Below are 239,640 nucleotides of genomic sequence, written 5' to 3'. Positions count from 1 at the left end.
CATTCTTTTTTATGCTAATGGAAGCTCAATGTGTGTCTCGTCTTTTCTGAATCACAGTGTCACACCTTGAAAGGACAAAATGACCACATGGCCCTCAGCCCATCCAAGGTTGCCAGGTAACATAAATGTCTTGATATTATGAATACTTTCAGTAATTCAGTCATGTCTGAAAATCAAAGTTTGATTACCTTTAAGTGGACCAAAGTGCAGCCAAGATCTTCACTGAGTGCATGTTTAATGAAAAAATAAAGAAACTTATAAAACTGGAGCCAGTACAGAACAACAGAAAAGACATGGGATGGAATGATGGATTCGTAATGAGGGATCATGGAATGGAGTGGAGAACAATGAGAATAGCCAAGCTTATATACTTTGAGGAAGGAGTGGAAATGATAGAGGAACAAGAGGAACTAATCAAAATGAAGTGGAGTAGCTGTGGGAGAGCACAGGAAAGGGAAATTAGGAGATGGAAAACAGCTATGAAGGAAAGACAAATAAAGCTGAGTAACAGGGAAACCACAGAGATGGAAAAAACCCTGAGACTAACATAAACACTAAACAGAAAGGAAGACTAATCTGAGGAACCCAAGTCTAATGCAAGAAGTAAACAGAAGTATAGAGGAATGAATTAAAGAATTGCTCAAAAGCTAGAGCACAGATTAAACTTAAAAGTCCAGATTGTGAGTTTATTTTTTCAATAAAAATATAGACTTTTTATTGAAAAAAAGATATTGTAAGACATGTCTTACAATAAAAAAAGACATGTCTTTGTTGTTGCCATCAACTTTGTGTTTATATTTAAAATTCTTTAACACTAAGAGCAAATTTAGTCAATAAAGCTAATCCTAGTTCTGGTTATGAATTGTGATTGAAAATTGCTCCAAAGGTGAGTTTTGTAGAACCTGAATGTTTTCATCCACCACTGACTTAAAACACGTGTTTTTTTTCTACAGGAGTTTCAAACCTTAGAAATTTGCCTTCTTGGTGATTTTCTGCATCCTACTGAGTTAACCGGCCACACTGCACTTCACTCAGCTGGAGTTTGTTTGCCTGCTGTGTTTCACTGCTACAATCACGTGCTCTAATGAAGTGTTCTGATTAGCTTAACAAGAAAAGTTATAGTTGCAGCTTTTTCTGACGTAAGTTCACTGATTTCTGTATCAGACTCTTTCCCGTTTATCTTTGGTTTATTATTTTGCAGACTGCATAAATTGAGCTGACAGACTGGAAGTGGCCTAGAGGCCATGAACTAACGATCACTGGAGTAAATGAGCTGTCATTAAACTCTGCATATACAGGAGCTTTTAAAGTTGTTGCTTTGGTTTTAGTGATATTTTGTCCATCTCTCTGCCATCATGTCGTAACAATGTCGATGCGGATCTTTATATCAGTTGTTATGACAACATCAGCATTGCATGTCACATGGCTTAAGTAGGAGGAATGTGTGTTAAGTGTCCAATGGTGCATTGAGTCACTGTTTCTGTCTGTCTGTCCCTGTCAACCCGATGTGCTTTGTCTGTCTCTCTGCTCATGTGTCTCCATGTTAACCCTTCCTAATTGTCCCCTGGGGACAATAAAGATTGACTGAACTGAACTCTGTAGTCTGTGAAAGACAGGGTTGCCAGGGTAACGTTGTCTCACTGTACGCAAACCTGTTGACCTTCGTGACTTTCTGTCTGCCTGTCCATCAAACTGTCTCCCTTCCTCAAGAGGCTCCATCGTTTAGTTGTCCTTCTGCTCATTTCCCTCACTCCTTGCTAATGTCCTGCTGTCTCTCTTGCATGGCTGCTTGCCTGCATGCGTCTTCAACTAAATCTATATCTTTTCAGACACTTCTTCAGGCCACCTGTCTTTTTATATGGCAGGTTTTGTTCACAAATGCCAAAGATTTTCAAAGCTTTAACTTGAATTGAAATGTTTTTTTTTTTTTTTTTAAGTCATAGGCCATCTTGGAGTGAGGGAGTAGAAAACGATTAATCAGAAGCCAGAACTTCTACTACTGAATGGGGATCCTAGAAAACGGCTTTCCAGCTTATCGTTGGCTGATAGGAGATCTGAGATTGGAAGGTCTGGAAAATTACTTTTCACTGGCAGCTTCGCCAGCTGAAAGATTTCTGAATGAAAAGAAATGATGTTTCCACACAGGATGTGGTGCACAAGCTGCCATAATAATGTGTCAAACACTCTCTAAGCCTTGGATAGAACTAGCTGGCATGACATGACGCTGTCATTATTATTCTAATCCTCAAAAGTTTTAACAGTTTACAAATACACTGTCTATAAATTGTGCACACCCCTATTAAAATGCAAAGTTTTTGGTATTAACAGACAAACTGGGATTATTTGATAATTCACTACAAAACCTTTTCGAAATATAATATGAGCTATTTCCTCAACAATTAAAGTGAGAAACAGATGCATTTTAAAAAAAACAACAAACATTTTATTTATTTTGAATATTACATATTATAGTAATTTTAACTTATCTCTTATGCTTTCTTATTTAAACCTATTGTTGCCTGATTGCTTCATAGAATGCAGGTTTTGCAGTTCTTCAATTTGTAAAGCTGACAGTGAAGTTTAGCTAAAGTAATTTATATTAATTTACCTGCTTAACAGGTGCATTTTTGATCAATTTCATCTGCATGCTGAAAATGAAGCCCTTTATTGAACTCTCCCCTTAGATCGCTTCCATGTGTTTAGCTTGAACAATGAATTTTACTGCTTAGAAGCCATGAGTCCAGGGCAGTTTGTGACAAGATTAAAATAACATAATAACAGATTTTATTAGTATTTGTGCTTTTACTTTGTGATCACCTTTTCCAATATAGGACCACACTTTATTACATTCTACAAAGAACATTCAGTCCCTTTAGATTTTAGACCAATCTTTTGTTTTTACTCGTCAGGCTACTCAAACTAAAAACAAATTGAACAAAGTTCTCAATTCCATTTAAAGAAAAAAAAAACCCCACACAAATCTTTCACCAAACTTACAAGTTGAGAAGAATGGCTTTTCCAGATTTTCCTTCTTTGTTTCATTCTAGTTTCACCTCGAGTATTTGTTGATTCCAGTTTAAGTCTCTCTGGCATTTAGAAAGCTTGACATATTCATTTCTGATGGCAAAAACAACCTTGACAGAAATGTGACCAATGTATCACACCATTTTTGCCCAAAGAAGACAAAAAAATATTGAAATAATATATATAAATAGTTCCTTGGTACTCTGATTAACTTTAAAGGAAAGTTTACATTTAAAAAATCCCTTACATTTGTTTTGTAAAAAATAATGTATGGCACCAGTGATTGTTTAAAAATATATATTGATTCCCCCCCCCCCCCCCCCCCCCCCCCCCCACCCCAGAAAGTAAATTTATTTCTACAGCAGTTTATAGTGCAGAAAACTCCAGAGCGCTTCACACTACAACTAGTCATTCACTCATTCATACACACTGATGGTGGGAAGCTACATTGTAGCCATGGGGCAGACTGACCGAAGCAAGGCTACCTTACAGTCGTTTGCCCAAGGACACAATGATTGTTCAGGAGTTTAAACCAGCAACCCACTGATTACAGAAAGAACTATCACATCACCCATCACCATCACATTCATTTTGATGAAAATGGTTATTATGTGATCATGCTTAAGATGAGTTTATTTTATGACTTCTTGCACAGCTTTACCAACAGTGCCAAAAAATTTTGGAGAGTGGTGTATGCAGAGACTTTGCTCATATCTCTTCAAACTTTGTTCAAACTTTTCTTCCTTCAGAATAGAGAAGGTCTGATACTTTTCACCATTTCCAATGTTCTTGAAAACATACATGTGTCTCTGGAGCCCTCATTATTTCAAAAACCTTCAATTCATATGACTTTAATCTGCAAAGTATAAAAGCACATCTTTATCCCACAGTCCATGTGACATGCAGCACTGATTGAGCACACTCCACTGTAGCTTTGATCACTGAACCTTTTTAGCAGCCCACACACACACACACACACACACACCGATAACTAACTTATTAGACTGATGAAAGTTTTGTCATTGGTTTCGAGATAAATGTGTTTTTTATAGATGTGGGCATCTTTGCAAAACTTCAAAAATTGTTCAAACAGTTCTAATTGCACCTCAGAGGCTACTGTTATTTGCACATCAAAGCTGTCCTTATGATCATTTAAAACACATATTTTACAACTTTTTTGTAAGGATGTTCCTTTTTAGATTTTTGTGCGTACGTGAAAGACATCTGGTCATTACAAAACATGCTGTTCTGTTTGACACACATTTTCAATCCATTAAGCTCATGAAGGTGTCATGGGAGAGCTTGTTAGGGCCATAGAGTGCCTTAATGTGTTAGGGGAACAAGATGAGTGATGGAATAAGGTTTCCGATGTGCCTTTCATCCTCTGGTGTCTTTAGAGGCAGACATGTTAATAGTCTGTATTCAGATTAAAGACAAGACCTGGATAAATGCCCCAGAGTCATTCATTCTATTAGCCCCAACAATCCTGCTTTACCCAATCATAACCCTGCTCTTTTCTTCTAGCTTGTTGTCTTTGATTCCTCTCCAGATTATTCTGTTGGTTTAGCTGACTGCACAGACAGTGACTGCTAAAAGGGAGATGATGAAACTTTGGCTACTGAGTCTTTTATGTATGGACTTCAGATAATGACAACAATTGGTCAAACATTTTACACTGAACCAAAATCCACCCACAGCATAGGTTAAAATTATTTTAAGCTATTTTTAAAATATATATGCATCACTTTTGTTATAGTGGTTTCACTGATATCTAGTAAACAAGGAAGCTTGAGTTTATCATTGACAAAAATATGTTGCATATAAATCAACATCACTCAAGAACATGTATGGGTTTACATTTGTTATTTAGATGTTTGGGTTTGAATGATAAAAATTAGAGTTAGCATGATTTTTTTCTCAATATCTGTCAGCTCTGAATCAAACAGCTCCCGTCAATGTTGTTTTCAATTTGTAAAAATAATATATCATGACCAAAATCTGTGTAGTAATTTTTTTTGTATACTTATTTACTTTTGAACAAATCGTTACCTTTCTAAAACAATGGTCTGTCATTTTTTGGGCAATTTTTTGCCATTTGTATGTTTGTAGTTGATGATAGGATTGCACAACAAAAAGTATCTACTTCCTCTCAGTTATTTATTTGTTATTGCCAACAATATAATTTAATTGTTATTATTGGGTTATTCTTGACAATCAAACTGATCTTATCAGAAAAAAATATATATCTTTTTCATTTCTAAACCTTCATATGTAAATCTTTTTGCTGTTCTGTTAGAATTGTCTTTTGATTTGCAACAGCACGATCAGTTTAGATTAAGCTTGTTCCTTCAGACTGAAGTCACCATGCACCTATTCTTTATTCTTTAAAGCCCTAATTAATGCTGAGTCACTATGAGTGACTTGACTCAATTAGGTCAAATTACACTTCTTGTGAAGAGTTTATCGTGTTTAGGCAGTTGTAATTCTTTTTCTGCCGTACACTTTCAATGTTGAATAATTGGCAAATTGTTTAGGTACACCCTGCTACTACTGGGTTGGCCATCTCTTTTTGTCTTTAATAGTAGCTTTAATTCTATTTGGCATAGATTCAAAGGTGTCAAACTTTTAGATTGGCTATCTAACAGTGGGCTAGAAGATTTTGTACCAATAACAATTACCTAGGGCGTTGAACTAATGAACTCACTTACCTTCACGTAGGCTGACTTTTGATCCATCTGCAACAAAAGGAAAGTAATCTTCAATCAGAATCCTATTTTTTCCTGAATCCTGAGCTTTCATTTTAGGTTGTTGACATTTTTACGAAAGTTGTTCTCAACCTGACTTTGAATGTCTACCAAATCATGCTCTTTCTTCATGGTTTATTCAACATTCTGCAAAATAATCATTTACAAACCACATCCTATCGTCTCTTGTCATGATGGAGTAAAAGCTTTAGATGTAATTATGACATATATCCAGAAAATCTCAACTATGTGTAGCAGGAGGCTACAGACTCTAATCCCTGGTGTCGCACATTGTATTCCCTGCTGCTTCTCTGTCATATCGGGCTTGTTTCTCGTTCCTGCTGTGATTACAGATTCCTCTGCATACACACACACCTTCATGTTAAAAGGACATACCTTCCTTCAGGGTTATTGAGGCAATTGTATTTCTCTTTTCTTTTCCTTCTTATAAACACGTATCTTTTCAGTATCAAATCTAACAGAACTCAGCTGGAAGTCTGAAATAATATTCATGTCACAATACACTTTGATTTTGTGATTGGTGCAGTATTTTTCTTTATCTAAAAGTAAATCTGCTTAGGAAAATTGTGTAAACACATTCTGTATTTTGTCACAAATATATACAGTAGATTTTTCATTTTGAATTGTATCATTTATATTATGTGTATCCTCAAGTATGTTTTTACCTATTACTTAAATGCTGATACACAGAAAAGCTCCCACTGAGTGAAAAAGAAACTTTATTCAGAATAAATATATCCAAATAGCTAGAGAGAAAAAACCCCAACAAAAACGTAAATGTTGTGAATAAGACAGTGTCTGGCTAAGAAAAATAACTGCTTACTGGTACAGTAGTGGATAATTGCCAGATGGATGTGGAAGGGAAGGTTTTGCTACTTCCACACATCTGTCACAGAGATTTGTCAAGTTTCTGCTCAGTCCAGCTTTGTAAAAGATGTTCACTGACTCTAACTGTGCAAATTTGAAGTGAATAGAATTGGGTAAAATTATCATAGGATATTCATATATACGAAAAGAAAAAAAGTACAGTGGTATTAGGTTTCTTTTGCTTACAGCAATTTAAGAATTTTAAATGTGGCTAGGTGAAGACCATTGTGGTCTAAAAAGTACCGCTGTATAAAAAGGACTCTGAAGCAAACACGGAAAAATCATTCAGACATATACAGTAATGGTATTTTTTTGCTTCTGAATAAAATAGTTTGAAATGTTTTTGCAGTGACAGTTTATTTTTTATAGTTACTGATTAATGCAGTTTTTCTGCAGTGGTTAGATTTACTAAAATCACATCATGAATTTGCCACTAAAAACAGAGCTGCTGCTGGGACATCTGTCCACACTTTGGCAGTGTTCACTGATGATTTCACACGTTCAACCAGCTGGAAATAAATTGGAGAGAGGAGCACAGAAATACAGTCTAATGGACCAGAGTAAGGGAATAGTACAGAGCAGAATATAACCAAAAATGTCTGCATAAACTTTCCCCGCCCTTCATGATTGTTGGGAGGATTTTAGGTGGAATTTTGTATATATTGTGTTCAGACAGATGTTTTCAAGCCTTTGTTTCTTTTACTTGTGGGGATTTTCCAGATTTGTGGTGTTTAGAAGCTGAATGCAGCTTCTCCATGTTTGATTCTGGTTCTGTGGTATGCAGAGTAGACTAGAACCAGAAGACCTGAGAGGCCTGGAAGGTTGATACATTAACAGCAACCACAGGTCTTTAGTATATTTTGGTTCTATGTTATTCAGTGAAAACGGACAAAATGTTCTGTAAGAGTTCTGTAAGTAGATATAGTTTAAGTTATTGAATATTACTGCATTTATACATATGCCCCCCCCCCCTACACACACACACACACACACCCCAACAACACACATAGCTTGAAATCCTGGTGAGATATCCTTTTCTACTATAGGTGAATAGAACTGTGGTTTGGGATACTCTATAAATAAAAAATGACAAGAGAAGAAAGATCTCTGGCTACAAGAATGAGAATGGATTTTCTTTGCAAAAATAGCTGAGTTAAGGAGCAGGATGAGAGTGAGCATCTGAAGGATTCACTGGACACACAGGTCAGATTCATGAAAAGCTTAAAGAATCTTAAAAAATATCAGGGTGCCATCTGGGTCTGGTGGAGTCCATGCTTCAATGGGTCAGGGTTTTTTGGCTGTAAAATGGGTACCAACACATCATTTGGCAGGTGGTTGTGATGTTATGCATGGTTAGTGTAAAACACAAATCACTGACTATTTAACTGAGGAGAAGCTGCTGAAAATGTGACTTCTTGCTCCTTCAGTAATCTCCCCTTCATTCACTGCTAATTGTGATCAGAGTGAATGAGGGATTCCAATGTAGCCATTCTGCAGCCGACACTTCTCTAAATGTGGCCTCACTCGAATGAATCCCCAGCAGGCTGTCAGGTCCCTTTGGCTTCCCTCAGCTCTGTAAACATCCTGAGCAGCAGCGTCAGGGGAACAGGCCACCAAAGACTGAGAGGAAAGCGCCTCACAGGTCCTATTTCTTGTCTTTTTTTAAAGGAGAGGACAGGAGAGAAATGTGCTTGAGGGGAAATGCATTTACATTGCAGTTTATTTTTATGAATAAGATTATGATTGCAAAAAGCCAATTTCAAGAGATTAATCTCCACTTCTCAGGGGACCAGTTTCACACAAAGGGAAATGGGGGAGCTCAATATTTCTGTTTGTGGATTTGTTTTTATTTAAGGTTGGATTTAAATGTACATTATGAAAAGAGATGCCAAGCTGTGACTAAAATGGGTATTAAAGGATCTGCTTCACCAAACTAAAGCCAAACTAAACGTGGCTTTTCAGCCAACAAAATGCATCACACTATTTTATGCATCAGTTTATCAAACTGCATGTAAGCCTTGTACCCCAGCAGATGTTAATACTTAATGACAGAGGCTATTCATGTCCCCATTTACATTAAAGTCCTGTTCTGCAAACTATAATTCCCGCTTATTTCTGAACCATTTCTCAAAAGGTTTCAGAAGGAATAACAGTTAAGTATTCTATTGAAACTTGCACAAAAGTAGACTTTGAGTTGAGAAAAAAAAATCAAAGATCCTGACAATTAGATAATAATATGAAATGTAAATGTTTTAACAAGTTCGTGTGATGTTTAAGTCAAACACCAGCTGCACGATTCCAGCTGTCAGGGTTTATCTCATGTTTGCTTTCAGCAATAAATTAAAATTTGTGTGCAAACACTATCAAGTGGAAAGCTTCGGGTTTCTGTTGCGCTCAATTCTGAACTAATGTGTATATTCACAGTTTCCAGAATACTAAATAGTGTTTCTATTTTACTTTAAAGTGTAAAGAGACTATGGTTACTGTAAAAAAAAAAAAATGATATCAATAAACAAAATAATTTTCTGGGGATTAATAAATGCCTGGAGGACAAAAAGTCCAAACGTGTACAGATTTAGTTATCAGACTCATGAAGACAGTTTTTGCAGGTATATTTTATTCCTTTTTCAAACGTGAAAATTTATTTATTTTGAAACTGCTTTATGCTTTAACTTTCCAAAGCTCTCTCCTGTCAACATCGCTGTTTCACTTAGATTTTGAATCCTGAAACTTGATTTAATCGAGGTACAAAATAATCTTGGCTACCTTAAATTAGACTTTAAATGATTCTCTAACAAGAACCATTAAATTGTTGATATGGAGAGAATTTAACGAAGGAAATTGAGTAATAGTAATTGTTAGTTGAGTCAAAAGAAAATAAAAATTCACTTTCATGAAAAATAACATTTTAATTTCACACCAATTTGTGTTTTATGACTTCCTTTGAGATCAAAACGATGTATCTGACAAAATGTATTTCTCCACTTGCCATTTCTTTAATTTTGCTCTTTTGCAAAGAGGCTGGTGCGTGCAGCCAGCCTCTTTTATTTTTAACCTCGATAGCTATGTGATCAATGTTGCATCAGCCAGCGGTTTTATGTTGCCATGTTCTGTTATCCGTAGCAGTGGCTGAAAGTCACAAAAACTTAGTTAGGTAATTTCTAGAATAACTCTGGAAAAATGGTCTCAGAGTAGAACTCCACTATTAGATTGTCCACTCCACATATTTTGTCCTGTCTGCATACAAGACATTTATCCAGAAGGACTTCATGTTGTTAATGTGTGCAGTGGCAGATTTCAGTCCAGTTTGAAGGTGTTGTTTTTGAACTACTTTCTATGTTGGTACCCGAGTTGTGGTGTAAAACCAGTTCACTGTGGGCAGTGACACCAGTGTGCCAGCTGTTCCCAGCACCCTCTGTGGTTCCTGGGTTATTCCTGAATGTTCAAAACCATTTTCTTGTCATCTCAGGGTGACCTTTTGTTTCCGTTTTAAAATCCTGGCAAAGCTGAGGATTTCAGGTATTTGAAGTGCACTTACATACAGTTGTTAGAACAAATTATCCTTTTTAAACCTACAATTGTCTCGGTCTAATGTTTCTGCTTTCTGAGTACTGGTCATTCCAATGTGTGCTGCTTTATGGATCCTTTTTTTGGTGGTAAAGAAGAACCCCAAGCTGTAGTCACTTATCACAAATGTCAATCTTGTCAAGTTATCATATATTGCAGAACTTTGAGCTCCACAAATACCAATAATTAGATAACTAATAATTCCACCCTAGAAGCGCTAGGAAGTCAATGAGTTAATAATGCACACGATTACATAATTGAAATAAATGAAAGCAGTAAAATATTCTACAATTTTGAGCAGTCATTGTACTGGCAGCCTTCCACATTTTTTTTGAGATTTTTCTGCTTAGAATAACATTGTGCTAGCCTAGTGATTGTATCAGATTTAGCAAAGAGAACAGCTGCATTTCATGTTTAGTCTCGTTTGTTTTTTGTTGAATTCTTTGACCATACTGGCCACATGTTTGATAAAGTTGCTACTGAAATTGATTTTGACAGTCATATTGAATAATTAAAATGTTATTCAGATATCCTGGTTAAAAAAAGACACACGGCAGAGAAAGTCAAATAAAGCAAGCAAGACCTAAATTATGCAAAGGAGGTGTGAATCAATATGATAAAAGCATCGCTAATATGTGTTTTCCACTTTGGTTGACTTTGAAAGAATCACACGTGTTCTTTTACAAGATAAGACAAATGAACCATGCCTCATGTTTTATTCAAAATCTAAGCCAGTGCCTTTTCGCCTGAGTCTGAACTAGATCCACATCTGTGACCACTTCTCGGCCAAAAAAATAGAAAAAAACATCTGAGCCAATTTGTCCAGGACATGACCACTTCATTGGAAATCAAATCCATCATCCTCGCTATTAGCTGCTGGGGGACTGGAGTGTTTCATTAGAGAAAAACTAGTGCTAAAGTGCTGTGAAAAAGTGCTTGTCCATTATAGATTTCTTCTGATTTCTTTTTTGTTATACTTAAATATTTCAAATTAGATTTTCAAATAACATTTCCATTTGTTAAGCAGAAAGAAAAAGCTATCAAACTTTGCAATAATTCATCCTTAACCTTAAAGAAGTGGTTTCTCAAGCCTTGGTGGCAATCACATCAGGCATATTTGATCTAACACTGAGTCTTTTACATTACTGTAAAAACTCTCTGTTCCACTCTTCTAGGGAAAATTGCTTAAGTTGAGCCATGTTGGAGAGTTTCTGAGTAAAAAAACAAGGCCTGTTTAAGTTTACAGCGAGCTAACTTTGACTAGGACACTTTAAGAGGTGCAATTGGTAATGTGCTTCAGATCACTGTCCTGCATAATCCAAGTAGGTTTTTCTTTGTTGAATTGTAAACATTGACCTTAACTAAACAAAATGATGTGAGCAATGCTGAACATGTTAAGCAGAGGTTCATCACTGTTCCATTATCATGTGGATGTTTTCTCTTAAAGTCCCAAATCCTTTGAACCTCATCTGTTCTTGACTTGTATTTTCTTTAAAATTGAATGTAATATGAATGTAATTGAATGTAAATCTTTTAGCCTATTTCTGGCTTTGAGGGACGTTCTATGTAAGTAAGTTCTTGATTCTACAGACCTGCCAGTAATCAGTCCCCCCCAACAAGAGAATTCACAAAATCACAATTACAAGCTAGTATTTTTCAATTAGTTCAACTCAATTTGTACCAATTCACAGCACTTTAATTCAATTAAAGTTCAGTTAATAAAATTCCATAATCCAATCTCAAATGTTTGAAACTGGACCTGTTTAATCAGACTAAAACCAAGTAAGTCCTAATCATTTATTTCAGAAGTAAGAGTGTGGGAGAATGTCTTCGTGCCAGGAAGTAGAATGAGTCTGAACAACACAACTGAGCTGTTGTAATATCCCAAAGTTGTCAACAAATTCTCAGTCTGAGTGTAAAAACGTGTCCTGTCTTCAGCCCTCATGAAGCCCATCGCATGCTTACATAAAGACTTAAACAGCTATGCTCAAAGCAGTCTTGTGAACTTTATTCTTAGATTATTCTTATAGTTTGAATTGCATTTTTTATGAAGCTATAAAAAACACAAGCACACAGACACTAAATACACAGATCAACATCCGATGTCCTTAAGAGAAGGTGTTGTTAGAGAACTAGGATAATGTGAATATGAAAGATATGAAGAAATAAAGGAAAACAAGAAATGAAAATACAATCAAAATCCAGAGCTAAATAAAAAATCTAATACCTGTGGTAGAAATTGAAATTCTGGTTGCATGTACCTGTTTAGACAACACACAGCTTTCTTGCTCCAGGACCTTGTCGTGTTCTGTGATTAAAGCAGCCTTGAGGTCCTCACATGTAGTGAAATCATAGTGAAGCTAGAGAGTTGTTCAAGCCATCTGTCTCTTTAGAAACGTCTTGGCATCCATGCTAAATGCCTGCCACGTCCTCTGAGGTTGGGAATTTAGACAATTTCCTGCAGCATCTGTGGCATGAGGTGAATGAAAAATGGGAAAACCTCCAACTTCCAATTTTCTGATTCCCAGATCCTTTAAATTAATTAAAACGTAATCAGGTAATTTTAAAGTCTGAAGACTGAGAATTCAGTTGGCATGCAATTTATTTTCTTTTATCTTGTTATGGGAATTAATCTAGTAAGGTGGGAGGCCTCAGGTCAGGAACTTATCCATACCCTTTTATACAAATGGAAAAACACCACCTAGCATAATGACCCCAAAATATACAACATGAGTAACAAAGTAATGGTTTAGATTGAGAATATTCAAGAGTCACACAGACATATAAATACAGAATTACATCAATTAACAACAATGTTTACATAACATCCACTAGATGGTACCTTTAGCAAAAAGAAAAGCAGAAAAGAGTCAAATCAAGACTCAAATCTTTGGTAGAAACATTTGAGGCTTACTTATGATTTGGCCACATCTCTCTACAAAGGGGTTGAAGAAGAGCATAAACACACCAGTCGGGTGATCTCGGCAGTAATTAAGCAGCAGGCTCCTGAGTCTAAGTTTTTTGAGGGGGTGGGGGGTAGAGTTAAACCTGATTGTAAATTACCAAAATTTTAGACATTGCAAAAAATCTATTTTTATTGTTTTATTATGACATTTAGTTAAAATGCCAACCAAATTCTTTAGAGATAAAACTTCCTCTGAGCTGGGTAACACTGGTGAAACCCTAAGCCACATTTTTGTAAATGTCTACAACTAAAATAATTTCCTATAACTTGTTAGTCAATGCAGTAAATGTTTAATTTAGCCTCAAGCTATAAATTATCTACCCAAAGAACTAAAGTACAAGTCCAGATTCTGAGATTTTAAGCGTGTTTCTTTATTCAAAATGAGTTCATTTCAGATGTCTTTGCTACACATAAGATTGTTGCCCATCCAAACAAGTGTAAAGTGCACACATAGTCCTGTCAGACCTCTCCCTCCTTCACCCCACTGCTTATCCACACAGATGACACTCAATGAAACAGATGAAAACACTGCAGCTAATAGGAGCTTTTGATCCGATTAGAGGTGGAAGAAATATGATAAACGGTAATTATATTACAATCATATCATCATAGGAGTTACACAACTTTGGGCTTACTTTTTAAAACATATTCCTACACGGTAGTATTGTAAAACAAATATTTTTATTGATCTGGCAAGGCTTAGTAGCAGTGGGCAACCATTGCCCGTTTTCCAGTGAATTAGTTAAGTCAAAGCATAAAGTTGCAAGATTGTCTGACATGATCTGAAAAGTAAATAAATTGAGTGGAAAAAACTGAAGTGACATAGAAAAACTGAGACTTTTAAAAATAATGACAGATGCACCCACATTGCCATCCTGACTAGTTCTTATGAGTCACTACATCTCCTTCCCTGATTCGTCATGCAACTGTCAGGTGTTCATTGCAACAAAGCAACAAATTCTGTGCTTCCCGTTGCTTCCACCACACCAACACTCAGACTTGTGTGTTCTTTGACATTCATTCCAATACATGATATAATCCAGACCCATAATCTTCACATTTTGGTTCCTTTAGTTAAGACTTAAAGTTTACTGTACAATAGTTCTGTAGGGATAATAGTAGGGATACGATTTTGAGGTTGTTTTTTACTTCCTGTTTTGACTTGCAATTACTTCTGGGGTAAAAGTTATGCACAATGATAAGTGAAATTATTTATACCGCTTTAATTTTTCTCAGATTTAGTTGCATTCAGAACATAAATATAAATTAATATTTTTAGCACGTTTTGTAATGACCTGAATAAAGCAGTAACATGATCTATTCTATTGTGGCATAAATTCGTATGACACAAATTTTAAATTAAATGTGAAACAATCCTTGAAGAAATTCTGCTACAGGTTGAATTTGATTTGAAATGTAGTCTTTTTTTTTTTTTTTACCTTCTAGACATCCAGAACCTACAGGCAGAGCTACAAAGGGGTTTAGATCTCACCGTATTATTGTGTTAGAATGGCCCAGTCAAAGTTCAGAACTGAAATAGCTATTTTGAAAAGACAAATGGATAAAATCTTAACATGGTTCTAGATTTGCAAATATCTAGAAACATGTGAAGTAGTTTCACTGCTACCTTTTTACTCACTCAAACAAAGGATGCTTCTACAAAATATTAATTCTCTTGACTTTAATTCAAATGTGTTTCAAACCTTTTTGATTTTTTTTAAGCAGTATTTTTCCTTCCATTTCACAATTACTTATTACTTTCTGTTTGATTATATCATAATATCCCTCCAAATACATTGAAATTGTGGTTAGAATATGAAAATGTAAATAAGTTTAAAGAATTAAAACACTTTGGGGCAAAAAGTGGTGAGATATGAATGAGTAATCTTCCATTTCTGATTTTTGTGTCACAATATAGTGATCAGTGTGCCATTTGTTCACACAGCCTAAGTTTAGTTATTCTTATAGCAAGTGCGACAGCCTGTATGATGCAAGTATGCCAACACCACCCGCACAGATTTCTGTGCTTTTATTACACTTGTCAGATGAGTCCCTTCTGTAAAGTGTGTGCTTGAAGCCATCTGTGGTGTGTCCTCTCTCTGCTCGATGACCCTCAGAAATGAGTTGCTTATAAGATTGGATAGTTTATGCAATCCCCATATTAAAATGTGCTTTTAATAAAGTGAAGTAGGGCTGCTGCCATTCTTGCCCTAAAGTTCAGTCTCATAGATTAGACCTGCCATAAATCCTGAGAATGCTCCAGTTAGTTTTATTGTCAACAAGATCAACAATGAGTCCATGATGAATATAAAGGTCATTATGTTTTAGAAACATTTGTCACTGACAAGCCAATTGAGGAATCAAGTAGTCATTTTTCATCACTGCTGCTGATTAATACAGTACCTTCGAACAAAACAATCCCTTAAACAAGAACTAGTGGTTAAAATTCTTAGCATTTCAGTCATTTTACTGAAATTTTAATAGCTACTATACTACAGGTATGTAGGATTTTATCTGTTTTATAACCAATGTTAGAAAAGCTGGCTGGATGTTACTACCATCATCAGTGTGCAGTGATTATGAGGGATCATGAGGCATTAGATGAGAATCTGCATGTGTTTGGTTTTCACAACTAACTGCCAGTGATGTCTCACTCGGACTGGTCCCGAAAAATAAACTCAGGAAAAATAAATTCAAGAAAACTTTTGACAGCACATAAGATGATTTCTATTATTCTTATTCATTGCACCATGTGGGAGAAGTGGAAACCTGAGATCATTATGAAATATCTCATGTGGCTTTTAGCACATTGCTTTTGCATTTTTTGTCTGACAAGAAATGGAATCCTTGTCTAATTGTTTGTCTAGAGCACCAGACCCAAATGCAGACAATAGAGCAGCTGAGTAGCTTATAGGATTTATTCAAACAGTTTTGTCAAGAAAATAAGATCTCAATTGTGCTAAATATATTAGCCTCGAGGTTTTTCAGGGATTTGAAATACTTTTTGACAAAGTAAGACAGATTAACGATAATGTAGAAATTTTGAAGAAGTCAAACATTTTTAAGAACAGAAATATCCTGTGAGCAAATTCCAGTAACTCTTACACATTGAAAAAGTCTAAAAGCAACATTTAAACTCATAGTGGGACTGAAATAGTTTTCTACACTTTCCTGAACCACATGAAAAACAGAGCACCCCTTCCCTGTGACTCTCCCAACTAGCTCCTTCAGACTAGCAGCAGCAGCAATTAGCAAACACCTGGTGGTATTTGCTAATTGATGAGCTATGATGAGCTTCTGCTGAGCTCATATGCTCTTAAAGAGACAGATGCTCAATTTGAAAGTATTAACTTGCAAAGTCAAATTTCTTTTAAGTCATGTCGGAGCATTTTTTAATAAATGAAAGTAACAGTTATTTCATTATGCTATGAACCGAAACTGTATCTGGACGATACATAATACTACCTCTTTAAGTGGAAGACAACTGGATATCTTTTCTTTATTGAAGACAATTCAACTCTTGCGCAAATGGCCTCGTCAGTGTTGAGCATGCCTGGATGTCAGGTTTATAAACTGTAGTCACAATTATCACACTATTGGAGTCATTAATGTGGCAACCAGGATGCCTAAGTCAGTGGCCCTGCCCTTTACTCAGCTCAGTGTTTGGTAATTGTTGTACTACGAGCCAAACATGCCTTCATATAACTTCCATAAGTTATATGAAAAACTTTTGTTTTTCATATAACTTAGATTTCTTTTATTTCTCTCTCAAACCATAAAAAAATTTCAGTTGCCTTCTATGTAAGTACTTAGGATTAATTCATTTGTTTACTTTTTAATCTTTTTCATTAGTCAGTCTGATTCTGAGTGCTTTTGGTTAAAGGAATTATTTATTTATTTTTTATGTAATGCATTGCATTTTTGGTTGCCAGCATATGATTGTTTCCTTAGTTTGTAATTATTTGAGATAATGTCATAAATGTAATTTAGCCTCCCCAGGTGCATTCATTTTGCAATGAGCCTTTTATAATTAAAAATATGCAAACACTGCTTTACTTTGTAAATTGTAATCCTCTCTATAAATTGAAAATCCTTTAAAATAGGGCAGGAAGGCCTTTTGTGTTTTCCATGGCAGAATTCCAACATAATCCATTTTTCCTGTCAGCAGAGTACGTTGCTTTGACATTTACTTTGTTGTCTGAACTTACTGTAATTCAAAGTGCTGTATTCATTGAGCACAGGCAACACACACATCTATACACTCTGCTCTCATAAACATCTCCATGAGAGCTTGATTTTGTAGAGATTGATCAAAATACTCAGGGGTCCAAGAAGCTAAACTTCCAGAAAGCAGTGCATATCCCTCCTCTCTAGGTGACCAATAACAGATGAGTTTGTTGGTCTGTGCTCACTAGCCCTCTGGCTCTCAGTCCTGGCAATGTTCAGGCGACTTGATAAATGTGACCAATTAGGAGTGAATATGTGAGTCAAACCTGATAAGTCTGTAAATAAAAAAAAAGAAAACAGCAGACATCCGACCACACATTCATCAGTGATTCATGCTGTCTGAGCATTTGTTTCATCGTGCTGTTAGCAAACCCACATGGAACAAATTTTGGTGTTTAAAAATAAAGCAGGCACATTTTTTCTGATTCTCAGCATGACTTTGATAACTTGAAGGGTCTGCCTTTTTGTGAGCTCATGTATTGATGTTTGCCAGGTAGTTTGCACTTTTGGGTAACTTAGCTTGTGTTCTTGACTTTAAATTGTGACGATAAAAAAACACCTCTAATGGCCAGTTACAGTGCCTTGGAAATGTAATCCTTGATGTTTTTCACATTTTATCATTACGACCTGAAACAATGTATTTTATGACCTAGCACATCAGTGAAGTGGAAGAACCAGGATGGATGATTCTCAACTTTTTTTTTTGCAATTAAAAAAGCTGAAATGTGTGGAGTGTACATCTATTCAGTCCCCTTGAGCCAGTAGTTTTACTGCAAATACTGGTGCAAATTTTTGAGGTTGCCTTACAAGATTTGCAATAACTGCTGCAAAGCATTATTAACAGATTGGCTGCAAGCATTATCATGCTTTGCAGCAGTAAAATACTCCAAGCTATTTTACTGTTTTGTGGTGTTATTGGACAGGCAAAAAATGCTCAGAGACTTACAATCTCAAGTGGTACTGGTCACAGAAACAGGTGCCAACAGCACGCTGGAGCTACAGCGAATACATCAGTTCAATCCAGCAACGAGTAAGTGGACAAGAAGGCTTAAACACTGACAGCAAGTGATTGGTGGCATAGATAAAAGGTGACTGATAAACAGGTGCATTGTGTCTGTGGAGGAAACAGTGAGCTAAACAAACAGATTGGCTGCAAGATAGGCTTTTTTCTTGCCACAGTTCCCTCCACAAATTATGTATAAATGTCTTCATTTATGCTTAAGTTAATGCTTAAGTTGCATCTGCACTGTTTTAAATATTTGCATATTTTTTAAATTAGCTATCCTTTGTTTTATTGTAACTTCATTGACAACCTGTCTCCTTCACCTTATCACACACTTTAAAAAAAATCAATTGAATCATCTAACTTTCTGTGACTAATAGCTCCAGCTCTTTTGAATAAACGTCTGTGTTCTTAGGGAAGGAAAAAATTGAATCTGGTTTCCTTATTAATCATCAATTCAAAATAAAGAATCCAGCTAAGTTCAGCAGCCCTACTTTGTCTAATTATGTAGCGTCACATTCAGTCCAATCCTACAATAAAAATCAATTAACATTTTAGTACAATAAAGTCAAATTTATTTCAGATTCTCAAATGGTTATCAGAAGTTTCAGAGTGTTAAGTTTTAAAAAACGTTGTACATAACTTGCTGACTCCACTCTCTTGACACGTGTGTAGTTCCTCAACACAAGTACTTTCTGCACATACTAAAAGCATCTAGAACCCACCCCGAAAAGAGTTATACTGTTTTATTTATTAATTCAGTCAGGTCTGACCTGGTGTCTGCCTCTGATCATGTCTGGTCTTTTTTCATGTTATTTTTTCTGATTCTTAAAGACTTTCAGGTGCTGCTTGTCATATGTAAACGCAATTCTTGTTGTGCGCTTTTTCAAACATATTTGAAAGACTTAGAAAAACCTTTGACCCAGTTTAAAAGATAAAGGAAAAGGAATGACAATTTATACAAACTACTGTGATCTGAACCCTTTATATTACAGTGTCATTCTTAAAACAAACATCAGCATTGTTTTGATTAAAGATGACCTACAAAAAAAGTGAATCATATAACTCATCCAGCTGCTCATTACTGGGTCATACAGGACAAACAACCACATGTGCACTCACACCTAAAGACAATTTAGAGAGACCAGTTAACCAAACAGTCATGCTTTTGGGCAATGAAAGGAAGCCAGCGTACCTGGAAAGAACTCATGCATGCATTGAGAGAACATGCAATTCCCATTCAGAAAGACCAGGCTGGGATTCAAACCCAGGACTTTCTAGCTTCAAGGAAATGGTGCTACCAACTGCAGCACTGTATAGTCCTAAATCATATACATTTCCTTAACTAGTACATCCACTAACTATGTTAACCATTTAGTTTCTACACAAAACCTTTAATTTTGCTTGTGGAATAACTCACAATGTTAATATTAGCGCTTTTATTTAGCAGACAGACTCTACACTAATACAGCTGCTCTTACAGTGTCCCTCACAGGGTGACTGGCCTGTGGCAGCAAGAAGTGCACCGGGATTAGCAAGGAGCAAGGCATATCCATCTGCAGAGAGAATGGATGAACTTTAAAATTCAAGCTTCAGGGCACCAAAGAGATAAATCTGTCAGCCTTAAGAAACAAGTTGGGGAACGAGTGTACAAACTGAAGTTGTAAAGATGGAGAAACATCACAAAGAGGAAGTCTCTGATAACTGGGAGACTGGGACCAAAGAGACTTTGTTAGGTTGGTGTTTACAATTCAAATTCTCGAGACACGAGTTGTCATGTGGCCCACAAGGGCTGAGCCTATTGTGAGTGTGAGAACATCATTTAGCCACTCAAATAAAAAGGTAGCATTGATATTCTACAGCAAACACGGGAAGACAAACTTGTTTGAAAACCAATGCATAGAAATTTTTTTATTTATGACATGAACAAAAGGCTGTTCTCCTGGCTGTACCAATAACTTTAGAATCATTCTCTCTTTGAGTGTAATTTTGCACAGCTCAGTTAACATTAAAATGCTTTCACGGCAAAACCCAACCATCCATCATATATATTAGGTCCATGTATGTTATCTCTTAACACCTGACTTTACTTTAATCACTTTGATTGATAAGTAGATGTTCAACAATGCAGAGCCTAGAAGAGTAGACATTTTTCTACAAAGATTAAACTAATTGTTGGTTTTGACAAATATATGAATTGTCTATAAACTACAAACCTAGTGCAAATAAAAAAATAATATTATGTTTATAATCAATTACACATGAGTTTGCAAAAATTCCTGATCATTCTTGAATTGTTTTTATTTAATCCTTGTTTCAATTTTATTTTAGGGTAGCGTGTTTGAAAACACAAATATTAGCTGAGTGATATGTTGAATAGAGATTTATTTTTCCTTTGCTATTATAAGCAAAGTATTTTGCTCGATGTTATAAAATATATTTTCCAATAAATCCATTGTATAATGTACTTCTACCTCTCATTGAAATAATAGGAATAGTCTTGTCATAAGATTGGTCAGCTGGTCTCACACAAACCCTTACAGTGTCCTAAAACAGCAGGAGATAGATCCGTGATGCTTCGGAGTAATCCAATGTGTCACTTTCCTGACCCAGAACTTAACAGGATCAGAGCTGTCCTCTTTAACATCAAACACAACCCTCTTCTCTTGACAGAAGGCAAATGGCAAAACCATCTGTACTGAGCTCCACAAAATCCTTGGTGTGCAACAGTCCACAACCTCACACCTGCAGTTCAATCAAGCCTTTCTTGACTTTGTTGGGAAACGGCTAAAAACAGTGAAAACCTGGTGTCACAAGACAGCCAGAATTAACTGTTAGCAAGACCAAACTGACAGACTCCTTTGATTCTGTTTTTGTTCTCACCTTACAAGGTTTTAATAAATGTATTACTTCTTTTCATTCAGACTCATGTTAACATATTTCTTTCCATGATAAATCAAAGATTGTAAAACAAAACGAAGAAGGCCAAGGACTAGTGGAATTCAAATCTACCATTCAGCATGAAATGGAACAACCTAGGAGTATTTCTGGATGATTTCCCCAACGACAAACTGCCAAGCGCATGTCTTAGGCAGCAGAAACCCAGAGACAAGCCTGTGAATGATGCATACCGCTGACAGACTGAGGAAGTGGCTTATGTTCTGGAATCCTATCAGGGACTAGCTCCTCTGGTAGAGGACTTGAGCTTAAAGTGAAACTGCATACACTGGTTACATGGTTGACCACTTTTCCTCTCCATGTGTTGAAATGTCATACGATAAACAATACATTGATGTATTCATTGGACCAAAGTATCATATGTGAATAGAAGAGAAATAATAATGTGTCAGACACATCAATGGTGCCTGATATTTATCTTTTTTACTTTATCATTAGTACACAGACATAAAGTAAATAAGTTTACTGGGCATATTAAATGGTATTAAATTACAACTTGATATTTATATTTACAAGCCTTATGCATATATCACACTTGTTCGTCTTTAAAAAAAATTGTCACTAGTCAATTTAATAATATGTAAAATATTTTGTTTAATGATTAAAGAAATCTGGAAAGGAGGGCGTTCAACTGTTTTACAGCTGTGGCGCAATCCATGTCTAATCTGGACAGACACGCTGAACATAGAGAGAAACCTCCTCTTAATGTTGTATTTTTAAACCTTAGCATTTTTTGCTAGGTTGACATTTCTCTAACCTTCCAGAGTTCTGGTCACTGCTATCAATGGTGTCATTTGGCTGTTCTTCAGACATTCAGACATTCAGATTGTGCTCTATGTCGATTCTTGTGATGCTAATTTCCTTCTCAGTGGATTTAAGTCCATAAACTGGGGCAAACTGATAAGCTCTTAAATGTCATAGAGAGCACCAGCAGGACACATTCAGGCTCACATCAGCTTGCTTGGTTTTATGAGACAATATCTACAGATTAGAGATACAAATAAAAATAAAAAAAAATGTGATAAATGTAGTTGTTACACAGATTGTGATATTTTCAGTGTTTTATTACTGTGCTAATTAAAACAATGACATTAATGAGAGACGCATTTTTATAACTGAACTATTATGGTTGCTCTCTCCTATGAGATGCAGTCTCTGGGTAGACTGCTGAGATGACAGTTGCTCAGCAGACTGTCACTGACGCCCTCTACAACCAGAGTAAACCACAAAAGGTCATTTTTAAAGACACAGGCTACAAAAATTGCTGTTTCCCAGCATACTAATGGAACATTGACTGAAAGGTAGAGCTAAGAAAGTTGACCAAGCAACAGGAAATGCACATTTTATTTTTACACCAGGCACTTTCTCATGCTACCAAAACTGCCAATAGTTGGTTTAATGACCATGGTAAATTTCCCAAAAGAAACACTTGAAATAATGTATATCACTTTGTCATGTGTATATTTTTATATTTATTTGTATGTGTTGAAAACAAAGTAGTTTCTTTTCTGCATAATTTGCTGAATGTGTGTTGATTCTCATGTTCTTTCCTTTTTAACTTCTGTAAAGCACTTTGTGTTACATCAGTGCATGATTAATTTATGCACTGATTAGTTTTAATGAGCTATGTGTATAGTGAAGTTTGTAAGTAGCAGAAGAAACCCAACAATTCAAGTGAAGTGCTTACAAGGACATGTAAACTTTTGCGTACTAGGGTCAAGCTGTTTAAACATTTAAAGACAAAATGTGAGCATTACATCATTTTATAATGGTTTTTATTATATCCCTTGAATAATTATATATGAGTATCACAAATAAGTTTTCTGTGTTTTGAGACGAAAGATCAGAAATTCACTAGAAAAAAATAGACAAAGTTACAAGCAACTGAAATTATCTTCTACCGTAGGGCGACTGCTTTTAGTCATAAATGTGAAGAGCTTTATCATGCAGGGGAAACTTGGAATAGAACTTCTGCATCTAAAGTATACAGCTGAGGTTATTTAGTCCTGTTATTAGAATTTCTACAAAATGACTCTTTCCAGAAGCTTTCTGGGTGTATCTCACTCAGAGGAGACCCCCGGGCAAACTCATAACTCACTGGAGGGACTACATACCCTGCCTGGGGATGTTTTGGGATTTCTCAGAATGAGCTGGAGAGTGTCATTCAGAGTGGCTCTCCAAAGTCAAGTTTCACTAAGTCATCAGTCAAGTTTGGAAACTAACAGAAAAAGTTTCTGCTGAAAAAGAGTTACATCTCTAGGTTATTAATAACAATTCTATTTTTGTCAGAATCTCCCATCCCAAGTCGGTATCTATTGTGCTCATTTCTATTACTCTGCATACTTTTTTGTCATCTCATTGTCCCCCTTTGGTCAATCTTTACATACTACAGTAAATTCTCCTCAATATGTTGCCATGGTCAGTATATAAAATAAAATGAATCACCCAAGACTGAAGGTAAAACTGACTTTTAATTTCAGAAGAACTGTTGATCAATAGAATTTTAAAAGATTACACTGGACCAAAGGAAACAATTCTTTAATACCGAATCCATGATTGGATTACAAATCTTCCTTATTGCTCTTCCGATTAGTCAAGAAGGATTTAAATTTTTCTCTTGGACACAGGACAATTTTTTTTTCCAGACACATCTCTTGTCAGCTTCTGAAGAAACATCAGTCCCATACAATAAGTCTCACAAGCCACTTTATGTGGGATTTCATTACAAACTTGTTTTTTGGCTAAAAGACAAAAGGCTGTTTTCAGATGAAGGTTCTTACCCATTATGCTCTGCTTCAGTAGGTGAGAAGTAAAGCATGCTTGGATACATATTTCATGGTCGTCATCCAGCCTTAAGGTACCTTAGTGAACACCCACAAGGATTACCATTGTTTCTTTCTGCAGGTGTGATGTTTTGCTTTATGTCTGGAGGCAGTGCTATCCTCAGTTTCACTACATTGCAGCGACTGAGATCATCCTGAACCTTAGCCTATCCTCATATATGCTCTCTGTTAGGTGAGTGTGATTCACCCTCACCCTTCTGCCAGATGTAATGGTCATTTCCTGGCAGCTGAAACCTAAAACACAAACACTAAATGACTGAGGAACACACACTTGAATTTATATTTGTGTGTACTTGTGTATCTTATATTCAAAGGAAAATAAGTGGTTTAAAAGCAGGTTACAGTGAAACCTGTATGCCTATTACAAGCAATTGAAGAAAATGGAAATGTCAAATGATGGAATAGAACAGAAGACACAAGTTAAGATCCAATTTTTTTTTTCTTTTGAGAAAGTAAATCTAAAGAGACAGAAAAGCTAAAATATCTAAACTGAAAATAAAGAAATCACCACTCTGAAAAGTACAATGTAAACATGGACAATGGAATAGCAGTGATAGAGATAGAATATATATGTAGGAGGGAGAACTTTAGAAAAACTGTAGGTGATTGTCGATTAGCAAACACAGACCAAATGCGACGGAGCAGAACAGGACAGAGAAGCAAACTCTGGTTTAAATACGAGATAAAAGAAATTGCCAGAATGCAGAAAGAAACCCAGAATGTGAGTAAACAAAAAGTGGCATGTAATAAAACCAAGTCTAGTCCAAATTAAACAAAGAATTGTTATGACAGATTGAGAATAAATTCAGATTTTAAACCTATCAACATTTAAATAGAACCTTATTTCCTACTTCTGAAGTAGTTTTTTTCTTTTTGGGTTCCACAGCTCATCCTTGTTTCATGTAATATCACATAAACCACACAAACTTCTCTACGATTTTTCAAATTGTTACTGTTTCACTGCAGGCCATGTTATGTGAAGCAATGTGTAGCCTGGTCTGATTAAACACTAAGTCATGCTGTGTTACAACATAATCACACCATTTCATTCTGTGTGGTTTGACAAAATGGGCATAATGGTAATATCCATCTGACATGTACAACTTGGGATTGACTAACCACTTATCTATTTTCTTTGTGTCTGGGGAATGTCTCCGTCCATATCTCTTGCTAAGTCAAAGGTTGGCATGGTGATGTCGCAGTACGTCTTTTAAAAATACATCTCAGCCAAAAAGCTATACTTGATATTGTCTTATGACGTCCATCACAACCAAAACTTTCTATCCTTATGAATGTTTAAGATTCCTGCCTTGAACTTGGAGAGTGCTCACTTGTGACTTGAGAAAAATAAGGACGGTCAATTCATACGTTGACACAAAACTTAGACCCACAATGAATTTGTGACTTGTCTTTAAGTGTCACCTGAAGGTATGAAGGAATAAGAAGCTGTACAGTTAAATAATTGTGCTTGTTTTCAAAGATAAGAGTCCTGACGGTTTTTTAACCGTCATTAAAAAAGCGTTTTTAATGACGGTTTTAAGTAACTAAAAACAAGAAACCATATTATTTTAGATATTAAAAATGTCTCATCTATAAGAAATAGTAGCTACCTTCTCCATGGTATCTAACTGCAGTATTGTCTGCTGGGTGGTGGTACTTTCTATCATTTTCATAATCTTTGGGGTTTTATGTTCCACAGCATCAGTTTAGAGCTTTTGGCAGCAGACCCACTGCTTTTTCATCTTGATTGGAGAATGATGGGTGCCACCCTGCTGATACATCCAGCTGCATTCAATGAGGTTGCTATGGAATCAATCAGAAACAAAAACTCTAGAGTTTACTTGCATGTGTACATGCTGCCACTGTAAACGATCCCCTCTGTTATCCGATAGGTGAACCTCAGCGGGAAAAAAAGTAATGTACTTGTTCCCTGCAGGTCAGCTCAAAGGCATTCCAGCCTAACAACAACTCTGTTGCTGCCAAGCCCACCCCATTTCACGCATCCTCATTCTGTTAGCTCATCTAGCTGAGCTGTTGCCTCAGAAGTTCATCATAAAGATTCTGTTTTCCATAGAGTATTGAAGGCTATCCTTATAAAACTATACCTTGTAGCACAAGCCAACATAAACATAATTTGTTGAAGCAAATGGGGCCACAGCTAATGGTGCACAGGCATCCTCAAATGATAACCATTTGGTAAGAGCTTAATGGTTGTTCTTGTCCAAAATATTAAACTTAAAATAGTCATTTAGTTAATTTGAAGTCATCTCAGATTTTCCTTCAAAAGTTCAGGGAGGACACTGGTACATGTATTATTTTTTAGCTGCAGCTGCTACAGAAAATGTAAACCTCTATAGACTGGTTTTGTTGCAACTATTTATTTGACAGTCTTACTGAATATTTCAATTTTCTGTTTATTTATAAAGTAGTTTTATCGCAGTCTGGTTCCTGTGGACAGCTTGTAGACCAGCTACAGTCACAAAGGATTGCTGTTGTATGTGATATTGTCAGCAAGGCCAAAAACAAAATGGTTGTTTCTCTTATTACACTTTTGTGGCACAAGCCACCTTTGTTTAGACTTTTAGATAGGAAGGTTGCACAGCAGAGAGGGTAAGACATGTCACAAAGGTTTTGAGGTCAGGAATCAAAATCCTGCCAAGGAAGGAGCCTCTGAAAATTGGGGATCTTTTTCTATAGGTACACCAGCATGTCATGCTGAATAAATCTAAAAGATACATTTTAACAATTGTTTTACTTTTTTATATTCTAAAAATTAATCGGATGAGAAAAGAAATTATCTACCCACTGCGCACACTTGGACACTTAACAGTGTTGAATTTAGCTATTTATGTGGCCCTTCAGGGGCAGTCATGCTGAATGGAAAACTCCATTTTCATTTCCAGATCACAGCATGTAGAAAATAAATAAAATGTGATCAAGTTTGATCACAGTAAATGTAATGTACACCATATTGTTACAGTAAAACACTAAATGTTACATTCGCAATCCCAATACACAAACAAAACGCATCAAACTAGAGACACATACGTACATCATAGATGTGAGTTCAATGTTTTTGCAAAATAGGCATCATTTCATCATGTCCAAACTGGGCTTAGTTAACTAGTTTTATTTATAAGTTATTATTGTGTATTATTATCAAAAATTATTGTGGTTAGAAATATCTTCCATGTTTGGCAAAATGATACAGTGGTACAGGGATGTGATTCGGTTTGCTAAGTCCTATTCAGGATGTTTTTCTGAACATTTTCTCCAGTTTACTTGCACCCTGGCAGGCAGGGCTTTTAGAGGCCAGAAGTTGAATCCCAGTGTCCAATTTACCACCACAACACTGCAGCGTAAACAAGACCCAAAATGTCTGCCCGTCAGTGCTTCTGAGCTATCCTCTGATAATTAGGGCCTATTTTTACATGTCTGTGAGCCGGCTACCTGGCCAAGTGACTGGTGCCATCTCTTTTCTATGTTTAAGCCAGGATGCATGTACAGAGGCAGCTGGGTTTAAAAAGTTGTTTATGAAAAGAAAAAGAAAAAAGAAACACTTCATGGGAATCATTTTTTTCTGTCTTTATCTTTTTCCTTCTTTCAGAGAAATAAAAGTCCATAATGGACTGGTGGAAGATAAACTCATAGATCTACAGTTCTGTAAATGGTTGAGACCAACTGAGGCAAGCGAGAGTTCTTTCTCCCCTTTAGTGCTAATATGACAGCATTATGTCACTACAGGATTCTAGAAAGTCTCTGGAACAATAAATGACAATTTTGTTATAATTGATATGAAAAACAAGGCAAATTTTGTGTTGGTGTGAATGATTTGTTCTTTAAGCCAAGGACTGAATCTGTAACTAAGTGGAAGAATGTGAAAGAGAAAGTGTAAAACAGTGAAATGGAAGGAATAAAAAAGATGTAAAGGAAAAAAAATACCAAGCAGTAATTATCATTGACTCCCCTCGGTGTTGGAAAGTGTCAGCGAGAACAAAGAAATATTTTTTTTGCTCTGTCACAATCAGGATGAGAAATTGGAAAATGTTAAGTGCATGTTTTCATAAAGTAGTTCATCCATCATCTTTGAATGTACTGAAGGCTGATTAGAAATCAGCATCAAAACAAGAAGCGCATCAATATATGCGCAGCACCACATACAAGAAAAAATAATAATAATCTAAGCAAATAAACAAGGGAAATGAGGCTGGATTGAAGGTGAACTCAAAGCAAAACGCAGAGGGAGCAAAAATTCCTTTGCACAACTTAAGCGTAATTACATTCTGGAAAACTTTTTTTTTCTTTATATGAGTTGTTCAGCTCTTTTAAAGTGTCCTTGAGCAGCACTTCCTCTGACGTTTTCTCAGTTTTTGTAAACATTTTGCCTACGGAGTTTTATATTTACAGATTTTCTGAAAAGACATAATCACATAATTTATTTTTTGTTGCAGCTAGTGATTATTGCATTTGAAATAAAATGAAATTCTTTAAAAATGCTTTGTATTCGAGAGACACCTTGATCTGAGGCCCTAAACTGACTTTTATTTTCAAAGCAAACTGAGTTTTTCCCAATTCTGGAGCTCTTTTTTTTTATAGAGTTGATTTGAGAAAGACAAAAGCCTCCAAATGTCCAACAATTTTAAAATCATATTAATAGGATGTTATTGTCTTGCAGCTGGTCAAAATGTACAGAGTTTCTATTTCTTTGGCTAAATCTATGGAAACACCAAAGACAACATGGTGTGGTAGTGATGAAACATTGGCGCATGTAGGGTTATTCATGTTGAGATAGTTTGAGCCTGTTAGAATGGTTGTGATTTTTTTCCTTTAATTATTTCTAAGAGATCAATAGGCAACCGAAAAACAAAACAAATCACAACAGGCTTTAAATGCTAAACAGATCAGCATTGTCTGATAAAAAAATAACACTAAAAAATAAGAAAGACCTTAAAGAAAAATAAAGAGGACCCAAGAGATGCATCATCCTTAGATGAGCTGCTTTACATTTTAAGTTACAGGCACAATATTCTGTTTATTTAAAGAGATTGTATGTGAGAACTCAGCACAAATTATTAATCAAAGGAAACTTGTATGTTGTTTTTCACAAATAAAACACTGAAAATGTGTGTTTGTTGAGTCTCTGCTTTTATAACTGAGACCTCAAACACGTTTTTCTACCTCCATCTTCTCATCAACTCTGACCAGATTTCCGGTCAACTGCTGAGGAAAATTGTCCTATCAGCATGATTCTACCACCACCATGCTTCATGTCAGGAATATTTTCAGTCTGGTGTGTAGATGTCTGCAGTACAATCTCACTGAGCCAAAAATGAAAATCACACTTTTTATATTTTTATTGGTAAACCAATAAAATAATCATTTTCTTTACTTATGTGCTCTGTTCCCTTCCATCCCAAGAAAATGACTTGTGGTTGTAATATTACAAAACAGGAAAGGTTAACTAGTCAGAATAGATTTGGAACGTTTACAAGGATGGTTTAAATACTTCCACACAGGTCGTACTTGGGTATCAGATGCCAAATTTATTTGAATTAAAACAAAGCTTAGTATTTCAAATTTGCTCTTAATTTATTTATTTTTGTTGTGAGGTGTCCAACTAAATAGGTACGCGACTATTGCGGTAATTAATAGATGGAAGAAAGCGTGGAAATAAATTTGGGAGACATGTCTGTATGTCATAAGAATAAGGGAGAAAGGAAAATGACATAAGGTGCTTGAAGACACGTTATAATTAAAAAAGGAGGAAATGCCCAGTTAGGTAAATGTGAAATGAATGATTCCAAATCGGCCAACTTAGTTTAGCATTCAACACGTGTCGTGAGGAAGTGATGAGGAGAGGGAGATGAAGGGAGGAAGGAGAGGAAAGAGGGAGGTAGAGAGACGTTGCTAGGTGACGGAGCGTACATACTGAATTTTAACAAAATCACGGGAGAGGAGAGAGTGAGTGAGAGGGACAGAGAGGAAGCAGCCAGCAACATGTAGCCTCGCTGAGTGGAGGAAAGGTCCAAACTGTGCGCGCGCCTGATTCCTTGCCTTGTTTTTCTTTTTTCTTTTCTTTTCTGGGGGGGACAACATGTTTCCGTTTCATCCCGGGGACATTATCCCGCAACATTAGTATTGATCCGGCTGCATGCCGCAGGAAATGTCCAGCGGAGGGATGGACAGATGGATTTTGGTGCACGGAGAGAAGAACTGGAGAGCAAAAAGAGAAGAGGAAGAAGAGGTGGAAGAGTGTGGGGCTGCTGAGAACAGTGAGTAAATTCTTCTGTCTGCTGTCGGACACTAGTTTTCCTCTCTCCCCCCCTTTGGGTTCTCACGTTTGAAGGTGAAAATGTTGCGCCACGTCTCGGAGAACTGTCTCCAGATTTGCCCTTCACATTCCGGCTCTCCACTGTGTGATGGTGCTGCGTTTCTCTGGAGCTTCTCGTGCAGACTCTCCACCGGCTCGCGCTGTTACGGGCAGGACGCAGCCGGCCGGTGCGCGAGGCTTTGACCCCTATGTCATTGATGCGCACGCACGCCACACTGCTCGTGTTTTTTTTTTTTTGTTTTTTTTGGCTGTCTTTCACCCGACGCGCACAAGCCTACAGACCGGTGTCTGGTCTGGTCCCTCCATACCCCCTTCCCCCGCCCCCCCTCTCCACCTCTCCCTCACGCATAAACTCAGAGCATAAGTTCTAGTCAGTGACAGAAGCAAGCAGCTGTGATTCAGAGGTGACATTTCTGAAAAGCCGCATACATGCGCCTGCGATTAGCGCACAGACATTTGCATTCTGCAATTTCTCAGCTGGCTGTTGCGCATAGCCATCATATGTGAATTATGGCTTTCTCCAGAAACCTCCCCCCTCCACCTCCTTTTTCCTCACCCCCTCCTTCTTTCATCCCTTCAGTGTTATTAGCTGTGGGGCACCTATCAGATCTGGGATCCGTCTTCTGGTGTTTGTGTGTGCGCGCATTAGCAGCTGGTGCACCAGCAAGGAACAAGCTGTTTGCGTGAAGATCACTCCTCAGGACAGACAGGGGAGATTGGGATTCAGAGCTAGGAGAATTGACCATCTCTTTCCTTTCCTTCATCTTTCCTTCCTTCCTTCCATCCATACATCTGTCCTTCTCTCCCAGTACTGCAAATACAGACAGTTCCTCAAAGCTTGATGTGATGGTGCCATTTTGGTTGTGTGTTTGTGTTTGTGTGTGTGTGGGCCTGATTCAACAGTTTGTCTTCATGCTTCACGTCAGTCCGCTGTGAATTGAATTTCCAGTCATGTAGCAAAAACACACTAATCATTCTTTTATTTCTTTACAGCTGCCTGTGTTAGTCTACATGGAGCAATATGGCAGAGTAAGAGCTCATGGTCAGTGTGGCATTAGCAGGAAAGATTGATATTTTCTTGGGAAAACAACAGGGCATGAAGTAAACATTTTTGCGTATGTGTGTGTGGGGATGCCTTTCTAACTCTGATACTCCCATGATAAAAACCTAAAATAAATCATTTAAAACTTGTTCCAAAATTCTAAATTCAAAACTGTGTATCCAAACAGTTGCATTGACCATTGAGAATTGTCATTTTGCACTTGGTTGTATGACCTTGTGGCCCTTGCTGTAAAAAACCCCAAAAACAAACAAACAAAAAAAAAAAAAACCCTGGCATCACTGTCCTCTTGCTTCCTCCATTTTGAGACTGTCAGCTGCTGAGCCAGCAGTGTTTTCCTGGTGTTTGGCCCAGTCCAGACATCCAGTCTTCTATAGAGCTGGACACTGTGTGTCTGATAAAGATGGTTGCTTTCTGTCTGAGATTGTCAAAGGCTGAAAAGCTTATCGTATATTCGCTTTCACCCTCCCCTTTTCAAGGCCATTCACCACCAAGGTGAGTCTCTGGTCATCCGTGCAGAAAGTGGAGTGTGAGCAAGGCTTCCTTTTGTCATATCAGGTGCTTTGAAATAAATCAAAAATGATCAAGACGGTTACCAAGAGTTGTTGCTTAATTCCCTACAGGTCAGAGTTTGGAAGACGATGTGATAAAAAAACAAACAAACAAAAAAAAAACAAGGCGACAGGAGGCATGCTCTTAAAACCAGTTTGGGAATGTGCTAAAATGTAACTAAACGGTGGCAAAGTCTGTCATATTCTTTAGTTAAATACACTGATTAGACATAACATTATGACCACCCACAAGTAGTCAAGTGAGCATTAACAGAGCACCACAGTTTGTCACCATGGGGCTGCATAACCTGTAGAAATAATGTGAAACTTTGAAAAACGTTTTGAATCTCTGGGTTCTGAGATGAAAGTGGATGTTACATCATGTCTCAGAGAACTGTCTCCAGCTTTACCCCTCACATTCCGGCTCTCCACTGTGATAGTTCATGTGCTTTTGGTACATGTACCATATACCAAATGCTTTGTTGCAGTACATACTGTACTTACTGAAACAGTATCCCTTAGTGGTTGTGGCAACATTTAGCAGGGTAATGTGCCATGCTGAAAAGCAGAAATTGTTAAAAAATGGTTAGAGGAGCACAACAACTTTGAGATGTTGACTTGGATTAGCAAATAGTTATGGTCACTGCTTACTAATATCAGCAATACCAGTGGATAACTTACTTTTATTAATTCAAAACCTATAAATCGAGATTGCACCGTACCCTATTCATGTCCCACTGGTTTGATCAGATACAAATTGACAGAAGCTCAAAGAAACTATTTATTCTTGAGAGGTTTATTAGTTGGCAGCCATATTAAATTCGAATGCATGATTGCTTGTGAACCTACGACTTTCCAAGTACAAATTCCTTCTTGTCTACAAGTTACTGTTAACATTTTATCCTTTCCAAAGAAAAAACAAATGTGAATGTGGTGCTTTATTTTTTGCAGTATTGATTTTGTGAAACACTTTAATATGGATACTATCGATTACTTGTCACCCATTCTGAATAATTCACAATCAAATAAAAATCTCCCCTTAGTCAAGTGAAAAAGATATCAAGTGATACTTCTGCATCATAGGGGGAAGGAATTTGGTTTAGGTTTTTTTAGTCTCTCTGCAGACTCCTCATCTCAACAAAATGATAAATGATATTCAGTCAAGGCACTTGTGATTTACTTGTAGCTTTCTGCAGGAGAGTGTTTCAACCCTGAGTGTTCCAAATCTTTTCCAAATATAATAAGTAAGCAAGTGTCCCTGATGGAAAACGTTGCCTGATAATTCCAGTTGGGGTGAAATCTTGACAAAATATTGGTACATCTAATTCAAAATGCTTTTCAATAGATTACTAAAGCTTTTCACATCATACCATTAAACTAAATCAGCTCTTTGCATACAAGCATACATCTGAAACAAATGTTGTAAAATGTTCTGCAACCTGTGCAGGTAATTTTTACAGAAATAGAAAAGAGAACAAAAAACTGAGTAATACTCCAAGCAAGTTAGAAACTATTTTTATTTTCAAGCCCGGGAAGATGCTTGTAACTGATAAACAATAAGTCACAATACCAATTCTATTATACTTTTGAAAGTTCCATGAGTGCATTAAACAAGGAAAATAGCTTAAAGAAGCAAAAAGACCAGAAGGCGCTGGCAACTGAAGCTTTTGTCAGAATTCCAACGACCTGTATTTCTGTTACATCTCTCCATAAAATGAAAGAAATGGAAATTAAAGTTAAGCTTAAAGGACAAGTGAATGTGGTTTGGATCTTGCCGACAGTCTTCTTTATTGTTGTCGTGGTGAAAGTTTGGAACATGTAATTAAGATTGCAAGTTCGTCTGTACTTTAAATGTTGACTCAATTAACTTTGAGTCTGATAAGTGAGTTGTTTGGTTTATTTCAATGAGACCCTTCATTATGTTCTATATGTTTATCCAACTATCTCTCTCTGTTGTGTTTCTCTTTATTATCACAATGTGATAGCAAGTTGTTAGGTAATTGTTTGTAATATGTCCACTGCTGTTGCGTATTTATGCCTTGCAGCTGTCTCTGTATCCCAGCCTTTCTTTTTTCATCAGCTGTTGGCAACAGACTTTTGGAGTTGGGTCGATGATGAGTTCACACTACCCGACTATCCAGATCCATGTTTGTTTGACTGTGACTGAGGTCGCGTTGGATCGGTTCTCACACACTTGCAGACCCCAGTCTTCATTCCATCTCACGCTAACAGATTTTTGCTGTGACTTTTCCTGCTGTTTGACTGCAGCTACAGCAGACTGATGCAGATTTGACCCAACTGGTAATATGGAATAAAATAGGGAAGAAGTTAATGTATTGTGACTCCAGCTTCAGTTGAACCTAAGCAAAGAGGTGTTGTTTCCAAAATTAAAAGCTCCTGTAGAGTATGATTAAACTCCCCTTACTAGCCATTAATCAAAAATATTGCTGATGTCTTTTTGTAAACAATATTTTTTTAACATTTTGAAAAGTGACCATTGCAGAAGTAAAGAGATGAAATATTAATTTAGGATGTATTTCAATGAATAATTTAATGTATGAGGTGCACTTTAATGCAACATAAGGGTATTGCTGTGGACATGACACGCAGTGTAAAAGCGCTGTGGCCTTATAGCAGTGGAGAACAGCTATGTAAAATGTATTGGCAATGGTCACCATTCCACAGACATGTTACTTTACTGCTCACATCTGGTTAAATGATAAAAGATACCCTGTAGATTAAAAACGTGTCACTGCTGTTGTGTTCCCTACGGATTGTTGTCACCTGTCATGCTGACCACAATCTTTCAAAAAATATTTACTGTCAGCAAGATCTCTGCATGTGTGCAAGTACATCAAGCTTTAGAATTTCATGGGCCATGTAATGACTCACTAGAGGGACCCTGAAAATCAGCCACGACGCAGGAGTGAGCAGAAAACTCAGATATTTATTAAAACACAGCTCAGACTGGGCACACTGTATCGTCAGCTGCAGCACTAGCTTGGCGATCAGGTACTGGAGTGATCAGTTGTGGGACGAGGAGGAGAGCAGATGCTGCACTGACGCAGGGCTCAGGAGGAAGTGCCCGGGGAGGGGACGTGCTGATGCAGGGCAGCGCACTAACTCCGTGAAGCAGCAGAAGTCCAGCAGAAGTACCAAATCCAGATCCAAATTCTTGGTCAGACGGGCCGAGGTCATGCACGATGGGGCTGAGAGCAGAATCTGTGGGAGTAGGCAAGAGCAGTGTAACCAAAACAGGCGTGGGTCGAAATCCAGATGGGCGGTCAGTGACAGTCCGACAAGGGCAAGGCAAAAGGGGCAAATCCGGGGAACAAGAGCGTGGTTGCAACGATGAAGGTGAGATAGGACTGCTGGAAAACTACTTGCTGAAAGCGTACGATAATCTGGAAGCGTGGTTGTGACTGAGAGAGGCTTAAGAAGGAAACAACCAGGGAGTGACACAGGTGTGAGGAATAACGGAAATGAAAAATCGGCTCAAAACAAAAAACATCGAGCACCATGTGAACATTAAAGGCCATTGTAAAAGTGAAAAAAGTGTTAAAAGGCAGAGGGATCATAAAGAGCTCTCAGCATGGAGAGCTATAGGGTGGTGTAAAACAGGTTCAGAAACTTTTGCTCTTTCTGAAAGCAACCTTGTTGTAGGTGTTGCATCCTTTACTACAGAACTGCAGATAATCCCGTAATCACTGAGGTCTTTGAGGCATCCAGGCTGAAGAGATAATAAGCTGCAGCTGTAAAAAGGACTTTTAAAGAGAAATGTTTCCAAAAAGTGCTGGCAAACAGCAAAGCACCTGGAGTTGGTTGAAAACAGAGGAAAGTGAGTGGTAAGCACAGCATTGTCTGCAGAGAGAGGATCCAGTTAGCTGAATCTGAGGCTCCAATGAAAGAATCAATCATTGGAAGTAACACCGGTAGTCTGGAAAGGTAAAAGAGTAGCAGATGGGGAGCTTCTTATTTACACCTCCACAAGATTTCTTTGCAAGCTGGAGTGTCGACAAGTCAATCTTTCACCAAATGCTGAAATGTCCTGAAGAAAATCTTAGTCATTTGCAGGTTAAAGCTCATTGGTAAATATGTTGTATGACTATTACCCATTACATTTGTTAAATGAGTTGTTCATTGATTTTGATAGTTGCAGTGATGCATTTAAACAGCACTATCAACCCAACCAGTTTCATGGCCCTCATGCAGTTTTGTTGCATTGGACTGTCTAACCTTAGGGTTGAATTTACTTGAATGCCAACTCATGGGAAATTTAACAAGAGTTTTAAATGTTTAGTTAGGAGACTTTCCTATTGAAATTCAAACTGTTTGAATGACCTTAAGAAAAACAGCTCTTATTAATGTGGTAAAATTTTTAGATAATTGTCAAGTGCATTTGATTAGTTGTACAATGAGCACAATTGATGAGCGCACACTGCACTGACATGGAAACTGCTTCCTTAGACTTTATCCATTTGAAAAAAAAAAAAACAACTTTGGGAAACTGGAAAGCATTATAGTTTAATATTTTTTGCATCAGATCCGTGTAGTTTTACTTTCCTATAATTATTGGCAAAAATCCTTTTTTTTTTTTTAGAATTTTGTGGGATCAATTAACTTCTTAGGAAATTTAGGGGTTAAAAGTTTACAATTGAAGCATATTCTTTTTAAAAATCATAACATGGCATATGTGTTGAGTGTGGAGAAGCACTTTTCTCTGCATGCTTGTACTTCAGAGCATTTCTCTATAACTAGGTTTGGTTTCAGTACAAAACAAAGTTTTAACAGCTTCTGACATTATACTGCTCTGCCTTTACAGCTGATAATGCAATAATCACACGTGAGAAAGCACAGCAGGTTTTGGAAACACAGAGGGCAATTTAATTGCCCAGTATGCTGTTATATGAGTCAGGGTGCATGCAAACTGGACCTCACCTAAATCAAATGTGTATGCTGTTAATATAGTTGTGCTTTATGAAACGGTGAACCTGTGGTTGTACAGGTCTGTAAATCATTTAACTGAAATAAGGCCTGGATGTGTGAAATTAATCAAAATTGCTGGAATCTGGAATTATATTTCAACCTGCCTTGAGGTCTCTGAGGTTTTCAGTATGTGACATGACTAAGAATAAAGCTAGAGAGGTTAGCAGTATCTGTTACTTGTTAGCAACAAATCTTTGGATGTTAGACATGTTTAATCCCACCTGCAACATGAGCGAGGACAGAAGAAGGGGGGCTGATCCAAAGACATGGGAGAGGAAATGGAGTAAGGAAGGGAAGGAATGATAAATGAAATAGATTAGAGCAAAATGAAGGCACAACAAGAATCAAACCCCCCACTTGTTGCGCGGAGGCACCTCTGTGTAACTTGCCACCTGCTCTGCTGTGTTGCTGTGTTTGAATACAGCACTAGAGCTTGTCATGTGTCATCACTTTCCACAATCCATCACAGCTTAGTGGTGGCGAGGCAGAGCAGACTTGTCTCTCTCTCCGTCTTTCTCCTGCTCTCCCAGCGCAGCTGATCTTCCTCTCTCGCCCTCCGTCTCTTTGTTTACTTCTCTTCGCTACAATCACACAAGTTCAATTGTAACACTAAGTCGGTTGAATATATCATTTCTTTCAGATAATCCTCTGAATGCTGTTGAAGTGTTCTCATATTCATGTCAGTATATGTGAAAACGATAGTCTGTGTTAGTTAAAAATTTGACAACAGACTAAATGAGTTCAGCCATTTTCGTATTTTCTTTGGTTTACAGCCTATTCCACTCCACTTCTTTTTTACTTGATTCGTTACCTACTGTTCTTCTTTCTTAACTTATGACTTTTTTTACTCGTTTATTTTCCAATTTTATGCCCTTTCATCTGATATCTTCAGTTTTGACTTATTCTCTTTTTTGTAGATTTAATGTCCAAATTAATCTCTTTCCTAATGCTCTGTCTATAATATAGTCTTTCATTCCCTCTTCCTCATTTCCTACTTTAATTTCTTTCTTCTTACCTTCTCTTTATTTAAATTTTTAATGGTTATTCATTATACGGCTGAGGATATTTAACTGATACCTGCATTAGCTGGTGTTCTCTTTCAACTCAGTAATTGTTCTTTGTCTCTTTTTTTCAGTTTGTTTTTTCCTATTTTAATGTTCTTTTCAGCTTTTGTGCTTTATTCACTTTCATATTCTTTACCAGGCTGGTAAATTTATTGCTTTCACTTCTCTGAGGTTTAACCATGGTGATCAGGTCAAGGAGTGTGAGTTAGATATCCCCTTTTCCAGACTTACTCTCCAGTTATTGTGGTGAATCCCAAGTTGTTTCTAGGCCATAAGGGATACAGAGTGCATTCAGGAGGTTCTAATGTCCGGTAGAGGGTCACCGCCTTGTAACGCGTGCCAGGAAAACCCTTAAAATGAAGCACTCAGTGGCCTTCCTGATCAGATGCCGGAACCAACTCAGCTCTCTTACTCAGTGCACAGGAACAGCACTTATAAGCTATTCTACAATGGAAGTCTGATCTTCTGAACCTACCTTTAAAACTTAGCCTGGTCACCTTACAGAGGAAGCTCTGTATAAATACGTAATAGGCTGGTACGCTCTTTCTTCAAGTAGTGGAATATATTTAAGTCAGAAATTCCCAACATTATTTTGTACAAAAATGTTATCCTTCCAGAAAAGGAAAATATATTCATGTTTTACCATGGTTTCATTTTAGAATTTTCACTATGTTTATGGCAAGAAATGATTTGCAGCTATTTTTTCATTCATCATCACTTCACAAAATAAGTCATTTTTAGGCATTTTTTTAAAAACAGTAACATTTCAGTTTCTTTATTACATTCATTTCAATTCAGTACAACTCAATTACAGCTCAGTTTAACTCAGATTCAGATTTAAATATAAATATTTCCGTCTTTCTTTTCGTCTTGCGTTTCTCTCCTCTACCAGGTCCAGTTGAATTTTTTGTGAAAATCAACTCTATTGCATCCATCACATTTCCTCTTGCTTTTTCTATACATTTTTTCAATTTATCTTCTTATGCGAGTCTTCAGCTTGGTTTTTCCTCTGTAATTTCCCTCACATTACTCCCTCCCTCTTTAATTAATTGTTCATTCCTTCGGATCCTCCCGCTCCCAGCCGGGCCATTCATATCTGCAGATTTTTTTTTCTCATTCTCCTCTTTATCGGCACGCTAAATCAGATTCTTTGAATGGATGCCTGAGAACAAGGAGATGAATAAACCACAATACACTCCTAGGTGTTTTTCATCAAACTTCGACATCACTCCCGCTTGTCCTCAATGTTCCACCTCCTCATGCACAAACATACTAACACACTCTTCTTCAGCACATCAGCTCACATGTCTGGACATAAAACTAAGTGGACAATGGACATGCAGTATCGGACAAAGAGAAAGTATGGTGACTTGGAGAAAGAAGGAGCACAAGCATTTAAGCAGAACACAGGGATGACATATTAAGAGAGGAGTGCTATTAAAGTTATTGAAGAGAAGAAAAATAAAGAGGGAAAATGAAGGAAATTATGGTGGAAAAGAGGTGAGGAGGTGATGAAACTAGAGAGAAATAAAGACTAGCAGAAGGAGGCTGCAGACAGCGTTCTAAGAGATACAAAAAAAAAGAATGAATAAAAATATGTGAAAGATGTAAATTGCCTGGAGAAAGACAAAGGAATGAAGAAATATGCACGCAAAAGAAATGAAGTAACAATGAGAAAAACTGAAAACCGCTTAGCAAGTAACAATGCGTGGAGTATGCGCCATGAGTCGATGGGGAAAAGAAAAGAAAGCCATAAGAAAGGTGAGAGCGAGAGCAGAAGAGATGGTGGACAGAAGCCAGCGGCTGACATCTGTTTGAGGCAAAGGACCGCAGTGTCAATGTTAATCGAAACATGCAGAGTTAACATTTGCTGGCGTTTAACAACGATGCCATTGTGTGTGTGTGTTTCCAGCAGCAACGCAAAAGGAAAAAGAAAGCATTAGGCCACCTTTCCAGAATGATGAATTAACCAAATACCTGTGAATTTTTTTATGACATAAATTTATGAACTACTGATTAATTCTGGGCCAAATTAAGTTTGCTCTTTCATTTGACCTTGATTAGACAAAAAGAACCAAAACATTCTCTCAAAATCTTGTTCCCTTTCCACTTATGTGACACATTTTCACTTTGCCAAGGGATTCTCATCTATGCAATCATCAGACCTCCCTTTGATAAATGGGGTGGCCTTTACAGAAGTGTGCAACAGAAAATGGTTTCCCTTTGGTGAGTGCTTGGCTGCACATGGGCATCATATGTGCACATAAAGGGTCAATGTCTTTGGTTAATTGCATTTTGTGGCATATTTTTTTTGCTGCCTGCTAATTTTGACCTAAATTCAGTTTCTAAACAAGGAAAACATTTTCTTGCCTTTTGAAAGGAGATAGAAAACACAAGTTAGCAACTCTCTTGTGGCTATTGTAGAGCCTTGCCTGGTCTGTTAGGGATCTTAAGGTTGCTTGAGTCTTGTTTTGTGAACAAAAAAGAAAGCACTTTTAAGAAGATCTTGATTTAAAAACAGTAGTATAAACATCTTATAGTGTGGATAGCGTTACAGAAACACTAGTCCTCTTGTGTTTATAATGCATAATATAGACTCTTGTCTTAAGTTTTATAATGTGAAATACTGCCAACATTTCCAGATCCTGCATGTTTCATGGCAGAGATGGAAAACTTAAAAACATCCTTAAGTAAACGTGCCCACAATGAAAAGTTTTGCTCCTACCTTACCTGATTTTTTTTTAAAGTCTTTGATTGTCCAGTCACCAATCAGGACTGAAGAAGCTAAATAAGCTCATTTGATAAATGTTGGATCTCTCATGGTTCTTTGTTGGTTGAAAAACATTTTATGTATTGTGTTTTTATGGAACCTTTTGAGAGCCAGCTCTAGAATCAGTCCACATATAAGAACTAGATATGTGGAAATGATACACCACATGCAAGTAAACACAATTCAGAAATGTCTACACAACTTAAAGTCAACTGCAGCCCTGCTAACCTCAACTTGACAACGCTGCTGCATTTTCCCTTCATTTTTAATGCAGATGCCTCACTCTGGACTCTGAGTTGATCTGTACTAACACATTTAGCCTTACTTGCTTCCCAACATAAGATAACAGTATCACCAATTGTGTGTAAAGATTAAGGGTTTCTGGTCTTAGTGTGTTTGGCTGAGCTTATCTCGATCTCTGGTTGCTCCTTCCGTTTGTGCTACATACCTTGCTAATCCCTCGCTTGTGATTATCCAAGCGGGTACATCAGATATTTAAAGTAAAAGATCTCTGGGATCAAAGGCACAACAGTTTGTGGAATGAGAGTGGAAGCTGGAGAAGACGAGAGAGAGGAGGATAAAAAAGGACATTCAGCAGAACATTCTGGAATTGAAGTGAACTAACCAGGGGCTCACCGGGCCCTTCTGTCCCCGCAAATCTACATCAGCGGATTAATGTGGCTTTACCCAACTGAAGGAGGAAACAAGTAGAGGGGAATAAGGGATTTGTTCAGTTCACCTGTAACCCTAACTGATGTAGCTCTCGCAGTCAGGGGCACAGTGGAATAACAGTGGGTGAGTGGTGAGAAAAAGGATGGCAGGAAAATGAAGGAGGTGAAGAAAAGCGAGATGGACAAGCAGGCTGTACCTGTTGCATATTTTCACCTGGAGACACTTCTATCTATCCTCTTGTTTTTGCTCAGATGCTCCCCAGTGAGTTGTTATATGCCCCTGTTCTTTGCTCACCCCTTCTCTTTTTTTTATTTGCTTCAATCCGATAGACAGCTCAGCTCAGGTTTGTCTTCCTTTTACCCTCCAGCCACTGTACATTTCTGACTTTGTTGCCTATTAGCCTCCAGCCAATGTGAATGCCCTTTCCAGCTAAAATTTGAGCTGAATATTCTTAGAGGAGCTTTGGACGGAGACATGCTGTTCAGAAACTGCCTGCATGACCCTTCGGTCTGAAGCACAGTGCTCAAGTTAGACAGGATTCTGCCTCTCAGGGTTTCAGTGGGTAGTGCAGTGAATGCAATGTAGTCACTTAGGCAGGGTTCGAATCACTGCGCAGACCGCTGGGGGATCTGAGTAAGACGTTCCCTTTGTTTTAAGACTGCTGCCAAGGTGGAGGACTACACAGCACGGTGTCCCAAGCTTCCTTTTGAACAAATGAACTGCTGTGGTTATAGAACTGAAGTGATAGGATTATAGTGACGCTGTAGATGAGTAAAACAGCTCATTGTATCACACTGCGACACATCTTAAGATCACTGACTTCTAGAATGGCAGTTAAATGTTTAATCACTGATAAAAATAATAACGCTCTTTTAAAAAGAGTATGACGGAATATTTATCTTTTTACAAAACTGCTAATTATGTGTTGAAGTTCCCAGGGTTAATGGTTTCTGCAAAATTAGAATCAGTATAAATGTATTAGTCAGGATAAAGTGGAGGTGGAGGTGTTCCAGTTACTTACAGCCCAACACAATCAAACTCACAAATCAAATCCCACTATCATTTTTTTCTATTTATTTTCTTTTTATCTATTTTATTTGTAATAAAATCTGTGTTCCCAAATACATACTTTCATTTGACCATATAGTTTCTTTTATTTTTATTAAAAATATATTTTGTAAGCCACTTATTTTCCATTTCACATAAGAAATTCCATAAGCAAGCATTGCTTATTTATAGAGTAGGTGAAGAAAAGAACCTTTTAAAACATTTGGCTGGGGTTTATGTTGATTTAGCATATTTTATGTTTATTTCACACCGACACATTAAAATGTGTTACTGTAACTGTCAATTTTCAGATGCATGGTTTTTATGCTTGAAAAGAAAATCTTTGCTTTGATCTCATGTGCACTGAAAAAAAATGTTTGATTGCACAGCATCCACCCACATAGATTACACAAACATGTCTGAATTCACTGACTGAATTGTGCTTTTGTAGTTGCATTTAATAACGGATATCCCAGTAAATGTTTTTGTCCCTTGATGTTAGTGTGACTCACTTAAGATTAATGATGTACCGACACTAACAAATGCATGGACATTATGAGTACATTAGAATGATTAAAATCAATGACTCTGCGTCAGCTGTTTTAAAACACGGTGCTGATACTAACTTGGAACTCCGATATGATCCATTACCTTATTTTATATGACTTGCATTATCAGCATAATCCCAGAGACACACTTCTTATCCATCTGTTCGTGGGCCACAGTCTTGAATCTCTACTTTATAAGCTTTGCTGTATTAGATCTTTGTTACTGCTGATGGTATTGTGATGCCTGCTCAGTTACAGAATCCAATCACTGATCACTCATGTCAGACAATGAAACCACTGATACAGACTCATCAGATATTGGAACTTAAACTGTCTTTAAAGAGGACCTATTATGCAAAATAAATGTTATGCTCTTCCATCTGGGTCTCTATTGCTTCTAGAGACAGTCAAGCACTTAAAAAATACCCATCAGTTTCCTGGCAGTAAGTTAATATTTTTGGTGTTTGGAAAATTAGTTGTTTTAAAAACTTACCAATTATTAAATCGAGATCAAGCCGGATTGTTCAGCTGATTTCACAGCTACACTATATGCTCTGCACTCTGAAAAAAAGAAGTGCTTTGTTGTTAAATTACCATCCAGACATCACTGCTGCATCCTTGATGCTCAAGAGGCTTCACTTCTTCTGCTTCTGACTTAGGGTCATAAATGTACAGTTGTACATTGCACATGTCTTTGCAGCCATATTCACGTACAAATGTTAATGTTAAGTTAGGGTTCTGAGCCAGCAGGGTACTTAGATTTAAAGTGACAAGAGGCCCAAAAACAGAACATTCGGAAAGATGCTCAAAAACTGACCACTTTAAAATCTCATTTGCTGAGATTTTGTGCAATAAAATGTAATGAACATGCTCTTTGTAGCCTGCAGATCAGTGTTTCTCAATTCCGGTCCTCAGGGACTACTGCCCTGCATGTTTTAGATGTGTCTTTGTTCCAGAACACCTGACTTACATGACTGCATGGCCTCCTGTGCATGTCAAGTGCTGCAGAAGCCTGTTAATCACCCATTTGTTCAAGTCAGGTGTGTAGCAGAAGGGAAACACCTAAATTATGTAGGGCAGTGGTCCCCGAGGGCCAGAACTGAAAACCACTGCTGTAGACCTACCCTAACTTCTTCAAGGATGCATAACAGGTCTCCTTTATTAGAATTAATAACAGTAAAATAGATGGAAAAAATGAAAGCTTAACTTAAGTTTTTAGGTTGGTGCTGTGTCAGATAGGATAGCTGAGTCCAGATTTTGCTTTAATTCACAACATTGCTGGTAAGAGTTCAATATGCAACTATCAAGACTCCTTTTAATTACCACATACTGAAAGATCTGCTACTATACAGCATAATTGGATCTAGTTTAATCATTGCTAATTACTAATGTAGATAATAATAAATCAATAAGTAATCAACCCAGAGGAAATAATTAAAATTATTGAATAGATTTTAAAATCAGCAGCCTAGCCTCACAACTACAATGTAATTGTGCTGAAGATACTTTAACCAATCACAGTTGGGAGAGCATAGAATATCATTTTCCTCTGAGTAACTTTTGAGCCTAAAGCCGACACTTCATTAACAACACTGATGGTACCACTGTTGTTTTAAGTTGTTCATGCACACTGGAAGAGTTATTCTGTCTTGAATCATTAAGAGTCCATGGCATATTTGTTGTTATTAAGATTTTTCTGTCTCCATTGTTGATATTTAGCCAATTTCTCTTTTTCAAGAAGTAAAGATGTTTGTGCCTTTCTTAATTAGAGTAAAACTGGGTTATGACCATGACATGTTTTCTGTGATATTGATCCTTTCCTGCTGTAGACAGGTGTGTTTATCTTTGCCTCCTTTCTGCTGAAATCAATAATGAACTCCTTGGTTCTTTTGACATTGAACGGCGAGTTATTCTCTGTGCACTACACAGATATGACTGATGATAGTGGTTCGGCTCCAGAGACTTTAAAACTTTACAACAAACTTCTCATATCAGATATACAGTTTCAGCACTGGGACGATAGGGATTTGGGGATCGCCTGATAGCTCTGTATATATATATATATAGGCAGATTGATAGAAAGACAGACAGGTATCCATAGTACTTTTGCAGCATTATAGTGGCATGTTTGTGGAAAATTATTTCAACATTTAAAAGAAATGAATAGCTGCGGTGCAACAGTAAACATAAACATATAATTCACAATATCGGAATACAGAAATGTCATTACCATAATGTGTGTTTGAGTTCATAACTCCCACACAGTAAATGAGTCATAAATTTGCTGAATAGATAATGATGATGCTGACACAATGTAATACTTTATTGACGTTTTTATTTATTTTTTTTAAACAAACAAAAAATCTTTGTCAAGCTTGCTTGGTTTAAAGCTATACATATTTTCTCTTAATCTTTTCTCCTTTGACACCAAAGACTTTTGCTCTGCAGATCCGCCCCATCTTCTCACAGTCCACTAGGTTAATAGGATAATAAGGACCATTTGCTTCAGAAGATCTCTTTAGTTCTACCTAAATCTCTTCTAATTAGCCAATTTTCCTGACATCCATTGTTCATTGTATGCAGAGATAAAAATGCTATTACATAATCAATCAGCTATGTACGAGTGATTATTACAGTCAGGGAGAGAACTGTCTGCCTCTTACTCTTTGAACTTACATGGATCCTTATTCTTGCATGGAAAATAGCTTTTGATGGGTTTGTTTTGCATTATTGTCCTGGACAGAAACATCCGTACTTTATTCCTTTCCTATCATTGTAATATTGTGAGGATTTCAGATAAGAGTGTCAGCTAAATTATTGAAATAAAAAGGTTGCTGTAATATTCAGTGCTTGCTCTGTTTGTGGCACCATTTCTTCTCTAATAAAAAAATCTTGAAGGCTTTGCACAATACATTGATTTCAGGTAAAGCCTGGAATCTTACAGTTTCCAGAGTTTACTCTGTGCCACTGAGCCATATCAGTGATCTGTTTGTTGCTCACCTTGGCAGTAGTTGCAAAAGAAAGGTGTGATGCCACCTGCAGAACCAGGTAGTGTACAATCCTGGAATAATGTGACATAAGAGAACAACGGAGCCAGTTTTAACTGCAGGTTTACATGTTGACTTTATTCAACACCACAGCCGCCTCTCTGGAAAACTAACAATTGTTTCACATTCACTTCAAAAATTGGCACATCCTATGAAACATTGTCAGTGCTTTGTCAAAAGTGACTGTAGGGATTTGTTGGTGAAGCCAAGTATATTTGTTTGCTGCAATAAACTGAAGACCTGCACAGGATGCAACCTGTTTCTACCTCAGTGTTAAGTGGAACCCTATAATACACTACATGGGGATGATAGTGGTACCATAAAAGAAACAGCAATCAGGATTATAGTATTTTGTGCAGAGAAATAAGAAATGAATGCCAGCTGAGTGATATCCATTGATCTACTGCTACCATTTGCAAGGTGTTTAAGCAATGTTAAATCATGCTAACAAATCTCAGAAATTTAAGATGGTATGCAATTTCCACTCAGTATATCTCTCTAATTAGGTTAACTGAGCTGCTACATCTCAGTAGGGGAAGAATATCAGAAAACATGAATACAAGTAAGATGAGTAACAAATGGTATTGAACTTTTTCACCAAATTCCAATTTCTTGAGCTATTAGTCACTTCTTCTTCGGAAATGCTTGGTAAATGTAACTAAGTTAAGTAAAGACTTCTTTTGAGTTTTTGATTGGATATATTTGATAAAACATACTAGAAATTTGACCTAACAATTTGCATTTTAAGAAAATGAAAAATAAAAAATCTTGACATAATTCTTTTAGTGTTAAATTATTGGGTTAAATGTTCATGATTTATCTTTTTCTGCATTGGTTGGGTTTATATGTACAGAATATAATTCAGTTGCATTTGTTAATATGCACATGAATTATTCTAAATAATTAAAATAATAGACACACATTTTTAAAGTTTAAATTAAATACTTAAAGCATCTTAGAGGACTCATGTGGAGCCTTTTGTCCTTATGTCTCCCACCAACAAATCAACCTTGCCTCTAATTTGCTTAAAATACACTTATTAGTGCTTCATACTATGATATATGAATATAGCTGCATTATGGACAGAATGATGTTGCCTTCAAGGCAACTCACTTATAGCTAATAAAACTCATTGATTAAATATGCATTTTGGCAAAGACATCAAGTTCAGGGCATTCCCAAGTAGCGATGGAAGCTCCTTAGATAATAAATAATATGTATAATAAATAATATAAAATTAAACATCCTTTCAAAATGCATATATTTTATGGCCAAGCATGTGCCGAACCCAATATTTATTATATTTTAATGTCTTATTACTCCCTAAATAAATCTGGAGATTTACCGAACAGCTTGGCAATAATCTGCTCTTGAGGGAAAGTTGTTGTTTAGTAGTCGCTAGATGGACAGATGCTTAAGGAGCTAAAGTTGGCTCAGAAAGCCATAGAGTAAGAGGAAATCTTTGAAATGAATGAAAAAGGGGTTGTTTATTGAGAGAGATCTTCGAACCTGTGGAGAACCACTGGGGATGTTCAGGGAGGAAAAAAACACCAGAACAACCAGAAGAAAGCCAACATACACTCTTTATGACATAACAACATTTTGCTGCAGTAAATTCTAAAATGGAAATCAAAATTATTGTCTTTTTTTCCCCCCTCGGTGTTTGTTTTCAAGGTTCCTCAGTTGAAAGCCCCTTTTCTCTAACCTCAGATAAAACTGACCTTGTGATTTTGTGTGCATCACGACGTGTCCTGTGTCCTGATAGCTCAGGAAAGACTGTGATTATCTAGAGTCTGAGGTAAATAATTCACGTTTTCAGTCCTACGGAGAACCTTGGTGGCTCTTGGGCATCTCCTGCTGGAAGGCAACACTTTTCTGAGAATTTAATTATGTCTGAAAAGCTTAGTAATAATATTTTTATCCTTTAACCACTGGAGGTAATTCTAGGTGAAAGTAAAATAAAGGAAAATACATAAATATTTAAAATAAATAAGTTACAGAAGACAAAAACTGTTGAAGGTGTTGCATCAGGTGTTTAGTGGGAAAACAAAACAGCCAAGACTGAGGAGCAGGAGGAAAAAAAAAAACAGATGATAATCAAACAGACTCCTGAACTAGACAAGTAATAAATCCAAGTAGGTCAAATTCAAATAACAACTGAGTTTGGGAACTATACTGAAGCAGACAAATAGACACAGTGCTCAGCTGGAGTAGATCCTAACATAAATCCAGGTGAGAAGGCAGGTAAATCAGCAGAGAGCTCCAGGATCTGACAGGGTCAATGAACAGCAGCCAAGTGAAGATTCAGGGTGAAGTCAGGGTGAATGAACAGCCTCTCTAACTAAAGACTAAAGGAAAAACTGAACCGTATAGACAAGAGACAAGAGGAAACAATAAAACCATTAAATCACTGGAGCAAACAAGCAGAGTTAAAACCAGGAAAAAGAACTCCTGGAGAGAAGAGGATATAAATTCACTTAGAGTACTAGGAAAAGCTCAGTTCTCAGGTTAAAATGGAACTTTAATAGTTTGGGTCAAGAAACAACTAACCGCAAGACAGTCTCCTTAAAAATTCAAAGGAAAAAGACAAGAAAAGTAACCTGAAATAAAACTCAACCAAAGCCTCAAGAAACATGATCAACATCAAAATTGACAGTTTACTTGTCGGATATTAACTAGTTTCAGGCCTAAGCTAAAGTTATCAGGATCTTTGATTGGTATTTAATGTTTTTGAAAACACTCCCCTGCTAAAAACAGTGTTTACATACGTAGTAAGTGACGTGCGGAGAGGTTCATGGCTGGTGAGGCACTGACTTGATCAAAATCATAAGACCCCCTGCATGTTATTGTTTACATACGGAAATTTTGCTCATGCGGACAACATTGAAAGGCAAATAGACTATACTTTCACATCGATAGACGTGCTGCCATGGTAGAATAATTCTGTTAACTCAATGATGCTTGGAAATATAGATATTATTAATTTAGTGCTATGCTGCACAGCAAAGGGAAACCCATTGAAGTACAACTCAAAATCACCTTTTTCTCACTCTCTGTATCGGCCAAGCTACATGTAGACTCATTGCATGTAGCTTCACTTATTTACTGTACGGCTAGCTCATTGTTACTGTCTCTTACTCTGCTGTTGTGGAGTCACAATGTCTGGGATCATGAGCGCCCCCTGCCATGAGGCAAGAGAACTGCCTGCCTCACCTCAAGTCTGTTCTCTGCCATTTCTGATCGTTCCTCAGCACACGAAACACGTTACACACACAGTTGGTGACAACAAACACTGTACATTATATAGAACTAACTAAATTATGGGAAATCAGTATATTAAATGGTTTACACTGCTGCCTCAATGGCTGCGCTTCCGAGCATTTGAATGGGAAAATGCGAAAATTCAGCAATTTTGAAGAGAAAATTATAAAAATTGGTAAAGCTAAATGAAAAATAAATACTTTATAGTATTGAAAACACAGGATGAAAATAGCAATATAAATGATCTTATTATATTATTCTTCCATGATGACAGGTGAGGCAGAGCCTCACCGTCACTGACAGTATTAGATATTCCTACTAAAAACTTACATGCTAGTAGGAGATGATAATGTCAACATTAACACCATTGAAATCAAAGGACACCTCAGCATGACTAAAGTAGTGGTCGGATTAAGACTTATTAAACCCATTGTAACTTGATACTGTTGACCATTTCCTCATGTTCATTAACTTTCTGATTATATTTGAACTTCAATGGCAACATGTGGGATGATATGAAAAGAGTAGCTCAGCTATAGCTATATAATAGTTTATCTAGGAAAAACAATATTTTCCTTGCCTGATTTGAAAAACCCATCACTTAAAACCATAACAATTAGGAAAATCCATTGGTTTTCCAATTTGCAAATAATTCTTTCAATTAAATCTATTATCATAACTCTTGACAATAGACCAGAGGGAAGATCTATGGTCATTGTTTCAATGATCTCCAAATGTTAAGTCCACATGGATACAAAGCAGACGGAGGTTTGAAAATCTGCACGTGTCCCTGGTTTTTCTCATCTTAGACCTCTGAGTACAATATGATCTTAAAATCCTGCACCGATCAGAAAGAAGTCCCATTGTTACATTATATCTCCCAGCTGGCCCTGGGATACAAAATGTGGCAGGTGGAATTGGATGTCTGAGAGTGTGACGTAAGCAGCACCCCATTCTAACCAACAGTGCTGTCACTCAACTACTTCAGTGGTGCTGGCCTTCTGCGTGGTAGCACGCAGTCAGGGGACTTGGCTAGCTTGATTGGTTCATGTGTGAAGTGCCAAAGACTACTTACAGAGGGGATTATCTTTGCATGCATATCACAGAACCACAGTGTGAAAAGGGACATCATTTTTAAACCATCTGCTTAATGTTCTTGAGCTCCACCTTGTGCCAACAAAAGACTCTGAGCTACACAGGATGGATTTTGTTAGTCTTGTGGTGAGGTGTTCACAGGTGAATCCTGGGTGTTTAGGTTATGTCTGTTGGCCTGCAGGGTTTTCATTGCTAATATCAGCTCTGAAGGTCCCACAGATGCTTTACTCATTTTAATTACTGTTTTGTTTGGAAACAATAATCCCCTGGTCACATTTTAATGTTTTCTAAGCAATTCCTGAAAATATACTGCTTGCTTGTGGAACCAGAACATTTTGCTTAAGAAAGCAGGTAGGCCATACTAAAGCCTGATTGAATGAAAATGTGAATCTGCGTGCACTAAAGGTCTCATTAAACTGTTATCATAGATAGTGGCACTTAAAGCTCTCAAACTGGCTGTTAAGATCCCTAATCCTTGCTGTCCACATGCAGGGTACTTTGTTGTGTGTTTCCGGATTCAACTGTTTTGGAGCTTCATACCTGTCCCACTACCTTCGTTTGCTCTGTACTTCTCTCTTCTGGCGGCATGCAACGCCACAACACCATGGCAGCAGCTGACAGCGTAGAGCAGATATTTGTCACATTTTGATGACCTCTTTGTGAATCTTTCAGTTTGTCTTCTCTTTATAAGTGTTCAAACCTGTACTTTTGCTTTGCTTGTGCTCTTCAGTTTGCCTGCTTGCTCTTTTTGCACACTCTTTCCCTGAACAAATAACCTCACTGGTTTGCATTGTTCTTGGCTTATATTTCTGTTATGATATAGGTTACACACAGGTGAACTCCACTTACTAATAGGCTGATAGGTTGCACTACTTTTTACTGAGATGAATCAGTATGAAACTGCGTGATATAAATGTTTGAAAGCCATGAATCTTTTTCTTTCCACTTCACAATTATGTTCTGTGAATCAGTCACATAAAATCACAATAAAAGCATTGAAGTTTGTGGTCATGTACCTAATTTGGATTTAAACACTATGTGCCCTCTTTGGTTTGTTCACCTTTATGCAGCTTAGAAGAATATCTTGCTTTTGTGAATCATTCTTTGTTCTCTCCTTTCCAGGACTATACTTTCAATTTCCTGTATTTTCAGATTTTATTTGTAAACATTGTTGGAGGATCATAAACTATGACGAAATATCTTAACATCTTAAAGCATAAGGATAACACTCCACATAGACCTGCTCCTAAAACACTGCCACGGGGGGAATATATCAATAATCTAAGAGATTCAAGTATTCTCCAGTTCTTTGAAATAAATGTAGCAGTTTTGTGAGTTGGTACACTGATGTTTTCAGTTTTATGTGTAACAGTGACCTAATTTTTAAAAAGCTTAAAAAAGTTTAAATCAGTTACTGATGAAGTGAATTTATTGTATGGCACACAAGCTCACTTTGTCACCACTGCATTACTCTGACTTTTATTATATGCACTCGACAGGAAACTGGTGAACAGCCGTAGAAAATCAGTCATGCCGCAGCTGCAGCTAATTGGCACCAGTGAGTGTTAGGAGTGGGAATGCTGGTTGTAGGTTTAGTGATTTTGGAGAGAACCCCAAGTGAGTTGAAGTTTGAATTTCAAGCAGATGAAAGCAACCTATGTGAAATTTCTATGATCTCTTTGGCGTACTCTTGCACTGGAGCTGATTGACACCCCCCTCATCCTTTTCTCAAGCCCCCTTCTTTCTTTAGAAATGCTCTTCTGAATGTTGCTTCAGTATCTCTGTTTCACTGCAACTCTGCGTTTTTGGGGGATTTTTTCTTGTCAGTAGTATTTTGATCCCCATGACTTCTATTTGGATGAATATGCATTTATTTGTAAGGCTTTCCTTTTAAATTTAAGTTCAGTAATGAGATTTTTGTGAAGGAACCCACAATTACTGCAGAGAAATCATACTGTTCTGAATAATTGCTTGTTGCTGTAAAACTGATCATGAATATCTTTGGATAATGCTGTCCAATCAGAAACTCCCCTCTGTCTTTCTGTTGTAGTTCCGTGGCCTAAAGTAATTAAAATTTCTCCTGGGATACTGCAGAGAAACCTTTTAATTGTTTGGCTCTTAAACAGACCAATAATTTACACTGTGACTAATGAGGGTTTTCTTCTCACTAAACAGTTTTTCTTGCTTAAAATTTTCTTTTGTTTGTCAAATATAAGCTATTTTAACCTTGTTTAGTCTTAATAAAAGTGAATATATCTCTGTGTCGTTGTCCCTATCAACAGATGAAATGAAATTAGATGTGATATTTGCTTTGCCTTGCTAAAGTATTCGCATTTCTTTAATTTTTGATTTTAACATAATGCAAAGAAGTCCTTAATTTAGAAGTGGAAGGAAAATGATTGTAGGTTTTTAACGCTTTTAGCAAATAACAGGGAGTAAAGTTGCGGTTTACTGCCATTAAATAATTTTATTCATATATAATTTTTTATACCACAAAATAAAATATTAAATGTATGCAATAAAGAACCATACAAAATAGAACACAGAAGAACTATTAAGAAAAGTAAGGAAGATTGGTAGAATCATCTTTCACTCCATGTTTAAGGCATTTACTGCTATACTCTAAATTTCATAGATGCAGTTCAAACAGACCCATTACTTTGAGTGTGATCTATACAAACCAAACACATCTTGTGCCAAAATTATTCATCAAAAACATCCCAGAAATCTTTGAAGGAGGAAGCTCCCACCGGACATTAAAGCTAATCTTCGAAATTTGCACACAAATGGAACTGAAACCTAAATGTCAAGAGACAAACTCTATGAAATCAACAACATATTTTTTTCAACACAGATTGCAAAAGTGAGAAAAGTCTTGAATGAGAAAGTAAGGACATTTTACTGATGCTGAGGTCAAAACTGCACTGGCTAAATTCTGAGCAAATCAGGTTGTATCACATTTATTTCCCTGAAGAAATTCACTGTTTCATTTCATTTTGATGGAGCCAACCTTGAACTACCGATGTAGTCTCTGCTACCAGGTCAAACATTTGGTTTGGAGTTTTTTTAATCACAAAAAAACCTGATTTGTTTTCTCATGAGAAGGGTAAACTAATCTTGAGTTTGAAAAGCTGTTAGCGGGTCAACATTCAAAGGTCTATTTGCAGCATCACTGAATCACAATTTATCCTTGGAGTGGTCTTTTAGACTACTTTTGCTTATCTTTGTTGGAAGACTACTTCGATTGTTTTTTGTTTAAACATTGGAACCTTTAAAAAATATAACTATGTGCAAGATAGTTGTCTTCTATATTGTAGGTTCAAGGAATTTGACACTTGCGTCAACATCAGATTTTAAAGGAATCCATTTTGTTTTACAATAAAACTATTTAACGGATTTTTAGTCAGTAATGTGCAATGTACCTTTAGTAATGATAACTTAGATGTTGGTTTACTATCAGTATATTAGAACTTCATTAAAAAAAGCTGATTTTCTCTCTCTCTGTGGAACAGATGCTTTTCTTCTTGAATGGTTTTGCTAAGAGTTTGAATTTACCAGCTGGTTCCACTCGGTTGATCTGAACTGATTGGCTGTGTTAGATCGACAACATCCCAGATGGATCTATATTATAAACCATCTGATACATCCGGCTGGTGAATATCACACGATTCATGATTGCCATGTGATTATTGGAAAATGATTACTTTTTGATGCAAGTCATGCAGAGTAGGCTTACAGGGAAAGAAAAAGCTCAGTAAACTTGATGTTAAGCTTTTCTTTAGGTGGTATATGTTTTTCTGTGGTTGCTTTAATTGTGGGGTTGGTGCTCGTTTTTGATTCCATGAATCAATTTTTACACTTGTTTTTACTGTTTTTACACCTAATTTTGGGTTTCGCCTGCTGCTGTTTGTTAAGTTTCCTTCAGGAAACACAGTCTCTGGTTCTCAGCCAGGGTTGTGGTTTTGGCTGGATTGTTTATTAAGGTTCACTTTAATTTTTGCCATATTTCCTCAGTTAATTATTTTTTGATAGTCCTGCCTTCTGTTTTCAATAGAATCAAGGCCAACACAATCCTGTGTTGTGTTTTCATGTATCATTTGGGTATTCTGTTTAAATCAATGTGGGTTCTTTCTCCCAATTTCCAAACCCACTCATGTTAGGTTAAAGTTGCTCTGATTAGAAGGATAAATGTATTCATTTTTGTCATGAATCTGTTCACATAGGCTTTTGTTGATTTATTTAAACCATTATTTTCCTGAGTGCAATGATTCATCAACAACAACCTGTTTTTTTGTGTATATTTTCTAATCCACACACGACTGACATTTTACATAAATATTTTCATACAAACCCATTATAGCTAGATTTCACAAGCCTGACTCAATATTTAACCACTCCTCCTGTCAGAACGTATTGTATTCATTTAATTAGATTGGCTTCAGCTTCGCTTCTTACTCAGATGCAAAGCTGAAGCCTTTGCAAAATTGGTTTATGAAATGGTTCATCATGAAACATCATTGAACATTAAGCTTGTTCAATAGGAATAAGCTTAATGTTCAATATAATGTTTGACCACGATCTGTGTCCTCTTGTAAGACCCAGCAGTCACCAGGTTTCAACCATCTAATCTAAAGTGTCATCCTCAGATAAAAAGAAATGGGTCAAGATGTTAAATAAAAACCACCAGCTGGGGTATGAAGTGGAAGCTGCTGAAGCTTCAGTTTCTTCCCTTAGTGAAGCCAGTTTAGCATCAACATGGAGTAAGAGAGCACCAACAAAGTATAAACCCACTTTAAAATCATCACTTGACTGAAATTTGCAGCAGCACACAAAGACAAGCCAAAAAATGCCTTTGCGGAGAATGTCTTTGTCAGAAGACATTCTGACAGAAGAGACAAAGATTGTCAGAAGAGACAAAGATTTGAGCTATTTATTCACAGTGAGAATAAGTATGTTCAGAGGGATCAAGGTTAGGCTTACAAACTTAAAAAGAGTGAAAAGCTGTAAGGCATGACGTTAAGATCATGTCAAGGGCCTGCTTCACTGCCAGCCTCATATTTATTTGCAAAAAGTGGGAGGTCTACAAAGTTTTTCAATTCTTTCTCTCCAACTTCACTTTAAATCAACAATTGAATTATTGAAGTGGGTTGAGTATTCCAGCAGTACAATATTCCCTAACAGACATCCAGCCTGATTCTGAAGTGGATAAAGCAGGTTGATATTAGGTCTCTGGCATGGTCTTTCTGAAAATGTATCCACTTTGCTTAAAACCCAGGTCAGCAGCAGGATGCCTACTAGCTTAAAGAACTAGCAGTTCTACAAAAAAGCCTTTTTCAGCTGCAGTTATGCCAGAAAAGGTGCACATTGCAAAGGGAAATTCAATCAAATATCAGAGAGAGTCCATCTACATATATGAATCTCTAAGTATAATTTTTACCCTGCATGCATGCAAACTGGCTATTTTTTAAACAGTCCACAAAAAATATAATGTAATTCTTATGAAGAAAATCATTAAAGTTTCATGTTATCTAATAATTCCACCCAGGAAAAAGAACCATTAAAATAGGTCACAAAAAGAAATAAAAGGATGTTCCAAAAGGCGTAATATAAATTTATTGTGAAGGCCTTAGGAAGTTCTTGTGAAATCATCACAAAAATTAGGTAATTTGCATTTAATAATGGTAAGATAACTTATCAAAGTGGTACTAAAGATTTGATATAAGGGGGGATACTTCCTGAAAAGTATTGCTTTAATCTTAAACCAATTTTGGCTTTATGAAATAGTTCATCATGAAACATCATCTTACAGCTTTAAACAATGATAAATAAGAAATATGAAGCACTTTTCAGGAAGTCTGCTCATCGTACTTTCACAGATAAAACTAAGGACAAGGAGTGCAGTAGTAAATCATCTTGATCCACCTTAAGCGTTGGTCTGAGGTTTGCAACCCCCGGCGGCAAGGTCACAGGAGAAAGACAACATAACTTGATTGCCAGCGACAGAGTAATTTTCCTGGCTCTTGTCTTTGTAACCTACTCAAACCTTGACCTTAACTTCCCAGAACTGAGGTAAACAATGACTTCTTCAGACTACCTGATGTCTGGAGACTTATAATTACATAAAAACAGTGTCGGTTTTGTATTTGAATGCGGCAGTCCAGACATTGATGGGGCTTTTGGTGTCTGTTTCAAAGTGGATTTCCAGCTACACAGGTTATAGTGTTGATTTTGTTTTTCATTTAAATTTTAGAATAATGAAAACATTCATTATGAACTGAGCCTGTATTTGCTTTAGGGAAAGTGATCTCTAATTACATCACTGGACTGTTGATTTTATATTGCTGGCCTGCCTGGGGAATGCCCTTCATAAGCTTAACTTCGGCTTTCCAGAAATCCACCGGAGAGTTACTGTCCATGATAAATAAATTCTATTTGGAAACGGTCAAACTGTGTCTTAGTCAGCTAATGATCTGCTTCCTGGTGCATGCTTGACTCGAGGACACAAAATTCACATTTAATTGAAGCAGTAGGTGTTATGGTGTGGGCTTGTTAAAGCGGCCGACATGTGTTCTGGTTTTACCCACTGTATGAGCTGCAAATGAGCATTCAGTAAATTTTAATCAGCAGTATGTGTCAGCCTTAGGTTGGAGCAGAACAGCAATGAAATATGTTTAACGATAATTGCAGTCCGTTTGTTTAGGTGTTGAAAGCATTTTGCAGAGAGCATGCTTGTATACAGCAACAAGGGGGCCTCCGGACCTCCCCTGCCGGGCACAGAGCTGCTCTCTGTGAGGGGTCCAGGGACTCCCGCATTGCTCAACGGCACATCAGTGTAGCAGCAGCTTTCTGAAGAGAATGCGTCTCAAGCAGTTTTTCAGTTCAGGGATGAAAACCTGCTTTTTAAATTCCAGTCAAATCTAGTGGGATTCTCTGAGGTACTGGCTAGAAAAAATATCCTCAAAATCATTAACAGTCACCTTACAATCAATTACCTTTCAACTGATCGCTATGTAATTCTTTGGATGGGATAATAAGTTTATCCTTTCATGCATACTTATAATTTCACAGTGAATACCACAAAGTTTTTTTCTTTCTTCTTTTTTTTAACGTTTCAAAGAGTTTTTCACTTCCATCTGATATTTTGCTCTGTCAGGTGGGAAATCATCCCCCTTTTTAGTTATTTCAGCATCTTAAGCATCCTGACGTCCCTCGGGATCTTCAGTTCTGCTCTACAGTCACTACATTTACCCAGTGCCAGCCCTTCCTTTTCTGCGAGGCTTTTACAGGCTCTGTCAGTGCCATTATCCTTATTTGACTCAGATATTAGCTCCATTACCTTCCCATACGTCTTTATGTCGTGCACTCACTTCGGCTCCACAAAGCTGTTAAATATTGTTTTGGATAAATATGATTTTACAGAAGAGGTTAAAACTGTTCCTGTATTTTCAACAATGTGTATGAATTTTAGTTAGTTAAGTTGTGATGCAGGAGGTCCACTTTATTAGACATAGATGAATTAAATTTTTTTCCCAAAATAAAATAAAAATGTTCAAAGATCAAGTTATTACTGTATCTGCAAAGGTCCTGTATTATAGAAAAATATTTTCCAGATGAATGGAGTCTCTGGCTGACAGTCAACTATGTTTGAATACATTTTTATCCACTTACCCTGGTTAGTCAGTAGGTGGCAGTGCATGGGGTAAAACTCTAAAATTTAAATGCTAATCCCTCAAAAACATATACAGTACACACATACACATATTAGGTGTTTACTGTAATGTGCACAACGAATTAACAAGCTAAGAAATTAATGTGACCAGTGAAAATGTTTTTGATATATAAAAAAATGATAGTCAAAACGCTCAATTCTCTACTTGCTTTAAATATTTTGGAGAAATGATCAGACATCAAAAAATCCTCAACTATAAGGAGATTCATTTCTGGAGGAGAACGTTTGTTCCAAACAAAATAACTTATCAGTGTCAAAGGCAAAAAAAATAAAAAATACACCAAACATAATTATCGCAAAAAACAAAGGAAGATTGAAAAGGCTGAGCTCACCTAATAGCTAATCTGTTATTTCACAAGATCTAACAAATAAAAAACATTGAGGCAACAAGAATAAACCAGATTAAAATGTTTTCCCAGAATACAGTTTTTTAAGAGTGAAAATACATTTTTTAGTTGATCTGAATAAATGGCAGACAGTGGCAGAGAAAATAAAATGTAGGCCTATTTAAAACCACATTAAATAAAGTGTTTGAGCAATAGAAAGTCACAAAGACATTAAAAACATGATAATATAGCATGCTTATTTATCACCATCCCATAGATTTATTACAACTCTTCAAAAAATGAAGAGAATAATACCTCAAAGGGATAAAATTCGGTATATATGGGTCCTAAATACATAGGATGCTTGGTGGTTTTCTCATTAGGAAAAATGCCGACTTTTTTACTTTTGAATTTTTTCTCAACAAACTCACCAAAATTACAACAAAGTCATATTCTCAGCAGCATTACAATTTTGTATCTTGAGTTGTTGTAAACACTGGTGATGTTAAAGTAGCATTTCAGCTGTTAGCTCTGCTACATTATGAACTGTCATGTAATATGCATTCATGCACTTTTTAATCACACATGTTTGAAGGTTTTTATAATTACTTGTTAATTGCCTTGGCTCCCACTCACAGCTTTTTGAGCATCAAGCATAAGTCATACTAGATTCAGTTTTCTGATTAATGGAGTTGAACTGTGACTGAATAAATGTCTTTACATACAGAAAAAAAAATTCTATAGGAGAATATCAGGAGAGAATTAAACAAGTGTTATTGAAAACAATTGAGTTTATGTCAAACAAAAGATAATTGACACTTTTGTTTTCCTGTTTGTTTTGCCACAGCATTAAGGGAGCTGCAATGTGAAAGTTAATGACATAGCAATAACTGATTGGAGTTTAGCATGTGGCTTTGCTGAGTTGCTTAGATTTTTTTTTTCAATGTGCAATACTGTGGTGTAAAAACAGTCTTGCAGTAGAACAACAAAATATTCAAAATTATCTATACATTTTTGGTTCAGTTTCCCCAGTATTTTTACTGTAATAAACCAATTTTCACATTGTTCGACATTAAATCAGACAATAGTTTTCCTGTTTGTGAGAATTAAAAAGATATATAAATTAGATCACTGCCAGAATAATTAAAATATGTTTTAGTTTTTCATGAAATTCAGAAGTCGACATTAGCGATGCACTGATTGCAGTCTTCTGACCAATCGCCGAGTATCAATTTTTAAAAAGCCTGACCTGCTGATTCTGATTTTGGCCGATGCTATTTTCTGTTTTTGTGAAGTGTTGCTATATATAGCAGGAAATTTGCTGAGTGGGTGACTCTATTATGGGAGAGCAGAAGACTTTTGCAGCGGTAGATAATTGGAAAAGGTCAGCTTCAAATTCACATGTAAGTATCAGCCCATCACCAATCTCCCAAAATTAAGGAAACTGGCACAGATAAATCGGTGCACCTCTTGTGTTGACATGCACAGTGCTTACTCTGAATGATAATATCACGGCTTTTCATTAGGAAAGAACACCATGTGGACATATTGAAGAAAAATCTCCAGACGTCAACAAGGAAGTTAATTTTTTAGAAGATCCATTGGTAATGGGTCTGACTGATCAATAACCTTGAGCATACCAAATACTGTAAGTTACAAATGGCCTTAAGGACAACAAAGTTAATGCTTTGTACTGTACAAAGATGTGTTGTCCAGCCTATAGAGAATTTGAGAGAAGAGCAGAAAAACTGCGAGAATGTAAGGCATCTTATGAACCAAACTCAGTTACACCAGTTCTATCAGGAAGAATGATCTGTGTGTCTGATTGTAACTGCATCACAGTTCTGTCAAACTATTATTCTTTGACTATCTTCTGTTTAGTCTATTTAGCTAATTTTTCATCACTCATGAAATGATGCTCAGTTCCATGAAAAAGAGTATTACACACTAGGCTAAAATATTATGTAAAATAAAAGTCTTGAACTTGTCTGCATACATAAACTGCTCAAGAATTGATGGAAAGCAACAATGTAAGTGTTCTCTCAGAATGAATTCAATACTCTTCTACAAACTTTCACTAGATCTCAGCTTTTCCTCAAGGGAACTAGTAGCAACTTGTTTTCACACACAGTACCGAGTCAAGGAAAAAGTTTATTTCAAACAGTCCGAAAATTTCAATTCTGTTCACTGCGCTGCACATTGTGGCTGCCCTGTAATATTAAAACAGCTGACAGCTTTTTGTCGTGAATGGACAGACCTTTAAATTTTAATGCTGCATTTGTCTTTTTTTCCAAGCTGTTTTCTCTAACTCTCTGACATCTAATTAATTTTTCACACATACTATCACAATGACCTGGGCCAAGTTGTCCAAGAACAAGTTTGTCTGCCATTCTGTCAAAAACTCTCTTTACCTGAACACATAATCTAGCATCAGTTTAAGTGTAAAAACAGAGTTCAGGGCTTTAATTTTGTTCTTTTTCTTTTGTTTTTGGTCAAAGGTAATACTGATTTCATTCTCCTTAACACTCCTTCTTTTATAGTATCAAAAAAATAGGGCAAGGGTCAGAATTTCTTCAGGTTTTGCTGCATCCCTGCTCCAACAGTCCCATTTTAAAAGCTTTCTCAGCTGTCTGTCCCTCAATTTTGAGCTGCATTGATAGTGCCTTAGCATTGTGAGGGGATGTTAGACAGAACACAAGTGGTTCAGTGAATGCTTCTACTGCAAAAATTAGGTATGAGGTTAGAATGGAATATTATCGTTTTGGAATTCACGGAAGTCAGCCTTGAAAAGTGGCCTAAAAAACCTCAATCGTCCCGATTTTATGCTGGGATCTAATTGTTTCCGAATTCTCTTGATTGTCCCTAACCCTAACTCCCTAACTGAAGACAGGGGAAAATGTATTTAACCAAAAAGTAGAGAAACATAAGTTGAATGACTGGCATTTTTTGTAGTACATTTTTGTGTGCAAGAATTCAAGGATTTTTTTAAACTAATATTTTTCCAAACTTTTGTCATTTTGGATGGTCTCCATGCCTTTGCAAACCTTTAATGGCAGGGGAGTGGTTGCAACTCTAGTTTTAGAAAACATAGGAAGATGATTTTTTTAGCAACTTTAAAGTTTTATTGATCAACTGCAAGTTGGTACTATATTAGATTATGTCAAATGTGGATTATTGGAAAGCGGAAAGCTGTTAAAGTTACTCTAGAGTTTTAGTTCTAGTGTTTCTTCTGTCATTGATACTGTTGAGAATAAATCAATTCTGTGTTTTCCTTCTATCTCTTATAGCTAGTTGCTATGCTAAACCAACAGGAAATGACATGTAAAGGAGAGCTCTGCTTAGAGGAAATGACACAGTAGGGAACGCCCTCTTTGGGGCGTAGCTTAGACAGAGGCTAACAAAAGAAGTTACCAACTGTTGCTTGTTGCCATTTGACTGTTAGCTCTTAAAGGTAGCATGTCAGAATGGACCAGCTGTATTTTGGTATAATAAATGGAATTCATGAATTCAGCTCACTGACTGTTTTTCAACCTCAGACATCACAACCTTAGCATGGAGAAGAGATGATTCTCTTCAATACTGTTTTGAAAAATTGTCACAACATAAAATCAAGTCATGTTAAAAACATTAGAAAGTAAATGTGTTAGGGAAAAAATAAGTACATTTATTTGATTTAAAATTTCTGACTTAATGTCTTTGTAACAAGATTCAGGAATCTTTGGGAATGTTGCATCTCAGCCTGCTTCTCTGTGCAATCAGCTGAGGGATGTCAGTTAATCTTCATTTACACTGAAAAGTGGTCTAAACATTATATCTGGAAATGCACTGCAAGTACCTCATTCAAATTTTCTTTTCGGTGTCGTCTTATCCTCTTTCTACATCCTTTGGCAGGCCTGTAAATAATACACTAGGACTCTGCAAAGTTGAGCACCCTAGAGGCAAAACACATACATACTGTACAACAGCATGCATTTTCTTTTTCTCCCTTTAATATTCCTCTCCATAACACTTTCTCAGGCTCCAGGAACATGGTACATTCAGCTGTGCTTAAATTAATTCTGTGTAACGTCTTTTTCTATTTTAGTTCCAATTTAAGGTGTTTTATTTATAGTTCACATTGCTCTCCATGTTTGCACAATAATCATAGATTGTGATGTTCCGAACCTAAACAATCTGTCATCTCCCTGCAGGATGTTTTATAACTGGCAGCCACCAAACCAAACATTGGGTCTAAAGTAAAAGCAAAAAGAATGTGCTCTGAAAAAAGGAAACTATAAACAGTTGAAGAGTGAGGAATCTATTCAATTTCCTGAGGGAGTCTTCCCAAAGGATCAATAAAGTACAAGTCTAAGTCTAAGTCTATCTAAGAGTCAGAAACCATAACTCAAATAAATAAATTAAGCTAACTTAAAAGAAAATAGAAACAAGTCTGCATTAAGACCCATAATAAACACAGCCTAACCAAATTAAACCAAATGACTCAAACAGAAGATAACATCAGAAACCACAACACAACATAAAAGTCACAGAATGTAAATGTACAGTTCTATGTACCTGAACCCTGCACAGTAAATGTACAGGGTTCTTTTCCAAGGTCTGACTAGTTTCATAATGTTTGTTAAACAAAGACAAATAGGTTGGACATGATTTATTTAAAAAGGTTCCCAAATAACCAGGCAACATTTTATATGAACCATCTGCTTAGTTATAGCTTGGTGAACAGCCAGAACAAGTTGGAAAAATAAAGAATTGTTCAAAACTTTTTATGCGTTTCTGGCCATAAAAGCCCTGTTTACATTTAGGGTGCAGTAAGTTTTATGCTCAAAAAGCCCAGACAGAGGAAATAAGTGCACAGACTATGGAAGAGATCTTATCTGGAGATGCATGGACAACACATATTGTAAATGTATCTAAAGGATATTACAGTGATTTGTCTCCCTTGGGTCAAACAAGTAAGGACACTGTTTCCATAAACAGTTAAGAATATAAAATATATATTTAGGAAAACCTGCGGGCAACAGTCTGTGCACCTGAGATCACATCTCTAAAAATATATTGTGATTTGAATTCATCTGCCAAGTTTTCACAAGTTTTCAAAGCAATGTAGACTGTGTCCAATCTTGTCTCTTCAATCTTGACTTCCAAATATTAATTATTTCTTGACATGGTAAGAGTGAGTGCTAAAATATTCAAGCCTTGTGAATGTTTTCATATTTTGACATATTACACCAGCAAACGTCAATGCATTTTATTGAGATTTTATGGGATGCATCAAAACAATTTGAAACATGTATGTGAAGTAAAAGAAGAAGGGCAAAATACAATTCTGAAAAGTGGGCCACGGCTTCATTGTCACTCGCCTTGAATCAATACTTTGTAGAAATGCAATTTGCTGCAATTGAAGTTTTTAATAGTAAGGCTCTACCTAGAGACTGGAATATTTGACCATTTGTCTTAACACAATAGCTCAAGCTCTGTCAAATTGGGTCGAGGGAGCCTGTGAACATCAGTGTTGCCACTGATGAAATATATTTAGGTCTGGGTTTTGAGTTAACCAGTCTTGTACATAAGTATGCTTGGACCAAAATCATTCTATTGAAACACTGGCTGTGTGCTTAGAGTTCTCCTGCTGGATGGTAAATTCAATCAGACACAGGTTTTTGCAGCATCAAAAATATTTTCCTTAAGGTATACCCAGTATTTCTCCACTGATCTGAGAAGCTCCTCTGTATCGGAGGAAAGATGCATCCACACAGTGGGATACTGTCATCACCATGTCTGGGAATGTTGAGTTCAGTGTGATCAACAGATATTTTTTATTCATTTTGAACTTAAACTTTTTGCCCTACATTGTGTTTTGGTCTTATCTGACAAAAAGCCCCTTCTTTCACATGTTTGTTGTGTCTCATACATGGGACACACCAAACCAATGGTTTTTTTCATGCCACTCTTCCATAAAGGCCAGATTTGTTTAGTACATGACTAATAGTTGTCATGTCAACAGATTTTCTCAGCTGAGTTGTGACTCTGCAATTCCTCCTGGGTTACCATGTGTCTTTGTGCTGCTTCTGCGGTTGATGTAGGTTTGTAGCTCTGCTATATATTTTTTTATTTTTCAGACAATAAAGTGAACTTTTCTATTAAATGTTAAAGGATTGAGAAATTTATATAATTTAATGCTGCTTTAAAAATTTTCACAACTGTTTCACTCAACACATTTTGGATTTGAAATAGGAACATTTTAAAGCCATACATCCATACAACTACGCACAACTTATAACATACTTAGACATTTTTAGCTTTATGGTGATAAATTCTGAGACATTTAAGATTATGGACACTTTTGTATGGCCCTGTCAATTTCTGTTTTATGGGAGAAATGAATACTAATTTGAAATTGTCACTTAATCTATTTGCCATTTCCAATGCAAACTAAAGTATCTTCATGAGACTGAGATGTTTGCTATTTTGCCTCTTTATTGTTGAAACAGAGGAAGAAGAGATGGATAGTGACGTGATAAAGTGGCCAGTAGATCAGCTGCATTTACTGCAGAGCACAGCTGCAGAATATTAGCTTCCTGCCTCTTGTTAATTTCACATCCTTGCTGCTGAGGCTGTTTCTGGTTGCTTTGTGCCTGTGTTTCTCAAAGTACTTCACATTAGCAGCTTTGCGTAACCTGTGGTGAGGACTGTGTGACAAAATGGAATTACTCTCATCACAAATGGAGAAACGGATTACAAGGAGAATCAATATTTTTGTTGCTGCAAGAAAAGCATGTGGCTCTTACTGAAGAAAAAGATAACAGGGCTGAGGGGGAACGTATTGTAAAACTATGCCTTGATCACCATCCAGGACACAAACACACACTTTAGAAGAACAATTCACTTTGGCACGTGCTGTCACCTTTACCATCTGGCTCAGCTGTGATGGTGAGCCAGACATCTGCCAACGTGGAGCCTGGACCAACTTCAAGGATGTGCTCGGTGGTTTTTGCAGTTGCACCCCTTAGGGTGGAGTGAGGTTGAAATCCCCCAGCAGTAGATGCAGCCAGTACCACCACTGCCCACATGGGACCAGAAGAGCTGGCTTTCCCTTTTAGTACTGTTTGTTGCCACAGCGAGGCACCGTGTTTTGTTTTTTTTATTTTTAACACAAACAAGAACAAACCTCCTGCCATTTCACGCTCAGAATATTCAGCGTTTGATTCAACTTCAGCCTGCTGCTGAGTTTAAACTGGAATGTGATGGTTAAATGCTTCCTGCATGCCAGAGACCAGATAAGAGAAGTCTTTCACATCCTTCATTGCACTATACTTACGTTTCTAATCTTGCGTAAGAGAGCCATAGTGGTTTTTTTGTTCTATGGATTTATCTGGAGATTGAAAACTGCGGGAGTTTTATAATGGAAATCCACTCCTCTCATAGCAATCAAAGGCTGCAGATAGTCACCAACTGCTCCCATTCAAATGTTCAGCCTTGAGTTGTTGATATGTGCCGGAGATTGGCTGCACATGGCCTCTAACGGGCTTGTTCTCTGACATGTCTGAGCATAAGAGGGCTGATGAGTGGTGAACAGATGGCTTCTCTCTTTCATTTGAACTGTGCGTTTTAAGTGAGGACTCTAAATTGTTTATCTGAGCATTGATCAAAGTTTTCAGCCAAAGGGAGCAACAGTGAAAGAGTCCTCCCATCATCTCCCACAGCACTGTCACCAAACCTTTACAGACCTTTCTCTGTGACATTTCGCTATTTAAACACTGAATGTTTATAGTCCTGAATGGGATCAGTTCAGGTTTCTTAGGGTTCTGTTGTATTTGCGGGTCCTTCTGCAAAGCAAAGTTTTAGCTGATCAACTGGTTATTTCCAAAGAGAAAAAGAAAACTTGTTGGGTGCTTGTATTTTGAATACCAGAGTCTGATTCTAGGTGATAAATATTTTTCTTTTAGTTATTTTCTTCATCATTGTCTAATTAAGTGCCACCTTTTGATGCAGAAAACTAGACAAGTCTACATTGCAAGTCTGTAAGTGACAAGTCCGTATGAACATACATTGTTTATACAGACTATAAACAATGTACGTAAATAAATGCATATATATTGTGTGTGTTTGTGCCTCCTCCATGCAGCACTCTTGACATGAACCTGCACAAACCTGCCCGACCCTGCACACATCATCTTACTTCACGTTCTCCAATTCGACATGAGGTGGGATTTGCAATTCAGATTTCTGGCCTGAAACACACAAACTGGCTATTTTTGAATGAGAAGGGGAGCTGATGCTGGCACGATGTGGCGTCTTATTCACTGCTCACAGGGATGTTCTCATTGCAATTCAACAGGTGCATGATCTATCATTGTGGTATAATATTGTTGAAGGATTAGAAGAGGGACTGTTGTGAATATTTAAACCCTACCGCTGAAGAACCTAACTCTTTTTAGGATTTGGAGGAAATATACCAGGCAGTTTGTCCATACTGACTGGTTTACAGACTACATTGCAATATATATTTTATTAGGATAGTATTATTGCTTTCCCTTTCAGGTGATTTTATAAATACATATAAAATGCACTTAAACAGCAAAGATTGATGATTTTTTTCTGATATTTATGTGTTAAAGAGGGTCAATGAAATTTCCACTTTTACGGTTTGGATCCAGCTTTAGAGTCTCTCTTCTTCGTAGCAATAGGTATAAATGTGGAGATATTCCATTTATGCCTAATGCTATCTCCCTCCATAATTTAGGCAAGGGATGTTGGTCCTATGTTTGATGGAAAAAATATATATTTTTAAACACTTTTGATGGTGTGTTGGATCTAAATATTAAAATTTTTAAGTAATGTAAATTTATTATCTTATTTATTGTACACCTTTTAGTCCTACCAGCACTTTATGTCTTTGATGGAAGTGTTTTGTGTTTTTTAACCACTATCAGTTGAAGTAGTGGAATTTACTGCTGCACCCTCTATTTAAGTATTAATTGTTGGTTTCTTTTCTGTTTTTATTGTGACTTGCTGTAAAATGAATTTGAAATTGAAATTTAGTGGGTTTTCATTTACTTTTATTGGTAAATGATTATTTGTCCACATTAACTGAACATAACCTTTTACTTGATTATTCAATCTTAAACCCAACATTTGTTTTAACAAAGCCATGTACATTTTTTTCCTAAATCTTGATTTATTTTGTAGAAAAAAAATTATATTCATGTTCAAAAGGCTACAAAGTGTGAATGTCAATTAGGTTTAGTGCTATTTTTTTAAAACATAATTTATCTTTGTGTGTTTAATTGTAAACAAATACATGTTTGTATTTGGCTTATTACTGCAGCCTGGTCACAGTAATAAAACATTCTAATAGTGAAATAATTAGCTCTTATAGCTGCAGCAACTGTTTAATGAATCCAGTAGACTTCATTAATGCTTTGCCCTCTGGAGATAGTGGACAGTCAAACTAATTTAAAAGTAGACCACAAACAAACACATTCACAAGGTTCAAACACACAGAGGGTTGGGAAGACCCTCCTCCCGCCCCTCAGGCATGTAATCTCAGATCTCTTGAGGTCAAAGTTTGGCATCGTCAGCCACATAAACACAAAGTCATTAAGCAAACTTCTCTCTTGTTCTGTCTTCTTATGCCATTAGTAAAGTGAATTGTATTTACCAGCTGTGACTTTGCTTTCATCCCCCCCACCTTCCTTGTCTACCATCTGCAGCAATTCCTTTTAAAATACAATTATCGTAACGACCAATTCCATCAGCACCTGTTAGGTCACAAATGAACCTCTTGGTAATTACTTTGAAGACACTCAGGTCTTGTGCATGTTTTTCCAGTCTAGGCACTTTTGCAATTGTGTGCCTTCTTCCAGTCTTTTTAGCAATTTTCTGCAGCTTTCCTAATAAAATGGTTGTCTGATTAGATAAAATAATAACATATGTGGACTTGTTCACAAAGCTATCTAAAGCATATCTTACAGTTAAAAATAAACCACATTATCTGACTGCAAACAGTTAAATTTAACTGAAGGAAATTATTTGAACTTGGAAACACTCAATGAATTAAAACATTTTAAAATGCCTTGCATCTAGACCAGCGACCTCAGCATTGGTTTGATTGGCCTTTCACATTTAGTCAAATTCCACATTGAATGATGTATCAGTTCAGCTCATTAATATAGCAAAACAAAATTTAAAAAATGTCCACACACACCATTCACTCAATAATAATAACTTATTTTCTAAATGGTATGCCAAAGAGTCACCGAGTTAAAAAAAAATCTCTATTTTATTCCTCCTGTCGTTAATATTCTTTTTCATTGGCTTTAATCTATTTGTGTATCTTGTGATTTTTTTTTCCAATTTAGTAATTTTGCATTTTTTCCTAAAGGGACAGTTCCCAAACAAGATGCAGTTGATTAGAGTTAAATACCAACTAAGACCTGTAAAGCTTTAGATATACTGTAGCTTTTTCTTCTGCCATCCTTTGCACAACCTTTTACTGCAGTCTCCCAAAGCTTTAATCTGACCTTGGAGTGGATTTGCAGGGACATTGAATCAAGGAAGATTGACAAGTGTCCTTAACATTTTTCACTTCCTCTCTTCAAAGGGATGCACTCAAGATTGCTTTGAAATCACCTTGCAACCCCACCAAAATCATAGCTGGAACGATTACGGTTTAAGTTTATTGCTGATGTCACACAGCACTGAATTCCTAAATCCTTATTTAAGGAAACCTCAGCTTTCACAATGACAGGTACACCCAGATCATTTATAGCTTCCTATCTCTGTAAACATAACGCCTCTTGTGGAAAATGCTAAATTGATTATGTTACAATACTCAATGTGCCCAAAGGGATTTACAGTCCATAGTATAAACTGTTTAATGTCATCATGACAAATTAAGCTGGCATTTATGTTTGAATGTAAGACATTCAAATATAAATGCCACTCAAATCTATCTTGATGACTGTAGATTGCAAGCACCACTTCCCTTTTAATGCCCTTATTAAGGAACATGAATAAAAACCACTGCTGAGTGTATACAAGGTTTATAAATGTCATCTTCTCAGTTTTGTCGGATTTTGTTGTACTTTCCTTTCATTAAAGTGTCCAGGATACAGTTTTTGAACGAAAATTTGGAGTGAGAATTTAAAGAAAAATATGACCGGCGACTTGGATGTAGCACAAAGGATTATTCACAGAACAACAACATTAAAAATAAAATTTGTATTCTAAAGTGGTGTATAAAACATCAGGATCATCATGTTAGCTTAAACAGAGCATTTAAGCATAAGTCATTCCTTTTGAGGTAATACTATTGCTGCTGCAGATTCCTAACTTACCTGCGGCAAATCTTCAGTGTTAAATATTCACCAGTTATTCAATAATGTAAGCTATGGTCTGCAACAGTAAGCAAACTCATGTTTCATAATCAGTTTCTGTTGCTGCAGAAGGTTGTCCTGAGGTGCCCTGTTTTTCAAGAAATCTTTTATTTTTCTAAACCGTCAGCAGTTTACCATAAAAATCACAAAATAATAATAATAATAATAATAATAATAATAATAATAATAAATAAAATGATGTGAGGTATTGTTTTGTTTTCCTAGGAAATGCCAAATATATTTTTATTTATTTTCTTTACCAAATAACATAACTTTGGGAACATGGTAAGAAAACGTATCTCACAGATTATAAATGCTCACACAAAACATTTCTGCAACCGGCCCAGCATTGTTTACAAGATTTTTCAGTTAGCATACTGATATAGCTTTTTATCTTTCTTATTTTATGTCATGAGTTTTAGCTGTGTATGGAACCAAATACAGATGAAGTACAAAAAGACAATTGAAAAAGACGCAGTGCAACCTTTTCTTTTTCATTTTGGGATTACTTCTGTGTTACGCTGAACATTATCCAGCATCTATTTCTGTCTCATATTTCCTAGATGATCTTCAGGCCTTAAATTCAAAGCTAGTTAGAGTCTTATTCATATCAGTTTATCTAGAATTTTATTTTGGTCCAAATTCAATAAAAAATAACCAAGTGCATTTCAGTTAAATTTTGTCATATAGTCAGATTCTGACTTGTAGAGTGTATATTATATCCAACTTTTCTGAGCAACACAAAAAAAAATATTTTTGTTTTATGTTTTTGTGATGCATGAAACAAGTCTCTCTTGTAAATCAGTCAATGAGTCTCAAGAGATTATAAATTCTGTTGAATACTTGCTGTCAATAAAGGAGTCGAGAGAACAATTATAAGCAACATAAAAGTTATCGGGGCAATATTTCAAAACATTGTAGTAAAATGGAATGTTAAATATTATAACATATTGTAAACTCCTATGAGAAACCAGATCAGCTTCCAGTTTCATAAACAGGTGCAACATTCTGCTGGACGTTAAATATACAATGTGCTTAAGTAGGTCTTTACAACATGGACAGCATGGCATAGCAAGTTATATTCTTTAACATTAGCATTTTTTCATTAAAGTACATAATACATAATGGTGAATGGCCTCTATGTGTATAGAACTTTATCTAGTCCAGAGGACTCCAAAGCGCTTTATACTATATTCAGTCAGTCAACCATTCACGCATAACAATATTTAAAAATTAATGGAACAAGATATGAGTCAGCGCACAAACTATATTAGGATAAATGTAACTTTCGGATGAAAAAATGGCAGTGGACTGCTCTGACTTGATAAAATCATCTCTTAATGCATTATTGAAAAGCATCTGCTCCTTCAATGTCTGATTAACAACCACTGGCTTTGTTCTGCATGGCAAATTATAAATTGGATTTGCCTTCAGTTTGGGATTAAAAACGTCTGGCCTGGTCCTCTTTTCTTTTGGCTCTCAAACCTCCCTCTTCCTTCATATTTCTTGGTCTCCCCTGCGGACCACATTTGATGTGGATAAGTCCAAAGAGAAAAGCAGGCTTGGTAAGATGAAAGTAAACAGCAGGCAGAATTATAGTAATGCTTTGTGGTAATTATTGAAATAATTTCTCTCACAGGCTATTAGAATTTTTGAAAGTGTCATTGAAAGAAGGTTTTTTTTATTGTGGGGTAAACAATGAAAGATTTCCATTCGTGTTATGGCTACAATGTAGAATAACTGAAAAAAAAATATCTGTCTTTACTTTTTATGTTTTATGATTTTTTGGTTCTGTATTTATAGAATAGCTTTATTAAATAATATACACATATTTATTTTTTTAAACTGCATTTTGAATTTTTGATAGCTATACATTTATCACAGTAGTTTGTACTGAATCTGAATTTTTGGCTGATTAGATTAGAGCTAACATATCGTTAGCAGGCATTTGAGATCCAAAGCAGCTTTTTTATGAGGGAATCTGTGTTAAAGTTTCAACTGAGTTAACTGAGAGGTGTTCCTCAAACAAAGAAAAGCCTAAAGCATTTATGTTCAAGCTGATTTTCTTCTTAGACAAATGTTTCAGAGCAGCAAAAGTGAAATAGGCTGAATGCAAAAAGTACTTTCTCACAATCAGTGTAAGGAGAAACTGCATATCAGCAAGCAATTAGGGTTCTGAGTGGACAATAAATTGAAGGTGATAAGTTTTTGCATTGGTAAGAACCTTTTCATGGCTTGAAGACACTAAGGTTTTAGACTTTGTCAGCAGCTTTTGCAAAGGCAGAAGATAACTTAGCTGCAAGTAAGAGTGGCAGGGAAACATCTGTTCAATTTGTTTAAGACAGAGTAAATATTACCTTGTCAAGTTTTGCTTCACTTTCTGACATCTTTTTAAGCAATTAGCATCTGACATTATCTCTCCTGATGTAACTGTAAACATCAGCATAGTAATATCACATGCATTTAACAGAGTATGCCACCTTTGAGCAGAGTGTTCCTCAGTGTAATACAAACAAATCATTTTAATAGCTTTGACTAAACTATGATGAAAGGCATCATAACACATTCAGCTTTCATTTCTAAACACAATCTACTAGAGTTGATGTCACAACAGTTTTTATGTCAATACATATGTTAGCAAATCTACGGTGATAGGATTTAGGGTAATATTGTGACACATCATGTTTGTGATGTGTGTGTCTCTTACAATATGATGCACCCCTGTTTGATACAATGCTTGTGTTTTGGGATAAATGGTGTAAAAGTTACATAATGTAACTGATAGGGAGCCAATATGTTGCTTTTGTAATAAATATATTTTTAAATGTACTTAATGATCACACAACCTGGGGGAAAATCTCAAATATCTATGTCTGGTCTAAAACTGCCTCCAAAGTCCACATAATGTCGTCCTCCAGCATTCAGCAATGAACACACTGAGCTGTTTCTATTGAATTTTATAAGCTTGCAATCCTGAAACTCCAGGAATCCCTTATTTTCTGAATTTGTGCTTTCTTGAAGCCATGAATGGTAAAATATGGATTCAGGCTACACATTGTTGGATTTCTTCTACAACACTTCCACGGTGTTGCTTTCCGCTTCTCCAAAAATGTGACAAAAGCAGACAAGTTGAGCATGTAAAAAGAGACTCAGAGGAAGAAGTTCAAACAGTGGGATCCTTTAGGGTTGTCAGCTTTTTAACTTCTGTAACTTGCTGGAATAAAAAGAGATGTCATAACTTGTCCCTGCACTTGCAGTTCAGGCTGGCTGCTCATGCAATTTGCTGGTGAAACTGCTGCGAGGGAAAGTAGTAACAAGCAGACGATGTCTGTGTGCAACCTTCACAGGACAACAGAGCAGGTAACAGAGACAAGGGAAGATGTTGGCTGGTAATTGGGGATTTTAACTTGTCATGAATATAAACCATGTTTTGCCTCTTGAGAAACAATAATTCCATGTTATGCCTTACTCAACCTCTTAGTAATCATAGCATGACAAGTGAAACTAAATCAGTTTTGCTGTTTGCGTAAGGACTCAAGGGATGAACATACTGTATTTCTAAAGCTAGAGGTTATGTAGGCAGCAACAAGTAATACTTCCAAATGCTTTGCGTGAAATGATAAATATAAATTGTATTAATTTAACATGATTGGATATGTTTGAGCTGGAGTTTGTGCTGCATCTTCTGTTTTATTATAAAGTAAAAACATTAAAATGTTTAAAGCTGGACAGGGATAGCAATTATCATTTGTGAACTTCCATTTCACATTATCATCATGCAGGATACTATACATTTTCACCAATTTTCTGGAAACACTTTCCTGCATGCATAATATAATATCAACCCACTGATTTCAACAAGTGCATGAACAATGTTCCTGTGTAATAGCTTGATAAGTTATTACACTCATTCTACTCATGTTTTGACTCAAACTCTTCTTTGTTTGTTGTGTTTGTCAGATTTTACTGCAACAGGGTTTGCGTAAATTGTGCAGTCAAGCATCTTAGAATATATTTGGCCTCTCAAAGTTGCAAAATGTGCCATGGAATGTTTCAGAAGCCTGGCTTGGCTGATGTTCAAACTGCATAGTATTAGATGGATAGAAAAACAGTCCTCAAGTGTTATGTACTTAAAGCTGCACATCTTCTTATGCTCTTGAAATGCTAGGCAGGCATGCCGCGTGGGAGATTTATTCTCACTGTCAACTCACACAGTTTTGTGGAGGAGAGGGAGAGGGGGCTCACAAAAACTGGAGTGCATATAGTTGCCTGAAGAAAATAAATCATTCATAAATGCATATCCACAAATCACGTTTAGAGAGAAAAAAGACCACTTGGGCATGGCTTTCAGTGTTCAGTAAAAGTGACTATTTTTACCTTTCTCTCTTAAAAACATAAACTTGTGAAAATCATTTACCTCTTAGTAGTAATTTAATTTAAATGAAATTAACTTATGTTAATAAAATGAACTGGTTTATTTTAATAAATGTATTGTAAAGAATTTATAAATTATTTGTAGAAAGATTTGTTAAAAAAATCTCACTGAAAGTGCTGACAGTGGTTTTACTCTAAAAGAATACATTACAAAGTTTCCATTGCAATAAAAAGAAGAATGTTAAAGTGAAGAATCATCAGGTTTTTTTAATACCACTTAAGCTTCAGGCAACTGAGTCACTGAGTCACCAGATTGCACATCACCAATAATCTTTATGAGAAAATAATATTTTTATTGTTCTGCTCTTTTATGCTTTTTCTGCATGTATTAACTTAGAAAGACTTCCCAAACAAACCAATGAATGTTCTACAGCTTATATGATTTAAAATTGAGTTAAAAACGTAACCTTTCTAAGAACTTTGTTTCTAAATAAACTTCACCCAGCAGATCTTTTCTTTTCCCAGCTCTGAAAACATAACCAACTCTGACAAAATTAGTAACACATTATGACATATTAAGAAATAACAATGATTATCACTCTAGCTGATTCATACTCAAACATTAGACATATGACAACCTAATTCCAAATTTCTTTTTATAAAATCAATCTCAGAGGTTTTTTTTATTGAAGATACAATAATAAATTTGTTAACCAAAAAATGTTTTCAAGGGTTTAGTCCTTTCACCTTGGACTGATAACAATGTAATTATTCTCTACTTATTTGTGGTTAATGTGTAAAAGCTTTCCAGAACCTAAAGTTCACTTCCAAACTAAAAAATGTATTCATTCATTGTCATTACCGTCCATGAGTTATTCTCTTTAAGAAAAGAAATTGGCTGGAAGTGCATGAACAGAATGTACAGAATGGGGTTTTCTTAGGTTTAAAAAGAGGGCAATGAAAATACTTAAAACTGTTTTTATGTTGACAACATAAAAACAGTTTTTCTATCCAGAAACATACGTCCCATGAGTTTGGGAAGGAAATTACTAACAATGATGGTTCAATCATGTTCTAAACGAAAATGTTAGATTCAGGATAAGTCTGCTTAAAAGAAATTGCTTAAAGTGGTCCTCCATTGAGTTTGGCCTGTAAAATCCTAAATTTCAGCTGACAGTGCTCGTTACGATCCAGACACTACAATAAAACAAGCGACAGCCGCAGGGATGGACATGAAGACTTGTCAACTAGCAAAGAGCCAGCTGCTGAGCATAAAATTGGGTGGTCGTCGTTAAAGAAAATAGCTTTTTCTCCGTTAGGTAGAATCTCCCGAGGTGTCCTTGAGCACAGCACAAAACCTTTTTTGTCTTTGTTCATTATACGTTTGTTGACGAGATGCCGCGTCTGTCCCCGGTCTGGGCTTTACAGTCTGAGGAATTCAGAAATAAAGTTATGCGTTTGTTATGTCTTGAGGAAAACCTGCTTTAGTGCATGAAATTTCCATTTGAGGCAGATGCTCACTCCTGCGAGCATCCGTGAAAAGCAGTTAGCAGTTTCTAAATTGAATTGTGTGCTCCTCTGTGTTCGACATTAAAAATTCAGCCGGAAGATGGGTGTCTCATGTTGAGTGTTTAAATCACTGTGTGACCTCCTGTGTGTTATATTATGTGTGATTGTGTCTCTGAGGGTGGATGTGGATGGCTGTTGTCACAATAGAAAGGAATAGGGGCTGGAGAAGGTTAAGTTTATTGGCCCAGAGGCAGTTTGATAGATTATGTCCTGCTCCTGTTTGAATTCGTAAAGAGTGATCCATGACAACTTCGTATATCTGCATGATTTTAACTGCATGTTCTTTTATGATAGATATAAAACTGAATGTGTACACATTTTATTCATCTTTGCTGGGATCTACTGGTTATGCCAGACAATGGGCTTGTATCTGTGTGTCAGAGTTTCAGTAGTAAGGCCTGCAGGGATACAGGGCAGACAGCTATTGCTCTTTTGAATGCAAGCAGACTGTCTGCCAACGTGTCAACAAGCTCACTGGAAGAAATACTGGGTACGATCTCAGTGTCAGGGTATGCTGGTTCAGGCCTTGACATCATGTCTCTGAGTCTGTCTGTCTAAGTGCACTAGTCAGTGTCCATTAGACAGCAGTTTTAGGATGAAGACATCCCACACTCTGCCTCAGGGATGTTTTCGTCCCAAAATAAACGTGACTGTGATAAATGTTTTATTCATTATGTGTTGTGTATATTATAGATTTCTATTTGGGTGATCTGTGTCTGATATGGACATATGAGCCAAATGTTTTAGCTGTACTGACTAGTGACTGTAAGGTAATGTTGCTGCTAGAAGAGGCAGAGGAGGATGGTTGTGTACAGCTGAAAAGTGGGAATATCAACAACTTTTCCAATCAGTGGATACAACATGGAGTCACTGTTAACCTGCTTTTCATGCTTTAAAAACAAAGTATTAACTTACCTCTTATCCAGTGGTTTTGTGTTTAACTCTCTCTCCTGGATGAAGCCATTGACAGAGGTACTGCTTCAGTAAATGTTGTGCACTCTTATAGACATTTATCCTTTCTAATTTTAATTGTCTTTATGTTTGTCATAGAAAGGATTCCAGGTTCAGTCTTTCTGGGTTTTTCAGTGTCTTCTTCCTGTCCTCTCAATCCTCAGCCTGTTGGGGCCAGTGACTGTCCATACAAAGCTACACTCTGCTGAATATATATATATTTTTTCTGGTTAATCCACTGTCGCCACATACTTGCTCAGGATGAGGGATTGCTGCAACATGAATGATCAAAGGCAATTGATCATTGCCTTTGATGATCCCTTGATTAGATATTTTTTAAACAAACATCAACCAAACATGTAACATCAACCAAATGTTGCGGTAAGGCCTGTTCCCAGTTCCCACATCAAGCAATCTGTGGCAAAAGGTTTACATTAACCGCGTTCTTTCTGAGACTTAATGTGAATAATTCCTCCAGAAAGCACAGACACTCAGGCAAATCTACAGACCTATATAATAGGAAGAAATGGGAATTTGAATCCAGTTAAAATTGGACAAACTACTTTCTGATTTATAACACTGCAACTGCCTTCAATCACAATGGATCAATAATTATTCTTGACAAGAGTGGAAGAGGGTGAGCTCAAGTTTGATTGTTCCACAATGCGATGGCTTTTCATGGCTTTTGGTCTCTATTGGAAGTTTACTTGAAGCACTGTTAACGTAAAAAAAAAAAAAAAACTACTTTAGATATCAAATAAAACATCTGCTTTCTAAAGACTTTAGCCACAGAGCTGTGTGAGTCAGAAGCGCTTTTAGACTGATCTGAAAAAAATAACCTCTCTTCACTTTATTTAACTCCCGAAGTAAAGATATCTTTATCCTTATTTTCCAGAAAGAACTCGATTTTTTTTTACTTCATCACTTTCAGAGTCACTAAAATTATGACAATAATTTGTCTTTCAGATGGTATAATTTTGGACTGTCATGCAAGATCAACTTCTCAAACAACAGCCGATCCTCCTCGCTCGCTAATAAACAAATATGGATAATGATAAATCTGTTCAGGCCTGGAAGCTAGTTTCTATCATTTTTGGCTGCAATTCAAGTGAAACAATGAAGGAAGGTGATGTGAATGAAAATTAGGGAGGCTTGTTCAGAGCATCAAGAGTCAGAAGCCAAGCCCTGTTTCAGCTGTATCAAGAATTAAAGAATCATAATTCAGATATCCTTCAGATACTTTGACTTAATGTTTTCAGCTGTCTTCATGCATCAGTTGCATTAGTATTCCTTTCCTTTCCTTTATTTTATTTAACCAGGTAAACCCCATTGAGATCTTGATCTCATTTTCAAGAGGGACCTGGACAGAAGTCTGCAATACACAGCAACCTGGTTACAAAATAAAATGAATTAATACATATGCACAAGTATAAAACAAAAGAAAACAATTATTATTATGGTCATTACTTGTTTAAATCTACACGTCTCCTGCAGGGGTAATTTGAACTGACAACAGGTAATTGGGGTCAAGGGTGTTGAGAGCTATTGATTTCTTCTGGATTACTCCAAACAAGAGTATCACCCCTATGCTGGCCTTTAACATTTTCACTTACACACACACACACACACACACACACACACACACACACACACACACACACACACACACACACTCACAACCACATCTTATTGCTTTGTCAATAACATAAAACCACACATAGATTTTAACTGTCATGCATAGATCCTCAAACTTCCACATACACTTGTGCAAGCAGATCTAGAAACAGCTGGCTCAGCATATGGTGCGGGCAGCACTGCTTGTTTAGCCGTAATCTATTCTGCTGCTGCAGCGGGTGTTCACTTTATGGCTGGGGAATGGCCTTTCAGGGAGCCGCAGACTGTCAGATTTGCCCGTTTGGTTGCTTGCATGTGCATTTGGGAGCATTTTAACCACCAAAGTGATGAACTGAGGTGTGAACTTGCCGCATATTGTTAAAGTGAAAAGCAGCTGTGAGGTTTTAGCGCACATCGAGTGTGAATGCTTCATGTGAACTTTGCAGTTTGGATTGTTCCTGTGTTCTTGTAGAGTATCTTGCCCATGTTACAGATCAGATGATGACATGGCTGTTCTGTTTACTTAGTTTTTGTCCCTGCCAAGCTGCTGAAGCTCAAACGCAAACAACAGGCTGATACTGAGCAGATTAACTCGGGTCACACAAAGTTCCCTTGAGCATAACCACGCAGCGGTCAATATTTGGGCAGTAGCATGGCCCAGTGGGCGCAGAAATGTTCCTCTAACCAGAGCAGCATGGGCTGAGTTTCTAAAACAGGCAGAAAGTCAAAGCTATACTTCAGAAACCTTGGTGGACCTTTTTTATCTTATATATAAAGGTAATTTGCACATTGCGCAATATGATTGAGCTTTTGCATAAACCAGTGTTGTCATTGCTGACTAAACATCTGCTTAGATGTATCTCATGAATTGTCTATGTTGTATCCTTCCTCTAGCCAAATGACTACTGGACATATACGGTATTATATACATACATATATTATTGTCCAGTATAAGGGTAATGATCTTTTTCATTACCCTGAAAAAAATCTAATCTAAAGCAGAGTGACCAAATCTTGTCTGATGAGCATTTATAAACTTTCATTTATTTTTTTATCTCAAGTTCTCTGCACCTTGAATCAAGGCAACAACAAAAAACACTCTTGCTCACTCACTTTTTGCCACCTGCTTAATCTTGTTCTTGTAAACGGTTGAAAACTCAACAGTCGCCTAAAGGGACAACACAGAGATAAATTAGAATAACAGCCGTGCATGTATACACCTCTAAGGGTGATTTAGAGTTGCCAATTAAGCTGACATGTTTGTTTTTGGAGGATGAGGGGAAATAGGAGTGTTTGTGTGTAAAAATCCATGCACATTGCATGCAAATTTAGATTCTAATGCCTCATTTAAGTACTCAGAATTTTACTTTTTTTTTTGTGGCATTACAGTCAGAAACTTTAGTGCATTTTATGTAGGATTTGATGTTATGCACAACACAAAACAGGGGAAGTGATGCATGTTAAGTGCATAGCCTCCAATACTCCGAGTCAATACTGCAATTATCTTTGTAGATCTTTCTATATGTCTCCACCATCTTTGCATATTTAGGAAGTGGAAGCTTGCCTCATTCTCTGCAAAATAGGTCAAACTAAGTGCAATTAGATGTAAAGTGTGAACAGTAATTTTCAAGTCCTGCAGCAGATTCTTGATTTCATTTAGGTCTGTCCATTCTAACAAATGAATATGCTTCACTTAAAACTATTACATTTTACCAATAAACCGCCTCCTTTAACAGGACCTGTACTTTGCTGCATCCATCTTTTTGTTTTGTTGCAATGTGTAGACTGGTGTTTGTCGTTTCCTAGATCCTCTCGATATAGTTTTTTTCAGTTTTTTTTTTTTTTAACACACATGTTGGTCCAAGTAAAGACGTTGCAAGTGAAAGCAACTAATGCAGTGGATTCCAAAATGTTGTTTCCAATACAAATCAGTTCATTTAAAAAAAGGAAAAATGTTAATTTCCTCAGAAAAAAATAATGACTGCAAAAAGGCTCAAAGCAAAACTCAGCAAATCCCCATATGATTCCAAGTGAAAAAAATCACAACTTAAACTCTTTATGAACCTGCCTTAAAATCTAATTAAACTTTGAATTTTAGTGGCCTTTATAAAAACTAATCTGCATATCTAGGGAAATAGCTACAAATGCATAGAGATGGAAACAGCTGATTGAGCAAAACCCCAAACAGGAAAACATTCGAGTTGTTCTGGCTGAAAGTGAAAAAACTGAAAAAAGTAAAATGTTCAGTTGGTTTGGAAATGCCAGCTGAATCCACACAGTGAGTGCAACAGTGGATGGTATACAGTGAGGCAGTGTAAAGCCTAAATGCATTGCTTGGGAAGACTTTTTGAAAGTTAAAATACATATATATATATATATATATATATATATATATATATATATATATATATATAATTTCAGTGTTTTTATTAGTGTTGTGCCAGTTAAAGATCTCCATTGCTCTTGACAAGAAGAAAAAACACAGAGTCTGTAGAAATAGTTTATGAAGAAGCCAGAAGCCTTAATTCAGGTTTTTTTTGTATTTATGAAACCATAGCTCCCTCTGCCTTTATTAAAACCCCTTCTAAAAATATGCAAGTATCTGGAAAAAAAAGAAAAAGATTTCAATCTGTAGTAGTTTTCCACCTGCAGTTGAACCCCAAATAGGGGTTCAACTGCAGGTGTTCAAAATAGAGATTCTCTATTTTGATAAATGAGAGAAATGAATCTATTTGTCATACCACATTAATATGCAAGTGAGGCACAAAGTAACAGATTACCAGTTAAACTCTAAGTTTGAAAAAAAGTAAAGGTTACATAAAAAATATAGGGAAAGTCAGGCTTATCAATAATTACAGCTTAGTTAATTTGTTAAAAAAAGTATAGGATATTTATTACATAGTATATATTTTCTGACCCAATACATGCACATGATTCAAAATCTTTTTTTCCCCATTTTTGTGTATGAAATAATGATTCTGCAAGAAAATTTAAAAATTCCTAATTTTTATGGGAAAGGAGACGTGCAGGACACACACATGCCTGGTTCCATTAAATGAATGTTATTCATCCTGAAATTGTAGGCACACATGAATGTATCCATGATTTCCACTCCAGTTCTTGGCCATGAATGAGTGTAAACATTAGAGAGACGAAAGAAAAAACAAAGTATTTCAAATGTATTCCGGGAATAGCAAAACTACAAAACAGACACGTTATACCCAAGCGTACTCCACCGGAGCTCAGCAGATAAGTACACCTTATCGGTAAAGCCCTCTAACATTAGTCATGACCGCTTTGCATTGCGTTAGCAATTTAAGACACCTTTTAGCAGCCTCCTCCTAAATGAGTTGATGTGAGTGACTGTGTGTTTTCACAATCCAATAATTCAGCCTCGTAGCGATAAAAGCATGGAGTGGTCTTTCAGTGGCCTCTGGAGGGCTGAATAGCCTGAACTTTCCAGTCTTTCCGAAGTAAAAGCGGGCTACTACACCTCTAATGTGCTGCTGAGATTTAAGGTCAGTGCAGATGGAGCCAGAGGAATGGTTAGAAGTGGAAAAGGCCATTGGCAAGCCTTGGTGTCCAATAATAAGGGTAAAGAGTGTAAAACAGGGATTGTATGCATCAGATGCTTTAAATGAAGTAAACAATGCTTTATCACTTCTTTAAATGGCATTGATGTCTAGAAAACAACTAGTCTGACTGGGTATCAAAAATCCAATCACTCATCAATACAAGTGCTATCTGGAAATTAGCCCTTAAAAAGAGTTAAAAACTGCACTCAAAAAGAAAAGAAACTTTTAACAATGTTTCAGGATAGTTTTAAGAAATTACTAAAACTTACAAATAAGGAAAGTATTTCTTAAGCTAATACTTTCCATTGATTAATAATGGACTAAACTAAAGATACAAAGAGAACCTATAGTTAACTAAGACGCAAAGTGAACAATGAACAAGGCAAATAATTGCACCATAAGTTGCATGTTGGAGAAAAAAAAACGGGTGATATACTTCTATAAAATAAATCTGATTAAAACTCTAGATCAAGTATCTGTTTAATACTCAGATATCAAGAGGGAGAATATTCTGTTGCCTGAATTTGAAACTAGCAGTGGTGCTGACTGAATGGCAACCTCACTTCTGTCTGTCTGTCTGCTCCAGGGCAGCTGTGGCTACAATCCTATCATCAGTGTGTGAATCTGTGTAAGAGTGAGTGGATGACTGGTTGTAGTGTAAAGTGCTTTGGAGTCCATAGACTTGATAAAACTCCATGCAAGTATGATCCATTTACTATTTATGTTATTGAAAGATAACATGAGGAACCATATTAATAAGTATAGTGATAGAAAATTAACATCAATTTACAATTGACATTATATTCTTAAAGAGATAGAAATAACAGATGGTGGTTTTTTTGTTTGTTTTTTATTAGAATTGAATATTTCAGTTGCACCAACTCAGGACTTGAAGCTGCTCAGGATAAATGAGAGTAAAATATTCAGAAGGTCCTTTTCTGATAAACTGACAAATCACCATCTGGTTTTCGTAGTGATCGCTTCAGGACGGAACACATGATTATTGTATAAACAGTCTCAAGCTGCACTTTTACAGAACTGCAAATGATGTTGATCACTGGTATTAAGTCTAATTACTTGTATGAGTAAATTATCCTAGCTTACCTTAACATCTTCTCTCTTTTTATTTTACACTAGATGGGGAGTCCACAGTGATTATATTTGACGTTTCAGGCAGGCATAGTTTTCATTTAATTTAACTTTAAAAAAAACAAACAAAAAAAACAATCCCAGAGGTCTTTTTAGACTCAGTTGTTCAGCTCTGTGACAAATGGAATATTTAATGTTGGTGCTCATCAGTCCAGAATGTATTTGTAATCTTGGGATTAGGGCTGCCAAGGCTGAGAGCCAGACAGCTGGCAATATATTGGGAAGATGTCTCTGCTGACACTGGCTGCAGTGGACGGCTAAGGAGATATTGAATGTCATAACCAAAGGGGTTACTGGAATATCTAAAACTGCAGGTGTTGTGGCCATGTACGCTTCCTAATGAGAACAGGTGTGGGTTTCAGGAACAATGCAGTCAGGCTATAACGAGGATGTTAATTCATTTTGGTTGGTTGTGAGAGCTGCAGCATTGTATTTTAACTATTTTTATGATTTATATATGCACAGTGCTGACACTTCTATGGAGAAGTAGCATAATGAATAAACAGATTCACACTGCAAACAAGGTTTTCCATAAGTATCTTTAAATTGATTTTACTATTCACATTTTTTCTCCCATATACCAACATTCCAACTATCTATATGTTTTAGTGCTTTGTGAAATCTGAGCAGGTGGTGTCACAGTTGCTGTCTAGTAATATGTATATGCACTGTTCCTGGATCAGCGGCATCACTCTGTTGCTCTTGGCTGCTATTGTCCCCATCCCAACTTGCACCACAGGCACACAAAGAGTAGAATCACCTAATGAACTGCGTCTGTAGCCTCCAACTCACACGAGAAGCCATTATGGCAAGCTACAAATCAAGAACTCTGCATGTAGCGTCACAGTCATTTTGCTGCAAATTACTTTACAGTTCAGCAGTAATTTAGGGTTGGCATGAAAGAAGAAGAAAATGTGTGCAAAATACTCAAAATCAGAGCTGGAATAGACCCCAAAAGTCAAAACCATGGCATCCCAAAGGTCATTCGTTTTTTTCTTTATTATGTCTACCTGAGAATGTTAATTCTACCTTCCAGATTTACACATCTTCTCAAAAGTAACAACTTTTTGACCTCGAGAATTAGCCACGTTTATATGCAGAACATATATTCTCTTAGAGATTTAGATCAGAAATAATTCATAGACCTTGATGGGAAAGTAGCAATCAAATGGATATGGATGTTTGACTCTTACCATTACATATCACAAAGAAAACCTGAATGATAACATCAGTTGTTTGATGCAAGTATTATGTTGTATTTTTTCTGACATTTAATAAAATACAACAATTTATAAAATCAACAAAAATCTTCTTCAAAATACATTAATATTTTTTATTGCCATTAATGCTTCATCAAAGGTAACAACAAAATGCTCTTCCATACAGCATTAATAACATTATTCTATCGTGAACTTATTACTAAGACTACCATAACTCATCCAAGGTCTTGTTTTTGTTAATGTTGTGAATATCTGCTCTCTAGATAAAATAAATAATGACAGGTTCCTCCAAAATATCTGGATGAAAGAGTCCAGCTAAGAGTGGATTGACTTTCCCCTAAAAATTAAATACAACATGCAGAAACTTTGTTTTTGACTTCATTAGTCCATTAATTATTTCAAATATTTGTTTAGATGTCAAATTGTTACAGTTTTAACACAGTTAAGGATGAAGCATACAGTTTACCTGAGCTTGGAGGTCTGCTATCTATCTGAATTTATAATATTCTAGTCAAATAAAAAGCTTTAATTTGCCTTTTAGTCAAAACATGCTCAGATCTGTGATGAAGCCTCTGTTGTGTGCAGGTTAACAAGCATGTTGACTAAAGTGCATCAAATCTAACAAAGTTAAAAAATCAAATGAAAAATGACCAGACTGAAGTTAAAACGACCTATATTAGTGATTCTGTAACTTAAAAGTTGTAAGTAAAAATGAGACAGTAACTGGGTGATCTTCGACCTAATAAGATTACTGCAAAAAGTAAAACTGTAATACTTAAATGAAGTGTTTCATGAGTAGTGTTCTTTAAAGCAAATTGCTGCATCTCCTCCTTGAAGTCCCTTTTGTGACAAAAAAAAGTATATTTATATTTTAGGTGAAACATGAGTTAGAGCAGCAGGTTAATTTATGTCAACCCAAGTTTCTGTTAAAAACATGCTATCAATTTTTGTCAAATGAAATCATGAATAAAAACAAATTAAAAAAAAAGTTTTGCTGGAAAGGGATCTGACAGACATTTTCAGGATTTCCATAAAAGATTTCTGAGTCATGTGACATTACCTTGTTGGAAATGATATTTTACAGTAACTGAATGTTAAAATGGCAGAAACACAGTAAGGCTCCAAGTCCAGTGAAGCGTCTACAGTTCTGCTCAAAGAGGAACGGTGGTGATAATGACTGTGACTGGAGGAACATCAACCTTGGTCGATGTTCATCCCAGTAACTATCACCACAGTTCCACATTGAACAGTGCATGCTTCACTGAACTTGGACCCTTGGAGTCACATGAAACTGAAATCCAGATTACAGTAATACTTTAGGACTAAATATTGCTATGGTCTTGTTCTAAAACAATTAAATTACAAGCACCGCTAGTTAAATGCTATTAAGTTTTAAACCTTAATCCAGTTGCCTGATGGGAAATGATTGGTAACCGTGAAAGCGCTGTGGTTTAGTTGGGCATTACTGTGGTGATGGATGCACTTAATTATGTTTTCAACAAGCATTTAAGAACAAATATGGAGTTTTGTGTGAATGTGTGCTTGCTGTGAAGTTGTTGACCTTTCGCCTTCCAGCAAAAACACAAGAAGCTTTCAAGTCATGAGCGCACATCATGCACACAGCAATTATAGCGAGCACAAAGCTCAACTCTTGCTGAGCTTCACAGCTCCCAACCCACAGCCTGTTGGGGAGAAACTTTTCACTTCCACGCTTGTACACAAAAACAAGCCTGGCAGCAGCAATGCACTTTCTCACGAGCACACACACATTCGCTTACAGTTTCTCATAACGCCAGCAAGTCGTGGAGTAACCTCACAGTAAAAGTGCGATGGATAGCACTTGACAGCCAGCAGGAGAGCATAACTGTTGGCTGTTTTTGCTTTCTGGGGGGTTAGAGAAGGGAGTGTTATGGAGCACTGCACAGCGACAGGAAAGGGAGAATTGCAAAGTGAATCAGCATGTGTGGTCAGCTGGTAGATTGAAAAGGAAGGTCAAAGATTCACAGATGATTTCCACCGCTGACTTTGTTTTAAAGACGCATTAAACACATTCCAGGAGCAATGAAGTGATAAAATGTCTCCCTACACAGCCATCCACCTCAGCCTTAGTTATAAGGGGTTTTTTGTGCTTTGTGTTTCCCATATCTGCACAGAATTCTTAAAAATTTGCTGAGGAGAGAGAATATCAGGTGAAAGTTATTTTAAAGTCTCTTTCTTTTTCCATCACTATAGGCAATATAAGGCACAGAGACAATACTTACCAAACCCCTTTTACAATTAAAACAATAATAATTCAAAACATTAACACTATTTAATACTATTAAGCGACACTCAGCAAAGTTGTTGTTTGTTTGCTAATACATAAACAAACACTGGTATGAAAAAGGAACAAAACTCTGAAGGAAAACTGAAGCACCTCCAGAACTTTAGCGTCAGTATCATTGCAGCCAAACTGCTGTCCTAACTCTAGGCTTTGATTTATGTCAAGGCAGCACTTTGGTTTGTCTTGCTCTGCTCTTCTACAGATTCATTGTTTTTGTGCTGTTTGGCAGGTGTGACATCACTGTGGGAAGCAGCTTTGATTAGATTAAATTGTTATCTTTATTGTTCATCGTCACAATAAGGTGCTGGAAATTCTTCATTTGGAGATATATAATATATATATGGTGATATCTGACCACTTTCTTGATACTTGTTTATATGGTTGACTATATCCACCAAGTTTGGTCAATAGCAGTTGCTAAGTGAAATATTTACTCTACAGATTCTCTTCTCCTGGCCTCTCAGCGACTACAGCATGTTAGCAACATGAAAGTCTGGGTTGGTTAGTGCTTGTAGGCAGTTAAATTATGAATACAGAAGTGGGAATAATGATTTCCCCCCCCCCTTTTGAAATTCTAAGTTTGTTCAGTTACACAAAAATGATCAGGATTTTATTTTTGATGGTTTAGCGTGTCAAAAATGTAACTTATTCAGAAAACAATCCACATTACATCAACATAAAATAGATTTTTTTATGCTTCTCAATGAATTATGTATTTAAACCGCAAGCAAAACTTGATTTAGAACTTAGTGGAGAAACCTTTACTGCCAAGCACAGTAGTAATCCGTTTCTTCTATTTGTCTAGCAGGTTTGTCGATATCTTAGGAAGCATTTTGGTCCACTCTTCTGCAGACATTCTGTAACTCCATAATGACTATAACTAGTCCTCTTGGGACACTGTACTACATATTTTGGGCATTTTCTGGTTCAACACACCTGAATCTAATAATGGTTCATAACATAGTGGGTTGAGTCAATGTCAGAGAAATCTGTTTTGGTCTTATCTAAACTTTGCACTTTCTGCTAACTGTTTAAATGTTTTAGAAAGTCACTGGGAATGCAGGATGAATAGTAGCAGGAGGCTGCCAGACTGAAATCCAAAGTTATGGCCGGCTCCCTCGCCTGCCTCCTGATCATCCTCATTATATTAGGCCAGATTTTGCTTGGAGATCCAAATCGAGGACAACTGATGGTCATTTTAGGCTTCTTATAATTCTAAATATCACCATCAGCAGCTGTCACACTTAAAATAAAAACCAAGAAAATATTTCTGACAAAAACATGAACAATTGATATTTTGAAAATTCACCTTCCAAGCCTATTAAGTTTTAACTGCTTTAATACTGACAATCTATAAACTAATTGATAAGCTATTTTAAATAGAACTAATTACCTCATGTAATCTTTGTACCAGTAGCATAATACTGTGAAACTTTAATAATTTTGCTTAAGTTTATAATGCTGTGGGAATCTCATACTGACCTAAGTCTAATCTGTAATAGATTGATTGAGCCATGTGCCTCTTGGCTTGCAGGGAATAAGGTATTTATTTTCCTGAGTGTCATCCAAATCAATGTTTAATTTTCATGTGGGGTTTTTTCCCTATATTATTGGTTAGCATTTTGTCTCTTTCCATTCAAATAAACTTCAAGTAGCTGGAAGAATGAAAATTAGGTTAAGTTCATTTACTGGAATAGGTCGAACTGAGGATACTGTATATCAGCCATTATAGTTGTATCTAATGAAATTGCTTTTGTAACAAAGATCTACTCCACTTTCCAAGCAGTAATGATGTTGTCTCACTTTGGCAAGAGTCAAAGAAATCCTCTTTGGGAATTGATTCAGCTTAGAGACAACTTCATCGGTATCCTGTGTGGAATATCGTCTCCTTTCACGCATACAGTTTGGTCACACGCACACACACTTCTCTATCACCTCCCATCATGGCCGGTGGCTGTATGAGGCCGTTATTATGTGCCTGAATAATGCAAAAGTCTTTTCACAAATCAGAGGTTGTTCGTTCCCTCATTACACCCCCACTGCCCAGCACACCCTGAGCAGAAGATAGCCAGAATATTTCTTCTTTTCGCTTTTCCTTAATAATGATTTTCTCCCCATTTCCCCTCCATGCATCACATTTTCAGTATCTCACACTTCTCCCCTTGATGCTCTACTCATTATGTAGTGCACTTACTGTAATTTATTGCTCTGACAGCTTTCTCTTTGGTTCTTACAGCGCCATCTCTCCAGCAAAAATATAGACAGAATAAAATGTGATCATGTGCACTTACATCTCTGTCACCTTATTTTTCTTTTCTTTTTTCTCTGAAGTATGTTTTCCTCAGAGTTACCATGCACCTGTGCACATATCCTGCTTCACCCCTGAAATGAAAAGTTTTTATCATCTTAATCTTCATTTTCAATTTAGTTCCCCTATACTTTGAGAATCCTCACAGACTGAAAGCCCAGGAGAGTTTGGAAGGAAACGGGTGGTTGAGTCAGAAAAAAGACTGATGAGGTGGGAGGGAGAGCTTGTATTACGTCAGGCATCCTTCTGGTTTATTAGTAAGTGATGTTGGGAAAAAAGCCAATCTCAGAGGAGTGTGACAGTTATGGATTGTGTGTTTACAGGCATGATAGTAGCGCAAAGGAGAGTGTTTGAGTGGATCCATTCTGACTGGTGGATTTCTTTGTAAATCCGGAGAGATTGGATTAGATTCACTATACAGAGGTTCATTATACGTCTGGACAATTAACAAAAGTACATTATGGAAGATAATATTTTTTCTCTATTTAGGCAAATTTAGTAATGTGAAACTTAAATATGAGAGTGTGTAGGAAATAAATGGTGTATTGGCTGATGCCCGGGTACATGCATGTCTTGGAAGGCACAGAACTCTTTCTTGACAAAGGCCACAGCAGGGGAAGCATTGTTCAATCTCAGGTTATCAGATAACTGATTGCACACTAATCACATTAGCTGATTGCTACTCCTGTGAAAACAAGAAATATAGTGTAGTATTTAACACACTTTATTTCCATAGTTGGTTGATGACACATTATAAAATGCAATTATGTTTTTGTTCATTTGCAGGTGTTTACTTAAAGATCTGGAAAGATCTGAATACTTATATCCGATTGTCTTTATTTTTTACTTTTTACCATGACTCTGCATGGCCTTTTTAATGCACATTACCAACATAGTGAGGTAAAAAAAAAAAAAAAAAAAAGTACACCCTTTTTTTTGTTAAATGTTGTACATATCATTGCATAATAGAAATATGCTCCTCTTTGTCAAGTGTGCAATCACAGTAGGTGACACATTAGTAGTATTTTTCAAACAGAATTTTAAGCAGTGTGAAAAGTAAGTACACCACTGAAGTTTCTTTTGGACTTGAGGAAGAAAACAGCAGCCAGTTGCTGTTAACAAATAGACCTCAATATTAAATGAACATCAGCAGGAGAGAGTAACTTTGTAACACCACCAACTATCAGTTTGCTGCTCTAGAGCATGAGGATGTGTGTAAACAAATTGCCAAGAAGGAAAGAACTAGGCAAATTAGTCCAGGAGTGGGTGGAAAATTATTTTCAGATTTTTGTAACACTTTTGAATTCTCTGAATTAGAGAAGCAGTTATTAAGAAAGGCTGGATAAGAACAATTTGTTTTAGTGTTTCCGTTAAATTATTCCGTCTTTTTTATTAAGAAGAGTACTGCCATATTTCTAGCTATGTTCCTTGCACATAAACAGGAAGAGCTAATGAGAAAATATTTGATTTATTTTATTTAATGAGATTTAAAAAATCTTGCAAAAGAATTTATTTTATTATTTTTCATATTTTGTTCCAAAGGCTTTTATATGTTGTAAGGATTTTATAGATCAACAAAATGTAGTGCATGATGGAGAAATATAACGCCTGAAAACAGTATATATACATATACTGCAGATTTTGATGCATTAAAAAAATATTTCCGCTTCCATTGGTTCATAAAAAATAGAATTTAATGTTGTGTTTAAAAAGTAGTAGTCTTTTTGTTTTGTCCATATTGATTATTGTTTGCTTTTTTTTACACTGTATCTCAAAAAATGTTTTATATTGTCAATCAGCTTTTCTCCTTTTTAATCAGGGTCCATGCATGGTGGAATAACATGATAAACAACTCACCTGCTGCTTTCACAACCGTCCTCTCTCAGCTCTCTGTCTGTCAGAGCTCAACAGGGGCTGCAGCCTACAAGCATCCATATGTATGACTTCAGGTCCTCTTCCTAGAATAGGACACCGTTTCTTGGAACTGCTCATTTTGTAGTGCAATGGTTCATTCTAAAAAAGAATCTAAACGTGTTCAAAGTAATATTGGAAAGCTAAAATTGTGTTGTGTGTGCTCACTAGAGAGGAAAATGTGTGTTTCTGTGCCTTGGCGTGGATTATTGTGAGCCTGAGGGGAGAAGTTGGAAGGAGGGTGATAATTATAGAAAGTGAATGGTATAAGGTGCTATGTACTGGGGCTAATGAAGGCAAGAAAGAGAAGAGACAAAGTATGTGTGTAGGAGTTGTTTAAGACGTGCGGTGAGCTCACTGACTTGAGGATGATGCATTGGTTCGTAAGTTCTAGTACTCCCAGTCGAACCATCACTTTGACTACGTACTGGCACATATTTTATTCAGGGAGACTAACGCAGAGACAAACATACAAAAGCTTATTTTTAAGTACACATATAAGTTACTAAAATTACTATATTTTCAGGCATATGCCTGTGTACACTGTTGTAACTTTCAGGTCTTTCTTTTCCTCTGATGTTTTCCTTAAAGACATACTTTGGATTATATCCGAAATACAATTATATTTTTAGACATCTATTATCTACACTTTGCGATGACATTACAGTATTTTAATAAGATTAGTGTCAATTTGTAATTTATACTACAGTGTTCCGCAAAGCTCATATTTAGGTCTCACCCTGTTTAACCTTGATAGCCTGCCACTGGGTGAGGATACAAGGCAATACGCTTTTGAAAAAAAATCCAAGTCATTTTTCTTATGTTTGACCAATTATTATGTTTTACATTACATAAAAACTGTAATATGATATTTCATTTATTTTTTGGAGAGATTTAAGCAATTTAAGGTGTCCGTTATCCTGCAATAGCTAGCCCCGCCCAATTCGTCACAACCCTCCGGGGCTGACTACTGACCAGTTCTCTGTCTAACAGGTCCGGAAAATCTCTAAGACCTGGGTATTACCCTAAAAGAGATCTATAAGAGATAATCTATTTAAACTGGTGTCGAAAGCGATTCGTCTAGCTCTAACTACCTCCAATCCAGAAGTTACGACCCTTTTCAGTTAAGAAACAATCAGCTGAGTAGCCCTCACAGCTGCATAATTCCAATAACCACTTCTGTTAACGGTAGCTCGCTTTCTAAAATATAACTTGCTCTTGGAACCGGCTAGATTAGATTTAGTGACTCGGATGTAAGTCCCTGGGTCGTTATTTTACTCTCGCCAAAGGAAATTATGAAGCCTCCTCTTTACTAGAACCATGTACATTAGTTTTACCCTTATTAAAAGAACTGAAAAATGATTAAATGACTCAATTAATTCCAATGTCCACCAACCTCATTAGAATTTTTAGAGTAAGAATTTATTAAGCAAGCTTAAGCAGGGATATGTGACATACAAATCAATAATCAATTGTATATAAGTCAAGAGCAGTGTAATAAGATCAACATGTTGTCAAGAAAATCCGATCATACCCCCCTGTCTCTTTCCCTAACTTATGTCGCAGATTCTGAGATAGCTTTTTAGGAAGCGAGTTCAACTCATACCCAGTTGGTGGTGGATCTTTAGCAACAGGAACGTCCGAAAACCTTGGTCTGAGTTTTTCCTTAGTGTGAAAAAATCCTCTTTAGAATAGAAGCAAAGTAGAGAGGGCTCAATTGCTTTTGAAAACCCAACTCTTTTATCCCTCCGGGACCTTTGTCCTTTCTCCAAGTCTGTTGCAATGTTTGGGTTGAGGTAAGACCGACGATCGAATCAGGAACCCGGGTTGGACGATTGGAACTTGTCTCCCTTTGGTGGCACGAAGCTTCAGCTTTCCCCGTGGCTCCAGGGTGTGGTCTGCTGTTGTTTCCTCGATCTGCTTCTTCGTGTTAGCTCTACTTCGGTGCCGCAGACAAAGAACAAGAACTTCTCCTTTTCCGTCTGCTTATATACAGTTCTCTGCCATGTATGTGTATGGGGAGTACGGCCCCTCCTGTCTGCTGGCTGGGATGGAAAGTACCGTCCTTTCCTCAGCGTGTTGTTCTTAGCCAACCATACCGCCCCACCCATCCTGTGCGTCTGGCCATCTGTTCAGAACTGCTTGCAACAGCAGGAACTCACAAGTTCCCCTTTTCCTTTTTCCCCTTTTCCTTTTAACATTAAAAACTATGTGCTTTTCTCTGATTAACTTTTAAACACAGTCAAATATTAAAAACTATGTGCTGATTTCCATTAAGCATTAATCATAAGCATTAATCACCTCTTTCACTTATTATAAATCATCAAACCTTAATCATTTCATTGTTGTCATGTTATTACAGATCATGATTCGTACACTTCAGAATCATTCAGTGATTACTTACATACAGTCATTTTACCTATTGTATTCATCCATGTTCAACTTAATCATTATCAAAACACTCAATCATTATAAATCAAAACACAAGATTGCTTTATTTCCTTCAGGCCTTCATGCACCTTTTTCTGTGTGTACCTGGATAGATCTCAAACCTCATACCAGTTTTCTTGACAAAGGTCAGTGTGTTTACATGCCTGTTAAAATTAGTTTTACCCCAGGCAGATTTATGTTTAATCTAGTCTTTGAATTTTAGCAACATGTTTCTTTGCAGTGGAAGCAATGTTGCAATTTTGGAGAGGTCCAGCCTGAATCCAAGCCAGAGAGGTCCAAGTTTGTCGAAAATTCCAGTAGAAACATACAAAAGTTAATTCATAATTCTAAGACGGTTTTAATTCGTTCGTGTAAAGGTCAAAAAATTTTCCCCAAAAACTGATACCCCTTGCATACTGTCTTATTTTCATTATAACAGCACCAAAGTGAAGCGGTGTACTTCGGGCAACAAACAAAAATGAAAACTGATTGTTAGCAATCCAGATAATTGTGGGATCATAATGGTATTTTTAATGTGTTTCACTTGAACATTTTATCCTGAGGAGCAAATGTGTCAGGTTTTGTGTTGCTTGGCAATTTTAAGCTCATTTAAGGCAATGAGACAATTGTAAAGAGAAATAAAAATGAATATCTTCTTCAAATCAAATTTGCGCTTTGTCATTTAAAACCACCAAGAGGGCTTGGAAAAAAAACAAAAAACATCTGGCACAAATTGTCTCTAGAATATATTAAGGGTTAAGTTTGTGATTTGTGAGATACATTTTCGTAAACTGCAAAAAAGAGAAATTGCTAAAAGTAAAAAATAAATAAATAAAACGTATTGCTACAATCTAATCCTTTTGAACCCATTATTGCCTTGTGTTATAAATTGGATGCATTATGCACCAGTTGTATGCCTAGAGGCGATCCGTGTTTTGTTGCTAATCCTTACGTAAATTCAAGTCTCTTTCTGAATGTCTGTGAAGGGAAACTTCCTCAGCTTTAATAAATAGTTTATGTCTGTGAATGGAACAATAATAAAAACAAATGTGAGGCACTGTTCCTTTCTGTATGCAAAGCGTTCTCTCGATACATTCTATCTCAAAGACCGCTACCGTCGCAACTTCCACAATCACAAACCTGTGGCTACTGTTCGCTATGCTGCATTACCCTTCATCTTGTTTCCTCTCATCGTCTCATTCACACAAACATGACCACACACACAAACAGGAAAGTCATTATTTGCTGAGTGTCTGTTCAGTGTCATGACCCATGAGCCCCCTGCTTGTTATGAAGCCAGGAGTCGCTGGCTGCAAACATATAAAACAGGACACACAGCAGGTTGCTGCCTCTAATGATGATCTGCTTGGTGACGGTTGTGCTCACGACTACTGGTGTTTTACATGCCCCAGTGTGGTGTGTGGATGTCACTGTGCTCTGCAAATTAGAATGGTAATACCTTCATGCTCTCTCATGTTCATCTATCCATGTTTTTGATATGCTGATGTTTATTGATACAGTGTGTGCTTTATGGTATCGTATGTGTAGGCGTGTATGTGTGCAATACTATATAACTGCAAGTTTATAGGCATGCCTCCATGCTCTTCAATGATGTGAGACGGAGCCATGAATCAGCTCAGCCTGTAATGAATTCCGATGGCCCATGGAAGACAGAGGGGAGGAAGATGGGAGCAGGGAAAGGAGGAGCAGAAGAAAGAGTAGGAGCAGTAGCAAAGCCGTGGCTGAGGAGATGAGGCAGGGGCCGAGAGGAGAATGGTTGGAAAAATGAAGGAAAATAATAAAAGAGAATAACGAGGTAGGGAACAAACGGGGTGAAGCTGCATGGGTTCATTGATTGATCACAAAAAAATAATAATAATAATAATAATTCAGTCCAGTCTCCCACTGCTCTCTTTTTAACTGAAAACAGCTGAATTCTTTGTCATTATTACTGTTTCCAGAGAAACCATTATGTGCAGTTTGTAACTTATTTGCCTAAAGTTAAATAAGGACTAATCTAATTCAGGAGGTTCTTTATTAAAAACTGAGTTTCTTTGTGTTTTATGAAAAGCAAACTTCTAAATGGAGTTTTACATTATCTGAATGCATTTTCAATGCCTTGTGGCTTTCATTCTTTAACAGGCTGATCTGCAAACACTGGTAGCTTCAGTGGGAAAAATCATCACAGAGAACATTTAGACGTTTCCTCTCATATCCCAGTTTTTGACAAATTAACACAACCAGATACCTAAACTTAGTCTTATCATTATATCAGTGTTAGTAGTTTCTCTTAATTGTACCTTCAAGTACATTTTCTTTCCAACTAGATATAACATTCACTTTGTTAACAGTAATGGTAAATAGCTGGCAAATTCTGTCAGTATTAAAGCTGCAGTGGGTAGCTTTTAGAAAATTATGTTGGCAAAAATAGGCTGTTCTCGATCAAAAAAAACTAAGAGTAAACTGTTTTTATTCAAGTAAAGTTATCTAATGTGAGGTTCATAAAATATGTAAGCAATGTACTATAATACAGGTCAAATTTGATCTGTCTTTTAAATATCCCATTGTTTTCCTAATTGCATAGAAGTAATAAGAAGCTCACACTGTATTTTTAAAAGAATCTTAAACATGTGTGATGTAGAATGGGTAGGTTTGGCTTAAACAGCATCTTTGATGTCATGCTCTCTTTTGCTCCTTTACAGCCTGGATGAACAGCAGGCAGGTCTTGACATGATGTTCAGAATACATTTTGATTTAGAAGCTTTTAACATCAATGCTCTTTCTCTGATTCATTTAACCATCTTACTGACTTTGACATTTGCTAAATTTGAGTCCGTTACAGTACATTCTGTCAGGAACAGCGTGCACAATTTAGAGGACTGTCGTCAACACTACCTGGAAGTGCCTATTATGGTGCATTCACAGATTGGGAAAAGATTAGATCTTCCTGTTTTCTGGTGAAAAGTAAAATACAGGAATTCTCTTTACCTCACCCTTTAAGAAAGCAACCTCCATTTTAAACAGCTATGGTACACTGCCTGGCCAAAAAAAAGTTGCCACCAAAAAATGGTCACACTCTCTAATATTTTGTTGGACCGCCTTTAGCTTTGATTACAGTCCGCATTCGTTGTGGCATTGTTTCAATAAGCTTCTGCAGTGTCACAAGATTTATTTCCATCCAGTGTTGCATTAATCTTTCACCAAGATCTTGTATTGATGATGGGAGAGTCTGACCACTGTGCAAAGCCTTCTCCAGCACATCCCAAAGATTCTCAATGGGGTTAAGGTCTGGACTCTGTGGTGGCCAATCCATGTGTGAAAAAGATGTCTCATGCTCCCTGAACCACTCTTTCACAATGTGAGCCCGATGAATCCTGGCATTGTCATCTTGGAATATGCCCGTTCCATTTGGGAAGACAAAATCCATTGATGGAATAACCTGGTCATTCAGTATATTCAGGTAGTCAGCTGACCTCATTATTTGGGCACACAATGTTGCTGAACCTAGACCTGACCAACTGCAGCAACCCCAGATCATAGCACTGCCCCCACAGGCTTGTACAGTAGGCACTAGGCATGATGGGTGCATCACTTCACCTGCCTCTCTTCTTACCCTGATGCGCCCATCACTCTGGAACAGGGTAAATCTGGACTCATCAGACCACATGACCCTCTTCCATTTCTCCAGAGTCCAATCTTTATGCTCCCTAGCAAACTGAAGCCTTTTTTTCTGGTTAGCCTTACTGATTAGAGGTTTTCTTACGGCTACACAGCTGTTCAATCCCAACCCCTTGAGTTCCCTTCGCATTGTGCATGTGGAAATGCTTTTGCATTCACAATTAAACATACTCCTGAGTTCTGCTGTTGTTTTTCTTCGATTTGATTTGACCAAACCTTTAAGTAATCGCCGATCACGATCATTCAGGATTTTTTTCCGACCACATTTCTTCCTGGAAGACGATGGTTCCCCACCATTCTTCCAGTTTTTAATGATGCGTTGGACAGTTCTTAACCCAATTCTAGTAGTTTCTGCAATCTCCTTAGATGTTTTCTCTGCTTGATGCATGCCAATGATTTGACACTTCTTAAACAGACTAACATCTTTTCCACGACCACAGGATGTGTCTTTTGCCATGGTTGTTTAAGAAATGAGGAGTTACTCATTGCATCAGCTGGGGTTAAATAACTTGTTGCCAGCTGAAAGATGATCGCCTATGCAGTACTTATCCAATAGGAGGCTTGTACCTATTTGCTTAGTTAAATCCAGGTGGCGACTTTTTTTTTGGCCAGGCAGTGTATATTGTCATATATACAAACCAGATGTATTGGAGGCTACTTTTGATTTCCTCAGACAAACTGGTATTGGACTTTGTGTAACTGATTACATGTTGTCATACTTCATGTCACCAGTTCTTGTATCTCCCTGACTTTAAATAGTACCCCAGTTTGAACTCTTCTTCACTCGCTTTGGGTGTTTGACCCCAGAGATCTTTTGTAACTTAGTGGAGTATATTGTATATTAGGGATGTTTTTGTGACATTCTGTGAAATGTGCTTATGTTGTGGATAAACTGTTAATTAGAAAATTTTGAAGATATGGTTCATGAAGATGTGGCATCTGTGAATTCTTTGCTGTTACAGCTGGTGTGACCCAATCTGAAGATGCTCTCCGGTTGTTTCTAACATGACCTGCTCTTTCAGATTCAATCAAAACCCTAATCACAAACTTTAATAGCTTCTATATACCACCTCGTTTTCTTTTTGTTGCACACATCGTCAGTCTTTAAATATAATTCACAAGTAGAAAGCAAGCAAACAAGACATTATTGAATGGCTTTGTCAGCTTTTCTTGCTCTGTATCATTTTATATTGATCCAAGCTCGCAATCATTTGTTTATATGAAGTCAAATATGTCTGCAGGCAGAACAATGAAAAAACTCATATGACACTGCGGCTTAATAATAATATTTTCAATAACATGGCTCATGTGCTGAATATGAAACAGAAAAAGATATGTTTGAGTGTTAAAAATCTTTTTGATAGAAAAATGTTAGAATTAGATAAGGATAAAAACAATAAGACATAGTGTACTGTACTCTAAGCACTTGTAAGTTTGATCGATCCATTTGCAATTTATTTATTATTTCAAAAGGGAAATATATATATACATATATATATATATATATATATATATATATATATATATATTTTTTTTTTTTTTTTTTTTCTAAGTTTGCAAAATGTAAACCACAGGGGGCTTAAGAGATCTTTGCCCCAAAGTAGCATCTTGATTATCAAAGATATGTTTCTTTTACTAAATAAATAAAATACACATTTCCAAAACAAGTTTTATGTTTTAAATGGTTGCTTACATAGATAAACAGAAAATAGCTGAATGAAGTCATATACTTGCAATGCTTAGTGGAAATAAATGAATAATAAAACAGAACAGAATATTAAAATACTGATCACCATAAATACAGTCTAACAGCTTTCTTGCATTCTTTGTTGCATTATTGTGATTTTTTTTCTTTTTCATTCTTTAAAAGTGCTGGAGAAAAAGTATGCATGGTGGCCATTTTGTCTTACCATTTAAAATCATGCTAGCACACAATACCAGAAACAGTGTGTTCCCATTCCAGCTGTGTTAAACACAATGTGTTCTTTGGTCACACACCCCCCCACACATGCATACAAAGCACCAGAGCAGACATAAAAAAGAAAAAAAAATGTGCATGAACTGAGTTAGTATTTGAAAGCTGTGTTTTTGCAGAACAGTTGTCCTGTGAGTTTAAAAAAAAAATCAGTTTTATGCAGTTTGACTGGCTTTCAAGAGATTTGCTCTCAGTTGCAGATTTGCCTGCAGGTTAGGTGCATCCACCCGCTTCTCAGTCAAACGCAAACTGACTGACGATCAATGATACATTAACAGCTCGACAACAAGAGCAAACAAAATGAACACTGCTACATTAAATGCGTAATATGCTAGAGATCAACCTAACAAGCAGCAGCTTTGACAGAGTTTCTTATTCTCAATCCCCCTGAGGCTGGTTGTGTAGGATGTGTTTGTTTTTCTAACGATGGTTTAATTCACATGTGGGTTTTAATAAATTCAAAACCAACAAGGCTGTTTGTTGTAGATTTTCCACACTGAATTTTCTGAAGTCTTACAATAGTGATACTGACATAAATAGTGACAGATGCTTTTCTAATGCAGGTTATACAAAGTAATGTTTTGAAGTTGAACAGTTAGACCTTTCTGTGAAATCAAATATCTTCAATAGCATGACGTTGTGCTAATGAACGTCATGCTAAGTTTTACAACAGTGCAATAATTTTATGAAGATTAAATCTTACAATCTCAAAAAGAAGCCTGAATGCAAACACATCTCATACATCACATAAAACATCTCATTAGAGACCTTTTGACTGTTTGCAGTTGATTTTCTAATTCAAATTTCTCCATCCAATGTCTGTTTGTCTGCAGCAATATTTCTCAGCTGAATGAGAAACAACAATAAATTCAAGAAAATTTGGTAATAATAAAATAAACTCATCAAATCTATTTGTAAAGATGATCAGAACAGGCTGAAATAGCTAGATTTCTTCTGTGATGATTTTGAGCCAAGTTCTTGTAAAAACCATGTGGTATTCCATTAAAATTATCTTTTGAGTGCCAACTGTGTTTTCTGCAGAACTGCTACATCATCCACTATGTTTACCAAAAAGGATCCCCAGGTCGACAGACTTGTAATGAGCCCGAGTCTACCAGAGTGATTCTATATCCTCTTTTAAAAGCTACGATCATTCATAAATGTGAGCTTTAATATGGCAAACCATTCTGTCTTGGCATTCTTCATTGGTGTCTAATCCAAATGGATGTTGATGGCAAGAAATTTTGTGCATCTCATATTCAGCAAAGATAGGTGTTTTCTGTATTTTTGTCCCGAGTCCTCCAGCCAGTTGGCTGCACTGTCTGTGTTGTCACACCATACACTTGAGACAGTTTTACATTTTACATTTTACAAATGCATGGAGACGGCATGGCTTAAAAAAAAAAGCAATATGTTGCTTGGTTGTTACTCAATTTATATTTTGTGAAATCCTGTAGTGAAGTCCATTGTACTGCACTTGCATTAACATGACTCATTACTGAGGTAAACACCAACTAACCTCTCACATTCTGGCTCATTATAGTGTGACTAACCTGGTTGTTGCTTCATTAGACTGGACATTGAATTAAGAACAATGATTGGAATCTCAGCTAATCAATGTGATGAATGAGTTTCTGTGATTGTTTGTCTTATATGGAATTTTAATGAGGTGGGATCGGCTCTAGAAACCACAAATATATAAACCACAAAAATATGCAAATGAATGACAATCTACATATAATGTTGCTGTACATGTAGGCATTACAAAGATCTCACTGTGACATGCTGCTACTAACCAGATTTTTTTATTCAAAATATTGTCAAAATACTTCTAATTTCAGAATATTTACTTACAAGAAATGTTGCAATTTCAACTCTTTCTTTTATGAAATCATGTATTAAAGTGTAAAAATGTAACAGGTAGAGTTGTCTTTTTCATTACTATTAAAAAAGATAATTGGCAAAGTCATATTTTTTTAAGAAATAAGAAACCTTTGAAAATAATTTAGCGGCAATGCTCTGCATGTCATACAGCTTTAAAAGTCTGTTAAATTCGCTGTGGTCATGTCTAAACAATGCAAACAGCAACATTTTTATATAGAATACCTACACACAAGTGTAGTGGCTTCCAAGAAAGAAAAAAATTAAATCAGCATCTGAATCTATGGACAGGATGGTGGCATTTGACAGCAGAGTTTGAAGAGTATGCTGGGTAGAACATTACTTGTTCTATGTCAATATCAGCAAAAGGACTTTAATTTGAACATTTAAAACTTATAAAACAACAGCATTACGTATCCTCAATTTATTAATGTAAGGTAATATATTTCAGTTCAAATGTTTTTGAACCACCCAAATTTGTACTCACTTTATTTTACTTGCAAGAAGCAGAACTTTCTTTAAAACATTTTTAAGAAGTTTTGATCAATAATTCCTCAGGCATTCTGAAAGTTTTTCAAAGTTCTTCTTTAAAGGGGAGAGCACATTGTGAGTAGTGCATTGGATCTCATCGGTTCACACTCATCAGGTGGTACCTTATTTTTTTTTTTTAACTGAAGTGGGTCAAGACATAGGAGATTACTGGGCAACCTCGTTTTTACTCATTTTCTATCGAGGCTTACCATGGAAGCATGTTGGCATGTTTCAAAAAGAGCAAGATGGATAAGTAGAGACCAAAGGACGTGTCACTTAAAAAAAAGAAGTTAAAAACAAAAGTAAGGCTTTAAAAAAACAGCAAGAAAAATACAGGAGCATATGACATAGAAGCTGAAAGTTTAATAACCCTTCAGCTGATCATCAATAGTAAGAATTTAAATTATTCAAACCCCTGATAGATTTAGGTTTGAAGTAATCTTAGTTTTATCAGGATGACCTTCCTGACTGGATGCAGTTTGGACATGATGGAGTGAACCAAAAGTTTCATGTCATTTTTATAAAAATTAAAATACATACTTATTTTTTTTTAAAAAAGCAATAATTAACATGCCCCTTACATTGCACTATTTCCTTTTGATCTGTCAATACATGTCACTATAATAAATATTTTTTTATAATGAAAATAATTTGGCATCTAAATCTGACAGCAGTGTGAATAATTTTGAACGTAATGGTTTATATGCCATCTTTTCAATTTTAATCTCTTTGGGATTCACTTTGTTTTTCCTTAGTCGTTGCTATTGTCAGTTTGACAGGCTGCTACTAACAAAGGAGTCTAAAGAGTTTATTTAAAATTGGTTGTCTCTTATGTGTCATAACACTGGTTCACCTGGAGCTTAGGAGCCTTTTATGGCTGGATGATTAATTTTCCAGAGTTGGGTGGGATAACAATTCTTGCAAAATACTAACATACTGTACTGAGCTGAGTCACAATCTGTAGAAAAAAACTGGAAGTCTTTCAGAAACAGTCAGACAGTGATGACGCATCATTGGAAGCAAAGTGTAAAGAAACATTAAATGTCTTAAAACTGTTACACAACACGGTGGCTCACTAACAAGCTACCACTAATACAGTGGTAGCTTGTACTGCTACAAGCTACAGTTAGTAATTTAAAACATTTCAGAAAAACATTTCATAAGGTTTTGAAATTGTCATATTGTCCATACTAATGCCACATCTTAAATGTGATTTAACTAATGATGTGTTGGGGAAAATGGAGAATATCTTAGACCCAGTAAAATGAATGCATTTTTAATAAAACTGTAAAACTTACCTAAGATTGTTTTGTTAATTTGGCTGAAATGGTTGTTCTGTCTCTTTTTTCAGGACGTTTCTTGCATTTCGGAAGTCTAGATGTTTTTTTTTCAAGAACTCTCTGCAAGTGTAATTCTAGCTTGTCTGGTAGATTAAATTTATTCTCTAACGTCTGTCTCCTTAATGAGCAAAAAAAAACAAACAAAAGAACTTCAGTTTCTCATAACTTTTCACTGAAAACTAATATGAAAGAAACATCTTCACAATTGTGTATTTGAATACATTTATTTTGTTTTATTTGTACACATTGTAAGACGAGGAAAACAATTATTCTGCAAGGATGTGTTCAGCTCTGTAAAGTGTAATTTATGTTTCAAGAAGAAGCAGCAGAGAGAAGTGCTGCGCTTCAAACTGTCAGCAGCACACTTGTTAACTTTAATCAATACACAGAAGATAATCTTGTCCTCTGAAAAGATAAGAAAACATAAAAGGAGCTGAGATTTTAAAAATGATTTTTGGAAAGTAGGTCAGTGCACATGGAGAGAAAGACAATATAGCAACTAGACTCAGATATAAAAAAGCAACATTTATTTTCTATTTTCACATTTGTATTATCCATAAAAAGTCACATATTTCAAATAATACATTCTTGTCACATTGAGAACATCGATTGCATTTTTAATAAATTCATAAATCAGCTTTAGATGTACTCCCCCTGCAGGATTTAAACAAACAGGCATAAAAATGATTACTTGTGTTTTAGCTGCAACGTTTCCCAAATGAACATGCAAGCAGAAATGACTACAGTCATGCCAGTACCGTCCCAGCTGGCATGACTGTCCCACAAGGCATCACATCATTGTTATATCCAATATATGTGAGAGTCAGCAGCGTGAGCTTGCACAGACAGGGCAGCTTAGGCCAACAACATGACTAATCACTGGTAATAATACTAACAGGTATGACTCACATTACAGAGGCTTTCCTTGCAATCTTCAATACATTTTTCATTTTGTGACACTGCTGCCAAAAATAAAGAAGCTGCTCATTTTTAATCTGAAGATTAGTCAAGCTTTGATTAATTTGCATTCTTTGCTCTAATCCATCAAGTTTGATGAACTTTCTTGCTCAACAAAGCCTTCCATAAAACAACAATTTTATCTAGTCTGTGATGGGAACAAATTTTAAACTGTTCAAAAACTGTTATAACATCACCTAAAAAATCTTAACAGTTTTCAGTATTGTTCCAGTCATGGCTTTGATGTTTTTCACTGCATTATGCTCTGTTCTAGGTTTGCATGATATTAGAAAAAACTGAGATTGCGATTTTCTCTAGCCTTGTGATATATTTTGTGATATGAAAAGAACCCAGGAATTTTGAATCAATAACTTGAATAGCTCCCTAAGTTATGCTGCATCCCTGCCATCTTGTTGACAATTTCATCTTTTTTGTGAAAGTCACAAATATTTTAGAAATATTTTGCAATGGTGGTAATAGTAAATATTTTAATGACAATTTAATTTGCTACTGTATATATCCATGCTTTTTTTCCCTCTCTTTTTTTACTGTGCTTCCATTATTCTATGACCTTTAGCATTTTGAGCATCAGTGTCCGGTGTGAGCATCTGCTGGTATGAGACTCTGTGCACCTGCCTAATATTACTTTCACAAGGAAAAATACAGGTTCAGAACATTTGAAATATTTTAGTCGACAATTATTACACCCCTAACGGTCTTTTGTGATACGAGTATTACATGAAGTCCTTCTCTGTTCTATAAGCAAATGTCTGATAAATTAGCAGCATTACATACAATCTATATAAGCCTCTGATATGCCACGTTTATTACTAAAGTTGAACACTTTGTGTTTATATTTTCAACAGGTCTTTACCTAATTCTGAGATATTGAAATGTTTTCCAAGGTTAGCATGCTCCATGTCAGACAGGACTCAAACGTCCCTTCTGTTATCAGCTGAAAGTATTTTTCTGTCTTGCAGTCTGAAGAAACTGCTGACATGCGTTGACATGTTGAAAATGGTATTCTTTTAAATTGCTTCTTACATCTCATGTCTTTTTCTGACTTCATATTAAAAAATGCAACCGACTGTTAAAATTGCCAACTTTCTGACTTCTTAACTCACTGAAGTCTTTTTTTGCCTTTACTTCCACACCAGTGCTTGCTGGTAAAGCTGACATACTTTCACAGAGATCAGATTTTTGACTTTCTCACTGTCGGATAAGCAGTCAAGACTGATGACAATAAAAATTCAGTTTTGGTTGATTTTTCTGTATATCTTTAAATAGCACACCTTTCTAAACACTGAATGACAAAGATCTATAGATTTGGCTGTTCTATCACCTCACTGGGAAAATTATTGGTACACATGAGTAAAGGTGCTTAGAGCTGTGATTAGATTATATATAATCTATCTAAATTAGATGCTACAGTACTTATAGTCTTCATATTTTACAATCAGCCCTTTTTTCAGTTTGGAAAAAATGCAAAAACAATACTGGAGCAGTTATTCACATTGTGTGTCTGTGTTGGAGGAAATTTACTTAAGCAGTTCTCTGTTTGTAGTTGTAATTTTGTTTAGTGTTTGAGCCCAGTAGGAAGATTTGAACTTTGTACACTTTTAAGCGTAATGACCAAAAATTACGCCAAGCATGGCCTCTCATGGCCAGGAATCCTTATACTGAAAAGAAGGGACATCTTTGGAGTCTCATTGTAAATGTAGTGCTTGTTTTTTATTGTTGTTTTTTGTGTCTCTGTTGCATTTATAAGGCATACTGTAAGTGGACCTTCATACATTTTGCAGTTCTTGATATTTTCACTGCTTTTTTTGTGTTTTATTTTTCCTTATACAAAAGCAGGTCTTTGCTGGTTAAGTGCGACTGCACCTACTCTCTGTTCTTTTAATCTCTCTTTCCTGAACTCGCTGTTTATCTGCTCTACCTTTCTTGCCTGTAGGTCTTCCTCTGTGTCTCTGCTCTGTGTGTCTTCAGTGTTTATTGTCATTGTTCCTCTGAAACCATGCCTGTGCTGACATAAAGCAGCACAGATCCAGTCTCTGCTGGATTGAGAAGGCAAATAAAATATTGTTTTTGGGAAGATTTTCACTGTGAGTAAAAAAGCTGATAGGTACACTCATAGAGATTACAATTCATAGGTCTTAGTTTCCAGATTGTGAAAACAAGACATTTCATAACTCTTATCCAAAATTAAATTTATATTGAATAAGAATTACCAATAGTCTTTGTATGTAATCAGGCTAATGGTTTAAACTTCAGTGTATAGAAATGACCCAAAGTATCTTCATTTTGATTTAGATAGCATCCTAAGGAATAAAGTAAAAAGTTTTTTCTTTTTTTTTCCTAATTATGTTTCCAGTTATAATATTTGCTGGCAGATATTTGCTTGAATAAAATTCAAAAATGTTCCTGAAAAGTATGTTTTCTTGCTGATTGAAACAATCTTTGTTTATAAAGTAAGTGGTGTCAAAATACAAACACATACATAGATGAATGGGTTTTAGTCTGTGTCACCTATTACACTGTTTACTAAAAAAATAACTGCTTTATTACACCCACATAAATCATTTGTCTGTCTAGGAATAACACAAGAGTTCCTGCATTTTTAGAAGTGGCAATTAGAAACTGTTTTTATGGTGCATGAAGATAAATAGCCTTCAGAGAGTAGTTGTGTTTCCATCAAAGTTTTTTTTATGTGCATTTTGAAGTATCACATTAGAACAGGTTGACGAAATGGTAAAGTTCAAAAATAACTTCCCCAATTTCACAAAAAAGTTTCTTTTTTACACTCATTTGAGGTAGAAACACATTTGCCAAAAAAATTATCATGTCTGAACTTCCCACATGGAGGGGATGATTCTTTTTTTTTTTTTTAAATGAGTGATGCATGCTAGTTTGCAAACTCTGCATCATGTTTATCACAGCCATGCACCTCAACATCTGATGAAATTATGCTTTGTTTAGCCTGTTTACCTCTGTTTTGGAGGTTGAATTGCTCCAAAACAGATGGAAACACCCCCAATTTGTAATTTCTTTTTTGTGACATTGTAAAAGTTTGCTCAAAATTCACATGACAATTAGATTGAAACATAGCTAGTCACAGTTTTAATCATTCTGCTTCATTCTTCCTCTGCAGGGTCTCCGCTCCATATCAGGTGAAGCACTGTAGGCTGCCAGGCCCCTGCCACCATTACCTTCCCTCCTCCTCAAGAGGCGTCATCCTTTATACAGAATCCCTCCACCCCACCTGGCCTCACCTGGCAAAACCCCATCAGACAACCACCACTGGCCCTCCCTTTACCCCATGGTGGCCCCAAGGCCCACCCTCTCATTGCTACTGGCTATCCTGGCCTGCACGGGGCCCGCACGCCCCTCGCCCCCCCTGCTGCTCCGGCCCCGGGAGAGAGAGAGGGACTCGGGTGGTATCAACATAGCCGTAGTCCACTCTGGCTCCTCCCTGCTCCCGGAGACGGCGGTGGTGGGAGGCGCGGGGGTTGGCGAGCCGGGTCTCGGGTCCGGTCTGGGAAACGGTCCAGGAGGAGGAGGCGGCGGAGGAGGAAGGGGGGTGACAGATACAGCCTCACTTGCAGGAGTTGTGGCCATGGCCTCTTTGTCCTCCTCAACATACCTGTCGCTGGCAGCACTTTCCACGGAGACTGTGATGACACCATCAGGTCAAGCAAACGTCATCTACCTGGCAGTGAATGAGAGCAGTCCAGGCACATTGCTGCTGCAGCTGTGTGAGCTGCTGGCCACTACACCTCTACAGGTAGGCACAGGACATAAAACACACATTTTTACACCTTACATTATGTTTGATTCTAAATATATATGCATTTTGAGTTACTGAAAGATGTTTCACCTGATATTTCACCTTTTGCAACCTTTGTTTAACTCAGGGTTTGGTGTTTGAGGAGGAGAGACCACCCCCGCCAAACCGTGCTCCTCTAGCCCCAATGCTGGAGTTTGTCTCCGCTCAGACTGGAGTTCCTGTTGTTGCTGTCGGGGGAGGAGCCAGTCTAGGCCGAGAGCCACAGGTAAAAATGAGTTACTTGTTATTGCATCATCATCGTCCCCGTTTCTTTCATCTCAACCAAAGAAAGAAGTGTCTGTGAAACACAAGATAGAATGTAACAATTAAAAGATATGAACGCGTATTCTGCCTTCTTGAGCAGATTTCAGTTACTTTGAAGTTGTGGTCTACATGTAAATGGGAAATTTAATGAAGAGAAAATGTACAGTAATTTCAATAAAACAATGTCAGTCTTTGAGGGTGGAATAATATTACCTTTCAAACCAGTAGAAATCTTATTTTCTATCAATCTACTCTGTGTACAGCAGCATTAAATCTAGATACATGCAGTCTAAAAATCTATACATTATTTTGTTTGAGGAGCACAAAATAAATGTAAAAGAAGACATGGTGTATTATGTAGATAATGTAATCTAAGTAATCTAAGAAGTATTAATCAGCCTCTAACTTTTAACTTTGGTGTAAAAGTGGGAAGAACAGGAATTGTTGCTTCCCTTCTATTCTTATTAAAATCTGCATCAGGCAGAAATGTCAAACTAAAGGGACATGCTTTTAGAGCCAGCATGGCATCTACACCTGGTGGAATTGTTTAAAAAAAGTAAAAATTGTAATCATCCTTCAACAAGTATAAATGTTTTACCACATACTGAATGAAAAAAATATTAGTGGTTTGAATAGTCAAAATATTCTGATTTTTTTTTTTTTTTGCAGTCAACTCAGGCTAGAAAATCTATAACTACAATCCAATAATTACAATAATAGTTAACATAGCCAGCTTTTTTGTTAACTTTATTTATTATGATTTTTAGTCTCACTTCTGATCATAGATCTTTTGACCAAAAATAGTTTTAAAAAATGTATCTTTGGAGGAATATGTACCTCATGTTATGCCTAACCTACAAGTTTGTTTGTTTGCGGTTTGACAGGAGCAGGTAGAGCATCATGTTTCATTTAGGAATTAACCATGGGAAAATCCAATCGGAATGGGAAATGGAAAAGGAAAATCCAAAGAAGCACAAATTTGTATTGAATTAATTACAAAGAGTGACTCAGTGAGACCTTTAATGCTGAGGTATCTTGTTACAAAGCTTTTCATTACACAATCACAGTTTCTGCTTATTGCAAAAATGCACATTTCAGCTTGAGGGATGACAAATTCCTTAGGCCTGCAGTGTTATGGATATTAAATCCTCTCTATATCTTCTCACAGCAGAAATTGAAGCTCAGTGAGCAATCTCTAATTTATCTCAGATTAAAATCTACAATGTCAACTTCTTTTAGGAAGACATACGGCTTTGATCTTATCAGGAATGTGCGATGGAGAAGAGGGGCATTGCAATATCTTTCTCAGTATGGCTTTAGTTTCAGTTGTTGCTATTTGTTAACAGGTCGGCATAAAAATCACCAAGTAGGAAGAGACGTTGGTATGAATATTCATAATATTCAACCTGTTTGAGAATTTAAAAAACAAATCAAAACAATTGTTTATAAATTGATTGCTTAAGTGTTTAGGATAGGCCACAATCAGAGATCCAGATAACAAAGCAGTACAGCAATGGCAGGTGTGATATTCAGTGAGTGTGCCAGACTGTTTTAAACAGATCACCTTCACAGCATGATGGGTTATAATTCTTTCATGACTTGGTTGCTGTTATTGTTAATACAATAAACCTGGCACCAAGCTAACAGCATCTTAAAATATTCATTGATTAAGCAGATTTGTTTACAGCAGGAGGTGAAGATACTTTAAAGTGGCACGAGACATTATGTCATGCAGGTATCATTAACCTTTTAACATATTGCACTTTAACCTAAAAAAAATAGGTGGAAATTGTTTTGCTAACTCTTTTACTGAATATGTATTTGTACACTGAAATGAACACAAACAAGGCTGATGATTTGAAATGGGTGCTATTCATTTCACCCACTTCATATTTGAATTTTTTGCTGCTTTGTTCCTGACATGTTCAGGTGTGAAATGAGCACAAAATGTTTTGTGCTTGTGAAGCATCAACTGGTTCCCACCTTCAGGAAGTTGTGTACCTGTTTTTACAATCAGTGATGTAAAGTAATACCCTGCACTCGACTTATTGCCTACTGAAAACTACAGAGATTATGTGTTGTTAGATGAGCATCCTCTTTGCACACACCACCTGACATTTTAGAGTCCCTCTCTGACCTCTCACATGTGCCTTCACGTCTCAGTCACTCAGATCAGCCGACTATCTGTAGCTAGAAATGCTGAGGACACACAGGAAGCTCAGAGAGGATTGGGCTTTTGCTGAGGTGGCTCCAGATCATGGGATAGTTGCTGTTGGAGATTACAAAGGCCTCTTATCTAGCCAGTGCTCAATCCTCTCTCAAGACCTACCGCTTTGGTTTGACTTTCAACCCAATATTTTTGATAATGTGTTTAGCTCTTTGGTCAGTGCTTGCTTGTTTTGAAGTACTTTTTGAAATAAACTTGACTTGGAGATTATTGATATTTTGAAGTCATTCATAGGTATTTTAATGTGGGGTCATATTTCTAAATGGTTACTGGCCTCACCGAGCATCAGACCAACCATCATTTGAGATGTGATGTAATGAACTATCTTAGAAAAATAGCTGAGAAACCTGCTGTATGCAGCATGGAGACATTTAGCTCGTATCCTCTGGCTTTTAGATTATCTTTCTTTTTGCTTCTACTTTCAGAATCTCATGACCTGGATTTTTTTAAAGGCTTAAACTCTCAAGAGTCATATCTTCCCAAGTAAATAAAAGTTTAAAAATGAGTCAAACGAGAAATCACAAATCAGGCAATACTTGAGGTTGGTGTGCAGTGGAATAATATCTTGCATTTTGTTTTCTGGTTTAACTATAAGTGATCAAATCTGAACTGAATCAGCATGATTACACAACAAGCTCTCCTGGGCAAATGACACAGACTCTAAAAAGGAATGACAAAAACTGAGAAGAAGCAAAATATGAAAGAAAAGATGCATCTATGAACCATGCTTTTCTACATAATCTGTTGAACACACCATTGGAAACTATTTTTAAAACAACAAAATATGAATACGCTATTAGAATTCATGAATAAAAGTCATTTCATTTTCAGTCCCTCTTGCTCCAGGCTGCCAGTTTCCTATTTTTCACTAAGACCTGACTTTTTCTTTAAAGAATAACAATGCATATACAAACGTCCTTTCACTTTGACATTAGGAAAGCATCTAAATCATTTTTCAGTGCCTTCCAAATGTATTCACCCTCTTTACTTTGTCCCAGTTCAACTACAAATTTAAAGTTTTTTCATTGGGATTTTCTGAAACAGACCACTAAAAAGCAGTGCAAAATTGCAAAGTGGAACATTTTTCTTCAAATACATAGCCACACTGTTAACTAGTTGGTCCTTTTCATGCCAGTTAGTTGCACTGGATTTTATTCAGGTATTTCAAAATAAGGGGCATTGCACACAGGATAGAATTCAATTTGAAAAATCTTACATGAAATTCTTTTCTCTTATAACACTATGATTCCTTTTGTTGGTCGGTCACATAAAATTCAATTAAAGTACGCTAAGGATAGTAATGTGACAAAATGTGGAAAGGCTTAAGGAATAGGCATATTGTTGCTATAATGTAACAAACGTACATCAGTGATAACAATGTTGGGATGATGAATCACCATTTTGTTTTCTATTTTGAAGCATATCAAGAATAAGTAGACCTTGTAGCAATACGTTTTCTAAAACGATGACTTGGGACGCAACATTAGTCATTCATTGTTTCTGGTGAGTACTCAAGGGTGCCAGTGATTTTATTTTAGCTTCATCTTACAAAAGAACTCTAAAACAGTCTTTATTCTTCAGCTGCAGAATTCACTCCTAGCAAGTTTCCTATAAAACCTTTTCTATGGTAGGTTAAGAAAAGCAAACACACTTACACTGGGAGTCAGTCTGCTGGTTTGATATCTGATATACTTCAGTGCATCATAACTGGAGGTGAGCCCTGACAGCATGAGACGATGGAATGTTATTCCCTGGCGTCATTCCCTTTGATCATCCACATGTACGCAGAGATGCAGAGCCCTGATTACTAATTTACAGATATTCTCTCAACTCCCAACAAAAAAAATATAATTCATACAGTATTTGAAAGTGCAATGCCTGCAAAAAAAGAAACTTATTTTATTTTCCTCCATAAACTTACATTCACTCCGACCATCTGCGAATATGCATTTTGACATCTTAAAACTTTGCTTTTGTTTCGACAAGAATACACTGGCAGAAAAGCCAATAAAAATGAATTTCTTTTTCACACAGTGAACAGCTCATCTACTAACATTAAATATGACTGCAGTGGCAGAGAGGAAGGCCATCACTGTTTCTTTCATGCATGCTTGAAAGCTTTCTTTTAAAAGCCAAAGCTTGTTTTGACAGACTGCGTCATTCCTCTGAGCCTGCCCCTCATAGATTTAAACCAGTCAGACACAACGCAGAAAGAGCTGGAATGAATGGGAACAGTCTGATGTTGCCTGCAGATCCACTGAATAAATATGCTCAATCTTATAAGACAAATATTCAGTACAGCTGAATGACACACCACTCTAATTAGCAGTTTATAGAGAGTTTAATGGAAAGCAATAACTTTTCTGGTATTTAATAAACTGAAACTATGTGAAATGCACACATTTTATTTGTGCGTCATGAATTCATTCTCTCTGCTTGCAGGAGAGCGGCTCAATCTACCTTCAGTTTACTTGCTCTACAATGCTCCAACTTGAGGTGATCTTCGAAGTCCTTGAAGAATATGACTGGACTTCGTTCTCTGTTGTCACCACCCGTCACCATGGCTACGAGGACTTCCTGGCCATGGTGGAAGGTATGACAGATGGCTCCTTCATTGGCTGGGAAAGGAAGAGCGTGGTGGTTCTTAATGTGACAGACGACCCCGGCGGGTCTCGCACCAAACGACTCCTCAAAGACAATGAAGCCCAGGTGAGTGATGGGAAACACAAATGCCACTTTTGATTGAGATGTAAGTCAGGGGCAAAATGGTTCATCTTAGCTCAAATCAATTGAACAAAATGGGGTTCCAACAACACCTGCCACTTACCTGAGTTTGCCTAAAAGCCCTTGAAAAGAAAGTGGATTAAAAAGAATCTAATTTCTGTGAAGCAACAGTAGAAGTAAGTATTTAAGAATTAAATGTCCCCGTCTTTCTCATATATACCAGCATCTCCTAACCCTTTTTTTCTTTTGAGCCCCCTCTTCTCTCCAAATAAAACTCACTCGTTTCCCTGTTGTTGAACTCATATGCACACATGTGCATGAACACTTGTACATAAAAATCATAAAATGCATGCGCAAACTCCAAAAGGTAAACCTGACAAATATATAATTTCTTTACTGGCGAAATAGTAAAGATAAGTTATTTTCTAACTAAAAGTTACCTTGATATTTTATACAACTGTCCATTGTTGTGATATATGTACCAGCTGTTACAGACTTGTTATATTTTGACAGTATTGTAGATGTAGCATTCAAAGAGAATTAACCTGAAGTTGATCAATTTGACCTCGTCTGACAAATCAGAAGAGTGCGGTTACCACGCCTGATTGTTTATGTCCTTAATGGCCCGACTGAGAATTGGTCTAAATGTCAGTAAAACGAGACCTAATTTTCTAACTAACCCATTAATTTCTCAAATCATTATGCAAATGTAAGTGGGGATCTGTTAAGACTGTTCACGTCTCTCATTCATTTAACCCTAATGGATACACATCACAAACTTGTGTACTAAGTGTAATGCAGTTCAGCTTTGTACGTCACTTATTTCCCAAAAGAAGCTTGAAATCCAATTTATATTTTTTGACTTGGAGTATAGTTGTGTTAATTTTAGATCATTCTAATTTTACAGTCACAACTAGAACAAGTCACAACTCCAAAGTTTGGCTGGGATTTTGCGAAGCTATAGATTTATATCTCTTTTAAACAAAACATATTGCAAATTGTCACCATGCACCCCTGCTGACACAACTGCTTCTATGAACATATGTCTAATATTTATTGAAAGATTTTTCAGGGCTTCCATGAATGTGTAGTATTGTAAATATTTAAACTTAGATTTAGAATCATTCTTGTTTTGCAGTTTTGTGGTTCATTCCAAAAATGGAATATAACATAAATTTGCCATCAGACTGTTTCTCTATTCCTACCCAAAGACTTTTTCTTACCTTTAAAAGATTATGGGAGGTTACATAAAAAGACTAATGTTTAAAGTAAATGCACAGAATGCGCCTACTTGTGAGAAGTAATGGTTGAATAAACATCAAGCAACATTTTGCCTGACCTTACCGTTGTCTTATTCATGGAAGGAGGGAAGAAAGAAATTTCCTTGCAGTTTTTTCCCCCACCCTTCTCTTTTCTAATTTTCATCTCTGCATGAGTCAAAGTTACCTGAGATGACCTCTCTTTAATGTTTTACCAGTTTAATTTATATTCAATCCTCACTCTCACTTTTTTTTGGCTGATATTACAGTAAATGACCTTCGTAAAGATAAGTCTGAAAAAAAATGAAAGAAAGACAGCAAGGGCAGCTGGAGCAAAGGAAGAACATTATGTAATTATACTGAAAGTAATGTGACATGTTAAATGGGGGACATAAAAGTGGTTTTGATGTGTCAGATTATTTTTGACTCTACAGCTCTTTGACTCTTCAGACATGTTATTCCTTTTAAAATATGTTTCCTTATTTTTCTTTATTGTCACAATATTCAGAATATTGAATCCAAGAGTCAAAATTAGACGTTATTTAGAAAAACGTCATCAGCTGACATTCTACTGGCATTCTTCTAAATACCTGCTTAAGCAAGTTCTCTGGCAGTTGAATTATTCGTTGCTACTTCCCCCTCAGAGACTCACCTCCTCAATAACAAGACTAAATAAAAATCTGACCATGATGGATGGGTCATGTTTTTGGAAGTTCTCCAAAAACATGCCTGTTTTTGCCTTTCTGACCTCCTTTGCTCTCAGGCTTTTGTCTTCCTGTTTCCTGTGTCAGCATCATCAATTTGAATTTGGTATTTTCAACAACCGTATGAATGTGCATGTCCTTGGAAAAAATATCAATTTCCTGTGTTTACCTTGAAGTTTTGGAGGCAGCTTTTGTTGATGAATGCTATATGAAGTACAACATGTTTGGCCATGACAGAAAAAGTTAACAACTGTAAGCTATTCTTAGGGAAAGTCACCAATCTATTTTTACCAATTGCTGATGTTAAATTTGTGAAAACAAAAGTTTCTTTATCTGTCTAAGAAAAGTAAATACAGTTCTTGAAGAGCTTGCACATTGCCAGCATCCCTCAATTGGAAGTAAAGACACATGGTTCCACTGAAGTATAAAAGAAGAGTATCTAAACGCTTTACTTGTATGTGCAAGTCAATATCAGTCAATACTAGGGCTAGTAAGTACAGTTTTTCGCCCATGAAATGCAATGGCTCTCAGACCACTTACTGTGCAAGACTCCACTGCTAAAGTAAAAGAAAAAACATGATGAGGCTTGTTTATATTTTGATGCCAAAGATATGGACAAACCAGCAAGACACTTAGAGAATATAACCTCTTAAGATGAGACTAAAGCTGAAATCTTTTGATGACATTTCTTATACCAGGTTAGGAGGAAGAATAGTTCTGGACTTTACACCAGAAACAAAAATTCCTACAGTTACATTTGTAGGTGGCAAGATCATGGATTTTATAGTTATAAAATCTGTTGATTTTATAACTGAATTAAAGATCAATAGAAAAATGTACTCAGAGTTTCTTGATAAGAATATGGAGATGAAATGAGTGTGGAATGCCAGGCAAGACAATAGTCCTGAACACACAGCTAGGGAACGTTGCAAACTGCATTTTTATTTTTGAGTGAAATACTTTAAGGGATGAGTCAATCCACTTGCTTTCATAATAGTGCTGCATTAACACGACCCAGATCATCTATTGATTTAGAAACACATTCAGAATGTTTTTGATCCTGATTTTCTCCTACTGTTTTAAGTACCTTGATTTATTTAACTCTTAGTGAAAAAAATACTTTTTCTCCCTGTGAAGGTTTTATGTTTCTTGGTGTATTGGTGGCAACTGCAATCTGTTTGCCTCTGCATACATGTTATGCAATCTGCATTGTGATAACAGTACATCAAATAAGCAGATTAAGGAATTTGTTCATAAATGTGTGAAAAATAAAGTGGTTAAAGTGATTGTAGCTTGTGAGTTCCTTTGACTGAGCTATGCACAAATGATAAGAATTTATCGTTAAGAAAACATTGCTATGTCAAAAGTTGTTTGTTTTTCTTGCCCTGCCTTTGTGTTGCCTTCATCTGACAGACTAGCTAAGATGTCAAATTAGGTTTTACCACCAAATGCTGTTTTTTTATGTTTAGAAAAAGTCACTGTCCACTCTACTATTTTTAAATATTTCTTTTCATTTGAAATGCAGCTCATAAGAGTTTTGCAAAAACATATATTGGTTTTCTATCTTTCAATTGTGAAATGGGTAGCTTGTTCTCATGAAATTTAATCTGTGAGTTTTTCAGGTGTCTTCTAAAAGCTCTGCAATAAGAAAGTATTAAATTCTCTTCACATACGCTCTGTAACCCAGTCAGTACTAGAATTATTGATTTCATTTGGTTCCTCTGCTCTGATGTGACAATAAAAAGATTTGTGTCTTGCAGAAACTTTGTGACTTTTCTCCTTAGAACAAATGTTTCTTGTCACTTTTGTACTACTTTATTACTGTACCTGATTCTTTCTTTACACATTAGTGTATTTAAATTGATATTTGAAGACTGCATTTCTTATATACACCTCAAATTAAAAATATCTTGCCTTGATTCACCCAAAACATTTCCTTCTCCTGAAAAACACAGCCAGACCTATAACCTCTGAAAACCCTTTTAATATGAATGTATTGATGGGACGTGTTATGCGCATAATCTAAAGCACTCAGGAGGGTGCAGCACTGCATGGGCCATTTATTTTACTTCAGAACTTGCTGTTGCTAATTACCATACGGCAGGCATTGCTTGATGATTTGTATCTCAGTACTGTGACTGGTAAGCAAGGCAGCAGGCATGCTGGTTTTCCTCTGCATGCCTCACTTAAGGTTATCATTACAGAACCAGAACATGAAATGAATGACAAAACACTATTGTAAAAAGGAACCAGCTGCAGAAAGCTTATTTGTTCCTTTGTTTTGCACTTTAATTTGATTGCTTAGAAGTTTACATCTAACCATAGTCTAATGTTATTCAGGTACACACCCTGAAAGATTCTTAAATCATCATAAGTTCATACCAACCCAAATTCTCTGAGCCAAGGAATGGAATTAGATATATTTCAAAAGAGATTTGAGATTATTCCAGGCTTTTGGACTATTTCTTTTCTCATTTTGTCTTTGTGTAAAGGAATCAGACAGGATCCAGAGCAGAAAAAGGAGAAAATGTACTGACTGCATGATGGATAAATGATGAAAGATGAACTGATTAAAGAAGAACAACACCTCTGTATAATAACTTATAATAAAACATTATGTAAATTATGTCGATAACTGAAGAAGGAAAGAAAAACAGCCTCATATATATTGATTATATAACCTATGACCAACTTTTACATGACAGTAGCACACACGATGTTGTTTACCAAGTTATTATGACTTGTTATAGACATAATGAAAATACTAAAGAGAAGCACTTACTTGGTCCCAAAAACATAACATTTTTATTAAGATAAGTTAAGCAACACAAATAAACTAGCTAAAGTATGGAATGTGGGTGCTAATGCTAAGCAAACCTAGAGATAACCAATGCAAAATCAAGCTATTAACTAGACTGTCTCCATTGGAGAAAACCACACAATGGATGTATAGACTTAAAAAAGGTTTGGAGCTTTGTCACTATCTCATCAATAACTTTTAAATAACAAAATCCAAATTTCAACAGCACAGATTTAAATCAAAGCTGTAGTGAAATCAGCACAATGTCTTCTCTATGTGTGGATGCAGATTTATTTTGCCTGGAACAAGATTTCTAATGTGACTAAGACAGTTAAGCTTTGTCAAAGTACAATATGAAGACTCACAATTGTCTACAGAAATCCATAATGTGATACCCAGGCTTTAAAAAAATGGATGCCTGTTCTGACAAAGTGATTAACATGATATGTAATTTTAAAGAAAAAAAAAAGTCTTTGTGGGTTGTTTGTAAAGGTAGCAGCGTACATCTTTCTTCAAATATTAGAGCAAAACTACAATTTACAAGAGGAAAAAACAGATAATTTTTACCTCATGAGATAAAGATTTTCTATGTAAAAGACTATGAATGTATGTTGACTGCTGGAGGTTTGTGATAGCTATTGAATGTCTATGTAGACCTCATGCCAACCTTGATCCCATCCGCTGTCAGCTGAGTAGGAGGATCGGCGTCATCCGGCCATCTTCTCTGACGTGAGTCACAGCAGTAAACACGCAGCATGTGATTCAAACGCCACACGCCTGCTGCTATTACTGCTGGTATTCCATATTCCAGTGTTGACTGACTTGAGTTTTATACCCTCACTCATTGTCTTCCGAAATGGTGGCACACATTTTCCTCAAGTGCTTCCTCTGAGCAATCATCTGAAGGGCTCTCATGAACCCCCCCACCCCTAAACACACACACACACACACACACACACACACACACACACACGCCCACGCCCCCCGTCAGATTCGCACAGATTCATTTAGCTTCCTTTTTTTTTTAATAACGTATGAATGGAAAATAAAAATGCAATCAGAACAAGATTCCTAATTTTTCAAGTACAGCTAATTTAGCTAAAAATAAACTTAACAAAGGGCAGAAATCTGTTAGATGCCATGTAACACTGATGTATAAATGAAGAAAATGTATAACTGTGAGAGAAATATATAAAAGGTCATGGAACCAAGTAAAAAAAAAAAAGAAAGAAACACTGATCATTAAAATGGGATCCAGTCGCTCAACCTGCATCTATCACCATGCTTCATTTTAATTGATGCTACGCTCTATTACCCTACTGGTTATGGCCACCACCTGAACCCCTCTGTCTTATCATTCACCTCCAGGTCCGTCTGCTGTACTCCTCCCTGGAAGAGGCTGAGCTGATTTTTCGGGCAGCCTGGGCAGCAGGTCAGGCTGGGCCCAGTCACATGTGGTTTGTCGTTGGACCCGCCCTGTCTGGACTGGGATTGGAGGGACTGCCAAAAGCCTTGTTTGCCATCAGGCCTCAGGGCTGGAGGGACGAGCCACGAAGGTACGCGCCAAGCTGATGGTTCCCTACTGGTCTATTTGGGTTTTATGTTGCAATAGATTTTTAGTTTTTCCAATAAAATTAATGACAAATTCATTCCGGCAAATCAGCTCTTCCTTCCACTCTATCACAAAGCCTATTCCACTCTTAGCAAAAGTCTAAAATAATTTTTCAGAATAAGATTGCATTAAAAGCACAACATATACATTAAATACACAACATATACTTATATGATATTACACACAATGTTCCTATTAATTTCCCTTTAATTTCCTCATGTTAGTACCCATGCAACACATATATTTAGTAGGAAAGACAGGGCACTGTGAAAGCAGCTTAAGCAAATATCTAATTACTCTAGACATAGTCGGCGAACCACTGGATTCTCTTCAGTTAAACCTTCAACACAACAAAATGTCACTTAACACTCGCCATTGTATGCGTCTGCACAGTTAATTGATTACAATTGACCAAAATGGATTTGTTGTAATGCCCGACTTCTCCTATTTCAGAAAGTTTTTTTTATTCCTAGTTTACTAGTTAGTTTTTTTTTTTAGCTGAATGAAGAATTTAAAAGGATTAGGAGAGTTCTGCACTTCTGAGCCTTTAGGCAGCAAAAACCCAACCAGGTGATCTGAAAAATGCATGAGGATCAGTGGGAAAATAAACATTCTCTTCTTTATCCCTGATAAACACTTTTTGCAAATCCACGTTCTTTTGGCTTTGCAACACACAGAGGTACTCAAAACCGTTTTAAGACAACACCGCTCCATGCATGTTCCATCCTCCATGACCTCATTTTACAGCCCAGCTTTTCTCCTTGCTTTTTCTAAATGGATTGACTGGGTGGATCAAGGTGAGAAGTGCCATAATTTATTCTCTTTTTATTTTCAAAGAAAGAAAAAACAAAAAATAAAAATGATTTTAAATAAGCTTCATAATGCAGAAAAAATATGAAATTCAAAATTAATTTTGTTCTGTATTCCTACTTTACAAGTAGCTAAATTATGAAATTGAAAAGATATAAAAAAAAATAAACATTTGTAAATAATGAATTACTATTGAGTCTTTTGTGTTTAGTTTTCCATCAATGACATGTCAAAATACAAGCTTTTTAAACCTTACCATCCATCTTGAATCCACTGAGATGCAGATGTTTTCAACAAGCAGCATTTTGCCTACATCAGCCTTCCAGAAAAAATGTTTTGCACATAGAAAGCCCAAGAGAGCAGCAGAGTTGTCACTAACATGCATATTGTTGTAGTTCATTCGAAAACACAGATGTAACAAGACAGGGGCAGCATACTTAAAGGGATGTGATAAACAGACACATGTTCCTTTAAATATTTAATGAAGCCCAGCACCTCTTTTCCAGGTGAAAAGGTTTATTCAGTGTTTAACCTTTCTGAAAAGAAAACACAATTCTCCTTGAATTAAAATCCATCCTTTTACCACAAGTTGGTATACAAATCATTATGAAGATTTTTAAAATGAATTTGCCTTTTATTTTTTTTAGTTCAGTATTTTAGTCCATTATACATCTCAAAGACATTTCACATTTTGCTTGTTAAAAACTTGACATTGGCTGATATGAAATTCTTTAAATATGAAGATCAAAAGTACCATAATAATCATGTATAACCTGATGTTTTTGATTTATGTGTAAAGAAAAAAATAGACCATTGTTACTGCAGCTGGAATAACGTGCTACATTAATGTATCATGAATAACTAGCTAAAAAATTATTAATACAATGTTTATTGGTATCTTAAAAGTCACTTTACTGGATTTGAAATTCATGTTGGTAATTTTAGGAGCTGGTGATACTGGACTTGATAAAGTGCTATTCAAGTAGAGGCCATTTACCATTTGTTCTTGAGGATTAGTTATTTTCAACTTTATATCTGTTTCAAACAAAATCCATAGTTATATATTCAGGGATTGAATATAAAGACAATGTAAAGTACATCATCAAATCAAATTATATTTGACAGATTATGATTCCTTTCCAGACCAGAAAAAAAAACAAAAACCCTGCAACAACTACAACCTCCGGCTGGTAGTTTGTTGTTTACTGGAGTCACATTTCCTTCATGTAAACTATGCGTCAACCAAAATGATGGTTGGTATGAAATATCTAGAGGTGGATAATATATTCACTGTCAAAGTAAATTTCTTTTATGATGAAGGGGTTTTCATCATGACTAAAGATGGGTAAATATGGTTAAAATTGCCATTTTTTGTAGGTTCATAAATATGTAATAAATACAGAAACTGCCGAGTTACAAGATGAGGAACAATGGCACTAACACCTTATCTTAGTTTTATATGCACAGTGTATTTTAATGGTATGGTCTGATTTATGTTTCCTGGAACACTGCTTTGACTTTTCTGTCAGTTTCAGAATATACAATAGAATAGGAAGACATAATAACAAAAGACAAAACAGCCGTGTTTTATTAGGTTTGTACTTTATTCATTTATTTGATATTAAAAAAATAAATAAATAAAAAATACATTTTCACAGTTTAAGGGTTCACATTAATCAGAGTCAGTTTTGGCCTTAAAGTAAAGTGCCTATTTCAGCTGGATTAGTATTTCTGCCACAGCATCTTGTGGTTGCTGGAGAATCTTCTGAGAACTTTTCTTCACTGAAAAGAAGTGATAATTGTGACATGGATCAGTAGTTTTGTGAACATAATAAAAAAAACGTGTCCCCTTTTGCAGAGTTTGGAATTTCACCCGCAGCCAAACCGTTCTTTCAAGTCATATGTAAAATTAAATTGTCATTGCTTCATAAGCTGATTCAAAACATCAAACCCTGCAAGATAAGATTTTCATTTATCACAACTTCATCACTTTTCCTTCCAGTATAATCAGGAAGCATTCTAGAAGAACATGTAAGAAATAAATTATCTCTCCCCGTTTGAAATGAAAGTAAGAAGAAAAAGCTGAGTGGTTGTTTCCACTCCTCAAGCTACTTTTTGCTCATTATTGTGGATGTTTATGTATGTGTCCTTTTTAATGCTGGTAAAATTGTTTTACTCTCATCTGGATAGGTTTTGTGTTCGCAGAATTTTTATACTTAATTATGTTCTCAGTGTATTGTTGGCTTAGCTTCTCTTTGATTCTTAGTGGGATTTGCATCTATTTCTTGCCCTCTTAGTTTAAGTGGTTTTACTTCTCTTAGTGCATTTCTTTTTCAATTTGTTTTGGTTGTTTAATTTTGGTTGACTTTCCTCCAAGAAATGGCTCTGAATCAGGGTCTGAGGACTCTTTGGCATATAGTTGTATTCTTGGCTGTAATCAATCTACTGACACATTGCAGCATTCAAAGTTACATTGAAACACCCAGAAAACATGATGTCATGTGACACTTCAAATTTATATCCTTTTGAACTTTTGAACTCTTGCTTTTTCAGCTGCTCTGTGAGCATTTTCAATGTTTGAGTTAAAAATGTGACTCAGAAAATAAATTTAATGTTGTTTTCTTTGGTTGCTTTGTTTTGCTTTTTTTATCATCAAGTCAAATGGAATCCAAGAAATAACTGATAGGTTTTGTTAAAAAAAAGCAGAGTCGAGTCAACGGTTAAATAAAAAAGTAGTGCCTTCACAAAGAGTCCTGCATTTCTTTCAAGCTTTCCACAGATCAATGACTGATCTATTAATATTTCCCTAAGACAGACAACAAGATATTTTTATTTACTGAGCACCTGAATAAATTTAGAACTTTGACTTTGATGCATGTTTGTGACACGTATTGTTAGATTTAGATCTATCAACATAATTTGCTTTATTTTTCTTCTTTTAAGCAGTCATCAGCAGTACAATTATTCAGGTAAACCGATAATTCCAACTAACAGAACATTTATATAGGCTTATATTCTCCATAGCCTTAACACCTCCCCTTTCCTTCTTAATGAATTATTTTCCTCTATTCAATTCATTCATTATGTTTTAGCATTTTTTTTAATCAAGCAAATTTTTTTTAGATATACTGTGCTTTCATCTATGGTGTGGCGCATATGTATTTATATCCCGTGCCCCGTTTTGCTTTGACAGATTGCAACTATAAGCTTAGCATTATGTAGTTTTCTATATGTCTTAGCTAATAAAAATCAAGACCAAGAAACACAGCAGACAGGTCAGGGATAAAGGTAGTGCAGTTTACTCAGGGTTATTCTATAAACAATGTCCTAAGCTGAGAAGATTTCATAGAGCTCTGTTCAACCCATCATGGCTAAAAACACAATGAGGAAAAAGTCTTACTTAGGGTATAACTATGGAGGTGCTGCTGAGGTCTATTGCCCAAGCTACTCTCAACAGCTCCCATGAGGTGGTAGAATCTTTTAGCAGGACACCTATTAATGGTGCACTTAACAAATCTGTTTTTTATGGAAGGGTATAAAGGAAAAGACCATGAAAAAGCTGTTTAAAAATCACCACCACTGCAAAGGGAATAGGGACAACATTTTGAAGACTGTGGCTATGACACAACAACCGTGATGATTTTCAAGGGTACAAACAATTTTTCAAATGCACTATTAAAGTCTAAATATTTCAGTCAAAGGGCCAAAGGAAACTGCTACTTTAACCACGACCTGATCTATCACAGAAATGTTATGATGCCAAATGAGTGTAACAAAGATTGGGTGCCAGGTAGTGCATTAAGAGACTGTTTTTTTTTTCTTTTTTGGCATCTTCACCCTTTAAAAGATTAAATACCACATAAAGCTTGTTTATTTGCCTCTTCCACTTGTTTTAAGTTGATCACCCCTTCAGTGTCCATCACTCTTCTTAAGATATTTGATCCTGTGTGACATCTATTATCACTTCCACCAAGTGTATCTGCTTGCAGTCATAAAAGCAGCACAATGGCTGTTTGTAAATCTATATTTCATTTAAAATTCATCCCATCTTTTTCTACAGTTGCAGTTAAGATGTTGAAAAGCCAACTACGTACGCAGATAAAAGTAGAAGCAAGAAAACAGAACTGCTGTGAATTTTTAAAATAGTTTTAAGTACAGTTACACGCAGCATTTTCACACACCTCCACTGCGCCCATGAGAAGGTGCTGCATCCTTAGATTTTATGTTCTTTCCATAGAAAAGGAATGTGAATGTGTTCCTGAAAATGGCTTGATGGAGAAGAGAATAAAGTGAAGAGAAAGAAGAGAAAATAACTTATTAAACTTATTGTTCTTTGTTATTTTCTCACCTATATGTTTCATATGTATTATATAACATTTTGACATGTTTTAAATCAAAGCTATTTTACTTATGAGACTTGTTTGATAATTGATCTTTATATTTAAATACTTAAAAGGAAAAACAAACTTACACAGTTTTGCTGATATGCAATGTGACACATTACTTGTCAAAACATACACAGTTTCTAAGACAGGAACATTCCTAAGAAGAATCCTGGGTTTAAAGCATCAACTTCCTTTACTAAATCCTCCAAAATCACTGCACCTTCTTTGACCTGATCAAATAAAGATTTGGCCTGTTTAATGCAGATACAATCAGCAGGCTTGGTAGATTATTAGCAACAGAAATCAAATTTTGAATGAAGTAAGTAATTAGTTGATTCCAAGTACATTTTAATCTGATTTGCCAATCAAATTAAAAGATAAATGTAAATGTAGAAAATGTAGATAAAATCATTATTGGCCTTTGATTACATGCCAGATCAGATCTGGATTTAAAGATTGGAAGTACTCTGGCTCAAGTCTGCAAGTCACCATAAAGGATTGAAACATCAAAAATGGAATTCCTTAAAATTTTCCATTTTAAAGTGGTAAAAATGCCATCTTGCATGTGAATTACAGATACAAGAAAGCATAACACTAGACAGAGTCATCATGTAAAGCAAATTTATTATTCTCCTCTTAAGAAGTCTTGTAAAAACTTATATATCGGAACCTATAATTTATGGGATTCAAGTACATCCTCTGGGATTTATTTTTTTTTGCTACAAAAATAAATCAAGCAATAAATGTTAATATTCCATCATTATCAGCATACATGATTTCAGAAACGCTAAAAATAACCTAAAAATTTTTTAGCAATTATTGCGGCAGTAATTCTGTGTGAAGCGATTATTTAATGAGGCTCCTTTCACCCTCCAGGCTTAATTTGTTGTTACCAACATGTTTTCATTAACCCATCCTTATCTTAAAAATTGGCTTATCTAGGATAAGTTACATAACAAAAAGATAAGCTCATAAATGTTGGATTGTATTTTGTATTCAGATTCAAAAGTCCTTGATATTTTGTTAAATTAGAAAAGGACTAAAGGATTTTTACCATTTAATTCATAGAGCTGAGAGGTATATTTGATTTCTTTCTGCAGTTTGAAGATTTCCACATCTTCAGGTGTACAAGCAAGCTTTTGGGCTTCCATGACTCTTGCCCAGTCAGTCTATGTCCTTTCATAAATTTCCCTTGGACCTCAGCAGTGTCAGCGAAAGCCCTTTAAAATGTCCTATTATCCCTGGCTCACATTCTTCTCTTGGCTATCTTGCAGACGTATTGCCAAGGGAGTTTCAGTGCTCACTCATGGGGCGATGGCTCTACGGAGGGACCAGGGGGCCAACAGTCGAGCCCAGTATGCAGGGAACTGCCAGAGTGATGGAAACCAGACCCACCGAGTGCCAGACAGGATCAGGTGAGAGGAGGCAAACGGAGCTGAGGGGATGCCTTTGATTATTATTGCAATATAAAGCTTCAGCTTGAAGGAGTGAATGTTGTTCCATACATTTGATGGGGCATCCAATCTTGTGAGATCAAGATTGCTTAGATCTCACAAATCTCAGTGAAAGTTTCAAGGTGAAGGTAGCTTAACATTGTTCTATGTTTTGAATTTTGTACATGTTTTGTGCTGACCTGTAGACTAACACTCTATGCCGATTGAGTGTCTCTGAGTGTGATGCTTTTGGAGCTGGATTATTTTTTTCCACTGTTTATTTTCCAGTCATATTGAATGATTTTTGTCAGTATCATTTTAAGGAATATAAAAGAGGAGAACAAAGAAAAACAAGACATTAAAAGTTCTTTGCTGCAACCAGAAAAAAACAACTATAAATCTATTATTTAGAAATAAGCTGTTGGCAGTAATCATCCTGGGAAGTCGTTTCTAGCCTTTTTTTAAACACCTAATTCATTCAGAATCAACAATAGATGTGTTGTTGGTTTTCTGTTTAAACTACAAACAAATTATATCAAACAGGGTACACAATTAATACAAGTTTTATTATTACAAATAACCACATTAACTAAAAAAAACTATTTTGAAATTTTAATTTCCAAAGGGAAAAAAATAATATATAAAACAAAGGTGCAATACAAGCTTTTCATTTTTTATATATTTAGGTGATGCAAACTTCTGCACAATCTTCAAACATCCATATTTTAGACAATTTAATTTTCCTGTCCAGAAGGAAGGCAGATATGAAGAAGGGACATGTTCCAGGTTTTAACTCCATGCTTGATTGGCTGCTGCTCTCTGGCCCGATGCCCTCAGGGAACTGTTTGGAGGAGTCCGATTTTCATGTTTTCAGCTGACTGCGTTACAGGAACTGTCTGTTAACCTGCTGCCACTCTGACTCTGGAGATTTGAATTCAAATTTACAAATGCCACTGTTAGACAATTGAGTGGTGGAATATTCCAAAATGTACTAAAATGTATATATTTATGAGGAACTTTTTTTTTTCTTTTAATCAAGTGCAATTTCTGAGGCAGAGGCCTAACTCGTTTTCTGAAATGTAATTATTGATTCAGAGTGTTAAATGGACTTACTTCTGACCCACAACACAAAACCAACAACACTTACAAAAATGAATTTTTCAGAGACAGTAGATTGATGATGGTATAACATCTTTCTAACACAAACAAGATTTCAGAAGCCAGATGAATAGACACCACAGGTTGCATTCCTGTTCTTTTTGATAAAGTTAGCAGTTTCACTTCAAAAATCGGTGAAACGTTCTATGCCCATCACAGTCTTGCTTTTATATTCTCTCAATCAGCGACAGGGTTGTCTGTCATGTTGACAGGTATTGTGGCTCAAGGCAGTCTTGTTGAAAAGCAGAGATAGTCCCCCGTACTGCTGCATGAATGACACTTGTAATACATGGAGGATTTTATTCTCAGGTGATACACCCTTTCTCTAAAATGTTTCTGTTTTGACAAAAGTCAAGTCAAAGCTGGTACAATTGTGAAGCTACATTCATATGTAAATATGTAAGAATTTAGGACACAAAGAATTTCTCACTTTGTTTGAATAAAAATAAATAAATAAATAAAATACTCTGTTCGCAAAACAGCTTTGCAATATGGCTGTATATGAGCCCCTCCTGCCTCCGGTCATTCATAAATCATTGGCTACATCACTCTCATGGCTAATGAACTCTAAACTGCCTTACTCTTTAGATTTGACACATCTGCAGTTTGATCATTACCTAAACCTGGTGGCCTGGAAACGTAACAATAGCATGCTCTCTTAAACACTCTTATGTCATCTTAGCCCTTTCAGAAATCACAACCCGATTGCCACAAGCTATCTCAATCCCAGTTTGAAGTGTCTGTGAATGAACCAACAGTCTCACTGCAGTTTACTGTTTCTCTTTACTTGTAACCGCAGCTGTAAGCATGCAAGGAGATGAGAAATAGTAGAGTTTACAGGAAAAGGAGGAAATTTTCTTAAGATTTTTAGAGAAACTATGAATGGCCATGTTTTGTTTTTTTCAAATGAAGTAAAGGTTTTATAATCTGCAAATTGTCCCTTAAAAAACCTGCAATCACAGTAGGGTAATCCATTCCAGGTTTGTGCATTTATTGTAGCATGTGTGTAACACAATATGACAACACAGCTCAAAAGCTACTTCCTTTCTTGCTTTGAAATAAGAGTCTCAAACACATGTAATAATGGTTAAGCTAACAGCACACAACTCCATACCTAAGTCCCCTAAAAGCTCATGGCACCTGGACATATGAGATATATCAGAAGATTGCAAGATCTTATGGCAGTATCCACTTGGAACTGTATCTATCTCCATAATCTGTGCACTTGATATAAAAGGTTGGCTCTCCTATATGATCTCATATTCATCAATCCACTGATCAGAGATAATAAAAATGTGACAAAAGCTTTGCTCCCTTCAAGTGTGAAATTGCAGCCAAGGCTTTCTGTAGGCTTGTTTCATGAGCCTGAAATGTCGAATCAAGTAGCATTTCAATGGTTTTTGTCATAATCACCAGACTCAGTAAAAATCTAAATCTGTCATTGGAAAGTTTGAGATTTTCATCTTGAAAGAATTGCTGCATTGACTGTTTTTTTTTCCAACAATTTATTGGAAGCATGAATTCTAGGAAATTACTGTACTTTGAATAATCTCATGTTTTTGAATGTTTTGCACACAGCAAGATTCCATACACACATCTGTATCAGCCACACAGATAAAAAATATATATTTGTTTCACAGATCAACCTACTAGTGCATGCATATCATAAAACATAAAAACAACACAACTGATCACCATAAATACAGGTATAGCAAGCATGCTCAAACAAATCTTAAAGGGCCACAAATATTTTTTTTCAGTCTAAAGTCTTTAAATAACTCAAGCATCACAGGAATTAGAAAAAAAAAACATGCTAATTTAAAGTTCCTTTCAGTTTAGCAAAACAACCAACCCCTTCACTGTGTTTGATAGTCAGATATATCGAAAATATAGATAGGAAGCTGTTTATGTTGGTATCAGCTGTCTATGACTGACACCATTTTTTATTTAGTATGAAATAATAAATAAAAAGAAAATTAGCTGTATTTAAAACTAAAACCACTTTTGGAAAAAAGGGTATTCTTGAATCTATGAGAACTCATACTTGGACAACTGGCACTTGTAGACAGTAAATCTCTAAATGCTTCTTCTAATTTGTAATTTTTTCTTTAAACCAGACTGTCTTTTATAGAGTGTACAACAAACCTTGATATTGTCATCTTTGGTTCATACAAATTCAAAGTATAGTATGAATTTCCAGCTAGAAAACATGCAACAGTTTTTTCCACAGGTCCAAAATGTAGGCACTGCTCTGTCTTCTTCACCGCATCAATTTTGTTGTGCGTCCATCTGAGTCTGGCCAACATTTAAAGCTGTTTGCCCTCTACACAATCACTATTGGTGGAAAGATGGGTCAGCACCACTTCCCCTTAGTTTCAAAATTAGTTATTTGCTTTTCCCAGTGTTGAGAGCCCAGTTATTATCTGTCCACCATATGCCCAGTTCGTGTGTCTCAGCTTTATGGGCTTTCTTATTGTCTCCTGAAATGAGTCAGTGAGTGTGAGGGTGATGGTTATGGTTATGATGGTGTTACTGGGATGGCAATCAGTGCATTTATGAGTGTCCTGTGATTATAGTTGTGGAGTCAAAACAGCCATGCAAGGAGCTGGTGCTGAAAGTAAAAGTAGAGGACATATGATTACCAATCTTTTCTGGCTGGGGTTGACTGGTAAGAATAGCATCATTGGTTGATGTATTTACTTGATAAGCAAACCAGTTCCGGTTCAGGGCTGGTAGAAGACTAGTTTTAATATGCTTTAGTATAAGACATAAAGGTGACTATTAGTTATGTCTTAACCGGATTATGACTCATATTTATAATTATTCAACATTTTATATTTATTTAATCTTAAGACATTTGGCTAAGAGGGCTCAGCCTTTTCATTGCCCAAATCTAGACAAGTGATACAGTATATCTACATTACTAAATAAACAGGTTCATTCCGTTTCATAATGAGTGTAAAACCTGTGTTTGGAAGGCAGATATGAATTTTACAGCAATCTGTACTGCTTGGCTCCAAATGTACAATTACCTCTGTGGTTTGGTCTATGTTGAGTGACAAGAACTTTCACCTATTGTGTGGGTGCCCATAACTACCATGCTAAATCCTATATGGGTAATAGTTTCATGGCACAAAAACCTGTCCCCTTGCAAATCCACATGACCTCCATTAATCTCAAAGACTGGAGTTACTTTCTTTCGTTGGCATCCTTTGAATTTTGTGACGTTCACTTACTGTATTGATTCACTAAAGGATCCTCTGGGATTTGCCTGATAAAACCTCCTTATACCATTTGGTGGCTATTCTAACAACTCTTTAGTAACAGTTCCTCTTCCTTCATAGTGTTTTGTTGTCTGTATGTGCTGCAGTCTGTGAAAAAGTAGAATATGTGTATCAACTTTAGGGGGGCAGAAAGATAAAACATATTTAACTTTCAAACTCTAAATCTTTACTTGTGCTTCCCTTTTTAAAAGATCAAAGTCTACTGTCTGAGTTCACAGACATACTGAGCAGTGATATCTGTTGTGAGGCTTTTCTATTTAAAAAAAATAGTTTCTGTATTTTGTTTTTAAGAAACCAACATTAAACGAAAACAACCATTCCTCTTGCTGACTACTGAACAATAGTGTTTTTATTCACAACAACCCCCTCCCTGACAGTTGGCTCAGGTGGTTTGGAAGCAAAGCACAATAAAATAAAATTAAGTATAATAAACGACTCTGGAAATATGAAACCACTTAAAACTTAAGTTCATTTGAAGCTGATGTTGTTATAGAGATTTATTAACTTAGTTTCAAAAGTAATGAGATCAGAGTTTAAATTGTTGCTTCTCCAGACATAGTTTCACACCATACCTCATAAATCATTTACACGAGGATGCAAAGTGTGGTTAAATAGCCTCATCAACATTGTGCTTTATCTTTTAATGAGAGGCGTTTGAAAACAACCTCCACACATTTTGCTGTTGTCCTTCCTAAAAGTCTCTATCGACAAGTCTGTTGGCTTTTTGTGTGTGCTAACAGCTAAAACCAATGTGTATTTAAGAAAAAAGGCATCACTGTCACAGCCTCGTGACCCTAATCATTCACCAAAAAGCCAGAAATTCTCCGCAGTACAATCTGCACAGAAGGCTGCACAAATATCAGGACATGCACACACAGAGGGAAAAAAAGAGATGTGTGAGAAGACTTGAAAGGCAGGAAATGTGTGTCATGCAAGTTTGGCAGGCAGAGCTTGAGACATGTTGAGGGGAAGGATGGATGAGGGAGGAGAGGGAGTAAATGGAAGACAGAGATGACAGGAGACAGAGGCAGTGATAACGGTGGTGGTGATGTGGCTGTCTACTCGGAAATCATTTTGCAACTTCAAGCTATACAATTACAACTAACGGCAGTGAGCCAGAATGCAAACTTGTGCAATTAGATAAATGAATGCATGACAAACCACAGAGAACAGTCAGAATATGACATTTAAAATATGTGCAAAAGAACAATTTGCAGCTCACTGGAACTCACTGAAACACAATGGGGAAATCTAATAGCCTAGTGCCTATAGCTAATCTGGCAGAACAACTAAAGTTATAAATCTATTGGAAATAGTGACTGGAAACTTGACGTTTATATTATCTTTATTGTAAATGCTTTTTTTTTTTTTCCAGCTGCGAGATGGTTATTAACATTATCTAAATACCATCTATGCTGATTGAAGACTGTGAATACATAAAAATCAAGTGCCAAACAATTTTCATGCTGCTATTAACAAAAGAAAAACAAAATGTCATTTGATTCTAAATTAACAACAAAATCTGCATTCTGACCTTTGCCCGATTGCACAATGTTTCTGTAACACAGGACAGAAGTATTAAAGGCTCAGAAGTGGATTATCCTGCTACAGAGGTTTTTTGAAAATCGAAGTAACACTGAAGGGGCAAGTCTTTCTGTTTTTTTGAGACCAAGCTGTTCCATATGAAGAAATGCTAAAGCATTATTTATTTTTGACAAATATTTTTTTTTAAATCATTTTTGTGGGTAGCATCAGAAAATTGATTAAACCTTGAGGTAATAAGCTTTTCTTACAGGACAGAGCACAACTGTTCACAACTTCGGGCAATGGTGCAGATGGTGGTAGGAGTTTGTACTGTAAATGCTGGGTTGCTGGTTCAAATCCTGGCTCCATCTGTTATCCGTGTGTGAATGGGTGAATGACTGAATATAGTGGGAAGCGGTTTGGGATCCACTGGCTTGATAAAGCACAATACAAGTACAAGACATTTACCCATTTGATATGTAAATGTCAGGCCCAGCCTGACTAAATCACCAGTCCTTTAGAAGGTAGCAATACATCTCATTAGGACAATATGCATGTTTACCTGTACAGCACATATAAAGACAGGATCGATAATCAAATCCTTTTTGTACTGTTGTGTAAATATTTAGGAGTCATGATTGACCAACTTCTGTATTGAAAAAATAAAGCAAACAATATATTTCCTTCGACACGTGAGGTCCTTTTGAGCAAGTAAAGAAATTCATGTGTTTTGTTCCTCAGTGATCATGAGTGTTCTGCATTTCTGCAAAACCGATATGAAAGATTTTCTTGTGTTAAAAATTATGAGCTTTTTCATCAAGTGAAAAATAGCTCTAAGATTGAGGACCACCCAGCTGAAAAAACTGTATGACTCATCTTGTCATAGTAATATTTTGAGATTAGCTAAACACATTGTCTTTGACCCTAACCACACTGCTGTCATCTGGTCAAATATACATGGGTCCACAGTTTAAACAAGTTAAACAGAGAATGCTTTTTCAATCCCCAGTGTGGGATAATTTATTTGGATAATGAAATAAAAGAAATGTTATTCAGAATGATATGTGAGACTGTTTCTTCGGAGTCATGCAACATACCTTGCATTGAATCCTCTTTGGGAAATATTATCAGTCTAAAAGTTTATAGTATCTGAAGTAGAATTAAAAAAAAATTGTTACAGAAATGTTATTGTTCAATATAAATAGAATACTTACACCTCCATACCTGGTGAGGAGGAATTTGTGGTATTTATCTTTAAATCTAAAAATATATGCTTCATAGGTGGGAAACGGGTTCCATCCTTGTGGGTCCTTTCTATATTTTCTCACCTTGATTTTATCGTTTGTTTATGAGAAAGAAAATGAACAAGGGTGAATTTGTAAAGCAGCACCCACAAACATTCATTGTCAGCTAGAAATAATGGTAATTTTTTGTTCAGAACACAAGCTTTGTGCTTTGAAATCCCTTCAACATTGTTTTCTGTTGTTACTTATCTATTTAAGATTATTTTTGGTCATTTTTGAGCTTTTAAAAAATGAAATTAATAATTTACAGGCTACAATTAGATTTAGGGAAAGAGTCCTTGCATAAATTGAAAGTTTGTTTTACCTATTCAGCAAATGTGAAAAAAAGTAATGCTTGGCATAAATATTACGGTAAGCCGTGACATACTGCCTCAGTTATTCTTAGTAGGGTTCTTTGTATCCGATGAGCCTTGAAACTCCACACAGCTGGGTCTGTCACACTTTATAAATTTGTAGATGTCATTTTACCTCAGCACCTGTGCGTTAGTTCCCTTTTACAACATGATAGTCTCTTGACAGATTGAGACACTCGTCAGATTAAACCAGATAAAAACCCCAGTCATTCTTAAATGGAACCAATAGAGGGATTTTATTCAACCACCCCAAAGTCAAGAAGGTTTAAAAATGAGTTTGGAAAGGACTTAATCCTTTCCGACAGATAATCATGCAGTGTATTGTACGAGAATATGTAAAATGGGGATATGTTAGCTGAAGAAGAGAATGTCAGATAAAGAATCAAAACAATAAGATGCAGCAACATGAAGTAGAATGGTCTGTGCATTCCTTTATGGCAACAGAAAAGGTATGTTTTAATGTTCTATTTAATGTTTTTAAATTACATTTTGTCATGCTTGGGCAAAAGTTCAAATATTCAAACAAAAAAGAAGAATGTAAGACATGCGGGGAGAAGTACAACATGTGTGATGTAAGGAAACTTCATCCAGATGTAAAAAAAAACAACCCCAAAAACAGTACAGTAAAAATTAATTTTAAAGAAATGTGACTTGGAAACAGAAAAAAGAAGTGCGGACTAAGAAAATAAATGGTCACTTATGAGATAGAAAATGAAGCAAAATAAAAGAAAGATAACTGGAGTGAACTGGTGAAACATATTTTAGCTAATTTAGTTGAACCTAAATTGTATATTTTCAGGAAACTCAGATCAGCAACTAAATGAGCTCATACTGTTTTTATCTTGCTTTTAAACTTTTATCTTACTTTTATCTGCACAAACATTGCATGAAATTTTGTTGGTGAGAATCTTTGAGTAAAATTACACTCAAAAATACTTAGGGCTTCTTCCTCTAACTCAGATATGTTTTTTATTTTTGCTGGTTTTTTGCCCGTTTGTTTTACAGCTACATTACGTTGCTGTGTTACACATACAGTAAATGCTCTCTTATCATTGGAATCAGAAATTTTCATAATAAATCAAGGATGTTAGACTCAGCAGAGATTCTGGCAACTCATCAGAGAATGTTTGGACTATGGAGTTTAACATTCAGGCAGTTTTTATCTGTAAAGAATGGAACAAAAACCAACAACAACTCACATGCCACTGATATATATATTTTTTTGCATTGTAAAAGGGAAACGTTTGACAGATTTATGTGCACCTTGCTCTCTATCAATTCCACTAATTTCCACTCTGTCTCCTTAATTTGCGCTTTTTTAAAAAAAAAATATGCCAGATGGTGACGAATAACTATGAAAAGCTTGTGTTAAACTTTCACCAGAGCTGCATGAGCAGAATTTGTCCATAACACAGAGAAATTATATTTTCAATGTTTTTGCTGCAAGAACAGTATAACTCAACAAAATGTTTTAAACTGCACCCAAATTTAGACCAAGTAGAAACATTGTGTTCTTTTAAATTAAAATGTCTGCTTCTGGACTCTAGTCACCTTGATGAATTGCAACTCATCTATTTGGTTTCTTTTGTTCAGTTGGAAAATGATATTCATGAACTTTTGTTAATCTCGTTTATGCAGCTTGTTTTTAAGCCACTCATACAGTCTATGCTCATTATCAGTGGTCCTTTTCCCACTCTGTTAGGCACTCTATGACCACATTCGTATTATACTTTGTGTGCAGAAATACTGGCTTGCAGTTTACCACTGCACAGTGCAACATAAAACCTCCAGCATGTATATACGAGGCAGAATTACGGTTATTGAGATTCAGCTTTGCACACTGTGCTAAAAACAATGATGGCACTCTTCTGAACATGGAAGCACAGGAAAATGGACACCTAAAACACTGAAGGGTGTATCAAGAGGTTTGTGTTTTTAAAAATCACTTGAATGTTTCATGAATTCCTTCTACAGATACATCAAGCTTTTTTTGCCTTGAAATATCATTCTGTATACCCATTTGTTAAAATACTTTATGAAGAAATCAGTCAGCTTAAATAAAAACACATATGGGAAAGTGTTTAGATCTTTTCTGTTCCTCAGCTTCAAATCTTCTATCAAGCTGGCAAATTTTATTTGAAGATTTTGTAACCATTCAGTCTTTTCTGTAGTGTCTGCTCCAAATCTTGACAAATGCACATGATCTTTTCCAGTCTTAATATGACAGACAGCTTTTTATAAATGATGTACTTCCATTTTCAGATGAATCACTCAACTGCCTCCTCTTTCTTGTCTGTCAACTCTGAGTTTAAAGAAGCGTTTATATGAAAATGCTTTTCCTCTACCGTTTATTTTAGTGTTTTGTATACTTTGTTGGCTTCAAGCTCAACATTCTTTTGAGGTTTTCAAGCAGACTTGAACCATAGGCTTTCTATAGATGTCTCAAATTTTGGTTTGGATTATTGGAATTGATTTTTCTCATTTTGTGACCAATCATAAACATGGCAGCTTATTGTACAATTTGTGTGCTTTAAAATTTAATAATGTATGTGAGAGGATTGTGTAAGAAAAATTCCCATCCCACAGTTCCTGTTGCTTATCATTTTAGCACCTTCCACTGAATTATAGGTGCTGAATCTTATGCACCTAACATTCAGGTGCATAGGATTCAGCTATGTTCTCTGACAATGGTCAGTGAAATTTAGTAAAACAACCGTCCAACTCCAAAGAAAAACTTGTTGAAACTTCTATAATTATGTCCTTAGTAGTCCCCATCATTTATCAAGACAGAAAAGGTCAAGCTTCAGGTCTTAAAAGGGAAATCACAAAGAAAATCTCCACTCATGCCAGACTAAAGCGAGCCACTCATCATACCCTTATACATTTTTCTGAAACCCAGTTGAGACCTTTTCAAATAAAATTGCCAGGAATTATTAATAACTGGACAAATGAGCCTCAATTTACATAAAAAGGATTCATTGCCGTTACTTTCAAGAGCATTTTTATGAGTTGAAAAAAGTTTTTCATTACCTTTCCTTAATCATTGCCATGATAGTCACTAATCAGGAGGCTCACCTAAGTAGCATTCCTTTTAGTCTACATACTTTTTTAAAACAAATATACATTCAAGGTTTTGCATTTTTTATTTTTTCCTGTACAGAATTTTTACATCTCCATTCATTTTTTAACATGTCTGGATTGAATTAAAGTCCATTCCACCTATGGTTAAAAAACATGAACTGTGCACAATTATGCCCACAGCAGAATATCTAGACAAATTCAAAGCTTAATTACAAAAAATAAATTTTATTATGTTATGCTATTAAGAATTAGAGTCATTTTTTTCATCAATAAATTCCCAGTAGATGAGATGAAATCGGAAAAAGATTTGATGATATCACCCTTTTTGGAGCATACATTAGCCATGATAGTCATCTTCCTCTATTGTAGGAATTTATTCTGCAAAGAGGAATGTTTTTACATAATATAAAACATCATTGTAATTTAGGAAAAAAAAAACAAAACATTGGGATAACTCATCTTTGTTTTTTTAAAAAGTGTAAAAGTGATATTTGTGTAAATCTTCCACCGTCTTTGAAGTTTCTCTCTCACTCATTTTTTTACTCTTTTTTTCTGCCTCACTCCTTGTAATACTGCCCAATCACATTCCATCAGTCAGCATGTCTGCTCTTTTTCCTTGCCCATCTTTCTCTCCCATCCTATCCCCTCTTGGAAAAGTGGCCCCAAAGACTTCTGATGCATCATCTTGGATTCAAAAAGGATAATTGGATTTGGAAGCACTGGGTCTGCTGGCAAACAAGAAGAGAGGAAAGGGGACGGGAACACAATGTTGGAAAAAGAGAAGGTGATAAGGTGCAGCATAGATGGTAGTAAAGAGAAGATAAACAGGAGAGTTGGAAAATGTGTTTGTAGGTATTTTGCACCATTGCATTTTTGATGCAGAGTAGATCAATTTAACAGCTGCACATTATAATTATGAATATTTTGTCTTTGTAGGTTTACAGCGGTTTTGTAAAGACAGACATAACCTTAGATGATGTATGGGAGCTATCACATCATTTCCTATAAATGGTATGGACACCAGCTGATTGGGGCAGGTGACTGAGTGAGAGAGCATGGTATGGAGTTTACAGCTTGAGACAGCCCATGTACTCGTTGCAATCTTTAATATCTTTTTTCTTCATTTTTTATTTAGCTCGCTTCCTTTTGTTTACAATATTCTATCTACTTTATGATTTCCTAATATTTCTGTTTCTTAGTTTCTTTATCACCGTTTTGATTTGTATTTCAAATAATTTCTCTATTAAGATATGTTCTGCTGATTGCTTTGTAGCATAAATTCTGTATTTGTTTTCATTCAGCTTCTGCTTTCTGTTCCTTGGCTTAGTATTCCCTAAATTATGTCCATCTTCTGGTCTCTCACTAAGCTGTTTTCAGTTCATTTATTTCTTGTTCCAGTTCTCTGGTTCATCTTTCTGAGAAGGTTCTGTGTTCCCTCATTGAGTCTTTTTGTTGTCTTATCAACTCTGCTTTCTGACTGCCTGTCTGGATTTGTTTGTGTAAGGAACTCTGAAATTATCTTTCTAATTCCCATCCTTTGGATAACAAGATTGATTATTTGCAGCTTCATGTACACATATAGCACATTCACTCACAAATTAGAGTGAATCCAACTGATTGTACTTGTGGCATTGCAACCTCCATTCTCCTAATGCAGTGATGGGACTGCTGTGAAACTGTTATCCTGATGCTGTAGTTCACATGCGACTTAAAATCCAATGCAGTATTGGAAGTAGTGGACGCTGCCACCAGCCTTTAAGCAACTCAGAAGTTCTCTACCAATGTCACCCTGGGCACAGGATGGGAGAAAGACACTGTGAACTATCTCTGTTAAGCAGCTTCACCTGTTTCTTTCCAATCCTCTAAGCATAAAGGTACTTTTGATGATAGCTAAACAAATTATTTCCAAAATGTTTTTATTCACACTTAATTCAACAACAAATTTTACACCATCACATCTTCTGTACTTGTTTTTGCTCTTTTGTCACACTTAAAATTTCAAGTCAATAAATAATGGTTTCACATACTAAGGGGACAAAACTTTCCAAACCAACCTAAATCTAAAAGACTGCATTTCAGACAGTTCACGGCATAACACTTTTTTTTTTCTTTTTCTCACTTGACATGTTTTACTTTTATGAAGTATGAGCATATCATAAAATGCAGATGACCAACTCAGCTTGCAGCTAGCACTCACCTCCCTGTGGTGAAAGGCCAACAAGAAGTCACGTTCTCCACAAGAAGCCGGAAAACAATCGCATTACGTGAGACCTTATCTAATCAGTGTGGGAGCTTGCAAATGTTCACCTGATCCCCGCAGGTGAAGAACACAGAATAGGTGCTGCTGATATGCAGTTGACTTGTCACATTTGCTTCATGGTAAATTACTCGTTGTCAGTAGGTATGAGCGGATCTCCTCTGGCTCTGTGACTTCCTCTGCCACCACTGTGGGAGCCGTCGGCTTTGTGGAGCTCACGCAGATGTACTCCGGCACATGAAGACACTCCCCTGATATCCTCGCTGCGACTTGTCCCATCAGTGGTAATAAAGGGAGCCACATCAGTATGATGATGGAAGGGAAGTGCTGGGGTGAATGTGTAGTTGCTGGCTTGTGCAGGAGTCTAACATAAGAACTGCCATTCCTGCTTATAATCATGAAAATGAGAATGTAAAAGGCACCTTAAATTCTTCCCGACACTATTTGATGTTTAAATAGCTGCTCCTCTCCCTCAGCTATTACACCAGTTCCTCCCACTCACTTCTTTTCCACCTTTGTCTGCCTTATTATTTGTCTGTTTGCTCGCTCTGTCTCTCCATTACTTTTTGTTTTCTAAAATGTTTTATTATTAGATTTCCTTCTTCATCATGGATAGTTCCTAACAAACTCCATGTTAAAGCACAAAGGTGTCCATATGGGCTTTAACCACCAGCATCCCTTAGGGGTTTATTGACTTTGTTGTCATTTCATCTGATCTGCGTTCACGTCTTGAACACCTCGATGAAGAAAGGAGGAACGTTGTCAATTCACCACAACCTGGTAGTGAGTTGGCCTTCTAAATAAAATTTTTTAAGTGACATTTGTTCAAATGCATTTAAAATAGAAAAGACATGATCAGATTCTGACACATCTTTCTTTCTTTCATTGCAGTTTTGCTGATACTTAAAATTGGCACATATTTCTTCTTATTCTGTCTCTTAACCATCTTATTTGTGTATCTTCCTGCTGGTACTCTTCTCTAGTCAAACAAGCTCAGGCTCTGCAGCTTTGTTTCAGTTGAGCCTTAGCCATGGCAGGCATTAGCAAACACATGTAATGTCGAGCTTTGCACATCGTCTTGACAACCCCCCAAAACACAGAGTTAGAAGATAGAGAGGAATTAAAATTTGTAAGAGAACATGTCACAACACATAGTTTTTTTTAATGTAGTTTATTTTCCTTAGTTGCACAGAAATAATGAGTCTGAATATCTTTATTTGCAATTACATGTTTTTATAACAGAATTCTAGAAATTGATTAACATAATTCAGTGAAAATCAATTTAGTTTATTCACAATTAAATGCTTCTAGTTGAGTCTTGATAATTGGGTTTTGTGTTTAAATGGAATACATTTTCAACAAAGTAAAAATGAAAGCCTCTCAGTTGACATAGAAAGAACAAAAGAACAATTATTTATTTTTATCAGTAAGGCAAAAAAACAGGTTGACAAAAGTAAGACCTAAGGACAAGGCCAAATGTAAAAACAATGATTTTAGCACATCAACAAGGATAAAAATGTTTTTTTTAAAAAGTAAAATAAGTGGAAAAGAGATAAACAATGTCTTCAAAAATGTATGTTTTGTTTCATGGTACTCTCCTTTTTTCTTAAAACCTTTGCCTTTGAGAAATCAAAACTCCAGCCACATAAATAATGTCATATGTGTCAGCAAGTTGTTTTTTTTTTAAACCCAGTCCATCTAGATTCCAAAGCATGAAGCAATTATTCTTCTTTAGACCAGAGAGGAAAGGCATATTTTTTTCACACATCTCATTTTTAATATTTTTGTCTCCTGGCTTGCTCTGTGTCCTCCCCATTAAATTTGTTGAGTGCCATTTCCTTTCTACAACTCCTCTTTCCCATGTGACAACTCCAGTCCTGGGCTGTGCACCTTAGACATTATTGATTTTATTTCATTGTCTCACACCATCAGTGCTTGGCTCTCATGAGCCCTTGAGTCATCCATTCATCATTATTTCAGAAATCACATGTTATCGACACAAACTCGTGTTTCACACACCAGTTGTGCTGGATCCCATGTGACTGCATAGCCTTGAAATCTTAGGTTTGCCCTCCATCAGTCATCCTTCTGTCTCTCATTTATACATGGCTTCCTCTCCCACTTCTGTCCACAAGTGACAGTTGTTAAATGATTAAAGATCCATACTTATGAGCTGGAAGTGGATACTGGACCTTGACACCAACAACCATTTTTGCTGAACCTCCCAATATGACTGTTGGAAGCTGTGAAACTTATATATACATGCTCAAAAACATATTTTTCTCAAATAGACTACATTTGGAAAAAAGCTCATTTTATAGATGTATATTGTACATAAAAACATGGGAACAGCTATTTACCAAATGTACAGGGACAATAATCTAATATTCAATAATGTACAGTGTTTTCAAACCCCTTCGCTATCATAACAACACCACTGTCCTCATGGACCCATTGACTATTATATAAGCACTTTGGAGGTGACAGTTAAGGGGTTAAAGTTCACTGCATTCATGACAGTTACTGATGTAGACTGGTGTAATTTAAGAGTTTCTGTTCTGCAAGTGATAGATGAAAAGAGTATGCTTTAAAAATTCTGAAGTTTCTTTTAACTGTCATGCACAAAACCATCTGTCTTTATCTCAACATGTATTTTACACTATATTATTAATTTGTCTCATTGATGAAATCTACGGTGCATGTGTACCCTTACGTGGTATGTCTTTTAAAGAAGCAGACTGGTACAGTCTTCTATTGGAAGAGGGACAAAATAAAAGTGTTTCAAGGATGTTGGTGAAAGACAACATCCTTGAATCACATAATACAAACTTTTCCCAAACTAAACCCTTGTCGGAATTTATTTGGAATTACATATTAAAAATGGTTATGTTTTTGCTGTTAAAAAGATCCTAAATTAAGCAAGATTTGCAAACAGAATAATTGTAGCTATTTAGCATGAAGATTAGCTAACATGGGTGCAGTCTGCCATAGTTCTAACCTCACGATAGTGGCCAGATATTTATAATAGTATCAGTAATACTATTAGAATTTGCATCAACAGACATTTCTGTGCATGTTTGATGAGTTCACTTGGTTAATACTTTGAATGGAGAAGCAATGCACCCCTTTAATGAGGACACAGCATTTGTAGGGAGAGATGAGGCAATGAGACAGGTGACTGACAAGTTGTGTAAACATTACTCTTTATTTTATTTATTTTGAGTGAAATAACTGACGCTTCTGATGACTTGAGAGTTTTAAGGAATGCAGTTGAACCCAGTTAAATGACACGTAGCAGACTGTGTGGCCTGCTTGTGTACATCTGCAGAATCTGAGTCACACAGGATGTATGTTTATCTTTACCTCTCTGTAAAACTGTCCCTTGCTGTGGTTTTCATGGCCACAAGCCTTTCATTTGTATGGTGTGATTCATGCATAGGCCTTGTTCTTCCCTTTATATGCTGAGCCTATGTGTGCAATTGCATATAATACAAGCATTAGTCTCCACAATATTAGAGCGTTCCACAGGACGGGACTTGGCCCCACAGCAGTTCTATCATGAAATATGATGAACTATGAATCATATTTTTTACTGGGAGAACATTGGGGAGAGAAATAGCAGTGGTATAAGAGGAGAGGTGTAGCAAGGGAAAGAGAAGGTAAAAATGGCTGTTTTAAAAGCTTAAGCAAGTACATGTGATGCATAAAGAGATGTTAGAGGGGGTGTAACACTAATGTAATAATTTGCTGCAAATGCTGGATAGCATCACATAAGCAGAAATGTATTATGCATATTAGTATTTGCACCAGTTTTGTTTACCATTGAAGCAATTAACAGTGTGGAGTTGGGCATTTGCACAGAAAAGCTATTATCAACAGTTCTGTACTGTATAATCTGTTTCTATTATGTTTCTGTACTGTAGATTTACATCGCGTTCTGGGGACATTATGATCAGCTGCAATCTAAATTATATTATTAAATAAACAGACTAGTACTCCTTTAAATAAATTAAGTTAGTGGACTTGACTTGGTCTAGAACTTTTCTCTTTAGCTCTCGGGTTTATCTGTTATGTACTCTGCTTTTATTTGCAATTTCTCAGTTTTCAGGTCATTAGGGCCCTAGTAACCCTCCATGGACCCAAATATATATATATATATATATATATATATATATATATATATATATATATATTTTTTTTTTTTTTTTTTTTTTTTTTAATTATTTTTTTTTTTTACAGTGAAATTACTTTACTATTGCTAATTTTACTGTACTGATGCTCTACTGTGCATCAGATTAACACATTTTACTAGAAATGAAACTACAAAAGCTGCTGGATCATCATTATAAGTACGTTACTGTTTTTTTAACATTAAACCATTTACAGCGGAAATAAACAAAGAATTGGACCCTTTGTATTAGCGAAAAATATTCCTGCAGCAAAACTAATGTTTTTTTTATAATCCTGCATGGTGGACAAAGCCTGACCATCAAACAAAGCAGATATGCAAGCCGTCTCACTAGGAGGATATACTTTGTCATTTCACTTTACACTAAAAGCTGTTGACAAAGCCAATATCCGTCTGAATATTACATTTGAGTAATCCTCTTTCTCTCAAAACACAAGTCACAGCTAAACATTACCACAAGCTCTGGAATCCCCGGTATAATTCATCTGCCTATAGCTTTCAAAGGCACTTTGAAGATGTTGTTCACCATTCAGTTTTAATACCAAAAGTAATGACAGTTCTTACAGTGCCGTTTTAAAACAATGAAGTCCCTCAGGACACCCGTACCAAGGATACTTACAGGAAAACCCTGTGCATATTTGTTGATTATTTTCATTGCTAACTTCTTGTGACCACGCCTTTGTCCTTTTACCAATTGATTCTTTCATAGTTTTGGTTGTTTCAGAAAACATTTTTAAGGTACCAAGGGCCATCTACTGAACACTTTATACTGACCATCTGTGAGTTGCTACCTAATTTAAGAGAGTTTTTTTTTTCTTCTTTAGTTTACGGTTTTTTAGTACTTCCAGGGGTTATCTTCAATTCAGTAATGTTAAAGTCCAGTTTTATTAAACAACAAAAAACAACAATTGTTGTGCAAAAACACTGCACAATTACACATTCAATAAAATGCAAACAATTAAGGCATGAGAAAATTTAAGAAAAGAATGAAATGAGACACAGGAGCAATAAATAACACAATTCCAATAGTCAGAACTAGTTCTGATTAAAGACCAAAAAAGGAAAAGTGGTTTTATAAGCACCTGATGTGAACGGACAGTTTGTTTCACAAGTTAGGAGTAGTCACAGCGATGGTCTGCTTTGTGCTAATGTGAGAAAAAAAAAAAATATATATAGATATAGATATATTTCAAAGCTGTTAAATGTTACCTAAGATCTGCATCAATTTTCAGTCGAATTGAATTTTGTGGTGATAACTATTTTCAGGTATTATTGCTCTTGTTAAATGTATTTGAATTGTATATATTAAAATTTTTAACCTTTTAGCTTCAGTTTCTTATGTTAGGTCTGAATTTACAGTAAAAATTATTTGAAAAATTATTGTCAAATTACATTTTCATGCAAGAATTGTATTCAGTGATTTTATTACTTCTTAAAATATTGAGAACTGCAGACCAGAGTCTAGCAAACCATCAATAATAAATGCTGAACAATCCTGTATTTTAATTAAGTGAAGCAAGAAATGGCTCTTGATCATTTAGCCTTACACAACAGTCTTTCCCGCTTCTTGTTTTTATCTTCTCTCTGCTTTAAAGCTTCATCTCTCTCTTTGTTTGCTTTCTTTTCTTCTTACTTCTGAAGAGGTTGCCATGGTTACAAAGAAAGCTTTCGTGTAACAGGCAGCAAAGAGGCAGAATGTTTCCACTGATGGAAAATCGCTCAACTTCATACATGGCTGCCATTATTGGTTTATGTTCAGGCAGACGTCTAAACCATTATTCCACACTGTAAATCACACAGGCAGGCATATAACTTTGGCACTGTTTTGATCATCCTTCTGCCTGGATAAATCATATTATGTCTGTTGTGACATTTTATGTGTGACATCCTGTGATGAAGCCACAGAATCTTTCTTTACTGCAAAAGTTACCATTTATCCATTATATTTTTGTAATGTTTCTATTAATATATGATTTACATTTGTAATATTGTCAGTAGTGTCATTGAATATTTGTTCATATAAAGATTTCAGAAGATGATTGCTGCCTTCTGCTTTTAATTGGTCATCAAGAATAGTTACACCACAAATAATCAGTGCAGATTGTTCTAGATACTTTATTTTCACCAAAAGTACTCTGATAACTGAATGCTTGCATAACAGGCTTTTAACTTTTTTTTTTGCAATCCAAAGCTTCTGCAGTGATAGCGGCTCAACAGGAGATGGCCTTCGGCATGATTGGTTAAAGCAAACAAAGCAGAGCTGACAGTAGGCCAATAGAAGAGCAGCAAGCTGAAGGTAACTCTTTTGTCACCAAGTGACGGATTATGAACCACACTGAGGCTAGAAACAGGGACTCAGCATACCTTTAATGCCACAAAATATCTAATATGAGCAATGGGGCTCTTTAGTCAAGGTTTTGGTAGATCACTCATTCAGTAGATAGTTTTAGGTTGTTCTCTTACCAATTTCAACATTTTGTAGCCCTAAGTGAGCTTGATTTATTCTTTTTATGGCTTAACTGGCTGAATAAATGGAGAAATAAAGAAATAAGAAATAAAGAACCACAGTTGTACCCCTGAGTCACTGCCTTTCAATCACTGACTTGTTTTCTCTGTCTTGTACTTCTCCTTTTATACTTAGGTTTTCATCTGTTCAAAATCTCCTGACGTACATTTCTAGCCTCATGTTCTGTATAATTATATTAGGGAGAAAGTCATATTAATTCCACAGGGAATTGTTCTTTTGTTGTTTGAAGCACAGCTGTCATGTGTCTTTGTCATGAATCTGTTGATTAAATTATGCTTCATCTCAAGTCTGCTGCTCTGTGAGTATCATTCTGACTGTGAATCACATTTACCTGTGAAGGCAGTCTTCATTCTTTTGCATCCTCTTTCCTTCATAGTCACTTCTCCTCTTCAGATTCATGTGTAGGAAGTTGCATTTACTGATGCCTGAGGATACAGGAGTTGTATAATTATGCACTGCTTTGTGGTAGTATCTTAATAATTTTGAAATTTTGTTGGATATTTGTCTTGGGAAGCTTGACAGCTTGTTTTTTTTCTATTCTGTACTGTGTTTGATGCTACTTGTCATCCAGAACACTCAAAATCTTTAACTTTCTTGATTGTATTTTTTTCTCTTTGTGTCCCTCTCTCTCTTTTTTAGCTTTTCTGTCTTTTTGTTTCTTATTCAACAGATCCTCTTGCTTGTCATTTTCTTTTGTTTTTGGCCCTCCTGCTGCTTCATGACATTTTGTCATGGTTTTCACCTTTAATTCTCTGCTTCTCAGCGTTGTACGCCCCTGTCAGCATCAAGGGAAAAAAAAAAAGAAAATTTCATATAGTAAGGGTGAAGTTAGATAGACATAAAGACCGCACAAGCAGATGACAGAAAAGGTGAAAAGGAAAGAAGGGAGCTTAAAATCATCCTCAGACTAACAGTACCTGGCTAAAGTGAGGAGAACAATTTTGACTTGTGCCACTCTGAGCCTGAAGGCAGTCATTTTTTTCTCAGGTAGAAGCTGTTAAAAGAGGAACTCCACAGAGGCTTTGAGATATCAGTCTACAGCAGATGCTCATGGGCACGGCGGCAGGTCTTAGGCCTCCTTTTTTTAAACTTCAGAAATGAAGTACAAACTGTCACACATTAGTGGAAGATTAATTCAGCATCACATTTGTCAGTGTCTTTTTTTGAATTGCACTTTCCTGGTGGGCGTAGTTGTGTCTGCAGCAGCTGTGCTGAATGTGTTCTGGCTGAAGATTTACATCAGCTACTGCAGGCTGACATGATTACTTACACAGTCATATTCTAATATTCTGTTGATATAATGGTTGCAGTGTTTATCATTCCTTTGCTTACCCAAATGTGTGATGGATGTTGTGATTATGGGATGTGGTAAAACTGTATTTTACAGCAACCTGAGAGTAATTTAGCCAGCAGCCACCCCTATCCTTTCAGATTAAAGTGAATGTATCCTTTTTGCTTTTTTTCACGAGAGTGGAAGTTCAATTTCACAATCAGTTTTCAGCTGCATGGCACTGATACTTATATTGGCAAAAACATATATCAAACTCAAAACTCATGCATTTTTACTGAATCTCCTCACAGTGGGATGTTATTTTTATTATTATTATTATTATTTTGGATACAACACACCCCAGATTCAACCATGTACCCTAAGTCCATCAGCACAGAACCAATTCACCACACAAGCAAGAATCCCCCAGGTTAATTTTTTTTAGGAGATGCTTTGAACCTTCTGCTCCATTAAGTTAAGCAAATGTTTGACCAAAACTGGTCTTAAAAAAAGTCATGATGAGTGTAAAAAAATAATAAAATGTCAAGTAAAATATCACTAATAGAGCTAATATGAATAGCTGTTCTTCATATTTATCTGATGGGGTGACATTCCCACAATAGTCAACCATGGCTTCAACTTCTTTGGCCTTATGGAAGTCTGCAATGACATTATCTTGTTTCGTGCCATAAAGAATGGCCCATTGTATCCAGGGCTTTTACAGATAATAAAGGTAGCACAGAAATAAGCTCTTATCATGGCTGACAGATATTTCTGGGACATTTCTATCAGTAAGAAACCCTCGTGGGGTAGAAAAAGAAAAAAAAAACTGCTGAACACTTTGTCTTCCTGTGATTCTTCCTACGTCAGGCTTGCCACAAAGCAGATGGGACGGAAACTGTGCAAATGGCAGACACAACAATGTTTTTCTTGTTATGGTTTTATAATGTGTGTGGGCATTTATTTTACAGATAAGCCAGTGATGGTTTTCAAAAGAAAAGAAAGAGACCCTCCTGTGATGATAATAAGTCAGCTGAAATGTCCATGAGACTTTGGGGGTTTTAGTTGGGGTTGATCATCAATAGAAGATTTATCTGTAACAAATCTTAGATTCCAGTGATCAGTCTCAGAAACTGTAACATGAAAAGAACATGAACATGTGCTCACAGTTAAATTCCCACACATTTGCAGTAGTACGTTCAGGAAGGAGAGACTTAAAGGAAATCTACACAAAATGTTGTTTCTTATTGACACTTGTGTTTACTCGTGTGCACACAATTTCTACATACCAGCTTTGCATATTTAATGACTTGTTATAAATGTATTATGAACACTGAATTTCAATGGACTTTAGGAAATGAGGAAGAGCCAAAAGTCTCAGGACCAATGAAACTACAGAAGAGACAGTTTTACAGAAAGGAATACTTGACTGTCTATTTATTATGCCATGCAGTGTCTTTAATCAACCATTTCTTGATGTGTGAGGTTTTTCAATTTCCCCTGCAGTTTAGGAAGGTTCATGTTTTTGGGTTGCTTAAGGTTTTCTTTTTGTATTTTAGTACAAAATGTATTAATTTGGCCTGTGTTTGTGAGCTTTTAGGATGATTTAATTAGATTGTTTTGATTAGCTTCTTTCAGGTCTGTTTTATGTTAGATTTTATTACTGAAAAGATCAAAGATAAACCCTTTGCTTTCTCTCCCCTGCTATCTGTTCATGGTTAATATTCTCTTTGGATTTGCCCTTTTGGTAATATAAGTTTAAGTCCTAATTTTTCCTGCAATGTTTGCATCCTTTGATTTCATCTGCCTTGTTATTTTCTGCTCTGTAAGCCTGCACAGATACACAGCTGAAGGTGGAGAAATGTTTTGGAAGTTCTCAGTATCTTGCCTCTTGCTTTCTGTCTTGCCTTTGCTTGTGTTTTTTTCTTTCACCTTATGATCTCCACTTCACAGCAGTGAAATTTCCTATTATATACACCAGAGTGTGTCTCCTTGAAGTGCAGGGAAGGTTTTATCTCTGTACCTAAACCTTTGATATCTTTGGCTCTTTTCTTGTTTTTTTCCCCTATAACATTTTCATCATAGTATAAACCAACTGATGCATCTCTACGAGATGCCTGTCGAAACTAGTATTTATTTATTTGTTTATTTATTTTAGAAACGTGAGTAAATATAGAAAGTATCCCTGTTCTGCGTGGGAAAACCTGCAAGTAAACTAAGTAAAAGTTATGGTTAATCTTTGTAGCAGAATGGCATTGTCAGCAAGTTTTCCTCACTACCATTACATGCTATTTTTATACCAGCAATTTGTTTTGAATGATTGCAATAAGAAAAAGCCTTTTCTGTCCGACTATCACAAATATAGACAGTTGTACCTTTGACAACAAACACACCAGATTGATTTGGTGCCAAATAAAGGAAGAAAACATGGACAATTACAGATTATCAGGTGATGGCATGATGAACCACATTGCAGTCCGTTACATCTGAAATGCTGGAATGTTTAGAGGAAAACCTTATGGACTCTACCAGTGAAGTGAAAATTGCTCATTTTTTGAGCATTTTCTGCTCATTTTTTGAAACCAAATCTTGTCAAAAATAATTGACCAAATTAATACAGAAATGGTTCACCAGACACAAAATTATCTTTCCTTCATGGCTATCTTAGATCTAAATCTAGATGTAAATACTATTGGAAACCTCTGGGTGTACTGGAAGAGAGAAAAGCCTAGGAGAGGACTCAGAACAAAGATACTGTTCAAAAAGGAATGAGCTATTCTATTTCTGTATTCTCTGAAATGGTATATTAAAAAGCAATTAGCTATTTTATTGACTAAAGTTATCTGCGCGAAGTATAGTCAGCAGAGGATCAATAAGTATGTCACGAATGATTTTAGTGAGACAAACTACATCTGAATTTTTCAGAATAAATAATGTGCTCAAATTAAAAGTTGGATCTTTTTAAATTTTGTGTGGTGACTTTTGTATATGCCATTATACCAAATAAATTCCATATTGTAGCTAATAAAACCGCATGTCTCCCTTTCTGCTCTCCCAATTCCATTACAGGTATTTCACCAACATTTCCCTCAGTGGACGAGATTATTCCTTCAACAGCGATGGCTACCTGTCCAATCCCCTGATTGATGTCATTTCCTACACCAACGGCAGAGGCTGGGAGGAGGTCAGTACACCACAATGCACACTCCTGCTAAATATCACAATGCAGCAACAAGATAAGCTAACTGCAGTTTCACACTCCATCAGACATGCTAACTCATCACTGTATATTTTCACCTCTCTGCTGTCGCACAGCTTCTTTTACTCCCATATCTCATTAGATCTTCCCCTCCTTTCCTTCCCTGCTCTTGTCTAGCTTTGTCAGCCTTGTTACCCACTGCTAACTCACAGTCCAATATCCTGTCCATCAATAGCCTGTTTAACAATTGCACACCAATACCACCAAATTCAAGGTCTGCCCTCCATGGAAACTTTTCAACTCCCCAGTCCTCCTTCGACCAGAAAGAAACAAGAAAACCTCTTTGCTTTTGTTTCCCTCTGCTCCATTTGCTGCTGACCTTTAAGACTCTATATGTTTATCAGTGAGGGCGGACTCAAGTGTGAAGTGTAGCATTGTGAGTTTTAGATTTCCAAATAGGTAAGAGGTTACTTTTCACCTTTCTACTAATTCAGAGCATGAGTGAGAGAGATTTATCATGAGAGAGAAGTTTATCGTGTTAGGTGACCTTAGATCTGCGCAAAATACATAAAACCCTAAACTATGAAGGTGGTGTATTTCTATCTCTCACTAACGGTTTCTTTGCATTGAGTCTTTCCAAAGCCCCCATAACATTACCCACAAACTGCTTTTTCCTTATCAGGTTTACACTGCTGTTTTATCATTTTTGGCCTACACACTACTAAAATAAACATTAGCAACTTTCCAATTTTTTGTGACAGTGAGTGGTTGGCCCTGTCCCATTGTGACATTTCATTCTATTTAGCAGAAGGAACTTGGCTGACCTACAAAGATCCTAGACATCCACATCATCATTATCATGCTGTGCAGCCTTAATAAAGCTCGGTAATAAGGATGAATTGAAGGACATGCCTGCAATCAGATTCCTCTAGTCTGGGAGCAGATTTAGGGCAAAATATTAAAAATTACAGTAACAGGCCATGTTCATCAGGCCCCGGTGATCTAAATGCACAGTTAAATGTCTCTTCACTTGGCTTATGTGGAAGCTGTGGGTCAGGTGTTAGGGTTATACTCCACAAATGTTTGAAGAAAATTTTGGGCTTACTTAACTGTAATGTTTCTGACCCACATTTCTGTAAAATAGAATATCCCCACTCCTCCAAACACAGACACAAACAAATTAACCCTCCTATTATGTTCGTTTCTGAGGTACAGCAATAATGTTTGTGGGTCAATTTGACCCGAGGAGTGTTTAATCATGCATACTGTCAGAAACCAAAAAAATCCTCCAAAACATTTTTGTATCTGATTATTAACTCCAATACTAACCATTTCAATCAATGTTTGTGCAATGGTGTTTTTTTATGGTGTTCAGAAATTAAGGATCAATAATGACAACCTACTCATTTAGACATAAAAAATGGAATTTACATTTTTTTATGTCCACTGAAAAAAACCTAGACACAAAAAAACAATAATTTCCTTGAAATTGATCTTTAGTAATTTTTTGTATATTACACTTTTTTTGTAATGGGTGATCTTTATAATTGAACTTGACACACATACTGTTCAGGGTCAAAATGACCCGCTGATTAAAATCAAGACAAATGAGTCATGCAGAGAGTATTTATGTTTTCCTCCACTTCTGCTGTGTCCACTCAGTGTGAGTGGAGTTTTTCCACGGGAACAGAAAAGATTCCCTTCAAAAGTTGTATGAACACCTGCTTTCTCGCAGTTTCCTAGTGAAGTAAAGGGAATAGTGAGAAAGTGGTCTTGTGTGTGTCTGCAGGTGCATGTATGTGTGTGGTGTGTTCTGTTTGTGTGTGTGGTGAAATATGGTTCATAGCTGCAAGGAAACATATAGCATTGGACATTTTTTTATCGTTTTTTGCACTTTAACTTGACAGCCAGGTCAAATTGCCCCAAACAGTATCTATGTAAAAAATAGATACAGGGAGAGTTGTAAATGAGTAAAATGAATAAATGTTCAATTTATATGTAGAGTGCACATATTAAGAGAAATAGAAAACGTTTCATGCAAAAAAATTAAATAACAGGAGGGTTAAGCAATAAATTATTTGAATGAAGTTGCATGAAAATCAAGCTGCATCTATTTTGGATTCAATATTATGCATTTAAAGTTTTCTTATACCTTGCCATAGGCAAAATACAATGGACCCTTGGTATTCTCAAGGGTTAATGACCACAGCTGCCCCCTTTCTAAAATCAGTTAACATTTGAGACCCCCTCTAAGACTGCTTAATACTGTATATTTTAATAATTCAGACACCAAATACACCTCAATATACATGGAAACCATCCTAGGATTACACCAGAAGCTAATGTCTTTTTTGCCCCTAATGTCTTCGGGGCATAAAAATATCAGCACCAGGGAAAATAACACACCACTTATAGATTGGCTGATTTGCAGTCAATAGTGTTCTGCATAGTGTTGCACCTTGGTATTTCAACAGAAAAATCACAGAAAAAAAAATAGGTGAATAATTTAATAATGAACTGGAGGGGGTCCACTGTAAAATGAGGTCTGCAATGTTTGTTTTGTCACAAAACTGGCACTTTATGTAATCTTTTCCTCACAATTTCTCACTGCCTGAGTGTTTTAAAGATATATATATGTATACCCTTTTTTATTTGCCAAACAGTTTTTAACTAAGTGGAGATTATTATTTGAAAATAGCATACTGCATTTAAATCTAGGTATTTAGTATCCAATTTAGGTAATGAGGGCATTGGGTATAAAATCAACCAGGAGAAAGCAGCAAAGTGCTTCACCAGTTCATTGTATGCATTCAATTTGCCTTAACAGACATTAGTGGTAAATGTATGGCACTTTGCCTGAATGGGAAATTAGTTGGAAACAGCTAAAACCTGATACAGTGCATCGTTCTCTCTGAGTTTAATGAGTTCAGCAAATGGTTTCAGGTTAATAAACTATTATAGAGAAAACAATATATAGAAAGGTACATTCTTATAAAACAGTGATAAGATGGCATGGCATTTTGTTGTTTTCATTCTAAGATGGTTTTTACATCTTAGAATGCCAAAGTTGACAAACAACAAGTACAAACACATAAAAAAGGCAACAAATTGCAGTTGTTTTAGCGACTGCAACTTCATAAAACCAACCGGACCAGGGGTTAAAAGTTGGAAACAAAAAGCTGAAAACAAAAAGAACTCAATGAGGGAGACCATTTTTAAAAGGAAAATTTTAACTGTTTTCATTCTGTAAGGCTTTACTTCACGGTAGAGCAAAAGCATTCAGTACAGACAGAAGTAAATCACCTACATTCTTTCCTGATGCATCACATATTTCTTTATTGGAATTTATGTGAAATAATTATTTGCAATTAAAATATGATTCATAATGTACATTCAGTGGAAACTGAGAAAGACGGATACAAAGAAACTATGCAAAGCTAAAGGTAAAATTGGAAGAATTTTACAAGGTTTTCAACAGCATTTAAAAATATATGTTTTCATGATTTACCTTAAATACATAGCATGGTAATCCTAAAATAAAACAAAATATACAGAAATCCACAGTTATAATGTGCTCCCTGGCATTGAAAATCTATAACAGATCTTCCAAATCACCACAAAGTCTTCTTTCAAAGACAAGGTAAAATCAAACTCCATCAGTTTCTTTAATCGGTTGATTTTTTATTTTGTTTCAACACTGGGTTACACCTTTGACTTACCTTTCTAGAGCTTTCCATTATATTTGAGCAGGGGCGCAACTCCATATTTTTGAGGTGGATGCGAACATATCTTCGGCGCCCCCCCATATATCGAATGATGACTGAGGCCTGCTCTTGCTTTGAAATATCAGGTGTGCAGTCCAGTTCCACTGCAAAGTACTTAGAGGACTTGATCTTGGCAGATATTTTACTCAAAACACACTCTGATATTGAATCTAAAAATTCATTCTGAGTGCACCATGTCAGATATCCAGTGGTTTGTTTGGAGGCAGCCTTTCTAAGATGCTCTGCCAGTGTTACATCATATTGCGCTATGAGCTCAAGGATTCCCAGAAAATTTCCATTTTTAGGATTTCCTAACTGAGAATTTTTCCCCCTTAGTGGCAAGTTTCTCTCTGCAAGGAAAAGTATGCAGTCGATAACTCTAGTCAACACACTTCTCCAGTGTGCTTTTTCAGCTGCCATGGTTTTCTGCAGTTCACTATCAATAGTTTTACCTAGGCGTAAGCGAGATGCCATTTCTTTCCACGTCAGATAAGCATTTATGTGAGAACTACTGGTTTCATGGTGCTTCAGTGTTTTTGAAAGACATCGCCAGTTATTATACCCCTCCACAAGGCATGTGTCAAGAACTTTAGCTTCACCAAAAAGCTTACATGCAAAACAATAGACTCTGTTAGTATTTTTAGAATACAGTAACCAATCTCGTTCAACTTTCTCTCCATTAGACAGTAAATGAAAACAGTATGCTTTGGAAAAACACCTCTTATTCTTCTCTGATCTTGAATATGGACCATCAGAAACTTTCTGTGGGCCATTTACAACCATGTACTGCCTAAATGTGTCCCCCATTTTGTGTGGTAAAGGCCATTCAGATGGTTCTTCTGAATAAAGCCTTGTCTCGGCTCTCTCCTCCGCAGCTCTGTGCTTCTCTCTCTCTTCATCATCTAGTCCTCTCTGCTCTTCCTCTCCCTCATCTGCACCTTTCTGTTTCTCGTGGTTGACTCACCATGACTGCCTGCACTAATTTTCCCAAAAAAAGAACACAATCAAAGATGGTCATCAGAAACTCAAACCATCGTGGTATATAGGTTTTTGTTGCTTTCCTAATGCCTACCTGATCTCATCACTTGTCTCCTCTATCACTGACCTCATGTCTGTCTCCTTCATCCCTTGTCTGTGGTGTTCTCCACTAAGTCATGTGGTCAAAAAAGCATTATTAGTTGTAAAAATTACAGATCTTACCGTTTTTAAAAATAATGTTTAAAAATTTGTGCTTGAGATGGACTAGTTGCTCCCTCACTTCCACCTGCATTAGACCAACCTGTTGCCTTCCCCTGTCTGTCCTGATTCTTCCTCTTTCATCATCTTCTCTTCTTTCTCTCCACCATCACAGCTGAATGACATAAATTTTGTGTTAAATAGGCTTAAAAAATACAGCAGTCAAACTACAATAGAAATTAAACTTTAATTTAAATCATCTCCTTGTTGGATAACAGTTACTGATTGGACATTACATCTGATCTGACTTATCAGATACATCACAATACCACTGTAGTGGTACTGAATAAGACATTTAAACTCAAGTGTCCCCCTGACAAAAAGGTTGGTAAAATAGGTCACCAACCTTTTTGAGTTTAAGGGCTTTAGTGACTCTGATGACTAATTTGTCTGATACACACATGAACTTGAACAACTCATCTTTAATTAAAGAATCCATAATACATATGAGTGAAAAAAATGCACCCAGGAGGGCTAAGTGTTGGACCATAGCTGGGCACTGCCGCCACAGCAGCTTTAGCTTTCCTGTGTTAATATTTCCTGAGTTTTATTTCGGTCATTCTTACTTAGTGCGCGGTTATGTGTCTGTGACATGTTTATGTATCAGATATTCATAGAAATACAAAACAAATCGCGTCCCTTAATGGTTTAATAGGGGAGGCAACTTTTAACAGCAAATATGGGACGATTCCGTATTAGGCTAGCTGCTAGCTTTAGCTAACTTGATTATTTACAGCCCTCCTGTCCTGCTAATACACTGACGGTACTTACCTAATATCTTTCAACCACATTGAAAGGCTTTTTTTCATCCCGCCAACATCTTTATCCTTCTCCCTTTTACTTTTTCTGTTTTGCGCCCCGGACAGCTTTTTTTTCTGCCGCTCCATTTTGTCAAGTGCACTACGAGTGGTAGTCTAAAATAAAAAATAAAAAACGCGCCTGCGTACTCTTAGGGGCGCGTGCACAGCCACCTGCATGGGAAGGGAGAGCGACAGGAAGGGAGGTGAAGGAGCAGAGGGGCGCCTAATCAGTGCTGTTCCCCTGTTATTGATCATTTCTTTCTGTTAATTATAGAAAATGCCAACAAGAAAAAAACATTTTTCGAGACGGGGTTTTGGCGCCCCCTCTAGTGCAGCGCCCCTATGCGTTGCATACCCTGCATACCCACTTTTTGCGCCACTGTATTTGAGAATTATATGTAAATTTTTAAAGAAATTTAAACTTGATGCTTTTATTCTTAAAGGGTAATTGGACCTTTTTCCTCATATATATTTTCTTTATCTAACTATTCTGTATCCAATCAAATATAAACTGCATCATAAAATGCATTTTCATTTGCATTTGTCTGCCTTTAACAACACAGGTTTAGAGACGCTTTTGCAGCTCAGTCCAGAGGCTGCTGTAAAAAAAAAATCATAGTTCAAACCAAACAGAATGTGAAACGTTTTAGCACAAATCTCCAAGCTTCCTTAAAAGCCAGACCTGAGTAACGTACAAGAGCTGCTAGAGCTTTTGATTTGTTCACTGTGCCACCTCTGACCTTACTCTTCAATCCAAACATGCGGTCTGCCAGCAGCACAGTGTAAGAAACTTAACAGCCAGACAGGAAAAGAAAAAAGAAAACTCAAAAAATATGGCAATACCCACGGAAAAAGAATTTTTCTTCATGCACCGACAGCACGTTGTGGATCTTTTGATTTATTTAACATGCAATTAGAGTGTAGACACTGTAGTTACTTTACATTCACTGCAAAATAAAAAAAAATCATATTTTCATGTGGTCATTGTACAAATGTTACAAAATTTGTATAATAACATATGCAGTTAGGTCAAAATTATTCAAACCCCTTTCAAATTTACATTTTTTAATTACTTTCATTTACCAGGAAATGTGTTTGTGTTGGGAACTAAGACACGTGTCTTTCAAAATAAAGACAATAAAAAAAACAAGAACAAAAATCCTTACTGACATTTTAGCAAAAAAAAACAAAGATATTTCTGCTGTACTTCCATTACTATTTTAGAACCTTTGTTTGGTGATTACCTCCAAATATTTGAGGTTGATAGGTCAGCTCACCTTCTCTGTAATACTTAGCCCCACAGATTCTCCATAAGATTTATAATGGACCCCGTATTTCTTTTAGTCATAGACAACATGTTAGCAAAATTAATAGAATATGTTAAGCCCTAATCTCCTAAAGGGATAAAGAATTTTGGGCATAATCGTAATGTCTAGAAACCTAGCTCATAGAAAAAGTCCAAGTATTTATGTATTTTTTACAAGATGTTTTCTCTTTTTTCATAGGTCATGAATTGAAAGATTTCTTTAGGATCCAATGCAGCAGAAAATATGTTTTTTTTCCCCAATGGGCTAGATTTGAAGATAACTAGTGACTCTATTTACAAATGTAAATTAGCAAATTTACATTTGTAAATTTGTAAACATTTACAAATTAGCCCCCCCTAGGTAATGTCAATATTTTATGTCTTTTTTTCCATAAATGTATTTTACAAAAGATAAACTAAATAAAGTTACTTTGTAACATGTGCACCAATGCACATCTCTCAGAACTCAAAGTGACTTATAATAGTGGACATTTTGTTGTTTGTCACAGTCCTTTTTTCTCAGACCATCTATGCAATGCCCATAGTGGGTTACTTAGGGTCTATAGCATTCAGTAGTGTATCAAATTAAAATAGATGTTCTTGTACCTGTGACAAAAACAAAGGGATGTAAAAAGAGTCACTACATGTCAAAAGACCTGAAGCAGAAAATAATGTTTTGTTTTATATATTTTTTTAGTATTTAAATATATTCAGTAAAGTTAGAATCCTAAATGATACAGACCAAAGTGTAATTTTGGTAAAGCTACAATCAAACCTCACAGGCTAAGTCGTCATGGTCAGTCTATACTTCAAGGTTAGCTTTCAATTACTAAAAGCAATTCAGAATGATGAATGAGAACCTGCTGATTTGTAGAATCTTTTTTTTTTTCCAATAACACATTTTAAACTGATAAAATATCACACATGATGCAGAATGTGCAATAAAATTTGCTTTCCATGTGCTTTTACTCTGACCTTGGATATGCACTGCATCGCTGCTTGTTAACCGCAATAAAACTCAGCATCAGGGATTTACTATTTACTCTTTGATTTAATTAATTCAGTTAAACAGAATTACAAGCTCCAGTTTCACACACAAGCCAGACACACTCTGGTACTCTCAACCCTTCTTGGTCAAAATTAGTAATGAGCCAACACCAGTGTTTTTGTAAAGTGATGATGTAAAACATTGTAATGTCCTGTTCTCTTTCCCAGTCTTGTAGCTTATAATAAGGCTTTTATTTTCTATGCAATGACCAAGTTGAACAATTTTCTTTCTAAGTCTTTCCTTTGAGCGCGTCTGATTTTTTATAAAAGAGACAAGTTGTCCTGGAATATAAAGCTTTATAGATTTTCATTTTAACATTTTATGTCCTGACATACAAATTATGTTGTCAAGGTAGCTCTAAGTCTTTCTAAAGGTCTCTCTCAGCAGTAAGCGCCACTTTATGTGCTGTTACAGAGAGTGTATTAGTTTGAAATAGATTTGACTTGAAGCTGTGTTGTATTAAAATGTAACTGGGTGCAATGAAATGAATTGAAATATGTTTTTAATGTTTTTTTGGAGTTTTTTAACAGAAATTCTGCTGCAAATATAAACATGCTCAATACAAAATAACACTAGTGTGGGTTGTGCATCATCCACGACATAATGTGACATCCTAAGTTCTTAAGTAGAGGGCAACTAGACCTCTTTTCCTGTTCCTTGAAAACATTTTAACTTTCATCCAAGCAGCTGTTTGACTGAGAGGATAAACAAGAAAGTAAAATAAGAGTTAACTTGCTGGGTCACAGAGTCTTGGGGGACTGAAAGACTGAATATTTAGCTATGATGAAAGCTAATTTTTCGAACATGATACAAGTGTGCTTGTTTGAGAATGAGCTGATAGGTTCACAGTACCTTTGTTTCTTGAAATTGGGTTATTAAACAATCATACTGTGAATTGTGTTTTAACAAAGGCACTCCCAGTTAAGGATAATTAATTAATCAAGATTTCAGTGCTTACTTACTCTTTGGATTTCTATTGAAATAGTAAGAATGGACTTAGATTTGCATTAGGCTAGAAGTCCCTTGGAGTTTTATGGAATTCCTTAGAATTCCTCATCATTATTTGGGATTATAAGAAAAGAAGGATAAGCATTCTGTAAAATCTGTAAATCTTCTGTTTTTTATTGTAATGATTTGCTTTTTTTACTTTTTGTAAATTTTACTTATTTTCCCATGCACAGACATTTGGCCAGCAGAGCCTAGTCAGAAAAGGAAAACAATAAATCCACTGCAAGCAGGAGTCTCATGGATGATTGCATACCCACTGACTATGAAAAATGAGTGGCAGGAGTATTTTTTTTTTCCTTTGGTGCACCACCGATAATTTATCTCCCCTTTGAACTAGAGTTAACTTTTGTAACACACATGGAATGGGTACATGGTAAAATTAAAATACAAGATAAAGTTATTTTGACATTGCTGTGAAATGTTTTCTTTTTAGATTAACAAATTTCTCCAAAATATAATAAAGCAACAAACCCATATGGGTAAATTTAGGAGTTTATATTATTTTCTCTCAGGCAGTAAGGACTCCATCAGTAATCACTCTAAATTGTAATTTCTGATTCAGGGAGTATTGTCATCAAAAAGGTGACTGATGTGTAAATTAGAGAAAGGAAAGAAAAAAGTAGATAAGGCAGAACTAAAACTCTCTTTGCCTTAGGCCAGTTCCTTCATTGATTAGCGACATGTTGATTATGAACATGTGAGTCATGACCAATTTTTCTTCATTTTGCTTTAACGTAACCAGAAACCACCAACAACCAAATATCTCCCCCTTCAGAGACTGGCAGTGCCCTGTTTTGCAGTTCATCCCAATTTCATAGCTTTCATTTACAGTGATCTGCAAAAGTATTCAGAATTTGTTCACTTTGTTCACGCTTTGTGACATCAAAACCTCAAAATTCAATGTATTTTAAGACCAAGAGTGTGTAACTATTAGGTGGAAAAATAACAATGGTTTTCTTATATTTTTCAGAGCGTGATATGAATCTGACAATTGTGCTTTCCATTTTATTCAGTTACCTGTACTCAGGTGTCTAAAACTCATTACAACAAACTACATTTGAAGTTGCTTAATTGTTAAATGGAGTTTACCTGTAATAAAGATAATCTTAGTATATGCATATACTAAGAGTATATGTATAAAGCTCACTGAAAATTTTTCAGAGAGCATCACTGAATAAACAGCATGATAAAGTCCAAAGAACACAGCAGACATGTCAGAGGGAAAATTACAGGAAAATCTAAAGAATTCTCATTTGCAGTTTACTATAAGGCATGTAGGGCATAAAGCAAAAAATATTGGTCCTCTAGACAGGAGAAACTACAGCTGAACCTTTTGCTTTGTGGTGGAAAACTAACTGCACTTTACCATGAACACACTACATGCTGGAGGCACCATTATGCTATCGGAATGCTTTTCTCCACCAGAGTTGATGGGATTATGGATTTATCTACTTACAGGGCAATCTTGGAAGAAAACCTGTTACAGACTGAAAAACTGCAGAATCTAAATGCAAGGAACAATTTTAAGTTTTATTTGAAACCAAGGGATTCACTAGAACTTGAGATTAGAAATTGTCTAGATCGGGTTGCATCATATTCATATTTCAGCTGCTGTGCATTTAAAAGAAAGTAAGAAAGAAGGTGTTAAAATACTAGAAACAATTATTTTATTTCTGTTTGTGCTCTGTGAAGTTTGTTTTATGGTATAGCTATATTCAGACCAGATTTCTTTTGTCTTTTAAAATTACTGTGGTAATCGCTACACTGACAGTCAACCTAAAAATAATAAAAAACTAAGCTTAGGTACACAGAATAGTTGATCACTATACAAACTAAATGTTACTGATCAGTGATTTTGTCCAACTTAATATGTATTTTTACTCAAATATTGGACAACAGAATTTATGAGGAAGGCAGCAATATTTTTTTTCTGAGTAATGGATAACAATTTTGAAATTAGAAGGTGAATAACTAAAAGAATCTCAAGATGAAATGCTGGCTAAAAATTAGAAAAATCCTTTTAAAAGAATCCCATAAAATGTTAATGTTACAAATAGTTTTGCAATAATAACAATTAATACAAGAAAAAGGTTCATAGGAGGTTTTGAATTTACTAAAGATGTCACAATGAAGGATCTATTTTTGTTTTTTACGTTTCAGGTTGGCTGGTGGGAGAACGGACACCTGCGCCTGCGTTACCATCCTTGGTCTCGCTACGGCTCCTTCCTGAAGCCTCTGGACGATGCTCAGCACCTCAGAGTGGTCACCCTGGAGGAGAGGCCCTTTGTCATCGTGGAGCCTGCTGACCCTGGAACCAGCTCGTGCATCCGGGACTCTGTTCCCTGTCGATTGCCTATTAATTCCAGGTAGTAAAACAAAATGCATAAAATAATTTCAAATTTGACTTTTTAGGGGCGCTTGAAAATAATATGTTCTTGTGACTATAAGCAGAGGTAATAAGAAAGTATGGTAAAGTTTCTGGCATTATGAATTGACTATAGTTGGTTAATTGCCAACCGTGACATAATGCTTTTTTTCTAACAACCAGCTTCATAAAAAGAAAAAGGTTCAACATCTCATTAAGCATCTTCCTCCAATTCTCAAGCTGACGTTCCTAAAGCAGTTATTAAACTTTATGGCCACCGTCTATATCATTATAAGATGAACTGAATAAACAGAGAATATTTAATGAAATATATAAACAGATTTTTAATTGTCCTGGGGGATTAGATCATTTTCTTCCCAGCATTTACGTAAACAATAAAAGGACGTCAACAGATCAAGGCAAACATTTATGGGAACAATAGTCTGTTAAAAGGATTTCTTAAAACTATAAAGGAAGCTTGAAACTATAACGCCAACTAAGGATAACTGCTGTTTTTGATCAATGCAAATAATAAACAAGAAGGAAGACTTTTCCAGAGTATTACAGTCAGTGAACAACACTGCATCTCTAAAAGGGTAAATATGGGATTATGTGCTGTTACTTCTTTTTACATGTTCATATAGTTAATTTTATATGAATGTTGTCAAATAAAAACATATTCCACACTTGTGTTTGTGGGGGTGTGTATGTGTGTGTGTTCTGACCTCCTGGGCTTTCATTAGTAAACTCTTTTTCCCACCTGCATTTATTTTGGGTGTTAAAGAGATAATGAGTTTAATCTTCATCAATTAATGGCTTAAAAGGTGAAATGACTAGCTAACACAAAATCCATAGTAATCACCAACATTGGGTATCAAGAGATGAGTTTAGTCAGAGACTTCATTTCCAGGCATTCAAAACTGCCTTAATTGGGATCACAGGTGTTACTGTCCCATATCTGATCCCTGTTACTGACAGTTAAAGTCTCAAATTTCTTAACTGTTGGCACATAATTATATTTCTCTGCATTTGTAGTAATGAGAAATAATTTTGCGAAGCCATGCAGTTAATTGCTAAACACCCAAGCTGCACTGGTTCTGCACACATTGTAGCTTGCAGTATATATGAAATTCTTTTTTTTTTTTTTTTTACCCCTCCAGGGGGTCTTTTTGTGGGCTCTTGTGTCCCTTATATGACAGTAGACTGACAGGAAACGGGGAAGGATAGGGGGTAAGACATGCGGCAAATGTCGTCGGGTCCGGGAGTTGAACCCGCGACGACCGCGTCGAGGACTCAAGGCCTCCAAATACGGGTCGCGCTAACCGCTACGCCACCACGGCACGCCCCTATATGAAATTCTTTAATACGCAAATGGTTAAAATTGAATTAATGTTAATTGAGATGATGCAATTTCTGATTGAAACTTCTGCAGCTCAGTCGTCTGTATTTCATTAAGTTTCTACAAAGACCAAACACATTTCAAAGATTCTTGCAACTTTGAGAAGGTGATTTGTCCCATTCTTCTTCCCCAATGTGATTGCAGCTTCTAATTGAAACAATTTCCCCCAGAGTTCAGATTGTGTTGCTTGGTAACACAGTCAAGAGGTTACAATAGCTAAATGTCTGAGAGGCCATGAAACTCACTCTTGCTATGGAGAGCTGATGGAGGCCTCTGCAGCCACTTGACTGATAGTCATCAAAAAGTACTTGAATTCTTCTATGTGTAGCTTGAAAATCATGCTGAAGTGTTTGCTGCCTAAAGTCTGAAAAGCAGTCTCACTGCAGAAATCTAGTGTGTTTTCAATAAAACCTAGAAGCAAAACACACATTTTATTTTAATTATACTGAACATTTTAAAAAATATATAGCTGCTGGAGTTATCAAAACATCCCTTCTCCAAATGCACTGGCAAATTGCCAGTACTGATCCACTCAAAGTCACCCACTAATAATTTACAAGTCTGCCTTCTTTTTCTTCCATCTTCCTTTATATGGTTAAAAATGCCTTTATTTATTCAGGTTTTTGGACATTCTCCTTAGGTTTTACCATCTTATTACTGTTAAAGTATGATGTTTTTACTAATATGTGTCCTTTCTCCCATTATGTTTCTTAGTTTGGTGTTGGACGGAGCTGCACCCATGAAGCACTGCTGTAAAGGGTTTTGCATTGATGTTCTAAAGCGCTTGGCTAAGATTGTAGGCTTCACCTATGATCTTTACCTAGTGACAAATGGCAGACATGGGAAAAACATTGATGGGGAGTGGAATGGCATGGTTGGAGAGGTGAGATCCATGATATTACCAAAATGTGATTTTGACTTTACAATACTTTACATAATCAGGCATTTAAGTTGAAAAGTCTTGTTTTTAAAGTAGAGTTCTTCATGAATTTAGATGCTCTGGAAATGCTGGAAATCTCTTTGTCAGTGAATCCTGTATGTTGATTTTTATCTAACAAAAAGTGACATTTATCGAGACAGCAGTATTTTACACATGTTGCATTTCTGCTTAAAAAAGAAAACAGCATTTTAGAAAACTAAGAATCATTTCAAAATTTAAAATGGCATTTTAAAAACAAAATGTAATATTTTTAACTATTAATTTATCTGGCTGGTAACTATTTCTTGTTCACTGTTTTACAGTCCATTAATTACCAAATAATTATCTAGTTAGTAATTACCAAATGACAGTGTATTACTTGGGTAACTTAGTGACTGTTAAAATGTGATCTGATTTTGATTACCCACTAAATTACATAGAAACACACCGTAGCTTGGTAGTTGCATGGCTTCATGTTTCAAAGTTAAAACCTAATGAATGAGAAACAGTGACTTGGTTGTATGATTCCTGTTCATTGAATGAAACAATTTCTGTCAGTGTCTTTTAGATATAAATTGTGACTTAAGCTAAATGTCTGCAGCATGCTCAAAATGACATGTTCATCACCTTTGACAGCAATGTACACTTTCTTCAGGAAGATTGTAGGATTAAAGTCTCGCTGATCAATGACTGTTCCATTCAGGGGAATGCCAAAATCCTTGGAAACACATTTGAAAGAGGGAAAAAAAAGTTTTTAAATATGTTTTGACACAGATGAGCAAATCTTTAAGAGAAGAAGTCGCTTTTGACCTCTGGTTTTGTACAAGTGTCTAACTCAAGAACAAAACTCTTTGAAATTTGAAGATTGGTTGCTTACATACTCCTTTTTTTTCCTGTAGCCACATGTGTCTTACAGTAAACTCACTACCATAGAAACTGATACTGAGCTGCCTCCATGGGTCATTTGTAACAGCCACTCAAAAACCTTTATGGCTGATTGAAGTGGTATTGGTCTTTCTTTAGAACAAGCCAGATTTGTCTTTAAAGAATATTGTTTTGCATTTTGTGGTCTGCTATGACTATGTTAATAGCTCAGTGAATTGACCTTTTAGAAGCATTTAGCCAAGTTTGTATTTTCTGCTGCCAAAAGCCATAAATGGCAATCTGATACCTAAAACTTGATGCTATTCAAACACTAGGACTTTTCCAGCGTCACAATGGCCACATAGACATTTTAAGGTGGACACGCATTTATGTAAAAATCTTGACATCTTTATCATTTGGAATTTGTTAGCAAGCTACAACAAAGTTTGCTCTCTATATCCTACATTTAAAATATCCGCCTGGATGTTTTTGCTTATTTTAATTGTACTCAGTTCTTTAAATGTCCTCTGAGTAAATATATTTGCCCATTATCCATAACAACTGGAACTTTCAATATCAGTAATATAAATTATTTTTACAATTTGATGTCTAATAAAAGAGTGCCCCTTAGATTAATTTCACTCCCTGCTACGGCAGGGGTGCAATTACCATAATAACCTGATATTGGCTGGAAAGTGCAACGTCTCCCCTTCCAGAAACCATTGAAATTTTTCAGATAGCGCAAAGTGTGGCAGAATTACAATACTGCAAATATGGCTGAGTCGCCCGCTTGTCGTTTGGGAGTTAAAGGTTTACAAAAAGATATGTTGATAGGCAACAGGTTCTGTGAAACTTCAGTACTGCCCACATTCTCAGTCCACTGATCTAAGAATGGTTGTAAACAGCATAATAAAGAAGCAAATTGTAATGATGTGGTGAAGGTGCAGTGTCAGAATGAATGGGAAATTCTTAAAGAGACAGGCCACTTTCAACACGTCAATTGTGAAGTCAAATTCCTCTAAGTTATTTTTGATATATGTACCATTTTCATAACCATTAGAGGTTATGAAAATAACTACACTGTGCTATAAAATATTGCCATGTATCTGGGAAATACGTAATACACCCCTTTAAACGCTTGCCTTTGGTTTTAGTAAATATTTTCACAAATTTGTTGTTCAGCTTCAAGAAATCCAAATATAGATTATCTTTTTATTTTGTGGTATGTTTTCTTTCGTCAGTTTGTTGACGTCTGAAGCACAAACCAAAAAAGCATTCAAACATTTAAAGGCAAAATAATGGTTTTATGTATAATTTCTAGGGACTTTTCCACTAGCAGCCTGTCAAAAAGACATAACGTCTTCCAATCTCTTTTGATGACTCCATGAAAAATCCTAATGATAAACCAGTCTGACATGCAGAAAATACTATTTAAGCATCAACAAAATGATTAGTTGACAACTTGGGATATATTACATGATCAACTGAAGGATGATGCATCTCTCACATCACATTCCAGGTCCTGTTTGGTTTGGGATCTGCTTCTTAAAGACATGATTTTCATACACTAGATAGTATTTTTAGACAATACTTTTACTGTAGACTGTATTTCCCAGCTTCCAGTCTTCCGTTTCATTATTTCAATCACACCTTATGTGAGTGCTTTCATGATGAAGTAAACAAACTATACAAGAAATTACCATCAAAGCAGACCTTGAGAAATTCTGAAGAACTTTTAATTAAGCTTCACTTTAAAAGATAGTCAGAATCTTTTAAATCGTTTTTAAATGGAGTGAATGGAGGCTGGCACATATTTTGAGGAAATGGGACTTTACTTTTCTTTTGGTCAAGACGTATTAGCTGAGGGTATTGTCCATATGTTTTTGTTTGGAGTTTTTTTGTCACTGTTTCAGAAATGTCAGAAATGCAGGTGGTTTCTTTTCCTCTGTCAGTGTTTCCATCTCTCTCTCCATGTCTCCAGCTGTCTCCAGTCTAGCAACTCTCATTAACTCTCTGTAACTCATTAAGTTGCTTAATTACGGTTTCACACAAACACATGTGAGCAGGGGCAGAAAGTGTGTTAAAAAAACTCATCCCATCCTTTCCTTCGCCACTTCCTGCTGCATGAGCAACACCTTTTTAAAAGAATACACTGAAAGCTGTCCTTTCGTATTTTATTTCTATTTTCATCCAGACCTCAGCGTTAACTATCCTTTTACAGATAGTTAACGCTTCCTTTTAAACCAACAGTTCTGCTATTTCTCATTGTGTCCCTGAGCCCTGCACTTATTCTTCCTGTGTAAGTGCTTTCCAATCAGGCAGTAATTTCCAACATTCTTAACATTTTCTCACCTTACATGCTGAGTCATCCTGAGAGAATCATTTTTGTGCCCAGTATGAAGTCTTTGCTGGAATGAAGCGTTTCCTGAAGAAAAAGTGTCACAGGTGATGCTTTCAGCCATGGCTGTATTCAGATATCTAAAATGACTTACCTGGGAAAAACAGGATGAATAATAAAGTTTAAATGATTCTGACAAGAAAGGATGAAACTATTGAAATGTTATCAAAAATAGAGTACCTACTGTATATGTCCAGGGATTCCTGTAGCAGTTTCCTCTTAGCTGTCTCCTGATGATTCAGCCACAAGCAATTGATTTTTTTAATTAACTTCATAGGTTTAATCCCTTGCACTTTTTTTTCTGAAGTTGATTGAGTGCCTATTGTTTCTTCTGCACATTGCGTCTCTGCAGTCCCTTTGTCACTGAAATGACTGACATGCAATTAAAACTGAAAGAAAGGATCAAATTGTTGAATGTCACTGGAGAAATGTAGATCAAAGTTGGATTTATCATAGAGGTCATTGGACCAAACAGACCTTGTTAAAAGATACCGCAGATCTGTTCCCAAATGTACAAATCTGTATGATGTGTACAAATTAATTCATAATACTAAATTCAGAATTCAATGAACATTGGGCTATTAGGGGTCAGTTTATAAGTTTGAAAAATAATGCTTTGACATTTCAAAAATATTTTTATGATATTAGAAAAAATGCTTATGTTTCTTTACCTATATATAGGTTGTATAGTACTGGATCTCCATTCACACCTATTGCTGCTCAATTACTCAGCTGTATGTGATGGCAACATAAGGGATTTCCTTTAATCCACTTTAGATTTAATTAGGATTTTATTTTTGATATTTTGAATTCAACATATCTCTAATTAACAGTGCCCTGGAATAAACATATTGAAATACTGATTCTAATATCAGGAATAAAGGAACATGATCATCAGGCAAACAACAGTTTCCACATCTGTGACTACATGCATATAGCCACAAGTGCACATTAAAAATGTCCCAAAATGCAGAAATAGGATGGTGCATGAACACCTCACTCAATATTTTGACATTTATTCACTGGAAAGATGTGAGATGGTGATAAATATTTTATACAACTTAGTTCAGCAACACCAACAGATATAACCTGCACTGATTATTCTAACGGATATTAGATGCAACAAAGAAGAAGTTAACATGAGTCTCATTGTGAAGAAAGAGTTGAGCTAAAAAGCAAAGTTCTCAACAAAATGACATTCTGTTCTTACAATTTTTGATATTTCTTGCAGTTTATTATTACTCTTATTCTGGACAGAACTTTTTTTTTTAATTGTGTCGGACAGGTATGATGTAATCACTACACTATCAAATTCTGCAGTAGGAAGGATCCATGCCGACTTCCTAGGAGTTCTTCATTCAAGTTCTTGTGAAGTAGGAAATGTCCGGGCCCAAAAAATGTTGCCATTTTTTTTCTTTTTTAAGGGAATAGTAAAGAGCTCAGTCATGCAGTGGGAGCTTGGAGTAAATACTCCTCCACATCAAAAGGAGAGTGAGTTGAGGTAGTTCTGGCATTAGATCATGATGTCAGATTCCTCCTGTGTGCCTCACCTTTGAGGTTTTCAAGGCTCGTTCTACTGAGAGAAGACCTCAGGGCTGACCCAGAATACACAGGGAGGACTAAATATCCCTTCTGGTCTGTGAACGTATTTCAGTCCCTTAAAAAATGAAGTTTGAGTGTTTCAATGGGGAGAAATGGAAGAATATATGTATATAGATGGATGTTCATAAGGAACATGCAGTATAGGTAGAAACAAACAAACAAACAAACAAACTATATATATATATATATATATATATATATATATATATATATATATATACATACTTACAACAATAAGACTGTAAAGTAAACTTGTAAGTATTCAAGAAAGTACAGAAACAAGAGAAGTCTCAGTGTCAGTAGACAGCAAAGAAAAGTTTCAGGACCTAAGAGCATGGTTAAAGGCATCTCAGTGGTGTTGGCTCAGACACTGCAAAGCCTTTATTGTTTCACAGATTCTTTGTGTCAAGCCACAGCAGAATAATGAACTCCTGGTCAGCATCCAGCTTCTCTAACCTTCACAATCCCTCAGTTGCCGTCATGCAACCCCTGTTCCCTGCCAGGTGAAACATGACAGAGCTGCGAATTCCCTCATTTCTTCACCTGCTGACCACCTGAGCCACAATTATTGCTGCCAGAGGAGCTTCGAAGAGGAACACAGCTCTGATTTATGTAGAAAGAAAAAAGAGAAATTCAAATCCAGGACTTAGTTCTTTAACAAAGCAAATTGTTTTATCAAAGATTGATGAGTTTACTGATGTCAAATGTTTCTGCATTCAGATCTGATAACGAAAATTATGTAGAAAACATTATTTAGTCAAATAATATTTCAACTTCATAACAACAACTTTACTAAAATATTGGGAGTATTATTCTATAAGCTGTATGTTCATTTTAGCACCATTTATAGTTTTAAGGCTTCATCCGTGAGTGAAAATGTTTTGATTCATCAGTTTCACATGAACTATTTCATCAAAAGTCTTGTAAATTTAATTTCAGGTGTTGTGTGTTCTAGGTTGTATCCAACAGGGCTGACATGGCCATAGGTTCCCTCACCATTAATGAGGAGAGGTCAGAGGTCGTGGAGTTCTCTGTTCCTTTCGTGGAAACCGGCATCAGTGTCATGGTTTCTCGCAGTAACGGCACCGTGTCCCCTTCTGCTTTTCTTGGTAAGCTGTTGTTTAGATTTACCTTGAGGTATCTGGATAAGTCGAATTGAATTATTTTAAATTTTATTTAATTAAAAGTGTAATAATAATGCTTTTGAAAATATATAAAATTTGTCAAAATCAGATATCTGAATTCTTTAGACCTGAGTGATGACAGAAACATTTGATTAAACAACTGATTTGATTAAACAATTAATTCTACAACTGATGATGTACTATTTCTCTTGAAAAAATAGAAATTCTGCAGTTAAACTTAACCTTGTGATACTTGTAGAAAACTGACACTCATATCACCTCTTTGCTTCACAGTTCCCCCTCTTACTGTTTCAGCACTCTTATATGCTGGGAGCCCACATCACACTTTGTACTGCCCTTGTCTCATCAATTCAACAACAGTCAAGTCTGATGATAAGCTAGTCAAAAAAAAATCTAATATAATCACCTCACTTGTAAATGTGTCAAGGGCTATACTTTATATACTTTTCAGTCTTTTTTTTGCGTATTTCACAATGGTCATACTTATTTCAAGTACAAACGTAGAAAATTGACAATGCTACCAAAAGTTACCGAAGACTGACGTTACCACAGAACACTGAACTCAGGCGCAAGGCATAAAACAAAGAGAGCCTCGAAAGATAGCAGAGTGTCCGTCTCAAACATAAGCTGACAATGCTAAGGTATATGTGGGTATTTCTTCAACCAGGAAGAGAAAGTCAGAAGATATTTGGCCTGTGAGGCAATGGGTTTGGAGACCTAAAACAATGGCATCTTAGCCAGGAATTTAAAACAACTCTGGGGAAATCACGTTTTACTGTAATTTGCCTTAGTAGTAAAAGAGCAAGTCTCAGTTAACTTAACCATATCAAGTTAAAAAATCTACATGTAAAATTAAGACTCCAGTGGTCAACTTTATTTAAAGTTACATATAGGAAAATATTTTTTTTGTCTGCTCTTCATTGGGTCAAAGGTGAGAGTCTCGCTTTTCTTCATATGATCAGTTAACCTTTTTTTTCCAAGCTTTTGTTTTCCCCAAAATATAACTTTTATACTACATATATGGTTGGAAGGGAAGTCATATATTTTAAAGAGATATTCACCTGCTCATCCACAAAAAATAGTGGAAGAAACATTTTTAAAGCGCATAGAAATTAGCTGGGGCTGAATTGCTAATGGTACAAATAAACTGGTTTCATAGACAGTACATAACATTTACAACATAAACTTTGCTCACAAAACCTACATTTGACTCAAATCATAAGGAATAGAAAGAATGTATTACAGTATTACAGTTTAAGATGTTTATTTTTCAGACTCACAAGATGTGTCTTGAATATATTCCTGGCAGCTCTGGTTCTTTTTGTGTATTTCTCTTGATTGTGTGAATGCCAGTTTAACTGCCTGTCTGGGATTCACTGCCTTTCCTGGCTTCTTTTTTTAGGACCTCACTGCAGTCCAGTTTGAAACCAAGCTGTAATTTCACAAAAGAATTATACATATTTTGCTCACCTAATTGTAATAAAATAAATAAAATATGATTAGATGTTGTAAGGTATTTTTTTTTACTAGTATTGTATAAAATTTGTATTTTGCTATGTTATTTTTGTAAGTTTATTGTAGTGGTGCCAGTTTGGGATGTAAAACCTTTCAGATGGCTTTTATACTATTTCAATTTTCAATATTTCCAACTTACTTTGTGCTCATTTACCTTTCATTTAGCTTTAGATTTCAGCTTTGTCATTTTAAGATACACTTGTTTTATGTGTAGCTCACCTTCAAAACCAGATTTTCTATTCCTCTACTTCTTTCATTTGCCTCTTTTTCTTGAAGTATTTTACTGACATAGATAAAGACTGGCAGTAAATTACATTTTCATTGAAATATGTCCAATGAATGTTTCTTTTACTTACACTGAAACAGTTGTCACATTTGGGTTCTTAGTCATGCATTAGACTTTGCTCTAGGAAAAAAAAAAAAAAAAAAACTCTTTTAAACCTTCATAAAAACAGCAATGCTGGAATCAAATCAGAAGAGGCAGTTTGCAGCTCAACGGGAATCTGATGTTGTGATGCAGTTGTAGCTGTTGGAAAGGGCTTATTTAGAGAATCTTTGGGAGTATTGACCCGCTATTATAATTGCTCCCTGATAAAACAGACTCTTTTTTTTCCTCTTCCACTTTAAAGCCCGCCTACACTGGAGGGATTTTTTTAAACGGACAGAAATAAAAACAAAATGGTAAAAGAGAAGATATTAATACACGACTCAGTGCCATATTAGGGGTGTTAGCTGTGTAGAACTTAAATGGATCTAAAAGGGAAGAAGGAGCAGAGCACAAATTAAGATGTTTAAAGAAATAAAAGTTACAAAAGCAATCAATTTAAAAATCCAAAAACCTGAACTGAAGATCATGAATCTAATATAAAACCACACTAGTAACATAGAGAAACGATAATGGAGGCCAGAGTTATACTGGACAGACAGAACAAGGTTTAAGCAGTACCCGTCACATGAACCAGCTGTTACTAAAGAACAAAAGTGAAATAAATACTGAAGAGAATTGATGAGTGAAAAAAAAACATATGCAAGGGAACAGAAACCATAAAATAATGAGCACATACAATGAGTGCACAAGAAAAACAGAATCAAAGACTCAAAACCAACAGAAGACTGGGAAACTCAGAAACAGTAAGAAATCAGGAAGTAAAGAGAAGACAAAACAGAAAAGGCCAAACTATCCAAAATAAAACAGGAACAGAAATAGGAATCAAAGAACCATCAGTCCACAAAAAGTCGACAGAACCTCTGTAGCATTATAGTACTCAAAAATGTACTAGGCAAAAATCTACTGAACTTTGCAGTAACATATCTGAACTCTCCCAAAGAGACAAAAACTCTTAAATCTTAATGTAGAAGACTATTTCAAGACCAAAGTTCTAAGTTGGATAACTGTTCCACAAAATTCAGAGAAAACAAATCCTAGAGCACTTTAAATATGATCCCAAATCATTTCTGAATTTGTTCAAATATCACACTATCTCTTTGTTTTATCCAATATCAGGAATATACTTCACATGTGGCGATATTAAAACAGACTACATTCAGAAAATAAGTTGCTATGCACTAACGATGTTTTATTTATTTATTTATTTTTTTGCTTTTCTTTAATAGAGGATGTACATTTATGAAGGAGATAACCAATGAAGACATTTTGCATAATACTGCACAGTGCTCTCTGTAAATCCTCAGATATGTAATATGCCTTCACTTCTGACGTGCCTTGTGTCTCCCACTTGAGGAGTCTAATTTGTGCTTTTGTTTCTCAAGCCAAAGCTGACGGATGATGACTTAAAATGTGATTTTTGCAGCACTCAAAATAAGCTGACCACTTCTGAGATAACACCTGCTAGGTAACAAATCATCTTAGATTAATTCCATACATATCCAGGCATAAAGAGATGGTAAGATGATGGAGGGAGAGAAATGTGGGCAGAGAGAAAGATGAAGAAAGTGTTAAATAGAAAGAAATGAGCCTTCACACACAGAAAGAGGGAGTCTTGGTACAATATAAATGTAGCACAAAAGAGTAAGCGAGCATGGTTTAATGCCTTTGTTAGAGCACTTGAGCCGTTCTAAATGCTCTCAGATGCTTTAATGTACACAGTGACTGGTTTCTGCTCATATATGTGTGTGAGCTCTGGATGGGCCAGATGAGACTGTGCCCTGTAGCAAAAACGACTTGTTAACACAGTTCGGTGTCTCAGGCGATCACTTTCTAAGCCTTCCATTTGTACTTGTGTGAATTCGGTGCACATTTTGCTGCAGTAAGCAGTGCGCATGTCTTTGAGTTGTAAAACAATGCTAGACAGATCTGTACAGCACTGAGTATTTAACATAATTAGGGTAAAACTGCATATCCTAATCTCATTATGTCATAGCCTACTGAATGGCAATATGATGATGTGATTTGTTTTGCAAGTAAGCTAATATGGAGGCTGCTGCCTCCATATTAGCTTATGTGTATTGCTTTGTGTTGGAAAGAACTCCTTCAAAATGCATAAATTTGTTGCAAAACTCAATAGAATTTTCAGCTTTTTTGTATTTGTAATAACATTTACTTCTCAAAGGTCATGGATCTGCCCAAAAATTAGGTTCTCTCCTCATAAACCTGATCTTTTCCTTTATGCCGTAAGTCACATTAATTCATACGTTCACAGCTGCTGTAGTACATCAATCCGTCTGTCAGTGGACAATCTGAAACATGTTACGGTTGGACAGAGGTACAGCGCTCCCAAGGCTTTTTTATCTCATTTTCTCCAGGCTGCAGGACAGGCAGTGATGCCACACCAAGCTCTGGCCTCATTGGTGTGGTGGTACTTTTGAATGCAATTTGTGACTGCATGCAGTGCTGACAGAAAATAACAGGTATGCAAGGCCAGAGAGAATCGAGAGCAAAAGGAAACGCAAGAGGTCAGGAGCAAAAGAATCAATCCAGGGAGAAAAAACAAAGCACAGTAAGAACGAGCCGACTTTAGCAAATTGAGTGGGAGATAGAAAATGACTCATAAAACGCAGGAAGGCATTTAGACGTTTAGTTTACTGTTAAATACAGCTTAATCATCTCCTTGTTAGTATTTAAAGTGATAAAAAATGTAAGCAAGAGCAATTTCCTTGAACTTTATGTAAACAGAAAATATTATTTTTTTAAATCTTTTTTTCATCCCACTACTATTTAGAAACTGTGTGTTAGTTTTGCTGGATTTTTGCTCATTCTGACATCAAATATACCAGATATTTTAAAGTGCCAGTAACAACAGACCTACATCTGTTTTATGACAAATGTACATAATGTTGTGCCAGTTAATCCTTAAAAAAATATCAAAATTTAGTTCAGTTGAAACTGATCTCATTCTTGTTCGAAACCCTATTTTGTTTAAATAGAAAAGATTAAAAAATTGACACAAGTCTTCATCAGTTAGCATTTTAACTGTGTTATCACATAGTGCCTGTAAATGTCCTTCTTTCTTTTTTGTCCTTGCCTTTGCTCCCATGAATTGCATTTTATAATGGCTCAATTCTTAAAACATTCACATATTTTAATGCCTTTGTCATCAGAAACCAGGATGAGTCAGAAATGTTGACTAAAATCCGGCCATTTAGACTCTATCTGTGGCTGAAGTCACTCTTAATCCTCTTATCTCTCAACTGTCAACTCAAATGTTTGTTTTGCTCTTTAAACTGTCAATGCACAGTCCAATACACACAGTAATATGAAAAAACTGCCAGATACTGAAAGTTGAAATAATCATGGAAAAAAATTTTTCTGATGACTTGAAATATGTTTCGAAGCATAAAGAAGAAATGTGTTTTTGGCATGTCCTTTTTCTTCACAATGTTCCAGTTTATAACAGTTATATTAGCTCCTGAGTTTAAATTATTTTTTAAACAATAGCTAATTCTAGTTGCTATTGCTACTCCCAGGGCTCAGAGAATGACAGTAATCTGTCTAAATCCCTCAATACCCGCTGTGAACATGCTGGCACGCAAAACAAATACATGATGCCTTTGCTTTTTTTAGCACCTGCTGCCAACCTGTCCTTGAGGTAGGACAAATAAACCTCATTAACCCCAATCTTAACCATGTGTGTTTCAGTGGCACTGAAACCAGACTGGCTGGTACCTGACCTCAACCAGGTGTATATTACAAAGAGCAGCTTTGAAACATGGAATTTATCTTCTGTTGATGAGCTTTGCTTCAGTATGGATACAAAATTAGATCACTGTTGTCCCAAAAGCATACATATCTGCTGGAGACCAAACTGTGGGGCTTCCTAACAGACAGCTGGCCCTGAATGGGAGCAAAAACAATAAAGCCACTCGCATATTAACTCAAGGCTGACATCGCTTTCAAAACAACGCTGTTTCTTTTTACTCTCCTTACCCACCAGACTATAAGAAAATAAATATCATGAAACCTTCAAGATTTTCAGGGCACAAAGGAATTATTTACAACCTTCCTCTGTCGAAGCAATTTTGATTTATCCACAGGTGTACAGCACACGTGACTGGATTGAAAACTACACATTGTGAAACAAAACTATGAACAGGTTCCTCATGTCACGAGCTAATAAAATAGGGCTCATGTGCATACACTAACAAGTCAGTAACCTTAAGTGCTTAGGATTTCACTTTATTAGTACAACCTCCAGAAACATTAAAATTAAATATTTGTATGTGTTAAGGAACACTAATTCAAAGCAAATAGGCTCTTTCAGTTTTTTTTGTTTTTTTTTCTTTTTCTTTTATTTCTTATTTATTGTATAATTAAATTATGTGCAGCAAAGTAATGACGGTTTCTACTCTTGCGGTATGAAAAATCTTGGTAGAACTATAAAGCTGTGCCTCAGTCCTCATGGCACGCATTTTGGCAGCTCATGCAGCCTTAAAAGCATATTAGCCCTGCCAGGCAGCGAGTTTAATGGATAAATCCTGAGAGTCTCCACCTGCTCCCTCACTGTACATCTCTGCAGGGAAGCCTCGGCTAAAAGCCCGGTATCTAAACAGAGCTTGTAGCTCTTTGGTATGCCTGCACAATGTCGACTTTGATTTAGCATCTTCACCTGGAAGGTGGAGATGAATCAACCCAGCAGCTCTGCTTTTCTTTCCAGTGTAGTTTGATTAGCAGTACACCTGCTAGCACTGTTGATCTCAGTCTTTGTTGCACAGTGGAAAATCTCAGGTGGATCTTTTTGTTTCCTCTGCCAACAGTTTCGCTGTTCCTCGCTTTGTGAAAAGAAAGAGATTTTTTGTGTTATAGTTTTCAAGTTTTGCATTTCTTTCTATAGAGATAAATATAACACTAAACATATTCTTGACATAAACACAACCTTATGTATTTGATATTCCTTACATAAATATGTTTGTCAAAAAAAAGTAGCATTGATGTAATGTGACAAGGATACAATTTATTGTTTACTCACCAAGAAAGTCTTCCTATATTTATATGAGCCAACGCTCCCTGTACTGTCTCATACTGTAAACTGTATGGCTTCCGAACTTTGTGCTGGTCTTTGTAAAATTATCAACACCTACAGTTATGCATTTAATAAAAAGTAAGTAAGAATTTCTCTGCTAATACTGCCAAAGTTAAAGCCAGTAGAAGGCTCAGAACTCTTTTTTTTCTTCCTTTTCTTGTCCACCATCCATTCAAGTTCATGTTTGATATTGTCGGGCTTTGTGGATGACGGACACCTTTCTATAAGTTTATCTGATGTTTGCATGGGCGTCTGTGTGTTTCTCTGTGCGTTGCAGAGCCCTACAGCCCGGCGGTGTGGGTGATGATGTTTGTGATGTGCCTGTCAGTGGTGGCTGTCACCGTCTTCATCTTTGAGTTCTTCAGCCCCGTGGGATACAACCGTAGCCTGCAGAGCGCCAAGAGTAAGAGATGGAGTCCCTCTAGCTTTAGCATGCCAATCAAGGCACCGCCACTGCTCATGTCACACCATTATTACCAACTTGTCAATTTGTCTGTTAAGTAAGCGAGGGGGGGCTGATTTGAGGAGGACATTTTGCAAATTATGCAAAGCGTCCTATTTTTCTTAATTGTTTTTATTTATTTATTTGACTGCACAAGTCAAAGCAATCACTCCACAGTATGCCTCATTTATATGTTATGAGGCAAGCACTGACAATGCAGTGATGGATGATTTTGACATTTTTCTACCACTTATCAGTTTATGATTTAGTCCAACATTTTGCTGGCTGCCAATCTGTCCAGCCATATTCATTTTACTTGATTATCCAGAGATTTTTCTTGTTATATTTTATTTGATTGACACACGTTGTAAAAAACAATTTCAGCATGACAGGCCAAAGGGAGTTTAGATTCTCCTTCTGTATTAAACCTTCTTGAGTTTAACCTTCAGTAGCAAACATTTTATTTTACATCTAAGATTTGTTTTTGATCTTAATTAGCCCTTCCAGAACTTTATTACTATAAATGTAGAATAGCAAAGGACAAAAATTTCAACTTACCATATCTGTACAACCACATATCCTTTAGATATCACTGTTGAACCTTTGAATTAGTTAAGTCCAGTATGCTTTGTGTTCAGATTCTTACATTTACATTGATTAGAGTAACATCCTGGCCAGAACCAATATTGAAAAACCACATATTAAAATTTTCAAGTCCAACAGCAAGTCTAAAAATGTCTTTTTCTGTTGTTTGGTAAAAGTTCCTCGACTACTTTATTACAACTGGCCCAAAGAAATGCATGCTTTAACAGGACAAAACCTTCAAATAAGTGTTTGGAGAATCCTTATTGTAAAAGGTTTGGGTGTGTTTCCAGTGGACATTTTTTTAGAACGTTGAATCCCTGTGGTAAATGCAAACCAAACACACCAGCACCACCAGAGGATACAGAGTGTTTATGTATGCTGTTTTTCTTTTTCCTTGAACACTGCATGTTCTTTAACATAACCTTTGACCTACTTGTTTTTGTTAGCAAAACTGATAAAGATATAATAATATTTTCATATGGTGCATTGTCAGGAAATCAATCTGTATTAAAGACTCAGGGCTTGTATCCAGTCTGCAAATGTATAGAATTGATTTCAGTAGCTTCCAGGTCTGAAAAAGCAGAGTAAAATACAAGAAGAGTATTATAAATTATTTATCCTTCTTAACACTATTCCCTGCCCCATTATCTACATAAAAGTTATATCCTTCTACGTATATTTTTATGTATTTTCCTTTATTCATTTCTTTATTCCTTCCTTTTTCCTGCTAGCTTCTGCTTTTGTAGATTTTTGGGGGAAGGTCAGTTTCTCATCTGGAAAAACATCACCATTAAAGTCATACTGAAGATTAGGATTTAAGATTCAGAAAGTGAAGGTTTGAGGCCCATGACAAGTTGTGTTTCAAGAAGAATGAAACTGAAAAATATGCATAAACCCTTTACTGTTGGTAACCACACCTAAAGTTCTATATCCTTCTCTTAAGTTGTCGCATTCTTTTATTAAGTAATCTAAATAGAGAATATACAGTATGTCAGAAAATGGTGATACATTTTGGTTGTTACTATTTTCCACTTTGTAGCACAAGATATTTACTGCATCCCTAAAATGTTGCTTCATGAAAACTGCTTTATTTCTAATTTCCTTACTCATTTCCAGAATCAGGGGGATCCAAGTTCACCATTGGTAAATCTGTTTGGCTGCTCTGGGCGCTGGTTTTTAACAACTCTGTTCCTGTAGAAAATCCCAGAGGAACAACCAGCAAGATCATGGTGAATATTCTGCTCACTAAATTCACGTTTAATTTCACTTATTTGCTTTTTCCTTGTTTACTTTTTCTTCTTTTTGCATAGCTGTCTTACTGACTGTTTTTCTTTATTTTATTTGTGAAACTTACATTTAATGTGTGTCCTTATAACAGAATAAATGCGCTAAAAGCTAGCGAGCTCAGCCTACAGTGACAGACTCAAAATGTATTTTTCTTTTACTTGTAATGTCAGCCCAAGTGCTTTTGACAACAAACCTGATCATCTCAAGAGCTCATTAGCTGCTCAATTAGCTGTACAAAGGGGGTCAATGAGGTAAAGTGAAGATGGTTATTTTAGTTCGGTCTTTGCAAATGTATTTTCTGCTTCTAAACAAAATGTGTCTTTATAGTGAGATGACAGAATGGGAACATTTTATTTTTCACCAAATCCTATATGTCCCTTTATTATTTATTTTCCTGCATTGACATCTCTTTATTTTCCCCCTAAAGGTCTTGTTTTTGTAGAAATAATTCTTTCTACCAAAACCATGTTCTTGCAGATTGATATAATCAGAGGCCTCACCAGCTAACATGAAATATTTTGAAAGGACTAAAAATAATTAATTACGTCTTCATTTTCAGACCTTAATATTGCTGGCAACAATAGGCATGTCTCATAAACATTACAAACATTGTTCCCTTTTTATTTCTTAACAGCTATATCTGTCAATCCAAACATACCAAATATCTGAGAATATATCCTAAAGATCACCAATATTTAGACAAATGTAGTTTAAACAGAAACATAAAACCCCATTCATTATTAACTGCAAGAATGTATTTATTGCATAGACTAGTCCATATATTTCCTTTCCTTTCTAGCTAAAAGTCAGACTTGAACAATGAGGGGCAGTTAAAGTGTCACATCTAAATTGCTACATTTATTCCAAGTGCTTTGTAACATCATTCTGTTATTGGCAAGACTCTTATTTAGGGCAGCTTCTGTTATGGAGTGTTGGAAATAGCATTAAATCATCTTAGTAAGAGGTTGTTCCACAGTGATTAGACCAAATTTAATTAAATGATCAGAACTATTACTATATATTTCTGTTAAAAAAAGCTGAAGATTTTCATATAGCTACAGAAATGTTTACAACTAATTGGTAAATTTCCACTGCAGATTCTCTGATTTTTTTTCAAAAATAAGTAAATAAAGAAACTTGCTTTGTTAACATGATTAATTCTGCCCATTATTATTGAAAAGGAGTAAGTGTTATCATTCTAGAATCATAGCCAATGCCCTGTTAAATAGCAGTTGGATATTGACACATTTTGTGCTGTTTGATTTCACTTTTTTTCTATATACACTCTGAGAGATCTAATCAAATGGTCCATAAATATCAATATACTTTGTCTTCTACTTTCTCAGCATTTCTTCTTATTTTGGTAAAATTTACAAGTGGTGGAGTTTTGACCACAATTCAGGAATTACTTTCTTTCTTACTTAAAATTCAGTTTCTCAAATATAGAGACAGACTATTATGCCTAAAGCATTCATGTTTATAAATTTAGTGATCGCTTAGAGACTGATTCTGAAACTAAACCATTGCTTAAAAACTGTTCTGGTTGAATATCATTAGTGCTTGTTTTTCTTGATAAGAGTTTCAAGGTTTGCTTGAGGATATTAATGCTGTGAAAAAGAAAATTACAATGTCTTTTGACTAATCTTGTTGCTATATAGTTTTATACAACAAGTTGAAAGAACATATATCAAGGTTTCAGTGGCATTTCAGAAAGTTAAATGTGACTAACTGACAAATGATACTCTGTTCAAAAGAGACCTTCAGCTGCAGGTTCAGAAATTGATATTGTCACCAGAACCTTAAAATACTTTCTATTCCTGTCATGCTCATGGCTGGTTGATCATCTCCATGTCCAGGTGCTGGTTTGGGCCTTCTTTGCTGTCATTTTCTTGGCCTCCTACACTGCCAACCTGGCTGCCTTCATGATCCAGGAGGAGTACATTGACACGGTGTCAGGGCTGTCTGATAAGAAGGTGAGGTCTTGAGTAGATGGAGCAAATAAGAATTTCAAACTACAAGTTTTATGTGGATTTGCATTAGTTGAAAATGAAAAAAAAAAAAACATTCAAGATAAACATAAAGCATTTAAAACTGTCAACACAAAATTGGTTGCTATTTTTGTTTTCTTTAGGAGAACAAAGTTTCCTCAGTCTGATTCCTGTCAATAGAACAGCAAACCATATCCTGCTGCTACGACACTTTAAAACCTCGCGTGTTTTATTAAAGTCTGCCCCACCTCTTTAGAAAACTCCACCTTCCAGGCCTCATTTTGAAAGTGCAGACTTTGAATGATAGGTTTATTTTGTCATAACCTGCAAAGAATCAGCCAGAGACAGAGATTAGGTTTCTTTTAATTTCTTTTCTGCAGAATAGGAGAATTGAGAACAGACGCGACGAATCGCTGTCAAACACTGTCTGGACTCAATTCTGCCAGATCTTTCTTTGCATTTCTCTTTATTGTATAGAAAAAGGAGGTTGGGCTTCTTCACACAGTCACACAGAGAATTGACCAACCGTCTTTACATTCTGGAACCTCCTATGGACATGCCCTTACAAGGGCATGTGACTGACCACAACTAATCAGTTACATATGGAACTAATAACACATGAATGTTTAACGTTTTTAGCTTCCAAGCAACCATCCTAAACACAGTTAATAATATACTACAAAAGAAAGAGAAGTTAAGTAAATATAAAAAGAAGAATAATATGAGAGTAATAATATGAAAGTAATAATATGAAAAGAATAATATGAAAACATAACTTGTAAAATAAACTCATGAGTAAATGAACAGGAGGATAATTTTTCTAACATTGAATCTCCTCAGCACTTCATGCTGCAGTGGAGATCAACTCATCTCCCTCATTTTTTCCTGTGACTCGCGTTTACTTCCCACTTTCCGTCTGTCACGTTAATCTCTGCCCACCTGTTCCTCTCGTGCAGTTTCAGCACCCGACAGAGCAGTACCCACCACTGCGCTTTGGTACAGTGCCGAATGGGAGCACCGAGGAGAACATCCGCTCCAACTATCCCAACATGCACCAGTATATGATCCGCAACAACCAGAAAGGTGTGGAGGAGGCCATTGACAACCTAAAGTCGGGGTAAGAAAGAGAGAAGATAATGAAGGTGGTGGAGGGACAAATTGCTGCAGGGCTGCTTAAATATGCATACAGTCATCTTTGATCAATTAGAGTGTTATTGACTTAATTTAATTCAGTAACTTAATACACTAAGTGAAACACATTATATAGATTAGTTACTCACATAAAAGTGTTTTAAAGCTTCTACTTCTGTTTTTTATGATGATTCCAACATAATGAAAACAACATATTTAGGAATTGAATATTACATTAGGCCACTAAAAAATATTTCTCTGACAGAAATGTGAGCTTAATAAAAATATGTCACTCGCTATGACAACATTAGAAATAAGTCTCCCTGGGGGCATTTCAAGTAATTTACTATGTGGATTCCAAGCTTTCTAAAGATGTCAACACAAAAATAAAAAAAGAGAAAAAGATATGGACATTTGATTGTTGGCACTCTGGAAACAAGATCAATGAAAAAACAACCTTCAGAGTTTCAGAATAAAAAAAAATGCCTCCAATCCTCATCAGCTACCAGAGTGCGTTAACAAAGGCTGTTCATTTACATAGCTTTAGAGTTACCACACCCTGTAGCACTGACTGCCTACTGGTATGACTGGGAAGGTGTGCAGACAATAGCGAGCTTTTGTCTTTCCTACCTATTTGATCATATATATTTTTGTAAAAGTTGCATTTGTTCCATTTTTTCAATTAGTCTGCTCTTCAGTGTTGTTGACCTTTATCTGTCATGGAGTTATCTGTGAACTCTGTACAGTTAGTGGTAAGGTTGCACTGTACAAATTGAGTTACCAGTAAGGTAAGGATGCTGCTGTGATGCCAAACAGTTTTGTATTTAATTCTGAAAAGATCTCACAGGTTGTGCTTTTTAGCATATGGTATTACACATTTACCAGCAACTCAAATAAACACTCAATTAGATGTGGGAATCCACATCTTTTATGCGTAAATGTCCATCACACATTTAGTGTAAAAGAAAGTCAATGTTGCTCGATAATGTAAAACTGAATTACATACATTCTGAAACAACTTTCAGTTTTAGTCAAACTCTCACTGACTGATAGGTTTATCTCATTAATTTGTGAACATACACTCGGTGGTGCCCATTCTTTACTCTGAGGTGATGGCTAATGTAGTTGGAAGATAATTAATGACCAAACAAAATGGCTTAATTTCTCTAGGGGTTTAATCCAACACCATGTCAAACACAAAGCACACTTTTTCAGTGTAACACACTCCAACACTACAGAGGAGCCCACGGCTGGATCTAAAAATGCATTTTGTAAAAGATTGTTTGGTTTATTTTAGCCTGTAAGTTTTCAGTACCAAACAGTTGAAGTTTTAACACTTCCACTTGCAACATTAACAATGTTGTACTTTATAATTGCTATTCTGTTCTACAGGATATATGATGCTATTATTATGTTCTGATTGGATGTAGTTTACAATGTATTAATTGTACATTTTGTGACTCTATAGACAGACAGCTTTGCTCTTTATTGAACTCGTGTCTCATTTGCTTTTTTTTTCAAATTTATAGCATCCACACGACAATTTCTTTGAGCAGATTTTTACTTTTAAATTGTTTTGGTGTTAAATATCAAGTGTTGTAGCTGCAGATATAATTTTTTACAATATTACTTACACCTGATTTACAGTTTGCAAAATTATTTAAACCCTGTAAATGTTTCTATTATCTATTTGATAATATATAGAATATTTGGACTCCAAACTTTAATGGATTTTACTTTAGTCTGTATGAGAGAACAGCACAAAGTAGAGCACATAACAGGATCCTTGCATTTCTTTTGCAGACCCATTAAATTAACACTTTATGAAACCACCTTTTACTGCAGTGTGAAGCTGCAGCTTTTCACATGTGCAGAGGGATGTTTTCCCCATTGTTCAACTCAAAATAACTCAAGCTCTGTAAAATTGGATAGAGAGCTTCTGTGAAAATCAATTTTGAAGTTTTGCAACAGATTTTCCCTCGAAACTTGGCCTGGACTTTACCCAGGCCTTTCTAACACATGGATATACGTTAGACTAAAGCAGTCAATTGTATTTTATGTTTTTAGGTTAATGTTGTCATCCTGCTGCAATTTGAAACTCTGCCCTTGCCTGGAGTCTTTTGTAACATTTAAAAATTTCCCTTTAACACAGGGTGACCCCGTCACCTCAATCTTTTAACGGCAGAAAAGGAGTATTCACGGTGATGTGCACGTTTAGTACCATTTTTTCTTTTGTAGGCCAAACAGTTTAGTTTTCATTGGATCTGACCAGAGCACATTATTTCACATATTTAGTTCACCCTGCTTGGTTTGTAGCAAACAGAAGAAATGACATCTTTCAATAATGCCTTCATTTTTCTCACTATCCTGTAAAGGCTAGATCTGTCAAGTGGATGGCTAATAGTTGTCCTGTTCATAAATTCTATCACCTGAATTGTGGAATTGTGGATACAAACCCCCAGAGTTATGGCCTCTTTGATTATTTACCAAGTTACCAGGGAGGACAGATTATTTAAAGGGTCATTCTTTTGAACGTTTACAGTTGTTCTCAAAAAAATGGCTTGAACAGTCCTTCAAAAAAACAATGTTTTATAACCCATTCAAAAATGAATCCCTGAAATGTCTGGCATGTTCAGCAGTTTAAATAAACTACAAAAAGCCATGGATGCTTTCACAGAACAGCTGGATTTGTCCTGATAAGACATTAACCACAGATAAACTACATTTACTAATTAAGTGACTTCCTAAGAAATGTATTCCCTTGGATTTTATTTTGGGGTGTCAAAGTAAAGGTAGCTAAATAAAAGTATAAATGATTTTTAAACAATGTACATGGTCCTTTGTGTTGGCCACTTACATAAACTCATTAAATCAATAAACCTTGTGATTTGATGAGACAAAATGTGAAACGTTTGAGATGTACAAACTCTACACCAAACCTGTAAACTCTTTATTTTTTGACAAATTTTATCCTTTACTTGAGGCAGTTGTTTCATCCACACTCGGCTCATTAGCACAATCCTCTTGGGTGACTGTGAGCGCATTGATCTGTGCTACCTCAGAAGCTTCAGCTAACTGTTGTAACCTCTGAGGTCCCATCAGGATCATTGTTGCTGCATGAAGGAAGAGGAGAGAGAGGCAAACAAACAGCCAAAGAAAATGAACAGCTTGTTAATAATACATACCAACCACAACCGCAGTGCGGTGGGAAAATCATGACCACCAAGCTCCTTACAGTAAAATATACATTGCTCAGTTAATTCTGTTTAAGGAGTGTGGGGGTTAAGATTGAGGGGGAGCAATGCAGATAAGACATGACTGAACAAGTTTTGATGTGCTCCATGATGATGCATTCCTTTTATCATATCTGCTCATCTTCCTTGTGCCTCCGAAATCAGCAACTACCTCTCTTTATCTATCTTTTCATCTCACTCCCTCTCTCGTTATCCACTGTTTATCTCACTCTGCTTATCTCCCTGGATTCATCCCAACTTGATATTATTTACAAAGGAAACATAAGTTCATGCTTTCAAAGCCAGATGTCATGAATATTCTTGGAATTTCTGACAAACATTGAATTTCCTTATTTTCCCCTCTCACTTTTTCCTTACAATCATCTATTCTGCTTTGTGTATCCCTCCTCCCTCATGAACTCCTTGCTAACAGCTAATGGATGTCTTTGCCGTTTCTCCGCAGTTACTTCTCCCAACCCTCAAATAATCTCATCTATCATCTCCTCATCATCCCTCTTTCCTCCGCTTCCTCTCTCCTTTGTAGACATAACCTCCTCACCTCTTCCCAGTTTTGCATCCTGAAGTGCAGTCTGCTTCTATGATGGGCCTGGTTGTAGCATGCTGCTTCCCCAGTGTGAATATAAATGAATGGGAAGTGGAAGAGCAGGTGTACTGACAAATTTATCATCATATGCTCAGATATGCATCATCAGTCTGAGCTGAGCTGTTAAATTCAGTCTATTATTCCATTATGAATGGTTTTAATTCACTTTTTATCTCCATTCATTTTTCACAGCCTGCCTAATTTGAAACTCCTGTGAAGTATTTCTATGTTATGTTTCTTATTAGAGCTGTGCGTCTTGCTTGACCTCACTTTTAAAGTTGATTAAAAGTGTTTGGTAAACATTTTAGTACATTGTGTGTATGGCAAGGAGAGGGAATCATTATTTGGTTTATTTCTTTGTATTTTATGATATTCAGATGTAATATACTCAATTATTGTTTTTCTTCTTCACCAGCACTGCATACTTTCAGGTCTTTTGTGGTGATGCATCAACTTTGAGATTCAGCTGAAAAATGTGTTTATTTATTGTTTTGTAAAAAATATATGTGATTTTCATCTTCACTTGTTGCAATACTTTCAAATAGCTAACAAACACTACTTATCAGTTTGCAAAACTGCTACATTATGTTCAATTTGGAGCTAAAAGTTCAAATAAATTAGATTTTCCTGGATGAAAGGAGTGAAAATGTGCAGAAAACATTTTGGTTAAGCCAGTTTATCAGGCTGAACCAATTCCCTAATCATATAAGCTCAAGTAATTTTTGTTTCTTTCTCAAAGCTGTTTCAGCAAAGCAACATTCTGGCAGTTTAAGAACAGGTACAGAGAAGTAATGTGGTGCAGTGGTATTTGTAATGCATCGAGATGCAGGGAGTCCTGAAGAGGAGGTTTCCTGTCCTTTAAGGGAGCATCCTGAGTAATCGGAGTCAACAATAGAACTGAGAGCTAGTTCTGGACTAATGAAATATCACACATATTTTTTCAAATTAACATTTAACCTTACTTGTGACTGCTTGGGGAGCCTAAATTGAGAGCTGCTGAAAATCCTAATCTGTGATGACTCAGTTGTCTGTTTTACTTTTAGACACTTCAGTAGACGTACAGTCAGATAAAGAGTAGTTCTCTTAGGATATTATGGAATCATTGGAACTAACATGAGCTTGATGAGAGATTTTCCAAGTTTCAAAGTAAACTAAAAGAGCTCATTTACACCTGAAATGATTGTAGCTGTGGTGTTTGGGTCATCCGGATACTTTTCAACTTTGACCATGAAATTATCTGCATATATGTTAAGAAATGGGAAATGGATAACATTTCGAATGTGACTTCAACAGAACTGTAGCTGGAGAATGCTGGCAAGATCAACATGTCTGCACATTTATGTAACAATCTGTGTTTCTGCGGGCAGCTGCAGATGGAGATTACAGCAACTGTGAGCCTTTCTCCTGCTGAGCTAAAGCGGCATTCACTCCCTTTTACTTGAATCTCAGCCTCCCCTGATGCTGCATTGTATTCTGTTCTTTTGTGGCTATTGTAGGAGAAGAAATGACATCTTTGCCTCCACCATGATAAATATCTCCTTGTAAGATTTTTGAAAGTTGGTACAGAATTGTGTGTAGAAAATGGCCTCCTTTAAAATCAGTTTTCTTTTGTGCAGGGTTGTTTTTATAGTGCTGGTTTTTCCTCCAATTCCGTCATTTTGTGTGCTTGTTCTATAGTCATTTAGCTCCAGGGCAGTGATTTCCAATTCTGTGATGTAATTTTCCACCTTCATTCTTCCCTTGCAGAAAACTAGATGCCTTTATTTATGATGCTGCTGTGCTGAACTATATGGCCAGGAAGGATGAGGGCTGCAAGGTAAGGAATCTGCCATTTCACAGCTCTGCACACTGACACACTCATACATATGGGCAGGAAATCCCTGTAAGCTTTCTAAATAAACATTTCTACAAGGGCCAAATCTGCCTTCAATAAATCAAACAAACACATCAGATGCCATTTTATTGATCCCTTGGGCCTCTAGCTAAATTAATAATGTCATTTTTAGACAGCACTGATGTTGATTTATTTATAAGGTTGCATCTGATGCGGCTCTTGCAGGACGGATAAAAATCTCTCAGTCATAATTTGTAATGATGTCTGTGTGAGGCCCACGCTCCCAGCTGGTTCATACAACAGCCACTGCTGCAGTAATTACTACAACTGCTGCACCCCCTCCCCAAAACCATTTCTCATTCTCCAGTGCTGGGATTTTAAGGGACGTAGATATTTAAACAGAGATAACCGCACTGAGGCAGCAGTGACAGAAGGGATGTAATAATGTTTATTTATCTATATGTGCTTGATCCCATAAGGTGATGACCATTGGGTCTGGGAAAGTGTTTGCCACCACAGGCTATGGCATCGCCCTGCACAAGAATTCTCGCTGGAAACGACCATTAGACCTGGCTCTGCTGCAATTAGTTGGAGATGGTAAGAGAAAAAAAGACAGTTCACATTACATGCAGTTGAAGAAAAAGAAAATTTAGACTTGATATATTTTTATATTCCATGTAATTATCATATGACTGAGTAATAAGACTGAAGCATACCAACAAGAACTCATTTTATATTTAATTTCTCTGAGGAAAATTTAAACACAACCAGGTGCTGATATTAGTCAAGCAGCAGTATAAAACACTTACATTTGAGATGTCTCCAGGGCTCAAGAACAGCTAATAGAGGCATAGAAATGATAAATCTCTTCTAAATTTTTGAACCAGGTTGCCTGATATGTGAAGCATGTGAAGTATGTTTTCTTTTCAAGAAAGAAAACATACGGGTGTGCCATGGTGGCGTAGGGGTTAGCGCGACCCACATTTGGAGGCCTTGGGTCCTCGACTCGGCCGTCGCGGGTTCGACTCCCGGACCCGACGACATTTGCCGCATGTCTTCCCCCATCTCCTTCCCTGTTTCCTGTCGGCCTGCTGTCGTATGGGGGACACTAGAGCCCACAAATAGATCCCCTGGAGGGGTAAAAAAAAAAAAGAAAGAAAACATACTTTTGAGGCGCTACAACTCAGAGGTACTACAGAGGATTAAACAATTCCTGAAGCATCATAAATTTCATCCAGGCAAAAAAAAAATGTGCATGTTTTTTGAATCGTTATCGCAGCAAAATCTAAAATATGTGAAACAGAAGTTTCACAATCTGATTTCATGACTTAAACACATCTGATCTGTCAATTCCATTTGCATTAAAGATGACTTTATGTAAAATCTTTGACATGAGGAGTAGCTTAGAGATAAGCACATGAGTAACTCTCTCAAACTATTGCTTACCAGTCTCTTACTAACATAGAAAACACAATGCCATAGCAAAATAAAACTGTCTTTAACACGACACGGTACACGACTTCATCATCACATTACCTTACCTGCCATTTCTTTTATGTAAAAAAATTCACAATATAATTTGTCATCTCTCACAATAATAATAATAATAATAATAATACTAACAACAAAAAATAAATTCACAAAAAAGTAACATACATAGTCATAATGTGGGAGAACATTGCGAATTCAACCCCACTGTTCTATACACCCACCACGATGAACATGAGAACATCAAAAGCAGAGTACAAACTTCAAAGACATTCCAGGAGTTAATGTGCAGAAAGAAAGAAAACAAATACCCCTTATATTCCCACTTTTAGACCCACATGACGCGGGTTTCAAAGCACTAGTAACATGGCTGTAAGGGAAAACGGTGAAAGGAACACAACCTCATCTAGATCAAGTTTTTCAGTTTAGGCCATCAAATCCAGGTGTCCTCTAAAATGCTTGTTTCTATTGCCTCCAGCATTGACTCTGGCAACAAAATGCTGGTTCACAGGAAAGAACCATTTTTCAACCTTCTGTATTACTTAATAGAAGGCAGAAATATGGCCCACACCATGTTTCAAATCTTACATGAAAAACTTTGTATAGCTTTCAAAGTTAGCACTGCTGCTGTCAGTCAGAGATAAGCTGGTTCTTAAACATAATTTTTGTTAGTACTGTAATGAGGAAAAATGTGATGTGTGCAATAAAACTGTCTCTATGCATTTTGATGCTTTAAAACTTAATAAAACAGGGACCATCAAACCATTACTGGAAACTTGCCGGAAAACCAATATGAGTAATTAAGTCAATTAAGAATCGACTCAAGCATGGACATCGGTCTAACAGTGGAAATACTGTGGTGGAAAACCCTACAGTATTGTTACAGTGATTTTTTTATATAAATCAGACATGATGCCACAAGCAACAGACTGATTAATGATGGTCATCAGGAATTGGTCCTGTGATACTTCTGGCCTCTTGAAAACACTCTTGGAGGCACAATTCAATCCTCTCTATGGGGATAAGGATGGGCAGTTATTAAATAAAATGCAAGAAAAATGATAGAATCTTGGCAGGTGCATGTGCGATGGTTCAGAGCAAAGGTTTGAAGACAAGAATTAATACATCTCTTATCTTAAATAAACTAATTAGTACAAAATGAAAATAATTTATCAGTGCTGTAAGGATTCACTGATTCTAATGGTGGAATTTTATTCTGATACAGAAAGAAACTTAGAACTTTGAAAACTTTGATAAAGTAGCCTATTTGTTATGTTTTTTTTTTTTGGTTTTTTTGGCCAAGCAGTTTCACAATTGGTTTTGAATTTTAATTTAAACTGACATGAGAATGTTTCCTTTCCAAGACTTTATGATTGGGTGAAGTATGAATAAGATAATTAATGAAAAAGACAGGTGAAATCAGACAGAGAACTCATTAGAGTTTAAAATGTATGAAAAAGTTATTCAAGCCACTAGTTAAAGGAAAGAGAGCAAAACTTGTAAGAAATGACAGCTGTTCACATCAGTGTTCGAGGTCAAGAGCCAAACCAGTCACACATGACTAAGATTTTTTACATTTTTCTCTCATTTAAATAATTTCCATTCAACCAAGAAGTTTGTTTCTGGTATGAGATGAGAACTTCAGATGCCATTTCTCACTAAAGGTGAAATCAACATATCTGTTTTATACAAAATTGGGTTTTATTTGACATCCTACATCTATTGAAGCTATAAAAAAGACAGAACAAAAGTCTGAATAGTATAAAAAAGCCTGAAAAAGCTGAGAAATAGGACAGCTCAGTGTAATTTATTTACAAGTTTAACAATTCTCCCAGACAAAAAGGATCTTTAAAGACTATTAACATTGCAAACTGTAGGACAAATAGATAAACAAATCAATAAGTATGTGTTTAGAAATACTGGAAAATGCTTGTTCATCCAGGAGTGTGAATAAATTTCCATGCTTATTTGTGGGACCAGCATGTTTTTTTTGCTTCTACTGTTTTGCTTAATTGTGCTCTTCGGGTTATTCATTTGGAACCTAAAGTCTGAGCTGCAGCAATCATGTAATCAACCTCAAATATATATTAATTTATCAGGCGCTGTAAAATGCACTGTGGCTCTAAACGGGTTCTGTAATTGGTCCTCGTAATCCACCTCTTTGTTAGAGGGATGTCATTTCCTTTTTTTTCACATGGTCAGTCATCAAATTGGCTTCCCTGAGGAGTAATTTAGCCTCTTTGCAATTAGTGAACAAGAGATGGTGGCAAATGCCTCAGTGCAAGCAGTGACAGCAGCTCCCGGGGGTAGATGGCCCTACTGGCTGATGGCACATGGATATTAAAAGTAAAATATGCCTGTTCCTTCTTAAAATGAGATGTCTGGCTGTTTCATTTGATGTCCTTCTATATTTCTTTCTAATTCTGTAACAAGATGGAAGGACAAAACTGCTTCTAAAAAAAGCTTCAACTTCACTCTGTGCTAATGCAATTAAATGGGGAATTTTACATTGGGATGTCTATCCATATTTATGTATATTAACTTAAATTGCAGCCACAGCTTCACATTCTCAAAGACCAGAGCTATTTGCATTACCTTTGTGTGCAGAAACAATGTTGCATATTGAAAGCTTGTATTGATTAGCTGGGTCGTTTTTAACTAACGCTGAGAATCCAATCCTCTACTTTATTGAGCATCTTTTTAAAAAGCTGACTTTTAAGTCTAAATGTGATTACATGTTCTAGGACTTCATTTTCATTGTAGGCTTTGACAAAATTGGAAATTCTGTGTACATTTGTGAGAAAATCTGAGGCGTAACAGTGCTTGTAGCATAATCTCTTTAAGATGAGATAGCTTACTGCCGAGTTACACTAGGCTCCAACGGAGTTTAGAGAAATAAACTACCTTTAAAGAGATGCTATAAGAACACCCAGATGCAGAAGTATATGCACTTATAACTGCTGACATTGTATTTCAGTGAAAATCCCACAGCAGCATACATCCAAAGTTTGCCTCCACCACACTGTTTCTTTGTGCCTCTCACACAGCTTCATGCTGACTGAGCAAAAGCAATAAAACTCACACATGCACAAAAAAAAAAAAACATAAAAGAAAATGTGAATATGAACATTTTTTGGCACTGAAGGTAGGGAAAACTGCCACAGTACAATACACCTGGGGGAAATTGATTTCTTTTGTTGTTTACATCCTTTTTTAAATTGCTCTGAGTTTCCATTGACCCAGATGTTGATCTTCATTTTATAGACCGAAAGAAGAGTCAGATTTTTGTGTGGATCTGCAGTGTTCCTGTCTTGCTTTGTGTCTTTCCACAGTTGGAGTTTTGTTGTTTAAAAAAACAAATGTGCATTGGTAACTACTCTGCTTTTTCCATCAAACTTTCGTTTAGACATTTAAAAAAAAAACGTTGGTCTGAACAGCGTAGGACAAGATAATTAATACGCTAGTCCCTGAATTACTTCACAAAATAGAGCTTTGAGAACACCCAAACATGTGTGCCTCTAAACATTTCAGTATCATTATTGTCCTACATGTTGTTATGGTTAAATATGTAGTGAAAATTATTCAGTAGAGATTGTTTTGAATGATGTCTATGAGCACACAGAAAAATCATGTGTTGCGTAACATTTTTATCCAGCATCCCTGCTTTCGTTCTAACGGTGCAAGCTTCTGCTCATTTAGCCACATATAAACATGAACTTACTCTACCTGCAGTCAAAAACAGCACATTTATAATGCATATGCAGATCAGCTTTATGTCTGCAGGTATTTGAAATGTAAATTTTACAGAGAGGGGATAAAATAAATAGAGCTTTGAATGCTGTGCTGTAATTACACCTCTCTGTGTGTGATTTATTTTCTCCTAAATTCAACCCTAAAAATCTGTTTCTGGTGGAGGGTTGCCGCTTTCACATCCAACGTTTTATGTATGTTTTTGATAACACCGTTTATGGTTTCTGTTCATTTAAAATGTTTTATTTTTTATTTGCACAAAATGTGAAACTGATTATTTTCATTCAACCAGCCATTTACCACTGCCTAATTCTTACTTTTCCCTTACACACACACACGCACCCCCTCAGACCCACACACAGTGCACACAGTTGCAGCGGTCTAATAGTTTCAACAGACAATAAAATAATGTAATTTAAAAAAATACTTTGTTTTTGCTCCATAAAGAAAAAAATGTTTTTTGTTGTTTTCTGTGTTTTCTGCCTCGGCATTCCAGGCACAGCTTATGAAGATGCTGGCTGCCTTCATGTTCCAGGGCATTTTTTTTATCCACAAAAAGAATATCTAGGAATGATAGCGTGTGTGATAGATCGTATTTAACCAGCGTTGCAAGTAGGGTCAAACAGACACATTGATTATTGATTTCAGACATTTCGATTATAGCCCAATACATAGACTAAATAGTGATTCTTTATACTTTTCTAACAGAGTCCATTGTTTTTTGTAAGACTCCTGGTGTTTAAATTGTCTTGATGACAAGAACCCTGAAACAACTAGAGAAATGCTACAAGAAATAGTTCTCTTCATGCTGTATGTATATCCAGGGAAACATATTTGGGAAGTTATGAATAAATAACAACAATGTAACAAAGCAGCAATGACAAATATTTTCTCAAATGTATATTTTTGTAAATCTTTGTGAGTGGCGATAACTGTGACAGGTTAAAAACAAATGTCTTAACAGTGATTTTTTTTTTTCCTTGACTAAAGTTTGATTTTATATTGTGAGAAAAGTGTTATGACTTTTTTTTTTGCTTTTTTTTTTCTTATTCAGTATCCTTGTTTTGGTTGCCAGTGAGTGCAGTGTGTAGAGCATTTGTTACATAAAAAAACAAAGCATAAAATATTTTGCATCCACCATCCTTTGGAGTATAAAAACATATTTCTTCTAAAACTGGTTTTTCAATCATTATCTCATCTTTTAAAGACTTGTTGATATCTTCACAAAGCAATTTTTCTCTGAGATAGATGACATGACAGTGCCAAAAGTAATTTACTTCTGTCACTCACAAAGTAGCCTTTGCACTACCTTCCAATTACTTTCCTGTGTTTTCTGTCCAATCCAATACATCTCCCAACCAAGAAGACACTTTTTGCTTATTCATATGCTGAATATAACTTCTCTCCAGAATGTTACAGAGCATAGACAGTAATCCAATCCAAATATGACAGCTATTATGTTAACCAAATAAAAAAGTGAAAAGAGCATACTAAATGTGCTCTTTTTTTCTGCCATTTTAAAACAAGATTGTATAACCATCCAATTCCACTCAACTGGGGAACAATGTATAGGTATGCAGCCTTGTCCTAAAAGTACAAAAAACAATGGAATAATAAAAACAGATGACCAGTTGCCATGACACTAAAATAAACATTTACCTAGAAATTGAAATGATGCCAGAGTCTATTGCAATCATCCTGTGTGGTTTTCTAACATTTACTTTTAGATAATTAGGTTTCCTTGGCCTTATTTTATTTATTTAGAATATTCCAGTTGTCTCCAATGAAGAAAATGGTTTAGCAAAGAACGGAAGACTTTGGCTAAGTCTTCAACATACATATTGAGTCTATTGTGCATTGAATATTGTTCTCTTTACATTAGTGCAGGAGATGTCAAACACATGACATAACCTCAGACACAATACACAATTTGCTTATTTGATCTGAGAAAATCATATTGATATGATAAGCACTTGGTAGGAATTCCTCTTGTTTGCCTGCTTTTGAGGTCACAGCAGGTGATGCTGTATCCTTAGAACTGCCTCAGGTGATAATAGCCTTAACTTACTGCTTTTTTGCACAGATTGGATAAGGGAGATATTTTCTACAATGCCACTGAGAGGATTACAATTCTGGGGGCTTAATTCTCTACTGTAAACCAGTGAGTAGAAGTTGGAGGAATATAGGAATGGTGGATTTAAATAGGAGTGAATTTACAATGATTGTTTGCAAGTCACAAAAAAACTGTTCACAGATGGAACCATGAGTTTAATTTTATGGTCTGCATGCTAAATCCTTTCTTCTATTGTGAGGAAGGGATGACAGATGGAATTATGTGCTTCTGCTGCCTTTTTTGTGGAAAATATTCTCTAAATAAAAGCTTTATTGCTCATTGACTGCAATAATTTAGTATAAATACAGAAAGTGAAAAAGTATGGGCAAAGAAAATAAACCAACTGAGCTGTGATTAAAATGTGAAGAATTAGATCCCGTGAGTAAGCCGCCATTGAATGAACATTCATCTCAGTGGCTGTTGTGACATTTGAATTCAAGCAAGCCTTTTAACGGATGTCTAATTTTGCACAGCAGTTATTACTGGAGTGAGATTTTTTTCTTTTTTATTTGAGCAAATTTGAATTTCAGTCATTCTGGCTGAGTGGTAGAAGTCTAATTGACGTGGCACAGTGTTAGGAGGCATTTCCGAGCCACAGTAATTAACTCAAAGGTCGACTTATAATTGAGGATGGGATCCTCTTTAACTGGGGCATCATGAGACTCTGTACAGTGACACATCCTGAGCCCATGTTTAAGACACCGTGTTTATGTGCTTAATTCAGAAGTTGTCTGCAACCCAGTCATGCACACCTAAAGCCCTGTACATGGGAAGAAGAGTCACCATTCTCCTTTGCACAACCTCATTCTTTTTGATTAATGCAGTAATGGGCAGGGCAGAGAGCCCTATCATACTGGAGTTCAGAGTGTGTGCCTTGTGTGTGTGTGTTTTGTATAGTTTGAGCAGGAAATGTAATGTTTGTGTGTATTTCTCCTTTCATCTCCCATGTGCTGTCGCATCACTCTGCCCTCAGTGTACTCGCCTCAGACACAGAGCCATTTCAGAATCGGCTTCAAAGGGTTTCTCTCTGCCACTAATTCCCAATTTTTACTTTCGATCTCATAACTTCTGAAGGGAAAATATTTTACATTTCTGCTCTTTGTGAACTTTCTGTCTGTTCTTAGCACTTGTTGGTTTGTTTTACAAGTTCTTGTTGTAGTTTTTACTATTATTATTTTTATATTGTCTCTATCCAGCTGTTGTATTTAACATTTTTGCAAGAATATTAAAACAAGAATTATTATCCTCTGCTTATTTCTCTTCACCATGCTCAATTTCATCATCCATTCCTTTTATTTTTGTTGAAGCTACATTTTCTTCCTCTCTTAAGCTTTACTTCTCATGCTTCAGTGTTTTCTCTTAGGGGATCAAACACCTTGATCTCATGACAAAGAGGTGGTAATCCCCTTCTTTGCATTTTTTACTTAATTTCCCCTTTCCTGCTGTACTGTCTGAACTTATTTTACCAATTGTCTTTTCCATGTGTCCCTTCAACCTTAATTAATTTCAGTTTTACCCTTTAAGCACACTGACCCATCACCTCAGCCCCATCTTCTCACCAATTTGATCTTCTTTCCACTCCTCCTTTCTTTTTTCTTTCAGATGAGATCGATATGCTGGAGCGCCTCTGGCTGTCTGGAATTTGCCACAATGATAAGATTGAGGTACGATTTCTTATTCAAAGCTTAACTTAGTCTTCTGAGCCATGTTCTGTGTGTATTTATTGATTAGTTAAGCAGTTTAGGGGAATTCTCTTTGTAATTTCCTTCTCTCATTGCTACATTATTCTGTGCCTTTAGGTGATGAGTAGTAAGCTGGACATTGACAACATGGCAGGGGTATTCTACATGCTGCTGGTGGCCATGGGCCTCAGTCTCCTGGTGTTTGCCTGGGAGCATTTGGTGTACTGGAAACTAAGGCATTGTGTCAAAAGGTCTGGAGGAATGGACTTTCTCCTGGCTCTTAGCAGGGTAAGAAAGAAGAGATTCTTTAATAACATTTTTTTTTCTAATATTAAGAATTACATTTAAAGCCAATGAACTGTTGAAATAGAGTCATTCAATCATGGATTATTGCCAATCAGTGAATAAGCTTTATGAATGTCTGGAGAATGTGCTATGTTTCATTCTTCTCACTGCAGAAAGATACCATTTTAATCAAGGCTAGGGTGAAGTAGAATTGCTGTAAAATGATCTGTGATTTGGACAATTTTAGTTTATTTCCTAGTATTTTTCATCTATTTTACAATAAGAAGTAAAAAGTCTTACAACTTCCCATCTTTCCCACTTGCAAAAATCATATATAATATACATTAGGATAGTGTAAGGAGTTAAATACATGCACTTATGCAAAGAAAATTTCTGGACTGTTTCTGAGTTCCCAACCATTTAGTGCCAAATGTTATTGTTACAACCTAGTGGACTTGTAAAGATTTAAAAGACAGACTTTTTTTTTCTCAATGAGAGCAGGGGTGTTACGGCCCAGCTCAAACAGCCGCAACAAAACATAGGGAGGACACGGCAACCAGCAACATTTTTAAACTCTTCAGAGGCATTTATTAAAAACAACCAATTGTCTAGGGGTGCAATGGGCGGAAGCCCAAGGTGAGACAGTTCAGCACTCCCTCAGCCTGGTCCTTCCCCAGTCATGGATCCGGTTTGACCCCACAGGTCTCAGCTCTGCTGGCGCCGCCGCCGAGTCTGGATCGCGTCTGCGCCTGGTTCTTGCGTCGGCCAGCCACACTCATGAATGGAATGGCGCTCCTTATATACTGTCCAGGTGGCCATGTAATTAGAAGCACCTCCCACAATCAAGGACCTAATTGACAAACAGTTACCCGCCACACAGCTCACTCACAGGACCGCACAGCAGGGCCGTCACAAGGGGTTTTGCCAAAACCCAGAGCATTTCATTTTTCCCTGCATTTGATCATGTTCCATGTTCTCAATGCATCCCTAATCAAATATTGCTAAATTAAATAAATGAATAAATAAAACAAAAATAAAATTTTTGCATGGCTCCAAGGTTTGGTTTCTTGACCAAACAAAAAGTCAGTGATTCACAGTGAGAAGTCCAAATACAGCAACCTTTTGGCTTATCAATGATAAACAAGTTTTTTTCTGTCTGCATAGATGTTCTTCTAGGGTAGTACTTTCTGCTTTAATAGTTCTTACCAGGGAAAATGTTTAAAAGCATCCACATTAGTACTGACTTTACAGTGTACAATAATATGTTTTCCCATAGTGTGTTGATTTAATTGATTTCATTGATTTAATGTTCTTGACTGAAATCCAGTTCACAGATTCCTAAATTAAACCATGATTTTAAATATAAAATGCATATATTTCACTGTGTGCAACAGTAGGAAATGCAGTTAAAGATGTTTACTGAATTTCAAATATTTTCATTTTAGATAAAAGCAGTCATGTGTAGAAAGTAGTCTGCTCCAGCCAGTTTTAAAATATTAAAAGAGGAACAAAAAACTTTGTTTGGGAATCATAATAGAATATAATCAAAGGCATCAGAGAGTTTAATAGCTGTGACTCTGAAGTAGCTGATTTTACAAATTTGAAAACTATTGGCTTAAAAAAGGAGCTAATCAGTGAAACAACCATTAACTTCTTTCCAGATTACTTCAACATTGCTGATGAATGATTTATGCAGGAACAGATGCTTTGATAAACCTCAAGGTTAAAAATGTTTTGGGTTCTTTCTTGTTTTTGGAATGATTGGAATCAACCATGCTTATTTGTAATGCTAACGTTTTCAGTAGACAGAGCTGTTTAATGATAGAGTCAGAAAATACAAAAAATGTTTTCAGATACAATCAAGATTTAGATTCCATGCAGGCACATGTAGGCGCCAATCTTATTGGCACTTGTCTCTGGCACTCAGCAAGGACAAGGAAACAAAGCCAAAATAAGTAGCAGCATTTATCTTTGGCATCATTTTAAGAAGAGCTTTAAGAGCCCAGTACAGATTGATTACTCTGCTGTTGCACAACTGTCTCCTTTTTATGTCCGCAGGGTTTCTGTAAGTTAAGCCCAGGCAGTTTTTGTGGGGCTAACTGTGAAAAATTGAAGGTAGTTCGCAAACAAGTTAAATAAATAACTCAGAAAAATGTATGAAATAAAAAAACAACACAGAAAAGAGAAATTATTTCAAAGTGGACAGATATAGGGTGTCAATGAAGAGGAAAACTGAGTTATAGCTGCTCTGTTAGATAGGGGAGCTTTGAGATAAGAAGAGAGCAGAACCAGCAGTCAGTGAGACAGTTGCGAGTTTTGAGTGGCGAGATAGTGGATCATAAGAAATGTTGTGCTGGCAAAAAGGTTGTGCAGGCCAGAAGCAGAAAAGTGAATTAAACAAATTACAAAAACAGTACAGAGTGAGGTCAGAGATGAACTGGAAAGCAGCAGACAGGTCAGAAATATGAAGTTCAAATAGATACAGCAATGGTGCTTTCAAACAATGTTTGTACTGTTTCTTTGAACAGCTACTATAAAAAATCTAAATTGAAATAAGAGTGAAAAACAGAAGTGAACACTGTCCTAAGAATAGTGTTGACATAAACTACATTGAGATTAGGGTAGTCAGTGACTGGAGGGCTGCAGATTCTTTTTTTAAGAGTTTGTAGTTCTGATTCCTTGATAGAATTTGAGCCAAGCAAAGGACAACATTTCCACCAGCTCCCATGTCTGGTAGATTTGGTGGTTGCACGACTCGCCCTGTGTAGGTTTTTAAGTTGTAAGGAACACTATCTGCACCAGCCCTATGAAGTACCCTGCAGCCCCATATTTTAGGTTTTGGCATATAATGCTTCAGTCTTTCCCTGCCTTGGAATAGGGCCATTTGTTCATTGATGACCAGCTTATCGCCCTTTGGACTGAAGTTAGTTTTGAGGATAAACAGTGAAATAATGGTGGTACAGTGGATCCTCATGTTTTCATCGGGAATGACCCCAACTTATGAACCATGCACCTTTTGTCCATGAAATGATCTTGCATCCATCTCCTGTTGTTGTTAGTCAATAATAAAGTTAAAAACTTGGCTGTGATAATTGTTTTGCAATCAACTGCATATCAACGCACTAGAATAATATTGTCTGAACAAAAGGGCCCCTACTGCTCAATATTGCCCTGAGGCAACAAACAAAAAAACACAGTTTTAGCATATAAATTCTAAAAAACATTGTCTTGAAATGATCTACAATGCTTCTTTACATAATCACAGACATAAAAATTATTAGTTACCCAAAATTTAAGCATGAAGAAAAGTGATCTATAACTTACAAGTAAGAGGCAAGGTGTACCATGCAACTCTGCTTCATAAAAAGGACCGCCCCTTGATGGTCACATCAACCTCAATACCTCTTTTATTTGGATAAAAATATGTCTGGTGGTACTTTAAATCAAAAGTACCCAAAGAATAAAATAAAGGAGCAACGTGAGGTACAGATACTGTATGTAGTTTGTTGCCTGAGGGCAACGCCATGCCATAGAGGGTTAATTGGACATGATTTGGAAAGGCATACACCTGTCTATATAAGGTCCCACAGCTGACAGTGCAGGTCAGAGGTTAAACACCAACTACGCAATGGAAGGAATTATGTGTGAGACCTCAGAGACAGAATTCTCTTGAGGCACAAATCTGAGAAAGACAACAGAGAAATACACACCTTAGACCACTCTCAATAAACCATTTGATCAGCTTCTGTACGACAAAAGGTAGTACTTCTGTCACTGGGAGTGCCAATTCATTTGTGTTCAATCATCAGCAGTCTTTTTGATTGTCTAGTTAAAGTCAGTTATTTTTGTTTTGATTTTTTGCTGTACCTGTTATCTAGAAATATTGCAAGTAGATCTTCATTCTGGACAATTTGGAGTTCAATTTTACATTTCTTCATTAATACCCATCGTGTCAGCGTACTTGGCTAAACTCTTATCTATAATATTTTCCATTTTGATGGAAAATATTGATTATACCTCATCTTCTTCACCTAAAGGTTGGCTGATAAATGCTTATTAGGGTATATATAATGTATACCTCTGCTTTTAAGTTTGTGTGTATGTGACTTCCTTGAGCACATGTCCAATTTCACAGTGTGCAGCATCCTCTGCTCCAAGGACTGAGGTAGTACTTCTGTCACTGGGAGTGCCAATTCATTTGTCCAGAAGGACCATTATTATAGCCCCTCCATTAGATCTATATTCGGGTGGAGAGAAGAGATTTACAAGAGTCCTCATGTGTTTTATCATTGTTATGGTGTGGATATCAAATGAGTCATCTTCCCCTATCATGTGAGGAATAATAGAGATTTTGTGATTTACATGACCACTCTCAGAGCTGCTAATTGAGTTCCATTCCTCTTCTCTAATGTGTAAATAAAGGGAAGAGGAACACAGTGTCACAGAAAGGACGTAGTTATGTGACATAAATTTCAGTTGACTTATGTTTTTTTAGGGGGGAAGAGGGATCGAAATTTAGGATATTTAACGCAGTTTTATGTTTCGGTTCAATTACTTGAAGAGTCTTTTTCAGACTTTTCAGAACCAGATAGAGCAAAAAAGAAAACTAAGAGAACAAGACTGCAGGAACAGAAAACCAAACAACTAAACCAATTTGTGCCTTAAGACAGTTAAAAACTTAAGACAAATTATTACATAAAATAGACACCATTTTAGTTTTTACAAATAAGATGCTTTAAATTTATGGGGAAAATGTTTTGAAGCAGTTGTAAAAAGTCTCTTCTTTCAACAGCCACAACATTGTATACTTTGGTAAAAGGTGATTTTTTTTCACAATCATCACAATAAATATAGTTCTTGATTACATCTAAACTTAGAAAGTAGGGGTTTAAAACAACATTATTTTTTACCTGGGGGATTGGTTTAAATAGTCATATAAAATATATCTCAAAACTGTCTTTTAAAAATTATTTTCACATTATTTATTTCTCAGGTCAGAATAATTTTACTTTTTTTTTTTTTTCAAACTAACGGTGTTGGCGTCCATGTTTTTCTGCATTTGATATGTACATACAGTCTCCTTCTTTTCATACACGACTGCCTGCTGATCTAATGATGGTCCTTCTGTTGTCTCCACCCAGGGGATGTACAGTTGCTGCCAGTTTGAGGATGAAATGGCACCGGGAGGGAGCAAAAGCTCTTTGCCTCAATACCACTCTGTTACTACTATCCCCAGTGTCCCCCAACAACACCTTGTTACAGCCACAGTGAACAACACAACCGCTATCGCCATGGTGCAACAGCAACAACAGCAGAAGCACCACCAACAGCAGCAAGGGCAGACCTATACAACTATGTTACCTGGATCACCAGCAGCTACAGGACATTCAGCAATGGCTCTGGGTCCTTCCAATAGCCCTTTATTGGAAGGCCCCATGCCTTGCTCCACCTTCCTGCCTCGTCATGACCGCAGATTGGCTGTGGTTGATCGCTGGAACAGGCCAAAGCCAGAAAAAATAATGAGCGGAAGCAGCAGTGGAGGAGTGGGTGTTGGTGGAATTGCAGGTGGCATCACTGAACTGCAAGCACAGCAGCAGTATCAACAGAATCTTGGAACACATTGGAGCCTCCAGGTAGGGGTTCCTGGTGGAGGTGACACAGGGCTAGATGAATATAAGCGCTACTATGGTCCAATAGACCCAGAGGGGCTAGGGGCTAACTTGGACCAACAAGTAGGAGGTCCTCAACAGACTACCAAAGCCAATTCTCGAGGTTTTAAAGCCCCGGGGATGCCACGGCTGCCTCCAAAAGGCTCTCAACAAGGACACCCAATCCCCAAGCCTCCTCCTCCACTCCCATCTTCTCCACGAAGGCCTCCCTTTTGGCGACGAGGAAGCCTTGCTCAGGCAAGGAGAAAAGGCTCAGGAGGTCCACTTTATGAGAATATACTCCCTCTAGGGAGACGAGGAGGTGGAAGGTATGTGGCAGGTGATGGAGTTGGCAGGCGAGGACGCCGACCTCCTCCACCTCCTCCACTTCCTGTGCCGATTTCTTCCCCTACACACACCCCTACTACTCCTTCGTCTCCATGCCGTTTCTACTCATCTTGCACCAGTGCCTCGTCTTCTTCCTCTTCTTCGTCTTCATCCTCATCATCTTCTTCATCCTCTGGATCACTTTCTCGATCAAATTCCCCCTCATCATGCTCCAGTGACAGCTCCTACAACTCCTCACTCAGTTTCCGGTACCGAGCAGGAGATCGTGATTTTATGGTGGATGATGATTATGACTCAGATCTTCTTACTGAGGAATCAAGCCTTCTTCTTGGGTCACGGAAGAAAATTCGTTCCCGGAGGATGTCATCGCGCTCATTACCATGTAGTCCACCACCTCCTCCAGTCCCTCCCCGAAAACCACATCCACAGAGAAATTTTGGAAGAGAGAGAACCAGCAGTCAACTGGCGCAATTGCAGGAGTGGTGGGCATCATGGGGTGACAGAGAACGAGCGAGAGGAGGGATATCAAACAAAGATGGAGCAGTGAGTAGAGATGAGAAAAGACAACACAAAGAGAGAGAGCGGGAGAGAAAAAGGAGAAAGAAAGGACGAAAAAAGAAGAAGCGAGAGGAAAGAGAGAGAGAAAGGGAGCGTAAGCACCGCAAAGCAAAGAAGAAGAGGAAGAAAGAGGATAAGACAAGAAAAAGAGAGCGAAAGAGAGCAGATCAAGAGGTTGGAGATCCAGAAAAACGGGAGGAAGTCAAATCAGCAACACCAGATTTCCCATCTTACCCACCATTGAGGCGGGAATCATTTCGGAAAAAGAGTGAAAGCTCTATCAAAAGCTATGGATGGAACATCCCTGGTGAAGATGAAAGGAAGGATAGAAATGAGAAAGAGAGAGATGGTGGAGAAGAGAGTAGAGGAAAAGACAGACATCAAAGGAGAAGAAACAGCAAGAACCAGCATAGCTCTAGTAAGGGTTCTACATCTGTCAAGTTCTGGCGAGGAAGTAATCCATCTTCTGATGCCATACCATCTGCCTTTCTGCCCTTGTTACCGGTATCTTCTAAAAGAAGGAAAAGCAAAAGCTCAGACAGAGATGCTGTGGGCATGGAGGGAGAGAGGAGGCCACTGCTGGGAAGGAACGAAAGAGGTGAAATGCATTCCAAGGAAGGATTGTCTTTTCATGAGTGGGAATCTGAAGTAGAGGATGAGGAGGAAAATTCTGAGTCAGACAGGAGGAAAGTAGAACGTGGAAAAAGGCATAGAGGGGGTAGGACAATATCTGAAGAGGAGCGTGAACGTGATAAGGTAGTTGGGATATACTCTGATGACGATGGGTCTTCAGGAGAATTCGGGAAGTTTGAGAGGTACTGGGAGGATCATGAAGGTAGGGCAGTGGGTGGAATTGGAGGAGGGGGCTGGTTTTTTAGCACATATCCCTCTAGGGATAAAGCAGGCAGTGTCAACAGCAGAGATGACCTCTTCCAAGAGCGAGGAGAAAGATGGGGAACAGCAGAGAGTGGGTGGGGATCTAGTGCAGGTGGGGGTGGTAGAGGAGAGAGAGACTGGGGATCAGGTTCACAATGGCCTCCGCCTCCTCTCACCCCACCACCACCCCGTCGATACTGGTCAGTAGACAAGCTTCACATACAAGATGAGAAGAAAAGTAAGCGCAAGTCTAAGGACAAAAGTAGGGGCCACACTGCTTGCTCCTCCTGTCATTCACCTCGACACCATCCACATTCCTCTAAATGGGCTCGTGTGACTTCACGAAGCCAGGAAGAGCTGTACCACCACTGCCAGAGTTTTGGTGGTCCCTTGAAACCAAAACACGACTCCTTGTCATCATCCAAACCTGATCGATCACACAATCTTTCTAAATTTGGTAGCCAGTCAAACTTAAGCATCCAGCAAAGGACACAGAGAACAGAAAAGGACCGAGATCGAGGAAGACAACCATCCCCACCTTCATCTCTTGTATCAAACTTGCCATCACAGCTCCCAGCCCTTCCAGCTCCTCCGTCCTCATCTCACTCAATTCATGCTCCTCTCCCTACCTCCTCCTCATCTGTATCCTCTCCCTCAGTGGTTTCATCTGCACCGGGAGCAATCCAGGCCTCTTCAATGGCTTCGGCAAGTGCCAAACTGCAGTACCAGAGACTGCGCTCTGTACCCCAACCCCAGAGATTTCCTCAGTCTCCTCACTTACCCCTAAAAGCCAAGAGCCTTTGCTCACGAAGGGGCTCAGCTCATTTCTCTAGTGTGGAGAGTGAAGTGTGAATCTAAGCAAGACAACAAAAGCTCTACGAATGTCCTGCAAAGTTGACATAAAAAAAGAAAGTGCAAATATGGCTGTGTAGCTTAGTCAGTTCAGCTCTGAGCCCATTCCTTAATGTTCTGCACAAATGAACAAACAAACCAGAAAGCCAAACAGAGCCACTGGAGTAGGTCAAGAGAACACAGGACCATTTTTTTCTTACCGTTGCCTCTTTAAAATTCTCTCATCCTGTGAAAGACAACAACAGCATTGACTCTCTGAATAATGCTAAACATTGGAGTAATCTGACATGAAAAGCATCACTAATACAGAAGGCATATTTGCTGTTATAAGTAAAGGATTTTGAAAAGGTAAAGCTGTGAAGTACGTAGTCAGTGCATTCAGAGAAATCTCAATACTTTCTGAGGGCTCAGAAACTTTATAGTACTGTATGCCCACTGCTCTCAGAAGCCTTTAACACTGAACACTGTTCGTATTTTTTCCTTTTAAACAAATTGCTTACCTTGATTTTCTTTTTTTCCCAAACAAACTGTTTACACACCCGCAGAACTGTGACAGCCACCTAAAGTATCTTGGTTGCGTGATCAATGCCTTCTTGTTAAGAGGGACAGGAGGGTGGTTACCACCTGTTTTTTCTTTCTTTATCTTTGCTTTCTTTTTCCTCCAACTTTATTACCTCGTCCTCCTGCTCCTGTTTTTCATTTTCTGTTTCTATATTTTTTTTTACTTTCTGTTCTTCACATACCAGTCTTTTTTCAGCTCTCTCGCCAGCTCCTCTCCTGTTTTCTCCTCTTGCCTCTTCTCTTTGATGTGATTATTCTGTGTGTCTGTGCTTTTCTGTGTTTGTATTCTTGACAACAGGGTAAGTCAGCTGTGACTGATATTCTTCTGGCTTAATGAAAAGCTGAGTGCCAAACTTAAGTAGAGCTCAACATCAACATGTATAATGTTTCCAGCTGTGTTTCCTTTTATCTCGCGGAATATTACATCACCTCCAATACTGTATGTGCTCACACCCCTGCAAACAAACACACATGCAGACACACGCGCATACACGCCCACACACAACCCCACAAATGCTCAAACACATGTAAGAACACATGCACATAATCAAGTCAAGTTATCTACTCTCCTTCTTGAGCAATACATTATACCATATTTGTTATTGTTAAAGCTTTATACTTAAATGCCATTTCTTTACTTCTGTGTCATAGTTGTTGTTGCTATTGATGGTGTTTTAAATGTCAAGACATGTATTAAATCTAATACAATGTAATCACTGTGCCATGCTACTCTAGCTTGGGTACACATAAAATGTTCTCACAACTACCTAACTACAAAGCTGGAGGCAGTTTCTGTTCCCTGCCTGTTTTTCGACTGAATGTAAAGTCAGCCGCCGACATGTGTGCTGCACCATTTACTGTAAGACACTTGAAGATGGAACTTGTAGCACTTCAGAGGGTCTACATACATGGTAAAGAAACAGATATAAAGTTGATGTGGGTTATTGTTGACAAAGCGGGGTGAGCAACATTATGTGAATCTTGTGGAGTTCTAAAGAATTAGAGTTGCCATTGATTGGAATGGAATAGTCTTTTTTTCTTGTTAGTTGGTTTTCTATTTTTTGTTGGCTTTATTTTATTCCTCAAGTTAGTGCCAAGGCTAGAGAACAAAAAAATAATTTTAAAAAGCTTATTAAACCACTTTTGCTTGCCATCAACCAAAAGACATGCAGTTAAGCAGCTTGTTGGTGATTTACAGGTTGTTTGACTTTCTAGCCTTATGCTAATTGCTCCTGTCAAGTATGAGTAAGATGGTATGCTAATGTATTATCAGAAAGTTATTTATTTACCTAGGAATATATTTAGTGCCAGAGCCGTTTTGATGTCACAGGGAAGATGCTTGTGATGTGATAAGTGTTGGATCTAAATAAGAGTATATGGAAGACACAATGGAATCTATTGTGATATTTTGTTAAAAATATTAAAAAGCATTTCTCATCTTGTAAATGTGTGATTATAAGACATAGCTTTTTATCCATGGCATGGCTGACACAGTTACGACAAATTTTAGATTCTGTTTATTCAAAATTAGATTAAGAGTTTTTTTTAAACCGGAGGCTGGGCATCAGTGAAGCGGTAGGAAAAAGACAAAGGTTTTATTAGTTGCCGAAACATCCTGAGCCATCTTTCCCTGAAACTCTGGTCAGCTCATGTTGATCGCCTGGAACTGCATCTGAGCCATAATTTAATTTAACTGAAGAAAACAAAACAGAGGCTAGCTTTTTAATATAGATTTTGCATTATAGAGTTTGTCTTATTTTCACTGAGATAAAATTATTTATATTTCATATATGTAAATATAACTACCATCATAAAAAATGTAAGATATTTAAAAAATGTCATCTGTTTAAATAACAATAAAATGTCTCAAATGAAAACATACTAAACAGATACAGTAGAATGAAATTCACACACGTAAAAACAGTGAGCCATCTTTGCTTTGCATATTACAATCAACAGCCTTTTGATAAACTAAGCAAACATGGGGGGGCATGCCTCTATGCAACCAAGCAACCTAAATTTGAGTCCAAATTATTTGACTTGATGTGAGTGAAGGCTGTCACAAAGAACTTTAATGTTAGTCATTAAAGATATGTAATTATACAGGAGGTCAGTTGCACAACAGTAGTGGTCTGAACATAAAGCTTGAGTGTTTACTTAAAAAAAAGACCATCAATCTTTCCCTTTTTCCTCTTCTCGCCTCTTTTTCCCTTATGTCTATCCATTGTGCTGGTATCTGTCTGCAATTGTAAAGCTGGTATGTTTTTTTTTTTAAAAAGTATCTACTGATATATTTATTTAATCTCGAAAAAGCCCATTTCTCTCTATGTATATAATAGTATATTTCAAAACTCTATTATCTGTTATATAAGTTTGTCTACTAAATTCATGGTATTATCTCAAAAATGTCTTTTTTGTCTGTGTCTCTCCTTGTCTCAGACCTACTGCCCAGCTCCCTCACCCCCAGTGAAAACAGAGACCAGTATGTAACTGTGTTTTTGCTCACCTAAGACCAACCATCCGCCTACGTTAGCTATTTACTATAGCTAGTGCAAAGAGCTGAACGTATAGTGACAACAAGGAGGGGAGCACGAGTGTCTTAAGACCACGTCACTGTAGCAGTGATGGTGTGTGTTTGTCTACCCAGAGGGGCCTTCATTTTTTTTGGTTTGGGCAACAGATAGAGAACTAACTAAATATTTTAATGATGCAGCAGCTTTTACCACAACTTTCATATGTGAAAGGGTTCTATTCTTGACCCTTGGTTTTAGTTCATTGCATTTGTGAGTTAATACCACATGATCTCTCTTAAATACAATGTAGTCAGCAGCACAAATCTTACTTTGTTACTTCTTACTAAACATGCATTGCATATCTGTCAAGCTGCTGTGCTGAACAACAAAAAATACAAACAAAAATTGTATATTTCTTAAGTAAACTGTATTTTCTGAATACAGAACTGGTATATCTGATTTTGACGCCTGTGAGAAGAGCTAAATCTCCTGTTTATTACCACTTTGGCTAAAAGGGGCTGACCAAAGGCTTTCATGAACACAGGTGCATCAAAAAATATTTATATTATGAAAAAGGTGAATATTTTCTGCCACTCATTTCAGAAAGTGAAACTCGTACAGCTTCATTACACATAGAGTAGAAGATTTATTTCTTGTAATTTAGATGAGTATGACTTACAGATGATGAAAATCCCAAATTCAGTGTGAGGAAATGTCAGGTTTCTGAAAGCATATATTAATTTCTATGGATTCAATAGTTCCTTGGGGCTTGTTTTGTTTGAATAACCGCATGGAGACTATTGGCCTGTTACACTGTTGAGGTGTAATGGAAGCCCAGGTTTCTTTGATGGTGCCCTTCAGATCATCTGTTTTTTGGGAGCTCTTTTGTCTCATCTTCCTCTGGCCAGTACTTCCTGGAGTCCCTGTGGGGTTCAAGTCAGGTCAGATTGTGGGCCAATCCAGCCCCGTAACACTGTGGTCACTGAATCAGCTTTTGGTACCTTTGACAGTATGGGCATGTGCCAAGTCCTGGTGGAAATTTAAATCAGACTCCATAAATCTTGAGATTATGGAGATAAAATGTTCCATTAGATGACTGCAGGCTTCAGATAATACAGTGGATCAACATCAACAGGTGACATGAAATGTGGATTCTGTACCTCTACACTCATCCTCCACACTCTAATTTCCAAAGAAGCAAAAACTGTATTTCATCTGAAAAGAGGACAGTGGAGCAGCAGTCCAGTTCTTGGTCTTTTTAGTCAAGGTGAGATACTTCTGAGACCTGTGTTTCAGGAGGTGCATGACACAATAAATGCATTATTTTCATACCTTTCAAGAGACTGTGCATAGTACCTCGTTTGTGCTGACTATAGCCTCGGTCTGCTCTTTGTACAGCTCACCTAAATTCTTGAAAAAAAATTTGCTTGATTTTCCTCTCAAGAATGTGGTGCCCCACTTTGCACCACACTTTGTCCTTCCATGCAACCTTGCTTGGAAATAGGACTCTGAAAAAACAGCTTCCTTAGCAATGACCTTTTGTGATTTACCCTCCTTGTTTTCTGCACATTTGCTGAGTCCAACATTCTTCCTCTTTTTTGTGTAGCCTACTGACCCAGAGTGAAAAACCATTTAGAGGTTTTGAGTAAATTAGCTGATGTAAAAATGAATTTTTTAACGTTTAACTTTTTTGCAATACTCTAATCATCTTAGACACTGAACTTTGGGTTTTCTTTACATGCAAGCCATAATCATCAAAATGATCATGAATAAAGACCTGATATATTTTACTCTGTGTTATTAATCAATGTAACACGTTTCACTTTCTGAAAAGTGATTTTTTTTTTTTACTTACGTGTAGACTGGTTTGGTAATGTTTCGCTTTATATCTAATGATATAAACAGTATAATATCCCATGCTGTCAAGAACAACTTGGCAGCAATTACTGTCTTTTACATGTTATAATATTTGATCCCATCATTATCAGCATTGTTGGCCTGCTTATGACTTTTTACTCCGTTGATTACTGCTTTTGTGCCATGGTGCCATTTACAATTATTCCTTCTTCCCGTTTTAAAGTACTGAAGGCAGTATTTAGTTTATTAAAATCCATACACATCCCCAAAACTTCAACAAATTTAACATGCAGGAGCAGTAAAAATTTATGTCTATCATCAGTTGCACAAAAATAAAAAATTATATTTCTGACACAACACCTCTTAAATCATAGCAATTTTAGAGCAGATACATTTGTAGAAATCTGCAGGGTGGGCTAAAAAATTTCTTCAAAGTATGCCTTAACCCAACAGTAAATAGGCCATTTTGGATCTAAACTGCCATTTTCAAGGTTTTACACATGTGGCACTTTGACAAATGCCTCCTGGGGACTTTCACATATCAGCTTTAAATTTGCTTCAGTACATTCCTAAGACATCTTTTTCTTGGACTGAATAAAATCTAACACACCCTAATTGAGAAGTTAGGGAAAAATCCAAGGAAAGTCCAAGGAAAAAATATTTCCTATACATTGTCAATGACAAGCCCTACTTTCACAATTCTACATATTGGTGACAGTACATGCAATTCTGAATTACAGAGATTGATTTGGAATGGTTGACAATACATTTGTGGATGCAGACTTAAATTTTTACTTTTAATGAAGTTGGAATTTTTTTAGTTCCCCATTTCTCTTTTCCCATTACAGTTGCCATTTTATAGAATACATGTTTGAGAAGAGTAACTGAAGATATGATAAATGTCAAGTTGAAAATTTTGTTTAGGATTATGTGAAACTAAGTTTCAGCCTGCACTGGAAGCACATCTGCAATTTTTGCTCAGATGCCTCTGAACATTGTCTTAAGGTCTTGTATTACTACTGCTGTAATGACTGACTGTGTGGGGGAACTGGCTGTTCTGTGCCAGCACATCACACAGGCAGGCAAACAAACATGATAAAGTCACTTGAGAATCACAGATTCATTCACAGGTGTGGTAAAATGCTGCCACCACTGCTTTAGCCACATATTCCAAACAATGGGGACAATGGCAACATTGTGCTGTAATGCAAGTGGGACAAAAATAAAAAAGATGATTTTAATAAAAACATGTGTGTGAAGGTTTTCTTCTTCTATGCTGAATGAATGGGTTAATGTTATTTTTTTAATTATTTATTTGGTCAGGACATTGGTTTGGATTTACTTTGCTGTTTCGTAAATTAGAAGACCTCTATTGTGCCCATGCATTGACAAACCACTCTTTGCTACTTGCTTTTTGTAACAAACCAACCATTTTGTATCCATATACTTAAAGAATGCATAGCATTGTATTGTTTTTTAGGAATTATGGAGATAATATTTCACAAAGTTGTTTGAATCTCACTTGCAATTCATGCAATTACGTATCATTTTCAAATTATTTTGTCTTATGCACTATTTCTGCTGGCATTGTTTCCCGCTTGGCCCAATTAAATAGGAGTACTTAAAAAAAAAAGAGTTTTGACTAACCATATTCAATGTTTCTAAATGTACATCTGACACAATTCATGCAGCTACAGATATCAATAAGCTCACATTTTTCTTCTGATGATAATCAGAAGAAAAATTGTCTTCTGATGATGATAAGAAAAATGTAGCATGTACTTTTTGTAGTATGGTGTTTATATTCAGAGCACTTTGCTGAATTATCAGGCTGACATTAACATGTTTACTGCATTTTGATATTTAAATTCAGTTCTAGTTTATCATGCAGTCTTACAGGAAGAAAAATACCCAAACATACGACTGTGAATCTAACTTTGAGAGTGGATCATATATTATGATTTATGAGAATGATGGAACATCTCAGACATTTTTCTTATTTTTTTAAAATCATTTTGCATTGTGATTTAACATTTTTACATGACTATGCTGAAACAGTCCCTCGGTTTCATAGCTGTCTGAAAAGGTATACATTTGAGCCAAACAACCCAAGAAAGTCACATTTCATTTGCAGTAGTCAGCTTGTGCTCCTGTCTTTTAATCTCCGCCATTTCAACATCTATATTCAGACAGGCAGAAAAGATTTACTGAAAAAGGAGAAAGAGAATGACAGTGAAAAGAAGTGCCAGATCAAGACAGCAACAATAACAGAATAAGGTCTAAACTAAGACAGCGAAGTGGGTGAAAAAAATGAAATGAAAGGAAAATGATGCAGCGTTCCATTCTGATGCAGTCTGGAGAGCAAGACAGAGACGCTTGTCATTGCTGCTGTCCATTGGCAATCTCTGAGTGCTGCATTCATTAGGAACACAAGATACAGAGAAATCACACACAGGTAGGTTCAGATTAGGTTCTCTGTTCCATACCAGCCTTCTTCAGTGCAACATATTATGGTCATATAGCCATCTCCACATACAGAGGGATCCTCTATACAACAGAAGGCATAATCTGATCCCTCCACCTGTCATTTTCAAATTCTATTCTTAGAAGCCTGGTCCACAAATTCACATATGGCTATTCTAGGTAAAAAAATTTACTATAAAAAACAACACAGGAACTGAATTTCTGGTATGTGCTGTTTTTATTTTGAAATAATTATGTTCCTGGGGAGCAGACCTTCATGTGTGACTGCATAAAAGCTCCAGCTCAACCCCTTGTAGTATGAAAGCTGTTAAATGTCAGAGTTACAGTTCATTAGTATATTGCCTTCCAGGCCTTGCTCTCAGCACTCAATACTACTTTTAGTAGATGGTTTCAGTCAGATATAAATTGATGAATAACTGTGGTATGACCGGCACCCTAAGCTGCGCCTGTAGTAAATGCCAATATGTGATAATTCACTTGCTTTTGACCTTAACAGATACGCTTGTTAGAAAAGCATCTAAAAAAACATTCAATCTGTTCTTTCTCTGGACATATTCTAATGGTGACATGCCGATGAAGCAGTTAGGGTTGACACTAAAAAATATATCGATGGCAAAGTATATTACCGTAACTGAAGATAAAGTACCACCTCATTTGACATTCATGTTTTAATTTAAAATCAAGAAGTTTATTTCTGGAAAAAAAGAGTGTGGTTAGCAGGATAGCCCCACTATAGTAGTGAAGAGGGATAGTAATGAAGCAGGATAATAATGAAGCAGGATAAAGGTAGGATAAAGCAAGCTTTATCCTAACTTTAAGACTTAATCTTGCGTGACACCAAATGGTTTCTCTACTGCTGACCGATACCCATGTCGACTTTGCTCTCAGGCATGTTGCATCATATTCGCTTACAGACAGCAGGAGAACATTTTTCCCATCAGCCTGTCTGCAAAACAATGAACATCACATTTAATTACGGTTAAGAGGGATCAAATAAATGCTGAACAGCTTGAAGAAAAGGCTTCACACACATACACAGTGGTATGACCTTGACCTGTGAGAAATCACTTGAGGCAGCATACTTTACCATGCATTTATTTAACCTGATTTGCGGACAGACACTGCAGGTCGTTCAGATTTACAGCTGTGGTGGGGTGTGAGTAAAGTTGGCCGAGTAGTGAATTTCAAACAGCAGACAGTTTTCTCACTAACTGAAGTAGTAACAAAAAGGCTTCTGAAACATAAAATTAATGGTTTGCAAAAAGGTCAGTGAATAAACATGAATTTAGTTAATACATTAATCATTTTAATGTATTTATTTAATTTAGAGAAACTTTGAGCTTTTCTCTAAAAATAAAAATGTGTACATGTCCACCAATTCTTCAGACAATTGCCCTAAATTTGGAACACCAAATATTGTTTAAAAATGAATAGAAAAAAAATCATTTATTTCAGTTCACCAAATAAAACAATTGTAAGTTAATTACACATAGGCTGATGTTTTCAAGCCTTTATTTCTGTCAGTTTTAATAATGTTCTATTTACAAAAACTTAAAAAACATGTTAAGATTATGGTCCTACATGAGAGTAATAAATAAGAACATTTTTAATACACATGTAGTCTTCATAAAAAGCATGTGTAATACCTGCATAAAAGTTACTGTTAAGAGGCACTTTGACTTCTAATATGACAAAAGAGCCCTATCAGAACATTATTTGAATTTGACAAAATAAACATGCAACCATAGCCTATTTTTATATTTATACCTTATTTTATATTGAAACATTATTATACATTTCAGGAAGTACATGAAGAGATTTAAATAACAATTGGATTGGGCTAGACTGTAGTCCAATACCAGAATATTTTGCAGTAGAGCCAGAGGTACATATAGTAACATATGTCCAAAATCACTGCACTTGTTATAGTGTTTAACAATTCAGTTCTTGTTTAATGTGATTTTACTAATTTGGAGTCACCGTGATGAATTCCAGGTCTGATTCTTGCCATATTTAATTTTCCTAAATCTGTCTGTGTATGCATGAACTCACTCTGCAGTGATGAGATAAACTAGTGCAGGGATTGGATCAGTAGTTATAAAAATACCACATATTTTATTTATCCAAAAAATCTGTTTTTTATGGATGTCTATTGCTTGCTTATTAGCATAAGATGTGGTTAAAACCTGAGAAGTGCTAAGTGATGGATTTTCTCATTAAAATTGAAATTGAAGATACACTTTAACCTAAGAGTTCTTCTACATAATCCACTGCAGATAATTGAGAATCTTGTGATGTGTGTGTGTGCATGCATGTGTGTTACAAAACTGTGCTACTTATAAGTTAGGAATTTTACGTTCAAGGGTTGATTCCATATACATTTGCTGAACAGAATTGGGGCACCACCATAGCAACCAATGAGTCAGATTCTGATTTCCCAGTCTTGTGCACTATCACAGTCCTTTACTAAAGGCATTGCTAAAGTGCCTCAGGTTCAGCTTACTGCCACCTTTACAAAGCAACGGCGTGTTCTAAAACTAACCCCATGCCAAGACCGCTGAACACTTTGGTCTTGCAAGTTTCTGAATTTTTAAAACTTTGGCTGTGCTATGGGAAGAGTTTTTCATTGAATATATTCTATGGGAAGCAACATTTGTCCAATATTTGGTTTCCAAATGCTTCTGTATTAATGGTCTAACCTCAAGAAGGTACAGGTACTATTACAAATATTTATGAAACCTTTTAAAAGACTTCACAGCCAAAACTAAGTTAGATATTTTTTGTAGTTACATTTATTGCTGTACAATTTCTTCTGTATTATTTTTGTTGGTCGTGACACCTAGCATTGAGGAGAAAGATTACAGAAAGGTTTTTTTTTTATTTTGGCAAACTTAAGTTTGTTTTGCACATCAGTGACTCTTGTAAATATAATGTTTAGGCTTAAACTTGCACCGAGTATCCAGTAGCAGCATTGATATAGGCAACACGGGCCTTCCCTGAGAGAGCCATAGCATGGAGGAGCACTGCAGAAACTTGAGGAAAGTCTCTTTTCATTTGTACCCCAACACATTTTTTATTGTTCAATACTTGAAATCATTCATTGCAAATTTTAGTAATCAAAATTTAGAACTAAAGTATTCATACTGATGTTGGATCTGACATGCTGTTGCTAAAAGAAAGTGATGATAAATCAGGGAAAAATGCAGACAAATTTGAGTTTATCACAGTAGTGTGGGAGTAAATTAATGATGTAGCCTCTGAGTGTAAACGCATATGATCCTTTTGTGTTTATATCCTTGGATAGGATGCATGCATATATATTTATTTTCTGTATACATGTGACCTTCTCTCTATGTTTATGTGTGCGCCCTTGACCATCGCACATCGAGCACAAACACACACACACAAGACGACGTGTCTAGAATACGAGCCACAGCATAATAGTAGAAGAAAAGAGATTGCTCCGGTATCCAGGGGCAACGCAGGTAACAGGAGGATAAGCTGCGATGACTGAAGGAAGCCCTGTTCTGCTGCGTTTCAAGAGCCCCGAGACATGCTTGAAGACATTTGCAGCTCTAACAGATTTTTGGAAACCGACTGCGTCATGTTCGTAATGAAGAGGTTTATTTTCATGACAGATTCATGTAAGGATGGAAGACAGCAGCTACAATGTTTATCAGGAGGATATAATTCCAGTCACATGTACAAGCTGTTGATTCCACTGATTAGCTCTGCCGCCTGGTTGGTAGTGCATTAATCAGTGTAATCGCCTGATGTGGTGATAATGCTGGAGCTTAAACCACAGTTTTTTGGCTCACCTTGATACATCAATACCTCATTAAAACGGTCTTTTGATGACAGCTTCACAGATTTACTTTCACAGATGAAATCTTAATAAACTCTTTCTTCCCTGAAGGATTAAATTATGTTCAGCAAAGGTTTGGGAACCAGCAGGCCAAAAGTCAATGTTGTCTTGAGAAATATTTTCTCATAAACTTCATACCACTCAAGTTTTATGATTGGAAAATATTTAAAATGAGAAGTGGAAAACCCATTAGCATAAAAACTATTAAGAAAATGTAAGCCTTGACAATGAGATTCCCCTTAGTTTACTTTTTTGTGTACTACTAAAAATACATAAATGTTCCACATATTGTTAGGACGTACCAGTTTTAAATCCAATAGAAAATGAAGGAATTGCAAGTCAAATCATGCTGCAAGTTGGTTCATTTGAATGTAGTCAGTAAATGGTGAGAATTTGTAATTTTGATGCAATTAATGAATATGAAACAATATTTTGATTTTTTAGGATATGACTTGCTGTTAATCAATCAGGGTTGATCAAAAGAAGATTGGTCAATTCTACCCTCTGAATTATTCTACCCTTTGAAGCAGTGTATAATGCCTATGATGAAAAATTTATTAATTTTTTTTCTTTTTCTCACTTTTATCTTCTTGTCAGATGTATAAATTTATTCACTTTATCTTTTCTGTAAGTTTGTGGTGTGTTCTTCCCGTGCATTAACAGTGGAACCCCGTACTAATATGGAGGAGGGAACTCTGCCAGCTGCAGATATATCAGCAAATACTTGAGATCCCCACTAAAAATGCTCCCAATTGCTTATTTTAATTGTTAAAACTCTAAATACATTGATATGAATGAATACAGTGGAAAAGTGGAAAGTGAATCTAACATCTACAGTATCCCTAATTTTCACTCTTGGAGGTACAGTACATAACTGCCAAGGAAAATATATGTCGTTACTTGATTGGCTGCTTTACAAATGCCGGCCATTAAACTAACAAACTGCATCACACCTAGGTATTTTTCATCACTGGATCCTGTTGGTATGTTAATTACTTGCCTGTTTCCCCCTCCTAGCTTCATGTTCTGTTCACCTTGTTCCTGTTTTCGGTAGCTTTTCATTTAATCGTTCATCATATTCATTCCAAGTTCTAGTCTGCATTTTCATTCAGCCTGAAACTGACATTAGAACTACAAATAATGCAAATATAGTTAATTTGATGTAAAATAAATTAATAAACAGTCTTTATAATTAAGGAAAAAATTTATTTCTCCAGCTTGTTCTAATTTTTTATTCCACCAAATATGCAAACTTCCGCATGTTTTGTTTTCAATTGTTTTAATGCTGAGGAAATGCAATGGTTTCACTTTGTACCCAGAGGATACGTGCAGGATCAGATTGAAAAATGAGACACATTCGGTGAGATAAAAACTCAAGTGATTTCTATTTTTTTCCCCCCACTGTGTCCTACTTTCTGGGGAAGTGATATCAGAGCACATCCTGCTGTTGCAGTTCTGACAGGTGAAGAGAATCGAGGGATCATCTTTTTTTCTAACCAGTATCTTCTTACATTTGAATTCTTTGACCTAAATATGATTATAGTAAACTTTTTGACAACATCCGTCGCAGGTTATTTTATTCTAATTATTGTTAAACTGGTCATGCTAGTATCAATTTATCTGTATTCTTTGGAAAAATAAATCCTTTTAAAACATGCAACAAGTACTGAGCATAATCAACATTTTTTTAGACTTGTAGAAAGTTAAAAAAATCTTTTACAGAATTTCAAAAGTAAAATGCAAGATTAGATTCATTAGATCTTGTAAATTTTTTATTTTTTTTTTCAATGGATGTAGGTTAATCTGAGTTATTTACTATAGGGATTCACTATAGGGCGACTGTGGCTCTTTGGTAGAGTAGTCGTCTTGCGATCGGAAGGTTCGATTCCAGCTTCCTCCTGCCACATGTCGATGTACTTTGAGTGGTCAAAAATGACTGGAAAAGCGCTATATAAGTTCAGTCCATGGGTAGCTTGAGTATTAAGACTATGTGATAGACACCTGTCCAAGATGTTCTCCTCTCACTTGTTAACTCCTCAGTACAGGAAACAGTGAACTGTTACGAATGGATAGATGGACCAAAGAAACAACTTGTAAGACCTTTTCTGAATCTTATCATTTTAATAAAAGACATAAAACGTCCTTTTAGATGTGATTTCTTACTTTTTGGAGAAGTGACATGATTTATCAGTTTTTACCTTGCCATATTAATTATTTTTTCTGTTTTTATTTAAAATGTCTGTTCTTTGTGGTTGTTGGACTTTGTTCCCTTCGATCACTCATCTTATTTTTCTGTTTCTCTTATTCCCATTTCAGATCTGTTTATTTTTTTACTTTCCCTCAATGATACTTTAAGAAATTTTGGAGTGGACGATTGCTTAAATGTTACTTTTTTGGTAAATAATTTATGACAGGGACCTCCTGAGTAAATTTTCCAGTAATCACCATTTTAGACCATAGTTAAGCAGGAGTGGAGCTTTTCAGTTTCATTTGTTATGTCATAAAAATCAAACAAGAATTATTTGTGTTTAAATATTCCAAACAATTTACTGAGAAGCGGAAATGTTTATGTTTAAAGTTGGAATAAATTAATAGAAGGCGCATATAAGTCAAAATCACAAGTAGAAAAATGTGAGAATTTTCACCATTGCAGAACATAAAATTCAAATGAACTGCCTTTCACCTAAATCACTTTAATAATAATTTATTCACTCTATAAATGATTGACATAACATGTTCTTTTGTTAACATGTTATTCAGTATTCCAAGATGCAGAAAAATAATTTATCGCCTTGGTTTGCTAACAGTAGCCAGTCAGAGCAGTGGCCAAATAAATAAACTAGTCTCACTTGTTTTTTTGTCTTTGGAACTAGAATGTTGTTAGACTTTGTGATGCCATGTTGGCATGATAGGAGGAGATCCGCATGAAAGGAAAAAAGCTGGACATGCAGAAGAAAATATGTGCATTCCAGTTGGATAAAAGTCTTCATAAGGATAAAAACAGGCACCATTTTTTCAATAAATCAGTCCATTCCCCTGTTTTTCCCATTAAGATTCAACCAGAATATAAGTCACAAGCAACTCCTCTAAACCTTTTTGTGGTCGCCTTGCAATAAAAGCAATTTGTTTAAACTGAAGTATGTACACTTATAAAGTTCATAACATCAACCCACTCCTAAATTCAGAGTTATCCTGTAAACCACATAAGTAACCAGTAGCATTTGTTCCTGGTTTGTTACCTTTTTCTCTGAGTACTATTAGAAGCAGTGAAATTATCCATAGTGGTATTTGTACCACAGTTTGAGAATCATTGAGGTAAATTATTTTCTTTTTCCTGCATAATGAGTTTAATCTAAAACATTCTGTTTTATATCTTTAATCCTTAGACAAGTGATGTCATTTTACTCCAAATTGAAAAATTAACTCTGACCTCTGTAATTATCCTGTTTAATTGTTTTCCAGCGATGCTGCACAATAATTAACATGACAACTAATAGAACAGTGCAGCTTGTAGTTCCTTGGTTTGGCCAGATGTTAAATTACCCATTAAACTGGGATTTTCACATTGGTGTCCCAATTAGATGTTAGTGTATTTTAATTCTTGCTTGATTATGTTGAATTGTTGAAGCATGACTAGCATACTGAATGCTTAGCTGTGTTAGTAAAGATCAGGAATCACTTTCAGGCTGTTGCTTACAGTTAGATAGAGGTAACAAAATAATACTTTCAAATACATGTATTTGAGTTTCATATTATTTTATTTGTGTTACAAAAAGTCAAACTCTTAGCTGCGTGCTTTTCCAGTTACCAGTATATTGAAAATTTGATTCAAAACTGTTTAAATTATATTTACACCATTCTGTGCTTTTATTTTAACCTGAAAGGTATAGATAAAAAGAAAATAGTCAAGCAAAACAGAAAAAGCAAAAGAAGAAAATATACTGTACAACTGTCAGTGAGACATATGCCTCATTTCATTTTCTTGCAAGATTATATTTAAGTGATAAAAATCAGGGATCAGGATTGCTTATTAGAAATCTGCACATTAAGTCGCTAAGGGGAAAAATATCAATGATGCTACTATTAACATCTCACACAAGATTCCTGAGCATAAAAAATAAAACAAGAATTTTGTTTCATTAGTAAAAAAAAGTGTTGTTACTATTTAGGTAACGGTTACTGGATGGGCTACACATTAGTGCAGATGGTAACACATTTGCTTTGCAACAATAAGTGTTCTGGGTTTAAATCCCTATTTGAGGCCTTTGCATCGGGTTTGCATGTTCTCCCCATGCATGCGTGGATTATCTCAGAGTACTCTGGCTTCCTGCCACAGTCCATTAGGTACGAGTATGTGTGTGCATGATTGTTTGTCCTGTGTGTCTTTGTGTTGCCACGTGATGGGCCAGAGACAGGTGAGGGTTTCCTCCGCCTTCCCATCTCCCACACGAACCAGAAAGGACGACTGGATATAGAAAATAATGGATGAGTAGGTGACACATTTCTTTAACCTGTACAATCTGAAGTGTCCCATTTAGCAATAGACTTGATTTGAACATAAAGACCACAAAACATAAAATCACAAAAATTTTAGTGCATGAAACAAAGTGAAAAACACTTTCACTTTTACATTGATGTGTATTTTAGAGCCAAGGAAATAGTTTCTGAACCAACCCATTCTCTGCTGATGTGACACAACCCCTTCGATTGGGTTTCTTGTGTCACACAGATGACGCAGTGCTGTTGAACTATCTTTGAAAAACAAAGTTTATTTGGTATTTTAAAAAAAAAAGTTTATTTATTCCGAAGAAACTGCAATGGTACACTTTAAAAATTACATGTTCATAGATTATTTGGGCATGACATGGTGTTGTATGCTTTAAACTGTAAAGGTAATATTTGTTAATAATCAAAATTTTCTAAGTTTGAGGCCAGCTCATGAACCTTGTTTTCCTATGTTTGCCAAAGTACGTCTACATTACAACTTCTAAGAAAAGTCTAGACATGTCAAAAATGATTTGGTCCAGGTAGACCAAATACATTCCAATTTTAGAAATTCCAATAAATCATTTTATTTTTTGATACAAAGAGAAATCACAAAAATATCTATATTTTGACAATATGACAGTTATAAAATCCTATTTTTATAGTAGAAAATATCAGTTCTTTTGCTCAGGAAACTGCTTACAACAAGCAACAATGTTTACTCAAAATGTCTGTGTGGTAGATGTGACAGTCGCTATATTCACATTAAAAAACACTGTAAAATCTGATTGTCAGTTTTGTCACATTTATTCAGAGGAGTGACTATGTTTGCAGAATTGCCTGTCAAAACATTTATCAAATTTTTCGTCTTTCTTTTAGCATGTGCCTTTTGGAGACTGTGTTAGTGGTTGGGATCCCTTTTTTGTGAACATGTTCCAGTGTCATAACGTGAAATGAAACCCAATGATAACATGATGTTCTCAGTTTGTGTTTAGTAAATAATTTTCAGTAAAAGAATCGGGCCAAAACAGGGACTGGTTGGGACTCAGTGAGGGAATAATGAGAAAAAAAGCAATGCCCGAAATAAAAAGACTGAGACAGACCCCGTTAGTTTGTAGGAGCACAAAAAGCAGAGATATCTTTGATCATAAGGAATGACTCCTAGAAAGCTTGAGAGAGGTAAATGGAGATGAAAGGCAGGGGAAAGGAGACAGAGTGATGGATTAAAAAAGAAGGGCTGGCACAAAAAAGGAAAGATCTCAACATATTCTTTTATTGGTTTATTTTTCTTGCTGGATTGTATTGCAGCACAGCTTAGTATCAATGAGTTGGATAGTTATGGTTTGACTTTGAAGAAACTTCTTGTCTCTTCTCTTTAGATGATGAAATACCTCGAAATAACCAATACTATTTACAGCCTGCATGGGTTGTGGCTTACTTCTGACTCTTGAATTACACTCTTATATTTTCAAAGGTCATTCCTCAATAGGAGTTAAGAAGGCAAATAAAGATTTTCCTAAAGATTATTGTGATGCTCTTCATTAAGGCTACCTACCTGTAATTGTGACATCATTTCAGTATTTTTCATGTTGAAAAAAATCCAGTAAGATGAGACTTTTTTTGAGTGGTTTCTAAAGTGAAAAATTATGCCTCGACTCTTAAAATGTCTGTCAAAAAGTTTGTGCAAATGTTATGCAGTGCATTTGTCAGTTTGCAAACTGACATGATGTTCTGAATTGATTGTGATCTGGAGGGTCTGTCTTGTGCAGAACACCTGTTGAAAAATGAAGCACATGCTGGTAAACATTCTGTACTGTTAAGTATACAAAGCATGTACCATTCATGATGTGCCTATATGCTACAGTGTAACAACATCATAAAGTTACTCTTTGAGGGGAAGTCACATAAAAAATCCACCAGAGAATAGGTGAAAAGGAAACATAAGCATCCAAAATGGGAGGCACTACACATGTATCTGTCAAACCAAGACTCTACTTATTGAGTAAAAGGGACAGAACAGAGCGCATGTATCATTTACTGTATGTTGCATCACAACTCAATGCAGAGTGACGTGTGGAAATGGAATGACAGACCCTTACACTGGCTAATGATACAAGATCATAAGTCAGGCCAAGGTAGGAGTGAGACGCAGTCACATAAAGATGTTGTTGAAAATTAAAAGTGACACCTCCAACTCAATGCTGTAATATCTCTTTGATGGCTTTCTCTTTTCACTGAGAAAATAGGGCCATGAAACACTTGCACTTCTATCACTCAAACACATCACCAGACCACCTGGTCCAGTTTGTTATTGACAACGAAGCTGATTGAATCACTCGGATACAGGCCCTTCACCCTCTTCCCTACCATTACTCCATATTATTTTATGGAAAAGGTGAAAAAAAAATATGTTCCAGTATTTTCTGATAAAATGATAATCTACAAATCAAATTAGAATTTTATTTGACCTTGTAGCCATTTAATTAGACTTTCTATTTCAAAATGTATAATTTAATTTGTGATATACTTTAAGCTCTAGTCAGGAGCTTCCACATTCTCATCTCTTAAGGTAGTGGTTCCCAAAGATTTTCTTCTGGGCCCCCCCAGTGGTTCCCAAAGATTTTCTGCCCCCTCTATGGATTACAATAAAATCCCCCGCAAAAAAGAAAAAAATAAATAAAAAAATCAACTGGGCACACATATCATTCAACCAGACATAAACCTATACACATATATTGTTTTCAAACTCCACTGAAGTTTATTTCACACTTCAGGTTGCAACAAAACACACTACAAACCATCGTTACAGTGAAACATTTTTTTTTTCATCCATACCGCTTCCCACGCCCCCCCTGCAATGGTATATATATATATATATATATATATATATATATATATAGGCACAAAGTTTGATGAAAATCTTCTCTTTGTTGTTATCAGAAAAAAGAAGATATGAATAGTTGAACGGTTGTATGTATGTATTCAATTTTTTGCATGCTATTATGTAGAGGGATAATACTAAGTATTAACCTACTGGATTTGAAATTGGAGTCAATCTGTAACATCTATAGTTCAATTATTTGTACAACAGCTGCATCCACCCCATCAGCACTCCAATTCAAACCAAAGCATTTTCACATTATACTCTAATGGATGCTTGTATATGTATGTATTATTATGCGTGTATAGAATGGTGCACAAAACATAAGTAATTGTTTGTGGACTCAGTCTGGAATGAAAGCCATGCTGTTTACAACAACTAAATTGTGTTTGATCGAAGCTTCATGGGGCAGACGGGTTGTCGTGACCTCACACATACACTGAATGTGCCATAAATGATGTATTTCTGATTTCAGTGAGGCGAGGTGAAAAGAATGTGTTTTGATCAACGGGTAAGGGGCCAAAAGGAGGCAGAACAAAACTAGAAAATAGAGCACAGACAATCCATCAATCTCCTGTCCTAACAGCTTCCATTTTTTCTCTTTTTTACAGCAGATGTTTGACTGTGTCTTCAGGGATTTACTCCCATTCAGCCACAAGAGAAGATTAAGGCTCACACTGAGTCATCCAGTTCATCCCGAAAGTGTTGGACAGATCTGAGTTCATACAAGATACATTGCATAAAGGACATAACATCAATGGTTTTAATAGTGTCGCTTTAATTCTGACTTGCTTCAAAAGCTTTGTTAAAAATGAACAAACATTCTTTAGATTATTGATTAATCATACATTTTATAAGTGTAGCATGCATATTATTGTTTTACAGATTGCTTGCTGATATTCCTGTCAAAGATTCTGAACTACTATATCTAAAAATATGATCACTGAGAGTGCAAAGGCATTGAACAAAACTAGAAGCAATTGCTCTGAAACATGTTTTGCATTACTTTTGCATCTGACAGTATACTGCCTAATGGCTTCCCTTCTGAGGTCAAAGCCACTATAAGCTAAGTAGTATTTAATCATAAAAAGATTTATGTCAAGGCAGAGTTCCTAAGAAGCAGTTTAACATCTGAAGTGAGAAAGCTGTACACTTCAACAATCTGCCACTAGAGGACGCCAGATGCAGGAATTTTCACATTATGTAAACCTTTTGTGGCTGAACACTTAATCTTTGCTTCAACGTGATGTGATAAATCATATTACGAGGGCCATAGGTGTACGAGTCAGATGTGGTGTGTATGTGAGTGTGTGTGGGCTGAACTCTGAGTGGAAATGACAGAAATCCAATGGAGCAATCGGAGCTGGATTCAGGTGAGCTTTAATAAAAAGAGATCGACCTGGGAAGTCCACCACAGACAATTCTGCTGCTGTGTCAGAAGCCATTTAGTCTGTTCAGTGTTTAGCATATCTGTGGGCGATATGCATGTAGCTGTTAGAGGCCAGCAGAAACCCAAAGCTCCACAAGCCCTCCCCAGTTTAAACTTAAAATAAGTACCTGATGCTCTACTAAGGCATTGAATGACATTCACTTTACATGTATTAAGCTAGGAGATTAAACATTTCTTGACCATTTGGAGACATCGATGCATAAAAATCTGTTAAAAAATTTTTTGCAGCAATGGTTGAAATACCAGGAGCTGAACAAAAAGCTTGCCTTGTTATAACCTTTGACCTACACCAGGACATCAAACACTTCCCTTTAAACTATAGTTTTAAGTTTTTTGGACATATCTGTGTCACAACCATACAACTGGGGGCTAAATCAGATTATTGGTACATACAAAAACTAAGAATCAAGAGGTGTGTTTTGTTTTGATCTTTACTCAAGCATGTTGAGCTGCATAATCTATTTAAAAAGAATTGCAGCTGCAAAAAAAAACAATAGTTCAGCTATAGTTAGTCATGCCCAGTGTACTGTATTTACATACAAATGAAAACATCTAAAGCTTTTTGTGGCTTTCTATGCTTTTCTGGAGCATCTGTAGTGTAACTGTTCAGAAAAAACAACCCCTTTCAACTTTTTACAGACTGAAAAATTGACAAGCAATGACAGCACAGTGAGTTCTTTCAAACACCAGTCAAAAACAGGTAGATGCTGAGTTTGTCATCGTTTGTCACTTGAAATAATATCTATTGCAAACAGAGGGGGACCGAACTTTACCTTGCAATCACATTGATTGACATTCATATGTACTTTTTAAAATATTTTTTGGCACTAGTGGTCTTTATTCAACATTAATCTGTCACTTAATCTAGCCTCTGTATGCAGGACTTCTGCTCTAACTACTGCACCACCCAACGCTGCCATACAAATGGCAGCGTTGGGTGGTACTTTAGTATTCAAGGTACTTTAAAGACCTTGAATTCTGGGTGCTAATGTCCTCCTAATGTAACTGACCCAGTATTTTAATGTGCAATGGACATGAGATCAGAACTATGTGAAGATTAAACGGAGAAGGATAGTAAAAACTCATTGCGTGGTTATATAGTCTGATCTTATACCTAATGGTATTAGAAGTTGAAAAAGTGTAATGGTTTGCTAGTTAAGTCTTCACCTCACCAGATCTTTGACCTTCTCTATGGAGTCTTTGAAGTTGTGCCAGAAACATTTGGATCAACAAATGTAATAGAAACTGGATCAGGAGGTATGTTGTGTTTTGTATTGTTGGCTGAGTCAGAAGATCAACCTGCTTATTTCAGTATCTCAGGTAATGCCTCTACCTAGAATTAAGATAATGATTGGGTAAGGGATAAAATAAACATAAGGATGACCATTCACTGAATATTGTTCTTTCAATATCCAAGATTTAAAGTAGAATTATTTTTAATCTACTTGAGATGGGTGAAAGCTGTTTCTTTCCTTGTTTCTGAGGGAGAGAATGAGCTTTTATCTGCATGGGCATGTTCAGGAATACAAACATCTTTGTTTTTTGGTGTGTATGTTTGGTTGGTTGATGACAGCCAGCATGATGTCTAGCACACCCTCTGAGCCCAGCTCTGTCTGAGTGAAAAGGAGTCAGGCAAAAATGAGGACATTGCACATATAGGAGAAAAGTGAGATGCTCACAGAGATAGCTTGTCATATGATGATTGTGCAGTAAAATGGCGATATTGTTGTAGATTTTCTCTTTGACAGTGAGACGAATTGAGTTTTGGAACACACCGTAAATATTTACCATAAATACATCATGGAAAATGTCTAAAACAAGAAACTTTTTGCTTGATGACTGCTGAGAATATATCACTTTTTAAAAAAGGAGGATCAGGGATGATTGTTTAAATACAAAAAACATAAAAAATTACCAGCGGGGAAGGCGTCTTTGTTATTTCCTCATGCATCTCTTTTTGTCCCTGCTCGCACTTCAGACTTCTTAAAATTTTGAACAAAAAATCATAAATATCAGGATTTAAAAACCATGTCAAGGAATCTTGGACAGGGTAACCAAATGCAAGTTTTTAATGCTCTTTCTTTCTTGTTACTTTGAATTTTATCATTGAAGTAGAGTAAAAGTGAAAACTGTTTGACTGTTAACAAAAACCTAAACAGTCTTATAAAAAATAATACCTTTAAACATGCATACTGCCTAAGAAATTGCTTTATTCACCGTTTTCTATAGCAACAAAAACTTTTCGAGTTCTCAGTTGGGCAATCTTCAGGAAACAGGACGATAATAAAAGGCAGAAAGTAAGTCAAAATATTACGATACATTTCTTAGGAGTCTTGTTTAAAGAAATCAATCAATTTTTTGAGGCTAATCAGAAGCAAGTCTCGTCTTGGAATTGCCAATTGTGCTGCCATTAAACTTCTTGATGATGGAAGCTTTTCTTCACTACTCTGTTTTTCTTTGATTTTGAAAGTACCTGTGGAGAAGAGCTTCTGTTTTTTTTCTGTCTGGTCTGACTCAACCCACAGCGGCTCACAGCAAATGGCCCCTCACTGCGTTGGGTTCTGCTGAAGGTTTGTTAAAGTTTAAAGGGCAGAGAATCAGGATGCAGCAAAGTCAAAGCCCATTTAGTGAATAACCCATCCACTGTCGTCACATGCTTGCAAAACCAAACCCTTGATGTAATTTGCTTTCTTAGATTAATTGTTCTTGAATATAAACTGAATTTGACTGCATTACATTATGAGTAGGAACAACCTGGAATGTATATAACTAATTAAATTATGAATTAAGATTGGCCTTGTGTTTGACTGATTTGATTAGATAGCACTCTGGCTTTCTCCCAAATTCCAAAAACATAAACCCGTGGGTTTATTGGTCTCTCCAAGCATTCCTTAGGTAGGTGTGTGTACTTATTCTTCTGTTTATAAAAGAGATTTTTTTTTTTGTCTTTCATAATCTTTCAAAAATGTTATATTTTGGTTTTAACTAAAATGGAGCCTTGGCGAAAATTCAAACTGGGAGACTCGACCAGCTTCACCACATCATCTAATCACTACGCCCGACCGCAGCCAATCCGGACCGGAGCTTCACGCCGCTCCAGCCAATCGTCGTCCAAAGACACCTTCAAAAGTTCAAGCTACCCTGGGGTCTTCCTGCTCGTCAGCCGTGCTTCGACCCACCTCCTCCCCCATCTCCACCTTCACCATGAGGGTCGTCCTCCAGGATCCCTTGTGCTCTCCCTCTCCAAGCTCCGCTCCACCACCAGTTTCGGTCCCAGGGGGAAGACTATCCCGAGCTCGCCGAGCAGACCGCCTGCTCACGGCGATCCTCGGCTCACGGTCTTCTGCCGGGTCCGAGCGCCAAAGAAATTGTACCATTAAATCTTTTTAACTGCTACTTTCTTCTCTGTGTGAGTCTCTCCAGATTGAATTGAATATATTCCTTTGTGTATGCCAAAAATCATAAATAAATAAATAAATACAGAGATATATATCTGGCGACCCCACTAGGAATAAGCGTGTATGATAATGGATGGAGGGATGCAGTTTTCAGCTGCTCGGTAACCCTCACCACCAAATGACACCTATAATTAATTATTGTTTAAATGTGAAAGTATTTACTGAGTAACAACTTTAATGAATATATTAATGTGCTCATGAAATGGTAAAGCAACTAATTCTTACACAGTGAATCATGCAAAGTGACAGTTACTCAGCAGCAGATGGTGGGACTTCATGTTAAATTTTGTTTCTAATTTATTATGGCACAGTGTGTATCTTTCCAATCGTTGTCATTTAAAATAAGATCTTCTGAGAACTCTTTATCGCATTCTGCATCTCAGTAAAAGCTAAAGTCATTCTGCCCCCACTATTATACAACTGTATCTGAACTGTTACAGCAGATATCCCTTTCTTTTGCTCACAAATTCAATTTTTTTATAGCAAAGAAAGACTTTTTCCGTATAGGGAATAAAACGATTTGTTGGGTTTATCTTATTTTAAGCAAAGTTGTTGAAATAACACTTACAACTATGTATGTGTGTGGTTTTGTATTACAGAAAATTCTTTTTTTGATGATTTGCAGTTTTTAGGCTTGCAAATCCTAAACATTTTATTTAAAGTTTATTAAAATTGTTTCAACAGTAATTTCCCTGCAATGCTACTCTCACTCATTTGGACTTGTCACATTATTTTCTTCAGTGGACCGAGTGTAGTGGTATGATCTAGTTACACGCATTCAAGTGATGTGGTGTTGTTCACAGTTATGCATCTTCAAACAGTGAGGTTCAAAAGGAAATTCTTGGCAGTGGAAACAGGCAGTAAAATCAAATTGGAAACTGAGTTTAATAAACTTCCTCCCCTTATTTATTTACAGTACATTCCACTTCTTTATGTGATCTATAAAGAAATGGAATGTCGTTTTTTGTTTAAATATTTCTACGTACCATCTGGTCAAACAAAATGCTATCACATCCTTGATCTCTGTTTTGCACCTGTTCTTTATCCACTCATCTTTGTTAGTAACAGATAAATAACCCAGTGGTAAGTGATGTGCAGATACTGAGGTGGACAGATGTACTTTGTCATGGAGATGTACTTGTACATAAAATGTACATGATGAGACTATTAATAAGAAGATAGTTTGCTGCCAGCTAGTGGTAACATGTCTTTACTGCAACTTTAGTTTTTTCAAGTCTTTATAACCTTGTCTCCAGCAAGCATGCAGAGAAACACTCTTTGAAGTTTTTGTGTATTTGTAAATTTTTCCATTTAGAAAAACTCAGAAAATTACTTTAATCATGTAATTTTACTAGTGTCATATATTTGACTATTGATGTTGAACTTAAACAAGAATGATAAATATTTAGCTGACAAAATGTTTGTCACATCCACATCAGTTCAGCTTCATACCATTGGTGAAGAAGCTCTCCAGGTCCAGCCTGCGGCCCAGCAGTCTGTCACAGATGTGGCGTAGCCGAGTGGCCGAGGGCTAAAAAACAGTCAGCAGCTCAGCCATTCGGCCTCTTATTTGGCTGAGCAGGAGGCCCAAAGTGGGTCAGGAGGCATCACAGACCTGAACACACACGCATGCTTACAAGTGTACACATGCACTGGAGCAGCGATATTTTAATATTCATGGGTCACATTTCAGAAATGTCATCATGAGGCTTCTCTGGGGAAAAAAAAGTCATCATTAGTAGACCTCATTTGTCATCAAAGTCTTTTATTACCTGATCTGTTTCATTCATTTTGACACAATGCCTTATGTCATATGGTATTCCATCAAATGAGAGTCAAAAATTGTTCCATCTATTTTGTTAACCAATGCAGCATTAGCTACTACTTTGCATTAGTGCATCTGAATTAGCTTGGGCAAAATACACAATGTTTCTGGGTCTGTGGATGTTCTTAACATCTACACACATCTTGGCATTGGGGTGATGAGGTTAAATATAGCCCTTTGGAGAGAAGGAGTAAGATAAGAGCTTCAGGGTCCTTCAGGCCTTGGCAGCTTCTGCAAATCCAATGTGGCCCCTGGCATTTTCTAAGAGGAAATAGCTAAGTCGTGGAAGCTGAGGCATCAGTCTAGCCTTTTTCGGGAAATGCAAACACTTCCAGTTATGTAAATAAAATCAGCATCTGTTTCATTAGATTTACTTTCCTTCAAGATGAGGCCAGGAGAATTATGTTTGTCTTTTTATTCCCAATGCCAGAAAACATCGGTTTTATTTTACTGTAAGTAAACAGACACATTTTTTGTCTTTATGCAGAATGATTATCCTTCAGAAAGTTGAAACTCTGTTTTAGCCTGTAAAAGATTTGGGCATCTGGGGTTTTCCTATGATTCCACCCATCTTACCACAAACTCTGATAAGATTCCTTGTGCAAGCATTACCAAAACATCAGAACACCTTGATGCTATACCACCATCTCTCTTTACCTTGGAAATGTTGTATTCAAGGTGATGTGCAGTTAGTTTTTTCGCAGCACATAACATTTTGTGGCCAAACTTAAATGTTTCTGTTCACAGACACCATTGTCTCAATTTGACTGACCCTGAGCTTAGTTGCAAAGAAGATTAGTTACACTTTTCACTCTTGATGTGTAAAGATGGTAGATTCATACTTCAGAATTTATCTTCAAGACTTGTAGCTATAACTATTGTTCAGTAAAGTATTGGTTCAGGGGACCTAAATCCAAATGCATGTGTAACAGTGTTTAGGTTTAAGTTGTAGAATCCCACTTGCTTTATATGGATCAGTGCAATGGGGAAATAGCGCCCCCCTCTCTGTGTGGCTGGTTAAATGTTGCTGGCTCCTGCACTCAGTGCCAGTCTGTGAAAGCTGCACGAGAGGTGAGTTGCGTTTTTCAGCACACAGTAGAAACGTGTTAGCAACATAATTTTTATTAACTTGGACAAATAGTGTGAAATTTATTAATTACTAGATGTGTGCCTAGCACCAATTTTTGTACTTTTAGTTTAGTTAAAATTATCAAACACTTCATGTGCTAAGCTAAAGGCTAACTTAACGCTCTGTTGTAGTGTGCTGAATGAAGCGGAGCCGTTGCACTGATCTGAACTCCCCATATGTTCCCATTCAGGTACATCATTTATTATTTTATTCTTCAATGTACATTGAAAATATTAATGCTTTACTGTACTCAGGCCAGTCTGTGAAAGCTGCACGAGAGTGTGCTGAATGAAGCGGAGCCGTTGCACTGACTCTAACTCCCCATATGTTCCCATTCAGGTACATCATTTATTATTTTATTCTTCAATGTACATTGAAAATATTAATGCTTTACTGTACTCAGGCCAGTCTGTGAAAGCTGCACGAGAGTGTGCTGAATGAAGCGGAGCCGTTGCACTGACTCTAACTCCCCATATGTTCCCATTCAGGAAATAAACTTGATAAACCAGAAACTTCTCGTCTTCATTAAAAATCTACACAACGCAGAGTCGAGGGGTTACTGGGGCCGGCCTGGTACAGTGGAGTGAAGCAGAACCCGGTTACACATGCCGAAATGTGTTCATTTTGATCTTAAGGATTTTTTTCTTTCCAGTTCAAAACAATGCACTAGTTTGTGTTTGTCTCGCTCTTTAAATCAAAAGAAAACAAAGTAAATGTTTTAGGTAGAATACAACAGGGAAGGATATTTTTACAAGCCAATGTATGCCTATGTCAAGTTTATTTTTTTAACCTGCAGTTCACAAGGTTTAAACTGGGACTATTAGAATTACTCTTAAAACTCGGACTCATCAAAAGCACTTGAGGACAGGGGCCGTGTCACATCTTATGTAACTGAAGCCACGTCAGTGTGCTTCATCTCAGCCTCTAGCTGTGATCACAGCCATATTTTACTTTAAGAGTCTGGGTGCTCTTTGATGGAAGCATCCTGGGGCGAGATGCTGCTGTCATCATATTCATCACATTAAAACATTCCGCAAACTTCACATCAGTGCACACGCTATATGGGTTTGACACTAGTATCTTAGCTGTTGATTGCCCGTTTCTCCTTTCTAGGCTTCATTCTCTATATGGCCCCTACACCTCATCTCTTCCTTTATTCAAATTTCTTCCATTGTTAATAGTGCACTTTCAAAGTTCTGTGATAAGTTACTCAGGCGCTATAGTGGGAATGTATTAGAAGGATTCTCACAGTTGTCTCTGCTGCAATACAGTACATGAAAGTTGGAAGGATTAAGAGAAAGAAAAGCCTTAGCTGAGACATAATGCCTTTCTGAAATCCTTCACACACACAATGCAGTGGACTAATTTCCCATACACTCAAAATGAGTCTTACTCTCTGTCTTTCTCCATCCTCCTGCCTCTCATTCTGCTATAGCAGTTTATCTTTTCTCCTATATCACTCCCATATATGGATTTTTTTTTTGCTGAAAGTATATGCTAAAGATTCTATCATATACTTCTCATTGTTGTTTTTCTGAGTCTTCTTGTGGTTTGGATTTGTTGAATGGGTGGGGAGTTGGAAAGGGTGGAAAAGAGGAAGATTAACCAGAGTCTGTTGTTTTCTTGTATTTCATTTTATCACACACAACCACTACTGTACTGCTGACTATTTCATAAGTAACAAAATCTTCTTGTTTTGAATGTATTGGAGTGATACGAGTGGAATGAAATGAATCTGGACTCTATTGGATTTAATATGATTATACAGAACGGATAGTATTTATCTTGGAAGCTGCCTTGAGTTTGTTCTAAATTGGTCCCATAGAAATATAGAATGGAACTGAATTGCAGGATGGAATGTATATCCTGTTCATTACGACTGGAGCCTGGATTTTCAACTGGATTTTCTAACTGACCAATACCAGCATCCCTAGTTCTGCATTATGTCCTGTGCTTGTCAGCAAGTAGATGAGCTAAAGATTTATTTTTCTTTAATCAGCTTTTTTGCATGTTCTCAAAAGAGTGCTAAGGCAGCACTTCTCAAAGTTTGTAGAAAAATACATGAAAAAGGTCTACTTTTCTCATTTCAATCAGATTATGTTAATTTATAAAATTACTGACTGTTGTCTTATCTGTAACATATTTTAAAATGAGTCTTTCAGTTTAAAAAGCAGTTTACAGGTATATCTACTTGCACTTTACATTGACTCATAATATTCAATATCTTCTACATGTTTTTTGGTCAAGGTAGAGTTTTTAATTGGACTCTCTGCTGAGAGGAACTAGAATTCTGCAACTGTTAGGGGATGTGATCAAAAATCTGTCAAATCCAAATCCCAGGGACAGCATGGTAGACAGTGGTTAGCTCTGTTACTTTGCACCAAAAACATCTAGAATTCAATTTCATGCTCTTTCTGTGTGGATCTAACACGCTTTCCTGGTGCATGAGATGAGAGGACTCTGGTTTCCTTCCCACCGTGTAACAGCATGCTTGTCAGGCTAAAAATTGCCATTTCCAGAAGTCCAGACTCAAGTCCTATGACTTGGACATGAGTCAAACTCAAGTACCAAATTTGTCTAACTTTTTTCCAGTAATTTTTTGCCGAGTACCCTGATTCTTCATATCTAATATATAATGCTTGCTGCTGCAAGCAAATAAATAGATAAGGAATAATTGTTAATATTTTAAACTACAAACAGTTTGTCCTTTTGAACAACAACATTCAAAAACTTGTGCTTGGACATGTCTGTCCACTCACTGCTACCCGTAGCCATATAGATAATAGATGGAAGGACAAATGCCAGCCCATGCTGTCTGTTCTGACAAAGGTAAGAACATGATTTAAGGATGATTCAGCTTCCATCTTGGCACCCAGTTTGTTCTCTGTTTTATTGTTCTGCCTGGTCTGTCTCCCCTCTTGATTGCCTCTCCTTTCTCTTCCCTCCATCTTCTGGCTCTTTGCTTGACAATGACAATCATAATTGGTGAAAAGATGAAAGCAACTGTATTGACTGCTTGAACAGAGGCAACAATGCAAATGCTGATACATTTTTTCAAGAACAGACAGACTTCTAAACTACATATGACTACATTCACTCTAGCCTTCACTAAACAAACCAATTCAGTTTTGATTTTATGGTCAAATATTGTTATAAGTTCTCGCACGTCTTGTTGTCAACCTTGATTTTACCCACTTCCAGTTTCTCATGAGTTTGTCGTTTCTTTGTTGTCTTTTGAAGATGCTGATCTTCCTGTTTTGAGAATCTTGGAGCAGCAAAATGACTTTACTCCTTCACTCAATGTGCTTCTGTCATAAATCTCCTCTTTGATTATTTTTCTCTGTACTAGATCTTAGATCAACAGTTGTGTTCTGGTTTAAGTGCAGTAATCTTTATTCTATTTTAAAGCATCTCCTTTGTCTCTTGTTTATATAGCTGTTCAACTTTTAAAGTGAAATATGACTGCATGACAAAATGTTGCCAAAGAGTAGGATGACCTCCAAAGAATCCTCCAAACAGCTCAAAATGAATGACATGATGTAAGTATTTAGACATTCAATAATTTCAGTTGCTTATAATGCTATATTAAAAGTCCACACAACTACACCAGGAAGTGACCAACATTTTTCACAAAATTTCAAGACCCAGTGGTAGTTTTTGGCGAGTATTGGGGTTTACTTTGTGTTTTGCTACCCATTGTCAGGACATGATTAAGTGATATGGATATTAAATAGACTGTAAAAATATTGCTGCTCACCACACCGAGTGTATAACACTGACGTTCGTATATAGTTTTAAGTGGTTCCCGTTTTTGAAGTGAAGTTCTTTGAAGTTATCGGTGATAGCTGCTTCACATGTAGCAGAAGGATATTGTACCTTAGTGAGCTTATTGAAAAGCAACAAATCTCTGGAGTGGTGAAAAGCTAACAAACTAGTATTATGTACAGTGAGTGTTTAATTGTTGTAGTTGCTGCTGATTGTTAAGGATATTAATAACTTTGTGCATGTCCTTTTTTTATTGAAAAATAAATGTAAATTATATTTTGTTTACATTTAAATAAATGTAATAAATGCAAATAAATTTTATACTGTCTTCAGACTGTCCACTTAACATCTGAGAGATCCCTGTCATATATATATATATATATATATATATATATATATATTTCTACTTCTCCCTTCTCTCCGCTCTTCAAGCCCAATGTTATTTTTCTGGTGAAATTATTTTCCTAAATCGCAGCTCTGACAGCAAAGTGGGAATGACTTTGAAATGTGTTCAAAACAATCTTTCTGAAAAGTCTTGCGGGTAAAGGTTATTGTATTATTTTGAAGCAGAAGAAGGCAATTCAATCCGGATTACTATTTCAACAACACATCACTTTTCCTATACTGCATATGTATCATCAGACTGCAAGTTCAATTTCTTTTTTATGTGATAAAGGTTATGAAACCAATTCATCAAGTGAGTTTAACACTTTTGTGATAATGTTTGTGATGTTGCTTAAAGTTTTCTCAAAATACATCCATCTACAATAACAGACTGAAACATACTAGGTACTTTCTTGTCAAAATTCCCCTTTACCGTTTGTACAACATCATGATAATACAAATCCTTAGGTGGCCAGCTGCATTTTCTTCTTTCTTCAGTAAAACCTCAGTACAGTTATTACTGATGTCATAGCCATAGATGTACTGTTGTTATTTATTTACATTACTTAAGTTGGAAAAACTCTTTAAATCTAATTTCAAAATGTCAAAAGTCTTTCAGTCCTTGTTAGCACACTGTGGATACAGCCATTTTCTCACGACCTTAAACCAGCATCATCAAAAGGTATTTGATTTACCAGAATCAAAAACAAGCATAATTAGGAGTTATTTTGTATGATGAGCTAGGTGATTTCTGTCTTCAGGAAAGCTGTCAGCGTAACTCACTGAATGAAGCACTGAAATCTACAGCTGCTTGTCAGTTTCTTAAGAGATTTGTTTTTTCTCAGCAGCTCCCCCCTACATAGTGCAGGATTTAGCATAGGAAATTCCTTTATGTTCTTTCTCTTGAACACACTCAAGAAAGTTCCTGCTAATATAACATGAAAATAATCAATCACTTTTACACAAATATGAATGTAAAAGCATCCAGACTTAATTTTATAGTGATTAAGGATGTGTTATACCTAGATAATTAGTTCATCCAGAATTTTTACTCTAGAATTAAGCAAAACATTGATATCATTCAGGGCTGCTCACTGTTCTGCATCTGTTTTCTTTTATTGTTCAACCTTCCTTCCACAGTAAAAGAAAATAAATTAAATTGATGGGAAGCTCCTGTCTGTTCTGTGTGTCTGTGCTTCCATGGCAACCTATCTTGAGTATATCCCGCCTCGCACCAGTAGAGTGCTGGAGACAAGGCATCCCCTACAAAGAAAAAACATGCTGTACATATTTAACCTTGAAATTTGTACAGCATAGACAACACAAGTAGTAGTTATTAATACAAAGTCTAGGTTTCACAAGAGTAACATTTGGTAATTTTCAGGTTTGAATTTTCAAAATCTCTGAAAAAAATCGACGCAACTTTGATGAACTGAAGATAATGAAGCCTGCCATCTGTCTCTCCTGCAGTACAAGCTGCTCCAGTCCACTGATGCAGAAATCCTTCGTTTCAACACTATTGCTCACATGTGCAGATCAATGTACGCTCGGGTTATATTTAGCTCTGCTCATGAATTGGAATTCCCTGACAGGAAGCTATAAATAGAGGATAGGGCAAGAAAGAGGAGGCGAGAGGGATCCCAGGGGATTAAGACAAACACACAAAGATGAAGGAAAGAGCGGAAAGACAATCTATAAGGACTCTGCAGTGCAGTTTCTTTGCATCCCCTCCTTTTATGCCCATGTTTTTGTTGGTACATTCCTGCTCTAATTAGAGTAAGTATAGAGTATGTATTAATGATCTGTTTCTATGACAGAATTCTAAATGTTTGTAATTTCACATTTCATATTGACATGGAAAAAGAAAAGGAATTTTTACTTGAAATATTCAGTATGACAGAAAAATGGACAATGTGGAATTTGTGGATCGGTGCCCTGGTTACCCCTTAACATCTGGGTGCCAGGAGAGTTTTACTTCAATTACCCCACAGAGGAGCTCTTAAAGGATGCCTCAGGCACAAGTAGTAGGTTTCCATGTCCACTGGGAGATTTTTATGTGCTGTGTTAAGCAGAAGTTTGTTCTCTGTGCTGACGGAGCTACTGCTGCTGCTGTTGTTAAGGCACCCTCTCTGCTTGCTGACGGCCATTACACATCGAAGAAAGAGAAGTGGCTCCAGAAGGGCTTTCCTAGAGATGGACGTGAAGTGGTGCAACTAATCATTTTATTTCCACAATGAATCTTAATCTACTATCATATGCATCTAAAAACTGTAAATGCCTACCACAAATCGTATTTTGAATTACATTTTCTTATCCAACAAACTGAACCATAAAAAAGTTGAAGCCACAATTGTACCACTGGATTTGTAGAGAAAATATTAAAGCTAATCTTTTTTATTATACCAAGTCATTTAATGTCATATATTTCAGATATAGGAATGATGTCTAACTGTGTTCCAGTTCTAAATGAAAGAAAAAAGATTTGCTCTTGGTTGAGGTCAATGATCACCGTAACTATTATTAGCGATGAGTGATGGGTGAAACAAAAACGCCTGCCCTAATTAGATCTTCCTAACATTTGATTTGTTATTCATGAAGGTCAGTGTTTCTGTTTGACTGAGGACTCTGAACTTTTAAGCCATTGTGTTGTCACTGACATCTTGGAAAACATTATTGTTCTGAAAGTGACACTTTGGGGTTGTTATTGTGTTTTGTAACAAACCTGACACACAGAGTTTGAGGGATCAGGATGTTGATACTGGAAAAATTGCCTTGTGTGTGACTTTTGTTTTAAGGTTGTATTGGCTCTGCCTTCAGTGTGATTTAAGATCTCTATTACATGTATGAACCAAACCTGCATTTACATAACAATCACTATTCAACATAAATTATTTCTTCACTCCTTTGGACCACCTCGGGAACTCTAACATGTATACATCAGCTTAAGAAACGCTACTGCCTTACCTTTCAGGTAGTTTCTCTGTAAATGCAGAAGGCAAGCGTGTTACCTGTCACTCTAACAGTCCTAACCTGTGTAACAACCTTCACACTTAAATTTCAAAAATAAAATAATTCAACACATGAATGAGCTATGAAAGAGTGACAAAAAACATGCATAGCTACAAGGCAGCAACCCTTTGTTTTTGGTTCTTGATGACATTTCATGTTTCTTCATGTACGTCAATGGTTCTTGTTTCCCTACACTGGCTCTCTGTAGCTCAAAGAATAGACTTTAAAATACTGTTTGTTAGTTTATAAATCACTGAATGGCTTAGCACCACAATACATTCAAGATTTGTTGTTGTTGTATCAACCTTCCAGACCTCTCAGGTCTTCTGGTTCTGGTCTGCTCTGCATCCCCAGAATCAGAACC

The 239,640-nt window shown here is 36.3% G+C and overlaps 1 protein-coding gene across 1 annotated transcript; it reads left to right on the top strand.

Moving 5' to 3' along the window:
* Positions 1-30,165: 30,165 nt before the first annotated feature.
* grin2da (glutamate receptor, ionotropic, N-methyl D-aspartate 2D, a) lies at positions 30,166-208,440 on the top strand. Its single transcript, XM_028036850.1, has 19 exons — positions 30,166-30,491; positions 107,022-107,654; positions 107,785-107,922; positions 112,630-112,896; positions 119,043-119,230; positions 125,756-125,896; positions 149,931-150,045; positions 161,383-161,588; positions 163,701-163,869; positions 169,725-169,878; positions 177,184-177,309; positions 179,050-179,162; positions 181,077-181,193; positions 182,165-182,325; positions 187,923-187,992; positions 188,490-188,607; positions 196,964-197,025; positions 197,161-197,331; positions 202,470-208,440. The coding sequence occupies exons 2-19, from the start codon at positions 107,190-107,192 to the stop codon at positions 205,608-205,610; spliced, it is 5,922 nt and encodes a 1,973-aa protein (XP_027892651.1). The 5' UTR covers positions 30,166-30,491; positions 107,022-107,189; the 3' UTR covers positions 205,611-208,440.
* Positions 208,441-239,640: the final 31,200 nt, after the last annotated feature.

The sequence above is a fragment of the Xiphophorus couchianus genome, chromosome 13 (genome assembly GCF_001444195.1).
Source record: "Xiphophorus couchianus chromosome 13, X_couchianus-1.0, whole genome shotgun sequence".
NCBI lineage: Eukaryota > Metazoa > Chordata > Actinopteri > Cyprinodontiformes > Poeciliidae > Xiphophorus > Xiphophorus couchianus.
Note: the sequence above shows the minus strand (reverse complement) of the source record. Positions and strands in the feature narration are given on the sequence as shown.

Coding starts and splice junctions, on each gene's coding strand:
- grin2da (XM_028036850.1), top strand. CDS start 107,190: ATGGTGGCCCCAAGGCCCACCCTCTCATTGCTACTGGCTATCCTGGCC. Junction 179,163..181,076: donor GAACAACCAGCAAGATCATG/GTGAATATTCTG, acceptor CTCCATGTCCAG/GTGCTGGTTTGGGCCTTCTT. Junction 197,026..197,160: donor GCCACAATGATAAGATTGAG/GTACGATTTCTT, acceptor CTGTGCCTTTAG/GTGATGAGTAGTAAGCTGGA.